At 36.5% G+C, this 234,092-nt stretch overlaps 6 protein-coding genes across 12 annotated transcripts; 3 read left to right on the top strand and 3 right to left on the bottom strand.

The window, feature by feature from the left end:
- Positions 1-20,622: 20,622 nt before the first annotated feature.
- Positions 20,623-22,911, bottom strand: Caf1-55 (chromatin assembly factor 1 p55 subunit). Its single transcript, XM_081732309.1, has one exon. The coding sequence runs from the start codon at positions 22,614-22,616 to the stop codon at positions 21,333-21,335; it is 1,284 nt and encodes a 427-aa protein (XP_081588435.1). The 5' UTR covers positions 22,617-22,911; the 3' UTR covers positions 20,623-21,332.
- Positions 22,912-40,633: 17,722 nt separating this feature from the next.
- On the top strand, positions 40,634-55,604 carry Mt2 (tRNA (cytosine(38)-C(5))-methyltransferase). The gene is made up of 4 exons (XM_081732308.1): positions 40,634-40,724; positions 43,978-44,164; positions 46,768-47,056; positions 48,601-55,604. Exons 1-4 carry the CDS (start codon positions 40,670-40,672, stop codon positions 49,183-49,185), a joined length of 1,116 nt encoding a protein of 371 aa, XP_081588434.1. The 5' UTR covers positions 40,634-40,669; the 3' UTR covers positions 49,186-55,604.
- Positions 55,605-62,301: 6,697 nt separating this feature from the next.
- On the bottom strand, positions 62,302-72,116 carry maf-S (MAF bZIP transcription factor K). Its single transcript, XM_081732307.1, has 3 exons — positions 71,884-72,116; positions 66,894-67,060; positions 62,302-63,018 (listed from the first exon to the last, which is right to left on the bottom strand). The coding sequence occupies exons 1-3, from the start codon at positions 71,929-71,931 to the stop codon at positions 62,817-62,819; spliced, it is 417 nt and encodes a 138-aa protein (XP_081588433.1). The 5' UTR covers positions 71,932-72,116; the 3' UTR covers positions 62,302-62,816.
- A 14,437-nt stretch (positions 72,117-86,553) lies between these two features.
- LOC145663812 (uncharacterized) lies at positions 86,554-96,253 on the top strand. Its single transcript, XM_081729905.1, has 3 exons — positions 86,554-86,733; positions 91,713-91,897; positions 95,893-96,253. Exons 1-3 carry the CDS (start codon positions 86,613-86,615, stop codon positions 96,058-96,060), a joined length of 474 nt encoding a protein of 157 aa, XP_081586031.1. The 5' UTR covers positions 86,554-86,612; the 3' UTR covers positions 96,061-96,253.
- Positions 96,254-97,270: 1,017 nt separating this feature from the next.
- Positions 97,271-139,854, bottom strand: Hrs (Hepatocyte growth factor regulated tyrosine kinase substrate). 3 transcript variants are annotated; one of them, XM_081732304.1, is made up of 16 exons: positions 139,697-139,854; positions 134,985-135,069; positions 132,625-132,700; positions 131,004-131,192; positions 130,339-130,488; positions 129,075-129,199; positions 125,393-125,471; positions 123,700-123,798; positions 121,245-121,316; positions 119,190-119,372; positions 114,924-114,998; positions 109,746-109,950; positions 106,984-107,168; positions 105,500-105,629; positions 102,957-103,142; positions 97,271-100,092 (listed from the first exon to the last, which is right to left on the bottom strand). In XM_081732304.1, exons 1-16 carry the CDS (start codon positions 139,731-139,733, stop codon positions 99,644-99,646), a joined length of 2,325 nt encoding a protein of 774 aa, XP_081588430.1. In that variant the 5' UTR covers positions 139,734-139,854; the 3' UTR covers positions 97,271-99,643. The 3 variants fall into 3 exon arrangements, with proteins under 3 accessions (XP_081588430.1, XP_081588431.1, XP_081588432.1); XM_081732305.1 differs by having other exon boundaries at positions 121,251-121,316; XM_081732306.1 differs by lacking the exon at positions 114,924-114,998.
- Positions 139,855-140,918: 1,064 nt separating this feature from the next.
- ema (C-type lectin domain containing ema) lies at positions 140,919-233,768 on the top strand. Of its 5 annotated transcripts, none has more exons than XM_081732298.1 (19): positions 140,919-141,291; positions 146,607-146,735; positions 147,788-147,921; positions 150,266-150,414; positions 151,142-151,371; positions 156,468-156,657; positions 161,900-162,067; positions 164,619-164,793; positions 180,338-180,589; positions 193,434-193,559; positions 196,886-197,040; positions 201,451-201,612; positions 202,063-202,201; positions 204,250-204,401; positions 206,019-206,170; positions 208,838-208,977; positions 213,292-213,444; positions 216,502-216,662; positions 232,683-233,768. In XM_081732298.1, exons 1-19 carry the CDS (start codon positions 141,218-141,220, stop codon positions 233,424-233,426), a joined length of 3,585 nt encoding a protein of 1,194 aa, XP_081588424.1. In that variant the 5' UTR covers positions 140,919-141,217; the 3' UTR covers positions 233,427-233,768. The 5 variants fall into 5 exon arrangements, with proteins under 5 accessions (XP_081588424.1, XP_081588427.1, XP_081588429.1 ...); XM_081732301.1 differs by having other exon boundaries at positions 216,502-216,696; positions 232,683-232,825; XM_081732303.1 differs by lacking the exon at positions 232,683-233,768 and adding an exon at positions 223,280-223,505.
- The last annotated feature ends 324 nt before the right edge of the window (positions 233,769-234,092 follow it).

Raw genomic sequence — 234,092 nt, 5'->3', positions numbered from 1 at the left:
GTGTTTCTCGGTCCGCCAACTGTATTTCAATCGGTCTGTTCGTTCAGAGATTGACAGAACATCGTGTACGCCTATTATTACCGAAAAAAGAATCCAACATAACTTCATTATGTATAAAACCTTTAACTTAACCATACAAAACTAAACAGAATTTGAAGAGGAGTAAAACACATTCCGCGATATGCAGAGTCGTTTTGACATGATTAGCGGCATACTAAAGTTCTGACTACTGCAGGAAATATATGTTAATCGAATCTTTAGTATGGCTGTAATCACACGTCGAATCGACTCTGCGTAAGGCCCATTGAATTTTGAAATAATTCATACAATGCCGCCACGTATTCGAATTACATGTTTTCCTGGATTCTGTTACTGGCTATTACTCGAAATCGTACATGTTACCAAATATGAGATAGCTGAGAAAATACAGATGATAAACTTTAATTTAACCTCCTCCGTGGCAAATTTACGTTTTCTTTTTACATTAATTGAAGGAAAATGTGCAGTATACTGTACATAGTTTTCCAGTATTTGTTTTAACAATGAAAATCGCCCAACAGTCATTCAAATGCATTTGTGCTAATTTAATTGCAGTGTTCGGTGTTCATTGGATATTGTGCATAGACAGTGTTGCTACTTTTGGTCAATCGTGCTTTGTGAAAATTGTGCTTTCCTTGTGTTTTAAAACTGTTTCTATTGAGTAAACAGGGATGATCAAAATAAACAATTGCTCGTTTGTGTAGTGCAGAAGACTAATTTCGAATGTTATATGCCAAATAACACTCATATTATTTTTATTTGCCTTAAAACGTATTTGAGAAAAGACATGTACAGCATACTGTACATTTTACCTACAGAAGTTCTACTCCGTGCAGTGTATTTTTTGTTTGATTCTGGTTGCAACGCAGGTAAAAATGAAAACAAAAACAGATCCTTCACTTTTACGTCCCACGATTATGCCGGCTAGGTTACAGGAGACAGTGATGATGAGAAATGGAGGAAATGGTCGAATGAAAAGTGGGAGGAAACGGGAGAACTGCGAGAAAACCTAGGCACACGGTATTTTTCCACCACAAAGTTCACTGGCCAAGTGTAAAAGTGGAGAAAGTAGATCATCCTTCTACTCATGATGGTCAGGATGAACCAGCAGTTGCAAATATGACATACGGAAAATTCAGGTATCACTTTCTTTGTCAAAAAATACCAAGTACATTTGTGACTAAACCAAAAAAGAAATTGTTTCTATGAATTCCACCAAAGTAATTTCTTATGGTGTGTAATCACAAAAGAGACCTTTCTTTAGTACATTTTTTTCATACTCGAAAATCTAGTACAGTGTTCTGAAATTGGTCATTTTATGTGTACTATATACAAATGCTACAAGGAAAATGTACATTATAGTGTACATTTTGAAAAATATATGTAGAGGTATATATTTTTAAAATTTTCATTATAAAATGCCTTAAGGGTCCAAAATAAATGTTGATGACCAATAATTATAATTTTATCTCAACTAAATCAATAAATGTCTCTAAAGCATACCTAAGTTCGATGTACAGTATACTGTAGAAATCCACTGGAGGTTAAAAAACGAGAAATAAAGGTTGAAAGCTGATGCCCTGACCACTCATCACCCTCGAACGGGCACCATCTGACTAGCCAAAGCCCTTCGCGGGATGTAAATCATTTAATATGATGCGGACTTTCCTTCTTAATAAGATTTTTTTTTTTAAACACTTACAAGGGAGAGAGAGATTCAACAAATATATCAGATAATACGTTACAGTTCGCAGTTGTAATTACTATAAAAAGTTCCAGAAGGTTCTTCATAAGATGATAATATAATTACCTCCTATAATAATTTACTCGCAAGACTTTGTGACTAACACATAGACATACTAAGCCGGAAACCCGGGTTGAATTTTCGGTCCAGTCGTGCACATTTTTCACTCTGCATTTCATTGAATTCCTATTTATAGAAAAATTGGTACGATCTAAAAAATCGGTTATTTCCTTAATTTATTAAATATAATATAGATTATTTTTCACCACCTGACAGTTACGTTTGTTGAATATACATATACAACGTTGCACCCCAGAATCGGAACACCCACCACATATTTTACTCCTCTGTGCTTTCTCGTTGTCAGAAGTTGGACTGAAGGCATTTCATGTAATTTTCGCTGACAACTTTATGCCTTTCTCTCTCTCTCTCTTTTTTTTTTAAAATAATAAGTCAATGTGCGCCATGTGTTCTAATTCGAACAATGTTCTGTAACGCATTAAGTTCGTACCACAAGGTATCACTGTGCATATAAATATACTTAACAGGGTTCCCACATTCTGGAAAATCAGGGAACGTAAATGTGCAACATCCTTTCTGTCAACCTAACAGTTTCCTCTCTGTCAGTTGTACAGATTGACATGTAAAGAGGACCACAATTATACAGCATTCCAATGATGACAGTGATGCAGTGTTGCTATTTCGTGCTGAGGGAGTGAAGTACTGTCTGTGTGTGTGTGTGTGTGTGTGAGAGAGAGAGAGAGAGAAAGGATAGTTGATCATATAAAAGCAGAAATCGAAGTATGACTTATCTTCGTGGACATCGGTTTTAAGACAGAAAAACTACTGAAAGAACTGAAAGCATTAGATAAAGATAAACTAGCTTTTAGGTTTAACTGTCGAAACTTTTTGCTGCGCACAATCAAACAAGATTGTGAAAAGGAGCCCTCTGAAGTACAAACTGGTACATACTCTGTCAGCTTTGGACCCCAGGCTACAGAACAACAATCCAGAACTTGCTCAGACCAGAATTAAATGCATCTTACAAACTCTGCATGAGCATAACAGAATATCTAATTCTGTAGCTGAAATACCAAAGTGTCAATTTATGTCTTTCTGTACTGAGACTCCAGAGATCCAGGGGTCTCATGACTCAGAGAATACGAAGAGAAGATGGGCAGCATCAGGTTAGATGGCTTCTGGAAACAAGAATATTCTGATTTGTGGAATGTTGTAAAAATGTTTTTCATCCCACGGCAATGTCTCAGTGGAGGGCGGGTTCTTAGTCAATAAGACACTTATTGTAGAAAACCAAATCGAAGATTCTCTGGTAGCACAGAAGTGAGTGCATGATGCAATTATGAACTATGAAGGTTTAGAATCTGTTCCTGTTGATCGAAGAATGCTTCTTGCAGTTCGTTCAGCTCAGAGACGCTGTGATGAATACCTTAAACAGAAAGGAATCAAAAGTGTACAGGAAAGTAAAATCAAAGGTGAAAAAAGAAAACTCATGTTGAAGTTAAGAAATTGAAAACAAAGAAGAAACAAATGAAATTATGTTACAGACAGCAACAAGACGCTCTCGTAGAACAAATTCAAAAACTGAAAGCAAAACAAACTTCTGTTAAAAAAATGTAAATGTGAGGAACATGTCTCAGAGTTGGCAATATTAGGACTGATAGTGGGCTACAGCAGCTCAGTGGTAGAGCGTTCATCTGTAGTTCATGGGGTCCTTGGTTTTGATCCGAGTTCGTGCCAGGTGAATTTTGTGGTGGACAAACACCGTGTGCGTGGGTTTTCTCGGAGTTCTCCCGTTTCCTCCTACTTTCTTCATTCCATCATTTCATTCACTTCTAATCATCGTCTCCTTTAGCCTAGCCGACATAACCGTGGAACGTAAATCTAAAGATTCCATTTCATTTCATTTCAGGAGCTCCTCCGTGGCTAAGCGATTAGCGTACGCGCCTTTGGCATGGGAGACCCAGGTTTGATTCCCGACGGGAGCTTATGTGGTTCGGATTCCAAGTTAATCAGTAGGTCCACGTCTCATATAGCCTCGCTGCTGAACGGAACGTTAAACTCAAAATCAACTCATTTCATTTTAGGATTGACATTAACAGATCTCAGGGAGAGTTGGCAATATATTCTTGACTGCATGTGATATTGCTCTTTATTGTTTTTTTAAGTAAAAAAGTCTAATTTGCAATGTCAAGGTATGTGGTACTGTATCGTACATATATTATAATATACTTGTATGTTAAATTATGTGTAAATAACAAACACTCATATTGAACATAACAAATATGTAAATGGTAATTAAAGGAGTGTGTTATAGACGGCTATGAGGATGGAGGAGACCGTTAAAAAAGTGTATGATAGAACTTACCCCATGACTTCCCATTTATATTGTAGAATTTATGTCAGGGAAATTGAATCTTCACTTTTTGTGGGAACCTTTTATATAATGTGTCTTGTAGCGGTTTGTAATAAAATACTCATTTCATTACCAATAAAAGAAAATACTTGAAAAATTTACGATATTATTTGAATACGACCGAAAAATTACTTGAAGTGCGAATCATTTCTAATCAAATGAATTTTCGGCACTTTTTTTTCCTAATCATTTCAATGAGATTTTACATTGCAGCAATATTTGCAATTCATTAAAATTCAAGAGATAGAAGTTATTTGTTCAAAGACAATTTGTATAAAAAGATAATTCATGAATTTTCTAATTATTTTGTATCTCTGCAAGACACTGTCATTAATTAAACTCAGTACAAAATAAAATATTAAAACAGTGCTGATGGATTATCCTGTTAATTGTTTCTTCTGATCTTCAAAAGCCCCCCCCCCCAATACTTCTCAGATTAAAAAGCAAAAAAGCGTCAACATTTAACAGGGTCCTCTATTGTTTATTATTAATAATAACAATAATAATAATAAACAAAAATAGAAAGGCATGCGCTAACTCTACGGCCTAAAGAACCCGGTGGTTTAATCCCATGTTCACCAAAGCTCTCCGTAGACTTCTGTCCTTAGCCAACTGGATCCAGTTTCTATTTTGTATTCCTATTTCTGTGAGATCCACCTTAATATTGTCCTCTCATCTGCGCCTAAGTCTTCCTAATGGTCATTTTCCAATTGGATTTGCAGTCAAAACTTTGAAAGCGTTCCTACTTTCTTCCATTTTGGCTACGTGACCTGCCCACTTGAGCGTCCTAGACTTGATGATTCTAATGATGTTTGGTAAACGGTATAAATTATGTAGTTCCTCGTTATATAAAGTTTCTGCCATTCTCCTTTTCTGTTTAATTGCTGATATTCGTTAGTGAACGTAAAAGCCCTGTTCCAAGTTGGTGATTCTTATTTCCTTTCCATCTAACTTCCTGAACTCCCACGAAGTACATCCTATAATTTTCTACCTCACTCGCTAAGGATTCTAACGAGCCTGCTCTATATAGACTTCTTATAAAGAGTGGCCCAATGACATTTTAATTTATTAAGATAAGGAATTTATTTGCTTTGGTTTGTTCCCAGCTTAAGGTATAAGTGAAAATAAATTAGGAATAGATAAGGAAGAAACTAAGTCAATACCTGTATGGATAACAATAAATAAATGATATAAAATGTCATGACCGATCAGTACGGGACTGTATACCTATTTTTGGGCCACTCTGTATTCTATATTCTAAATCTCATGTGTTATTTACTTTGCTGAGGTCATGCCAATTATCACTCCTTGTCCGAGCTTTCTGTAACTGCTTCTGAGGAAGTACCGTTTCCTACGGGATGAGATTGTCACGTCAAACACTTAAGCTAAAGGACCACCCCGTCATATGTGCGCTACTGCTTGTTTAATATATTCGCTGCTAGCTTGTATGTCTAGAGGCCTTCTTCTCGACCCACACAACCTGAGGACGCGGCATGTCGTGGTGACAGGAATCCACGTTACATGGGAAAAGTATATATGCGGTAATTGTATATAACCTAAAGCTGAGTTCAGCACCTAATCTTAATTCTAACCTCTTAGAGCAGTGGTTCTCAAACTTCTTGTTACTGCGACCCACATTAAATAATAAAAAGTATTTTGTGGGCCATCTACTTTTCTTCAAATACACATTGGCATTCTACATAATGGTGGTGTATTTCAAAACGGTTAAATTTTATAAATCATATTTTTAATTCCAGTTCGTTCAATAACAGTCCGTATGAGTGATTAAAATGAAATTTATTTGGGGATGTTGTAAACACCCCGAGCGACCACGAATGTTACAAAGTGGGGCTCGATGTTTACATCTTAATAAAGCAAAATTTAGTTGCTTGCTTTCATATCTATCGTAAATATCTTACTTTCAAATTAAATTGTAACGTAAATTTATGAATATAGTGGCCCTGTCAATTCGGGCAAGTGTAAATTTCTTTCTCAATAACTGCATTTGTTATATGAAATTGTACGCATGCTAGTCCAGGAGCATATGTCAATATTTCCTAGTCCGTGGGATTTTGAAGGAAGGGATGTTGCGGGTAGGTGGAATATCTTAATTAGGAGGTACCTAATCATCTGGTACCAGGTGGCAAGCCGAAAACCGTGGCAGAGGATCGGGAGGGGGGGAAACAAAATGGCCGCCAGTGACAGTTGTCTCTCTGGCTTTAAAATGCTATAACTTCTACAACTTTTATATTAAAACCTTGAAAGTTGCGCAAATATGTAAATAATACATCAAACATTCCATTTTAGAACAATCTGATGCAATAGCGACTCCATATTTTAAATATGGCGCCCTTAAATCACAAAATTCGGTATTATTTATTTCTTTTTTTATATTCAAACGGAAATAACTCGTAAACTACCACAGATAGGCGAAATCACCTTGAAACAAATGTTGTGGGTCCATGTAAGGGCTTTTCAACGAGGTATATGCCATTGCTGTATCTTTAAAACTAACGGAGCTAGACTAGTTTATGTTACAGTATGTGTATACCTTATAGCTTTTAATATAGGGCTAGTAAAATTAGCCGAAACCTGCATTTGTAAGTTCGTGAGTTTTGTGTGAAGGATCTTTACGGGTTGAGGGAGTGCTTTCACTAGAAGGTACCTAATCATGTGGTACCAGGTGGCAAGCCAAAAACCGTGGCAGGGGACCGGGAGGGGGGAAACAATATGGCCGCCGCTCTCTCTCTCTCTCTCTCTCTCTCTTTCGTTCTGTGTGTGTGTGTGTGTGAAGTTTTATAATAGTTTTTATTTTCATTACTTCTTTGGTATTGAAAGATTTTTTTCTTTGTTGCAGGCATGAACAGTATAGTAGAATGAAATAGGAAAATGGAAGAGCATGAGAAAAATATCAAAAGTCATCTGCAAGTGCAGCTACTTCCTTCGGCGAAGAAAATAAAATTAAGTACAAACTATTCCATATGTATTTTTTGTCAAGAGGAAACAAAGAAACCACTTGTGAAACCCTCCAATTCTGAAAAAGCGCTACAATGTATAAAATTGAGATCAGAATGGATGGACAAAGAATACATTGAACTGAATAGTCGTTTGGGTGAAGTAACAAGTGAAGATCTAAAAAATGAAAATGCATCATGGCATGCTGGTTGCTATAAGAACTGCACACACAAGAAGATGATGGAAAGAACTAGAAGATCGTTTGAAAAAGAGCAACAGGAAATCCCCCTTTCACATTATGAAGACTCGGAGGCTTCAAACTCATATATTACAAGATCACAAGCACCAACTTATGAGAAAACAAAATGTTTCTTCTGTTTTCGAAAGAAGGAAAACGAAGAAACCCGCTGTATGTCATCGCCTACGATCGATCCGGTAGTCGTTTGAAAGAAGCAGTAAGTTTGTCAAAGAATGAAGTGTTCACAAGTACGATTAAGTAACTGCATTGATTCTGGAGATGCTCATGCACAGGATATGTCCTATCACAAGTCTTGGTGGAATACTCATGTTGTTAACGTGTTGTGGAAAAGCGAAGGCAAGAAGGATTCTGGTCTTAGCTCTGTTAGTGAAGAGGCTACCAAAACAGAATTTATTTATTCACTAAGCAAATTCCTTCATGAAAATCGTGTTACGTCGATGGGTGATTTAGAGAAACTTTATAATTCCATCGCTAAAAGCAATAATTTGAGTGACGATAAACTTCTGAGTAGAAAACAGTTGAACGCCTTGATAGAGGAAGAATTGGAAAATGTTGGTGTTGTGTTTTCCCATTCGAAGAGAAAGAACGAGCCTCAAAGAATTTCTTTAAAGATTACAAACGATATTGCTCTAGCTAACGCTGAGCAACTCTGATGATGTTGGAAGAAATATGAAGATTCTTTTTAAAGTAGCAGACGTTTTGAGAAAATATGCTTTCCAAAGTGAAAAGAAGTCTATTCCAGAGGAGATCTCTCATTTTTTCAAATGGTGTTGCAAAGGAGAGAATAAAATCGGATGTGAAAACGCAGATTTTGCAATCAATTAAAGAAGTCAAAGATTATCACAGACGTTCATGTACGAAATATTGTCTCCTCGTCAAGCAGCATATACAAAAGAAAGCTCTAAAGGCACTGTACGCCACACTCATGATCTACCATTACAAGTGGCAATTGGGCTCACTATGCACTCAGCAACACGAAGTAAATTTATTGTACAGGTTTTACATCACGCAGGTGTGTCTATCGAATATAACAAAATTCTTCGTATCGAGACTCAAATAGCAAATGAAATTATCAAGAGTATGGATTCCTCAGGTGAACATTATATACCATCAGAACTTGTTCCAGGAAGGTGTGTGTATTGCGCGGCAGATAATATTGACATCCAAGAATACTTGCCATATGGCAAAGGGACTCTACATGGTACTGTTATGGTTATTTGTCAAGAGAAACAGGAGGAAGATGTATCTTCTCAAATCAGTTTGTCAGGAAAACCTACGACTAGATCACTCAAGAAGATACCCGAATCAATGTCTAAAATGCTACCTTGCGTCACCTCAGGATCATTAAGACTGTCAAATCCCTTTCTGGTAAGTTCAGCAAAGTCTCCAGAAGAAAGTTCTGAGTTAATTCAAAGATACGAACGAGATGACATAGTCTGGATGATGGCAAGTTTGCAATTTCTCCGATTGCACGCTGATGATGATTTTGAAGATTCAGAAGGACAGTATAAGAAATCTTCTGGAAGAACTACAACAAACTCTGAATCTCCTGTGGTGCCGACATGGTCGGCTTACAATTCGATTCTTAACAAGACCACGCCAAAACGAGAGTTTGTCGATTACCTTTGATTGATAGCAGCAATCCGACCAATGCTTCAACTCAGCTTACGTTTATGAAAAGACTTGAAGATGTTTCCACTTCAGTTATGGGTCCAAATTCAAAGACAATTGTTGCACTTGATGTTGGTTTGTACAGACCTACTTTGAAACTATGATGGCGAAGAAAGAAGAATCGAAGAAATGGATCTTATGACCCGGCGAGCTTCATATACTAATGGCTATGCTACAAAGTATCGGTTCTTTTGTGGATGGAACTGGACTTGAGACATTTTTGAATGAACTTTACGATGAGAACGTACTTTCTAAAATTATTGCTGGCAAATATGTGAGAATGGCTGTGGGTGCTCACATAACATTGAGAACGGTTCTTTTCAAATTTTTTTCTGATATGTTTTTCGAAATGCATGTGGAAACTAAGCAGAGATTGAACAGGGAATTGATAAGATCATAATAGGTTTGCAGCTTTCGAATAACTAATTAGTGAAGAAAAGTCATGAAAATACGGCACAAACATTGGCTCGTCTTCATATTCTTTCTAAGATGAGAGAGTTTGCAGCTGCTAAGTCGCATGAAAGTTCGACAATCAAGGTTATGTGGCAATACATGGAAATGGTGAATCTTATGATTCTCTTCATACGATCTGTAAGAACTGGTCATTAGCTGCTTCATCTTAAGATACTAAAAGAATTTGTGAAGTATTTCTTCGCTCTTGACCTGACCAACTATTCAAGCATGATATCTTGGTACTTGGCTGAAATGAAGCAGGTAAAACTGATGCAGCATCCAGATGTATGGGCTGAGTTCTTAAAAAGGAAATTGGGTAGTTAATAAATCAGCCATACCATTTTGTGCTTTGGGATCCGACGAAGCACTTGAACACGAAAACAGAAGTATAAAAGTTTTGGGAGGCATCAAAAATATTAGTCAGAAGAAAAATGCACTAACAAGATTTTTCTTGATTGCCCCTGAACTTGCTAGAGTATCTGATGAAGCTAAAACTATTTTGGGGATGAAAAGTGACCATAAAAAAGAGCATAATCAGCTTTCAGTTCCAGATCGAAAAGACAACAGAATGATCTGAGACAAGTCTATACAGCAGTGTGTAATTCCACTAATCCAGTGGCGTACGATGGCAATGAACTCATAAATGTTCATACAAAGGCAGTTTTCAATAAAACTATTGAGAATGATTGTTGTGCAATGACTGAAAAATTACTTGAATTATTGAATAATTTCAAAGAGGATCGCATCGAGCATCAACGAACAAATCTTTGGGAAAGCGTAAGAAAAGCTAATTTAAAGCTTTGTAAGTCTGCACGGAGAACAGTGAAGACAAGGTTGTGTGATACTATCTTACAGCTTAAAGCTAATCGTTCCTTGTTTACAAGAATGGTTATTGCTTCAAGATCCTGGACAGACATTGATCTAGAGGCTGCTCTTAGTAAGTACGAATTTTTACCGTTGAATATAAAAAGTTGTTTACAAGTATACAAGTTAAAAAGTACTCATGAGGAAGCAGATACAAAAATAATACTTCACAGTCTTTATGCAGCGTCTCAAGGGACACAGACTATCCACATAATGTTCCAAGATACTGATATACTTGTTCTTTGTGTGTGGTGGTCTAGACACTTACCTGCCAACACGAAGTTTGTCACCGGAGTTGGAGTTAATAAGAGAATGATAGATATTCATACTATCCGTACCTCTCTTGGATTTTCTAGAGTAGAAGCCTTACTTGGATTCCATGCTATTTCAGGGTGTGATATTACTGGGGCATTTTCAAGGAAGTCAAAGATGTTTTGGAAAGCATTTTACAACGCTGGAGTTGACATGCTTGCATCTCTTGGAAACCTCGGTTCTAGTAATTTCAATGACGATGATGAAAGGCTACTTGAGAAGTTCATTTGCAAGGTTTATGTGCCGAACACTAAAATTCAAGATATTGGGAAACTACGATCGTGGCTATTCACGAAAAGGGACATTCAAGGCTCAGGTCTTCCTCCAACCAGAGCGGCTCTTACACCTTTCATTAAAAGGGTGAACTTCCAAGTACTAGTGTAAAAAGTGCCGGAAAATCACATCCAAATCTGCCAATAATAGGTAAATGAAGTAAATCAAACCCCAAGGTTGATTTAAATTAAGTAAATCAATCTATATTATAAACAATAGTATATACTTATTAGTTTAATAAAAATTCTCACAAGAAAATATATTTTCTGTAGGTGTAACTCTTTTACATCCAAAACTGTGTAATTCAAGGATATATTTCTAAACTAATTGTATCAGAGAGCATCATATCAAAGATATTAGATATAGGTACGTAAAGCCAAGGTTAATTATGTTGCATTTCTTTTCAGTTTATGTTTGTGTTGTGCTTTCGCTATTAAAACCCACAAATTCTGACTCCTACCATTACATTAACTAGTTATCTTGTGTTAGTTTTGAAGATACGACATCAATCCCTCATTTTAAAGCCACCGATCTGGCCTACAAGTTTATTTCATGCCGATTCCGGCCACCTGTGGCGGTTTATAAGTTGTTTACCTTTGAATATAAAAAATGCATAAATAATAATAATCTAATTTTGATACTGAAGCACGCCATATTTAAAATATGGAGTCGCTATGGCACCAAATTGTTCTAAAATAAAATCTATAATGTATTATTTACATATTAGCACAATCAAGAAAATTTTAATATATAATTTGTAGAAGTTATAAGACTCTAAAACCAGAGAGACGAATTTCACCGGTGGCCATATTGTTTCCCCTCTCCCGGTCCCCTGCCACGGTTTTTGGCTTGCCACCTGGTACCACATGATTAGGTACCTTCTAGTGAAAGCATTCCTTCAACCCGTAAAGATCCTTCACACAAAACTCACGAACTTACAAATGCAGGTTTCGCCTAATTTTACTAGCCCTATATTAAAAGCTATAAGGTATACACATACTGTAACATGAACTAGTCTAGCTCCGTTAGTTTTAAAGTTACAGCAATGGCATATACCTCGTTGGAAAGCCCTTACATGGATCCACAACATTTGTTTCAAGGTGATTTCGCCTATTTGTGGCAGTTTACGAGTTATTTCCGTTTGAATATAGAAAAGAAATAAATAATACCGAATTTTGGGATTTAAGGGCATCATATTTAAAATATGGAGCCGCTATTGCATCAAATTGTTCTAAAATGGAATGTTTGATGTGCTATTTACATATTTGCACAACTTTCAAGGTTTTAATATAAAAGTTGTAGAAGTTATAGCACTTTAAAGCCAGAGAGACAACTGTCACTGGCGGCCATTTTGTTTCCCCCCTCCCGGTCCCCTGCCACGGTTTTCGGCTTGCCACCTGGTACCAGATGATTAGGTACCTCCTAATTAAGATATCCCACCTACCCGCAACATCCCTTCATTCAAAATCCCACGGACTTACAAATGCGCCTGGACTATGCGCGAAGAGGGTTAAAGTGTTTCCATAAAAAGGTAACACAGAACTAACACTAGTTCCGACGCAATACCCTACCTCATGACAGATTTTGACTCACCCATCCTCTTTCCATCCTAACCAGCATCTCTACTGACTGTGCAACAAAACAGGGCTCTGAGTAACCACTTACTCTTCACTTCATTAACAGACACTTCCAATTTTCATTTTCTGAATAATACTTCACAACATATGTTTCTGCATTAAAATAAAATTTTGATAATTGAAAAGATAGTATCTCGGTGTTTAAAGTCACGTGCAGCTTTTCAATAGAAATTACACTAACATTGCTGTCTATGATCATAAACCTAGGACGGATTTCTGAAACACCCGTTAGATGTTAAGAATTAATTATCTGAGGGAAGTTTAATATTCGTTTCCATAAGCAATTGCTCTTAGAGGTATCTTCAGTAAGCGTGCAGAAGATTGTAATTAAAAGGTTTTTTGTTATTTTCAACATAAATCTTACCCTGACATTTCTTTTAAAATTTAACAATCTGACATTTTCCTGATTTTCCTATTGTGTTCATTTTCCTCAGCAACCGATTCTGTTCCCATCTGCCAGGCATTAATTGAAGAACGATGGCCTTTACACATTTCTCTTTAATCCACTAAAAATAACACTAGTCCCACGTTATTGCTTCTACACACACTAATTCAAAATTTGAAGATTACAATTATAGATAGATAAACCGTTATAAAAAAAATATTTACATTTTGAAATATTTTACTTCACTTCAGGTGTCAGATCAGACTTAAATTGAGCAGCGTCAGAGGTTAAAACTTGAAGTAGTTTGTCTTTGATTGAAATTTTGCATCTGAAGTGAGATATTAGAAATTGTACATAGTATGCACTTTTCATTTTCTTATTTATATAGTTTATTTTCAACTTCTGAATATAGGGTTTGGCGCAACAGTGGCAGAGCTCGAGCAACCCTAAGCACGTGAGTGTAGTGTAACAACATAGTGCCCATGGGTTATTCAGGTTCCTCACACATTATCATTCTACTTCGTTTCTGTAATCACCTACTTTCATCATCATCTTTGGCTTGAAGAGTATAAACATGGTACGTTAGCATTTTGATTCTTGAAGTGTTAAGGTAGTATGATCACTAATAGCTAAAATAGTGATTTAGTTTAAAAAAAAAAAAAAAAAAAAAAAAAAAAAAAAAAAACTAAGAACAGTGATGACTAAAGTCACTATTTTAACTACTTGGAGCTTTTTATTTATTTATATAAAAGTACTAAGGTCAATAATGTGTAAAAATCTTTAGATAACGTTGGTTATTAATAATGCTGTCCTGTAACAAAATCGATGCAATCTATCCGTCAGATGATGACAAATAATTATTTTACGTTGTTTTCTGGAAGTTTTGTTATAATAATATTACAGAAAACATGTGTAAAATTTCAAGAACAGAATGTGCATGTATAAAGTGTCACCAACTAAGGATATGTGAAACTTGTATGCCTCTATAGGATTATTTTTCCAGGCAGTGGTCTTTTTTAATTATCAATAGATGTAATATTTAGCGCTTTGTGTGAAAACTACAAGTCTTGGTTGCTCTAATTCTCTCTCGAATATTCATGTCTGTAAAACTTTCATCATCCACTTTTTGACTAAGGTATTACGAATTTTCAAATGAATAGAACTCTCACCAGAATATCCATAAAGATTAATTTGACAAAGAATTTTGAGACGTACTCGCCTCTCCTTCAATGCGGCTAATATGCTTCGCTGCTAAAGTCAATTCATATTCTAAAATTTGTTATTGTCAGCTGATTTCTGATTGATTTGTGTGACCGTTTTCAATCTTTGATGGAATTTTTGTCGACAGGCATTGTGCAGTTTACTCAATTTATAAAAAAAAAAAAAAAAAAAAAATCATGACAGAAAACGGTATTCAAGAAAAATGCACGTCGACAAAATACCCATCACAGGATAAGAAGAGCAACACAAATTAATCAAAAATTAGTTCTTGAACTATTAATCTATCACAATGACTAATGTGTATAAAGAGAAACCTGTCTATGTTGACCACCATCGTTTCCATTCCGAAGTGAAATAAATTATTTTTTAAACAATAGATCGTAATTAGCACTTGTAATGCAGCTGTTAATTATTATCTATGTATTACTTTGTATTTTATAAAATAATAGATGGTAAAATTTATTTCTGGAAGATGAAAACATCCTATTAAAAAGTATCTTAGTTCGCCACTCGCACTCTATGCTTTATACGTAATTTCAATTGTAATATTTTCCATAGGTAGAAGCTTTGCTTTGTATATACTTAAACATAAATTATTTGCTACAAAACAATATATTCACATGTAGTTTTTTTTATGTGAATATATTGTTTTGCTCAGCAAATAGTTTGTTTATGTTTAAGTAATTTCAATATGCTGATTAGCTCTTCGTTTCAACATTTTTTTTTTTTTTTAATAATGAGAAGGCATAAAGTCAGTTGCAGGAAATAGTCAAACATCTCTCGTCCCCCACGTTCAAGAGTGAAATACCAAAAATGACCGATTGCCCATCTGGATAATGGCAAGCAATAAAGAAAAACATTTGTTCTATTATCCGTTCAACAGTTCTCAATCTTATCGGATCGTCTTTTGTTCTAAATTTCTGCAAGCTCTGCCAAAGAGATTTGAGGAAGACAAAAGGACATCACCGCGAAGCCTTAACAGGACAAATCTATTTATACACTTGCCGACAATAATAATCAAAGGAATTAAGAATACTATATCTTGCTGTATTTTTGGAGTTCTTTGCCTCTTTCTCCCTTCGGTTCACGGATCTCCTGGAACACACACAGTAAAATGCATTACAAAGGGCTCGTAAGAAATAAAGGTTACGTAGTTGTTAAACCTACAGAAGTACAGCATAGGAGCAATCTTGCTTGAACCTGCCAAGTTCCAAGACAGACAGATGGTTAATTTAAATTTATATAGTAAGAAGTAAGATATACCTCATCGAAAAACGCAGGTGTCATGGGAAAGAGACCTCAACATAGGCAGGTGGGCAATTTAATAGGTTTTACTGTAATAGCAGAGAATGTTATCAGGAACACTGAAGAGAAACAAGCGATTGCGTTTGAAACTATGTTAAATTAATCTTAATGGACCTTCTACGTAAGAGTTAGTCTATTTGAATAGTTCAAAATTTGTCGCAGGGTTGGCTGGTTTAAACCAGCTAATTTTATTTATTTTTTTTTCTTTCTTTGAAAAAACCAACTGGTTTAAACCAAACAAGAACAATGTTCGTGAAAGTGTAAGTGTTCCTAAAATCTTGATGAACACATATTTGTGGCTTATCACGTTTTACTCCCGTATATTATTCCTATTATATTCAGACCTAAATTCCCCATTCATTACTCAGAGATTATACTACAAAAGCAACAATGTTTCTTCTGTGATTTTTTAATAGATTGTTATTATTGTTATGCAATTGCAATCGAAGAAAATTCTAAATATTATTTCGTTTAATGTTTACTATTGATAAAATACATCGAAATGCTGTGCTTTTTTTTGGGAGGGGTGGGGTCATACAAATCCCACGAGGCATTTTTGAAATCAAAACTATCTTTGGTATCTATTTATGTATAAATGGGTCAGAGCCAAAGTGGACTGAAATAATTCGTATCTTTACTCACTTCTCTTACTGATATGCAAATTAAGTCGTTGTATTTCTTTAACCTGGACTAATAAAAGTCGTAGTGAACTAACCTGGACTAAATTAGTTCTTCTGCAGTATTTTGAAACTGTCCATACGTAATTCTGTATAATGGTTTCACTTGTGCAACTGTTTATCTTCTTGTCGTTCTGAAATGACTCTTGATAATTATATTAACAAGTATGGAAAGATCAGTACAACGTAGTTTTATCAAGAGTCCTTCGTGAGTGTCGGCAGACGTATCGCATTTATGGCCAATTAGTTCCGGTTTCGAGTTCAAATAGAGGACAATTCCTCTCGGATGTAAACCGAGAAGCGGTTTGGAATCTGCTTTAAGCTTATGTGACCCCTTCCAGCATAACCCGGTTGTTGCATAACACCAAGGCGAAACAAATTTATTTCTGTCCATATATGATATAAATACATACAGCAAATTATTTAAACCAAAAAACCCCTTTTTTGTTTTTTTCAATAAAAAACATGGGTTTGCCAACCCTGATTTGTCGAATAGTGTCTGCAACTAATTATTGTGAATATTATTCTTCCTCCTTTAAAAAAAAAAATAATTGTATAAAGAACTCTCTTTACCTTCACTTTTGTTTACAGTAACACTGGATGCATTATACTTCGATTTTTTTCTTAGATTTCAACTGGTGTTGTAGTCTTTACTGTCGAATGCAATCCACATGTAGATATTTTCGTCAGTCATGTGAGAGGGACACGCTACCTCAGTGAGAGAGCGCTTATCTCTTGTGTAAAGAGTCCCGGGTTCGATCACCGGCCATTACGTTAAAGACGGATGATTAATGAAAATGAATGATCGTAAAATCGTGCTCTTCAACCGGGAATCGAATGAGGGACCACCCAGAGGAACGGGAAGGCAGGAACGAAGAGTGTAGCGCTTCGTACACTGAAGTGGTAATATAGATAACCGGGAACGATGTCACATCCAGTCTCAAATTTTTACTCCATGGATTTCAATGAATTCGCGCCTATATAGGATACAGCGTAAGAGAAAACGCATAGTTTACTGTTTTCATTATATATCTCAAGAAACGATGCCATTGATTTAATATCACTTCATCATACCGAGATTCGTGAAATATTTAATGTTCTGCTCTAAAAGACACTTCAAAAGAAAACTTCCCCTCTTTAATTTATTTCTGCATCTGTCCAATGTACTCGACAACTCATGATCTCCATCAGTGGTTCTCAGCCGATGTGTCGCGACATACTGCCGTGTCACGCAGCCCCCTAAGGTGTGTCGCGAAATTTTAGAATTTAAAATCATGAAGAAGAATTAGTTAAAATCGAGAAGAATGAACCACTCAACACCTCCTGCGGTAGCAATAATGCTCAGTGCTATAGAGAGAGTCATTATAAAAACTATTTGGTTTCACTATTATAAGATATTATTATTTATAATTAAAATGTCAAAGAAGTGTCTCGCTATGTCCTGGACGTTCAGTAAAACAAGATTGAAAACCACTTATCTAAATCACTCAATGACCTATTACGCGTCTTCACTACAGCGAAATTAAACTACCGCTAATTTTAGAGTTTTTCTCTAATATCTTCAAAACAAAACTATTCAAATAGCAGGAACGCAGTGAACTAGACAATACGATTTTGCATGTGAAACCTGTAGCACAATTCACCTATTTGCTTTTAGTATGCCGCTATTTATAGAACCCGCAAAAAATGCTAAATCTATCTACAGTTGCAAATCGAAAGCAGATAGATGAGTTGTGATAACGGTATCACATGCAAAATCCTATTTTCTAGTTCACTACGTTTCTGCTTTTCGAATATTTTTATTTGTTTTGAAGATATTACAGAAAAACTCTAAAATTAGCGGTAGCTTAATTTCGCTGTAGCGAAGACCCTCACTTAAGCACCGTTTAGTTAATGTTTTTGGATTTGTTTTGAACTTAGCGTCCCTTTCAGCAGCGAGGTTGTATAACACATTGATCTACAGATTGACGTGGGATCCGAACCCCATGAAACTCACATCGGGAATAGAACCCGGGTCTCCCATGCCAAAGACGCGCACGCTATCTACATAGACACGAAAGAGCTCAATTTGTTCATCGCAGTCGTCTCAGCTACTAGCTTGTTGTTTTCTTGAGTTCAAATTCTTTAAGATATTTTACGTTGCTTGAAGAACCACATTATAGTGCCAGTTAATTTTAGTGAGATCATCCTTAGTAGCACTAAAATTAAAACATCCATGTAGAATTCCCCCCCCCCAAACACACACACACACACAAAAAAAAAAAAAAAAAAAAAAAAAACTAAGTACTAGGTTTCATGAAACAGCGAATGGATTTCTCAAGTTTCAGTGACATTCAATGGGTGACCGAAATGAACCTACGGTACGAAAAACTATATAGAATTGTATTTTTTAAGAAAAATTAAAACTGCAAAAAGAGACGTAATGAAAAGGATCCGGCGGGGCAAAAAGATTCCCATGCGGGTGGAAATATCCAATTAACAGAACAACACTAAGCTACATAGTAAAAACATGTAATGATCCTAATATTTTTCCGTTGTTCACTTATGCTGTCTCTTTTTACTGGAATGAAGAGGACACCTAAAACTTTTAGGCTTAATTATAACATGAGACGTGGACCTTCAGCTTAACGTGGGATTCGAACCACGAGCTTCTACCGGGAATCGCGCCCGATCTCCAGCGTCGCTAACATACACCCGTGAGGGACCTTTAACATACATAAACAGGTGTCTAAAATTTCTTGGGTGTATTTTAATTATATCTGCTGTCATCTCTGAGTTTAAAGCCAGTAAAAAAAAATATGAAACACGAGTGGGAACAAAAGAAAACTATGCCATTACACCACTAACTCATCCGAGTCTGTGGGTGTTCTTTAAGAAGTAAATTCTGAATGAATAAAATATGGCTTTAACGATAATTTCTTCTAGAGCAGAAACAATACCGGTATTGTGTTTCTTCACGCAAAGTAAAAGTTCTTAGAGAAGTCGCACTGAAGAACGCGACGAGCCGGTCTCTGAATTATCTGTGGTAAAGATTAACAAAACAGCACCGTAAGTAACCTTTTACATAGAGACGACAAAATTGATGTATGTTCTTTTTGTGCGCCTGTAACATTCAAGAAACACTAAGAATCTTTATAGAAAACATAACACATGAAACTATGTAACGAACACTCTCATCAGTCACTTACACAAGGAAATCTTGAATTCTTTTGATCTATGAGAAAAAGCGGAAAAGTTATTAATCACCGCAAAAAATATGTAGCAGAATTTTCTTCTACATACATATTTTTTTTCGGTGAGTAATAGCCTTTCCGATTTTTTTCATTGAATATAATCGCCGCTCGCAATATTGTGATATTTCTTTTGATCTGTTTTGGCAAGGTTCTAGATTACTGGTTCCCATTTTCCACTGAGCTGTAATACCATAAAACAACGTGCTCTGCGTGGCTCTAATCAACTTTGCTACAGAAAGGAACCAACCTTGGATTAACTGCTGTATCGCCGGACCAATTTTAGATCATGTACCAGATGAATCGGAGAATTTATTTTGGTTTGTGAGGAAGCGAGAAAATACTTGTCAGTTGTTTTTGAAGTTGTAAGCGGCACTATATATGGAGGCGAAAGGGACTATTTGGCAAAAAGGTACACTTGTTATGATTTATGGGAAAGATAGTATGGAAACTGTGCGTAAATGACTTCACGTATCGTGTTTGAGTTTTATCAAGTTGTACAAAAATAAGGAGTATCAACTGTTGAAATGGTGTCTACTAAACACGCGAACAGTTTACCGTAGGTCTGAAAACGAAACTACAGAAAACAGGACGAACATCTAACCAAATCTAACTTAGTACTACAATTCGGTACTTTTCTGGATGGAATTTACGATTTCTCACAAAGCCATGGACAGTATAAACCATGCATTTTATGACAGTGCTTTTCCACTATTCTTGTTTATGCGTACACCCACCATCGCTGACGTGCCTGCTTCATACAGACGCATACCCTCGTCGCCCTGCTGCGTTCCTACAATGACTCGATTAAATAGCATCCGTGCTTTTTAGTGACCACCTAGTACAAGTTAGTTCATGTTTTATGCACTAGTTTTTATGCCATACGTCCACACTGTATTTCAAATAATAGCTCCTGCTAAGTGAGTCAGGGTCACAACCTAGTATTTCGGGGGAGAAACTAAATAATACTCCCCCTTTTATTCTTCTTGATTTTTGTGTAGTCCGGCGATACACCAGAAATGTCCTAACCTATATGGGAGACCAGCAATCTACAACCCTCCATATTACATCTTTATCTTAGCAGCAGCAGCAGTTCAATACTTAAATCAATGCAAGATACACTGGGTGACAACTGATAAAATTAACAAATAAAACTGCTCAAATACGAATAACTGAATACATTTGGAGACTAAAATAACGAATAAAATTACAGCTTTTCGTTTCAACATTTGAGCCACATAAACTTAGCCAATAAAAGGCCAAACAAGCATCGGACCCTTCTAAATTAGATTCCATCGCTATTATGTATCAAGTACTGGTTTCATAAGTTATTACATTGTTCCCGAAAATACTTCTGTTCCTTTAATGTTCTTAATGAAAATATCAAGATCATATTTTTTGCGCCAGACATCCCCAACCGACCTTCAAAAAGTTCCATTTTTATGATTGCTTTTTTCTCACTCAATCATACATATAAAGATGAATACCTATAGCATACGGCAAGACGATACGAAGTCTTAGTATTCAAAGAACAATGAAAGACAATGCTAATACTATTATACTTGGAAACAACACAATCGCATTTAAGAAAAAAGAAAGTGAAATTACAGAAATCACAGATAAAGGTTTCTCAACCTGTGCCCAAGTAACGTATTGTTCTTTTAACTAAGTCTTAACAGTTTCTGTTTTTAGTCCTTTTCAATCTTAACACTTTTCAAATAGTTGGAAAACCACAAGTGCACTATACATTGAGAACAGCAGAAAAACACCTCGCAGTATCAAACAATGAATGGAAGTAGTGGGAAAAAAAAAAAAAAAAACTAGTCAAGTCCTTGTTACTTACACATGTTTCAAGATTAGATTAAGATTATATTTACGATGCTCCGGGTTCGAGCTCCGACGCTGGTGTCTCGGGTTCTTCATCGTTGTAAATATTCTCCGCCATCTGCCACACCTGCATGATGTTATCCTCGGAAACAGAGCAAATGACCCATGGTTCGTTGGGATTCCATGAGAAATCGGAGATCTTTGCGGTGTGGCCGCCATGGATAAACAGGAGCTCTGGGGGCCCGTCCTCAGCATCTTCGCCTGACTGTTCCTCGCCGATCTTGCTTAGGTCCCAAACATGCAGTCGCCGATCGGTGCCACTTGACGCGAGGATTGTCTCATTATGCGGAGACCACTGTACCTGGAAAATCTCATCCTTGTGCGACTCAAACGAATGTAGTTTCAGCTTTAAGTTCCGCAAGTCCCACAATGCAACAGTTTTATCCGCACTTCCGGTGGCAAGAATGAACTCCGAATAAGGGTTGAACGACAGACAATTTACCTCTGCAGTGTGAGCGTCCACAGTGTGCGACGGTTTGCTGGTATTGTTGCAGCGCGTATCCCAAATCATCAGCTTCTGGTCATCTGCGACGGAGCCAAAAAGTGATTCGTGGAGCAAATGCCAAGCAACATCCTCAACAACAGCTGTGTGCCCAGTGAAAATGGTTTTTGCATCTATAATTCTGTTCTCCTTCGGAGTAGCGTTGATGTCCCATAGACAGATCGTATGATCATCAGATGCGCTAAGTAAATATCCATTTAAGTTGGGATTCCATGACAATCCGTATCCTTCCTTCTGATGCCCGCGCAGTCGTAAGTCGGGATGACATTCGCCACTGGGATCGGGTTTCGAAGGGTGCTTTGTATAGTCGAACACAAGAACATCACTGGAAGGTGTTTTCGTGGCAATTACGCAAGGGTTTTGGGGCATGTACCTTGCACGATTGACCTCCCCTTCGTGATTGATCTTAATTTCTATTTCAATTTTGCCGCTCACAGATCCAAAACCTCCGAACTCACCCTTCTCGTTGTCGTAGTGAGAAGCATCAAACTGTGCATCTTCATTTGGAAGCTGGACGCTAGCAATAAGCAAATGATTCTGCTCGTCTGATGTATGTGTACCCAGGATCAAGCGATGAATTGAATAATCCTTCCCCTCTGGCCTGGTGACATCCGGTAACCACTGAGCGGTTAGCGATGGCCATTCCAACGCATGCGTCATTACCAAGTCGTACAGAAAAGGAGTATTCTTCTTCCATATCTTATACTCTTCATTAATAACACGCTCTTCCACTGCATCATCGAATGTTTCTCCGTCTTTGTCTCCCATGCTTGGTTGAGTTATTATCGTTCAATCACTAAAACCAAGGGCAATGACTTAAAAATGCGGCACAAAATTCACCCGCCAAATGTGTCCTGTTCGTTTTCACAAAGATACTCTGTCCACAACTCCACACAATAACTGATATTATATATGTAGAAACTTTACCTGTCTATTTAATGTTTCTAACAATACTGATGAAAGTATTTCACGCAAGAATTGTTATTTTAAGCCACAAAACAAAATAACCGACACACATCACTCACACGAACCACACAACGCCACCAATTTCTCGAAAACAAAATTGCCAGGTAAAGAGACGAGTTGTGAGTGTTTCATTCACTGTTTCTTATCAACCCCTATTGAAAGTGATAATTTTTATAAACTTTCAATGAGTACAAATAGGCACGCAAAATTAGAAAACTAATAGAATAGCATAAATAAACATAACTTTTGTTCCCAATTCCGTTATTTCCGCATGTTAGGTTTAAAAATATCACTATAATGCAAATATATATATATATAAAAAAACATTATTTAACTAATTACTCTTTCATTCCTTTATTAAACAATCTGCACACGAAAACGTGACATTGTTCTCTATTATATACATGTGAAGTTAAGATGTCCCATCAAACATGTTTTATTTTTAAAAAATATTCAATATTTTACAAATTTGTATCCTATTAGTAATTTTCTATTTTTACTGTACCAAGCACAATGAGACTTTAGAACATATTCTCTGCCCATTTGCATGAATGCAACGCAAAATTTTCGATAACAAGTATGGGCGTTATGCTGGAACGTTCTGACACGTGATTAGTGTCATACTAAAGAGTTCGACTAACATATGATTCCTGGAGTAGTCAGACCTTTAGTATGACGCTAATCATACGTCAAAACGCCTCTGAATAGGGCCTTATATGATTTCTACTGCATATTTGTTTGGCATTGCCATCCACAAATTTCATAATGATCGTTACGGAATGAGGCCATCTCTATTGTAAATGCGCCTCCCTCGTGAGAGCAATAGTTTCGGAAGTACGTTTTTCTCGCGCGCTATCCTAGCCAGCTGTTTTAAGTTGGTCATAAAATGTATATCATGGGGTCAAGGTGGAACAAAACGAGCCCTGCGGGGCTTCTAACCCTTTCATACTACTACTTGTCTGCACAAAACTAAAGTAAATAACTTTTTTGAGTATTATTTTCATCTTATTTTAATGAAAAAAGTGTTATGCAAATTTTAAAAATAAAACAAACTTTCCTTGCGCTGGGTTTGAAACCCCACCAAAAGCGATTTTCGTTACTAGCACGTAGCGCTAGCACACTTTTTTTTTGTTAGTGTCTCAACAACTTACTTGAACTACTTATTACTAATTTTTACTTGCTCTACTCGTATAACTGGATTTTCCAATCACATAGAACGACAGGGACGCGAACACAGAAACATCGAGGACAGTTAAAATCACCAAGGCTCTCTCACCGGGAATCAAACTCGAGACCCCGTAGAACACACTCAGTCAGGAGGACTAATAGCAGCAAGCGTTTGATTTCTGCTATATGAATGCTACATGGCAAGAAACGGATAACGCCAACTAATCAGAAACATTTGCTTCGTTTTTACTTCCGGGAGCATTACTCTTCCGAGCTAGTCCTATCGTGAATTCGTATCTTCTGTCAATATGGAAACTACAAAAATGATCAATTAGGGCGTAATTCCTACTAGGCTCAGCAAAAATTCGAAAAACGCAACGGAAATAATGCAAAACTCAATTACAGTTGCTATGTCGATTATCACGAACGAAAACACAGTTATTGCGATGCGTTTATTAATATCATTATGGAAGCGACCCTCGGATTTTCATGCAAGTTTCCGTTGTGTTATTTGCTTGCGATGTGATGAATAGCCAAGTGAGAAAGTTGATTAATAGGGTTCAACATAACTTTCTGTTCGCTACACATATAAATCGCAAGCAATGGACGCATGCATGAAAATCCGCACCATACTTCATTAGAAATGTTACATATCAGCAAAACTATCGAATCTACTAGAAGGTTCGTTTGGTGGGATGGATCAACAGGACGATGAGGAATATAAATTTCACATTTAAAATAGAATAAAACACATAATGTAACCATACGGTTTAGCTCAGTCAATTTTTAAGAAGAAAATTTTAACTTTCTAAATGAACCTCGCATAATAGTGCTCCCAAGAATTTTTCTCTCAGCCAACAAACGAATGTGCATATATGTATGTGCGTCTCGTCTGCGACGGAAATCGTAAAGTTCCTCTCTCCTTCCCAAATAAGGAGCTAAAATTCAGCACAATGAACAATCGTCGTCTCTAAACATTCCTATCTATAAGTTGTCATAGCTATTTTTAACTTCTGACATCATCTAACTGCGTAGCAAGCCGAACTGTTGCCTAGCAACGCGACGAGATGGAGAGAAAAGGTGCTTTAGTCTGACGAACACATTCATAGAAGTTACCACGAGAATTTGGTGCGCACAACTGAAATGAACAAACAACTTAAATAATGTTTAATCTTTGTCAAGTGTGAAACGTAGTAAATCCAAATGTTGTAATATTGAACTAATGCTACAATAATGAAGATTAGAAATAATTTTAAAATGTTCGTTTAAAAGTGTACATCTAGAAGATGTTTCAGCAACAGGGAGTAGGCAAGTAGCAAAAACCACCTGTTCATCAAAAGAAGATGAGAGGAGACCAACCCGCAACCTTCTGGACAGACCCCCCTCTGGAACCGCCAATAACAGTTTCTCTTCAGGTGTCACAGTGAGTAAACAGTGTTAGTGAAAGAATAAGAATCAACAATGTGACGAAATATAACGAATAATTCGTGGCAACCGTGTCAACCGCGTTCTTCGTATTAAATGGGTCTAAATTAAAATATCATTATCATCATTAGTTATCTAAATTGAAGTGCTTCTGTTGATGTAATATTTGTTTGTGAAGTTCAAGTGCTAATTAAATCAAAAGCGAAAATATGAGTATCCTTTCAAAATAATAATCATGGTTTAAATTTACATGTGTTAATTTTAAGAAGCAATCTAATTCATCTTTCTTTACAGCATGAGTGATTAGCGCCTATGCAACTTAGTAATTTGTATATTAATAAATTGCATCAGCGCTGAAAATGCAATTGGTATCTACTTTTATGTTGGTTCTTTAAAACGTTCTGGTTCGAACTCCGTATCATGTGTCCAGTAGCTATATAGTAGGCTTAAATGAATGATTCGAATTGTTGTTAAATACTAAGGGAGACAAATAAGCTTTAGAGGATCGAATCCCGGACCATTGTAGATGTCCGAGCCCACCTAGGGATCTGTAGAATCAGAATTACGTACTGTGATTAAAGGTTTTACTCAGACAACGGACACACCTAAGGATCGAAGCCAGTACTATTACAATTAAGGCGTACCGAACAAGATACGAACCTAGTCGGATCACAATTATGGCTTTCCCGAACAGAAACACGATCCAATCGTGTTATAGAAATGGCTTTGCCGAACAGGGACAGGTCAGAATCGAACCCAATCGTGTTACAGAAATGGCGCTCCGAACTGAGACAGAATTCCTGAACCGTTAATTAGAAACTAGTAATTTATGTACTTGAACGTTTGATAAAACCACATAAAGGCGTCGCTAATTGTATTTTTGATTAAGGTAAATCGTAGTGCCTTTTCAGTGCTTTTTAATTTTGTTGTTTTGGCATTCGTAAAAGTAGTAGTCCCCCCCGTATGGCCGAATGACTCATCCTCACTCTCTTTTACGACCGGGGTGAAAGGTCAATGACCTGGCCCGGGGTCAATGACCTAGGGGTACTTAGGACCACCCCCTCTAAATTTTGGCAGGGGTACCTTGGCCCACCCCCTAAATTTTGGCAGGGGTACATAGGACCACCCCCCTTAAATTTCGGAAATTGCCAAATCTAAAAATTGGGTATGGTAGCCTAGGACCATAGTATGTACCCCTATTAGTATTGGGTGTCTATGTCGTTCCCTTTCATGGGTAAAAAATTGCCAAAAATTCAAATTTCGGGGTTTTTTGACCTAATTTATCCCCTTTGATGAGGTGTTATTACCCTATATAGTTATATGGGCGTATACAAGGGTCCATTACCTTTCATAACATATGGGTATATTAATGCACCCCTTTAAATTTTTGGGAGGGGTACCTTGGCCCACCCCTTAAATTTTGGAAATTGCCCAATTTAAACATTGGGTATTATAGTACAGGACCCTAATATGTATTATGATAAATTTGGATGGTCCACCTCGTTCCCTTTTAGGGGGTACAAAATTGCCAAAATATAAACGTAAGCAATACGTAGTACCACGTGTTTGGATTTTGGTCGATTTTATCCCCGTTGATGAGGTCCTATTACCTTATATGGTTATATGGGCGTATACAGGTGTCCATTACCTTTCATAAGACATGGGTACATTAATGCACCCCTTGAAAAATTTGGGAGGGGTACCTTGGCCCACCCCTTAAATTTTGGAAATTGACCAATTTAAACATTGGGTATTATAGTATAGGACCCTAATATGTATTATGATAAATTTGGATGGTCCACCTCGTTCCCTTTTAGGGGTATAAAATTGTCAAAAATATAAACGTAAGCAATACGTTGTACCACGTGTTTGTTCTTTTGGCCCATTTATCCCCTTGGATGAGGTCCTACTACATTATATAGTTATATGGTTATGTATAGGGGTCTATTTCCTATCATAAGACATGGGTATATTGGTGCACCCCTTGAAAAAATTTGGGAGGGGTACCTTGGCCCACCCCTTCAATTTTAGAAATTGCCCATTTTACACATTTGGTATAATAGTATAGGACCCTAATATATATTACTATAAATTTGGGTGGTCCACCTCGTTCACTTTTAGGGGTACCAAATTGCCAAAATTTTAGTACAACCACGTGTTTGGACTTTTGACCTAATTTATCGCCTTTGATGAGGTGTTATTATCCTATATGGTTATATGGCCATGTATAGGGGTCCATTTCCTATCATAAGACATAGGTACATTTTTGCACGCCTTTAAATTTTTGGGAGAGGTACCTTCGCCCACCCCTTTAATTTTGGAAATTGTTCAATTTAAACACTTGGTATTACAGTATAGGACCCTAATATGGATCACTATAAATTTGGGTGGTCCACATCGTTCCCTTTTTAGGGGTACAAAATTGCCAAATTTTAGTACAACCACGTGTTTGGTCTTTTGGCCCAATGTATCCTCTTGGATGATGTCCTATTACCTTATATGGTTATATTGTAATGTATAGGTGTTCATTTCCTATCATAAGACATAGGTACATTGGTGCATCCCTTTCAATTTTAGGAGAGGTACGTACCTTGGCCCGTCCCTTAAATTTTGGAATTTTTTTGATTTAAGCATTCGGTATTATAGTACAGGACCTTAATATGTATCATGATAAATTTGGATGGTCCACATCGTCCACTTTCATGGGTACGAAATTGCCAAAATATAAACGTAAGCAATACGTTGTACCACGTGTTTGACATTTTGACCCAATTTATCTCTTGGATGAGGTCCTATTACCTTATATGTTTATATGGTTATGTATAGGGGTCTATTCCCTATCATAAGACATAGGTACATTTGTGCACCCCTTTAAAATTTGTTAGGGGTACCTTGGCCCATCCCTTAAATTTTAGAAATTGCTCATTTTTATATATATTTGGTATTATAGTACTGGACCCTAACATGTATTATGATAAATTTGGGTGGTTTACCTCGTTTCTCTTTCATGGGTACATGTTATATGGGTATGTACAGAGGTTTATTACCTTTATATGTTTATGTTTAAATTTGGGGACTTATCAAATAACAAAATTCGGTAAACCTTTTTCTAGGACCCAATGTATCCTCTTGGATGAGGTCCTATTACCTTATATGGTTATATTGTAATGTATAGGTAGATGTTGGTGTTCCTCTTATGGCCAAATATTCAAAATTTAAAGGTTATTGACCGGCTTTATTATTGAATAAGTACAGGATTTATTACTTTTTCATAACACACAGGTGTATTTGTGTACCAATCTTAAATTTTGGGAGGGGTACATTTCTTACTGTCATATCAATAATTGGTAATGGTTCTTAAAATTGGATAGTATCTCATTCATTGGGTAAATCATTGTGATCACGTGATCAGGACATTGGAACATTGAAACTTTGTAGGATAATTTGAGAATTGCGTCATTGGTTTTGATTATTCCCGCCAAATATAAACGTAAGCAAGACGTTGTACCACGTGATTGTCCTTGATGAGGTAGTGTACAGGGATTCATTTCCTTTGTTGTGGTACTTCTTAAGTTTGAGTACACACACACTTCTAGAAAACAGTTGGTTCTACTCAGGTAAACAATTGACGGACATTATTGACATTATTGAACATATAATGATATGATTAACTCTAAGACTTAGGTATATCAAGAGAAGTATTCTTTAAATTTCGGAATGGTGATAAACAGAATTTTAACATAAGGTGCGAAATTTGAAACAATACATTGAACTTTAGTCACAGCTCATAGTCTAAGATCTTTGGTGGTGATTGATTTGAAATCTGATAGCTAACCTTATTGAATTTTATGACTCATAGACGAAAGGCAATACATGCTACAACACTGGCAAAGTTATTATTAATGCAATTTGATTGGTTGATCACTATCTGTCGTGCAATCTGATTGGCTGATCACTATCTTTCGTGCAATCTGATTGGTTGCTGATGTTCAAATCTTTGCTGCATTCAGTTTTAAGTTTTGTTTAACATTTAAAAATCTTGGTTTCGTTCAACATTTTGCACTCACTGATAAATATGATCAAAACCGTTTATTTGTTAATCGAATAGTTAAAAACCGGATAAAGTTTGACGGTTAACCGTGAAACGTAAAATTTTTTTTGTTTGAAATTTTTTTGCTTGAAATTTTTTGTTTGAAACTTTTCGTTTGAAATTTTTGTTTGAAAAAATTTTTGTTTGAAAATTTTGTTTGAAATTTTTTTGTTCGTAAATTTTTGTTTCAAAATTTTTTTTTGTTTAAAATTTTTTCGTTTGAAATTTTTCGTTTCCAAAATTTTTTTCTGTTTAAAAAATTTTTTTCGTTTTAAAATTTTGTTTGAAATTTTTTTTTGAAATTTTTGTTTGACATTTTAAAAGTTTGTGCACTCATTAGTAAAGAACTGGAACTGTTTAGAACAAAAACCTTTGACAACATTGTGGTGCAATAGTACACGTCAGAACCTGGGGTTGTACTTGAAATGAAAAAACACAATTCATTGAAATGGATCATTTTATTACACTCCACATACATCCATACCAGATAGTGGTTCTGGATATTGTCGATACAATGTATTTTGAACTTCTTGCACTAGTTTGTCTTTAGCATATAATTTTAATTCCAATTGAAGTCTTTTAAGGTCTAATGCAATATCAATTGGTGGAAACTCAATGTCCATTTGATCACAAATAAACTGTTTATCAATACAGTTATGCACCCACGAACGATGTTGACAACCATCACAATATCTAGATACATGTTGTACAATATGCATAACACATTTTTCAAAATAGTACTTTTTCAGGAATATACTAGTTTTGTTGCACACTTCCACTGCATGTTTCGCGCACTGAAATACGCTGATGAATTTGTTCCATTCTGTTTCCGTTAGATACACCATATTGCGAGGGACATGAAATGTACTCTTCTTACGTAACAGCATCATCTTCTCTTCGAGGACTGTACGCAGCACCACTTCATGATTTGAGCCTAATGATTTGACTATGGTCACATTTAGCTCATCATGAAAATAATCGTTCATTTGGTCGATTCGTGCCATTCTTCACAGGTCAGTTGTACACCAAATTGTTCTGCTTTGCCCAATCGAATCACAGGTTCAAATGTTCTAGCACTGATACCAATCATCACATGTTTTGTTTGAAATATATTTATTGGATAATAGCTTGCGAAGATGAACTCTTTATCGTTAGAAGTACACATCTTTCCTCCTGAAAAGCACTTGCTCAAATGATTTCATGAGCTGACACTGTATTTGCTGGTTTATAGTTATTGCTGACGTCATTGGTAAGGAATGTGCTGACGTTTGAATTCATGGTTTCATCACAGTTGCTGACGTCATGCTGACCAACCAAATTCATACAACTATGTCTGACGTTTGAATTCATGATTTCATCACAATGGCTGACGAATCTGGCTGTGTACTAAATTCAAGTTGATGACTTCGACCCAAGAATCCTTTGTAACATAAAGATACAGATCCAGTATTTAAGAAACGCAGCAGTTCTTCTTGTTTTGATGCTTCCATGGGTAAATATCTTGCTGGTAAAATTATATTCTTATCATTTTCAAGCTTCACTACGATTCTTAATCCAAACTTTGTAGGGATCATTTGGCTAGCTAAGATTCTATAAGGTACATTCTGTTGTAAATTAGTAATCTTGGTAAATGATTTCATCACATCACGCGTGTTTAGAAACTGCAGACAAGTAGCCATGATGACGTTATCATGAATACTAACTCGAACGATACTTATATATGATGCAAAACTGATGACGTTGCATTATCATGTTCTGACGTGCACCACAACGTTGCCAGATGTTTTTGTTCTAAACAGTTCCGGCTAGTGCATACCTGTATTGATAAACAGTTTATTTGTGATCAAATGGACATTGAGTTTCCACCAATTGATATTGCATTAGATCTTAAAAGACTTCAATTGGAATTAAAATTATATGCTAAAGACAAACTAGTGCAAGAAGTTCAAAATACATTGTATCGACAATATCCAGAACCACTATCTGGTATGGATGTATGTGGAGTGTAATAAAATGATCCATTTCAATGAATTGTGTTTTTTCATTTCAAGTACAAACCCAGGTTCTGACGTGTACTATTGCACCACAATGTTGTCAAAGGTTTTTGTTCTAAACAGTTCCAGTTCTTTACTAATAAGTGCACAAACTTTTAAAAATGTCAAACAAAAATTTCAAACAAAAATCTTTGAAACAAAATTTTGAAACGAAAAAAATTTCAAACAAAATTTTGAAACAAAAAATTTCAAACAAAAAATTTGGAAACGAAAAATTTTAAACAAAAAATTTTAAACAAAATTTTCGAACAAAAATTTTCAAACGAAAAAAATTTCAAACAAAAATTTCAAACGAAAAAAATCTCAAACAAAATTTTGAAACGAAAAAATTTTCAAACAAAAAATTTCAAGCAAAAAAATTTTACGTTTCACGGTTAACCGTCAAACTTTATCAGGTTTTTAACTATTCGATTAACAAATAAACGGTTTTGATCATATTTATCAGTGAGTGCAAAATGTTGAACGAAACCAAGATTTTTAAATGTTAAACAAAACTTAAAACTGAATGCAGCAAAGATTTGAACATCAGCAACCAATCAGATTGCACGAAAGATAGTGATCAGCCAATCAGATTGCACGACAGATAGTGATCAACCAATCAAATTGCATTAATAATAACTTTGCCAGTGTTGTAGCATGTATTGCCTTTCGTCTATGAGTCATAAAATTCAATAAGGTTAGCTATCAGATTTCAAATCAATCACCACCAAAGATCTTAGACTATGAGCTGTGACTAAAGTTCAATGTATTGTTTCAAATTTCGCACCTTATGTTAAAATTCTGTTTATCACCATTCCGAAATTTAAAGAATACTTCTCTTGATATACCTAAGTCTTAGAGTTAATCATATCATTATATGTTCAATAATGTCAATAATGTCCGTCAATTGTTTACCTGAGTAGAACCAACTGTTTTCTAGAAGTGTGTGTGTACTCAAACTTAAGAAGTACCACAACAAAGGAAATGAATCCCTGTACACTACCTCATCAAGGACAATCACGTGGTACAACGTCTTGCTTACGTTTATATTTGGCGGGAATAATCAAAACCAATGACGCAATTCTCAAATTATCCTACAAAGTTTCAATGTTCCAATGTCCTGATCACGTGATCACAATGATTTACCCAATGAATGAGATACTATCCAATTTTAAGAACCATTACCAATTATTGATATGACAGTAAGAAATGTACCCCTCCCAAAATTTAAGATTGGTACACAAATACACCTGTGTGTTATGAAAAAGTAATAAATCCTGTACTTATTCAATAATAAAGCCGGTCAATAACCTTTAAATTTTGAATATTTGGCCATAAGAGGAACACCAACATCTACCTATACATTACAATATAACCATATAAGGTAATAGGACCTCATCCAAGAGGATACATTGGGTCCTAGAAAAAGGTTTACCGAATTTTGTTATTTGATAAGTCCCCAAATTTAAACATAAACATATAAAGGTAATAAACCTCTGTACATACCCATATAACATGTACCCATGAAAGAGAAACGAGGTAAACCACCCAAATTTATCATAATACATGTTAGGGTCCAGTACTATAATACCAAATATATATAAAAATGAGCAATTTCTAAAATTTAAGGGATGGGCCAAGGTACCCCTAACAAATTTTAAAGGGGTGCACAAATGTACCTATGTCTTATGATAGGGAATAGACCCCTATACATAACCATATAAACATATAAGGTAATAGGACCTCATCCAAGAGATAAATTGGGTCAAAATGTCAAACACGTGGTACAACGTATTGCTTACGTTTATATTTTGGCAATTTCGTACCCATGAAAGTGGACGATGTGGACCATCCAAATTTATCATGATACATATTAAGGTCCTGTACTATAATACCGAATGCTTAAATCAAAAAAATTCCAAAATTTAAGGGACGGGCCAAGGTACGTACCTCTCCTAAAATTGAAAGGGATGCACCAATGTACCTATGTCTTATGATAGGAAATGAACACCTATACATTACAATATAACCATATAAGGTAATAGGACATCATCCAAGAGGATACATTGGGCCAAAAGACCAAACACGTGGTTGTACTAAAATTTGGCAATTTTGTACCCCTAAAAAGGGAACGATGTGGACCACCCAAATTTATAGTGATCCATATTAGGGTCCTATACTGTAATACCAAGTGTTTAAATTGAACAATTTCCAAAATTAAAGGGGTGGGCGAAGGTACCTCTCCCAAAAATTTAAAGGCGTGCAAAAATGTACCTATGTCTTATGATAGGAAATGGACCCCTATACATGGTCATATAACCATATAGGATAATAACACCTCATCAAAGGCGATAAATTAGGTCAAAAGTCCAAACACGTGGTTGTACTAAAATTTTGGCAATTTGGTACCCCTAAAAGTGAACGAGGTGGACCACCCAAATTTATAGTAATATATATTAGGGTCCTATACTATTATACCAAATGTGTAAAATGGGCAATTTCTAAAATTGAAGGGGTGGGCCAAGGTACCCCTCCCAAATTTTTTCAAGGGGTGCACCAATATACCCATGTCTTATGATAGGAAATAGACCCCTATACATAACCATATAACTATATAATGTAGTAGGACCTCATCCAAGGGGATAAATGGGCCAAAAGAACAAACACGTGGTACAACGTATTGCTTACGTTTATATTTTTGACAATTTTATACCCCTAAAAGGGAACGAGGTGGACCATCCAAATTTATCATAATACATATTAGGGTCCTATACTATAATACCCAATGTTTAAATTGGTCAATTTCCAAAATTTAAGGGGTGGGCCAAGGTACCCCTCCCAAATTTTTCAAGGGGTGCATTAATGTACCCATGTCTTATGAAAGGTAATGGACACCTGTATACGCCCATATAACCATATAAGGTAATAGGACCTCATCAACGGGGATAAAATCGACCAAAATCCAAACACGTGGTACTACGTATTGCTTACGTTTATATTTTGGCAATTTTGTACCCCCTAAAAGGGAACGAGGTGGACCATCCAAATTTATCATAATACATATTAGGGTCCTGTACTATAATACCCAATGTTTAAATTGGGCAATTTCCAAAATTTAAGGGGTGGGCCAAGGTACCCCTCCCAAAAATTTAAAGGGGTGCATTAATATACCCATATGTTATGAAAGGTAATGGACCCTTGTATACGCCCATATAACTATATAGGGTAATAACACCTCATCAAAGGGGATAAATTAGGTCAAAAAACCCCGAAATTTGAATTTTTGGCAATTTTTTACCCATGAAAGGGAACGACATAGACACCCAATACTAATAGGGGTACATACTATGGTCCTAGGCTACCATACCCAATTTTTAGATTTGGCAATTTCCGAAATTTAAGGGGGTGGTCCTATGTACCCCTGCCAAAATTTAGGGGGTGGGCCAAGGTACCCCTGCCAAAATTTAGAGGGGGTGGTCCTAAGTACCCCTAGGTCATTGACCCCGGGCCAGGTCATTGACCTTTCACCCCGGTCGTAAAAGAGAGTGAGGATGAGTCATTCGGCCATACGGGGGGGACTACTACTGTAAATCAGTCATCATGTATGTGAATGGAGAAATGGTACCTGTCATGAAGGAAATGCAAAAAAATTTAAAAGAAACAGAGTATGTAATGGTAGAAAGGCAATTTAGATATAGAATAGAACCATTTACATTGCGAGAAGTTGAAAAAGCTTTGAAGGTAGATCAGGAAGTATCTAAAATTCGTAAAAGAGCCAAACAGGAAGCTGCAAAATTTCTTTTAGAAAGCAATATAGAATATAGAGCAGGAGTTGAAGATAAAATTGTGTCTAAAATGCATGAAATACGCGAATCTGAGCTTTATCGAAGAGTTAAAGATGAATGTATTTTCAAATCAAAATCTGTTTCTTTGTCAGACATTAAACGTAAGTTGAAGATTGACTTTGAAATTTCAGAGATAGTACGTAATGCGAAAGAAAGGTTAGCTGAAAGGATATACAAAAAGTATTTAAAATATCACAATATTAGTTGTAATAAGGATTCCAGCAATGAACAGAAGGTAAATTGTAAAACAGTACCACCAAAACGGGTTAGGTTTGCTGATTCTCCTGTAAATGTTAATAAATTAGAAAATGTTCAAAATTACGATAGTCGTAGAAGGAAAACAGTACCATTAGAAAGAAAATTTGCTAAAAATAGCTTAGAATTTGTTGAATATGAGTCCGTAGGTACTTTGTGGGACACTGCCCCCGTAGCTCGAAAAATATACGCACGAACAGTGAGAAATGAATGTGTTAAACGTTGTACTATTTTGCCATGTGTTAGGTCTCAGTCACCACCTATTGTTTTAAATCAAGCCAATGTTGAATTTCTTGACAATAAATTTGAACAGGTCGAAGAAATATCTGATTGTGAATTAAAGGTAGAAAAAGAAATAATTCCTGTTGTTAGTCACATTAACGTTGAACTAGGCCAAGCCAAAAAGTTTGTTTTGTCTCTGTCGAATAGCATTTTAGAAAGAAAAGAAACAGAAAGAAAAAAGAATAACAAGCTCTACCCACTGTCTCTTTGCAATCTCCACCAACCATCGAGTTGGTCACGTCTAGCGTAGCTGTGTGTATGAATGAACAGCCAGCTGTTTCCGCTATTGTTTGTTTGTTTTGTAAAGGAACAAAAGGCATTCAGGGATGCAATGCGTGCGTCACTACAGAAAGGTTTACTAGAGTGGTAATAAATTGCGATGAAAAGGGGAATGAGAGTAGCCCGTTCACGCTGCCTTGTAGTGCATTAAATTTGTTAAAGAAAAATTGTTTTTTGGCACCTTGCTAACCAGTAGATTGGAATGCGTTCCGTTTCACAAAACTTGTTTATTTTTTGTGTCTGTTAGGGTTGTAGAGATTTGTCAAGAGAAAAGTAGTTCGTTAAGCTGTGAGTTGAAAGTTAAAAACATACAGATAGAAGAAATGAATTATGTTTTGCATTGTCACTTGCATTCAAACTGTGTATTTAGAAGATAGTACAAACGGCTTTACGCCAGGTAGGCCTAATGGTAATGACCATAACTTAGTAACGTGGGAAGAGAGATTGAAAACCTGTCAAGAATATGTTAGTAGATTACGAAATGTTGTTTGTCAAAGGGCAAGAAAGTATAATTCACAGGTTCAATATAGCAAAAAGCACCGACAATATAAAAAGAAAGTACGTAAAGTCAGACGGAAACTAAAAAGAGTTAAACGCATGTTGTATTGTTTTTCAAAATTTTCCAAGTGTGTTCGTAAATGTTCTTTAAGAAATAAATGTCACAGTCGCACCAATGATCAGATAAGAAGTCGTGAATGTAAAGTTGTTTTGTCGCATCGTGGTAACCAATACTCTACGTGTATTTTTGAAAGTGACCAAAATTTTGAATCAAACCATGCTAGTAACTTAGTGATCCATGACGTAGTAAAGGGGTCAGGTGCTGACCATGCATCGCCTGCAAGTAATAAAAACCACGAACCTTTTCAGGAAGAATGTGGTAACCGGGTGAATAAATCTTTTACGTCTAAGCGATTTGAAAGTGAACATAATAGGAAAATTAAATGTCAATCACCAACTACTGTCAGTGATGTGCTATCAGTTGATCGCGACGTAACAACAAAGGTCAAACATACAGGTAAATGGAAAAACCTAGTGAAACAAAAAATGCAATTTAGTGTTCATTCTGAATACCGTGAAATTGGTGCACAGCGAAAATTATCACGAAAGAAAAGTAATTGTAATTCAAGCAGTGCTAAGTTAGTAAATTTCTTGTACTATGCAGTAGTCATACATGTTGAGAAACCAATTTTGTGTTTGGAGCTACCGCTTTCTAACGTAATTAGGATCGATGAAAACCTCGTACTAGTATATGCTTTCACACTACTTGTTTATTGGCAAATGAAACCTTTGAAAATCGTTTTTGTGTTGAAGAAACCTCGAGTAGGTGTAGGATAAACAAAAAACTTTGTTGAGCCGGACTGCTTGCACTATATAAAATCGACACTTGCAATGGTTTTGATATTTCAAAAAAAAAAAAAAAAAAAAAAAAAATGGGCAGCAATATAATTATTCTGATAGGATTTGTAGTACGTGCATAGTATGTATTGATGTAGCAGGCATCTGTGATTAGCTATGCGACTTCCAGATGGCCGTTGATATTTTTCTTTTCCAAAGTAATGGAAAACCAACAAAGATATGTGCAAAGTCATTGAGATGAGGTTCCCTCTCATTCTTGGGTAACATTACATTTATGTAACGCCCGGAGTAGGCAATTTTGGTATTATACCCTTCTATATTCTTTTTAATATAAACCTCTATACGTAACCCTCATCTCTGGGTTGGAAGCAAATGAAAATTTTAATGTGGGTAGGTATCTTCGAAATTTAGGAGAGCAGACACTTTGAAAAGTGTAATGGTCTGACAAACCATCCACTGTTCGGTCCATTCTTGGTCAAGTATTAACCAGAATGTAATAAATGTAAAATATTATGATTAATTAGTATTGTTGTAGATTTAAGTGAATAATTTTCATGCCGTAACCAATATTCTAAAAATATTACATGTGTTCATGCTTGAATTTAATTTGTGTCCTATATATTTGTTTTATAGTAGTGATAATTAAAATAATAACACTACTAATAAAAATAAACGGAAATGAATATATATTTATTGTGTTAGTTTTCAAGAATATTGAAAGTTGCTTTTAATGAAAGTAAATATTGAAAATGAATGCTTTTTGATAAGAGTAAGAAAATTTTAATTCATGTTACACTTAGGAGTACAAGGCACTACATTAGTAAATATTTTAGGTTACAATAATTATCAAATATACTTATAAATGTAAAATTTTTGTGTTAATGATAAACAATGCCAGTCATTAATTATTTGAATTATCAAATATGCTGTTTTGAAAGAAAATAACAATAACTTTGTTTATGTTTTGATGTGTTTGAAATTGTGGCACTTAAGTATTTTAAAACAACAAATAATAATATAATGAAAGACATTGATAAACTTTATTGAAATTATGGCCCAACCGTAATCCGAAATTCGTTTCGTATGGCCCACGTGTTCGTTACCGTATTTCCGAAAGGACTTTAAAAATTTTCCGTTATATCATCACAAGAAGACTTAACTGATGTTAACCCTCTGAAGACCAGTGGAAGAAATTTGGTGACACTAGTGAAGTGATCAATGTTGCAGGGTTCTGTTTGTTTTTCCTCTCCGCTCAAAAACAAACGTCCTGTCGAGCGCCTTTGTAACCATACGGTTTAGCTCAGTCAATTTTTAAGAAGAAAATTTTAACTTTCTAAATGAACCTCGCATAATAGTGCTCCCAAGAATTTTTCTCTCAGCCAACAAACGAATGTGCATATATGTATGTGCGTCTCGTCTGCGACGGAAATCGTAAAGTTCCTCTCTCCTTCCCAAATAAGGAGCTAAAATTCAGCACAATGAACAATCGTCGTCTCTAAACATTCCTATCTATAAGTTGTCATAGCTATTTTTAACTTCTGACATCATCTAACTGCGTAGCAAGCCGAACTGTTGCCTAGCAACGCGACGAGATGGAGAGAAAAGGTGCTTTAGTCTGACGAACACATTCATAGAAGTTACCACGAGAATTTGGTGCGCACAACTGAAATGAACAAACAACTTAAATAATGTTTAATCTTTGTCAAGTGTGAAACGTAGTAAATCCAAATGTTGTAATATTGAACTAATGCTACAATAATGAAGATTAGAAATAATTTTAAAATGTTCGTTTAAAAGTGTACATCTAGAAGATGTTTCAGCAACAGGGAGTAGGCAAGTAGCAAAAACCACCTGTTCATCAAAAGAAGATGAGAGGAGACCAACCCGCAACCTTCTGGACAGACCCCCCTCTGGAACCGCCAATAACAGTTTCTCTTCAGGTGTCACAGTGAGTAAACAGTGTTAGTGAAAGAATAAGAATCAACAATGTGACGAAATATAACGAATAATTCGTGGCAACCGTGTCAACCGCGTTCTTCGTATTAAATGGGTCTAAATTAAAATATCATTATCATCATTAGTTATCTAAATTGAAGTGCTTCTGTTGATGTAATATTTGTTTGTGAAGTTCAAGTGCTAATTAAATCAAAAGCGAAAATATGAGTATCCTTTCAAAATAATAATCATGGTTTAAATTTACATGTGTTAATTTTAAGAAGCAATCTAATTCATCTTTCTTTACAGCATGAGTGATTAGCGCCTATGCAACTTAGTAATTTGTATATTAATAAATTGCATCAGCGCTGAAAATGCAATTGGTATCTACTTTTATGTTGGTTCTTTAAAACGTTCTGGTTCGAACTCCGTATCATGTGTCCAGTAGCTATATAGTAGGCTTAAATGAATGATTCGAATTGTTGTTAAATACTAAGGGAGACAAATAAGCTTTAGAGGATCGAATCCCGGACCATTGTAGATGTCCGAGCCCACCTAGGGATCTGTAGAATCAGAATTACGTACTGTGATTAAAGGTTTTACTCAGACAACGGACACACCTAAGGATCGAAGCCAGTACTATTACAATTAAGGCGTACCGAACAAGATACGAACCTAGTCGGATCACAATTATGGCTTTCCCGAACAGAAACACGATCCAATCGTGTTATAGAAATGGCTTTGCCGAACAGGGACAGGTCAGAATCGAACCCAATCGTGTTACAATAATTTATGTATATCTGTGCAGGCCCGTATCCAAAGGGGGTATAGGGGGAAGGCCCCCCTAAATTTTCGCTGGCCCCCCTAAACTTTTCACAGCAGGCTTGCAATTGAACAATAATACGGTGATGAACTGTACTATGGTTGGATCGCCCCCCCCTATCTTCAGCCGGACCCCCCCTACATTTTTTGGGCTGGCCTGTATCTATGTATATACGCAGGGCTCAAAATTCCAGTGCCATGATGCTATATACCTATAGCATTGACTTTGGTATTATACTGTAGTGTGCTTCACGTTGGCACCACTGTGAGTACGGAAGGAATAACAATTGACAAGCAAAATGCGATATCTATTGGAAAACATTCTGATGTAATGTATTTGATGTTCTTGATGTTATTGTGAAAAGAATGAGAGTTCTTGAATTATATAGTGGAATAGGAGGCATGCATTTTGCATTTTGCGGTAAGTTGTACCATAGATTTGTAATATAGAGCATGTACTGTCTTGGCCAAGAATTAAAGGTACTGTACATTTAATTTCTATAACGTAGACAAAGGCATTTTTCTTGCAGGTTTACACTAGGTCATCAAATTCAAGGAATATATTAGTTCACTTTTGGTGCTATATATGATTCCTAAAAACGTTTTGCTCTCTTATTTTCGTAGAGCATTTCGAAATAATTGCGTGGAAATCGATACATCATGAAAACTGTTATTCATGAAAAAAAAAAAAAAAAAAGATAAAAAGAAAGAAAAAGAGAAAAAGCTTGTGCCATGTCGTTATTATGTGCGAAAAAGGTTAATGTTCCGTTAAGGGGTTCCAGTGTCTTTGACACCACTTCTTTCTATTGATTTTCGTTTGGTTACATAGTATAACGTTATATTAGGTTAGGTTATCTTAGCTTAGCTTAGGTCAGGTTAGCTTAAGGGGGTCCAGTGTAGTTTTGGACCCCCTTAACGGAACATGGACCACGAAAAATTCTATCCATAATGCATTAGATAATGGTGGAGCTGATGGGTCCTAAAGAGCAGGCGCGAAGGGAGGGTGGGTGTACGAAAAACTATTATTTATGTAAAGTAATACGCACCAACCAATGCTACCTGATCACTACAAACAAGAATTGTATTTATTCCGGGTGAGGGCAAGGGAAGGTTACGTTATATAAACACCTTATCGTGTATGAATTTTGGAGTTTCAACTCTCTTCCCCTTGACGAACTGGCAATGTTCTAGAACACAGCTCCCCCTCCAGGCCACTACTCAGAGGCCAAGTTACGTGAATTACGACAAAGTAAGTCTTTTCGAACTATTAACTAACCAAAATATCACTTGCATAAAAGGATTTTTTCCAATAATCTACGGTACATAATAAAATAATAGTGGGGGCAGAGCCTCCACACCCCCAAACATATCTGAAAGAATTTATCCGGAAACTAAACATATTGAGTAAAAAAACGCATTATAAATTAAAATATGTATTACTTTAGGATACGCATTATTAGAAGATATCCTTTTATGTGAGGTGTTATTTTGGTTAGGGCCTAGTTAATACTTCTAAATAATTTATTTTGTTGTAATTCACCTAACTTGCCCTAAAAAAACAAAAGAAGAAACAACTCAAAGAATAAGGAGCGAAAAGGAACTGAAAGAAGGTAAGAAAAATTATACTTATTTCAAAATTAAAAGGGGACCATTTCTCTAGAACCTTCCCCGAACTTGTATATTCGCTACTGCTGGGACTTGTTTTCTTTCCTCTATATCTTAATGAAGTATCTTTAAATATGAAAAATGGTAATTTACTTCATTTTACTTATAATACAAAACTATTTGTAAGTGAAAAGATAAGAGTTTGCGAGAAGCTGTTGATCTTGCAGCATTATCCATTGATTTTTTGAGAATGCCTTAAGGTTGGTGGGGTGATGCGCGTATGCATCTATAGGGAGCAAACGCGAAGCGATGTTGAATATGTGCAAAAACGATTATTCATGCGAAAAATACGCACCAACTTGTGCTTGTTGTGTATTATGGGCTATAGGAAATACTTCTTGTAACAGAAACAAAATGTTTGCTTTAAACATTATTGTAAGTACTCAGAATTAACGAACAGGTTTACAAATTGGTATAGCACTTGCTATAGTTTCACATCGTTAACCCTACTCTTGTAAATATAAATACAGCTTACGTTTGTTGAGCAGAAATACAGCATATGTGAAAATTAATATCTAATAGTTCTCTTTCATGTGCAGTTAATAATTTTAACAGTAAAATCACCGATTTTATGACGATATATCGCAAACCTACACCAGCAATTTTACACTATAAAATATGATTGATACTCTACCATCTGATTATAAGTAACTAACTGAAAGGTAAAAACTTTGGTAGGTTAAATTTAGTTGAACCACCCCTGACTTCTAACCAAAGTTATTTTCATCCGCTATTAGGATTTTTTTTTTTTTTTTTTTTTTTTTTTTGTAAGTGGGCAGTTCAAGGTCCATGTAAGTGAGTTCCTATCATGGTAGCATGGCATGTCCTGAGGTTACGGGTGGAGAAGAGAGCCTCTAGATATGGAGGTTAGCTGCGATTATATTGCATAAACAGTCGCGGGCAGACAACAACACAGCCTGATCTGGATTTTTTTAAAAAAAAGGGGAAGAAAGTTCAGAAACGTTCACAGAAACCTCGGACCAGGACTGATAACTTACCTCGACCTCAGAAAAGTAAAATGAACGTGAGATTTGGAACATAGAATATAAGAAGTCTTTATGCGACAGGCACATTAAAATCCGTAACGAGTGAATTGGAGAAATATAGGATGTGCCTGGCAGGAGTTAAGAAATTAGATGAGGGGTGAAGGAAGCGGCACATGCCGGAAATTGTACGTTTTTCATGGGAAAAGAAATTAATAACTAACTACTATGAAAAGAGCTTTTCGTTCAGCAGCGAATATCAGCAATTAAGCGTGTTGAATTTGTTAATGATAGACTTGCTTTTATTACTCTTACGGGTCGGTGGTGTGATATTGTTCTAAATGTCTATGTCGCAACAGAAGATAAGGATGACGACCTAAAAGACAGTTTTTACGAAGAAGTAGAACGGGTATTTGATCAACTCCCGCAATACCATATGAAAATTCTATTAGGGGATTTCAATGCAAAGGCAGGAGGAGAGGACATTTTGAAACCGATTATATGTAACGAAAGTCTGTAACAAGAAAGTCATGACAATTTCAGCGTTAGACTCGTGAAGTTTCCAGCGTCTAAAGACCTTATCATGAAGAGTACAAAATTCCCACACTTTGACATTCAAAAGTATACTTAGACCTCACCGGATATTTAAAAAAAAAAAAAAAAAAAAAAAAATGGTTGTGTTTTTAGTAGACAGAAGAAGATAGTCTGGCATAATTGATATTTGATCTTTAGAGGAGCTCACTGTGACACTGACCAATACATTGTATCAACGATAATAAGAGAGAAATTCTCGTTTGAAAAAGGAAACATTCAAACATCTGTAAACATACCAGGCGAGAGGGGAATACCAGATCGAAATGTCGAATAGACTCTCGGTTTTAGAAGATTCGGAATGCGCTAGTTTTGAGAATATTTGGGTTATAATCAGGGATAAATTTATTTTTTTCTTCTTTCCGGTCTTTTAGAACCCGGTTCCTGCTGGTATAAAATAATTTTAAAATATCAATATCATTTTTGTTGTTTCAGAAACCGGCTTGGAAGGAGAAGTGGTTGCTGCTATAGATATAAACCCTTCAGCCAACCAAGTGTACAAATATAACTTTCCATCGACGAGCGTTCTGCAGAGGAACATCCATTCCCTGTCTGCAGACGAAATCAACACACTCCAGCCGAATGTCATTTTGATGAGTCCTCCGTGTCAGCCTTTCACAAGGTGAGCCAAACAAATCTTACTTCTAGTTAAGTAATTCGAAGCGTAAGTAATTGAAATGTGTGTGTTGGCTTAGGGTTACATATATATATATATATATATATATATATATAAAGGACCGGAGCCCAAACTCGGTATCTCCAGAATACCATGCTCATGCGTTAACTAGTACGCCAGCCAGTTCTCTTCCCAGAACAATTCGGTGCAGTCATCCCCTTTTTACTCTGTGTGTGGTATTGAAAAACAGTTCGTAATTATTTTGTTCTGGCTTCTTCTATTCTTTATTCTGCCTAGGAAGCGCAAAAGTCTTGCGGAAAACTGCCTCAATATTCTCACGTACGAGCACTTTTAGGTCAGCCAGATTATTATTTGTCCAAGGCTGAACCCGTTATTCGAAAATTCTTGTCCTTTGCAAGATAATCTTCCGATTAGTCATTAGGAACATTTTTTATTGCCTGGAATAGCAAACTTTACGTGAAAATCACAGAACTGCTGCTTTTGGAAAATATTTCGATTGCATGTCCTGACTAAACAGTACTGACAACTGAAAGCAGCAGGAGAGTGGTGATCGGAAGCGATGACCAACACTCCTCTCCCCCTTCACTGACAGCACTACAGACGATTAAAGAGTGGTATCTTTTATTGGGTTTTATTGACAATAATTGTATTGTCACTTGTGTCATTTCAACAGACAACAGAACAGAGTAATTACAAACTCTACTTTTCATTGCCATTTTATATTTGTGAATAAACAAGTTTATATCTGCAATATTTTTTGTTTTATTAGCCTATAAAATGTGGAGGTTTTATTGGGTTGACCTGTATGTATATATTGGTATATTCTTTACAAGACCAGTTTATTCTTCTAAAATTTTGTGATGAACGAATTCACTCTGAACTCATTATAAATAGACCTCGAATAACATGGTTTTCTACAGTTCAGATGTTCCTTGGATCCAGTTAAGTTGCGTTATGCACGGCATTCCTACGAAAGCAGATATTTTTTCACCAATGGAGATCTTCCTTCGAGTAAAAGCATTAGAATATTCTATGTATGGTTGCGAGAATATGGCCTTGAAAAAAGAGATATACAGTGCCGGCCAAAGGAATATGAAATTGTCGTCTAGGGTGTTAATAGTTCGTCGATTGAACAGATATCCATCTACTTGCTTTGTGTTCTTTTGCAGACTATTTAATGCTTATGCAACGTTATTTTACTCACTTCATAGTTCAATCGTATTTACAAAAAAGACTTGGTCAAAAACGACCAAAACAAGCGCCGAAATTTACTTTACAGAAAAAGCATGAAACTTGACAAAAATTCAAAACATCAATGATACATAAGATTTACAATTCTTAATACTTCGTAACTAAAGTTTTGATCACTACTCTACACCAGCTCACCATTGATGCGACAAGTGTATTGATGATTGACTGGGAAATGTTCCAATCTTCCTGTATCTGCTAAAATTTTTCATTGGTGTTTCTGGTTTTTTTTCTTCTTTTTTTTCTTTTCGGGTTGGAGCTTGTTCCACAGACGTTCCATAATATGCAGGTTAGGGCTTTGCCGGCGCCAGTCCAGGAATGGAATTTAGTTGCGTTGGTACCGTACCTGTACATCAGCTGCCTTATGTTTCGGGTTATCTATATTTACGACCATGAGAACGCCTCGCGTACGGTAACGTGACATTTTCGGAGATGATAATGTATAGCTGACAGTCCATCGATGTCTCAGTTTTGTGAAGCGTCCTCATATCCTTAGCTGAAAAGGATCTCCAGACAATGACTTTTCCTCTGCCAGGCTTCATGTTCCATATCTGATATTTAGGATAGGTGTCATCGACTCCAGTTTATAGCGTCGTTCCCAAACCTGAGGAAATTGCTCTAGTCTTTCTAAACAACGGCAAACCACTGTTACGCCGTCCACCCTTTTTTTTTTCTTTTCTTTTAAGTGCAATTAGTCCTGCAGGCAGCGACAGACGGTCTGTACAGTTGATGAAAGAAAGACCTATGGTAGTCAATATTTCCTTCACTATTTCGGGCGTTGTAAGGTGAGGGTCACAGCAGGATATGCGAAAGATCAGTCACCTGTCCGTCTTGCAGCTTCCATTGCTTCAAAAATACGTGAACGTTGATCTGGAAACGCCAAACGTTGGACAAGCTTAAGGTGTGTCACCATCATTTTCGACTTCCTTCAATGTCGCTGTTGCCTCTCATTGAGCTGTGGAGCTCTATGCGCCTTAACTCTATTCTTGAAAATACAAAAACAACATTTGAAGTGTTGAAACGCAAAACCAGCGAGAAAATTAAAGAAAATATCTACAAAATAATCGTTATCACTGCAGCGCGAAACTAAAAGAAACTTGAAAATTTCATGTTTTATTTAATATTTCCAATCTGCTTTCTAGTGAAATGCACATTACCTGTAAAAATTTAAGTGCGAACGGTGCGCTCTAACATTAGTTATACTGTAAAAACCACAATGTCATCTTTTCGGCCGGTACTGTATCTAACCATTTTTTAAAGCAGGAATGTTATTTTTCTTCTTTATGTGAGTTATTTGCTTCTTTTTTCTTTCTACAAAAAATGTGTTCTTGTATTGAAAGGGTCGGACTTCAAAAGGACGCAGCAGACGAGAGAACCAGTTCGTTCCTGACCATCATAGAGCTGATTCCCCAGTTGAAGATAGACTATGTGTTGGTGGAGAATGTAAAGGGATTTGAGAAGTCGGAAACGAGAGGAAGGCTTGTAAGGGCTTTGGAAGAAAGCAGCTTCGTTTATCAGGAGTTCCTTCTTAGTCCTTCGCAGTTCTTTATTCCAAATACTCGATGCAGATACTACATGATTGCCAAACGCAAACCTCTTGAGTTCTGTTTCCGGACCACAAAAGATGTCGTAAGTACTTATTAAATATTCAGTTTATTTTGACTAATAATTATGATAGGTTTAAAACAGACTATGGTGTTATAACAAATAAGAGTACACAATTCATGAATGTGTTAAATTAGGAAAGAGGATGCTCACCAAATGCATCTTGTTATTCTTAAGAACGAAAACGGTTTCACTGAATGCTTTCTTCTTTCTCAGGTTGTGTATCTTCGTGTTTTTTTTTTTTTTTTTCTCAATATTAATACTTTATAATAATAAAAATTATTCTAAAGATTCATCATGTAATACCCAATATGAGTACCAAATTTACAGCAGACATAGACGATAATAATAATAATAATAATAAAATGCTTAAAATTCCAAAGTTCTCGCAACTTAAAAATTTTGCATGTGCCTTTCAACGTTGATCCATGATGCTTATCATCGCGTGTGTGGTCGTTCTGTAAAGTGTACATGTATTTTTGGATAACCTACATATTAGTTCCTAAATGAACTCTTGACCCAACTAGGATAGGTCCCATAGTTTTGGAGCTATGAACCTCATGAAGTTCATTTTTTCATGTTTTCGGAAGCTTATAAGTCCAAGAGGAAGCATTTGTGCATCCAGGTTGGTCTATCCTTTTTGTCTTATATTGGTGTCAGGAATCACTTCCCAAACATTGTCGGTGTTGTTTTGAAACACCCTATGTATATATATATATATATATATATATATATATATATATATATATATATATATATATATATATATATATATATATATATATATATATATTCCCTTGCTAAGGTAGTAGGTAGAACAGTTTAGCACACGGGATTCTCGGTTTTCTCCCACAACCGTTTTTATAAAAGTCATGTTATAAACAAATATAACACAAAATCACTCTAATTGTTGTCCGGAGACAAATACAATGTTCTCTATGTAGTTAGTCGGGATAAAATAAGTGTCCCAAGGCCCAGACATTCACGAGCAGGATATCACAGAGCTTTAGATAAGCTAAGTGGTTGCGGTTAGGAACTCTCAGTGCTCCAGGCAAGCAAAGAGAGGGATGTGAAGTTCCACAGGGAATGATCAGCCGAAACAGATGTCGATGATGGTCTTGCAGCTTATTTTTACCTTCCTCTTGGACAGCGGCGGTGCTAGTGTTCCTCTTCTGTCTGTGTCCTGACGATAATGACACTGCCTGTCATCTTCTCCCATAAAGAATTTGGGAGAACAACAGAAAGATCGATTTTCAGTGAGCCAGATAATGAAACTTGTCACTGATTTGATTGGTATGATAGGCTCCACTGGTGGTATTTTCTTTTTAATTTGCCGTTGAGCCTTCAACTTTCTTAAACCATAAGACTTATACTGCGCAAACATTCTCCTTTGATCGTGGATAGAAAACAATAAAGCTAGTTACAAGTAAACACACTATTTAATACTAATGAAACGTAAGATGAGAATTGATTCTAGTGTTAAATGCTCCAAAATGAGTTCTCTGTGCATACCTTCAGTAGTATCCGTTGAGGTATTCTAATGTAAATGTTTTTATTTTAATTGACAGATGACAGACTTCCCAGCGTCTCTTACCAGTATTGCAGAACCAGGCAAAGTAGTTCTTCCACGTGTTCAGAAGCTGGTTCAGAGACATTACGACTTGGCTACGGAGTCTGGTGATGGAAAAGAGTGTTACCCAATTCAAGTAGTGTTAGAAGAATTAAAAGGAACCGAGGACGATGTGTTTGTACCTTATCTTCTTCCTGATAAAGTACTCTTGAAGTATTCGTCATTGTTGGACATTGTCACTCCTGCATCCAGGAGATCGTGCTGTTTCACGAAAGCCTATGGACATTACGTAGAAGGAACAGGCTCTGTGTTCACCGCAAAGTCAGAAGAAGAAATCTCCAAAGTTTATAAAGAGTTAGACAGACTCAAAGGAGATGCAGCTGCCCAGTTGACGACGATTAAACAGCTGAAGTTGCGTTATTTTACTCCAAAAGAAGTCTCTCGTCTAATGTGCTTTCCAGATGAGTTCTCCTTCCCATCCAACTTCACAATGAAACAGCGCTATAAGTTGTTGGGTAATAGTATTAATTGTCACGTGGTTGCCCTTCTTATTACTTTGTTGGTAGCAGATGGAAACACTTAGCGAAAGTAAAGGCAAATGCTGAATATGAAATCTACACGGCGCGGCGGTAAGAACGTCTGCAGCGAATGGCAGTAGCGCATTATGCAGAATTCTTACGTCTTGGTTGGATGCCACATTTCACAGACGTTGGATTGCGAGAAGGGCGGAGGAAAGGGGAGGGAGCTATGGGGTGTTTACCGTGGTTACTTGTTCTCAATCAAGTTGATTTTCCTAGCTGGTTACTTTTTATATTTGAAGAGTGTGGTGATAAAATCCGGGATCTACATACAATACATACAATTGAAGTAGCTATTGGGCCTTACTATTGTCATATCCTAAACCACAGAGCAGGATATCATCGTTCTCTTTTTTAAGTGTAAAAAAAGAGCTTTGACTATAAGTATTCATAAGTAAAATACGTTCAAATCAAAGAGTTGTATAATTCAAAATTTCAATTAACAAATATACTTTTGTTTGCTTTATTTATTATTATTCCAAAGACGAGAAGTAATGTTAACAAGCGTTAAGACGAACTCAGCGGTATAAATCCAAGAATTAAATTTACAGTAGGCTACTTACTGACAGTAACGAAAGGTTATATTTATTAAAATTTAACGATAATTAGGAAAAAAGTAAATCTGTAATAAAGATGTACAGAAACACTATGACAGGTTTACAATACATTCATTATAGATTCGCACATTTCCATTCAATAAAAGCAAATATTTGAATTCATTTAAGGGCACGCTGTTTAATTTTCTGAACTAGGACCTGTAAGGGTATTTTAAATTTTGGGATTTGATGAGAAGAATGGCTATGAGGTTCTTAAGGAAGTGGTTGAAAGTTTTTTTTTTTTTTTTTCAGTCAAATTTGGAAATAATAAATCTTATAAAAAGATGGACAGATGTTTCATAATTTTCGGTCATTACAGAGATTTAAAGTTTTTTTTTTCTGAAATAGGTATAATATCAATTGAACATCAGGTATATCAATTAATACAGAAAATTTGTTAGTATCGTACAGAATTACTTCATGAGGAAAGACTTGTCAAAATTTGAGCTAAATTTAAGTTGATACTAGTGGTTTGAAAAAGGTTGTCAGCTGAACTCACATTCAATAAATTCATACCTTCTGTGTTTGACTTCGGTATCAAATCGCAGATGTGCCGGGATTTTTAATGGGCTGCGAAAGAACTGTGGTATTTAGAGATTGAACTGATCCTCTTTTTCTAGATATGACAGCGTTTGGATACTTAATCAAACAAAACAATACATGGCTCTTTTCTTACTAATTAGTGTTTCTTGTGAGGATTATTGTATTGTATAAGTAGCATGTTGATATAGAGTTCATACGCTTGTTCATTACAATGTAGGGTGTAGCTCACTGTATTTGTTCTTTTCCCTCCATTTTCCTGTTATATGCTTTCCGTGGGTATCAGATTGTTACATTACAATATTTTGAATGTGAATCAACAATAGCAACGAGGAGGGAAAGAATTGAACACTCTATTACTGTATTGCGTTCATTACAGCTCAGTTTTTATAAAACATTACTTAGGAAAAACTAACAGAGCTCAGCCCTTCACCTCACCTTTCAAGTAGTCGATTTTGTACTAGACTAATAAGAAAGCGTTCTGAGACTTTTCAATCTAAGCGGGTCCTCAGAAAGTAGTAATCCACTGGGGGAATAAACCCAATATTGTAATGCCAAGATACGGGACTCAATAACCGAGAGATGATCTAGTGGTAAGTAAGAAGAGAATAATCAACGAAATTACTCGTTCTTATCCGTAACTGCAACACTTAATGCATCGTCAGAATCGACAGTTTACTGAATGCTATTCAAATTAAAAGTACTCTCTTTCTTTACCTGACTACTCGCATCAAAACCGTTGACGTCTCGTTATTTTAACACAGAAAAAGACGCGAATCGAGGTTCATCAATGTATTCTATCATTGCTTATCATGCAGTGAAGTGCCAAAATTTAGTGACACTTGACGCACATTCACTTTCTGTAGATTTTTGCTAAGTTTACTTTTGTAGATTACGTCACTATATAAAAAGAAGAATTTGTTATTTACAGTAAAACGACTGTTTGATCTCTTTTATTTGGCTTATTCAACATACTTAATAAGAGTTTAATCAGTTTGTTCTTAATGAATTCAGGTACCTTTTTATTTTTGGAATCGAGAGGAACTTCTAGAGCCAAAACATTTTTTGCAATGATTTACAACTTTTAAATATACGTCAGTGTTGACACACATACATGCCTTGTAACCAGGAGCGTAACTTCATCTTTCTTTTCTTCTCACTGTTAACTTTCGTCACCAGGTGGCAGTACGACAGAAAAAAAAAAAAGAATATTATCATATGGTAACTTATACAGATTTTATAGAAAAGCAGTTTGTTCACTGAATTTTCACTTTTATAGACGAAAGAAATTTAGTAAAAACCAGATCAGTTACAACCTTAACTTTGCTTTCATCCAACAATTTTAATTGCTTTTTGTTTTGGATAACACATTGCTCTCATATCATGCAGAAGATAAAGGCAGAATGAAGAGTGTGGATAAGTATAGGGAACTTTTTTTCTTGTCAGAAAATGTAGAAAACATTTTCTTGCTATGTGTGTAGTACACTTATCATGAAATATTCTAATGTCATGTCAAATGAAACCTGACATCCTAAATATGCAATGATACTTTATAGTGATTCATTTGTGTAAACCATTTGTATGATTTTAAGGACGTAATTTAATAAAGTATTTTCTAGAGTTAATAAAGTTTAGTAATTGTAAATTGTGATAAAATTAAAGATACTTATTGCAGAGCTCATGTCAAATATTAATAGGGTTGCCAACTGGCCGGTTTTTCACCGGCCTGGCCGAATAATACTGTTATTTTGATTAAAGCCGGTGACCCGTACAAACTTCTTACCAACCCCTTTATGACCGGTTATTTTTTTTCAAATTTGTATCTAGTTCGAAACAATTTCATCCAGTTCGAAGTATAGATTTAAAAAAAAAAAGTTTCATTCTGTACTCCAAAACTGTCACTTTTTACCATCTATCAACGATTAATATATTTTGTTCATCTGTTTAAATAATTTTAAAGAGATGACAGGGATTGTATCAGGGAAAATTTGAAATTTAATTGAAAGGAATTTTATACATTTATTAAGAGTAAAAACGAACTTCTTAAAGCAATTTTCTGTAGTTGAAGTATAAGTTTAAAGAATAACTTTCATTTTCCAAATCCAAAATTGTCATTTAAAGATTAATATATATTTTATATATTTGTTTATCTGTTTCGATAATTTTAAAGAAGTGGCAGTTATTGTTAAATACAACAAGTAATCAATGCCGATTTCAGTTTCTCATTTATAACACAGTGTATCTATTAAACTTATTAGCGAATGTACTAAGGATATGCAGAATACAGGTACTGATGCACTTTTGCTCACAATAGTACATTTCTTACCCATGGATGGGTCCGAACAGGAATACTTCACAGTTAGACCTATATCATAGGGAATTTTGAAAGGGGGCCGGTTTTTTTTATTTTTCAGAGTTGGCAACCCTAAATACTAAATGTGTGTTTGCTTACTGTCAAACTAAAGTGTAATTTTGACCACTGATTAAGAATAGTAAAAAGGTGGACGATAAGCAAAGACAGTTAATTGCCTGAAAATTTGTTTAATAATTTTTTATTCAATCTCTTACAGACCTATTTATTCATTAACTACAGAAATGCTTAACAAATAAACAATTTGTTAACCCTTTAGATTGTGAATGTGATACTGTGAACACAAAGCATAATTTTACCAACTGATCAAGAAAGATAAAGAGTGATAGAATAGGATAAATTTTAGGAAAGCCACTTACGACGGTATTTCCTGAAATGTCCGGGTTAACACTGAAATATAGCGCCAATTGTAATAAGCCGTTCATGGCATATAGTGACATCTATGAAGAATATAATGTATCAGTTTCAACTGTCTAGCTCAGGCTTGCCAAATGCTATACACAGTAATGTCCTTGCGATAATAGTAAATATTAACAACCTCCTCACGTCGTGCCTTAATAGCATGGGGATGAACTTAAGTAAGACGATCAGAGATTGCTACTACTCATTGTCTGAAATGAGTAGGTCGAAGTGAATTGAGAGGAAAAGATAACACATTTAAGCTTCATTTAAGAAATGTATTATTCTCATTAATATCAAGATGTTAGTGTGTATGTTTATGTATGAGTGTAGTATAACAAGTCAGATCACAAACCGTAAACCTCTAGAAATTGTGCCACGCACATAGCTGAGATACACATACCTGTTTTCTGATGAGTGTCTGGACTGGATACTTATACTCTCAATACTGGATCTCTTAGTTTGTATAGTCGGTAGATTGTAGTATCCGACTAGATGCCAACCATAACTATTGGACTCTGGTTGATGTTGAAGGAGAATAGATCACCCTTGATCTATTCGAAGTGGAATGAATTGCAGCTCACTGCTTGGCTGCTAATTGTCGATCTACTTCTGGTTAACTTCTGGTCGACGTCTGATCACTTCTGATCCCAATCCTCTCCAACGAGAGGTTTTTGTTCATGATTCCAGACACACTGGAATTCGCTTCGTTGATCTTTCTGTTTATCTCAGCTATTGGTGAAACATTGGTTTCAACCCGTATTACATCGTGACCAAATTCCCAGACCAACAATCTCTGCAAATCTGACGGTTATGCCACAGACAAATTGTATCAATGTTAACATACAACATTTCACATTGATGACTTTACATATTTCGTACACAATGTTACAAATCAAAACAAACAAATAAACTGACGACTTAGCGTCTAGCCATTAATTCAGTAACAACATTCAACATATTTAACAACCATTGACGTAAATAAAGAAATACACGTGTTTGTAAGACGTGACAACATTTCATTATTACTACAATTTAATCTCTTTAATTTGACTTTGAATAAATATTAATTTCCATCACCAAAAATAAACTAATAAAATCGTATACCGCTACAATATGTAAATATGCTCATTTTAGAACGCACATTTTTTTTTTTTCAGTTTTTGAATCTGCAAATAAATTGTAGATGTACATGAAATAATTATGAAATACACAGTAAAGTTTTTAACGGTTATTACCGTTACAGTAAATCAATAACGATTTGAGAATTGTAAATGGCAATCTTGATCCATTCTTTAAATTCAGTTACGTTTACCAGGCTTTGGAAATGTTGTTCAGAGTTATTTAGGATGATTTAAAGAGAGAAGTTTTGGCGATAGATGTCACTACAGTCTTTGTATCTCTCTAATGTATTTTTTACTTTTCACGAAAATTTACAATTTCTCTTACAAATTTCGACCTAGAGACTTCAAATTTTTAGAGAAGGAACCTCATAACCTATCAAAGGCAACAATCCATGTCGATTTTTTATTTAGAATTTTTTCATTGTTGAAACAGTTTCATTGTTAAAGGTTTGGATATCCATTCCAACAATCAAGCTATTTCAACAATGAAGAAAATACTACATAAAAAATCGGCACGGATTGTTGTCTTCGATAGGTTAAGAAGTTCCTTCTCTAACAATTTAAAGTCTGTAGGTTGAAATTTGTAAGAAAAATCGTGAATTTTCCTGGAAGATAAAAAATACACTAGAGAGATACGAAGACTTTAGTGACATCTATCGGCAAAACTTATCTCTTTAATCTAATCTTAAGAAAGTGGTGAGGACAGTGACGCCGATTTGAAGATTACTACATAAGTTTATTATATATTGTTACTATTAATGGTATTATACTTGTTTCTACAATTATCACGTGCATGACGAATATACTATATTTTTTGCAATGTACGATAATTTTGTTTTGTGAAGTTGGCAACCCTGGTCTAGCTGCATCAGGTTGTTAGAGACAGTTAATTAAATCAGTCGCTGTGCATTGAGTTCACTTACTGCATGACAATGCTCCAGTGCACAGTTATTGTTGCTAAGGCTACAGTAAGAGACTCAAGGGCTTTTGAGGGGATTCACCGCTGCAGCTATGCGGACTGGAGCGTTAGACTACTTTCAACGAACAGATGCAATTAGATAGTTGAACTAATTTCTTCCATACAATATTTCTTCCATTGATAGGATTGTGTGCCGTGAACGGCTTATTATCAGTATCAGGTCGAAAACTTTGAATGTACCTCGTATTTGATTGAAAAGTTACCATAACTTTTTGTGAAATAAAGTTTACTATAAAAATGACTCATTTACGATGTTTGTGCTAGACGATCTATTACGTTTTTCTTACTGTTAGTCTGTCTTACTTCAGAAGTTTTCCTAGTTTTTTTGGAGTTGACTAATACATTTTAGAATTGTAAACAGTGTATTTTTTAGGGTATATTTTAGTTTAGTATGTATGCCATTTTAATTTGTGTACATAAAAAACTAATATTATGAAACATGTCATTTATTTTAAAATGAAATATGGAAAAAGTAAAAAAAAAAAAATATTTTCCTAGTAAGATATTTTCTAATGAAAATAACGTTACTTTGTTTTCTAGTTTCGAACATGTGGATAAATGTATGTACGTATGTTCCAGCATAATTCTGGAATGCCTGAAGCAATTTCAACCAAACTTGGTACACATACGAATTAGAGTTTAGAAAAAAAAAATACTGTAGGGGTAAAATACTCCTAGCACTCCCTAAAGGCGAAGTATACAAATAATCGAAAACGACCAACTTTAATATCGAATTTGCAGCTTTCGGGGTCGCTGAAATGAATAGGGACACTTCCGATACCGTTTAAATCCAAGTTCAGCCCCCAATGAAAGTAAGATACTCCTAGGGGTTGGAAGGAATGATATCTAAAAATAATAAAAAAAAAAAAACTTCCGATATTACTGTCAGATCCATAGCTGACCCTATTGCTGGAATGAAAAGTGCTTTAAGTCTTAGTCCAGCCCCTATCGACATGGAGAATGAAAAGGAATGGAAAACAAAATGTACAAAATTAGTGGAATTAGTGTTGAATTAGCAGTTTTCGGGGTCGCTAAGTTGATGAGTGACAATCCTGATGACATTTAAGACCAAGTTAGGCAAGAATGGGCATGCCACCTCGCCTGGGAATTAACAGGGGCAACCTAGTTGTTGCTCTATACTGGTATAGAGGGTGGACTACTTATCGTGTTAAGCCCTTGTAACTTTTAAAACTAATGAACAAAAAACCGCTAAAATGAGACAGACAGGTTAATGCACATACAAAAGAACAATTCTCTGAGATATGAGAAGTCCGTACATTTCTCTCCAATCAGCGTTACAATTTGGGTTACCAGTGCTATTACCTAACAAATAATAATGGAACTGGTGTAGCTAACTCATTAGGCCGTCTTATCTCGTCTCCGCTCGTTATCGAGACGATATATGAGAAATATCTTGTCATTTACTTTAGTATCTAATATTATGATCATGATACGACGAATTTGGAATGAATACGAACAATGTTACAAAGGATTGAAAATTTTTACTTTTTTCGAAACCATCTATTTCGAAAAACAGCTTCTATATTTACCTCGTTCAATTACATAGATCAGTGTTTCTCAAAGTGTGGGTCGCGACCCATTGGTGGGTATCAAGTCGTTTTTTGGTGAGTCGCAAGAAATTTATCCTTTTAAAAATTTTATTTTGATGCAGAAACATATGTTGTGAAGTATTATTCAGAAAATAAAACTTGGAAACAATTGTTAATGAGGTGATGAGTAAGTGGTTACACAGAGTCCTGCCCTGTTGTACAATCCCCGGCAAAAAACCTGCAACATGAGCATATAAGTTTATTGTGAAATGACGAAGTCTTTTGCTCCAAAATAAGTGTGCACGGGAGGAGGCCGAGGTTTATCCTGGCGTGATTCGTTCCACTTAGACGTTATGTTCATTCCCTGTGCTGTTAGGCGTAGATTCACAATAAACTTACATCCTCATGTTGCAGGTTTTTTGCCGCGGATTGTACAATCACTAGAAATGGTGGGTTAGGATGGAGAGAGACTGGGTGAGTCAAAATCTGTCACCAGATAGGCCACTGCGTCGGGAGTAGTGTTAGTTTGTCTTCCTTTCTATGGAAACACTTTAACTCTCTTTGCACGTGCAAAAAGTTTCATACGGTGTAGTTATTGAGAAAAAAAATATATTACACTTGCTCCACTGCCACCGACTGATATTCTCGTACCAACAGGGCCATTATATTCATAAATTTACATTACAATTTAGTTTGAAAGTGAGATATTTACCATAGACATAAAATAAACCAACTAAATTTTGATTATTAGAATATAAGCATTGAGCTCGACTTGTAACATTCGTGGTCGCTTGAAGAGTGCACAACATCCCAAAATAAATTTCATTTTAATCACTCATACGGACTGTTATTGAACAAACTGAAATTAGAGAAATGATTTACAATATTTAAGCGCTTTTAAATACACCATCATTACGTAGAATGTCAATGTGTATTTGAATAAAAGTAGGTGGACCACAAAATACTTTTTATTAATGTAGGTCACAGTAACAACAAGTCTGAGAACCACTGACATAGATGGTTTTCATTATATGTGAAGATGACAATGCCATTCATAGCAATGTGCACTAAAATTACAAATCGCTGAGCAAAGCAACGATTATTTATAAAATAATAAGTGTAAGTAAAATAATTTTAGTGGAAGTTATTCAAGATGTCAAAGCTAGTATGAATCAGTTAGTTATAGCAATTTGATATCTCAAACCGTTCTGGAGTTATGATACAGACTGTTATAGTTAGCTTTAAAACCATGTAACTCCAAGAACTTATTGTAATTTACATACTAAAAGTATTGTTGCAATGTTATAGAAGCAAAGTAAATCCAAAGTTGTTTTAGAGAGTTCCTAGAAATAAGCCATTTTAAATAATATACATTTAAAAATACATATATATCTTCTGAATGGTTTCAGATGTCAAATTGCTAAAAACGGCATTGATTTTTATTAATATGTTAACTTGTATAATTGCCGAAGTCGGTGGAATGGTCCTATAATACATCTCTTTTCAGTGGTTGGGAATGGCCTATAGCGTGAGAATTAATCTTGCATGATGGTGTTTGTCACCCGCTAAGTACGAGGGCTGATCAATAAAAAATGATCATAAATGAATAAAACATAATTACCTGTACTAATCCTCCAAATGTTGATAGTCTTTTTCAAAATATTGACTATTACATGCAATGTACTTATCCCAACGTTTTTGCCAGTCATAAAACACATGCTAGAAGCCATTTTTGGATTGGACACATCCTTCAAAATCGCCTCCGCAGCTTTCACCACTGCCCTTGAAGATGCGAAACGCCGTCCCTAAAGACGTTTCTTCAAAGTTTGAAAAAAGAAAAAAATCACAAGGGCCTAAATCAGGCTATATAGAGGATGGAGTACACACAGAACGTTCATCTTTGCAAGATAGTCAACAGAATTCCTACAGTGTGTCACTTCCATGTTGCCTTATGCAAAACTGAAACTGTGTGCGCTTGAACGGCTGCCAAGGTCACATTCCTGACGTCATGGCCTTCAAACTTGCTCGATCTATTCGTCACTTCTCTCACTACACAGATGTCTTTCGTTTTCTGTGCCTTACTATTGTATTCACCTCAAGCACTGATGATCAGTCCACGTACATTCGACGCAAGTCAACAACACGTTAAAGTATTTGGTCTAGGAATTAATTCGTGCGGTTGGTACGCACACATTGAAGCTGTAGTACAAACACAAAATACATAAATACCTTAAGAAAAATATTGTCCATCGCTAGCCACCACTTTCGCCCATCTGTCAGGCAATGTACGGATTCCGTGGCGAAAGAAGTCCTCATCCTTGGAAGCGATCCAGTCAGAGACCCATGTTTCGATATCTTCTGAAGAAGTAAACCGCTGTCCAATCAAATCGTTGTTCATGCAATCGAACAAGTAGTAGTCCGAAGCAGCAACGTCTGGTGAATACGGCGGGTGGGGTAAAACTTCTCATCCGACATTTTCTAAATAGGTTTTGACCGGTTTTGCGACATGTGGGCGAGCGTTATCATGTTGAACAATAAGTTTATCATGTCTGTTCTCCCATTCTGGTCGTGTTCTGGCCAGAGCTTGCTTCAAACGCATTAATTGTCGTCGATAACGTTCTCCATTCATAGTTTCACCCGGTTGCAGCAGCTCATAGTACACCACACCTTTCATATCCCACCATAACCTTTGCACAGTGAATATCTCGTTTTGGTTGTGATGGACCTGGTTTCACCCAGGCCTTTTTTCGTTTAGGGTTCTCGTAATGGATCCACTTCTCATCACCCGTAATAATTCGATGCAGAAACCCCTTTCTGCTCTGTCGTTGAAGCAGCAATTCGCAAATGGTTTTTCGTCTTTCAACGTCTCTGTCTTTCAATTCATGTGGAACCCAATGTGACGTCTTTTGAATCATTCCCATGGCTTTCAAGCGTTTGGAGACTGTTGTTTGATCAACACCTAATGCTGCTGCAAGTTGTTCCTGCGTTTGACACGAATCCTGCTCGAGCAATGCTGTCAATTCTTCGTCTTGAATTTTTTTTGGCTGTCCAGCTCGCTCTTGGTCTGCCAAGCCGAAATCACCACTTCTAAACCGTGCAAACCACTTCTGACACGTTCGCTCAGCTAGAGCATGGTCACCATACACTTCCACCAAAATACGATGACTTTCAGTCGCACTTTTCTGCATGTTAAAGTAATGCAGCAGGACACCCCGCAAAAACACTTTATCAGGCACAAATTGCGCCATGTTCACTTAACTACAAACTGGTGTTGTTGACGCTTTAATCCACTGCCCTATACTACGAACGATACGCGATGACAGGGGTTTGCAACACATGTGTGGATACACGGAACTGTGGGACGCTCCGTTCGTTGCGCCATCTCTTGTCCACCTGCACGAATTAATTCCTAGACCAAATACGTACAGTCCTTCTTAACCTTGATGGTAGATAATGTATTGGACACCCCTCGTACAATATCACATATACTGTAGTATATGCTGATGAAATAACGATATCTATTTTATCACGTTTGGCTTGTCTATTGGTATATTAGCCTATAGTTAGTTCTATGTGGTCTGCCACAAAACAATCCCCTCTTCCCTTTTTGACTTGACTGCTATAAAAGTAGAGAGGAGAGGAAAAAGAAGCATGCCCTGAGAATAGTGTTGCTAGTAGTAATAAATTCTTGTTAAAGATTCTGACTTTTTAAATTTCCCCCTGTGTGCATATATATATATATAAAGTATACTGTAGTACCTAGGTAATCTTCTTACAACTGGATATTGTTATGATTCATTTTATATACAGTATAACATTTAAAAGTACCCGTCGTGCAATAGCTTGCTAAAATTTTCTATCAAGTAATAGAAGTTCCGGTCTAAAACACGTCGATCTTATTTTTTCCCATATGGAATCGTACTTTTTAATGGAATCGATGGTGACAACATAGACAGGTTTCAGTATGAGAGATTTCCTTACATCGACTAAGGCAGTGCTTGATATTTTGCAGTTTCACATATTTTATTTAAAAAAAAAAATAATAATCTTTAGTTTAACGTCCCAGGATTAAGGAAATAAATGATTAAGATTGTATTCATGGAATGAAAAGCAGAAGAAAACTCACGGACACGATATTGTCTATCACAATATGATCTAGGATCAAAGCAGAAACCAAGGGGTTTTGAGTGAAATGTACGACAGAGTTGGAAATACTAAAGGTTTAGAAAATTGCTAGAGACAGGAACACTGCATCGCTTGGTGAAGTAACAGCACAGAACGCGATCATTCTGAAATGCGCGTTCCCTGAATATAAGAGAAAGCTGAAGAAAAAGTGTTGATGTGTCATGGATATGTGCAAGTACAAGCCGTCGTGGTACAATCAGCAACAAAAATTATTTCCGTTTGATGAAATTAGTTTCGCAAATAATTTCCAGACTGAAGGACAATTTGAGTACGGTAAATTAAAAAGAATGTATTTTTCTCTACGTCGCACCGTTATTCCCAAAATAAACTACCTAACAGAAAAAAAAAAACTTTTGTCTCTGACTGTACAATTCATGTTCGAAGGTATTCAACAAATAAAATTGTTCATCGAATACAAGCAATATACGGAAACGAAACGCGGTCTTTCAGTAGAGTACCGAGCTTCGATGTTAACAAATACGCCCAGCGAACCTTCCGCAACATGGACAGATGCATGTAATCAATCAAGAAAAGATTTCACTCGTGGACATGATGGGAAGGGTAATTGTCCCTATAATAGTACGTTAGCTGTCAACTTCAGCGTCTAGTTCATCCACAAAGAACTGAAATCTCTGACAGTGTACCCAATGGGCATCCCGGCATCTCACCGATGAACAGAAAGCCATACGGAGGGACTTATGCCTGTAGCATCTGAATCGCTACCACACGGATGGAGAATCTGCTGCCACCATTTTGGAGCTGCCAACGAAAAAAACAAGTTAGGAATGGAGACAGCTTGCCTCTTCGAGACTCAAGAAACAAGATCACTTCCTTCCGGCGGGAAGGTCATGTTGACAGTGAACCTCTGTTCTGTTCGAGTGGCTATCGGTTGATGCCACGATCAACGCTTAGCATAATTGTGACATTAGATGAACTTCGACCACATGTTTTACCGAAAGTTTTACTTCCGATCACGAGATTCGTGACGCTCTAAAAGAATGACTCAACTAGTCCAACTAGTCTCTTTCTTTGCGGAAGGTATAGAGAAAACTGTTCAGCACTGAGGCAGGTGTCTAAACGGTAAGTTTCCATCTACCAGTCTCTGCTTCAATGAACAATACTTTTACAAATATTTTTTCCTGTTGTATGGGTTCTGTGTCTTTGTAGTTGAAAAGTGGTGAAATGCACTCATGTTAAGGATGGTTCCTGTAACTTGTGCTAGGGCAATCTCTGCAGTATCCTGCTTACGGAACATCTGTTTGTTTGGTACGTTGTTATCAAAATCGTGTCAAAAATTCAAATAATAAGGATAGTTAGTATTTGAATGCTAACTTTTTAATGGATACTGACTTTTTAATAAATAACACAAAAACACACTTTCATAATAAATATTTTATTAAAATTTGTGTTTATATCTACCGGATAACTTTTAAAAAAATATTCTTTGATAGGATTTCTTATAAATTAGTCGCTGCAGGACCTAAATTCTTTGTACTCACTCGTGTTCAAAAGCATGCTAACCCACTTCCATACCAAACAAACGAACAAAAAAGTACGACAAAATTATATCTTTCATAACATTCTAGATCGTGATGTGAATGCAGGTTGTTTCTACATAAGTATAATCCCACACTTGTATCCCGAGAAGCCTACACAGTTGGTATCTCCACTTACAGAAAGCCATGCCATATTATCAGTCTTTTATCACTGGTTTATTTCGCTTCTACGCAGACAATTAAGTCCTCTGGAAGGTTTTTGATTGTTTTATTAGTAAGGACACAGATGTATTTATAGCCTAAACAATTTCTTTTAACATTCCAAAGCTTTCCACACTGGATAATACCTTAGGCACTCTCAAAGAAACATAAAAAACATTGCTTAAAGGGGATGTTTTAATTAATGGACTCAAGTTCCGGTGGCAAAGGTATTTTCTTCTGAATGGCGAATTTCTTCAACGCCTCATACTTGCAGTGTAGAGCTTCGATCTCCTGCCTCATCCGGTTATTATCCTCTTGCATGTTCTCCATGTCTTGATACTCCTGTGACTTCTCGTTTTCCAATTCATCTTTCTGTTCGATGCGTTTAATTCGGCAACTGAAAATAAAGAAAGAATAATATTCCGTTTATATTATTGTATTTATATTATATTATAGCGATAGAAACCAGTCACTGATTCCCAGACATTTTATACAAGCACCTCTTATTACCAGATTTAAAGAAAATAATAATTTCTGTGCAATTACATGTAATAAAGCAATTCCATAGTACTAAGTGCTTGCAGGCATAGACAATAGAATAATAGAAATAAGTAGCGGGGGATGACAAACTAGGGAAGTTGTCTATCAATTGAGCTACCAACGACTTTTTTTGGTTCATTTTAGTGCTTTTCTCATCAAATCCCTAGTAGCCAGCAATCTGCTCACCGTGTGCGTACGTTCTTGGGGGGTTCTACCGTTTCCTCCAACTTTATTCATTGCACTATTTTATTTATAGGGCTCATAGTGGTCTGGTCTCTTGTAAATAGTTGAAAAGTGACCAAAATCTCATCATGCCCCTTTTTTCCTTTGTCAATTTCTCCTTCACCTCTCTCTTTGTTGTTTTGTTTCATCTTTTCTTATTTACTTCTTTTTGAGCTTCCTCCTTTCTTAAGTTTTCTAAGTATGCTTTGTAGTTACGGTACGCAGACTTAGCAGATGTAAGTTGTAAGTAAGTGGTAAGTAAGTAAGTAAGTTGTAAGTAAGTAAGTAAGTAAGTAGTAGATGTAAGTTTCTAAGTAAGTGGAACCAGTTCTGACTATTTCCGAATTTCTTCATTCCAGACATGATATTTAACTTACAATTGAGAGTTCTCAAAGCTGTGAAATATTCAAATTCATCACCTACTCTTATGAAGAACATACAAGAAGCATAACACAAGACGAACATGATAAACCACCAAACATACACACAACGTTGAGCGGAGCGTTAACTATTACGAGAGAAAACTAAAAGACTATTATGATAGAAGAAAGAATAGACACAGAAGCGTTCTTAACCCCACCTTGAGAGCTTAAGCATCCACCAACCATCCACTGTGCTTTAGAAAGAATAAAAGCTGATGTGAGCATAAAGCTAACTGTTTCATATGTGGCAGCAAGTACTTAAGCTTTCAGAAGAGTAATGAGTAACAAGTTTCTGCCTTTTCCATTTATTTTTATATTTTTCTTAGAAAACTGCCAATGCAAAACATACATCACACGAAAAAGTCACTTTACCTCCAGAAAAAGTAACTTTTAGTTTATATATATATATATATATATATATATATATATATATAGATAGATAGACAGATAGATATAGGTATATATATATATATAAAGTGACTCACTATGAGCCCTGCATTTATTATAATCGTCTCCGTTAGCCTTCATGTATAATTGTGGAACTTTAAAAAAGAAATTCCATTTCATTTCACCAGTTCATGTAAAAAGCTACATTGTATGTCAAAGTCAAGACATTTCAACAGTCCATTATATCTGTGAACACATATTGCTCGCTAACAAGCTACTGGTATATTGATCCTCACTATTCTGTACTAGAACTGTTAAGTATTTCTTTTTTTTATATTAACAATTAAACAACTTGTATGGTGGGGAGGAGGAACATTCTTAGTTTCGGTGGCTTTTCTAACATAGTTTTTATAGAGCAATTAGAAAGGATGGGTCAGGAATTCTTCCCTATGAAAGGAAAAACATTCCTCAACCTAATAAATTGAAATTCTTTTTCTTTCTTTCTTTTTTCTCCTTTTGAATTTACTTCGTGGGAACATTTTAATTTATAATTGTTCTCGAAATCGTTTAGGTAGTTATTCTGTTAGCTTCTTCAAAGATATATGATCTCAAGAAAGTTTTACTCCACTGAAGTTTTACATAATTGGAGCAAATGAATCCTCATAATGTACTTTTCCAGTATGTGTTATTATGTTTCACTATTTTCTGCTACGAAGTATAACTCACTCACTAACTCTACGGCCTATGGAACCTAGAGGTTCAATAACGCGTTCACACATGCTCTCCATTGATTTCTAGTCCCAGTTTCAACTAGACCCAGTTTCTACTTTGTATTCCTATTTCTGCGAGATCTATTTTAACGTTGTCCTCCCGTCAGCGCCTAGGTCTTTCTAATAGTCGTTTTCCTATTGGATTCCAGTTAAAACCTTCTTTGAAAGCGTTCCTACTTTCTTCCATTCTGGCTATATGACCTGCCCACCTGAGACTTGTAGAGTTGATAACCCTAACAATGTTATAAATTATGTAGTTGCTCGTTATGAAGTTTCCGCCATTCCCCATTCTTCTTAGGTCAGAATATTCGTCTCTCAAATACATTTACTTTCCGTTCTTCCCTCAGAGTAAGTGACCATTTCGCAACCATACAGCACAACAGGCACGATTATCGTTTCATATATTTTAAGCTTTGCATTCCTCAACAGAATTCGCGACGACAGAAGATTTTGAACTGAATAATAGGATAATTCCGTGCTTTCAGTCGACGTTTAACTTCTTAGTGGATATGATTTTGGGCTATGCTATTCATCCTAGATATTTGCAGTATTACGATCCTGGGGAACATCCATGTATTTAGTTTTCTCTACATTTACTTCTAAACCCATGTCACTGCATTTCTTTTTATTATTCTCGTATCATTCTCTATTTACATAATCAGGCTAAAACAGCACATGCCATAATCTGAATAGCACTCAGCTCTAGACCCTGGTTGCTATCTTTGATTTTCCTTATAGCGTATTCCAGGACAGTTAAATAATAATGGCGAAAACGCATCTCCTTCTCATGTCATTCTCGACCTGAACGCTCGTGAACAAGAATTCTCCCACCCGGACTTTACTTTGGGATTCGTTTAAACAAATCTTAATTGGTCTAACTACGTTTTACGGTATTCCAAATTCTGTAAGAAGTTTCCCTCTTAACTGAGGCGTAAGGCTTTCTGAAATTAATAAACAATTGAGGTACCAGGGTATTGTATTCCCATTTCATTTCGACTATTTGTCGAAAGGTAAATATCTGGTCGATAGTTGATCGATTTCGTCTAAATCCACACTGATAATCTCCAATACTTTCATCTACGTATGGGATAAAACTAGAATGTTTGACTAGGTCACAGACTGTGGATCTTTTTCGCACATTGTTGTTGTAGGTTATCTACTTTTCATCAGTTGTGATCAACCGCTTTAGTAGAGATCCACAGATAAAAAATCGGTCGAATAAATATTAAGTCAGATCTGTGGCACCCAAACGTTGAGGTTCCTTTTATAGCCAGCTTTTTCAAATGGTTTAACACTGTTTGTTGATCGATGTTTAGGACGATGTCATGACTGCTTACATGTCGCTCTTGCTCGACTTTTGCCAAAAATTATCCACTTATGCTGTGATTGAATCTTCGGCATCCGAAGAACAGTTTCTATCTCTGACATGATCTCTCTATTGCAATCGGGAATTATAGTTCTGCTACTTTCAGTTTCAACATTGTGTAGTCTTTCAGTTTGGAAGACTACACAAGTTCCAGAATGTGAAACGAAACTCACTTCTCTTCCTACTTCTTCCATTCCTATGAAACATTTAGTGAAAGTGCTTATAGTGTGTGATGTGTTTTAACGATTTTCTGAAGTACGTCACTTATATTAATATGACACTTCGAAATTTATTTTTCTTATTTTATAAACAAAGTTCCCTGCTTATGGCACCACGTATTTAGTTCGGCTCTATCTATCGGATCTCCCGAGCATACCTGAATCCAACAACATACGTCATTACTATAAATAATGTATACTCGTGAAAAAGCTATTATAATAAGTACTGAAACCGATCAACGGGAAGAATTAAAACAAAGAGAATGTAAAGATATTTAATTATAAAATAAATTAATCACACAATCGTCCTGAGAGTATCAACAATATATATACAATAAGTTCCTTACCTCGCAGCATATCCTCTGTTTTTAAGTGTTCTCCTTCGTTGCTTCATCTTGAGAATCTCATCTCGGCTCAATCCTCGCAGCTTCAGCTGCCGATTCAAGTCCCGAACGGAGATCGTCACCAACTCATCATCGCTGATATCAAGAGCTGGGCTTGGAGATAACGGAGCCTACAGACCAAGGAAACCATCACTATTATCAGTTTCTATAAAATTCACTATAGTCCCGTTTAACCGAATTTCCAAGTTAACTGAATAATAAAAACTTTACTCATAGTTCATAATAAAAACTACTATAAAGCGTTCATCTAATCTTAAGTACAAGATTTTTTTTCACAAGTTGAATTAAACTTGCTTCTTTTAATCGTGTAGCTTTATTGCTTTATTGTAGCAATGTTATGTTGTAATGTTACGTTTTCGAGTTATTACATAATATATTGCCAGCAACACCTTTTAACATTGAAAATGTATCAAATATACAGTACTACATTATAATATACAGTACTATATTATATATACTATATTATAGTTGTAAGTTTATATATATCTATATATCTATATATATATATATATATATATATATATATATATATATATATATATATATATATATACGAGGGTAAGTCAACTGAAAACCATAAAAGTAGAAATAAAAATCCGCATATGGCGCCAGTGAGCTGTAAGTTGGCATGCCTGTTTACGATAGTATGCTGGATGTCTCCTAGGTGGCAGCAGCCGGCAGATGCACAAACACCAGCGCAACAACAGTTCCAAAATGGCAGCCCCACTAGCCACATGCACCGTTGAAGCCATCGTTTTGGAAAACCACCGTGTGACAATAGACGAAATTGCAGCATGTGTACACATGAGTCATGGATCGGCACATCATATTGTGAATGATGTTCTCCAGTTTCATAAGGTGTCTGCAAGATGGGTGCCCCGACAACTGACGCCTGAACTGAAACAGCGACGTGTTGATGCGTGCGAAGACCTTTTGTGGCGTGCTGAACGTGACGGTAATGCCTTCCTGTCACGAATCGTCACTGGTGACGAAACATGGGTGCATTACCATCAGCCTGAAACAAAGCGAGCGAGCAAGGAGTGGCGGCAGGAAGTTCCACTCCGATGAAGAGGTACGCAAGGTGCACGAGTGGTTGCGCCGTCGCCCAAAAGACTTTTTTTCTGCAGGTATTCAGGCTCTTCCGAAGCGCTGGCGGACTTGCATTGAACGAGGAGGGGACTATGTTGAAAAGTGATTTACTTCTGTACCCTGTGTGACCAATAAATAATATTTAAAAAAATAATTATGGTTTTCATTTGACTCCCCCTCGTATAAACTTTATTTCGGTTTTACCGAGATTTTATAATCGTAGGACGTTTTCATTTCATTTTCCGAAATTTTGTTCAACCGAAACACAATGTGTTCCACCTAATTCGGTTAAACGGAACTCTACTGTATCAATGCACTCAACAAACTTAATTCACTACTAGTTCGTTAAAGAGAAAAAAAAAAAAAAGTCTTCTGATCTCAATATACTATCTTTCAAAAAAGATTCTAAAAATTAAGTTTACAATTAGCCTATTTACAGAATACGAAGAAATGAGGTAAAATTGATAATCAGAAACAACAACCTGCAGTATAACAAATTACTTCAGTTATTACGAGGCCTAATTTATACAGTAGATGAATACCTTAACAGCTCATTTTGAAACTGAAAAATGATTATATCCCTATTGTATACATATTAGATGGTAAATAGAAATATGCATATATATATATATATATATATATATATATATATATATAAAGTAATTAGTAAATAAGTCCACATATATATTATTGTCATCTGGATTGTTAAAATTGGTTTAGCTTACACTTATTTTCACAAATGAAAATAAAAATAATAAAATTTCACGAATGAAGTATTGAAATGGCTTGATTGTTGAAATGGATATCCACATCTTTAACAATGAGGCTGTTTCAACAATGAAGAAAATTCTAAATAAAAAATCGGCACGGATTATTGCCTTCGATAGATTATGAAGTTCCGTTTCTAAAAATTTGAAGTCTGTAGTTTGAAATTTGTAAGAGAGATCGTGAATTTTCCTGAAAGATAAAAAATACATGGGAGAGATACGAAGGCTGTAGTGCCATCAACTAGCTGTCATACATTCTTTTACATATTTCCATATACATGCACACAATTATGAAGATCAATAATTTTCATCCAAAGTTTCGTAAAACAACACCGACAATGTTTCGGAGGTGATTCCTGACATCAAGATAAAACAAAATGTATAGACCAACCTGGGTGAACAGATGCTTTGTTTCCGAGTTACAGGCTGTCAAAAACATTAAAAAAAAATATATATATTAAAGGTCGATAGCTCCAATAATATGGGACATATCGTAGTCGGGTCAAGACTTCTCTTAGGAACTAATGCGCGCTATCCAAAAATACATGTTTCAGAATCCTAAGGTACTCACGCAATAATTTTTATAGAGTTTGGCTAGGGGCATATAATTGAAGTACTTACAAACTACCTGTATAAAAGTTGTTGTGGAAGTACCGCAAGATTCTAAAACTTAGATATTTGAATAGCGCACATATTAGTTCCTAATGAAAAATATATATATATACTGCAAAAAAGAACGGCCCAGTCCCTTCCTACAATCTTCCTCATAAATTTCCTAATAACGAAAAACGAGGTTGTGCGTGTTTGCCCACCACAAAGCTCGTTTCCTTGGGTTGCAGTAGAGGTATCTGAACGACCGAACGCGAATATTTCAAAGCTTCCTAAGAGAATGTTCAGAAATTACTATCAATGAAGATTTTCATTGATAGATCAGTTAATTGTGTGATTTTAAAAGCTTCCATTACACAGAAGGTGGAAGCAGTAGGCCTACTACAAAGATACTGGTAATCCATGTAAAGCAAGATCGAAAATATGCCCAGGGCATTATTTTGTAGTTGGAGTTGAGCATCCTTTCTCAGCACCAAAGCAATGTGGGATTCAAACCACATGAGCTCTCACTGTGAATCTAATCCGGGTCTCTCACACCGAAGGGGGCTTATTTCGTGGTTCTACGGAGAGATTCATCCTCCAGGCCATCCCTGAAATCTCAGTAAATTATGCTGTTTGGGTGCAGAAAATTAATTAGTTTATTCACTTAATAATAATAATAATAATACATTTCTTATTATTATGTGAAGTAGCTATTAGCATTATTCTGAGCCACAACTACGATATGCTGGCAATACTGGTAGCCACTGAAAAACACAAATGCCACGGCGCAAAATTTCAAAGTCAGACGCACACACCGATCCAAAAATAAAGGTTGCCAGTATTTCTCACGTATAAATTATGAGAAGTTCCCCCTTCCTTAACGACGTTTGGTTTGACAAAGAAAGAGATTGCATCAGGGCATGAAATTTTAAAACCAGACAGTTAGATGCAGGATAATAAATTTTGAATTGAAGAATTCATATATATATGTTAAAAATATCTTACTTTAAAACTTTACGATTGAGTGACGCTCGCTCTCTGCACTGAAGTACCAGCTGTCGATTGCAGTTTTCGGATCGACTTCATATTTCGTGTTTTCTCCATCAGCGACAATTATTTTCGTGCGAAACAGAAACTGCGCAGCACTGTGCGTTAAACAGAAACCATTCCTACTGAACATTGGTCGCCAGCTTTTAATTCCTAGTCACCAATGGCCATATGGCGACCCGAAATTTTGCGCCCTGCAAGTGCTATCTAACCGAGTCAGAGCAGGAGCGAAAGAATGGTGATCAGTGTGGAGGTAGGTCTGCATCCGTAAGGAGCAGGCGCGTCAGCGACGGTGATTATATTCATAAGCCAGAAAAGTGCAAAAAACTTTATATAGCATGTAAAGGCATAGCTTATTTAGCAAGTATGCGACATTTCTAAGGTTACGCATCATCACTCTGCAGAACGCCTTGGGTTTATCATGCCTTCGTTTTGGTGTAATACGTAGCATGGAACATACATTTTGCATTACATACTGTTATCTTATTATATATGTTACGAGGTAAAAATTCCCATTATATTTCCAGGATCTATACATTGAAATCGTGAAATGAACTTAACACTGACACAGATTTACAAATACACCGTCATAAAAATAATAATTTTACGGTTAAAATGAGTGAGTGCATATGAAAGATGACTGTATAACACATTAATTTCCACTGTTCGAGTGTTTCTGTTGGGAACATTTATTTTATGTTTGCAAGTATAAAGTTACTAGTGTGAAACCATGACAAGTGCTCCAAATTATACAAGTGCAATATTTTTATGTTTTTTTTTTCATTACGGTATCGTTATCTATGCGAATACTATCCGTCACTGTCGCGCCTGGTTGTTATAGACGTAGTCCCGCACGGTCCCTTCCTGCATTAGTGCCCTAAATTGGTTAGACAGCATTTGTGCTTTTTAGTAAGCACCTAGCACAGGTTGGTTAGTGTTTTTGCACAATAGTTTTTATTGCATTTATCTGGATGAATAATTGTATCCGTAAACGTCATATTAATTTACACGTATATTATCTATCTCTACGCAATTATTCGGACAAACATCAAGGAAATAATGGTGAATAATGTTTTAGGAAACCACTTACAGTATTTTTTGACAATGTATTGTAAATCTGGATGTTAACATTTTTTTCTTGAAAAATTTACAACCTCTGTGTATCTAAATGTAGGACTGGATGGGAAGGTTCTTGAATGCTGGACCGCACATCTACGTGAGGGTGTGTTAATAGTTAGGTTATCAAAACTCAACATAGTAACGCCGAAAGCGATAGCAACGAAGGGGTGACAGTTCCCAGGTTAAATAGTTTATAACAACTCAGTGGGATGCGTGCCAGTGTTCTAGAACCCTGTTCGAAAACATCCTACATTAAAACAAAATCAGCTGATTTCAATGTTTATAACTTTTCATGATTTGTAATTCTGTCATAATATTACCTGGCTAGCATGTCCTTTCCTATCTCCTTTCTTTCCGTCATGTGGCATTTTGTTTTATAAGATTTTCTGCTAAATTTATGTATAAATTTGTTTCTGAGACTTTGAGTACACAGATTTTTGCTGAGTCATCTTCACTTATCCACCTCTTCCTCAGCGCCATTATCGAAATTCAACCTTCATCATAAGTGTTTCCAACTAATCGGAGCTCCATTTCTTAAAATTATTTCCTCGTTACTTGTTACTTACATGAGGATGATAAATCTCAAATAGAATTCATTCTATACTCTGAGCTTGGGCATTTAATAATAATAATAATAATAATAATAATAATAATAATAATAATAATAATAATAATAATAATAATAATAATAATAATAATAATAATAATAAATTTTATTGCAGAAACATCTGAGAACATCAGATGTATTACAATCGTCAGAAATAGAAGTTGCAATTTTCAGGGTTACATATATAAGATAACATAATATACCATAATATAAATACAGATCACTGGATAACAGACGCAAATATTTTAACTATCAATTTTGAGTTCAAAAAATTCAACACTATATATACAATTATTAATAAGTAATTTCTGTACTTCTTTTTTAAAAGCCAGAAATGGAAGTTCTCTTAGAAATATAGGAAGAAAATTATAAAATTTAACTAACATATAGTAAAAGGTCTTTTGCGTCTTACTATATTCACATCTAAATAATCCTAAACGGTTCCTGTTTCTAGTTTGATACGTATGAGAGTACCCTAACTCATTGTAAATATGATTGTTTTCCTTGATGTAAAGCAAATATTGGTATATGAAAATTGCAGGTACTGTCATAATTCCTAATTTAACGAAGCTTGACCTACAATGTGCACGACTAGGGAGACCGAGCACTAATCTTACACATATCTTTTGTATTTTCAATAGGCTTTTAATGGAGGACTGATGACCCCAAAGTATCGTTCCGTAACTTAAATGACTGTGAATTTGTGCATAATAAACAGTTTTAAGTACCTTTAAACTTACGCACAGTCTTAATCTACGAATTAGACAACCCCTTTACTAGCTCTAGATTCCACTTTAAGGATATGGTCGTCCCAGTTCAAATGATTATCAATTAAAAAGCCCGAAAAAGGAGCGGAATATTTTTTAAGTTCTGCATTCGAATTTTTGTTATTGTAGGTAAGCACCAAGTCTTTGATCTTATCAGAGTTAATACAAAGCAAGTTGGAAGTACACCAGTCTTTAATAATATCTGAGGTGATGTTTAATATAGACTGAACTGAGTCTTTTTGTCGTGAGCCTGAACCTGAACCTGAACACAAATATTCAGATCATCAGCAAATAAATAACTATTAACGAAGGGTGAGGCGACGTTGTATGGGAGGTCATTGATATAAATAATAAAAAGAATCGGACCAAGAATAGATCCCTGAGGTACTCCGTGTCTAACAGGCAACAGGTTAGACTCTTCCCCTTCATAAACAACTCTCTGATATCGTCCATTTAAATACGAATGAAGAAGTGACAGAGCTGCATTATCAAAACCATAGAATTGTAGTTTTTGCAACAAAATATCATGAGACACCGTATCAAATGCTTTCGATAGATCATATAGTTTTACATGAACAAAGTTTTTACTGTCCAACCCAGAAATACAATTTACCAAAAATGAGACAGCAGCCTTAACGTTTCCTAGTCCGGATCTATAGCCAAATTGAGAATTGCTAAATAAATTATTATGTTCAAAATAGTTAACAATCTGTTCATTCAAAACAATCTCAAAAACTTTAGATATAACTGGAACCAGTGAAATTGGTCTATAGTTATCAAGAGAAGACTTATTTCCTTTTTTCATTATAGGTACCACTTTCACTAATTTAAAGCATTCAGGAAAATAACAGTCTAATATACAAGAGTTTATAATATGAGTTAAAGGTTCCTTTATGAAATTTACACCATATTTTAACATAATAGGACTCAGATTATAAATATCCTCACATCTACTGCTACTCATTTTAATAATCGCTTTCTCAATATCTTTTACTTCAACAGGATAAAAATTAAACGTAGTGGTAGGTTTAGACAATTTATTTAAATAAAAACCTGAATCATTATTATGAGGATATGATGAAAGTTCCCTCAGTATCTCTTCAATTTTGTTAACAAAAAAGTTATTAAATTCAGAGGCATTCAGCTGGTTATCAGAGATTTTTATGTTATTGTAGATAGGATAACTTTGTTTTTTTACGATATTCCACATTGCTTTAGACTTATTGCCAGAGTTGTTGATAGTATTATCATTAACCTTAATTCTAGTTTCTCTCACTAGTTTATATAACTTTTTCTTACTAATTTTATATAAATTCTTTATGACACTTGAGCCAGTACTACTATAATAGTCATAATAAAATTCACATTTTGCTTTGAGTCTATCAATTTCTTTACTCTTAACTCTAGTAGGTTTCGGTTTAGTTGCCTTACCCATAACGTATTTCACAGGAAACGCGCTTTCAGTTGAGAACGACATTACATACATAAAAAAAATCTAGTTTATCCTTAGTATCGTGCATGGAGCTATACAAAGTTCCAATCAACTAATGATAGTACCTCTTGAAACCTTGTTATGTTTTCTTCTCTCATTAAGCCAACCCTTAACCTACATTTATTGTTACTAGTCTTATCTGTTACCTTGAGAAAATACACCTCAGATTTAAGTAAGACCGCCCAGTGATCAGAGACAGCAGTTTTTACGATTGAACTATCAATAGACCTGTCGATAACAGTGATTATATTGTCAATACAACTACCACCTCCATAGTAACAATAGCTAGATTGAATGAAGAGAACACATTATTTAACGTAATACTTTCTATGTTGTTTTCCAACCTGAAATCAACATTAAAATCCCCACATAAAATAATATTAGAGTTAAAAGTATTTAAATGCTCTAGAAGATTGTTCATTCTGTCAATAAACAACTTAAAATCTTTACATTCAACATTTGGTCTGTATACAGCTTCAACAATAGTGTTAATATCAGGCAAATAACCGCAATGTAACCGCATGATGTTAATGAAACGTACTATGCTTCTTCCCTCTCTTTTCCGTTCTTTTTTCCAGATTGCGACAAATACGTTAGTGTTATTTCACAGTCAATATTGATTCCCAAAAACGTTTCTCGTTTTCCTATTAGCATAAAGGCATTGTTAGTGCTCACTGAAGTAGAGACTATGACTTCGCGTATCTCAAATGACATTTATGCCTAAACTACAAGTATTTAATATCAAATATGGGAGAAATGGAAGCCCCACAAATTTAATGAGAAAAATCCAATCTTAGGCATCCAAGTTAAGAAGTGATTTATATAGAGGAAAGTGGGTGAATATCCCGCATCAAAATTTCTCTATGATATCGTAGAGCATGATATTTATAAAGGTGAGTGACAGGTAGCGAACAAGGAGGGAAACAGTACCGGTACAACATGTGATAGTTGGCTGAGCTCAAGGATGTTATAAAATATTTTATAACATCCTTGTCTGAGCTTGCAATAACTGCATAGTACATGTTAAAAGACCAAGTGCGAAGGTGTTTATAATTTGAACAGAAATATTAAAACATAGTGGACCTTATGCAGAGTCGTTCTGATGCATGATTAGTGCCATACTAAAGAGCGACTAACATATGGTTCTTGCAATAGTCAGACCTATAGTATGACACTAATCTTACGTCAAAACAACTTTCCATAAGGCCCAGTGTGTTGGGCGTGTTTTGAAGAAGTAAATTGTGTTGCTAAGGTAAGTAGGATATCATATTCTTTTATAATATAAAACAACTATACGACAGGAGCGGACAGGAGTGGGGGCAATCGGGGAGTTCTTATTTTATATATAAATGAAACCCACCCCAGAGTTTGGACCTCTTAAAAGTAGCTCTAAGTAGGAGTATTACAACCCACCGCCCCCTCCCAGAAGTCCGTCCTGGATCTTCCCCTGCTACACGACAATATTAGCAAATTCTACTTTTAATTATTATTTTTGTGTGGGGGGTAATGGCGCGCGGTTTTTCCCCTCATTGTTTTTTAGGGAACAAAATATACTCAAAATTTTCTTCCCCTCTTATTTCCGCAGATGTTGCTAAGGAAAGCTAAACGCAGAAGCTGGACAGAAGAAGCATTGTGCAAGTAGACTTGACAATAATTTGCCCTAAGGGTCTTCACTACAGCGAATTTAAGCTACCGCTAATTTTAGTATGTAATATCTTGAAAACAAATACAAATATTCGAAAAGCAGAAACGTAGTGAACTAGACAATACAATTTTGCATGTGATACCTTCACCACAATTCACTTATCTGCTTTTGGTATGCCGCTATTTACAGAACCCGCAAAAAAAATACTAAACCTAGCTACAGTTGCAAATCGTAAGAAGATAGATGGGTTGTGATAGACCCAATTTCAAATTTTACTTCAAGTATATAATTTCAAGTATAGTATTTCAAGTTCATTATTTCTGTTTTCAGTATTTCAATAGATTATTAAATACCACGTAATAGATTATTAAATACATAAACATATGTTTGATTTCTATGTTACATTGGTTCTAGTATTATTTAATATTAGAAAAATATCTGAGCGCTCTTACCCTACAGAGGTGGTGAATACCGCGCATTTGCCTCTCTCAGTTTTCTGCTTGCTTTCTCCTAATGTAATGCAGTTGACATAATAGCTCATACATTCGTTTAAGTTACAGGATGTGATTATATGTTCCTCATTTCTTATTTCTTTTCATCCCAAAATGTCTGTGTAAATCGCGATTAAACCTTAAGTGAGCGGTCGGGTCTAGGTCAAAACGCCCACAGCCAAAACCACCACACTCAAGAAATGTCAAAACGCCCACACAAACGGTCATAACCCCCACACAAATGGACAAATCTCCCAAACGCACGAACGGTCAAAACCCCCACAGCCAAACCCCCACACTCAAGAAATGTCAAAACGCCCACACGATCGGTCATAACCCCCACACAAATGGACAAATCTCCCAAACGCACAAACGGTCAAAACCCCCACACTCAAGAAATGTAAAAACGCCCACACAATCGGTCACAACCGCCACACAAATGGACAAAACAGCCACACATAGCAACGGTCATAATCCCCACATAAATGGACAAAACTCCCACACAAATGACCAAAACTCCCACATGCAGAAATTGTCACAACTGCCACACAAATGGACAAAACCCCCACAAAATCGGACAAATCCCCCACACTCTGAAATGATCGTCATTTCACGTCTTTGTTGCGGCTCTTTATGACGCCCAAGAAGAATATTTGCAACATCAGTTTAAGTGGAATAAAAAATGTTATTAAAAAGTACAAGGGAAAGACATGCAACCAGGATCATTTCAGAATGTGGAAGATTTGTCCGATTGTGTGGGGGTTTTGTCAATTTGTGTGGCAGTTGTGACAATTTCTGCATGTGGGAGTTTTGTCTATTTGTGTGGGGTTTTTGTCCATTTATGTGGGGATTGTGACCGTTGCTATGTGTGGCTGTTTTGTCCATTTGTGTGGGAGTTATGACCGTTGGAGGTTATGACCGACTACCAATGTGGGGGTTTTGGCTGTGGGGGTTATGACCGTTCGTGTATTTGGGAGATTTGTCCATTTGTGTGGGGGTTATGACCGATCGTGTGGGCGTTTTGACATTTCTTGAGTGTGAGGGTTTTGGCTGTGGGGGTTATGACCGTTCGTGTATTTGGGAGATTTGTCCATTTGTGTGGGGGTTATGACCGTTTGTGTGGGCGTTTTGACATTTCTTGAGTGTGGGTGTTTTGGCTGTGGGGGTTTTGACCGGTTCCCTATTTACCCACTTACCTCTACGTGTGTTCAATTCGATGCCCTGTTGGACTGTTGATACCATTCTTTAATCATTCTGGTGGGCTAGTGAACACATGACCTTTGGCCACCGGACTATGTTTGGTGTATTCAGTATATTCGTAAATTTGTAACATGCACTAGAGAAGACAGGAGAGTGATGAAATCAGACCTTTTCACTTCTGTAATTGTAGAAGTTGCGCTCAAGTACACTACCTGAAAGAATCGTCTGTCTCGCTCTGGAGCTAAAAATATTTGCCTCCCAATTACAAGGATTCCATTTAAAACAAGTGTACAAGAAATTTCCAAGACACTTTCACACTATTTCAGGATTATTGATTCACCATTCATTTCCCTTCTTTCCGCTTACAACGAGAATAGATTAGGGAATAATAAAATTTCTGTATACAAAAATCTCTGAAAAGTAACATTACCAACGTAAAAAGAAAAGAGTATTGAATTATTACAATACATCATTTGTTTACTACGGCAACACGGAAGATCATATTTCATCTCAGATTGGAACATAAGCAAATAAGAGATGGCGCTGTAAACACAAAGTATTGGGGAGCTTTGCTCTCATTTTTTATTCAATTTTTACTATTTACAATTCATTACCTTGGACAATTTTATTATTTGTTACAATCTTCATATACTGTTTTTCATTTTCAATATGTTAATGCGCCGCTTATCCTTCTTTGTTACATTAATATTGTCATAAGCAATTATATTCAAAACAGGCAAATTCGGCCATCTTGGCACGTGGCATTTTAGTACATATTCTTATTTCAAACAATTTATAATTAAAACAAATATAGTGACGTAGTCCAGAAGGCTCTAAGGCCGGGACTTACTTTATAAATCTCCCGTAAGGGAGGTAACTGGAACTGGAACATAAGCATACCGTTAAGGTCATATTTTTTCTTTTCTGTAAAGATGAGCAAGAAAATTAAAGATAAATCAGCTTTCTACAACGTATCTATATTACAATCGCTTCTTGACTGCTTCGGTTTAGTAGTAGTACCATTAAAGGTTCCAATTAATGAACTCACCCTTCTTATTTGAAATGCAAATTCTTATTTTGTTGTTTTAAAGAAGCATATCACAGTGGCGATTCTCGAACCACATCCGAAAGAAATTATTCTCCATATTAATGAACATAAAACAAGTGAGTACAATAAAAACACAGACAGGACGGAAAAAGATTGAGGAAAGATTAAAATGTGCAGCAAAACTCTTTAACTCAATCGTTTCGACATTAACCAGGGGTGTAGCCAAGGGGGGACCCATCGGGGCCAGGCTCCCCAAATGATTTCCTGGCCCTCCCAAATGACCAGCTTTTAAAACATCACAGTAAAATTATCTCGCTTCATTCATTTAAAAGTAACAAAGTTTATTGGCAATTAATAATATATGGTAAAATAGTATGGAGAAATATTGTTTTTCCATACCAATCGAAAAATAGTATGGTATATCTTCCTTATACCGATCGAAAAATAGGATACTTTTTTGTGACAGCAGATTACACAATTTACTGCGATTTATATTTGACAGTTTGAAGACAAACGTTTTAACAAGGTACTATAATTACAGCTATAAAGCAAAGGTACTAAACTGATTTGTAAGTACAGTATATTTTTATATGCTTTAACATGTATTTTAAAAGACATAGAGGATGGAGAATTTGGTGAGAAACAATGTTTTTATTCAGTTTGGATTTAATTCTCTCTCTTTTATTTCTGCTCAGTGTAATAAAATAATTGTTTTTTTAGTCACGAATAATAAATAAATATTTTTGTCAGGAAACCGTAAAGAAATTAAGTGAAATTTCAAAGAAAATCAATCTTGTGTAGATAGGTTCTGTATACAAGGTCTTAAATTTAAATATAAAGGTAACCAAGAAAAGTTTTGTTGCTTTTTCACCCACCACATTCGCACAGCGATATGTCACCTAACCTGGAAGATCAAAAATAGTCCCCATCAGCATCGATGACCTTCTGAAAACGTTCTGGAAGGCCATGGAATCCATCGCGGTAGAACTTGGTGGGCCGTGAAACGAAGAAAGTATCAGGTGCATATTGGACTTTTACTAGGGATTTGAACTGGCGTCTTCTAAGGTGATTGTCCAAAGAATGGACAGGTGATAATCGGACGGTGCAATACCCGGGGAATATAGTGGTTGTAATATTGTTTCCCATTCAAAGCGGAGAATGGTGTCCTGAGTCATCCTAGCCATGTGGGACTTAGCGTTGTCCCGTAAACGAGGACCCATTTGCAATTCAGAAGTGATGGCTCCAGAGTTTTGAGTTTTTTGAGCACAGCTCAACTGCTGACACTACACAGTTGCATTGGTACTCTGACCAACTGATAGCAGTTCCCGATGCACGATGCACCAAACACACAGAAGGACCTTCTTCTGGTGCAGTGCTGGTTTCGGCTGTTTTGAAATCGGTTCAGGAGATGCTTACCAATGATGATGGCGCCGTGGAGCTTCGTATAGGACCCACTTTTTTTTATCACATGTCAACACCCTGTCCAGAAATGGCACCGAAATAGTAAATAAACACAGGCGACTGCCGCGTTGCCTTCTGGCCCGGAGTCAAAATATGTGGGACCCATCGACCCAACTTATAGTGCTTCCCAAGTTGATGGATGTGCTGCCGAATGGTTTCTCCACTCACACTGAATTGTAGTCCTAGTTCCTCTTTGTAGATGTGTTGGTCTTCCGGCACGTGGTGTTTCGGGTGTTTCATCATCGTCCTTAAACTTGCTAAACCATCGCTGCACTGTCCGCGTCGTCACGACACCCTCATCAAAGGCCTGGCATATCTTCTGTCCCGCTACAATGGCGTTTGACCTCCATTTGAACTCGTTCAGCATACATGCTCTTATGACGCTCTGTGGATGTCCCATGTTCCCTCTGTCTTTACGCAAGTTCACGGTGTATCTGAATTGCCACAACCAGATAGTATGTTGGATATACCCACACCAACAACTGACGTTCGCCTTATCTCCACTCGCATTCAACTCACGGTGTGAGGTCCAATTGAACACAGACCTCCACGAAAAGGGACAGAATTTTCTTGGTTACCTTTATAGTTATGCACAAAAGTATAGGGTTTGGTCCCGGGCAGTAGTTCTTGATTAAGCATAATAAAAACTTCCTTGAATATAATTTATGGAGAAAAACACAATAATAATAATAATAATAATAATAATAATAATAATAATAATAATAATAATAATAATAATAATAATAATAATAATAATAATAATAAGCTAAAATAGTATGTTTAGTTTTCCAGAAGGAAACCAAAATTTTCCTTTCTTTCAGGCCTCAAAACCACTAGCAGCAACACTTTTTTTTGGCTTTGTACATTGTGGCTGCCCCCCTAAAAACAACGGGCCCCTCCTACACAAACCTGCTGGCTACACCCCTGACATTAACCCAAATCTGAGCCCATCTGAGAAAACGGCCATCCATAACTTACTTTATAAATACAGAGACGTATTCGGTTATTCACCTGAAGACACCAGCCATTAATGATCTCCCCTCCAATCTTGAAATATACAACTCCCAATAATGCTTCTTTTATTTAATATTCACTCTAAATATTGAATAATTTGGGTGACATACTACATCCTTGTCTGACTTCTCCTCCAATTTCCACACTATTGGTTTCTCCTTCATTCAAGCGCAACTTCACTCGTTGTCCTATGTACGGGTTGAAAATGAGTCGTCGGTCTCTGCAGTTGACCCTGTTTTCTTCAAATATTTTTAGAAGTTTGGTTCAATTGACTCGGTCGAAAGTTTTTTGCCAGTCGATGAAGCACAAACACAACTTTTCCTTTATGTCAAGAATCGTTCTTATATAATTCTCTGGTATCCTTTCCTTTGCGGAATCCAAATTGATTTTCCTCCAATATCTCTTCTACCTTACTTTCCAGCAGAGATGTGCGTCTACGCGTAAAAAACGATAGTTTACGTTTACGTGTCAACTATGCGTAGACAATGTAAACAACGTAGACTATGTAGAATATGTCAACAACACGTAATTTAATATGGCATCGTGGACAATAAAGGAGCTTTATTTTGTCGTTATCTTACGAAATTGCGTACAAAATAAAATGCCTAGATCAGCGAATAGTACTTTCGAATACTTAGTTTCGTCTTGATAAAGGAAAATGAAAAATATTATGCAGTTTGTAAAATATGCAAGAAAAAATTGGCAAATACAGCAGATTCAAGACTGAAAGCCCACAGGTGAGAATTAGTTTTGTAAATTTCATAATAAAAGCAGTGCTCGAAGTGGAAAATCTAAGGAAGTGGTATGTGCAGAGCAGAGTAAACATACAGATTAGATAATTCCCTCTACTTTTTATATGTTACTCGTTTCTCTAATGTTTTCCTGCACCAAGGCAAAACAACTGAATGAGGAAATATGAAGAAACGAGCAACGAAATTGTTCCTTACATTTAATAGTGGTTTCTACATAGTCTACACGGGAAAAGGTGTAATGTAAATTACGTATAGATTACAGTAGACAACCGCGTAGACGTAAAATTATAGTTTACAGCACATCACTGCTTTCCAGTCGCCTGTGGGTGCAATAATCTTTCCAGTGTCGGAAATAAGGCTAATGGTTCTGTGATCACTACACAACTTTGCTTGCTTTTTCTTGGGCAATGCAAGCATTGTAACATCAAGGAAATCCTTTGCCATTCTCCACTCAGATAAATCTTGTTATTAAGTGAAATCGTTACTTTCATTGCATTGTCGCCTATTCTCTCGGGCAAATGTGCTGATATGTCGTCGTCTCCAGTGGCCTTCTTCCTTTCCACGCCTTTGAAGGCTTGTACTAGTGTAGTTTTCAATATACAGGCTCCTTTTTCTTCATCATTCACTTTTCTCTCTGCTTTCATCGCAATATCTTTGGGGCGGTTCTTCTGATCATACAGATTCTTTATGTATTCCTCTCATATTCTAAGACTTCTTTGATGATCGGTGACTAGACAACCTTGTTTATGTTTGAGTCCAAGGTGCGTGTACTTTTGTTAGCTTTCTTCTAATTCTTGTGCTTTTTGATATATCAGATAATATCTGCCGCGCCGTTGAAGATCCATTATTTCTTCTATATTTGTTCCATGTGCTTCTCTTTGGCTTGTTCGTCTCTCTATTCAATTCATTATTCAGCCATCTATATTCTTTGATATCCATGGTTTTCGCCCTTCTGCGTTCCTCCATCTTCTTATGCATGGCTTCAGTTACTCATGATTTTTCTTGGTGTTCTTTCCATCCTGCCAATGTTGTTGTGGGGAATCTGTTTAACTTTTCTCCAGCTCCAGTATTTTCGACACTGCCTACCATCTCACCAATTGCACAGATTTTTCTTTAATCTCTTCTTTCAAATCATTGTCCATAGTTTTTAGTCACTCTAAGTTTCATGTTCGATTTCTCCTCCAATTTTCCTGATTGACTAAAACCAGTTTGCACTTTCGCCACTCCTCTAATAGTAGAGAATATCCTGGTAACGTCCCGTGGATATCCTATGGATGTTACGACATAAACAGGATGTCCATGGAACGTCCTAGGTATCTGCTATTAGGGAGGAGATTGTGATTCGAATCAATGTCCGCTCACGGTAGTGTTTTCACATATCATACACTATTCCTGCAACGTTGCTTGACAAGAATGTAATCGATTTGGTAGCGTTTCTTATCTCTTGGACTTTTCCACATGAACAACTTGGTTTTTCCACTTCTTAAACCACGTATTCGTCCCCACCATATCACATTGCCTACAGAAGTCTATCAGCATCTGGCCCAGTGTATTTCTTCTCTATTCCAAATGGTCCAATCACCTTATTCGCAGCTCCTTCTCCCACTACGCTATTGAAGTCTCCCATTACTACGGTGTTGACATTACCTTTTCCCTCGTTATACAATATATCACTAATGTTTCACATGTTACTTCTACTTTGTTATAATCATGGTCAGTTGTTGGCATATACATTTGTATTATCACAATATCCACTGGATTCGCACTTCGATTTACAGACATCAAATTGTCACTGCAGCATCCCACTTTGGTTACGCTGTTTGCTATTTTGTTCCTCATTACTATCGCGACATCATTATAGACCTTAACGCCATTTGAATAGAGTATTGTATAATACCCGATATTATCTAATATTTTGCTGATCATCGCATTTCATTCAAACCCACTATGTTCACCTAGATGTAAAATTCTCAAGTTTGCCCGAACATCGTAAAGTTCGTACGTTCCAGGTTCCTATGCTAAAATTAAAGTTATTATTTTCTCCTTTGATAATTCTTCCTGGAGTAGTCCCCATCCGGAGATCCGAACGGGGGCTATTTTACCTAAAGAAGAACCATCATTGTATTTATTTTCCACCTTCATCCCTAAAAAAATAATGTAATAGTATTCCCATTTCCTTTCCACATCTCCACGCTGTTGACTACCTTGTGGCTCATCCATCTTTTAGAACAATTTCCTTCCTAAGAACAAAATGGTACCTGACCTCTACCAGCTCATCTGCACTCAGAGGAGGCCGTTGGTCCTTGGTAGAAGTTGACTTCTTATCCCAGAGGCAATCGATCTCCACTTACGTTAGCTTGCCAAGACGTTGCCCGCACTGTCCCGCGATATATAGATTGGGATTTTCCCTTCGTTTAGGATGAGACCTGAAGGCATTCTTCAAACCTCTCCAGTACTTTTAGAAAACAATATGTACCTGGGTATCTATATATTAATAACGGTGTCTGTGAACAAAAACCATCAGATCCAAATTGAAAGTGACTATGTTTGTGACTCTTAATCTCTTGAACCACCCGAGCAATCTCGATCAAACTTTCAACATAGATAAGGTTTGAACCTGGGATGTTTTCGTCATTTTGCTTTGAAGGCACAATGTAGGGAAGGAGAAGTGGGATATATACGTAAAAATAAAAATAAAAAATAAAAGCGACTGTCTTTGTGACTTCACCACGCTTAAACCACTGAAGCGATCTTATCAAATTATCAACATAGATGAAGTTCGGACCTGGTTTTTTTTTTTTATCATATCCCTTTGACGGTAGAACTTAGGACAGGAGGAGGGGAGGGGAGAGATATATAAAAATAAATTAAACTTAATAACTCCTGAACCACCTGACCGATCTCGATCAAATTTTCAACATAGATGACGTTCGAACCTGGAAAGTTTTTTAAAAAAAATATTTTCTCTTTGACGGTTGAACCTAGGATAGGGAGAGGGGATGTAGTAGGTTATCATGGGAACCACATATTCAGTATATAACTAGTAAATTATCTAGAGTTGTCTACCTTCTGAAAAGACTGAAACATTATGTATCGGATGGTTACGTAAGAACTGCATATTTTGCATTCTTTCAAAGTATTGTCTCATATAGTATACTCTTTTGGGGAAATGCTTCACGTATCAATGATATCCTATTAATACAGAAAAAAGTAATTAGAATTATGACAAATTCACATCAAAAAGCGCATTGTAAACCTTTATTTAGAAATTTGAGAATATTAACTGTGATAAATTTGTACATATATACAGCTATTTTGTTTGTGAAAAACAGACTACCTGAATTACAGTGCAGATACAACTTGCATTCGTACAATACAAGGTACAATAAACTCATAGATGTACCATATAAGAGACTCAATAAGTCGAAGAATAACTATGATGTACTAGGCATAAAATTGTATAATGGGTTACCAAGTGAATTATCTTCAAGTCCCATGAATGTGTTTAAACACAAATTATACAATTGGCTATTAGAAAGACCGTTTTATTCATTAGATGAATATTTTACGCAAATTAAATATGAAAGTTAACATATTGTAATTTTGATGTATATTTTGACGTTGTCTATTGCCATAATTGGTTCAAGAACAATAAAATTATTATTATTATTATAAAAATAAATAGAACTTAACTCTTGAACCACCCAACCGATCTCGATCAAATTTTCAACATACATGATATTCGGAGATTAATTTTATCATGCCGTGCCCCGCAACATGGGAAGGGGAGAGAGATATATAAAAATAACCGAAAATGACCAATATCAAAGAGCGCTTTAGTAATAGTGAAAACGGAACATATTACCATTTTTCCTTAATTTAATCTAGGGAAATCGGGGTGTGTCTTAGATTCGAGAACATCTTAAATTCAGTGTCAAGGACGTGCGGGATGCTAGTATATATAAATGGCTTCTACAGTAGAAAAATATGTGAGAACGAGTATGCAAGTATATACAGTACGTTTACAATATTGCCATTTTTATTAAACCCCATTTCAAGCGATCTGTGTACTTCAATCAAGCCCGCCAGACCAAATATATATATATGTTATTTGCTGTGGAAAATCCATGGAGCAACATCTGTTGCGGAAGCTTAAATTAACACCGCTTAAATAACAAATTCGACCCGGATACTTGTATTACCATTTACACTGTGACATTCTTTAAAAAGTAGGTTGAATTGGAAACAAGAAAATAGGAAATATTGTATGCTTCTCTCTCAACGTCAGGTTGTTATTTGTCTGTTCCTTGTTCTCTCTGTTAGTTTACTGAGAAGATGAGCAAGAGGAGGATATGATTATATAAATATTGAAGAAATTGATCAAGAGCAAACCAAGTATATTCATCAAACTGCCAAACCAAAATATATCATGTTAATACAAAAGATACTATCTAAAACAATTTTGATATCATATATATTGTTGAAATGCGATAACAATAAACGCACCGAAATCTCCTGGCTACAAAGTAACTCTCCTTTTTTCAAGTTGCTTGCCATCGGTGAGATAGCAAGATGGAGGAAGCAGAAGAGGAATTGAACCCACAGCTCGAGAGTCTTCGAAGACACAACAGAGAATTCGATTATGCTGTTCGTGACATTGCACAAAGGATTATGTTTGTTCAAAGAGGTTATGGTAAGTATTTATTCAATTCATGGTTCACAAACGCTTGATTCATCAATGCAGAAACAAACCCGACTCTGGGCCAATTCAAATAAATTATTATTATTTTGAAATGCAAACTAGAATCAAGGCAGGTTATTAAGAACTAAGGCACTTTTTGGAATCCATCTTACAAAACTTGGTTTCTGGCACCATTAAATCCTTTTGGATTATACTAAATTTTCTATGTTTGAGGTAATAGATTGAGTGAACAGCAGATAACAGATTTTAGGATACTTTCCTGTCTTTAAAACTAATAATCTTCGTTGCTTGATATTAAACTATCGTGCAAAAATTAATGTTTTCTGGTATATGAAGTCTCTATGTTTTCTTCTAAAAAAAAATAATAAATAAAAATATTTCCAAGAAGTTTGATTACTTGCGTTTCACGGATTATGCCATTCTCTGGACAGAAATTAACTCCCATTTCCTATTACTTTGCTTTATGCTTTAAAAGTGAACTAACTGATGCTCGGAACACACTGAAGCAGTTTGATCCGGTTGAATTATTCGATATGAGCAATTGGGAACATTCATGCATTTACTCGTAGAAGTCACTCGCTCGTGCAATATTCTGGTAGTCAATGGAAAAAGAAAAACAGAGAAGGCCCTGGCAGACATTACTCGAATATAACGGATGACCTGGTAGATAATGCTTGGGATGTATTAAGAACGTGGTCTATATCGAAAATTGTCTTATTTTATCGTATAATATTAAACACAGCTTTAACACAAACAAAAACTGTTCTGTATAAGGAAAGAAAAGAAATACAAATCTCTGCTGGTGTGGAAAAGAAATTGGAAATCTGACTTACTTAATATTTTATTATGAACTATTACAACATAAAAGGAAAAAGTTTATAACACATCTTTTAAATTGTTTTCATACGTTTCCAATCACAGTTGACATGATAATAACTTCGAGAAATTGGATCCCTATCAAGTGGCTTTTACATTACATATAGGATAATAACTTAAATATATATTTTTTTAAAGAAGACCGATGAATAACTTATTGCATGGAACTACGTTTAACCCATTATAGCTATTACTGGAATGACTGGGAAATGACTATTGTCACCAGTGGCGGCTAATGTTAGTGTTGCAGCGTTGCGCAACGACCAAAATATTTCAAGAAAAAAATATTATTAGCAATAGTAGTAAAGAACAGAAAAAAATACTTTTTAATACTTCCATATATACACTTTAAATAACATATTTTTTACTTCTGTAACTGTCCATTCCGTTAATCCGTTTTAAAAAGCGAAAAATAATACGTCACAGAGTCTCTAATTTACATTGTGTTGCAGCGAGCATGCAACGACCAGATTCCTTCAGCGCGGCAATTGGAGCAAATGTTAAGTCTCATTTCCCCTATCTCAGAAGTTAAAGGGACTGGTCGTTGCAGTGCTTCTGCAACACAGCACGGTTTCCAGTGAACAAGAAAGTTTTTCACGCTAAATAAGATTTCTGAATTTTCTGTCACTGGAATTTGTTTTTATGCATTCATATTTTTAAATTACGGGACCATACTGAAGCAAATCAATATAATAACAATTAAAAAAAGTGATTGCAGAATTACAAAATAAGAAAGAAAATATCTAGTAGAGGAGAAAACAAATGAAAGTAGACCAGCATTTACAAGTTAATTCTGAGCTTACATTGATAATGAAGGCTTCTTCTACAGTAATTTGTGAATCAAATATTAATAAGTCTGCATGTAGAATCGCTCCCCTCCCCCCTCTCTGTGGATAGTATTTTAGTATAAACATATTTCTTTTATATAATAAGTATATTTTATACTCTTGATAATTTCCACATAAAACTGTATGATGAGGAACGTCATATTGAATTTGGGACTAGTTAGCAATGCTCAGGGGCGTAGCCACGAGGGGTCCACCGGGTCCGGACCTCCCAAAAATTTCGAAACTTGACTAACATTTGTAGACTTTCTTAATAAATTATACTTTTTTAACACAGAAACGTTTGATGTATGCTAAATATTTTATTTTACGCCTCATCATGTACTCTTCTTTTCTTATAAAATAATCGTTCTACCATTTTTTCTAAAAATATAGGTGACAGTAGGTAAGAATTACTTATCGTCTTTTCGGGTGCAGTATAAGACAGGTTCCATATTATGTAGACGTATTGGACCTCCCCCGAATACTTTGGACCCCTCCCAGTTAACATTTCTGGGTGTAGAACTGGCAGTGCTGTTTGTTTTGATGTTCTTTGATTTTTTTTGGCTTCTGTTACATACTGATCCTTCATCTGGCGGGTTTCGAGGTTTCCTTTCCAGAACATATCACATTGGTAAGCATTGTTTTGCCTCATGTGGAAGTATATTGTGTTCATCTTGCATTGCGTAACAAGCAAGACGGATGATTTGGAATGTAGTTTTTTCTTTTACGCACATGTGTGTGTTGATGTATGAATATTTGACATTCGTAATTCATATACCAGTACCTATTTTGTATCAGCTGGTTTGGTTTTTAATTATTAGGTTTAATTTTATTGTGGGTGCTTTAATTCTGTAAACCTACAAATTCTGAATGAACTGTATACCATGACTTCTGTAAATAACTTACAAAAAACATTGACCAGCTTTCAACTGAGGAAAAATTTGCAATTAAGGCTTAGACAAAACAAGCAAAAGGCAATTCAGGAAAGTGTTCGAAAAAAAAAATCCAGTTTAAATTTACAGGATATCTTATGCAGTAGTGTTGTTTGGACCAGATACATTTCCTCAATTTATTTTAAATTTTCCTGGATAAACTGTGAATAAAGTGTGTTCAATGTACATTTTTTTAATAACACTAATCTCTGCTACGAACTCTCTTCAGTCAACGCTAAAGAGGAATTCGGATCACTGTCAAGGACTGAGTTTGCTAGAATAAATCGTTCGCAATAATCTAGAAAAAATATTTAGTAAATCTACAAAGCTTTGAAATTAATATTAACAGTACCTATGGCGTCAGCAAAAGCCGAAAAGTTTTTTCCACATGAGAAAGAATTGACACTTTCAAGGAATTGAATGTCCCAAGAAAGGTTATCACCATTGGTTATGCTTCCATCGAAAAAGACCTGACAATAAGAATACCACAGTTCAACCAGCATGTATTAGACAGATTTGCTCCAATCAAAGAGAGGAGAATGAACTTACTAATTAATTAAGGTAATTAATCGGATAAAATGTTCTGCATTTTTTATTTTTTAAAAACAGAATTTTATTTAATTTAACATGTCACATAGTATTTGCATCTATGTTGATTAGTTAATCAGTCAACTTTATATCTTCTGTCTCTTATCGTTTGTACTGCAACACCCGATACCACAATCCACCGGCCGCCACTGATTGTCACTATAATATCCTCGTATCAACATGTTTATAAGAATACGCTTAACAATTACGTTCAAAACAATGATAATAGATTTAACATTACCACTTACATCTCAGTGTTATAACTTTTAATTATTAATAAATCATCTCTACTTTTGGACAGTAATAGGGAACAGGCTATTTGGACTTAAGTTTGGGCTTATGAATACGGCATTTACGGATGCCGAAATGGAGTGGAACATTCTGATAGTATGGTCTATTAAGGCTGATAAACTTTTACATAGTCAAAATAACAAGGGTATGTCGCACAAAAGTCGAAGTTGCATCCATGGTCGCCTCTGGGATTCAAAAGTTGAGGGAAAATACTAGAATAAAAAGAATGCTTTTAGATCCCAACTAAAATATATCAAGATCACGACGTAAGTGAGAAGCTACTTGAATTAAGAGATAACAAAATCCGGTTTCTACCTCTACCAATATAATTAATCATAATATGTTATTCCATCACTGGTAGGTCACTTGCTTCATATTTAGAAGTTTCCATATATTGTGATCCTTAGGGTACTCAGTCTTGATGTAGGAATTGTACCATTAATATTATCCATTAATTTCATATTTCTTTACCTTTATTATTTTCCTTCCATCATATGTTCTACCACATCACTCAGTACTATTTCTTCTCCAACAATGTCTTAATGTATTTTTTTAAAAAAATATTTCAAATTATATATTTATATCCCTACTACTAGTATTCCTAATGTACCTCATTCATTTATCGTTCCAAACAGCTCTTTGTTTCATTCTCCTCAACATACAAATTTTAGGCTCAAGTACAATATTATTTTGTTGTCGCTTTGTAATGGCTACTTTTCTGCTCCCCACAATGCAATACTCTATATGAGATTCTCGATGGGATTTCTGGTTCTCGTGGGATACTGTTATGAAAGCAAGTTAACAATTCAGCACGTGCCTGAAACTGCAAAATCAACTCCGCACTTTACCAACAATATATCCATTCACTAATTTAAACAGATCTGCCTTATTTGTATGGAAATGCAACAAATCAAGTCCGTGTGCACGTGGATAGGATCTCATCACGTAAAGTACATTCCATTTTACACAGAGATTTCTGCAACAGATAGCTGGTGACAGATTGACACACATTGAGGCTATTCCCTTTCAGGACATACTAGTGAAGTAATCTGATGACATCCCATGGGTTTTGGTCGGTTTGGCCTATGGAAAAGAGCACTTGCATCTCGTCGTGTCACAACTGTTTATGGCCTCTGGAAAACTTACCAGGACTGGCTCAAGATTTCCGTTCTTGTACTTCAACGAAGCCTCCTACAAAGGAAGTCACGGCGCAGAACTATTGCCAAGACATGTGGTGCTCACATCGAGAGCAACCGATGGTGTCCTGTTTTTTTTCCTAAGGTATGTGAGACGTCAAAATTGGACACACACATATGGATCAACGTTCTGTATTTTCTCCTAGTATTCTGCCTAACAATACGGTTTACATAAGCTTTATTATATATTTACGATGTATTAGCTATTACATAAATTAATTTTAATTAAACAGTAATTTACTTTCCAAATATATTTGCAGACCGAGCGAAATGTGCCGAATGGGTTCGAAGGCTAACAATGATTCCGAACGAAACTCCAGGGAATGCGAAACTGAGGAATGATTACATTCAAATGTTGAGGATCATGGTGAGGAACGGTCAACTGTTTGATATCTTCTTAAAGCCTCCACCACAGGGAGAAATTCCACCGTTGGCTGAGATGCTAGTAAGTTTCTTCACATAGATAAGGAAAGGTTCTCAAAACTCCTTTCACAAATAGTTGTATGTCATCCGAAATACTTAAAAACTTGCTATTCTTGCTTAATTTGAAGTTTTACCTTGAATCGTTTGTCTTCAAGTGCCGAGGCTATAAGATGGGGAGCACTTCTTAACGTCGGACTCAAACCGTTAACACGAATATGACAAAGGATTGACACACATAACGGTAGATGGCATACAGTACACAAAAGTGATCATGGGCATGTTCTATACAGGGATTTATTATCTATAGTCCAGTGCGCAAGCGACAGGTCCATGTTACTAAAATGTCCGTCGTGAGTAGTCATATAGGCCAGTAAACGCGTTAGTCAGTCGTTACTGACAGCACGCACCATTTCTAAAGGAAATGCTGCTACTGCTTGCGCAAAGGCATGCTTCAGGGACGCAATACGAACTATAAATCATAGTCCAAGTGTGGTTGAGATGAGGTTGCCAGTTGAGCATTCGTCCGCCGTGATACAGTCTGGGTTGGAGCTGAAGCCTGTTGGAAGGTCCACTGGATATTGACAAAGAGGGCATGATTACCAGAGTCAACAGTTCTCATACTTTTGTTTCTGCTCTCTCCATCTGAAACAAATGGGGTGTTAAAAATACTGTGATCTCAAAACATCATACTCTATGCTACTTTCACCAATTGTTTACCTGCCTGCTACGACGACGTTAAGTTTCTATAAATAGCATAATTTACATTGGTTACAATATATATATATATATAATCGAAAATCACTATGTTTGTGACTAAATCTCCTGAACCGCCCGACCGGTCTCGATCAAATCTGTAACATGGATGAGGTTCGAGGCTGGGCTGGTTTTAGGCTATTTACTTTCATGGTAGAAAACTTAACTCCTGAACTACTCGACCGATCTTGATCAAATTTTCAACATAGATGAGGTTCAGGCCTGGAATCGTGTTTATGATTTAAAGTTGACGGAACAACTAAGGGTGAAGAAGGAGGAGATATATAAAAATCAATAACTCTTGAACTATCCGACCGATCTCAATCAAATTTTCAAGATACATGAGGTTCTGATCTGGAAACATTTTTTTTTTTTTTTTTTGTAATTTCACTTTAACGGTAGATCACAGGGGAGGGGGACGTATAAATAAAAAACTAATAAAACCTAATAACTTTTGAACCATCCAACCAATCTCATAGATGGGGGTCGGGCCTTGGGTGTTTTTTTTATCGTTTCATTTTGACTTGCCAACCTAGGAGAAGGGGGAGACATATATATAAAAAATAAAAATGACTGCCTTTGTGACTTCATCACTCTTGAACCACCCAACCGATCTCAATCAAATTTTCAACGTACGTGACTTTAAGGGCGGGGCAGAGAAATGTAAAAATGATAAAAAAAAAAAAAAGACTGATATTAGTGTTGAATACATAGTTTTCGGGGTCGATGCGAGAAACAGTGGCACTTCTGATGCTGTTTCAATCCAAGTTTAGACCTGATAGTTTGGGAGAGGGAGGGTACAATGTAGGTGAGGGGGATAAACATTTAAAAATGATGGAAAATGACTAATATTAGTGTCGAATCCATAGTTTTACGAGTAGCTGAGATTAACAGTGATAATTCTGGTGCCGTGGGCCGCAGCTTGGAGAAGGGGAGCTATATAGTGTCTAATCCATAGTTTTCGTGATCATTCAGATGAACAGTGACATTCCCGATCCGCTTTAAATCCAAAATCATCCCTGCCACTTGGGGAAGAAAGAGATATATAAAAATGATCGGAAATGGGCCCTGTCAGTGTCGAATTTATAGTTTTCTGGATCGCTTAGATGTATAGTGATACTTTCGATCCCGTTTAAATTCAAATTCAACCCCGCAACTGGGGAGTAGACATATTTAAAAATGATCGAAAATGACCGATATTAAGTCGCTGAGATGAACGGTGCCACTTCCGATGCCATGGCCCGCAAAAATATATATATATATATATATATATATATATATATATATATATATATATATATATATATATATATATATATATATAGATAGATAGATATAGATAGATAGATAGATAAATGGTCGAAAATGACCGATATTAATGTTGTTGAATCTATAGTTCTTAGGGTCGCCGAGATGATCAGTGACACTTGTGATGCTTTTAAATCCAAATTCAGCCCCGCATCTTGTGAGAGGGGAAGGGAAAATACATAAAACTGATAAAAAAATAACCCATATTAGTGTCGAATCCATAGTTTCCGGGGTCGCTGAGATGACCGGTGACACTCCCGATCCCGTTTAAAACCAAATTCAGCTCCGCAACTTGGGAGAGGGAAACAATAATATGATCGAAAATGACCAATATTAGTGTCGAATCCATGGTTTTCGGGGTCGCCGAGACGATCATGATCTTTCCGATGCTGTTTAAATCGATGCCATTAAAAACGAAAACAGTATATTTCACGGATACTAAACACATGAGATACGGAGTTGTGCATTTAAATTTTTGTTTCAACCCAGCGAAGCGGGAAATATATGCTAGTTAGAAATAACGTTACTGGAATAATTTATCATGGCATATACTGATTTCCAGCAAAAGGCACCAATGTAAACGGGCAAAAAAGAACTACTGATAATACGTCGAAAGTAGCGAACATAAGTTATGGGAGATACTATTCAATATTCAAAAGAAGCTATTGAAGAAAAATAAAGAAATATATAGAAATTACTTTCTTCACTTTAAATTTCCCTCAAACAGTGAACTCTTCTATCTGTTTCCGTCCGTAAAGCTTGCAGTCTTGTTGCGGAGGACACTTGAAACAGCATGCAATTGCCGAAATAAGATGCCTATATGCGAATTGACGTATATCTTTGGGCGAGTAACAAGTATTTACTCTTTACAATGTATGGTTTGTGGTAAAAGAGGCCAAATTCACGAACATTTTGCAGCGCTATCAGTGGACTCCATACGTGAGACTCGCGGGATGTCTAAACGATACTGGATTTCATGCCATGCATTGTGTAATACTAGAGTTGCAACTGCGTCCATTATCCTTGGTTATGATGTGTCCAGGTCGGTTGTGTTCAATACTTTGTCCTTGACATAATCGTACAGGGAAGTCTAGATGAGTGATTATGTTGGCCACACTGTGGGACTATCGCGTCCAATCACTGTAAGGCGATGTTTCAATGAATGCGAGGGAGTTTCACTTCCTGGAAAATCACCATAGGTTGCAAGTTATTTAATCGAGGTAGTAGACGGTTTTCTAACCAATCAGAGTGATATTTATTTTACACTTGTTACGAAAATATGAGGATCAATGACACTGGTATTTATGAACAGTGCTCTGCTGTGTCTGTTCAGTGATGATTTCAGAAGATACCCCTGGGAGGAGGCATTTGAATGCACCAAACGGGAGTGAAAGTAGCAATACAAACATGCCGGTAACCCAGGTTAAGCATGATCGGAGAATTTTCTCCTGGACTATAACTTGAAATTATAACTGTCTATGGCGACTTCCTGATCCCACATTTGCAGAACTGCTTACGTTTCGCCGATTCTTTCTTGAAAATAAGTTCCCTCGTGGCTAAAATGATTTTCCTCCTCCAGGGTAGGCTGGAGTTCAATCCCTGGTGGCAGCTAATCTGGTTTGAACCCCACACTAGGTTGTCGATTCGTGTCTTACATGGTATCACTACTAAAGAGGAACCTTAAACTCAAAACAATAAAACTTCCCCACGATGTGAAAGGCATAGGCTCATCTGCACAGCACACGCTTTAGTCATTCTGAGCTCTGCATATACTATATTATCACGTAACTTATTAGAATCCATAATACTATTTCAGCACATTGGCGTACGCAATGGTAGAAAATGCTTCAGTACTCGCTGTTTTCTGATACGAATTTTAATATCCCTACTAGAAAACACAGAGTGCTGTAACACACGAGTCTTCATTAACTATATGTAACTATTTTTTCTCTTCAGGGCAACGATTTGCAATCAAGGATTCCGAGTCTGCCTCGGTGTGGGGTAATTGCTCCTGCTATTTGTCGCCGCTCACCAGATGGCAGGGCGTACGTCTCAGCCAAACCAATTCCTGGCGCCGGCGTCTTCTGCTACATGAGCGTCTCCCCGGATGTTTCTGACCGATAGTCCTCAATGCGTACTTGCTTCCACTTGGAGAAATTATATTGTGTCGGATACTATCCAGCAGATCAATAACTGCATGATTCATTCTTCAAATTTTGCTTTAAAATAAATAGAATCAATACATCCTGTTCAATGACTCAGTTTCTTCGATTTTGCATGTAGTAAGGGAATTGCTTCAACAATAATAAAATTATTAATATGATTATGTTTTCGTTATTTTAGATATTCCTTCCATTTTAAATCATTTAGGGACATATTCAAGAGTAGTTCTTGTGTGTGTTTGAGCCCTGCGTTAGTCAAACCCTTAGTGTGACGCCAATCATACGTAAGAGCGACCCTGAATACGCCCTTATTGTTTCTTGTAGCCGTACCCTTAGCATACACGGCTTCGAGTAGGGAGACATCCCGAATTTTAAGTTTGGCGTATTGAATAACGTCTAAGAAGGACGCATGTTATTATGGAATAGCATTTGTAAATTTTGACTCATGATGTGATCACAAATACGGATCTACCATCAAAATTTTTCGTGTTGGCTGTAGTAAATGATCTTATGCCTTATTTGTATAGGTTTAATGGTTCATAACTTCTACTCAACTGACGCAAGTAGACAGTTAAAGCTGATACATTATTTCTTCCATAGGTGGCAGTGTGTGCCAAGAAAGGTTTATTACTAGTAGCGGGAAATTTAAGTGGAGAGGAGATGGTACTTTAGACGATAAGTATCCGGGTGCTTTGCTCTTTTTTAATTCATTTTTTACAACTAACAATTTATTACTTTAGAAAAGTCAATGTTTCTTACAATCTTAATACTATGTTTTACACTTCCAACGTGTTAAGCACTGCTTCTTCTTAATTACATTAAAAGTGTGTAACACAATCTAGTTATAACAGCTAATCGTCGATCTTGGATCGGGACATTTTCGTACATATTTTAACTTAAAACAATTTTCAGTGACGTAGTCGACTTGGCTGTTAGAGCTCCGGCGTATACTTGTAATATTCCTTGCAAGAGAATTAAGACAAGAAATTTAAGCGTCACGCCATACACTTTTGAAAATAGCGTACCCTCGTACTTTCTGACCTCTGAATCCTTACTTCTTTAAAACACTGATACGAATCGCTTACGTAAAGTTCAGAGTTTTATGATAAAAACTAGCATTCAAAATTCTGTTAGCCCTAGAAAGGCAACGCATATTCAAAATATTCAAAGAATACATTAACACTTGGAAATATTTATTTCTTTATACATTATTTCATTTATGGATATTATAATTTTAAAATAACAATTACATTTAAATATATTTCAAACAAAATATTACCTATGAGTAATGTCTTCGGGATTAAAAAAAATAAAATAAAAGCTTATATTAAGAAAATATTTATAAATATACACTTAAAAAAAGATCCTTTTGTTAATCAATACAACATGTTCTTAGGAAAGATGGAATAATATTTCAATTTTCTAAGCAACATCATTATTTAGGATGATTCACAAAGATACTTGAGACAAAGACATTTCACTGCAATCAAAGAGGTACAAGATCTCAACTAACGATCGACGCTCACTCATCAGATAAAAATATTACTTTCATGAAAAAGAAATAAAACATTGTATTCTCACAGTAAAATATAGCACAATGCATGTTCTAGCTTGTACTAATATCAGTAAGTTGTTGAATGGATGTTGTTATCCCAGGACCACAATAACATTTGAAATAATAGTTAGGGTTGTAAACTCTCCCACATTACATGTGAGCTCTTGTATTTGGCACAATTTTTAAACTTTCTTCTGCTTCCCGATTTTCAAGGAGTTAAACACAGTATTATTGCCTTGCACAACGTTCCTGTAAAAATCACTCATAAAAGTCCAACGGACTTTTTCGGATTTAGATATACAAACAAAATGTAAAATTTTCCCTTGCTACCTGTGGAAAATTTGCAAGGAGTAATATGACGGAATTCCTGTGCTTGTGTTCCAACATATTTTATTGTGAAAATTGAGATGGTCATCCTATGTTAAAAACGCGACTTCAACGATGAACATGCAGGCAAAATTTTAATTTTGAAGCATTTTCTTTTTCTTACATGGACAATCTTCTATTAGAAACATCAAAATACCTTTCGATTTTTTTTTTTTTTTTGCAATTTCTGAATACCGTACAGTCATATTACAGCTGTTTTGTGTAATACAATGTTTCAAATCTAAGAATTTTTAATTCATTCATAGTGAACGCACGGTCATAACGAAGTTTCGCTTATTATATATCTAAATCCTATCATCCGAAAAATGAAATTAATTCTAAGTTTTACGTCCCACACTTATGCCGACCTTAACATCCGAATTCAAGAAACCAACCAAATATGAACCTACGAAAGAGATTGTACCATTTCCTGATAATTATCACAACTCAATTAAACATACAGAATTAATTGAGAAGAAGAATGGTATTATCCGATCAGAAATATATGCACAGAAATTTTATATTTGAACATGGAGGTGAAAAAAATGTCCTCTACAATCAGGGGCAGCTTTAGAATTTTAATTTTGGGTAGGTTCGCTCCCTCGCTTATGGATACATACACACATTTGATTAATGGCAGTAGAAAATTACTTTTAACAGTAGTGGCTGATGCTACTTGTTAAATAATTATCTACCATTAATATAGTGGAAAATACAAGTATATTTACTCTTTATTGTATCTTTTAGTGTTTATATATTTTTCAACATTTTTGGGTAGGTACGTGCCTAGCCGCTAAAGCCGCCATTGATTACAACTGATCACCATCTAACACTTCTCCAATCGTCAGTGCATGCAAAGCTTATCTATTTACAAGAACATCAATATGCAATAAAGAGGAAATACAGGGTGTGGATTGCAGTATTCGTTCAATGATATGGTCTCCGAAGTATCCTTCAACAAAACTCTTGAATGCAACCAACCATGTACTACCACAAGACAGTGAAATATATTTCAATGATGGGTTAATTAAATTTCTAGAAGAGATTAGTTTTTATATTAATACCAAACACCTCAATTTATTGCACAATAAGGTTTGAGTCCACATTTTACTACTTTTTTGACTTTATTGCAAAAACAACTTAAAAAAAAAATATTTAGCACATTTCAGAAAAAAAAAAAGAAATACCACACTCTTGGTTCTACATGCTAACATGTCTTGTTATCATCCCCCACTGGTTTGTTCCAAGTTTTCCGTATTTCAAACAATGATGCTTTATTGAACAAAAAACTAAAGATTCCAAATTGGAAGTGTATAAATATATACAAATAGCAGTTAGGCAACTCGGTTCTTTCAATCTAATGCTTTCGGAGATTCCACGATTAAGCACTACTCAGATACAGCGTTTCTCATTGCTTACTCGATCCAACTGTATATTCAGACTCCACGCTATAGTGTGAATAATAGCGTGAAATTATTATATAGAATACCCTTCACCTGCACTTATACTGATCAACATGATGCTGCTTAGAAAACTCCTCAGCGAAACTCAACTGAATTTTCTAATCTTAAGGGCAAACTTAACTAGGTATCTGAAAGCGTCTTTCCTAAAACGGGTCGATTAATTAATCGAAGCTTATCAGCTCTCCTGTCTGCTCAGCGTTTGGCTGCTCCTGTTTTTGTGGAGGCGGAGGCTGGTGGTTGGGCATCATCCCTCCCTGCGGCGGTTGGAACTGAGGGTGCATCCCTGGCCCTGGCATCGGAGCCCCCGGGGGCACATGGCCTGGCATTGGGGGACCTCCAAGCATTGGGCCACCACTCGGCGGTTGGTTTGGAGGCATAGGAGGCTGAGCTGGTTGTCCTGGAGGTCCTTGCATGTGACCCTGTTGACTAGGAGGTGGTGGTCCTACAGGAATAGAAGGGCCACCTGGCGCTTGGGAGCCTTGCATAGGACCAGGTGGTACGTGTGCTGGTCCCCCTGGCATCGAGCCAGGGCCTGGAGCTGGAGGACCTGGCATAGGACCACCCTGCATCACAGGCTGACTAGGAGGAGGAGGCACAGATCCAGGCATTCCTGCAAAATTAAATTGCCATCTGAGAAAATCACAAATTATTTCTCTCTTACCATACTAAATGATTACATATAAATCCATAAAAAAATTAAGGATTAAATAAATTGGTTAACAATTAATACTTCTACGAGTTAATTATTAATTGATAATCGTTAAAGAATTCGTAACGACTGGAACGATTAATCGTAAATTCTTCATTTTGTCTACTAATTTTTTTACACAAACCTTGACAACTAAAATTCTAAGTTTTAATAAAAATGATAATTAATAATAAGTTTAATAAATTAACTTTGAAATTAATTTAAACAGTTACTTTTTCCTAGCATTAATTTTTAATTGATTCAATTATTTTTATCATAGCCTTAATTCGTTAATTTTAATCAGTTAAAATTTTCATTAACTCTTGCAACTATGCATGCAAACATCGACAACGATACTTAATTTGATGCGGTTACCATGCAAATCCAAAAATCGCGCACATCCAAATTCAACTGTTTGTAAATAGTGTTATAGTTGAAAAGTTCCATTAGTTACCGCTAGATGGCGTTACGTATTATCAACAACACACTTAGACGCCACTGAAATGAAATGGAGTTTTACGTCCCACGCATATGCCAGCTAAGCTAAAGGAGACTGTGATGATGGGAAATGGATGAAATGAATAGTGGGAGGAAACAGGAGAACCCCGAGAAAACCTACGCACACGGTTTGTCCACTACAAAGTTCACTTGGCGCGAACTGGGATCGAACTAGGGACCCCAAACACTACAGGTGAACGCTGTACCATTGAGCCACCGCGGCTGCCTTAGACGCTATTGAGATGTGTATTGAACACACGAGTGTATTGCATTAGTGCTTTGTATATTCCTTAGTGAACATGTTTTCCCAAGAGCAAAGAAAAAAAAAATGAAATGAAATCCTTCAGTTTTATGTCCCACAGTTATGCCGGCTACGCTAAAGGACACAGTGATATTGAGAAATGAATGAAATGAAGAATGGGAGGAAACTGGAGAACCCCGAAAAAACCCACGCACATGGTGTTTGTCCACCACAAAGTTCACTTGGCGTGAGCTGGGATCGAGCCAGGGACTCCAGGCACCAGAGATGAATACTACCACTGAGCCACCGTGGTCCCACCCAAGAGCAAATAGTTTTCATTACTGAACAGTATTTTATCAGTGAATATTCTTATGCATGTGTTGCAGACGAATTTCGCAGGAAATATCATGATGTGGCAGTGCCTAACAATTCAACCATTACGAGATTAATCGCCTGTTTTAAAGAATGCGGATCTGTTGCAGAAAGAGAAGAGATCACCCATTTTGACTGATGCTAAACTGGCTGAGATTAAAAATGTGATTCAGTTCGCCCTCAAAAAGCGTAGGAGAGTGTCAGCGCACTCTCAGATTTCATATGAAGTGCTCAGAAAGCAATGAAGAGGTCATACTTTCGTGCAAATCATGTTCGCAGTGTTCATGAATTGAAGGACCCGAATAAAGACAAGCGCGTAACTGTATTGTGCACAGTTTCGCTCATTTGTGGACAACCATGGAATTGCACAGCTCGACATTACATGTCACACTTAACAACTCCATGAATTTCATGCGTGTGTGTTTCTTTTTTCCTTCTCTTTCTGGCGAGCGTATCACCTACCCTTTTAAGTTATAGTACCTATTTTTAGGTACTAAAATACTGTCTTCATTTTTCGATTAAAAAAGAACCAATAAAGCTTTTCACTTCGTTTTTTTTTTCCTTCAAGTCTAGAGGCATTGTAGAACACGATACATATGGTTTCACGCCTTTCTACGTCGAGACATGGGGGGTGATGACGTCAACTTTAAATAGATATTTTTTGTTAAGCCATTCTTTATAGCGGGCTTATTTTTGTACCTAGAAGACTGAAATTTTGCACAAACATTCAGTCGACCGAGTAGTATTTTCAGATCTCTGCGTTCACAAAGGAGGAGTCCAGAGGGATAAAAAGGTAAAAAAAAGGGTTATTTTAACCAAAAAATCCTTTTTTTCGTGATTTTTCCCGCCTCAGATACATGATGGAGACATGCGAATGCAACCGTTTGAAAGGTTGTTCTATTCTGAAGAGAATGAGGTACAAAAATGACCCTAGGATAAATAGGGATGCCTCAGGAAATTTTTTACCTGAGATCAGGGTCTTTTGCGGTAATCTGGGGCATTGTGGGGATCATTGGTAAATATCTTTCCCGCCCTTACTAATGAAGATAGAAGCTTGAAATTTTTTGCACACATTTAGTGTTAGATCTCTGCGTTAACACAGGGCGGGGGTCGAAGAGAGGCTCAAAATTAAAAAAAAAAAAAAAAAAAAAAAAAAAAAAAAAAAATTAGAAACTCCCGATTTCTCTCAAATTTCCCGCCTCAGAGACACATACGGAAATGTGAATGCTACCGTTTGAAAGGTTGCTCTATTGTGCAAAAAAGCAAGGTATGAACCATGTTCCTACGATAAAGAGGAGTGATGCTGTAGCCACTTGACTTGAATCTAATTTACCTTTTAAAAAAAAGCCAAATTTAAAAGGGTTAAAGGATTATGGCGTCAACATTCAACCGATCTGACTTCTTCCTGTGGGGTTACCTTAAAAGTAAGGTTTAAGAGGCTATACACACTGGAGGAACTAAAGATGAACTTGAAGGTGATTAACATTATTAGTGTACATGTGCTTCACAAAATGGTCTGAAACATTGCATAAAAAAAAGTTCGTACTTGCATTACTGATCAGTGTAGTTATTTTGAGTATTAGTATTTAGTAAATATAATACAAATTAGTAATAAAAATACTAATAAAAAGTCAACAAACCAAATCTCTTGTATGAAGAATTTTTTTTTTCTTACCTGGTACAGTGTATCGAGGGAAATCGTGGAAGGGCGGCCCAGAAGGAATTGTGGTTGCAGGGGGAGCACCTGACGGAGGAGGATACGGACCACTTCCAGGAGCTCCTGGAGGAATCATCTGCGGGGGAAATGGTCCATGTACTGGAGAATTCTCGGCCGCATTTGCTGGGAAGTTCTGCTGGGGACCTATAATAATAATAATATTAGTATGACAATATGAACTCTCATACGTTGTGTCCTATGTTACATTACTTCTATGTTGCTTATAATTTCTCAGCAACAACAACACATCAACTTATGGTCGTGTTTCTACTACTACTATTACTATTTTTATACTATTCTTCTTCATATTAGAATGAGGTCATTGATAATTTTCTAACTAGGTTTATATCCACCTTTGTTTAATAAATACGGGTACTTATAATTTTCCTATGTATTTAGATTTTATTCTGTGAGAGAGTGCAATCATTTTGAGAATTGGAAGGAATGTCTAGGTTTACGTTTGATGAATTTGGTTACCCTAGATATACAAGTATATGGAAACAACGTAGAATTCGAAAGTTCGGAGTAGGTTAGTTGGAATTTAACGCCCTTTCGCAGCACCGAAGTTATATGGAACGTGAACAGAATTCCAGCTAGAATCTAAACCACTATAATCCGTTCAAATTCCCGGGCTCTCGCACCACGATTCAAACCAGGGGCATTTCAGACTTTGCTTGAGGGGCGCAAGAGCACCACCGACATAAGACTTTCGCGTTTTTTATAGTATATTAGTAGACAATCTTTTAAAGTATATGTATTCCTCAAACTCTTGGGGGGGGGAGCAATTGTTCCCTCCTGCCCCCCTAAATGACACCCCTGATTCTAACCCCGAACCACGTACAAAAAAAGGCGCGAGCGTTACCCACTAGACCAGGGAGGAGGGAAAAGATCGAAGGCTGAGTTCCTGATTCCTACTCTGATTTCCTAAAAGCACTGATGAAACCACCTTCAAACTAGAGTCGTGTTCCTTCCTGGGCAAGTAGCTAACGCGTTTTCTGTACATTGAGTCCCGGGTTCGATACCTGGTGAGGTACTTGCATCGGATACAAACCCTAGGAGTGATTCAGATCCCATTTGAATTTGAAAAGTCTTGTATAAGCCTTAGTGCTGAAAAGAAACGTTCAACTGCTATAATTAAACCAAAATTACTGGGGTCCAAATTCGGTGAATAAGCGGGGAATGTTCCAGCAAAGACGTTGTAAGAGCATTGCAACGAGAAAGGTACTAATATGCACCTGCCATCTTTCAAACAACAGACTACCGCAAACTGCATAAAATACTTAACATACAACTCCTTGTTTACTGTCCTGCCCTCCAGAATGAAGTCGGAATGGACGATTCTGTAAGACAAAAAAAAAAAAAAAAAAAAAAAAAAAAAAAAAAAAAAAAATCCACAAACACAGTTTTCCAATCCTGGAATAATGCCGGATTTGAAGTCATTCAAACGTAATTCCATACACGCTTGTGAGATCAAGTTGATTTTATCAGAAGAATAGTACTGAATGATATCTGGCTCTCCAGCGTAGACTACCAACGAAAATGACATATTTTCGTCATTTTGTGTTGAACAGTACAAATGGAAAGAAAAGGAAAAGCAATGCAGAAATTAAGAAAGAAAAAATGGACGAATATTTATATTGATGGTGTTTTAACGTTTTGGTAGATGGTCAAAGAGCTGTAGGACCAAAAGATATAAATGTGTTATGAGTTGGTGAATAGCTAAAACGCATCGGTAGTTTTAGTGTTTACGCATTGAAAGTATTTCGAGGTTCTAAGAATATTGTTAGAAGAACAAATAAGTACTTAGCCAGTTAACACCTAAATGTAGAGATTAGAAGATACTCCAATATAAATTAATTCTTGCTTTGTATCTAATTTCTTACTTATTTTGAACTTAGGCGTTCAATTTCAGCACCAAAAATACTTGAGACTTGACCCTCTGAAGCGCACACGCTATTCCGAGAATCTAACTGGGTAACGCTAACAATTTAGTTACGAAAAACCTCTTACAGCTTATTCCTATCCAATGTACTGAAATCTTCAATGAAATAATTAATGTACACTCATGTCCAAAATTATTGCCGCATTTCCATAAATATGTTAATGTTGGAATATAATTTGATAACGAATTCGCCCGGTATTTCTTATAATGTTAGTATGTGTATAATTGGCAAAGACATGTATGTGGCAAATTTCATGTCAAAAGAGCAGCAAATAAGAACAATAAAACTAAAATAAACATTGTCGTCCATTTAGCAACATTTTGTTTCATTCATTCTAATTTTTCGTATTTATAACTCTTTTCCTACGAAATTTACCACAAATATACATTTTTCAATTATACATACAGTATCAGTATTAAAAGTACGCTGCAAAATCATTATCAAATTACATTCTTACAAGAAAACAGTTAAAGATATGAGACAATCATTTTGGACATGAGTGTACATGACTCCGTCTTAACTAAAACCATTAAATTCTGCATTAATCTTCATGTTTACCTGGCGCCCTGAATGTAGGTCCGTAAGGAGGCATCTTCCCCATCAAATACTGTTGCTTCTGCTGTTCTTGCCTCATCTTCATCTCCCTCTCCTGTTCCTGGATCTTCTGAAGAGCCAACTGACGCTGGTACTGGAACACAAATACAATTAACTTGTATAGTAACTCTGCAATACAGCTTTGTATTTCACACTGTCAATACGTTCAAGGTCATTTTATAAATGGCGATATTAATTGATACTTACTGATATCGATTGATAACTAACAAATGACTGGATTAAAAAAAAAATACGTGCACTCGCACTAGACAAGATATCCAAGTAACAGACAGTATCCAAGCCTACACGAAATATCTTTACATATTTCCAAATGTGCTAATGGACTATATATAAGCACATTCTATTGTTTTTTATTCTTCTGCTTTTGTGTTTCGTGACATTTCTTCCGCGTCTCAGACAATTTATTATGTGAAGCTTTTTTACTGAACGCAATTTTCGTGGAGATATTAGGATATAATGAAATAACTGCTTTTATCTTCAACCTATGATCTTATTCTATGAGGCTCGAAGCAGGGAGTGCTTTTCAACGTCAAGAATAAAATATCCGAATAAACTATCATGGACAGAAAACTAAGAACTAAATTCTTACATAATACTTCACATTATACTGTTTTTATACATTTTCGTACAATTTCGTAAATAGTTTTAATCTATAGTTTAAATCTATAGTTTTTAATATCTTTCGAGCATCCTTTTCTACAAATATCTTATATGTTACGGAGAATTCGCAGTCCGAAAATTCAGCATGTTACAATCAAAGACATGTTGGGTTTGAATAATAATAATAATAATAATAATAATAACAACAACAACAATAATAATAATAATAATAATCTTTTTTCCACAAATAAACTTTTGTATCACGAGTAATTGCGTTTATTCCATGTGTAGCTTATCTAACTTACAGCTGACCAAATGTCTGCCATTTAACCATCGAGAAAACTTGTACAATCACTTTCAAAAGCGTATATCCACTCCATTAATATTCTTTTTATTTTCACTTTTGATGAATGGGTTGAGCCAATGATAAAGTGTCAAAAACGCCACGGCTATAACTTCATCCAATATTGAAACCAGCTGAGCAACGGAAATTTTAACTCTTATACCAGCGCTCTATAGGTGAAACCTCAACGTCAGCTAGCCATTTCTCGCAATGCAATGAACAACTAAGTTCTAATAATTATGTGAGCCCACTGAGATATGAACATCTATATTCTCGATGCGTTCAATACTAAAAAGTCACTAGATCTGAGATTTTGACATGTATTATTACAATCAATGTTACAAATAATAAGGCTTCAAATGCATGGATAGGAAAATTTTCCCCTTCGCTGGCTCCGACTAGAAACACAACCTAGAGTGAGTTCCGTGACTTTACCTTAATAGAATGAAACGAAAGAATTTCCCCGAATGAGGGCGTCACTCACTTGCAGATACTCCTGTTTCTTCTTCCTCATGATTTCCAGCTTATGAGCCATCTGCATCTGCCGGAGTCGCTCGGCCTCTTCAGCCTGACGTCGGAGCTTCTCACGATGCTCTTCTCGCAACGCATCCAGCGCAGCTCTTGCATCCTTCACTTGGGCCAGCTTGTCCTGAAGACCTTCGTAGTACACTGAAACATGAATATATACAAAACTGAGCTACAGGAATTTTAATAACAAACGAACCCCAAAGCGAGAGGACTACCTACACGCTTCACAGCTGTTTCTCTATTTATATTTTCTTTTACCTCTTTCCCTCCCTACCTGACGAAGAACTGTATACTGAAGAGCATGATAAAAAATAAAGTAGAAGGAAGAAAGAGGGAATGGACGGTATTAAATCAGAAAATTCCTACATGAAGACCTAGAGGCAAGCTTAATAGCATGCTGCATGGAAGCTTCGGAATTTGAGGCAAGTGACCTACAAACAGTGGGGAGCGAAACTACTTTTGGTCTTCCCCCCGCAAAACTAAATGCGAATAGTTAAATAACTAAGGTGCGTTATTATTAGAGATCGGATGTTTAGGCATTAAAAACCTGAAAAATAGGCAGGCAAATAGACACTAAAAATTTAAAAAGTAAGCAGTAAAATAGGCACTAAAATGTAACTCAAAATAATGAAGGTAAATACTAAATACAATTAAAAAATAAATTCAAGTCATAGATAATGTTACAAGAAGATAGAAACATATCTGTTTGTTAATATTTTCTTTTACTGTAGCGGTATACATAAAAACGAAGTTTGACACGTATTCCAAGTATATTCGGTAAATACATTTTATAAAGCACTTTATCACTACACGTAACAGTCCAAATGCTATACACTTTATCAGTACACACAGCAGTCCAAAATTTTACAGCAATTTATCAATACACATAGCAGTCCCAAGTTTTACGGCATCTTATCACTATAAACAGCACTTATATTTCTCGGAAGAGGCACAATCTTTTTTTCAAATATTAAATTACATATTTTCCCAATATAGTTTTATTTTGAAGAAAATGCATAGAATAGGCAACATTAGATACTAAAGCAATTATTTAGGCAGAAACAGACGAAATAGGCAAAATAAAATTGGCTTAAATTGAAACTATACCCCCCATATAAACTTTAAAATGTTGATCATATCTTTAATATTAAAGAATAGGCACTTTGCCTAACATCCGGTATCTAGTTATTATTATTATTATTATTATTATTATTATTATTATTATTCCCCTTTTCTTCCTCCGGGAAGGTAAGTGTTGAAAAGATGTTTTATAACTTTAGCATTAACTTTCATATACTTTGAGTACACTATATTGCAATGTTTTCGTGGTACCGTGGTAGAGCAGAGAGTATATGAAATCTTTGTTTTGTAACCGCCACCTTTTATTACAAACACTACGATACAGTTATAATAAAAATGTTAAGTTCAATACAAGTTAAAATTGAAAATAGCGACCGGAGACGCGACTGAGATTCTAATCCGTGTCTTTAACTTGTGCGGTTCGATTCATTTGTCAGGACGCTCCACGGCCCAGTGGAGCCGATCAGAGCATGGCAGAATCTAGCCCAACTGGATAGGATGTTCTTGGCCCAACGCAACGACCAGGTGGGAGAAATTGGGTATGGTCAATCACAGTAAATCGACGCTGAGGTGTTCGCTGTTCCTTCTTTTAAGATTGATCTTCGGATCCCCCGCTGAATCTTCGGCACAGCACTAGTGTAAATGACGTATTTTTTGGTGACATGTGACACCAGGTAAAATTCTGCTTCTATTGACAGGTAACACGTGGCTGGCAGCAGTCATATGGCTGGGCATATTAGAAAATACTTCCTTTTAAAACCAGTCCTAAGTACCAGCAGACATTCGTTCACACTACCCAGTACCATTTCCTTAAAAATTCACTTAAGAACGAAAATCTAAAGAATACCTGTAGTTTTGACATTCTAAAATTATGTTCCTACCAGGAGTATAACTGCTCTCACACAAAGATATATAATGTAAACTTTATGTTTGAAAAAAAACTAACAACCAGAGACTGGATATTAAGCACTAGAAAATAAATTTATGGCGTGTCATCGCTTCATACAACAACCTGAAATGAAATGAAATCTTAAGTTTTACGTCCCACAGATATGCCGATTAGGCTAAAGGAGACTGTGATGAGAAATGAATGAAATGGTGGAAGAAAGCGAGAGGAAACGGAAGAACGCCGAGAAAACCCACGCACGCGATGTTTGTCCACCACAAAGCTCACTTGGCGCGAGCTGGGATCGAACCAAGGACCCCATGTACCAGGGGCGAACGCTCTACTACTGAGCCATCGCGGCCCCTACAATAATCTGAAATTTAATAGTGCTTTATACACAGTAGTCCGATAAAAATAAATTATTCCCCTTGTCTCTTTGACCTGAAGGTACTTCTGTTTTCTTAATTATTTTTTTGAACCGACAGAAATCTTTATTAAAGCAAGATATTTATGAAATTCGAATGAAGTCCTTGATATCGAAGAAAGAAAAAAAATTGGCATTTAAGCAACAATATAGGCATTATAAAATGAACCAGGCAAAATACATTTTCTGAAGTTAAACAATGATTCGAAAATCGCCCAAATGAACTTCAGCGCGTTTATTTTTACGATATATATCTAGCATTAACAAATAGGAATTTTTCGTACCATCAGGTCTCTAATAATAAACTAAGAATGCAGAAAAGGAATACCTCTCAAATCATCCTGTTGTTGGATATACCTCAGCAACTGGGAATGCAGCGCTGTGATGTTCATGAACAAGGTCTGCACAGAGCTATCGTTGTCGATACTACGACCTCGGCTGGAGTTCGATTTCATTCGGTTCACGAAGATTTCAACCTGGCTTCTCAGCGTCGACACAAAGTCATCGATCTCACTGTTCTCACCATTTGCTTTCTGTTACCAACAAAAATAACAATAAAGAGTTACATTTCACTTCTTTTTCACACATAATATTTAATATTTATTCAAAGGGAATGCTTTACATTAACAGGTGCTCAACATAACACATTTACAATTCCAAATCCATGACAGTTAACGAAATTAAAGAAATGCTTTCTCACTAAAATTTCTCTAATCTGAAAAAACTATGATCCGTTCGCTTTTAACGTTATATATTGTTCTTTCGAAGAGTCATGTGTAATTATCTTAAAAGAGAGTGTAGAAAGTGTTTAATAATGGGAAAATCTAGTCGATATAATGTCACATTCAAAAGCGAATATTTTGAATCACCCACAATTTGGACGGGCGTACAATATTGAATATATCCCTCCAGTATCTAACGTCTTCGAATAGAACTAGTTGTTGTGTAAGTGCGTGAAAGATAACTTCTACTATTCGATAAGACGTTGATTTGTGTGGGTGTGAAATTTTCGAACAAAACTCGCAAAACATATCGAACGGTGATTAAGCGTTTCTAATGCTTTTGAATCACACCTGTTTCTTGGAACTGAAATAATCAAAACTGCACCAACTAGGATGGATGACTGCACATGGTCGTACGGATAAAGTAGGACCTCAATAACTTGATAACTGAAACGATGAAATTATTGAAAACTAATAGTTTAACCGAAGCTTCAATATTGTATTCCCATTTATTTGCAACAGTTTATTTAGAATAAATAATTTGTAGCTACTCTCCTTATTTAACTGTATAACGACTTGTAATAATATCCTATAATTTCAGTTTCGCACTCAATCAGCTATACAATCATGATGGTTGTACTATACATAATATGTATTTTACTTATTTATTTACTAAAATATTTCCGATGCAACACAAGGCCATTTTACACTGAAATATTAACAAAAGAAACTTTGAAAGAAAATATGTCAAAGCTTATGTATTAAAGTTATCCCAGCATTTACCTAGTGGTACTGCAAAATCATTAATCAAGATGTTCGGTATCGAAATTCGAACCTGGGGACTTCCAATTACGAAGCGTCAACGTTAACCACTAACCTACATTCGCCGGAAAATTTTACCAACTTACTTTTCTGCAATTATTTTTGTAAAATGTTTATTATTTTCATGTAGGAAAGGGTGAATTTTCTACTTGGGTTAAGAACTATCCCTACTATACTTTTAACGGACAGCCAATAGTCTGCGTTAATTTGTGTGTTCATTTTTTACATATTACTTGCAGAAACTATTCGTAGTAAATGTTTTATATTTTAGTTGAGACATTTCTATGATAAGTTCATGAAAAAAAAAAAAAAAAAAAAAACCTTCAACTTTCTCGATCAGCTGATTAGTTAAATAAACGTGTATATGGAAACATTGGCTCTGTAGGTCAATGTCAGGGTTTTGATATTCGTTTGTTCGAAGTGATTAAAACGCCATCTATCTTTTGTAATTTACTCCTACCTACTGCGTTTCCATTAGAATGAAACGTGAGGTAAGCAGAAATAGGAGCGTAGAAATTGTGTCCGTTAAATTGATAAATAGTTAAATGTGATTTCGGTATAGTTTTTGGATATAAAGTGCTCCTACACGGAAGGTAGCCGGAATAATGTTATAAATTTATGTAAAGTGCCAACGATATATGACTCGTCAGGAAATTGTAAGTATTAAATTTTAATTATTTTTTTTTCTTTCCATTTCGGCCCAACTGTTACAACTTTTTGGTGAGTGGTATGCCTTTGGTCACTAGGTTAATATATAAATTGTTATATTTGGGGATTAAATTCAATTTGTGTAAATATTCGATATATGAAACCTTTCAAAAGTATAACTAGTAAATTTAATTTGGAATATAAAATTAGTAGAATGCGAATGTGTGGAAACTTCCGGACAACCATTCAATATGGGAAAGGGTTCAAGTTAATGTTGAATAATGTTGTTTGTGTCAGCACAGTTATATTGTTATTGTTGAATTTACACATATGTTGAAGAAATTATATAATAAATTGTTCGAGTTGAAGCAGATTTATAATTTCCATAAAAAAGAAAGGATTACTTGCCCAAACTATTCCGCATTAAGGGGAAGCCTACAATACCCTTTCATAGGTAGTGGTTTACTTGGTAACAAGACTGCCGCTACATAGTAATGTTTCATTCAAGTTTAGTCATATGTTAATTACTATTTCAAATATTTATGATAGAAATAAAGTTTCCTCTTTTTTTATAAAATTCTTGACAATTTTAACATTTTTAAAGACATAATTCTGAATTATTTGGAACTATTCAAATGAACTAGAACGAAGTGGATAAGACTAAGAAACATTATTAGAACAAAACATTGTGATTTAACGAAATAATAGAATCAAGCTTTAAAAAAACATTACTGAAAGCTATGGCATTTACACTGATGATCAAGGAAAACGTGAAACACCTAATGAGCACATACTAACCAACTACTCTATAAAGATAAGTTAAAATTCGCGAACTTGGTAAACGTATATAAGGAAATTACTAACACAAAGTGCCTGATCGCTTTGCATATTTTGAGGATTATTTCTATTTAGTCGTTTGTTTACGTGTAAAATGTTTAATACCTATGATTATTAAGGCTGTGTCATATGTATTGTAACACTATGAGAGATTTACGCTGTATTCCTAATAAAGATAAAATTCATCTCCCTTTATGAATTTCACTGCGCATATGCCATGTTTACGAAACAAGAACCTAGAATTTGACAATGAAAGTTTCGGAATTTCTTTAATTATAACTTTTTTTTTATTTCTTAATTTTTATTGAATTCAGAATTGTATGTTTTCTTTTTCTACACTTTCCAAGAAGACATCTGACATTTTGTTTTGAACAGAAAGTTATTTCTATTTATGTTAATTTTAAGGACATGGGGCACAAATTTTGGACACGAGTGTATATAATGAATAACTTAATACCTATTGCAGGTATCAAAAAGTTATTTCCAAAATAATTTCATCAATTTTCTTTGCAAATTATAGCTCTAAAACCTGTATGACATGTTCCACCTCCAGTTTAAAAAGAGCACCCTCTGATTATATAATTAGCGTATGTCTTCGGTGCAGGAGACCGGGTTCAAATTTAGGCAGGCATGTGATTCGGGTCTCACGTTAAGCTGAGGACCATGTCTCACACAGCATCGCTGCTGAACGGAACGATGAACCCCAGCTCAACCAACCAATCAAGTCTGAAAAATCTGAAGTGACTCAGACATGACAGACTTCAAGACGAGTATGCACGTCTGACATTTCCGTCCCGACACACATATAGTTCCTAGGTCCATTTTCCAATCAGACGATCCGATCCAAACTTTCAGAATGCTTTATCTATCCCCCTGACTTCAGTGACCCAAAGTCACTTGCCTCGAATCCTCGATACGACATAAGGAATCCTAACACTTTGAAGACAAAAGTAATTATTTCTAGTACGTAATTAGAATAAGGGTGTGCTAACTTCTTTTTTCCAGCCTGCAGATACCCACGGAATCTCGGCCGTGATGAAAGAATGCCAATCTTAGCCAAAGAAATCTCCTCCAATATTAATGGAAGTTACATTTATACAAGTTTGGACTAAATAAGCCATATACAGGGTGTGCCAGAAGCAACTTCCTACTGAAAAACTGTGTTATATATATATATATATATATATATATATATATATATATATATATATAATTTTCATGAAACAAAATCTAATATCTCATTTATGTCACTGAACGTATGAGTGGCGAATCACGACGCAACGTCTAACGTTGGATGAGAGGAGCTTAGCTGGCACTCCAGCACGAAGTATGCAATCCGTAGTACAAGTACAGGGATGGGGTGAAGGGTAAAAGGACTTCGTGTCTCACAAGTCAGTACATGCAAAGACAATAAGGAACTGTCATTCGAAGTTAAATGACAGGTTCTGTACCAGATATTAGGAGGTGTGGTCACCTCTCAAGATCCAGGACGGAGGAAAATGTGGAAGTGGTTCACGAAATGTTCATTCGAAGTCCTCAGAAATCTCAAGAACAGACACCTAGCGAAAGTGGTTTAACCCGACATACAGTCCAAACTGTTCTGAAGGAAGAGTTGAATTTTCGCCGAAAGACTGATTATCAGTCGAAGTATGGGAAGATGATGTTTGCCTGGTATGAAGACTGGTTCGATCTTTTCTGTAATACCTGTGCTCAGATGAAGCTGTTCCATGTTTGGGGAGATTGTTAACCAGCACAATTATTACTGGGCAGGAGAGGATCCTAGGGTGCTTGCAGTGAGACATGACATCCACGAAAGTTGTGGGTTATTACGTCATTCGGGACACAATGAATACAGAATAATATCTTGCTAGACCAGAAAATTATGTTCACGGTACAAGATCCAGGTGGGACAATTACGCAAGATGGGGCCCGCCTCTTTATGTGTGGTTCGAAATCCATTTTCCAGGTTGAGACGTCGTGGTCCCATTGAATGGCCAGCAAGGAGTGATGGCGTAACTATTCAATGGGAAGCAATAGCAATCAAATGTCTATCAACTGAACCGTATTGCATATTTACTGAGCAGCAATCTTAAAGTTTCCAGTGAGTGGGAAGTGAATTTTAATAGGACAATATATTTATTAGTTTAGTTCTATTTTACATAATCCAAGGAAATTTTATTGTCCTTCAATATCTTCCTATGATCTTCAACATGCCAAACTGAGAATTATCACAATTACTCCCTGATCAAATATATACATATCATAAACATCTACGAATTATAAAATTCATAAAATGAAAAATAAATAAATATACAAATAAACATACAACAAAGGAAAAGAACAAATGAAAACATTTATAAGCCTGAAAATAAGCAAACGTTTTTCAGAGGGAAAAAAATAAACAGACCGAAGAAGAGATTTCCCAGAATGCTTGCCACACAAAATGAAAGATGTGCTGCTAGGAAAATAAAACTTACCAATGAATTAGTCCATTCGTCAAGTTTATGATCTCGACCAAACGACTTTTCTTCGTTCTGGGAATTTTTGTCAGCCTGAAATGCAAATCAAAACTCAACCGAACGTTATGACTTGTTATTGTCCACCATACAAACCTTCAACCTTGCAATTATGCATACAGCCGGGAAGGAAGATGTAATTAACATTTGTGGATCAGAAACAGAACAGATTATTACAACCAAAACTATACAATCGACAGTATCTTAAGAGGCTATTTACGATCTCTAGTGACAAGTTTTACAGGCGACAGCGCGTCACAGCGCGAAGTGAATGGCATCACCAGTCGTATAGATACATTAGACCTCACTTTATCTGTGACAGATGAAGTTCTTGTTCAAGAATGCCACTAATACCGACGTTTACTTATAAGCCTACATTAACGGCACTTTACGATGGCACACTCAAGATGTAGAGGGAACGTGGATCGAAGAATGCCATAGCACTTGTGGTGAAAGGAGCAGAGAAGGCGGAGTGTGGCGATTCCTGTAAGCAAAAACAAGCTAACTCTCGTCCTGCTACGAGCTATATATCAGCTACTATTCCGAAAAATGGACGCTCTGGTCACAAAATAATTCAGATACAGAGGGGTATTCCAGACTGTGTTGGAACATTCCCCAAAAACAAGTCGTGCTATAATTCACTAATTCATAATGATCTGATCTTGAAGAAAGTCGAAAGAGACACGTTTAGGAACTCTTGGCAAAGCATCGTACGAAATGAACCAATTGTTGCCAACTTTACAAGCATAATCTAGCAGGCGACAACGTAGAAATAAGGTTGTCACACTAGAGACATATTCATCTCCGACTATCACGCCACATGCAACTTTCTACAGATGTGGTAGTGTTAAACTTCCAATGATAGTACCGTGAATGTAAGAAAGTTTTGGCAAGATTCATGATCGTTGCTAAGTTGCAGATACACCATGTTGTCAAAAATGGCACACTAAATTCCAACCTGGCACCAATTTATCGCTATAACATTCCTCGTCTGTATATGAGGAGCTGCATCGAGACAAGAGACCCATATCTTTCATGTGGCGGTCCTCTTTCTTCAGCAAATGGGAAAAGAAACTGATATTCGCTCTATTCCCTTCATCAACATTCTAGTGAAATCTCCGCATGCCTCACCGCTGGACTAACACGCCTTCGGTTTCCTCAAACAGGTCTTCACACAGCGGAGATCCTACACCATTGACGGGTTGTGGAGAATCGGTGAAAAGGAGGGATTGCGACTGGATATGTCCACACTGTATGTCAGTTCCAAACCCCTTCTAAAAAAACCCGGATGTCGGGCAGTAGCCACAATACGGAGCAACGAAATAATGCATAATCGATGGTGATGTCATGGAATTTCCTGAAGTATGTGCATTGTCACTATATTTCGGAAACGTATCCTGTATTGACAAACACGAAAGCATTGTAAGGTTTCAAGAGTTTGATGAATTTTAACTTGTGCAAGCTAGAAACGTCAGAACAGTCTGTTAACTGACAACAATCGGAAAGACGCGGTTTAGTTGGGAGAAGAAACTACACATAAATTGCCAATTGAAATTTTGGTTAAAAATAGCCACTTAATTACCTTTCTTCTAGAATTCATTTTATTTGCTACACTGAAACATCCTCAGAATTCAAGTTAGTTTCGGTTATAAGTAATGAGGTGAATCACGGTGAGGGATCAATGAGGAAAACTAAGCGGAAGTAAATCAAATTCTCCCTTTTTTTATATATATATTTTGATTTGGTGATTCGTATATTTCCACCTTCAAAAATCTTGCCCCTAAAGCAATGGATGAATACATGTTGGTTCCATCAAAAATAAAAATATAGCTGAGTGCTAAATTTATAATATATAAATTATTCTTTACATTTTTTAATAAATATGTCGATGACTTCAGTATTGATGCAATTTTATGTCGTTAGTATTTACGAACAAACTGATTTCGGAATTTTACTTTGTAACTGTTCTCTGCGTCACACTTAAATGTTGATGTACGAAGGCTGATCACTAAAGAACGACCACAAATGAATAAAACATAATTATCAGTACTAATTCTCCAAATGTTGATGGCCTTTTCAGGGTATCTACTAAAATTCCAAAATGAAATTTCGTGACTTTTTCGTGACCTTTTCTTTACCAAATCATAAAATTTCCTAACATTTTCAAGAGCGAATTTGGGTACGAATAAGGCCGAATTTTCATCCATGCGATAGAAACGTACTTTGCTTGCGATTTGGTAGCATCTAAAGCCGACTATAGAGGTTTTTGGTGGTGAATTTTGACGTTTTATAGAACAAAAGTTTCCAATCTGTACTTACATTTGTAGTTTTAAAAAAAATCGTGACCCAAAAGCTAAATTTCATGACTTTTTCGTGACTTTCATGACCGTTTTCTGATTTCGTGACATTCGTGACCGATAGACACCCTGTTTTTCCAAATAGTCCCCATTACATGCAATGCACTTGTCCCACCGTTTTTGCCAGTCATTAAGGACATGCTGGAAGGCATTTTTGGACAGATCCTTCAAAATCACTACCGCAACTTTACCACTGTTCCTGAAAATACAAAACGCTGCCCCGGAGGTGTTTCTTCAAAGTTGGAAAAAGGACGAAATCACAAAGGGCTAAATCACGGCTATATGGGGGATGGGGTACACACGGAACGTTCGCCAGATAGTCAACAGAATTTCTGTACTGTACTTCGCGTGTCACTTCCATGCTGCCTTATGTGAAACTGAAACTACGTGTGCTTGAACGGCTGACAAGGTCACATTCCTGACGTCATGGCCTTCAAACTTGGTCCATCTATTTGTCACTTCTCTCACTACACAGACGTGTTTTGTTTTCTGCGCCTTGCTGTTGTATTCACTTCATAAACACTGATGACCAGTCTTTATTGATCAGCCCACGTATTAAAGGAAATGTACTATGATGACCATTTTGCTACCCTGTAAGCCCAGTGACTGTGTCCTGAAATAATCACCTATCGCATCTTTATGTTTCATTGATAAATTATATATGACTGTGAAAGTCGATTTATTGATATGTTGGTGTTTTCGCCCTATTCATCCAATTAACCATGTTAAGAGGCCATTGGCGATTTCTCAAAGTATTAGTAAAACAAAATTGTCCAAAGCACTAAATACATTAAGATTTGTATAAATCGTGTAACTGGTCACACAAGTGTTAATATATTTACTGCTTTGGTCAATTTTGTTTCATTAATACATGTTGACTATTTCCAAAGCTATAATGAACAATATACCCATTTTATTCTTGCATGAATTTTATTGTCAATGATAGTAATTTTATTGTCAATGATAGTAATTTTATTGTCAATGGTAGTAATATTATTGTCAATGACGGCAATTTTATTGTCAATGATAGTAATTTTATTGTCAATGATAGTAATTTTATTGTCAATGATAGTAATTTTATTGTCAATGATAGTAATTTTATTGTCAATGATAGTAATTTTATTGTCAATAGTAGTAATTTTATTGTCAATGACAGCAATTTTATTGTCAATGATAGTCATTTTATTGTCAATGGTAGTAATATTATTGTCAATGATAGTCATTTTATTGTCAATGGTAGTAATTTTATTGTCAATGATAGTCATTTTATTGTCAATGACAGCAATTTTATTGTCAATGATAGTCATTTTATTGTCAATGGTAGTAATATTATTGTCAATGACAGCAATTTTATTGTCAATGATAGTAATTTTATTGTCAATGATAGTAATTTTGATGTCAATGATAGCAAAAAAGTTTTTGCTCTGGATATTTGAAGTAACGTGACGCACACAATTACTAACTGGGCACCATTTCATCATCATCATTACTAAGTTATTATTGTAGTTTAGTTGCTGAACCTAAAATCGCACACTTCACCATTTTCCAAACAACTCTGCACATGAAAGTACTGTTTGAAATTAGGTAATCCATAAGATGTAAATAAACTTACAACAAGTACGAAAATTAATGTGTGTTACCTGCCTTTACTGTTCGAAATTAATTACAAAAGGGACAATAATCAGGTTGGTTGTACAATATTAAGCACATCTCACTACTACTATTCTCATGAGAATGTTATTTGCAGCACAAAAACATATACTGAGGTTGTACAGCTACTGCTCTGTATCTATTCCGAATTATACTCACTTGTTTTTAACGTTATTAAGAACTTAGTTTAATATAATAAATCTGTTTCTACGAAACTTACCGGCCTCATAGAGAAGGAAATCGGAGCTACAGTCGCTGGTGCACTGGGCTGTGAGGGTGGGGGACTAGTAGGCCTGTCCTTCCCCTTCTTCTCGTCAGACTGCCGCTGTTCCCAGTACGATCTGTTCAGATAACGCGCCAACTCTGGATCCAGGTCTTCTTCTTGGCTGGTAGGGCTCGACTCCTGTAACATATGCAAATAGCTCACTAAATACTGTCATTAAAAATATTTCAAGAAGCTACGCGACATGCCCGCGAATGTAATACGCCCTTTCATATTATATGTACATTGACAAATTTTTCACTCCAATTATTATGATCTATACTATTTAATAGGTCCTAGGCAAGGATGTGGACTTTCACTTCTCCTGTTCAACGCCTATATAGAAGAGGCTATGAAAGAATTCTTTGATAGAAACGAGAAAGGTGTAAAAGTAAATGAACGGGTTTTCAGCAGAATAAGGTTTGCTGATGACGTAGCACTGATAGCGGAAAACGAAAAGGATTTACAGGAAGCACTTTTAAACCTGAACGACCAACTGGAAAAAAAAAATATGCAAAATGAAGATAAATAAGAAGAAAACCAAAGAGATAAAGTGCACAAGAGCACGACACGAAGGGGCAAACGTATGGCTAGATAGAGAGAAAATCGAAGATATTAAGAGGTTCCCCTATTTAGGAAGTCTAATATCCTCGGACGAGAAGTGAAAAAGACCCAGAACAGCGCAGGTTAAACAAGCATTCAAAAGAAAAAGAAGTCTGCTAACATTAAGAAATGTGTTGTTGGACGTTTAAAAACGATTTACTAAGACTCTGATATGGAGTGTGGCGCCTTTACGAATCAGAGACGTGGACATTGAGAAAAGCTGAAATATCCAAGCTGGAAATATCTGAAATCTGGTGTTGGTGCAGAATGCTGCGCATATCATGGACCGATAGGAAAAGGAATGAAGACTTACTAAAGGAAGCTAAAGAAGGACGACAGATCATGAAGATAATAGGAGAAAGGAGAATATATATATATATATATATGCTTGGCCATCTTATTCGACACTCCGATTGGATCACCGTGTTGATAGAGGAAAAGGCAGAAGGAAAACCTGAAAGAGGAAGACAAAGGATAGAATATCTGGATGCAGTTACGAATAAGAGACCTTATTAAAGTGTAAAACAGCTCTTCCAAGGGAAAGAAGTTTTAAAATTTCCAAGTTGCCCACAAAATCTATGGCTGAGAAGAGAAAGAAGTAGTAGTATGACAAAAAGGGACCATTTACTTAGAAATTGTCCTTCAAATTGCCAGTGGTATGCATAGAAGTTCCAAGTATAGTCCACTGTTTTTCCCCCCATTAACCCCTTCCATACGTCAATGAAACTACGGATGACGAAGATTCATATGGTCTGTTTTAACTTAATTGAAATTCACAAACGAACATTTAATGACTTAAGGAACGAAACTGACGCATGAATATGAATATTTACTTGGACTAAGCTTGGTATACGTGTTATTTAGTAGCTGCCGAAAATTTAACGGAAGTTCCGTCCTTAAAGCATCTACAGCAAAGTCTTCACATCCATCGTTGCGATATAAATGTATCACACACAAAAAAGTTTTTTTTTTTTTTTTTTTTTTTCTAGTGATAAAAATATGCATATTTCAATACCATGAATAACAAAGATGGCACTCTTAAAGTTTTTGATACTTTCATAGAATCACTGAAACTTTACTTGATATTACTCAGAATTTTACTGAATGGGGCAGATGTACTATATGGTTATCATGTCAGGACTATAAACTACTAATCATCTACTTGTGAATTTATTTCTAGAAGAAACTTTTTTTCCCTTTGGTACTTCTATAGGTGTCATATAGTATGATGAGTTGCTGTATACGCTTTAAAAAATCACTGAGGAAGATGGGAGTTTCCATTAAAAATTCTGCCATTTACTAAATAAAGGACACATACCAAGTTTAATCCAAGTGAATAATTAGTATTACGTAATGTAACTTTTCAACAACTAGTATTCAGAGACTTGATATATTTAAATGGATACTTACACTTATTCGAGGAGGAGAAGAGGCTTTGGATCTCAGGGCTCCGGACATCATTTGGGAGGTCACTCTCAGCTTCTGAAACATAAAACATTTCATTTTCATTAAATGCTATAGTGATGTAATAGTTACACTTTGCTAGTACTAATATACAATAGATTAACGACAAAATGTGCTACGGACAACATACCAATTAAGTCACTGTGAAATACAAAATGAAACACTTAGCTCACGCCTGCAAACTAAAAGAGATGGATGGAATAACGGCTGACTACCACAATTTGTCATGATTTGTTAACGGAACTAAGACTTTTCAAACAAAAAAGTGTGTGCTGTATTCCGTGGACACGACGTCCACCAAAAATTACGAGCTAGACACATTTTCTAAAACTTACATTTACAGTTTAAAAGAGTCCCTTACATTTGAAGGGTAAGAGCGAGCAAAAAACAAGGAATGTCCATGTCTGTGCTTTACCGAGTGCTTTGGTCTATCTGTTGGTAACTCTTGGTGCTATTTCACTGCGTAGAATAACGAATGGAAAATAGGCTTTAACTTTATTAAGTGATCGTCCGTGTGATTGAACTGTATTCATTTTGTACACGATTTTCAATATTAAAAAGCAGTTTTCCCGAAAATGTAGTTTTGTGACATTCCTTTTTTCCCTTACCCTTCATTTACAGTTGAGAGACTCCTTAATTGCTTAAAACCTCGGTATAAATGACAATTTCTTCTTTATAACTTCCTGGCATAGAAACGGTTTGTAAGGCAACTGTATGGATGGTTCAGAGGATTCTTTCAATTTCTTTAATTACGTGCTAAAACTCATCTTTTTTGAACAAGAGTAATAAAGTAACAACGATAAAATATTGTGAAAAGAAACCAAGAAGGTACTGTAAATATTTCAGACCAAAAAATACGAAACTAGGAATTTCTGTTCTATATATTCTGAGAAAAGAAAAAAAATCAACGTGATTCATCACCTCTTCGTATACTTCTATCGCATCTATCAAGGGCGCCGCTCCTGGGGGGGGGGGAGCTCATGTGGGGCCTCCGCATTGTGTCTATGAACATACAATATTTGGCATAATTTGAATGCAATTTGTCTTATTATCTTCATATACACCTTCTGCATCTGAATTTCCCCAACTTATAGAGAAATCGGTGCTCTTGGTATCTATTAGGTTGTCAAAATGGTGGGAAACCAGTCTGTAATGCAACCAATGAATGGTTATGGCGTCACAACATTTTCGTTCAGAAATCAGACTGGGATGCTGAACAAGATAGGTGAAAAAGCACCACGGGAAACACACAAATTGCGAATGATTTTCTTTTACTAGTTGAAACTGCGAAAATCTACATATGTAACCACAATAAATATCACCAGTGTATTTGAGCTTACAGAGCGCAGTGAATGAATGCCTCTTATGTGATTGGTTTATGAAATTTTGTGCTAGTGACATTGAGAAACTTAAAAAGGCACTAAAACAGACAATAATAATAGAAAAAATTTATAACTATTGTAAATAATATATATATATATATATATATATATATATATATATATATATATTTTCAAGTCGTGCCAAGTCGAACAAATTATTGCCTAATATAAAATAAAATTATTTCCATGGTGATTTTATGAGATATTAATATATTTCGCTTGGCACATAGCGTGTTTCAAAACAACACCCACAACGTTTGGGAGGTGATTCCTGACATCAAAATAAGACGAAAAGTATAAACCAACCTGGCTGCAAAAATCCATCATTTCAAAGTTACAGGCTGCCGAAAACAGAAAAAAACTTTAAAGGTCTAAAGCTCCAATACTATGTGACCTAAACCGTAGTCGGGTCAGAACTTCCTTTAGGAACTAGTATGTGCCCTATCCAAATATCCATGTTTCAGAATGCTGCGGTACTTCTGCAACAATTTTTATAGAAGTAAAAATGAAATGAAATCTTTAAGTTTAACGTCCCACGGTTATGCCGGTTAGGCTAAAGGAGACGGTGATAATGAGAGATGAGTGAAATGGTGGAATGAAGAAAGTGGGAGGAAACGGGAGAACCCCGAGAAAACCCACGAGCACGATGTTTGTCCACCACAAAGTTCACTTGGCGGGGGCTGGGATCGAACCCGGGACCCCAAGCACCAGAGGTGAACGCTCTACCACTGAGCCACCGCGCCCCCCTTTTATAGAAGTAGTTGGTGAATAACTTCAAATTATATGCCCTCTCTATAAATTGTTGCGTGAGCACCTTAGCATTTCTTGTTAGGTGCACATATGTACAGACATTAAATACAAAAGATATCTATATTTGAAATACCTTATTCCTTATCTTATACCTTATTCCAAAGCATGGTTTCCCGTTATGGGCCCTTATTACATAGAACTCCTCTATTATGTATAAATGTGATTTGAATAAAATACTCAAAATAAGAATTTGCCACACATGTACGCACCTCCTTTTCCTTCTGTTCTGCTTCTGACTTGGAAAGAGCCAATGCAAGCTGCAGCTCTTCCTCTTCCTGGAGCTCCTCTTCACTCTTCCGCGGTGGAGCCTGAAATAACACAATTATTAATATATTGCGTCACAGATATTTTATTTTCATACTAAACTATAATCAAGGATTAAGTTCACGTTTTCAGATCTAAAACAAGTTTTAGCCCAATTTCAGCACACAGGCTATATGAGACATCAACTTACAATTTAAAATGGAATTCGAGCCACTGGAATGCATTCAAATTTCAATCAAATCCGAGACCGCTCGTACCAAAGGCGACAGCGTCAATGACTACGCTACTTCTCAGTGATGAGGCCACACGAGAAAATAAAGTATACGCTTAAATAGAAAATATAATGTAAGGTTGAATGCCATACAAGAAATATACCGTATTTACGCGATTTTAAGACACTTTTTTTTTTTTTTTTGTGCCCCCAAACTCAAGGTGCGTCTTAGATTTGAGTTATGCAAATTTAGGCCAGATTAAATGGAATTTTGCCAAACACTGCTAATCCCGTTAGTTATGATTCTGTAAAGATTGTGTACTTTGTTTGTATTTGCCCATCAAAAGTGGAAAAATTCGAAAAGATAGCGATGCCGATGAGGAAACAGATGATGAGCAGTAATGTGTCACTGTTATGTTTGCGAATGAGAGTGCAAAATTGCTATCGACAGTGGGACGCTCGTTAAAGCAAGAAAATTAAAACGTTCACTTTCTTAGTTTTCTTTTCCACAAGACTTAAGTTAGCAAAATTGAAACAGTCTTATCGTTATTTTCGACTCAGAGGCACCAAAGTTAGTTTTGGTTTCGTATGTGTGTGTACCTAAAACAATGACTCTGTTTGAAAAGTTGCTGAGAGACTTTTTCTGCGTCGGTTCTCACGAGAGTAATTTGAATGATGAGTTGATTTTAACGTTCCGTTCAGCAGCAAGGCTATGAGACGTGGACCTACCGATTAACGTGGACTCCGAACCACATGAGCTCCCGCCGGGAATCGAACCCGGATCTCCCACGCCAAAGGCGCGTACGCTAACCGCTTAGCCACGAAGGAATTTGAATGGTGAATATGTTGTACTTTTCTAATGTGTATAATAAAAGTTCTGTATCCGCGAGTGTATGTCATTGATAACCAAACGTCGGTTTCCTTCCGAATTGCCTTCGTATATTATATATATATATATATATATATATATATATATATATATATATATATATATATATATATATATATATATATATGAATTCAGTATCGCAAGAATAGGTTATATCTCAGCCCTTATATTTCTAAAACTGGATGTACTAGACATCTACCAATTCCGGTTCTAACATTGATTTCTATATAGTAAAAACTGTAATAGGTAACGAGAAACAGTTTTCGATATGGATTCTGTGTCCTCAGATCAGGTTCCGTCTCCGGCCATATCCTTCTGTTGCAATTGAAAGTCATTAATATATTACTACCGGTTTCAATAATGAGTCCGCAGAGTTTGGAAGTCTAATCTAGTTTCGCAATGTGTAACGGAACACTTGTTAACATTACTGTATTGATGTTGTAATAAAGTTGTCATGACACACACACAATTACAAAGCCCCACCGTGATAGAAATAGAATTCTCCACACCTATCTCGCCACCAATTAAAAAAGCTTACCTGTGTTTGTTGAGCTAGGGAACTGGACACATATTCCGGAGGCAGTTGTTCTGACTCAGCAGCTTTCGACGCTACTGGTCTGAAAAAGGGGAAGGAAAAAGGAAAGCATATTTACTATATGAGAAATGAACAACACAATACTTTTCTTACGTCACAAATATACAAACTTATGAAAAAATGTGACTGGAGGATCGAACCCAAGTCTACTGCCTACTGTTAGGATCTCAATAATATTCTATGAAGAGAACAGATCTTCAAATCTTACAATTTACACCTTTTACACTTCTTCAACTCATCCAGCAATGACTTCGCGATACTGCTCTTGATGTCGTTCGCTTGTACGAGTAAAAGTACAGCCACCCTTAAAAGTTGACGCAGTATTTATGGTAAGACTACGTACATATATATACACTATGTGATCAAAAGAATCCGGACACCTGGCTGAAAATGACTTACAAGTTCGTGGCGTCCTCCATCGGTACTGCTGGAATTCAATATGGTGTTGGCCCACCCTTAGCCTTGATGACAGCTACCACTCTCGCAGGCATACTTTCAATTAGGTGCTGGAAGGTTTCTTGGGGAATGGCAGCCCATTCTTTACGGAGCACTGAACTGAGGAGAGGTATCGATGTAGGTCTCGGTGAGACCTGGCACGAAGTCGGCGTTCCAAAACACCCCAAAGGTGTTATATAGGATTCAAGTCAGGACTCTGTGCAGGCCGGTTCATTACAGGGATATTATGGTCGTGTAACCGCTCCGCCACAGGCCGTGCACTATGAACAGGTGCTCGATCGTGTTGAAAGATGCAATCGCCTCCCCGAATTGCTCTTCAACAGTGGGAAGCAAGAAGGTGCTTAAAACATCAGTGTAGGCCTGTGCTGTGAAAGTGCCACGCAAAACAAGGGGTGAAAGCCCCCTCCAAGAAAACACGACCACACCAGAACACCATCACCTCCGAATTTTATTGTTGGCACTACACACGCTGACAGATGACGTTCACCGGGCACTCGGCATACCCACACCCTGCCATCGGATCGTCACATTGTGTACCGTGATTCGTCACTCCACACAACGTTTTTCCACTGTTCAATCGTCCAATGGTTACGCTCCTTACACTAAGGCGTTGTTTGGCATTTACCTGCATGATGTGTGGCTTATGAGCAGCCGCTCGACCATGAAATCCAAGTTTTCTCACCTCACGCCTAACTGTCATAGTACTTGGAGTGTATCGTGATGCAGTTTGGAATTTCTGTGTGATGGTCTGGATAGATGTATGCCTTTTATAAATACACTTTACGACCCTCTTCAACTGTCGGAGGTCTCTCAGTCAACAGACGAGGTCGACCTGTACTCTTTTGTGCTGTACATATCCCTTCACGTTTCCACTTCACTATGACATCAGACACAGTGGATCTAGGGATGTTTAGGAGTGTGGAAATCTTGCGTACAGACTTCTGACATAAGTGACACCCAATCATCTGATAACGTTCGAAGTCCGTGAGTTCCGCGGAGCGCCCCATTCTGCTTTCTCACGATGTCTAATGACTACTGAAGTCGCTGATAATGAGTACCTTACAGTAGGTGGCAGCACAATGCACGTAATATGAAAAAACCTATGTTTTTGAGGGTGTCCGGATACTTTTGATCACAGTGTATTCTCCTGAAGCATTTTATTTTTTATTTTATTTATTTATTTTTTTTACTTAATTTGTTCAAAGTTTGAAAGTTTTAACTCTTTTAGGCCCTTACATTTCTTCATTCCTAAAGATAATTTTCTTTTCTCATCCTTTTTTTTCCGTCTTTTGAATTCGGCTCCATTCTTTGAATCTTCTTCATATTTTCTGTGGACAGCTAAAAAAAAATTCCTGACTATTGCTCTACTAAATATAAAAGATTTCCCTGACACTCTGAACATTTTAAAGCATTTTCCTGACTTTCATGGTCGGTGTGAACCCTGTTACTATTTCGGAATACACCAATTCAACCCTGGACTTACAAACTCGTTTTTCAGATTTTAATTTGAATATTCCTTTCCCCCTACAGTTCCTTCACATCCTCTCCTTATTCTGAACACAATGCCTCCTACTCATCTCTCTTTATCCGAACCCTAAATCTTTTCTGTTTAAGTTATTACAGGGCTCACAGTGGTCTGGTTTCTTGTAAATAGTTGAAAAGTGACCAAAAGCACACGAAAAAGTGACTACAAGCAAACGAAAAAGTGACCAAAATCTCATCATGCCCCTTTTTCCTTTGTCAATTTCTCCATCACCTCTCTCTTTGTTGTTTTGTTTAATCTTTTCTTCTTTTTGAGCTTCCTCCTTTCCCAGGTTTTCTAAGTATGCTTTGTAGTTACGATAAGGAGACTTGGCAGATGTAAGAAGCTTCTGAGTAAGTAGAAATAGTTCTAACCTATTTCCGAATTTCTTCATTCCAGACATTATATTTAACTTAGCATTGAGAGTTCTCAAAGCCATGCAATATTCAAATTCATCACCTACTATTAAGAACATTATACAAGAAGCGTAACACAAGACGAACATGATGAACCACACACACACACAATGTTGAGCGGAGCGTTAACCATTACGAGAGAAAACTAAAAGACTATTATGATAGAAGAAAGAATAGACACAGAAAGGGTCTCAACCCCACCTTGAGAGCTTAAGCATCCATCAACCATCCACCGCACTTTAGAAAGAATAAGAGCTGAAGTGAGAATAAAGCTGACTGTTTTACATGTGGCAGCAAGTACTGAAGCTTTTCAAAGGAGTAACGAGTAGCACGTTTCTGTCTTTTTCCAATTATTTTTATAATATTTTTCTTAGAAAACTGCCAATGCAAAACATAAATCACACGAAAAAGTCACTTTACCTCCAAAAAAAAAGTAACTTTTAGTGACAAATTTGAAAAAAAGTAACTTTTAGTGACAAATTTGAAAACAAGTAACTTCTAGTTAAAAAAAGTGACTCGCTATGAGCCCTGTTATTATTAACACTGGTTTTAACTGTAATAATTTATGTTCTGGTCGTAACCATTCTGAACTTGGTTGCCTTAGAAACGAAATGAAATGAAATGAAATCTTTGAGTTTTATGTCCCACGGTTATATCGGCTACGCTAAAGGAGACGGTGGTGATGAAAAACTAATGAAATAGTGGAATGAAGGAAGTGGGAGGAAACGGGAAAACCCCGAGGAAACCCATGTACACGGTGTTTGTCCACCACAAAGTTCACTTTGCGAAAGCTAGGATCGAACCAGAGACCCTATACACCAGAGATAAACGCTCTACCACTGAGCCACTGCGGTCCCAATTGGTTGCCATAGTTTTTCTTTTATTTACAACTGTAATTAAGTTTCCCATCTGTACCGTTCTCTTCTGCCTATCTTGTTCTGGATTTATTTAAAAAAAAAAAAAAAAAAAATCATCCTCCACTCTCAGTCTCAAGATACAGGGTCAGGAAAAAAAGGTAACATATTTAGTAGTCTTAATTGAACAGGTATCAAACGAGAGTTTTTCTTCCCATCTGAACTGACTTATTTTTATATAAGATTCGAACAATCGTACCATAACCCACTTACAATATATATTATGTGCAAAAGACATTTTATCCCGTATAAACGTGGAAATTACGTACATAGTTTTCGTTACAAATAATTATGTTAAAGACGAGATTGATACTTACTTATTGAACTTCTCGTAACAGGATTCGCAAACCCTCACTTCCTTTTCTATTCCGAACTTGGGTAGCGTAGACGTTTTGGAAGAACACTGCGCGCAAAATACTTGGCCACAAGCTCTGCAGTGGTGCTGAAAAAATACAATAATTCTGTCAACTCGATCCCGCAGTTTTTTTTTTTTTTTTTTAAATTTTTTAACTGCTAACTAACCAACTTTCTTATACTTACTAACACATGTACTATTATAAATTCTTAGTAATATCCGTTGAAACACTAAACAACGAAACTAAGATTTAAAAATACTGAACTTTAACATGAGTGGGTTGCTATTTTTATGTTCCAAACAATCAATACGTGATCAAACTGACAGAAATTAGTCAGTACAACACTGAATTTGTAAGTTAGTGCGGAAAAAGCGAACTTTTTATATTGTGTGAAACTATGTGGCTGGACTGAAAATGCAACTCAGTCCCCGGCAAGATTTTTCAACATTTAATGTTGAGTGTGATTCGGTTACATGCTGTGTAAATATAACTTTTTCAGCTTGTGTCTTCTTTTAAAAAAATGTGTGTATAAGAGAACAGGTTTAATTGATAATAATAATAATAATAATAATGATACAGTGCAATGTTACAATTGGACAAATAAGAATGCATATTCTTAAACGCCTGAGTTCTTTCATTGCCGACGACTAAGTGAGCAGAAGCGGACCTCGACATCATCTCACACTGTTCAATATTATTGCATATTATTGAAAATGAAATGAAATCTTTCAGTTTTACATCCCATGGTTATGCCGGCTAGGCTAAAGGAGACAGTGATAATAAGAAATGAATGAAATAGTGGAATGAAGAAAGTGAGAGGAAAAGGGAAAATCCGCGGAAACTCACGCACACAGTGTTTGTTCACCACAAAATATACTTGGCGCAAGCTGGGATCAAACCAGCAAACCCATGCACCAGAGGTGAGCGCTCTACCACTGAGCCACCGCGGCGCCCCTGCATATTATAGGATATTTATTGAATTCAGTTTAAGAAAAAGGTAGCACACACTTTTTTTTTTACTACATTTATTTATTTATTCGTAGATAAGAAGATAATTTAATGTACTATTTTCGCATTAGTTTGAGGAAACTTGTCAGGATTAATAATATGATTTTATAAACATGTATTAAGAATTCTATATCTTGTCGATACATTATGATAAACTAAGCTGAGATCTGTTGAATAATCACACATTTAGACAATAACTAGAAAAAAAAATCCGTACCTTTCTCTGGACCATGCTGAATTGGACTCGGCAGCGATGACACACATCACCATCGGCCCACTCCGGAGCAGTGTCTGCGGAGAACATCGCATCACTTTCTTTAAACGCAGGAAACTTGTAACCTTCCATCTTCATCACATTAAACGTATCCTACAATTAATAACATTCAATATTAAAACAGCAACTGCAGAAGAAAAAAAAACCTTCAATTCTGAAACTCAGAACTAACACAGGTTAAGAAAATTTCTAATAATGTGGCTAAACGGTTAGCGTACGCGCCTTTGGCGTAGGAGACCAAGGTTTGATTCTCGGCAGAAGCTTATGTGGTTCGAATTCCACGCTAATCAGTAGGTCCTGTCCTATATAAGATCGCTGCTGAAAAGGAAGTTAAACTCAACAACAACCAAATTTCTAATGATTTACAGAACAAAAAGAGATACTTATCACGAGTACATAAATTCTAATCTTAGGTTTACAAAAGGATTATCTAAATAATGCACGAAAGAAAGAAAAAAAAATATCAGATTGAATTTAAATTGCAATGAAACGCCACAAAAGTGTAAGCTTATCTCTGTAGAAACTCCACAAACTAATATGACGTTAAACGTACTCTATGAATCTTTTCTTTCTTACCACATTGCAAAATATAGCGGTAACGTGCTAACCTGTACTAGTCTATACTTGGTGTTATTTCTGAAAGCGTATGCCCACGCTTGAAGCAGCTCAAGTATTTTATTCTTGACATTTTCATGGCTGGTTGATTTCACCAGATCCCGAAGAGTCTCCATAAACTGTTTGGTGGCTATTTCATCCTGGATTAGGGATCCACAATTCTTTACACAGGACTCCAGCACCTAGGGAAAGGAAGAAAACGATCATAAATATGTTTCTACAACCCTACAGGCAAAGCTAAAGAACATAAAAATTGGATGGACAAGACAATCTACGTTATTACCATAATGATTAGAGGGAAGAAGTATCAGCAATAATTCATAGGAAATGCCTTAACGTGGCGGTGTTACAAAAGGTGAAACCTCCAGCGCAATTCGTAGCAAGTATGATTAATGTCACGAAGAATTTGTTTAATATTAACAAAATGCCTATCTAGAAACTAAACTCATAGAACGCAAAGAAGTCGTTTTGTTGAATAATGCGCAAAATTTTATATTATTTTAAAAATATTTTTAATTGAATCTATTCGCATTAATTTTCACAAACATAAAAAGCTTACATTTCTCTCTGATATGTTTACGTAAATGGCAGAATTATTACAAAAATTCAACATATAAACCACAATCGTGACAAATTATTTAAAACCAGGGTGTCTACTAAAATTCCAAAATGAAATTTCGTGGCCTTTTCTTTACCAAACCATAAACTTTTGTAACATTCTTACGAGCGAATTTGGGTGCGCTTTTACCAAACCTACCTACTTTTGACATTGATAGAACGAACTTTTCCAGTCTGTACTTATATTTGTACAGATTTAAAAAGTGCCCAAAAGCTAAATTTCGTGACTTTATTATATGATCACAAGTGCCTCGTTCTTCATAGCTGAGTTTATATTGTGTACAAGGAAGCTCTGCCGTCTGATTGATTTACAGCAGAAGAGAGGTTCGCTAGCCTCAGCCAGTAGCACGCATCTTCTTTTAATTCTACTGATAATTAATTTAATTCTAATTCTATTTTATTTTGTATTTTAATTCTACTGATATTCTATTGTATTTTAATTCTACTGATAATTAAAAATAATATTTATTTTGTACTCTTTGTTACAAAATAAATACAAATATTATTTAAAAAGTAGTTAACAAGAAACACAGACAGCATGATAAGTCATCAATTGCCCTTGAGTTCATTTTTCTAGTCGCTGCCATAACCTAGATTTTTGGGTAATTCAAATTCTGGTCACACTGTAATTTCTATGGACGGCAACACTGAAAATTCTTCCGATTCGTATTTTCGGGTGTAGAATAACATCATCTAGTATTGCGGTAAGATACATTTTATTATCTCTTTTCACTTGCGAAAAACTGGCAAAAGAAAAATTGTTAGCTTTTGAAAAATATTTAGTAGTCTACCCCATTAATAAAAGATACTAATAACAGATAAGAACAAAAATTTCAGATAAAAGTATCTTCTCTATCTCAATCTATATTCAAAGATCTGGAAACCTCTAGTTTACAAATGGGCGCAAACTTACTAATTTGGCAACTGGATTCAGCCCTGAAATTTCGTGCCGTGATTTAGAACTGTATCTACTATAATACTAAAATATGAACCTACCAGAAGACCAAACATGGCCACATGAGGATTTGCATGATACAGCTTCTTTTTGATTGCAGTTACGGCATATTTTGGTCTGGAAGGAAAAGTATTAGTTTAGTGACACACACACACGAAAGAAATAAACGTGTACAGTTTACAAATTCATACATCTATTCCTACAAGTTTACGAGTACAGAGTGTCTACTAAAATTCCAAAATTAAATTTCGTAATCTTTTCTTTACCAAGGCATACAATTTCGCAACATTCTCAAGAGCGAATTAGGCCGAATTTTCATACATGCGATAGAAACGTGTTTTGCTTGAAATTTGGTAGTGTCTAAAGCTAACCATAGGCATTTTTGGTAATGAATTTTGACGTTTTATAGAACAAAATTTTGCAGTCTGTACTTATATTACTACAGATAAAAAAATCGTGACCCAAAAGCTAAATTTTGTGACTTTTTCTTGACTTTCATGACCGATAGGCAGCCTGGAGTAGTATGCACGTTACTGTTAGAAGACAAACAACTATCGAGGCAACCTGCTTTAGTTACCAGTGTATTTTCCTTTATAAATAAATACATAAATAAACGTTATGTTTACCCTTAAGCATGTAATTCTGCTCAGGTAGATGTCATTTATCGATTCATTGTGTCTCATGTTCGCGCACACTTACGGTTAAACAAAAATTACAGTTATAAGAGTTTAACAATAATTTTTGGTTATGTATGCTTGATATTACTATGTATTTACCGTCTTATGAAAAGGTCGATGCGGATATACGTCTGTATCAGTTTCATCTTAATAGGTATCATGGCCATTTACAAAAAAAAAAAAAAAAAAAAAAAAAAAAAAAAAAAAAAAAAGCTACGCATGAATATTTACTCAATCGTTTCGTTCAGTTTAATATCTTTTGATCAGTATGTGTGCCATCTTTGGACATTTTATTTAATTACTTTTTTTTTTTTTTTTTTAAACACCTTATATGTAAAAACAGTGTTGAGTGTCTTTGGAACGAAAGGCACCACCGAAACCCATAGGGTACAGAAATTATAGACGATTAAGGTCTCTCTACATTACGGAAAAATACTTCGATTGGCCCATTCTTTCTGAAGTCTTCTTAAACAAGCAAAAGGAAGAGAAACGTTTGCTTGCAACTGCAAAATTACTTCAAACACATTCCACATAATGACTGACATTCCACACTGCACAATTCCACATAATGACTAACCTTACCAGTGCCAACGTATTTGCTTCAGCTGCTGTGAAGTTATGCTTTGATAAGTTGATTTTCAATTATTTAGCTTTTGTGATAGTTTTATAATATGTTGGCCTAATTGTTATACGTGGCCCATTCTTCGCCCAAGTTGACAGTTGCCACACTTATGCCGGACATATGGGGCTACCTTGGTACCCAATTTCAAGGAAATCAAATATACCCTTTCTGAGATATCACTGACTCAATATTTTTCCAAAAAATGATATTTAATCTTCAAATAAATGTTCCTGACATATTTTTTTAACCTATTCTTTCCTCTTCAAAATGGTATATTATTTTTCTCTAGCTCAATATTTAGGAGAGATATGACCAACTGAAAACAAAATTCATCCATTTTTTACCACCATGTACTCTGAAACTACATGGGGTACAGAGCTAAAAATTGGTGCACGATCCTCTCTCATAGAGGTCTATATGTACACCATGTTTCATCGAAATCTGACACCATGACGTTTTGAGCTTGATTGATTTCACAAGAAATGGCTTACAGATGATTAGGTAACATGCTATATTTTCAGAATATCTGTTTTAAAGAAATGGGGTCAACTCTTCGGATAAAAATTAGCATCTTGAAAGGTCCTTCCTTCTCTAGGCCACATTCTAATGGCCGAAAATATAGTTCCTGTAAACATTACCACGCATACGGTACTGGAGTATAGATATTACTTTATTCATGAAGATTTTGTTTCCTCTTATTGGGGATCACCTCGACCTTTTCTACATATAGGACAACAAACAGTTCCACTTTTCCCTACACCATTTCTAAGCTCAGAAACGTTCCTGAAGCGACAACGAAAATTTGTGATTCAAAGAGAAGATTAGGAGATAGGCATGGAAAGTTCGCTTCACATTAGTTTAAAAGCCTTCTTATGAATAATAGCCTTCTTTAATAATGAATGTATATTTGATATCAACTTTCAACAACTTCCGCTTCATTAGTATGGTAAGAGAATCCAAATAATTAAAATCAAACAATTTCAATAATAATTTAAGTATAACCAACGTCAAACAACTTTATAAAGAAATTTAACCTTTCATTCTTAATATAAAAATAATTTAACTAAAGTAGCATACAACCAGAAGTAGCAAAAACACTTACTGAACATCTCCTTGTCGAATGAGATCAGATATTTGAAGTATAGTTGGCCAATCTGGTTCTAGACGCAGATTACTTGTTGCTTTGTCTGCAACGAAAATCAACATTGAACAATTATACAAACTGTTTTTCTTTTTATACAATAAATGAAACTAGCCTTAAATTTTGAAGGTGAAAGCAATTCATACTTCCATCTACTGTAAACAATAAGTTTCTTATTCGGCTCTTTGAAATGCCCTTAGACTTAACAAGAATTTAAATTCAGTCAATTTTTTATTTTTTTTCAAACACGGTAAATTATATACTGAACAAATATTACGAATTCATGCCTTTCAAGTGTTATCTTGCTAGATGGTGAGCTTAATTTTCGGTAGTTATGCTGCTACCTTCTTCCTAGCTTTTACGTGTTGGGTTTGGATATTTGAAAGCCACAGGTTAATCCAAAACAACTACAGTGGCGTTTCTTAAATATTGGAATTTTTAAATGGTGGAGATTTGTCGTAAATTTCTTGGTCTTCGACACCCATAATTAAGAATTAGTTTAACTTATCACTTACAGTGTCTCGCTATAATTCTCTTCAACAATATCGGTAGATTGGAGTGCTTTATTGGAAGATCATTTGATATTACAAAATAAAATGTCTCTTACACTTCTCTACGTATAGAATTAATGATGGATGACGTAGGAAATCTTAATAAAGCACACTATTCTTTTAAGAACTCTCGGAAGTGCAATACGACTTTCTGTAAAAATTAAAAATGAGAAATACTATTCTTTGAAATTCACGAAGAGGAATGCACTTTCTAATACACTACATACTTGTCTGTTTAGGAAATTATAGCGAAAGACAGTAGAAAGTGATAGTTACTCACCTTCCCTAACTACTCACAGGTTTGGCGTAAACACCTTGCATTAACCTAAGTTGTAGATAGATAGGCTTGATGAGGGTATTATGACAGAAAACTCCCTTAACGAGTTCTTTGGCTACTTGGAAGATGATGCAATTCGTGTTCAAACACGTGCGCTTCATTTTTAACGTGTATACGTAGAAATTTGTTATTTGCGTATTGAAATAGTGTTATCTATTAAAATGCTACAAAAGCTATAATAACACCTAAATTCCAACCTCTAACTTTGGATTTCAAACCTTTGACTTACGGTTATTTGTGATTTCACGTTTAACAAAGACAATATTTTAAAGTATGCGTACTTTAAATAAATTATTATTTAAATAAGTCTTTTTTTTATAAAGTTTATGTTTTAAAGCTATTGTTCAAAGCCTTTGCATTTTAATAAGCCTTCTCCAAAATCAATGCAAATGAATTGAGCTGCCATCTTTGGAGTTCTTTTAAACTAAATATTTGTAGACGTTTATATGTTTGTAGCCAATCATTTTGACAATAAGATCTCGGAACCTACACGCTCTAGGAAGATGACGTTTTCACTGATCGATTGCAAATTTTGCGTAGGTTGTCCAGTTCTAATTGAATATTTAAAAGAAAACATGGCCATTATTTCTTTATTACATTTTTACGGGTAAACTGGAAGTATTGAAATTAAAAAAAATAAATAAAAAACTAAAGCATCAATGTCCTACGCATTATACATTCCAACACCACATTGTTGTATATACGGGTTGAATATGTGTCAGGCGTTTGTTTCATGGCCAAATAATACTGAAAAAGGAAGGATAACCATTTCTCCACTATAAAATGAATCTTTATTTTTGGAGTGTTTTGCCCAATGAACACCATATATAACTGACATTATAATTAATTGTATATGTGATGTATTTGCTTATTACATACAGCATGCAAGAAGAAAGAAAACACTGGTCATACATAAATTAGAAACTCCAACCGGAAACAGGCTTAAATTTTGCAAACGTTAAAATATATTGAGAAAAAAATAATCGAAAAAAATCTCCCCTTTGTGATACTCCCTGCCTTTTTTTTTTTTTTTTTTTTTTTTTAAATCAAGACGTCTTTCACTTGTCTGTAAAGGGACATGTACAGATGTTGTGAGGAATGAGGAGAGCTCATATGCGAATGATGCGCTGTGTAGAGAGCGCAGGTTCAGCTAGTTTATATGTTTGTCACCAATCCTTTCGACAAACAGATCTCGAAAACCACAGGTGCTAGAAGCGTTCCGTTTACACTGGTCGATTCCAAATTTTGTGCAAGTTGTCCACTTCTAATTGAATATTTAGAAAACATGACCGTTATTTCTTTCTTGTATTTTTACGGGTACAATAGAAGTGTTGAAATTTTTAAAAAGTAAAGCATCATATCCTACGAGTTATATATTCCAACACTACATAATTGCATATGGGAGTAGTGCATCTCTCAGGCGTTTGTTTCATACTCAAATGATAATGAGAAACGAAGGATAACCATTTCTCCAGTCTAAAATGAATCTTTATTGTGGAGTGTTTTGCCCAATGAACACCATATATCACTGACATTATAATTAATTGTGTGCGTAATGTACTTGCTTATTACACACTGCATGCAAGAAGAAACAAAACACTGGTCATACATGAATTAGAAACTAAAACCGGAAGTAGGCTCAAATCTTGCAAACGGCGCGAGATATTGAAAAAAATTATCGAAAAAATCTCCTCTTTATGATCCCCTTTGCCGTTTTTTCGTTTTTTAATCAAGACTTCCTCCACTTATTTTTGTAAAGGGACATGTACAGATGTGAGGAATTGCAAGGAGATTCACGCTCATATGTCAATGATGCGCTGTGTAGAGAGCACAGGTTCAACTAGTACCCGTAAAAAACAATCTCTTAAATATGCTTTATCCACTTTACAATATGCTTTCTTTTCTTCCAGTAGATCTTTAGTTTACTACTATTCGTGCCGTGTGCCAAAAACAGGAAATACATAGGGATTAAACAGTGGAAAAATAATAATAAGATACTGAATGGCATTTAGTATCTCTCCCAACTCGTTGCATGGCTCCAAAACAGAATACCTTCTTTTTGTCTAAATTGTGATAAAGGTAGGGAACAACGAGCCCTGCGGGGCTTCTAACCTCCCTCGCTATATTCTGTGAAGCAAGTAATACTGGAATCTTATATGTGCAAGATTGGAGGAGAAACTAAATATCAACCCCAAAATTTTTGATTCAAGAAATTATCATTATTTCATAAAGAGTATCACTTTTGCACTATTTGGGAAAGGTGGCAGCATTTTTTCAATACTGTCTTTATTTGCTACATTTTTTAAAAAGTGGTACGAACACTAATATTTGGCAACAAACACTTTCCCCATAACTCCCTAAATACAGGATGTCAGCTCTTCAATGTAACTTGTACCAAAATAAGGGATAAGTGCCGTATCGACGGACCAATTTTAGGAAATTTACCGGGTCAATTGGAGAATTTATTTAAGTTTGTGAGAAAGAATGAATACAAGGCAGGTAAGGGGAATAGTAAAAGTTAAGAAAGTGGTTGTATTTGTTGATTGTTTTTGATGATGTTAGCGGCACTTTATGTGGAGGCGGATGGACTATTCCGCGGAGAGGTATACTTGTTTTATTACAAGGATCCATAAATTGTAAAATGTACAGAAAAAATTTGATAAGTCTTTAATTTGCCCATTTCATGTCGAGAACAGGACCCAACCAACCCCTGCGGGGCTTCTAACCCGTTCCTACTACTACTATTACTACTCTTACTCCTGCTCCTTCTACTACTAATACTTATCCTATGGATCCGTATTAAAGTAATACTGTACGCCTACTGTAACGTAACTTAATGTAATCCAACAAAATATAACCGAATGCAATACATTTTGGTGCTTTTTTTTTTCTTTCTTCAGTTTTCAAAGTGGTCCGGCGATACGGCACAAATGCCAAAAATTTTTATGAATTAATCTTATTTTAGTTTTCGGGTAAACTTTACAAGATACGCTTCAGCTGCACATCGATTAAGGCCCTTTTAAAAAATACAGTAGGTTAAGGTAAGGCAGAATAGAGTAAGATATAAATAACTAGGGTAGGGGTTAGGAACAGGTTAGCTTAAGGTTAAGTAAGTTTTGATCCATTTTCATAAAATTATTAGTGTGTAATTTCTCGTTTTTGAGTAAGTATACCTGCTGGAGCGGGCGTTGTAAAGTTAACCCATTCCCTAACTTGAACCTTGGCAAGTCTTTATTTTAGGCAAGGCAGTGACAATAACCAAATCATCTGAACCGGTTCCTACACTTACAGTTGCAGTTCCGAAGGAAAGACAGAAAACGTGCCCTGCGGGGTCTAACCCGCCTTCACTCGCTGACGCTCGCTCAGCAATACTATTTATTGACAGGATATCACTGCCTTGCCCAAAGTAAAGAATTTTTCAGAGGCTCTTGGATGGCAGTTACCCAATCTTTAACATTATTGCCCTTCATATCGCAGAAACATTTGTAATGATAATAGTAATAACGAGCTGTGAAAACTGACATGAACATTTCCTCGAAACAATATTTTTGTGGTTTTCAATCCCAACTCACGTTTTCATATAACCTGTATATTTAAATTGTTCTAATTTTTTTCGCAACTGCATGAATAAAATATTTACATAACGATTGTGAAAGGTTAAACAGGTATTGTCTGATCAAAGGATAGTTGACAATGGACATATCACAGATGTAGGCTATATGAAAAGCATATTACTCTCTATCAATAACACCAAAAGACAGTGCAATTCATACATCAACACATACCTAAAAGTTTATCGAAATTTGAAGAGCTACGAAACATCTTTCACACTTTACATTCACAACACAGTACAATTTCCCTGACTGATAATAGAATCAGATGATGACACGACGGGTCAATCTACGGCATGAAACTGAAACATATGACACTACGTCATAAAGTCTACACAGTATTACACCTTTGCACTGTAAATGACCCCTTCTGCAGTGAATTAAAGAAGTTTTAATTTTTGTAATTAATAAGTAAAATCGATGTGCTTTAATCTTAATAAATATATCAAGAAGGTGATAAATATTTAGAAAAGATAACATAAAGTTATGGAAATTAAGTTTGATAAAAGAGGAATATAATATCCACACTTTTTCATCCGAACATTGGAGTATGCATAGCCATCCAAATTTTATCTATGTAAACTTTCTAAATTTGTGTCTTTCAAGAATATTCTCTTTACAAAGATATGTTAGGACACCTTCCAGACATTTTATAGTTGTCATTACTTTCGGAATTAATAAGGCACAGTGGTTCACGGAGACTGGCCTTTGTGTGTCATTTTATGTTTATAAAAGTAATTGAAAAATTTGCGACTTGCAAAAGAATGCACAAAACATAAGATGTAATTAAAAGTGTGATGATCAATTTCGCAAATAAAATGCAAACTTTGTGATATATTTACCACACTGTTGCGGAATGAGTACCTTTTCTACATCAGCCTTCGAAAACACTGTGTAGTGTACAATCAGGTAAAAAATACTAAAGATAAGATGTAACAGCTATTTTTATTATCACAAACAAAAAGGCAATACCAAATTTGTGTTTTATTATTTGATAACCAACTTGGCAGATGTAAAATTATTTAGTGCATTATTTTTTCTTGCGCTGCAACCTGTAAATTTGCAAAAAATGAGACCTACAAACCGCCTTATTAACACTTGCGTTCTTCATATTATACAATTTTTGCAACAGTTTGGGGTCCGTTACAAATTTCACTTTCATTAATTATCCACCTCCTTTGGTTTAAGGGGCATTTTCTTGAGACGTTGAACTACAATTTCATTTCATCTTGGACAGTATTCTGTATTAGACGTCGCAAAATTCTGCGTAGAACAAAGAAACACAAATTGTGCAAATTTTCGCCAATCATCACAAAAACATCGCAATTCTTGCGTTCCGTAATTTCGTAATTCCGTAATTTCACTAGTGGAATTTACAAATTGTGGTTGGGCAGCACTGCAAGACAAGAGTCATGGGAAAATGGTCGTCAGCTGACAGTTTGTTGAGTGAATAGAAGTTTGGTTGTAAAATGCTTCTAGTTGCAATTTGATAAGATGTTTATTCATAATTTGTATATAAATTTGGCAGACAGAATGTGTTCAGTTACACCACGCTTCGTAATATCAAGAAGCGATTGTGAAAAGCTTATTCGTGAGATTAGATTCCGAGAAGGAAGAGTTAACCTTGTTATGGGGTAGGCAGTTAGTAGTGCATAATTACTCAGTTTAGTTTAAGACAAGGTAGTACAAACAAATATGTTCAGAAGTAGAAGCTGGTTTGGAAGTGGACTTTGGAAGCCCAAAAATCCACATTCATTAGAACATCTAAAGTAAGTATAAAGACATTATTATTATTATTATTATTATTATTATTATTATTATTATTATTATTATTATTATTAATATTAATATATCATTACTCGAGCAGGCGGTTCTACGAAATTTTGAGGGATATCTTAAATTTTCAATCTAGGTTATAGCTTTGTAGCTATTTCTTTTAGCAGGGCATGCACTAAATGAGGAGCCTCATTGTTATATGCAGATTGACTTCAGGAGGGTTCAGTATCAATACAGTGTTTATGTATAACAAAAACTGCAGTGCATAATACACGAATCAATTTTGCTAGGTGGCCACTAAAAAGCACGAATGCTATCTAAACGAATAACAGTAGGATGGGAACCCGAACGTAAGCGAGGGAGTTCGTCCGTAGGGAGCAGGTGCGTTAGCGACGGGGGTTACGCATACACGAGAATAGTGGAAGAGGGGACTTACACATACAATACATTCACTATCACTCAGAATTCGGTAAATGTTTAGGGCATTACTGCTGTATCGGCGGACCAATTTGAAAAGTACCAAAATGTATTGCATTCGGTTATATTTGGTTGGATTACATTACGTTACCTTAGATTACGTTATTAGGCGTGTAGTTTTATACGGATCCATAATATTAATTATTGGAGGAGTAGGAGTAGAAGTAGTAGTAGTAGTGTAGGAACGAGTTAGAAGCCCCGCAGGAGTTTGTTGGGTTCTGTTCTTGACATGAAATGGACAAATTAATGATTTTCCCAATTTTTTCTGTGCATTTTACAGTCTATGGATCCGTATAATGAAACAGGTGTACCTCTCCGCGAAATAGTCCATCCGCCTCCACATACAGTGCCGCTTACAACATGAAAATCAATCAGGAAATACAACCACTTTATTAACTTTTACTCTTCCCCTTACCTGATTTTCACACATTCTTCCTCACAAACTTAAATAAATTCTCCAATTGATCCGGTAAATTTCCTACAGCAGTTAACCCAAAGTTTAGTAATTGGAGGCCAACACTAACGAAGACAGGAAACAACGTGCGCTGCGGGGCTCTAACCCACCTTTACTCGCTAACGCTCGCTTGGCAATACTGTCTGAATTAGATGTTATTACCTAACCTAACCGAATGTGAATAGAATATCGCAAAAAAGTCGGTTTAAAAACCTGGCCCTCCAAAGCTAAGCAATAGCCCAAAATTCATTTCGATATGCTGTGTATGACAGTGATCTCTTATATTGACACTCATTCCTTTAAAAAAAAAAAAAAAAAAAAAAAAAAAAAAAAAAAAAAAAAAAAAAGTTTCACATTGTATTTTACTTAGAATAGAATAGAATAGAACGGGACATTTATTGTCATTAAACAACATTCGTTGCAATAGACAGTGTTAATATATAAATAAATATATACTAAGAAAAAAAAGTTACAATTTACAGTTTTCTTCAAATTCGTCGATACTATAAATAGAATTATTTACAAGAAAAGATTTACAATGTTTTTTGAAGTCATTATCACACATCATTCGTATATGCACTGGCAATGTATTGTATAATTTCATACCTGTATACTTGTAACTCGTTTTTGTTATACTTAGCCTAATATAAGGAGTATGTAAGTCATCTTTATGTCTAGTATTATATGAATGGATATTGTTAGAGGCTTTAACATACATAAGACAACTATAAATATATAGAGAGGGAATTGTCATAATTTGTAAATCCTTAAAATATTGTCTACACCAATATTGTCTAAATTATTTTCAGTGCTATCTAATATGTGTGATACTACGTTTTCCATGGCCTTAATCGTGGAAAGGCCAGATTTGAATCCAAATTGTGGACTGTGGAATAATTTTATTTTGTTCAAAGTACATTGATAATTTACTTTTAATACATTGTTCAAAAACTTTTGAAATGATTGGGACTAATGATATAGGTCGGTAGTTATTAGGATCATTTTTATCGTTTTTCTTATGAATAGATACTGTAACTGTCACTTTAAGGCAGCCAGGAAAGATTCCGTCTAAAAGTATCCAATTCAATAAGTAAACCAAAGGATCAACTATTTTTCTATACAAATTATTAGAAAACCCATAAAAATCTTCAGTATTTGAAGATTTTAATTTATTAACAGCTAGTAAAACGGTCCTGGTATTTATTCTAGTCCACTGAAAATTCGGGTTAACGTTATTTAGCTTTTGCTGTGCTAATAAACTACTAAAATCAAAGATTTGATTTTCATTAGAAATGTATTCACTTGTTGACTTATCATTTATTTTTATTTATTTATTATTTATTTATTTTACAAAAGTTTCATTAAACTTAACTTGATACTTCACAAAAAAATATATGTAGAAGGTGCTTATCTTTACCTTTAACTAAAATAAACATTATGTAATCGTCACAACGACGTATTCATCCATAGTAGTACCGTATTTTGTATAATACATACACTCGAACAGGCTTCTTTCATGTATGTACTTTATTGTAAGTAATACCTAGTTGACATGCAGATACTGTTTTCCGTGCTCTAACCACTGTTCTATTTGTGCTCGTTTCACTTTGGTTCCCACATTCAGGGGGTTATGAAACAAATTAGACCGTGGGAGCATACGAAAGACAAATAGAAAATTGCCTATAGAATTAAGTAGTTCTTAAGGCAGTAGACGTCATATGGTGACAGATGTCAATCTTATATAGGGCTGACTCTTCTTATGAAGGGCCAGTGCCATGGTTCTGTGATCGAGTTCTCGTGTAGGCGAAATGGTGTGGTGAGGAAGTTCTTATACAGTAAGGGCTAATCTTGTATGATTGTGCGCCAAGGCCCGGTCGTGGTTCGGAACCCATCTGAGTCCTGCGTGCAGTTTTACTATACGGATCTACACGGAAATTCATGAAAGACATACTTTTTTGTGCCTACTCTCACTTTCTGTACCTCCAGTAATCACTTTTGAGATGTGTTCTTGAATTCCCCGGTTGAGATTCACTTTAACAGTTCTGCAAAAAAACACCAACCAACCTGTGTTAGGTGGCTGCCAAAAAGCACTACTGCTAGATTAACAACCCATAGCCGGGCGAGCAAGGGGGGGGGTTAGAAGCCTCGCAGTTTTTTTTTTTTTTTTTTTTTTACCTTTTTCACAATTTACATAAAAACAAGGTGGCTACTAAAAATCTAAACAGGCTTTCATTGATTCCGCTTCTTAACTCTTGCTTCTCGTATACCCTGATTCACGTTCAATCAGTTTAATGGCTGGCTCAACGTCAATGTGTACAACGTTACACTTCTTTTCACTTTTTTTTTTTTTTTTTTTTTTTTTTTTTTTTTTAATGTACAAATCCATGTCGGACGTAAAAGCAGAAACTACTTCGATTGCTTAAAGACTACTCTAATATAATATTTGTTGTAATTTATCATAAACATTTCACAAACTATGCATTCATCTGTAATTACCTTATGGGAGATTACGTGCATTTCAGTTTCAACTTTCATTTCTATATTTCCACGTAAATACACATCTCAGAGGTAAGTGCTCACCATAATTCCATTACTTATACACTACTCTATTAAAATAATATGAGAAATTTCTTCTGAAAATTTTATAACTCTATAGATCCGTATAGTAAAACTGCACCGAATCCTGTCCGTCAGAACTTCGTGTTGCATAAGAACGAAGAACACAACTACTGAAATTCAATTCTTGAGACACACACACCAAAAAATAAGTACCTCTAAGATAGCTTTAAATCTGACTAAAGGAGATATTTATTACTACTAAGTGGTACAGTTTCAGCAATACCATTGCCCTCATCAGACACATTATGAAAGTACAATCTAAGGCTACTGCATATAAATTCCGTAAGATGAGAGATCAGTTCTGAATGATTTGCACGCGTCAATTAATATTCATCTGAGATACCGCACCTAAACGCAGAGAAATTAAGACATTGTACGTTGACTCAGTGTAACGTGCTGATTACATATGATATGCTGTTCCCACACATGTTAGGTTACAATTGCGTGCAATTTTTTATTGTAATGCGGACACATCCTATGCCATAAAACGATAGTGGAAACACCGCTAACCAAGCTGTGCTAAGTGGCCACTAAAAGAAAGTATTTTATATTACCTGCTTAAGGGTAGAGTACAGCTGATTGACCCCCCATGACGAGCAGGCGCGAAGCAATGTTGAGAATGCACATAAATGGACATAGGCAATGAAAAAAAAAAAATAAATAATTAACATATACTAGGTTGACAGTAAAAGGGTTCGTTAACGGACAAAGGGTGTTACTTCGTTAGGGTTTGGTTGATTTTACACGTGTTTCTATGAAGAAGGTTTTACTTCTAACTTTTGAACCGGAGTAAGAGCAGGTTGAAACTTGGCCAAGAAGACTCCGCTCATGGAGCAGAACATTTGCATGTTGAATTCAAGATCTGGCGATGAGTCTACTTCCAGTACCCCACTGATAGATTCTTCTACTTCGTACACTGTCGAAGATTCTGACTTGACTAAATTTTGTTTTGTGGATGATACTCCTGCATATTTCATATTGGCCTGAAACCACCACAATTCAGTAGCTCCGTCCAGAATTAAGCGGAGGAGGGTTTCAGTTGGAGGTTTTGTATAATGTAAAATATAACTGATGTTTGTGTAATAGACTTAATGATAAGTTGTAAATCTTTTCATTATTATTTTAACTGTTTTTAAATAACCATTTTGTTGTATCTAGTTAAATAAGTATGATACAATTGTTTATTATATTTGTCGCGCAGAACACATTATGAGAATCTGTCACCGGCCTCCTTGACGGTAACAGCAAACACTTATAATGGTAAAGTTATTTTTATTAGTAAGAACAAACACGTGTTTCTGAAACATATATAGGAGGTGCTGTATTGAGACAGGACGACACCGTTCTCACTTCCAAAATTACTGACCAAAGGAACTGAAAAAGTTTACTATATATAGTTTTTTTTAAGGGGAGGTATCTGATATGTTCATATAACTCTTTATTTATTCTGAGGACAAAACGGTGAGAAAGTGCCTACATTCATATTTACGAAAAGATTCCTAAATGAGCACAGCTTTACTCGTACAATATATTAATACATTCAAGATTACTGTTGCAAATAAAAACTTTCATTCTTTAAATATAGTACTTAGTTAAATATTTCTTTGGTATGGGTTGGGTGAACCATGTTTGTGGCGATCCTTAACCTTCTCCAAAAAGAAACCCTGGGAATACCGCTGGGCATTTCATGCGTTCTTTTTCTTATTATTATTTTATTATTATCTTTATTTCAATGGTAATATTCTCGTACTTTTCCAGGTATTTATACAACGTCCTGTCAAAGAATCAGACTGTGTCAGAGAATAATCGAGGGTTGCTGGTGGAAACTTTAAGGTCGATTGCTGAAATTCTTATCTGGGGAGATCAAAATGATAGCAGCGTCTTTGAGTAAGTCAATATTCATTAGATATAGTCAGTTAATATGGAAGGCATTATTTATTTGTAAATATTTTCACTGAACGGTACGTCACTAAAGCGTATGAACGTATTTCAAAGTTTGGTTGTAAACATTATAATGTAAAAACTTGCTGAAGAGCAATCCTATCAATAAACTCAAAAGATGCTCGCTTACTGTGCTCTTCTGTGTCAGGTAGTTAAGTTTATAATAGCAGAGTGTCGCCCATGACAGCTCTCGGCGAAAGTTTGACTCTTAACTACACGATACAGAAGAGCAAAATTAGCACCTTTTAAGTTTGATACGTTTGCAAATACTTCAGTATTATGTTTGAATCCTTGTGATATTTTGTAAACGTTTGTTGTAAAATTCGACGAGCAGTCATCAATGAAAAAAAAAGTGGTATATATTTACGTATAGTAAATGTAGGAAATAACTGATTTCATATCATACTATTTTTCTTATAAGTAGGTACACGGCAGTGATGATGTACAGTAAGAAAACTGCAGGACTGGACTGAAAATTAAAGCAAGGTCTCCGCTTTGTTTAACAACTGCTGTACCCAGTTCATTCCATGTATATATATATATACTAAATTTTATATTAATTTCGAATTTAAGACACACCTGAATTTTGGAGGCAAATTTTAGAAGAAAAAAGTGCGTCTTATAGTCCGTAAAATACGGTATTTGAAAAAAAAAAAAAACTGAATTTAGATTAAAACGAGAAGTAATTTTTTTTTTTTAAAAAAACGCACGTTTCTGAAAAAATACGAACGGTTTTCTATTTACAACACTAGCTATATGATAATCTGTTTTCGGTACTAGTAATGTTAATAGTATGTTTTCCATCATAACCTCGATTGTGCAAAACAAGATAATAAAGCCAGTATTAGATAATAGTAACCCTGGTAAGGACATTTATATTGGATACCCCTCAGCGTACCATTTTTTAGCGGCGAATCTTGTTGACAAATTATGATGACTGAATATATATATATATATATATAATGTAATAATGGAGTTGTATTTCTTTCTGTTTGTAGTTTTTTTCTGGAGAAGAACATGTTGTCGTTCTTTTTGAAGATTATGAAACAGAAATGTGGCAGTTACGTCTGTGTTCAACTTCTACAGACTCTCAACATTCTCTTCGAAAACATTCGCAATGAGACTTCACTTTGTAAGTGTTTACTTGAGTGATTTTAAACTTTTAATTTAATTAAGTCAGTCCCTTTTATTGTTCATTCATTTCTGAATTCAAGATTGATCTACAGAGGGGGGTTGTCCAGTGTTCAGAATATAATTAATATCACTATTGATTTTTGAGATGATGATAGTTGAGCGTGGTGCTTATAATACAGTTTGTATCATATCGTTGTTCCTTCAAATTTGAGCATCAGTAGCTGCAATGTTCGAGTGTAAAATATTTATTTTTTAAAAAGATTACGTATATTATGTAAACTTGTGGTATACATAAGTTTTTCCAAGAATGTTGACTGTTTTTCATTATATTTCAAAAGAATAAGCGTTACATATGTAAATGGAAAAATAATGTACCATGTAAATTTGGAAAATTCAGAATTTTCTGTTTGAATGGCTATTTAAAACGTTCTTTTTAGTGGCATGGCTGCTTTGCAAGTTGAAATATATATGTTTATATTTGACTAAATATACGAAAAGAAAATGAAAATGACAAGACATTTATTAAAAAGGACCTCGCACTCGGTGCCATTGTCTCTGTTAAAACCTAAGACTATTCTTCGACTCGCTCTGGCCATGGACTCGAACACTCGTACCCAAACTGTAATAAATTAGTGAGACAATATGTAGTTTTTGTGGTCCTATAGTAAGGACGCACTCTTGAGTATTCAAAAAGCATTAAAAATATCTTGGCATATGAAGGTTTGAACTATGTCCGTTCACTTTCAAGGTGTAAGAATAGTGTCTGTAGATTTTTTTTTTTTTTTTCGTTTATGAGATATTTTCACTTGTCACTGACACCTTTCATTGTATGCACTTTTTTCCGTAGAATATTCTAGTTTTGTTCGTTCATATATGTACAAAACTTGTTTATGGATATTAGAATGGTATCCATGTATTTCCTTTACAGAAATGTCACTGTGTAAACTGCAGGGGTTTACTGTGTGCAGATCGCTGGCACGCAACTGCTTTCTGGTCGAATGGATGGACAGTTTTTTAAATTATAAGTTACATGTTTAGAGTTTACACTTTGTCAGCTATTCATAATTATGATCCTGTGTGATGTCTCTGGTTGAATGTAAAAGTTCGAAGGACGGTTTGATTCCTTTCTTTTCTGAAGCACACTTTGCATGTTCTTCTGTCGTTTCTTTCCTTATAATGATGAATGTTCATTCAAATGCTCTTTTCTTTAACGGCGTTGAATACTTTCGCCATAGAGCTGCTTTGTGGCTAAGCGGTTGGCGTGGGAGACCCGGGTTCGATTCTAAGCGGGAGTTCATGTGATTCGGATCCCACGTTAATCAGTAGGTCCACGTCTTACATAGCCTCGCTGCTAAAAGGGACATTAAACTCAAGATCAATTCAACTCAGTATGTTCACCATGTTTATTTCTTATCCCATTGCTTTCTATGGAGAAATATTTTTCTGTTTTCTTTGAAGTGAACGGAAATCTTCCGATGCAGTTTTACTGATGTCTTCCTCAAGCCTAGTTAAATGTTCATTGCTTATCCAAATAAATTGAATATCACTTACTAAATATTAAGGTTTTATACAGCAAAATTTGATTTTCTCGAAATAAAATACATTTAGGAACATTCAAAGAAGAAATTAGTTAAACCGTTAAAATTTCAAAGGAAGCAGAAAATTATTCCTCATATAAATCATTAAGCTAGAAAACAAAAACAAAAGGAAAAACAACCACTGGTTGTCAACACTGGTAAGTCAGTCTTCTAAATACAGAACGAGAGGATTTCTCTCCTCTTTTTTCATCAGTTTTCAACATTGCTTGACTGAAATTGTGCTTAAGCGGAATTTGGATTCCTTTCACTTACCTAATAACTCTCCATCACTATCTTTCAGATCATCGTCTATATCTGTATATATATATATTGCATCTCTCAGACTCTCTCTTACCGCTTTCTAAGTCACTATGTGACAACACCGTTAAATGACAACGAATCAAATGTAAGTGTTTCTAGGACTTGCGCCCAATCTACCAACTAGTTCTTCAATTGGAAAGTCTAAGGCACACCTATAGACTGCTAAATACACTGGGCTAGCAAATATTACTGTGAAAACAAATTTCAAATGTCACCACGTATTAATACAGTATCTACGTTCTACATATGATCCTTCGCTTAATCTATATATACACTATATAAATATTGAGAAGAGAAGGAACCCAGTCGAAGAAACATTACTTTGCTAGGAAAATGTGATTTGAATTTTGTGAAAATTATATAGATACCTGAAACCTTGATATATATGTATATTTTTGTTTGTAGTGATAAGCATTGTAGTAATTGAAGACTTTTTGTTCTTAGATTATCTTCTGTCGAACAACCACGTGAATTCCATTATCGTTCATAAGTTTGACTTCTCGGATGAGGAGGTGATGGCCTACTACATCTCGTTTCTTAAGACGCTCTCTCTCAAGCTTAATACACATACCATCCACTTCTTTTATAATGAGGTAAGGCTCCTATTTAAGAACCACCACAAAATCTCTATAACATTTAAGATTTAATCAGTTTGTTAGATGTTGCCAATATGAAAGTCGGGGCTTTAAATTTAGCTGAAAATATGTTGAGGTCCAAAGTTGTGGTGTGTTTTATGTTATCGGTGCTTTTAACGTTCAAGTTCCATATTCTTGTATTTGAGTCTTGAGAGTAAAATGGAATCAAGTGAAATGCACTTTCCAGTTTTACGTCCCAAGGTTATGGCCTGGAGGTGGAATGAGAATGTGATAGAAAACGATAGAACTGTAAGGAAACGATATTGCCCATCACAAACGTACATAGCCTGAGATCGAATCAGAGACCCCTCACACGACAAGTGAGCGCTCAATCACTGAGCCAATTAAAACTTATCATTAGTTGAAGAGTTCTGAGTTTATCTCAGCACTTAAATTTAATGCTATGTACTTGTGCTTTGTATTTTTATTAATGTTATGTCGCCCCAGGCTTCTACTAATATCAAATAATAATTGACGTGAATCAAGGAATAGAAACAGAAAACATAGTCTTGAAGGTACAGTAATATCCCAACAGTTTCTTGGTAATACAAAGGAGATCAGCACATAAAATAGACCCCAATACTAATAGAATATGTTCCCGATCTCAGGACTCAGTTGTAATTTATTTCTGCGGTACTGTAGTTGTCGCATGGGTATTCTAACTGAAATTAAACTTTCTTTACAGCATACGAATGACTTTCCGTTGTACACAGAAGCCATCAAATTCTTCAACCACCCGGAGAGTATGGTGAGGATAGCCGTGAGAACGTTAACGCTCAATGTATACAAAGTCGATGATAAATCCATGTTGAAGTTCATCAGAGATAAGACTGCAGCGCCCTACTTCTCCAACCTCGTCTGGTTTATTGGCAACCACATTCTCGAGCTTGATTGCTGTGTGAGGAACGACGCTGAGTAAGTGAAGACAGTTCTTGGTTATGTGGAGTTCAGTCCTTTTTCAATACATTGAATGTGAACCTGCAGTTTAATGAGAGACTTAAATTACGTATCCCTATCGGGAGTCGAATTAGGGTCTCTGGCACCAATGATTTTATTTGTGTATATATATATATATTTCGTAATACATCAATTTCATATTCACTTTATTATTTTCAAATATTGTAAAAATAAAAGATTACGTATATAATTTCTGAGGTTAATTTTCTATAAATTAAAGAAATATAAGGGGAGGTTCCACGGATCAATTTCGTAATTTTGATCCTTCTACATCCTGGCTAAAATTGATGATGAGGTAGTTCTTCAGATTTTCCTCTTCCGGACAGACGTACGTAGACGGAGTAAGTACATAAAGAAGTTTCGGTAAAGCAAATTCTTTAAAAATGGAAAACTTTTGATGAAGTCTTGATTAACCAACAAACAGATAATTGTTGTAAACTACGACAATGATGTCATCGCGTGTAGTAAATCAAATTTTAACATTTTTGCTCTGAAGGAACTTAAGAATTTCGAAAAAAAAAAAAAAAAAAAAAAATCATTTTACTTACAGACAACGGTAATTCCTGGAAAAACTTTGTAGTTCCTAGCTTTCGGCTCTCCCCTGGAGTCTTGATTAAGGAAGTTAAAAACAGGAGAAAAAATAATAAGAAACGAACTCACCAGGGTCGAGTAGTGAAAAAAAAAAAAAAAATGCTGCTGGTCGCCTGGTCACTCATCAAATGGTGCAAGCTGTTTTTTTTTATTTTATTTTATTTTATTTTATTTATTTATTTATTTATTTCCGCACTGTTCGACCGTGGTGACGCCCGTTCCTTTTTCTATCCTGGTATTTTCAATTTTCGTTCCCCTGTTTTTAACCTCCGAAAGCGAAGAAGTTACAATTATCTGAAAGTAAAATGATTGTAAGAATTCTTGCTCTTTCCAATATGTTGTCACTCGTAACTAGCTTGTGAGAAACTGGAAGGCATTAAATAATGTGAGGGCAATAGTACAACGATAACGTGTATATCATGTATTCTTATTTATTTTTATTTATCATTTAGAGCAAAAGTGCAATATTATCACGCACAAGCTTTGTATTAGAAGAAGAAGAAATTTAATTGTTATGAATAATGTTGGTTTCGTGATGTCTTATCTTTGCGTTACTACTTGCAATTGTTTATAAATCGGTTGTTATGGCAATAGTAGTTGTTGGGCTGGTTGCCAGGGAAACGGTTGGTTTCCATGTAAATGTTTATAGCTAATTATGATGAGATAACCAAGTCAACCATTATCTAGTACAGAGGTACATTCATGTCCAAAATGATGTCTTGTAACAATATAATATGTTAATGATTTTGCAGTACTTTTAATACTGATACTATGTGTATAATCAAGAAATGTATATTTGTGGTAAATTTCATAGGAAAAGAATTATAAATACGAATATTAGAATGAGTAAAACAAAATGTTGCTAAATGTACAAGAAAGTCTTATTTTCGTTCTATTCTTCTTTACTACTCTTTAGACATGAAATTTGCCACACACATGCCTTTGGGGATTATACAGTACTAACCTTATAAGAAGTACCGGGCAAATTCGTTAGCAAATTATATTTCTACAACAACGTATTTATAGACATGTGACAATAGTTTTGGACATGAGTGTACGTAGTGCAACTGTAAAAATAATTGATATTAATGGGAAATATAATGTCTCATCTAAGTGAAATAAATGTGTAGTGATTGAAAATAGTTTTAATAGTGAATAATTCGTCATTATATAGATACGTCTACACGATCGTAATAATTCGAATTGTGGGCATTTTTTATAATAGGCCGGAACTATATTCTTATAATAGACAAGACTCATAAGAAACTTATACATGAACCAACAAGTAAGTGTTAGGATAGGGGAAAAACTGACGGAAGAGAGTGCAATTGGAAGGGGAGTTCGACAAAGATGCTACCTCTCGCCAACACTATTTAATGTCTATCTAGAAGAGATAGTGAAAAAGAGTTTACATGATAATGACGGCATTTCGGTAGGAGGTAGAATAATTAGATGCATAAGATTTTTAAACGATATGGCGTTTGTTGCAGAATCAGAAAAGAAAATCAATAAAATGTTAGAAAACCTGAGGATGGGCTTTGAAGAATATGGGATGAAAATAAATGTTAGAAAGACAAAAGCCATGGTGATTGGAACGAAGGGGTCTGTGTCAAATATAAAAGTGGGAGGGGAGCAAATAGAACAAATGAATAGTTTTCGATATCTGGGTAGTATACTTAGTAATGACCCCCATAGCAGAATATGCCGCGATCTGCGATGTGATCGCAGAAAATTTGCCGCGCCTGTGCAGAAAATTGTCAGAAAAAAAATCCGTGTATCGTATCATATTTTAAATCTGATTCTTTTAGCAAAACTCTTTAAACAACTTCACAGTTTGTAACTCGAACTAGGGATACCGCTGAAAACTGTTTACAGTGCTTCATGTAACGCTGTAATAAAAACGTGATATCATCTTGATTTTTTATTTTGGAATTCCTGCAGAAAATTTTTGACTTACTAAAGCTCATCGCAGAAAGACAAAGTTCTGCCATCGGGGTAATGACATGAAGTGCGAGCGTGAAATAAAAGCAAGGATAGGAATGGCGAAAGAAGCTTTTAGAAGGGAAAAAATCTGTTTTGTGGGACCTTGAATAGAGAGTTGAGAAAAAGACTCATAAAATGCTTCGTGTGGATTGTTGTATTGTATGCGGCGGAAACGTGGACATTACGTAAAAGTAATGAAAAACGACTGGAAGTCTTCGAAATGTGGGTGTGGAGAGGAATGGAAAGAATTAGTTGGGTCTAGCAGAAAACGAATGAAAGGCTGTTAGAAATGGTGGGGGAGAAAAGAACACTTTTAGACATTGTTAAGAAGAGAAACTGGTTGCAACATTACCTAAGAAGAAATTGTATTATGAGGGACGTCCTAGAGGGTATGCTGGCGGGAAAGAGAGGGAGGGGACGAAGGAGACTACAATTAATGGATGATATAAAAACGGAAAGATCATACGTGAAGACGAAGAGGTTAGCGGAGGATCGTGGAGCATGGAAGCTTCTCAGCTGCTGGAAGTGACCTGCCAGTAAGGGCAAAAAACCTATGATGATGATGATGATTTATAATAGGCACTCACAGAATATAAACTCAGCAAACATTGAGCTTCACAATTTCCTTTGTCCAGTTGCGCGTGTGAGAAAGATCGTCTTTAAGCATTTCCTTTCTCGGAACATCAAGGTGTGATAAAATTCAAAGTAACTTAATTTTTTTAGTAAATCTTTTGATACTTTTGCAGTCCTTATCCTGATTTAGTGTAGGCTCTTTTGTCCTAATATAATAAGTTTCATACAGGTTCCTTTCTGTTGAAAAACTTTACTTTATTTTAAGGATAATACGTTAAGCCACGTGTTAATGTTATGCAGTAGTTATATTATATTCTGGACACTTTGTAACTGACTCCGAAGAGGGATACAGTTGAAAATCGAGTCCAATATACATGCAATGTCAGAGTTCATTGGAATGACTATATGTTTGTCAGAGAATATTAATAATTAGAGCATAACACTTTTGACATGTCTAATGGACCAGGTGAAACTGATTTGAAAAGCATAATAAATCATAATGTTGGAAAATTAGTTGTCTGTTTAATTGTTAGTCTAATTATTGTAATAAAAAGTTAAATTTATTATTTTAGTTTTAAGTTTTTATTTCCAGCTAGAATGAGGGGAAACAGTGACTCAGTGGTAGAGCGTTTACCTCTGGTGCGTGGTGTCCTGGTTCGATCTCCGACCAAATAAGTGTCCATGTTTTCCTCGGATCAATTCCATTTCCTCCCACTTTCTCATTCCACTAATTATTCTATCATCATACAGTTGCCGTAATAGCTGTCGTCTCCCTTAGCCTAACAGGCATATTGGTGGGACATGAAACTGAAAGATTATACAGTGTGTCCGTAAAATTGCGCAACCCAAAATTTGATTGCGTATATCTTTTGATCTCAGAATGATAAAGACCTGAGACTTGAAACAAATGTAAGCATGTCCTATGTAGATATTTTCGAGATCATGACCAATGTTGGAATTTGTAACGTTTTTGTGTAGTAACGAAACAAATTACCGTAAATGTAAAATAAAAAAAAAATGTGCAAAATGAAGAAAATCAATATTCAGTTACAGAAAACTGATTTCGTGCGGGTAAATTCTTGTGTATATGTACAGTATGCATCAACATTTATCCATTGGTGCGAAAATATGATAAGGTTGATGCAGTGTTGCAATATAAAAAGGCTATTTTATGGAAGTCCGTAAAATGGGTGTTTTTTTTTTTATATAGAAAAGAGGCCTCTGGCAACACTGTTGTCGCAAAATTACTCCAACAGTTCTGTTTCAGGTTAATTAATGATAAGCAATGAGAATTTGCACATAATAAAATGCTTTTGCGATATCGCAAATTTAACTTACTTTACTGTCACAGAAATATTTCAGTTTATATACTGATAAACAGCACTTAATTTCAGTTTATTGATATGAAAAATAAAAACTAATAAATAGACAAAATAAGGTATTTGGAATGATATTTGCGTTCCATTTTTTATATTAAAAACAAATTGAAAATTAAGCATGATTATCAAAAAATAAAACAGAATGTAGGTGCTCTGTTGATGATATTTGTCTTTTGCTTAACGTTAATGAAGGCGCATCTTATTCTCTGAAACCTTGCTTATTTACCACAGGACAGTCAAAAATCTTGTCCATTGAGTACGCTGTAAAGCCCATATTCTCGCAATATTCATGGGAAATTTTAGTATTTTGTCTTCAAATAAAAAGCTTAATTCTCGAAAAAAAGATTCACATTTGATTTAGTCCATCCATAGATGAGAATATAATGATTTTCAAAGATTGGTAGGTACTTTTTTTTTTTTTTTTTTAATATACTGCCTACAGGGAAGTTTTAAATGAAGGTAAAAACATTTTTGTCTTTTACTTTATATTACATTATATAAAATATTGAAAACTTATTTTCGTTGTAGTCATCAGAGTCAGAACCGCCTAGCAGACCTTGTGGCTGAGCATCTAGACCATCTTCACTACCTGAACGACATCTTGTGCTTAGAGATCGGAGACTTAAATGAAGTGCTCACTGATCATTTGCTGAACAAACTCTTAATACCTCTTTACGTTTATTCTCTCACGAAACGAAGAAGACATTCCCAGTTAGAGGTATGTTGTTTTACTCTTGTTATATTGTCGATTTTCACATTTATTAAATGGTATTATAAAAGACTCCATAGTTTATATCTTGTATAGTGATAATATTAAAAGGATGTACTGTACCTCTAAGTCATTGTTTCGACCAACAATAAAAAGCAAACTAGAAGCAAGAAGACTGGCTTACATCAAATGTGGGTCATTTCTGATTTGTTAGTAAACTGGACCTCTTTAAAAGGTAAAGACATCTTGTCCAAATCTCTTTCGATTCCCGGTGGGGTCACTCGGTCGAAAAAGTGTAAAACGCTTTTTCAGGCCAGCCACCCTGAATGAGGTTTTCCTGAGTTTTCTTTATTCTAAAACTAACTAACTAACTAACTCTATGGCCTATGGAACCCAGAGGGTCAATGCCGCGTTCACAAAAGCTCTCCACTGACATCTATCCTTAGCTAACTGCATCCAGTTTCTACTTTGTATTCCAATCTCTGCGAGATCCATCTTAATATTGTCCTCCCATCTGCGCCTAGGTCTTCCTAATGGTCATTTTCCGATTGGTCTTCCAGTCAAGACTTTGAAAGCGTTTCTACTTTCTTCCATTCTAGCTACATGACCCGTCCACCTAAGCCTCCTAGACTTGACGACCCTAACAATGTTCGGTAAACCATATAAATTATGTAGTTCCTCGTTATGAAGTTTCCGCCATTCCCCATTCCTGTTCCTCTTAGGTCCGAATATTCGTCTCAGGATCTTGTTCCCAAATACTTTCAGTCTATGTTCTTCCCTCAGAGTAAGTGACCATGTTTCGCAGCCATACAGAACAACAGGCATGATTATCGTTTTGTATATTTTAAGCTTCAAATTCCTCGACAGAATTCGCGACGACAAGAGATTTTGAACCGAATAGTAACATGAATTCCCTGCTTTTAGTCGACATTTAATTTCTCCGTGAATATGATTTTCCTCTGTTAATATTGATCCTAGATATTTGAAACTATCCACTTTATCAAAAGTATTATTTAATATTTTAACGCATCCATAATTTGCTGTATTCCGGTCCCGACGCACTTCCATGTATTTAGTTTTCTCTGCATTTACTTCTAAACCCATGTCCCTGCAAGCGTTTAATAAGATCTCTGCATTTCTTTCTATTGTTCTCCTATCATCCCATATTAAATTTACATCATCAGCATATGCCATAACCTGGTGAATACCGTTCAACTGTAGGCCCTGGTTGCTATCTTTGATTTTCCTTATAGCGTATTCCAGAACGAAGTTAAATAATAATGGCGACAGCGCATCTCCTTGTTTCAGGCCATTTTTCGTGGACAAAAATTTTCCTACCCGGACTTTACTTTGGGATTCATTTAAACATATCTTAATTAATCTAATTAGCTTTCTCGGTATTCCAAGTTCTGTAAGAACGTTGTATAATTTTTCTCTCCTAACCGAGTCGTACGCCTTTCTAAAATCAATAAATAGTTGATGTACCGGGGTATTGTATTCCCACTTTTTTTCGAGTATTTGGCGAATGGTAAATATTTGGTCGATAGTTGATCGATTTCGTCTAAATCCACACTGATAATTTCCAATAATTTCATCTGCGTATGGGGTCAATCTTGCTAATAGAATATTGCTAATAGATTTGTGTTTCTTTAATTTTTTTATAGCGGTTTCTACTTCTATTCGGTTGGGTTCTGGAATATACGGTTCTGCGATGTGTATCTCCTTTTCTCCACGCACACTAGTTTTTGGTTGTGTGTTAAGCAAATCGTCAAAGAAATCTTTCCATCTATTTAAGATGCTATCCGTGTCAGTGAGAACTGTACCGGCAGCTTTCTTTAATATATAAGCACGAGGTTGATAGCCTTTCTTAAATTCGTCGATTCCCTTATACATGTCGGGGGCCGCGGTGGCTCAGTGGTAGAGCGTTCACCTCTGGTGCTTGGGGTCCCGGGTTCGATCCCAGCCCCCGCCAAGTGAACTTTGTGGTGGACAAACACCGTGTGCGTGGGTTTTCTCGGGGTTCTCCCGTTTCCTCCCACTTTCTTCATTCCACCATTTTCATTCATTACTCATCATCACCGTCTCCTTTAGCCTGACCGGCATAACCGTGGGACGTAAAACTCAAAGATTTCATTTCATTTTCCCTTATACATGTCCCGTATGTTTTTATTTTTACTATTATCTTCAAGTTCCTTAATTTTAGCTTTCAGAAAATCGCGTTTCTTTGTTCTAAAAGTTTTGGAAGTTTCCCGCGAAATTTTGTGTAGTCATTTCATTCGGATTTTGTAGCCAGCGTAATTTTGCCTGTTTTCTCTTCTCTGCTAGTTTTATGCATTCCTGGTCGAACCATGGTTTGTTCCTACGCATTTCCGCGTGTCCCAATTTTTCTTTTACTGAAATTTTAATGCTATTTCTAATTTCAATCCAGGTATCCTCAACAATAGTGCACTCCGAATCTTCTAAAGCCGAGAATCTATTCGAAACTTCAATTTGGTATTTCTCTCTTACCTGGTTCTCTTCTAATTTCTTTTAAATTGAATCTCTCCGTTTTCGGACAATGAATATTACCTTTATTCAACGATAACCTCTCTCGTATTATCGCTGCTACCAGGTAGTGGTCAGTGTCACAATCAGCCCCTCTAAACGACCGGACATCAATTATGCTAGATTGCCTTCTTCTATCTACTAAAACGTGATCAATTTGATTATGCGTTTTCCCGTCTGGTAATGTCCAAGTGTATTTATGAACGTCGCGATGTGGGAATTTTGTACTCTTCACGATTAGGTTTTTGGACGTTGCAAAGTTCACGAGTCTAACACCGTTGTCATTACTTACCTTATGCAGACTTTCGTTCCCTATAATCGGTTTGAAAATATCCTCTCGTCCTACCTTCGCATTGAAATCCCCTAATAGAATTTTCATATGGTATCGCGGGAGTTGGTCAAATATCCGTTCCACTTCTTCGTAAAAACTGTCTTTCATTTCCTTATTCACATCAGGCAAATCGGGGTGGTACCTAACTTACAAGTCCCGGGCCACTTCCTTCCTTCCCTTTTCCCGGATAGTGAACTCGCCGAGGGACGTCATCCCTCAAACGTGACGTGCTAAATGGCCGTAGATGCCGAGAATCCAGAAATCTAAATCCTAATCCTAATTTTTCTATTAATTTTAACACACGCGGTTTCAAGACTTCTTCCTCAGTAAGTAGTATTCCGCTATGGTGTTAAACTAACCAGAAGATAAATTAGGGTTCACATTGACTTTGAAAGTCAGCGAAATGCTTCAAAATATACCGAGAGTCAAAGAAATGGATGTATTTCACGGAAGAATCAGGGAAAATCCTATGAAATTTAGAAAGTATTAGAGCAAACTAACTAACTCAATAGCCTTTGGAACCCGGAGGTAGAATGCCGCGTTCACGAAATCTCTCTATTGACTTCTGTCCTTAACCAACTGGATCCAGTTTCTACTTTGTATTCGTATTTCTGCGAGATCCATCTTAATATTATCCTCCCATCTGCGCCTAGGTCTTCCTAATGGTCGTTTTCTGATTAAATTTCCAGTTAAGACTGAAAGCGTTCCTACTTTCTTCCATTCTGGCTACATGACTCTAACAATGACCCTTGTTATGAACTTGTAGGTAATTAAAGAGGTAGGCCAAATTATCATAATTATTCATCTTCGCTGTGTATACAGTTACTTATTTATTTTTGAGTGTATTCACAGTGCCGAGATATTACATTAATGTAGGCTATAATTATTGTTTGGCACTTTGGTATTTTATTGTATTTCAAATACAGGAAGGTTGTCTTACACTAAGTGTTTACTGTAAGAAAGTAAGCTATACTGAATTTAAGAAATAAAGAGCTTTAGACGGTTATGGGAATTGTGGAAGCTGATTTTTGTTCTAAACCTAACTATAAATGATAAGTGTTCGCGGTAAGGGAAAATTGACTTGACTTAATCAGTGAAATCAGTATCAAAACTTCAGTGTGAACCATGTGAAAATATTTTTCACTTTTGAGAATCCCATAACTCGAATAAAATCGAAAAAAAACCATACCATTATATTCAACACTTCGAAGTTATGCATGTAGTAGTCGTGTTTGTGAGCTTTCTCTAGGTTTTCCCGTCCTCTCCCACATTCTAATACTTTTTCATAATCTGTCACTATAATTAATCATTGGTCTCCTAGAGCCTTAAGGTCATAACAGTGGAAACGTTAATCATCTAGAAATTTTATTTCATTTCACGTATTGTGAGTTTTGTAAAACAAAATTGTGTAAATGTTCGTTGTAGAAACCATTGCCTAGGTACAAAAAGGTTAATCTCTCACACCGCTTAAATAGGTTGAATGAGTGTCTGATTAGCTTCTCGTGATTGGAAAGCCTAACTTCGTTTTTTTAATTTGTTATTCCTGCGAAATGTGTTTGGGAAAGTACGAAGGAGGATCAGAAACTAAGGTTACAAGGCTGATATTTCTGGAGTCTCTTCTGTTATAGAGAAATGAGGAGAGTGTTGTAATTTTAATTCAGTCACCTGCCACCTACGGCGCTAGTTGTGGGTAAATGCAAATGGCGACTCGTTTGGAAAACTGGTCTCACGAAGAAGTCCGCTGAGTTATTTGATTTGTGTCGGCTAAACATGTAACCGCGGCTGAAATTCACCGGCAGCTGCTAGAGATTTACGGAGAGACTGTAATGTGTCGTCAGCATGTCACAGAATGGTATCGAAACTTTGCAGCTGGTTGAGAAAACGTCACCGACGAGGAGCGGAGTGGCCAACCTAGCACGGCATCAATGGATTTGAACACAGCTTGCGTGGAACAACTGATTTAGGACAACAGGATCACGTTACGCCATCTGATGGTAGAATGGGGAATGTCGTTCGAAAGCGTTCGTTACATTTGGACGATATTCAGGAAGTGAAACATTTCGTGACAACGTGGCTGAACACACAAGGAAAGTTTTTTTTCCTGGAGAGAATCTTCATTCAGACTCATCCCACGATATTACAAGTATCTCACCCGATATGGAGACTATATCAAAAAATAACCTAATATATGTACTATCTGTTGGCCTGTATTGGTTGTATGAAATAATATATACACCTTTCACTGCAGGCTTTGTAACCTTACTTTTTGATTACTCCTCGTAAATGTCATTTGCTAAGGGTATTTATTTTCTAATACTGAATTTTCTTATTTTCTTAAAAACTTTCTGTAATTTTAATTTCTTTTATTTTTTTCAGGATACGAAACCTCATGTAAGCAGTGTTGTGTCTCTGTTTCTTCTGTCACAAGTCTTCCTGATTATCACTCACGTTCCTTTGGTGCAGGTTCTCGCTTGGATCATTCTAAACGGAGACATGAATATTTTCTCAGAAGGAGCTTCGGAAAGACTAGCTTCCTATCGACAGGTGAGCAGACAAGAGTTATGGTCTTTCTTAGGGCATTATGTCAGGGTCGAAATAGTTGAGTAGATTTATGTATTTTGCGATTTCATGTGTATCTTATTAATTTTGTATATTCAGGGTGTTTCAAAACAACACGATAACGTTTTTGAAGGTGATTCCTGACACCAAGATAAAACAAAAAGTATAAACCAACCTGGTGCATAAATCCGTCGTTTCGGAGTTATAGGCTGCCGAAAACATGTAAAAATGAACTTTAAAGGTCCATAGCTTAAATTCTATGGAACCTATCATAGTCGGATCAAGACTTTACTCAGGAACTGGTATGTGTCCTATCCAAATATACATGTTCCACAATCCTGCAGTGCTCACGCAACAATTTTTATAGAGAGTGTGTGGCTACGGGCATATAATTTGCAGTACTCATCAACTACTTATATAAAAAAATTTTGCGGAAGTACCGCAGGGTTCTGAAATATGGATATTTGGATAGGGGCCATACTAGTTCCTATGTAAAGTCTTGACCCGACTACGGTAGGTCCCACAGTATTAGAGCTATGAACCTTTAAAGTTCATTTTTTCATGTTTACGGCAGCCTCTGACTCCGAAATGACGGATTTATGCACCCAGATTGGTCTATATTTTTTTGTCGTTGTTTTGAGACACCCTGTATATAAAACTAAGCATAAGTTTATTTGTTTCATTCTTGTTGCGTTAATTTTGTAGTAAAAAAATTTCGTGTAATTTTATGACATTTTTGAGATTTCTTACCAAATTACTTTGTCGTTATTCTCATTTTGTTAGTGTGTGGATCGTAACTATTTTATTTCCAGTCCCCAATATCTTGTGTTAGGAAGAAGAGTTTGGGACATATATTAGTTCTTGTAAGGAGTGTGAAATGTTGCAGTTAAAATTCCTTCCTGAATTACAGTTTTAAAGTTCGCATCTTTATCCTCCTTGAGCGCAACATAAGTAAAAATAAAATTTGTAGCCGTAACTTTAATTACCTTTACTTACAAAGGAGCCAAACTTGAATTTAGAGGAAAGCAACTTAGATAGAAAATAAGTCTTCATGTTAGGGATACAATCATCAATTTTATATATATTTTAGAACAAAAGAAAGAAGAAAAAATACGTAATATAATTTGGTACCAGAGTATTAACAAGAACGATTTTTAATGACTAACTTCAGTCATATTTTTTTAAAGTGAAAATATGACAACATTGCAGACTAACTGGAACAAAATATGGAAGGTGCTCATTATAAGCAGTTATACTGTATAAACACGTTTTCTTGTCAAGAAGCTTCTTTAGTTTCCTTAACTCGCTGTGTGATGATAAATAAATAAGTAGACTGTGGTAAAGACCGTAAAGAGGATCACACGAGAGATATGGATGACGACCGTTAAAGTCACCGTTACCTGTTAAGATATTAACGGATTGACTTCATTAGCGAATTCGGTCGAGATAATTGCAGTAAGACAAGCTACGTATCCTTCAATTATAGGCAATCAACAAGTCTTTGCAACTGTGCAGGTTGCATAAAAGGTAGGGAATGTTAGAAATATTAAACGGGATATGAATAGTCACCGTTACCCGTTACAATATTAACGGATTGACTCCATTAACGAACTCGACCGAGATAATCGCTTCAGCTATCTATTAAAAAACAATTCAAAAATCACTTTTATTGAGGAGTTATCTGTGGAGTAACGAACGGACGGATACATTTTCATAAGACTCCTTACTATAATCGTAATAATTAAAATGAAAATAAAGATTAAGCCAGGAAGATAGGAGATGGAACAATGAAATGAAATGAAATCTTTGAGTTTTACGTCCCCCGGTTATGCCGGTTAGGCTAAAGGAGAAGGTGATGATGAGAGATGAGTGAAATGGTGGAATAAAGAAAGTGGGAGGAAACGGGAGAACCCCGAGAAAACCCACGAGCACGGTGTTTGTCCACCACAAAGTTCACTTGGCGGGGGCTGGGATCGAACCCGGGACCCCAAGCACCAGAGGTGAACGCTCTACCACTGAGCCACCGCGCCCCCCAGGAGATGGAACAGGGAGTCCTAGATGTACTTTATAGGACTTTCGCAAGGAATAGTAGCTGAAAATGCAATTAAAATTAGGATAACAAATTTCATTTTTACTTATATCCTCTTCTGTAAATTTACTTTAAATTATTTGTTACGTAGTAAACTGCTAAACATCGTTTATTTTCAAGAGACTGGAAAGTAAAAGGAAACTGGAAAACAAAATTGGAACAATAAATTTAAAAAAATATTGTCATCACTGCATTTAGAAATTCCCTTTTTTCGTAGTAAATGAAAGAGGTTATGACAGTTACATTAAAGGAAACCTTCCTAAAGCTTGTATTGGGTGGTGTCATATCCAGTGATCATACTGTTTTATCTAAAGAAGATAATGATAAATACAAGTAAATAATTTATAATTAGTTTTGTGTTTTGGATCTAACGATTATTACTACATAAGGGTTAAATAGAATGACGTTGGTTGACTAGGTTGACATGTATTATTTCTTTTTGCTTAGGGTTCTGCTTCGAGTAAGCCAGGCTTCGTGGCTCCTACTGAGACGCTGGAGAAATCACTGGAGACAAAGATCAACCCTGGATGGGGATTCGGCCAACACCAAGAGGAGTTCGCGGATGTTGCAGGGGAAGAACACACGGATGCTGAAGATAGGGCGGACAAAGAGGCAACAGACGGTACTATTTTTTAAATATAATCCTTCTCAATTATATAATTTATTATTAGTTTAATTCTAGTATATAAAGAGTAAACTAGTCACAGTCATTCCTTCTTTTAACAAACTAAAAGGGAATGTTGGCGATTGTCCATGATTTTCGACATTAAGTCCGCAATGGCTAATATCCATAATTACATTACAAAAGAAAAAAAAAGTTATAATACAATCCTGCACTTTTAATCAAGCATACAGTAGTAGTCCCCCCCGTATGTCCAGCCGAGTCAGCAAAAATTTTTGTGACGTCATAGGTCAAAGGTCAATGACCTTGGCCCGGGGTCAATGACCGAGGGGTACCTAGGACCACCCCCTCTAAATTTTGGCAGGGGTACCTTGGCCCACCCCTTAAATTTTGGCAGGGGTACATAGGACCACCCCCCTTAAATTTTGGAAATTACCAAATCTAAAAATTTGGTATGGTAGCCTAGGACCATAGTATGTACATCTATCAGTATTGGGGGTCTATGTCGTTCCCTTTCATGGGTAAAAAATTGCCAAAAAGTCAAATTTCGGGGGTTTTTGACCTAATTTATCCCCTTTGATGAGGTGTTATTACCTTATATAGTTATATGGGCGTATACAGGGGTTAATTCCCTTTCATAAGACATGGGTATATTAATGCACCCCTTGAAAAATTTGGGAGGGGTACCTTGGCCCACCCCTTCAATTTTGGAAATTGCCCAATTTCAACATGCGGTATCATAGTACAGGACCCTAATATGTATCATGATAAATTTGGGTGGTTTACCTCATTCCCTTCTAGGGGTACAAAATTGCCAAAAATATAAACGTAAGCAATACGTTGTACCACGTGTTTGGTTTTCGACCTAATTTATCTCCTTGGATGAGGTCCTATTACCTTATATGATTATATGGTGCTGTATAGGGCTCCATTACCTATCATAAGACATAGGTGCACCCCGGGAGGGGTACCTTGGCCCACCCCTTTAATTTTGGAAATTGCCCAATTTCAACATTGGGTATTATAGTATAGGACACTAATATAGATCACAACCACGTGTTTGGTATTTGGTACATTTTATCCCCCTTTGATGAGGTCCTATTACCTTATATGGTTATATGGTCATGTATAGGGGTCCATTATCTATCATAAGACATGGGTACATTGGTGCACCCCGGGAGGGGGTACTTTGGCCCACCCCTTAAATTTTGGAAATTGCCCAATTTAAACATTTGGTATTATAGTACAGGACCTCAATATGTATCATGATAAATTTGGATGGTCCACATCGTTCCCTTTTAGGGGTACAAAATTGTCAAAATATAAACGTTGTACCACGTGTTTGTTTTTTTTTTTGGTCCATTTTATCCCCTTTGATGTGATTCTATGATTACAGGGGTCCATATCCTATCATAAGATATGGGCACCCTTCTTAAATTTTGGCAATGGGGGTCCACTGAAATTGTCCAATTGAAGCATAATACAGGACCTCAATATGTTTCGGTGGTCCTATTACCAAATTTTTTTAGTACAACCACGTGTTCGGTTACTGACTCAATTAAGGTTATAAGGTATGGATGGGTATCCCCTTTCAATTTGGTAGGACCCTTCGGGTGTAGTACAGTCACGTGATCGATGATTTGGTTTTAATGCGCGACGAGGTCCCTGGTCAATGTTCTCTAGGAATTAGGTGGAAACTTTGTCCAGGGTTCTCGTCTTATATCGCACAGTTCTTTAGGAGAATCTGATAACGTTGTATATGGAATGGACAATAAAAACACATAAATAAGCATAAATTGTATTTTATTCATTTTCTGGTTTCTTCTTTTTCTTTCTTATTGACAATGTTTGTATATTGAGCTGGGTTTCTTCATTAGACCGCCTCCTCTTCTTGATTGTAATGATTTGTTTCCATGTTTTGCAGCATAGCACCCGTTTGCAAAGCTTCGTATTGTGAATTCTGTAAAAAAGAACGAGGAAAAAGATGATTAGTATAGAAATAGATGATGCTTAAACAAATACACTTACAATGATAAATATGATAAAATTACCTGGAAGGTATATTGCAACAGTCTACGATCATTAACCGTGGGTACTGTTGTGAACAAATATTGAATTTCACGCAGAGATTTTCCTTGGGCTTTACAGCACAAATAAAAATAAGCATAATAGCCACATACGGATGAACCAAGACTTTGCATTTGGCTATTATTATATTTATAGTACATACAATGAAGTTTTAAGAATGCAACATGTTGTGGTACATAAGGAGGAAGGCCATAGCTGTCAAAATATTCTCCAACACCGCGATGATCAATATAAATTGCAATCCAATGACTTCCTAGTTTTGTGGATGGATCTGTATTTACAATCATTGCCAGAGGAAGAGAAATCCGTGAGGGCAACTCATCGCTTGCAAATACCCCGGTAAAATGATTTCTGAATAATGGACTACCGTTTAAAGCACTAGCTAATTGTAATGTATTCAACATCGTGAATGGAAATGATACATAACGTATACGTACCTTGTAATTTAAAAGTCCAGGATAATGTTGCGCTGGTGGTCTATCTCTAGGAGTGAGGAAAACTCTCCATACACAATACAGTTTGCAGGTGCTGCTAATTTCTCTTGGAAATGAACTTCCAATCGGATGGCTCCATGTCGTTGTAAATTCCAATAGTGACAATCTCCAGCAGAAGAATCGGGAGTTAGGTCAAATACAAACAGTGTATATCCATTCTTGTAGTCGGCTCTTGAAATTGTATTTCCAGTATTGGTAAAATGTATGCCAGAGCCTGAGAACAATGTGTGGTACGATGAAATGTAGAGATTTTCTTCAAAGTTGGGTTGCAATGGTTTTGAAGGTACAGCTTTTCCATCCACGTACAATGTAAAGAAATTAATGTTTAGATGTTGAAATTCAAATGGATTGGTGGTAATAGTTCCACTGGATGCTTCATTCGATGTAAATCCTACAATAATACGATTTGGCAATGTTCCCATAAACAGGTTATCAATAGTTTTGGATTGTATATCCTTCGGGATGGTAAATGATTTCATTTGAACCCTTGTCAGAGGATACTTTGCCGGTGTAGATTGTAAAATTTTATTGTGTGCCAATTTAACACTAGGGCTGATGCTGACTTTTTTCACCTGCAACGATGCATCTAGAATATTGATTTTTGCATTGACACCACTTTCACCGGCCATGAGACAAAAGTTTGGCTTTGCAGGAATAAGTTTCACACGTAATTCCACTCCATGAATTAAAAATTTATCTTGATTAAAAATGTCACAATGAAGATGTCCAATCATATCGAATTTCATACTTTGTTTTGTCAGTTCATAGCGTTGTTGAAATCCTTTGTTCTCACTTGTGGTTGCGTTCATATGACCAGCCGTATCTTGAAACCACATTGCTGTTTGTAAATGTGTATTTTTAGCTCCATCACTATAATTGAGCAGTTTTTCCATGTACGAACGATATGGATGATTATGTGACGGAAATGAAATCAGTTTATTGTTCAAGTAGATTTGTACTTCACTAAACATAGCATTTAGAAAATCATTGACAGGTGCAATTGCTTTATCCGTATTGATGAAGGAGGAACCATCTGGTTTCACAATTTGTGCTTGGATGTACAATAAGGTTTGTGGCAAATCAATGTATTCATCACTGCTACCACTCACTACAAATTCTATTGGTGAATTTTCAGCTATTGAACTAATTGGTTTGTAGCCAATAATACGATTGTCCAGAACACTGGTTTGCGTGGGCAACGTTGAAAAAATGTCCAATTCACTTTTTACACATTCACAGGATTGATGATGTAAGAAAGCCATCGTTGAATTAATCAAAAATATCTGGTGACGATGCCAATGATCTCTTCTTCTTCTTATGTGATAATTTACGTCTCTTTGTAGGATTGATGGTGTTGTTGATCGTTGGAAGGTCAACCTCAAACTGAGAGCAGTCATCCCATTTTCGTTTATGATATCCACTTCCCAGCATAGTTTTCAACTTGTTTTTAGCTTTTTCTTGTAAATTCGATTTTGCCTCTTGCATCCGTTGATGAAACGATTCTTCCAGCGGTTGATTCGAGATCACAACGTCATTAATCATATTGGCACCTGATTTTAATAATTCTTTTCCCACAGTTTTAGCGCCTTGCTTCACAAGTGGTAACACTGAACGAAATAAGCCACCAAGGAAACTTCCAATGCCATGTCCTGCTTGATAGGGACTTCCCACATAGACGTTGCCGATACCGGATAACGCTTGTTTTTGGTAGTATTGCAAATACGGATCAGTCATGACGACGACGACGGAAATGTAGTTTTGTACACACCGTTCCAAAGGTGAATGGCATCCGATGACCTGTGCTATCCCTTATATCGATTTGTATTTGCTCAAAATTCATTTTTTCCACCGGAACATAATGTGCAGGATTAAAGATTTGTACTGCATGACTTCCAAAAGTATGATTCACAGGATCCATGTTGACAATTCGTAGCAAGGGTACCATTGTATCTCCAACAATGACAGATTCAATAATGTCACAATAGACGTACATTTGTGATGGTAAGCCTAATCGTACATCCGGTGTATATTGTCCCTTTTCCATATCTTTTAAATCACTTTTCGGGTCAAATCCAAGCATTAAACTAACACTTGGTGACAATTGTACAGAAGTATGGATTTCCTTTTTGGGATGTCTTATGAGGCATATATTATTAGTTGCGTCATGAGATATAAATAAATTGGTTTCTTTATGATGTATATTAATTGCATGAATAAGATCCCGTATATTGTTATAATAGCGTACAGGGATCGTTACAACCTTCCACGGTTCCTGATCATTACTACTTGATGATTTGTAATATATTTTATTGTTTTTACTGTTAATGTTCAGCAAAGAATGTGGATAATGAATCTCTACAATTGCCACATCCCATTTCTGGCGAAACTCTACACGTCGTTGTAATTTCGTAATATATGAAGTCAATGTATTTTCTGGAAAATAATCCATGGAACTATTACTGGGAAGTGTAACGTAAAAATCTTGATCAGGTTCCATTCTTCTTCTTCAATGAAGTTGCAGGGATCCACGAATTGAATGAGGAAGGATATCCTTTCCACTGGACGAGATACTCCTTTCTGCGACCTTTTGTTCTTGTACGTAATATTTTATCGATGAGGAACGTCGAAGGGAGCGGTACTGGTTGTAATTCTTCTCTGTAGAAAACACCATCGATAAGTTGATGATTTAAATCCTCTAGTCGATACACTGGTGGGTTTCTTGGTACAATGGCTTTTACTCTGAATATTTCCCAAGTCCAGTTCTCGAGGTAACCCTTGTCAAAGATACGTTTTGTTTTACTTATACGAACAGTATCACCAACAGATAAATCCGTATCTTGTTTTGAACGTTGTAGCTTTTTGTCGTATAAGTTATGCCACACCTCCAGTAAATTGTCCTGAGAAACGTTTGCAGGTGCCATTTTAATACTGGAATGCCGACTTTCATTGTATGCTTTTACAAGTAAAGGCAATACTTTGATGTAATTGTATGTTTGATATTTGGTAAAGTATTTCCACATACGATGTTTCAATGTCTGATTAAATCTTTCTGCGATGCTGGCTTTAATATCTGGATCCGTTGTTGTAACATGTTGCACGTTGTGTTTCCTGAGAAACTTTTGTACTGTCTTGTTGGTAAATTCAGTTCCTTGATCACTACGTAGTACAATTGGTTTCCTCTCCTGGAAAATCATTTCAAATGCATTCACTATATCCTCGGCACTTTTTGATTTTAGTGGTACAGCCCACCCGTACCGACTAAACACATCAATCACTGTAAGAATATAGCGGTAATTGTCATTATAGTTTTGAAGTGATTGTAAATCATTTAAATCACATTCCCATTGATCATCAATATTGTTGACAAGATAAAAATCTCTACGGAAACGACGACGTACAGGACGATGTAACGTGTAGGTAGGTTGTTTGTTTAACCAAAGTTTTATTTTGGCTAGAGGTATAGATTTTCCTGTGGCTTGCCATAATTTCTTTGCAGTAGAAAACGATGCAGGATGTGCTGGATTGTAATAAATGGATTTCAACTTTTTGTTCATGGTTTGTACGTTGACCATTGTGGAATGATACGTTTTCTTTTTGGTCGGACTTCTAAAACATCATCATCATCTTCTTCTTCTTCTTCTTCTCCGGAAGAAAATAATTCAGGTGCCGGTTTTGGTGGTGCAGATCCTTCAGATGCTGATGTACTATTATGCTTGACAATATAGTTTAATCTTCGTGGATTACCAATCAATTCTTGAGGTGTGTTTGACGATGCAAGGTAGTTGCAAAACAATTCCCAGCCTTGAGGATTAGAATGTTTCCTCGGTCGAGTCACATCGCACATTAAATCTACAATATTGGATCCATGTAGTTTATTATCGTTGATGTACACTGTTCCTTTATGATCCCACGTAATTGCGTCATCTTGTTTTAAACGACGGAATAGTAGTTCGGCTTTCTTACGATACATTTGTGGTATTGCGGCTAAAATTTCTTGTTTCGTGCTATCGTCAACATTCGGGACGTCACCATTAGGTTTCATTGATGTAATTGTAAGTGGTATTGGTTCTTCTTGTTTACGTATCACATAAAGATATTTCTGTAATATTCTATTGTACTGATTCCATTTTTCTTCATCACTTGGATACGATGTATTCAATATGGATTGCATTTCACGATCGAGATTAGATTCTCGATTTTCACTCACACGGGATGATGATGCATGCATTCGTTGAAGCATTTCTGGTGGGACTAAAACCATCTTCTTGCTATGTTCCATGATGTTTATTGTTTAAACAAAATACTGGATAACACACTTCCTACAATAGGTGCAAGTAATGCAGGTAAGAATCCTCCTTGTTGTACGGCTAAATGTTTCTTCTTTTTATCCAATGATTTTGTATTGCCTACGAGATAGCGGAGCGTGTTCTTGTAACGCTTTAATCTTGACTTCTGCGCACTTGTCAGTGGAACATTGCCTTTTAAGACATTATAACAACATTCACAAATACTATGAATTAATGAAGCGTCTGCATTGGCAATAATAGCTTTACGCAATCTTGGTTTAGCTTTGTGCAGAGCACGTAGCAGATCAGCGTGTTTCACTGTAGGAGACATCGTGACAGACTAAGTCATTCTTTTCACATGCACAATAATTTAAACATGTTTTGTTGGTACGTAAACATAATGATGCAAATCGTCGGGAAAAATATTTGTACGAAATCGCATTTCATCGGGTGTATCTTGTTTAAGATCCATCAGTAAATAACCATGTGGATTTCTTGTTGCGTCTGCATAACTTTCTTGTAGAAACAGTGGATGCTCAGGCATGATTTGATAACTCATATGCTTGATTTGTGACTTGTCACGTGGATTTTTAAACAACACCAAATACGAACAATTTAAACTCATATTTCTATTTGCTTTACTTTGATGAAATACATTTTGTGTTATAAAAATCACACTAATATTTCGATGATGTGATCCTTTTGTGAACATATCAACAATATCACTATTCACTTCTCGCATATGGTCATCAATAATAATCAAATGTGGTCCATCTTGAGGCTGAAAATCTTTCATTCGTGGAAGTCCTTCGTGAAATTCTACTGGAACTGGCATTGTTGCATACACGTCTTGCCATTCTGCATAATACCAGTATATCTTACGAAATTTTGCATTGATCATGGTTGGGAGATGTGACAGTAATCGCTTCACAAAATACGTTTTTCCACACCCACTAGGCCCTGCGAGAATACAGGTAAATGGATGTTTCCACTGTGTATCCATGATGAACACTAACACCTTGTTTCAAAACTGATGCGTATTTAAAGCGAGTACAAATTTTCTTTTTGTTTTAGTTTGTAAATTCTTGCACTCACTGGTGTGAAAAGGTTAAAACCGTTCATCTGTTTATCGAGTAGTTGAAAACCGTTTATTTGTTAATCGAATAGTTGAAAACCGTTTATTTGTTAATCGAATAGTTAAAAACCGGATAAAGTTTAACGGTTAACCGTGAAAGCTGATCACTGTTTGATTTAAATTCTATTTGAAAATTTTTCGTTTGAAATTTGTTTTGTAATTTTTGTTTCAAAAATTTTGTTTAAAAATTTTTTTTTGTTTCAAAATTTTTGTTTCAAATTTTGTTTAAAAATTTTTTCGTTTGAAATTTTTTTTGTTGAAAATTTGTGTTTTGAAATTTTTGTTTTCAAAATTTTGTTTGAAATTTTTTTCGTTTGAAAATTTTTAATTTTTTTGTTGCAAAATTTTTGTTTCGAAATTTTTGTTTTGAAATTTTTCGTTTCCAATTTTTTTTTGTTTAAATTTTTTGTTTCAAACTAAAAAACTTTTTGTTTGAAATTTAAGTTTAAAAAATGTTCGAATTTTTTGTTTAAAATTTTTTGTTTGAACATTTTTGTTTCGAAATTTTTTCGTTTCAATTTTTGTTTTCATTTTTTTTAGTTTCAAAAGTTGAAAAAAAAAGTTTTAAATGCCAAGAATCTTTCCTAGAGAACATTGACCAGGGACCTCGTCGCGCATTAAAACCAAATCATTGATCACGTGACTGTACTACACCCGAAGGGTCCTACCAAATTGAAAGGGGTATAATACCTTATCAAATAGGATACATTGAGTCAGTAACCGAACACGTGGTTGTACTTAAAAAAATTTGGTAATAGGACCACCGAAACATATTGAGGTCCTGTACTATGCTTCAATTGGACAATTTCAGTGGACCCCATTGCCAAAATTTAAGAAGGGTGCCCATATCTTATGATAGGATATGGACCCCTGTAATCATAGAATCACATCAAAGGGGATAAAATGGACCAAAAAAAAAAACAAACACGTGGTACAACGTTTATATTTTGACAATTTTGTACCCCTAAAAGGGAACGATATGGACCATCCAAATTTATCATGATACATATTGAGGACCTGTACTATAATACCAAATGTTTAAATTGGGCAATTTCCAAAATTTAAGGGGTGGGCCAAAGTACCCCCTCCCGGGGTGCACTAATGTACCCATGTCTTATGATAGATAATGGACCCCTATACATGACCATATAACCATATAAGGTAATAGGACCTCATCAAAGGGGGATAAAATGTACCAAATACCAAACACGTGGTTGTGATCTATATTAGTGTCCTATACTATAATACCAAATGTTGAAATTGGGCAATTTCCAAAATTAAAGGGGTGGGCCAAGGTACCCCTCCCGGGGTGCACCTATGTCTTATGATAGGTAATGGAGCCCTATACAGCACCATATAATCATATAAGGTAATAGGACCTCATCCAAGGAGATAAATTAGGTCGAAAACCAAACACGTGGTACAACGTATTGCTTACGTTTATATTTTTGGCAATTTTGTACCCCTAGAAGGGAATGAGGTAAACCACCCAAATTTATCATGATACATATTAGGGTCCTGTACTATGATACCGCATGTTGAAATTGGGCAATTTCCAAAATTGAAGGGGTGGGCCAAGGTACCCGTCCCAAATTTTTCAAGGGGTGCATTAATATACCCATGTCTTATGAAAGGGAATTAACCCCTGTATACGCCCATATAACTATATAGGGTAATAATACCTCATCAAAGGGGATAAATTAGGTCAAAAACCCCCGAAATTTGACTTTTTGGCAATTTTTTACCCATGAAAGGGAACGACATAGACCCCCAATACTGATAGATGTACATACTATGGTCCTAGGCTACCACACCCAATTTTTAAATTTGGCAATTTCCAAAATTTAAGGGGGGTGGTCCTATGTACCCCTGCCAAAATTTAGGGGGTGGGCCAAGGTACCCCTGCCAAAATTTAGAGGGGGTGGTCCTAGGTACCCCTAGGACATTGACCCAGGGCTAAGGTCATTGACCTTTGACCTATGACGTCACAAAAATTTTTGCTGACTCGGCTGGACATACGGGGGGGACTACTACTCATACTACCCAATCTGACAGGGTAAAATACCTATACACTGTAAATTAACGCTATAGTGCAGTAAATGCAACGCTTTTAGTTTAAGATCAAATGTATCATGGACGGTAAAAAGGTATTCTTTCGTACAGAGCACGACTTCCAGAGTGAATCGTCTGGTCCAGAATTTGTCCCTTGCTTCCGGAATCCAGTAAATCGAGGAATTGTTGTAATAAGTAATGAGTAGCATTAGAATAAGATGGTATAGTGTAACTAGAATAACTCTTATTTTCGTTTCTTCTTGTGATTCGAAAGCGTTAGGAAATTTCTCTTAACTTTTAGGTATAATGAAGGAATGTCAGTGCTAGTATGAAAAGCAGGCGCAGTGGGGCGGTGGTAGCGCTTACGTGTGGCATGTGGGGTTCCTCGTTTGATCCTAGCTCCAACCAAGACGGCGACAAACACTGTGTGCATGCGTTTTCTCGGGATTCTCCCTTAGCTTTCGTGCATAATCGTGGAGAAAGAATTACGTATGCTACAGAATATTATCTGCGATATTTTTAGCGTTGGAGGAAAGAAAATGTAGAAACACAAGTTTTTCATCGATCTATAGATATCATTGAGCTATACCAAATGTATACGAGGTGTGTTCAAAAAGTATCGAACCTTTTTTTCCGGCGTAAACCAATAAAGCGCCGAAGACTTTCTTCAGTGTAGATGTAGACCGGACACTACACTCATACGCAGTCATGAATTTTTCCCACCTGCAAAAAGCGTGACTCGTTGGCAGTCGGCCAACGACTGAAGACGGAGTGTATTGAGCGGCCGTCGGATTTCAGTTTTTTGCAAAATGATAGAAAAACTTGAGCAGCGATATTGCATCAAATTCTTTCCAAAACCTTAGCGATACCGAAGCGGAAATCATTCGATCCAATTGGTACATTCAATTTTGAACGAGGATTTGGGGATGAAGAGTGTATCTGCGAAAATTGATTCACGCTTTCATGACAAACATGACATTCTTTTTTGTCGCCAAATTCCCTACTCACTCGACATGGCTCCGTGTGACTTTTGGTTATTTCCCAAGCTGAAAATACCACTAAAAGGGACTCGATTTGAGTCAAGAGAACATATGATGCGGAATACGACAGCACGATTGTTCACCATTCCAAAAACTGCGTTCCAGAAGTGTTTCTAACAATGGCGGGAGTACTGGGAGAAGTGTGTGCATTACCAAGGAGACTACTTTCACGGGGTTTGGTGTTTCGGATTCCCAAATCAATAAATGTATTTTTGCCAACTAAAGATTTGATACTTTTTGAACACACTTCGTATGTGTCAGTATAAAAGCCCTTGAATAGTTTTCGAGATCGATTAAAACTTTTTTGTTTTAAGCTTGATGCTGTACAAGGACCTACCAGTCAATCTGTTTATCATGGCCCCTACAAGAAGATTATACATGGTGTGGTTAATGCGGTAAAGTTAAAAAAAATTAAGATTAACCTTTAAACAAAGATGAGATATGTATGGTATCAGTTGATAGTACATACTGATTAGGATTAGATTTCTGGGCTTTCGACATCTGTGGTCATCATAGTCCGTCACGTTATGAGAGATGACGGTCGTCAGCGGTCACACTATCCAAGGAAAGGAAAGGGAAGAAAGGAAGCGGCCGGACTTGTATGTTAGGTATCATCCCGACAATTGTCTGGCGTGAATGAGGAAAACCCCATTCAGGATGGCTGGCCTGAAAAAGCTCTTACACTTTTCCGACCGATAGTACATATCGAGCTGAACAAAATAACATAAACACTATTCGGCTCACAGTAAACTCTAAACTGCGATAAACAAAGCCACGTGAAATTAAATCTCGCTGATTTGCTGTTGTCCTACCAACGCTTGTACTCCTCCGCAAAATAGTTCATGTGATTGCATTATTATTTTTACTATGAAGCTTCATATAAAACTGCTATATTATTATAAATGACAAAAATATAATACGGATTATCTAACAATACTGCAATCGAGCCTGGCTAATGAAACAATAGAAATAAACAGTAAGCATGCGCAGTAATTATGGCGCCAACTCAACTGTGGACGGGTGTTCTGCTTTTAAAGTCTGAAAGATGACTGGCATGAATCCCAGTTCCGCGAGTGTTGTGGTGAAACACCAAGAAGGCAAACCTCTACTCGCTAAGCAACAATTGTTTACGAGTGAAATTCAAATATATATATATATATATATATATATATATATATATATATATATTTAATCTTTCGAGTTTCTTTTCTTTCTTTTCTGCTGCTGCTGTAAGTATCTGGACAACACGAGACAGTAGTGTCAAAATGCACGTGTATAATTTGCTCCTCCCCGTGGGGAGTGGGAGTGATACATCACTAGCCAATCGTATTTGTGACAAGCGGAAGGATAAAAATATTTTGTTTATCGGAGTTTGAGCTTACGCTGAACAATGTATAGTTGTGAGTAATTTCTGATGGGTAGTATTCGAGGAAATGGAGAAAAATTAATTTTTATGGCACTTAAAAGGTAGGTCGTTCGCTGCCAGTCTCATGCTGTTGATAGTTTTCATTCTGCTCGATTTTGTTTATTTACTAGCGTCAGTTATCCGCTTCAGTCAGTTACTTTTTACTATTAATGAATTGCTTTCTAATAGACGATATGTTTATTTTTTCTTAAAAATTAAATATTACTATTGTAGGTTGAATTCGGATTTAAACGGCATCTAAAGTGTCATAGTTCATCTCAGCAACCCCGAAAATTATGAATTCAACACTAACATCGGTCATTTTCGATCATTTTTATATATCCCCCTCCTCCCCCTCCCTAAGTTCCAACATCAAAGTGAAATGATAAAAATATTGCCCGACCCGAATGTCATCTATGTCGCAGATTTTATGGAGATCGGTGGCCTGGTTCGAGAGTTAAGTTTTATTTATTTTATATACATATATCATCTCCCCTACGTTCTACCGTCAAAGTAAAATGATAAAAACTATCTCAGGCCCGAACCCCATCTTATATGGCAAATTTGATCCAGATCTTACTCGTGGTTCAAGAGATATTAAGTTTTATATTTGGTCTAGGAATTAATTCGTGCGGGTGGACAAGAGATGGCGCAACGAACGGAGCGTCCCACAGTTCCGTGTATCCACACATGTGTTGCAAACCCCTGTCATCGCGTATCGTTCGTAGTATAGGGCAGTGGATTAAAGCGTCAACAACACCAGTTTGTAGTTAAGTGAACATGGCGCAATTTGTGCCTGATAAAGTGTTTTTGCGGGGTGTCCTGCTGCATTACTTTAACATGACGAAAAGTGCGACTGAAAGTCATCGTATTTTGGTGGAAGTGTATGGTGACCATGCTCTAGCTGAGCGAACGTGTCAGAAGTGGTTTGCACGGTTTAGAAGTGGTGATTTCGGCTTGGCAGACCAAGAGCGAGCTGGACAGCCAAAAAAATTTCAAGACGAAGAATTGACAGCATTGCTCGAGCAGGATTCGTGTCAAACGCAGGAACAACTTGCAGCAGCATTAGGCGTTGATCAAACAACAGTCTCCAAACGCTTGAAAGCCATGGGAATGATTCAAAAGATGTCACATTGGGTTCCACATGAATTGAAAGACAGAGACGTTGAAAGACGAAAAACCATTTGCGAATTGCTGCTTCAACGACAGAGCAGAAAGGGGTTTCTGCATCGAATTATTACGGGTGATGAGAAGTGGATCCATTACGAGAACCCTAAACGAAAAAAGACCTAGGTGAACCAGGTCCATCACAACCAAAACGAGATATTCACTGTGCAAAGGTTATGCTGTGCATATGGTGGGATATGAAAGGTGTGGTGTACTATGAGCTGCTGCAACCGGGTGAAACTATGAATGGAGAACGTTATCGACGACAATTAATGCGTTTGAAGCAAGCTCTGGCCAGAACACGACCAGAATGGGAGAACAGACATGATAAACTTATTGTTCAACATGATAACGCTCGCCCACATGTCGCAAAACCGGTCAAAACCTATTTAGAAAATGTCGGATGGGAAGTTTTACCCCACCCGCCGTATTCACCAGACGTTGCTCCTTCGGACTACTACTTGTTCGATTGCATGAACAACGATTTGATTGGACAGCGGTTTACTTCTTCAGAAGATATCGAAACATGGGTCTCTGACTGGATCGCTTCCAAGGATGAGGACTTCTTTCGCCACGGAATCCGTACATTGCCTGACAGATGGGCGAAAGTGGTGGCTAGCGATGGACAATATTTTTCTTAAGGTATTTATGTATTTTGTGTTTGTACTACAGCTTCAATGTGTGCGTACCAACCGCACGAATTAATTCCTAGACCAAATATATATATAATATCTTTCCTCCCCCCGTGTTGTACCGTGAAAATGAAATGATAAGAACAGTCTCAGTCCCGAACCTCATCTATGTTGAAAATTTGATCGAGATCGGTGAGGTGGTTCAACAGTTATTAAGTTAAAAACGTAGTCACTTTCATTTATATATATATAAGAAGTATATACTATTATTTTTAATTTCTCCTAACAGTGGTGCACAGAATACTTCTATCATCAACTGTGTTTTCTTCCTGGGTCACGCTGGCTTAGTGGTAGAGGGCTAACCCGTATGCGACGGGTTACTGGTTCGATGCTGGGCTATGCAAGCTTGTGGTGAACATCGTGTCCGTTCTTCTGTTTCCTCACACATTCCCATTCCACCATTATTTCATAAATGATTCACTTTCATTAATCATCCATCTCCTTTAGCCTACCACGGCATAAATGTGGGACGTAAATCGAGAAATTTTATTTTTCCCGATGCTGTTGCCGCTGTGTCTTAGGTATGTGTATTCCGTGGTTTAGGGAATATTTTGTTCTGCATTTACTGAATATTCGGTAGTCAGGGCTATCACCTTTTTCCTAGATTAGAATTTAAAGGTACGGTAAAGTAATGGAATGGAGAAGTTTGAAACTGTACGTTAAATATGTAACTGAGCACTAGGAAAGTATTTTTTTTTTTTAATGCAAACACAGTGATGTGACATTTTGATATCCTTGTACTGCCCTTATAAATTAACGAAAGTCTTCAAGGAACTTCCGTACATAGTCCTCAGGACTTCAGGTGCGGCCTGAGGATGACATTAGCCTGAATGTTGAAATGATAACCGTTATTGCATAAATTAAAAGGCACATTTGATAAATAAATTACTATGTTTAATCTATAGATATCTTACTCAAAATGTTAATCAACCATCTTTTCCTATTCTCTTTACCGTCTGTCTCTCATTTTTCCTCTTCTTCCATGACATTTAGTATCTTAAGTGAGTGAGGAGATCTTTATAAGGTACCTCAGCTATCGATCGCAAGTATCGCTCAGCTTTTCCGTATAATATCGAATCCCAGGTTTAGTATCTAAGTTCCAAACTTATAATACTTTTTTAACGTTTAACTTTTGGAAGGAGTAGATCCCACTTTTGAATGAAATAACTTGATCTGTTACTGCAGGTGATGTGAAAGCAGCCAGTACATCGGAGGAAGCGAGTCATGCACCGGAGGATTCTCTGGTTTCTAGTGATACCAATACGAACATCACAGACGAAGAAAAAGAACAGCGTTTGGCAATGGAGACAAGTGCAAGTCCTTCGCTGGCGAACCGGCCTTTCCTTGAAGCCATATTCAACGCTTTAGAATGCTCAGAAAACGATTACGCTGCCTTGTTTGCTTTGTGCTTACTCTATGCCTTAGGACATAATCAAGGTATGTGTCCTTTCAGTAAATTTAGTACATTCATTAAGGATAGCCTTTATATATGGATGCAGTATATTTTGATAGCAGAATGTGGAATAATGTTCTGTACTTACTTCCTGTTGGAACTAGTTGGAACAAATAAAAGTAACTTTGTTTTATATTGATTACGATAACTTTTTGTTAATTAAAGCTACAGAAATGTTTCAAATAGATACGCAGATAAACTACGAATCCACTGTTTGATTATAAGTCAAGGGATCAAAATTGATAATGCCTTACATGCCGTTACTTACAAGCTGCTGCCATTGGTAATCCTCTCGTTAGTTATGTCATCGAAAGTAAATCCAATCTTCTGCAAATCCAGAAACTACCGATTTTTGTCTTCGGAGAGGCTATACAGTAAACCTCCGGGAAATAGACGCTAGAGCCACTACATACATGCATAAATAAGATGCCGTGTTGCTTTGGAGAAGGCTCATACAGGAGTAGAAAGCCGTGTATTCAATCCTAAGTTGACATGTATATTGAACTACCACCCACATTTTTATGATGTATTGATGATTCTTTGTCTGAACTCCCATTAATAGCTTCATTTAAATGTAACTAAAAACAATATAGTAGTGAGTATCTATACTTACGTTATATGTATAAATACGTATAAAATGGGACGAGCTTTTCGATTTTAATTAAAAAGTAAAATAATTCACGTTTTCTGTTTTTGTGCATTTTTCTGCCATAAAAAAGCCCCAGATTGAATGTAAAAGTTCATAAACAGTCAACATAATAAGAAATTACGTTGTTTTAGAAGGAAAAATGAATTAGTTCCTGGAGCTCAAAAATGAAATTATAAAGGGAGTGCTTGTTTGTCCAAAACGTAGGCTGAGAGCAAGTAGCTTGATGCATTCTTAAAATGTCCGTAACAGCATAGACCCTACTGAATAGTAGTGTGCTTTTGTAGAATCATGTTCTGTAATGGTAACCACCTTATTATTTATGAAGATAGCTAAGAGGGTCTTTTGCTCCCAGTATTACTAGTAATTCACTGCCGGTCACTGTGTCACATATTTTACATGTGTTCTAATGTTAAAGTGATGTTACAGAGGATTCTGGTATGAATGATACCACAGTGCGCTGTGTTTTTAATAAGAGATCTTATTATTCTTGTCACTTGTAATCACATGTGTGAACAACTTTTTATGAGGTCTCAGCCTTGGTGGGGGAGGGAGCAAATATGTTAGTTCACTATTCTACCTCAAGACAGTTTGTAGCCCACTTACTCTAAAGTAGCTATATGGGGCTGCCAAGCCAGTTAGACCGGGTAGGGCAGCCACTACCTTTCTTCTGTGATTCAAACTAGAGAAACAGGTTGGGAATTGTAGTTATTGATTCATTAACGTCAATTAATACTCCTCTGATATAAAGCACTCTTTACCTCCTACAGTGTTAAGGAGCTAGAAACTTCACAGAGATTATTTCATTATTGATACAGTTCAATAAATTATAAATGTTACCAATTATTCTTACATATTAAAAAAAAAAAAAATCATGTGATTCATAAAATGACTTCTTCTAGCTCACAAAGCGGAAGTTCAGCAGGAAGGGGGGAGGAAGAAAAAAATAAAAACCTAAATAGTAACATCAAATATTATTTTTTTTGCATAATAATTATATTTTTTTATCGTATTAATAAATGCAACTTTCATAAAACAAAGTACACATTTTAAAAAGATATAGTACTTTAGATAGGTCTGTAATTAATTGTACTTTTAAATGTTTCCTAAGATATAACTTCTGCAACATTTGTTACTTAAAATATCAAATAAACATGTCAATAAAAATTAACCATCAGCGTAATGGCTTTTATATAACCGAAGTTTTAAAGCATAATTCGATAAAATTAAAAGAAAAAAGCATTCTGGTATTGATTAATCTGATAGAGTATTCTGTTATTCAAAACTTATAGTAGCTTAAGAGTTGACAATTGATCCTTTTCATATTAAGAAATATTATGAAAATGATGCAGTGGCGCATAAATTCCATAGAATGGTCGTACGTAGCACAGTGAGGAAAGCTCATGTTTGGATTTACGTCTGAACTATTGTTGACAGTGGAAGTTTTTTTCTAGTTTAGATTTATCTTTTTAAATTATAGTACTAAAAAAACACATATGAAACGAAGAACTTAATCATCCAGTTATGTAATTGTGGTAATTTTTTAAGATAATAATAGATTTTAAAACCCATTGTGTCTTTCAGCATGCTTTTTTTTCTTAAAGTTTGAATGCCTATTGTAGCTGATTCCATTTTGAATTTTTCAACAGTTTTAAATAAATACCTCCAGATCCCCTACGTTTGCAGTGTTCTTAAGATTATTTCCCTTGATTTGCTAATTTAGCGTAGAATGATAATATAATCAGCATGTATATAGTCGTTGTGTTTATTATTATTATGTGAATGGTATTTTGTTATTTTCTTAATTTTCATGTTATGCATTTCGATTTTTCCCTTTCATGCGTCCTGGTGCAAATAGATGGTAGGCATTAGCTTATATTGATCTAGTTAATAAAAGTTTTTGAGTTCTATATTTTTAGTGCTTGTTAGCGTTCTCAAGATTTTTCACAAGCCTGCACGTTATTCTGCGAAGCAAAGTATACGGGGTCTTCCGCAAGTGTTTTGTTGAATATAAACTTGGGACACTAGTGTGTTTGAAATCAGTCCAGTGTGGTTATTAAAAGTTAGTGTTTTCCGAAGTTGCATTGTGAATGTTAAAATGACAGCTTCGTTGAAGGCCATAGGTCTTTTTAATTTATTTCCTTTGATAGAATGTTTTCCGATTATCTTCATCGGTTGCCCTTGCGTGACCTTCAGTTGTTACCGTTCAAGCAAAAACAAAATACGTGATGCAGATTTAAGCTAGGCTGCCATACTTCAAGAATCTTGTAGCTCTCATTAAAAAATCTTGCAACCCCATTCTTCTATTTATTGTTTAAATAGTACAACTTTCTGAAAGCAAGAAAGATATCTCAACTAGGGATGGCCAGAACCGGTTCCTGTTGGAACCGGTTTTCGGGTCTGAACTGATCCGGTTCTAGAAGATCCGGTTCCGGAACCGTTTTTTCGGATCTAGGTCTGGAACCAGTTTTTCGGATCCAGGCCTGGAACCGGTTCTTCGGATCCAGGTCTAAAACCGGATCTCGAGATCCGGTTCTGGAACCGGGTGTTCGAATCCAGGTCTGGAACCGAAACTTTGAGACGATCCCTACGCTAAACCCGAGCTGCTGGAAGGCTGTGAACAGTGTGCTAGATGAAATGGTGGAAGCGACATGCAGGCGCCCAGGTGGCGGCCGCTTGTCTCATTTGGCTAAATAAACTGGGTAACTGGCAAACTCAATGGTTAAACAGGCAAACTGGCCAACTCATTTGGTTAAACACCCACTGGTGGCCCCAAATTTTTTTCTGGGGGCACAAGAGAGTCTGGGCGGGGAGGGCACAAGCGCATGGTCCTCTTTGCAGTGTTTTGAAGGTGAAATTTGTGCCTCCTTTACGGGTCTTTGAGGGCTTTCGGATCCACGTCTGGAACCGGTTCCTAAGATCCGGTTCTGGAACCGGGTTTTCGGATCCAAGTCTAGAACCGGTTCTGAAAACAGGATCTCCAAGAACCGGTTCCGACGGAACCGGAACTTTGTGGCCATCCCTAATCTCAACCCATGCAGCACTGCACTCTAATGGACAAATTATAACGTTTACTCCATAGGATCGTAATCCAAGGAGAGCAAACATTATATTAGATAGTCGTAAATAGGATGTTTGCTCGAGCGTTGACGATGAAACAAGTTATTATAAGTAATAGCTCCTTTCAACGCCAACTACACATAAGCAAAGATCCTAAACACAACCTTAAATATGCTTACACCCCAAAGATTCAGCATCATAGTTTTCGAAAGATAATAAACACCACAAACAATAAGTAAGAATTATTTCCAGTACCGTGCACTTAAATTGATTACCACGAGGCTTGAGGATACAACACGCAAATCACAACTAATACGCATAAATGGACTTGAAATTTTAATAATTGATCATACTTACATATCCCACTATTGGGTATTGAATATTATACTATAATTTTATATCGATGTTTTTTTATATGATAAAGTAAATCAATACAATTGTAGATTAAATACAATTGTAAGATTGTAAATCTTGATACAATTGTAGATTACATTATTGAGAGATTAGGTTTTGCAGCAGGGTTTCTTGAGCTGTTATCCTGTCCTTGTCTTCGCGCCGATTAGTGATGCCTACCGCCAAATCTCTCTAGTTCTCGCTGTTCGCGTGAGTTTCTCGTGTTGGGTGATGTAAGAGCGGACAGAGCTGTGATTGGCTGGAGAAGCGCTGGCCAAGGTCAAGCCAGTCGTCTGCATCCTCTGAGGAGAAAACGCACACATAGAAACGTAATCTGCTTGCAAGTGACAGTTTTTTTAAAATAAAAGAGAATTAAACTGCTTGAGCCGCATACAGCCAAAATAATGTACAAACGAGTTTATGACAAAATAATGAAGAATTCGTCGTTTCGAAAGCGACGAAACTCTTTTTTTTTTTTCTTTCTTTATGACAGTGGGAGGGCGATAGCAGGTAGCAAGCAAGACGACCCAGAAAGTTGCACGTGGTTTGAATCCTTGCAAGGCGGAAAAATTGTTGCATGTCCCTTTCAAGACTGTTTACATGTAGAGTTGCAAGATTTTTTTTTTAAACGACAGCTACAAGATTTTGTGGCATGGCAACCTAGCTTTTAAGTATTCAATTGGTCGGTTAAATTGGAATTCAACATCCCTTTAAGCACCGAAGCTATATGAGACGTGGACCTACAGTTTAAAATGAAATTCAAACCAAAGTAATATATTCAAAATTCGTTGCTCTCTCATCAAGAATCAAAGCCAAGATCCCGCGGACCAAAGATGTGCGCACTAGCCATTGGACCAGCAGGGTCGAAACGACGTATGAGAAATGAGGAAGCCGCCTGTTTTTTCCTACACCATACCCACGTTCAGTACACGAATTCAATGAACATAGAATGGAAAAGTGAAACTGAGTGTGAATCGAATCCAGGTCTGGGGGCGCGGTGGCTCAGTGGTAGAGCGTTCACCTCTGGTGCTTGGGGTCCCGGGTTCGATCCCAGCCCCCGCCAAGTGAACTTTGTGGTGGACAAACACCGTGCTCGTGGGTTTTCTCGGGGTTCTCCCGTTTCCTCCCACTTTCTTCATTCCACCATTTCACTCATCTCTCATTATCACCGTCTCCTTTAGCCTAACCGGCATAACCGTGGGACGTAAAACTCAACGATTTCATTTTTCGAATCCAGGTCTATGTTTTAGGAGCCAAACATACTAAAAATAATACAAAACTTACGATTTTTCTTTTTGCTTGTTCTTCATGAGTGAAAGGAGATAATGAAATGTAACTTATCACTATCATAGATAATGTTATTCTACAACAGAATATATGAACCTCAAGAATTTTCAGTGCTGCCATCTATTGAAATTACAGTGTTGCCAGAATAACAATTCCTCCAAATTCTAAGTTAAGGCAGCGACTAGAGGAACGAAGTCAACTGCATTTGATTACGTAACATGTTGTTTTGGTATCCTGTGAACTACTCTTTAAATAACATTATTATTTAATTTTAATAACTGTATGTTAAAACTATTTTGTTTATTACAATCTAAATATAACTATTATTTAAAATGTAGTTCACAGTACTATTATTTAAAAAGTAGTGCAGATGATACGTAATCAAATGCAGTTGAGTTCGTTCCTCTAGTCGCTGCCTTAACTTAGATTTTGGAGGAACTGTTACTATGGCAACACTGTAATTTCAATGGATGGCAACACTAAAAATTCTTCAGGTTCATGTTTTCTGTTGTAGAATAACATTATCTATAATTGTGGTAAGTTGCATTTCATTATCTCCTTTCACTTATGAATAAACAACTAAAAGAAAATGGTAAATTTTATATTATTTTTAGTATGTCAGGCTCTTAATGTGCTTGTGCACTAACAGCTACGTCACCCAGTCTACTTCCTTGTTAGTTACGCATTTGCGTTCATATTAATGTTTAACCATTCAAACCACATAGATTGCAAGGTTTTCCGTACTGCAATGAAAATTCAAACAGGGAAAATATGTGAGGCTAAGCCAGGAATCGAACCCAAGTATTAGCTTATCTTTCCAGTCATCCAATTCGTTCCTGAACGGCCATACACCTTCCCTTCTTGAGATCACTGCTCATTCTATCGGGTTGTGTCCTATTATACCTAGATAAACGACGACATATTAACGAACACTAACGAGATACAGGAGGGCACTGTGGTTCAGTGGTAGAACCCTCACCTGTGGTGCAAGGAGTCCCTGGTTCGGTCGCAAGCCGTATGGGGTGAACAACATCGTGTCCGTGTTTTTTTTCGGAGTTCTTCCGTTTCCTCTCACATTCAGCCAATTATTTTCATTATCAGAGGGGCCGCGGTGGCTTAGTGGTAGAGCGTTCACCTCTGGTGTGGAGAGTCCTTAGTTCGATCCCAGTTCGCGCCAAGTGAGCTTTGTGGTAGACAAACACCGTGTGCGTGGGTTTTCTCTGGGTTCTCCCGTTTCCTCCCACTTTCTTCATTTCATTCATTTCTCATCATCACCGTATCCTTTTGCCTAGCCAGCATAACCCTGAGATGTAAAACTTAATTTGTCATTATCAGTGCTTCTCTAGCTCAAAGGTTATATTCGTGGGACCTTAAATAAGAAATAATTCCATTTTAACTGTGACGATTAAACAGTTATTAGGTAAGAAATCATAAAGCAGCTGATTTTATCGTTACGTTATAGGCACTCATTAATACGGCAGACACTGTTTTATCCAAGCACAGCATGAATTGTGATACACTCCGCATGGTCAGGATAGTGAGCAACCTCGAAAGAAAATGAGTAGTAATCAGAGACCTAACTAGGTAGCGGAGTGATTAGCATACCGACATAGTGAGCCGGAGATTCGGGATTCGATTCCCAATCCAGTCCATTTCTTCACGGAGTTTCATTAAAATCCGAAACAACGACACACTTATAATGTCTGTCAGATTTAATCATAAATGATAGCCATCAGTTTTTTAAAAAAATTAAATTCTAGAGTACATGTCTATTCAAGCCCAAAGGATAAAGCTTCTTAGTTTAGATAATGATTTTTGCGGAAGTCCCTATGTGTATCACGTGCATTTGTGTCCTTAAATAATAAAGCATGGTGAAGTCCTGTCTTTTCATATCCAGATTTAAATGTGTTGGCATTTATGTTATTTCTCAGAAATTAGCACGTTTTTAAAGATCAAGTTCCCTGATATTAATGTTATTTTTCATACAGGAATTTGTAAATGGGTTTGAGAGACAAAAGATGTAAACTTCTGAGAATCTGTGTATATTATATTGAAATTGAATACGAGGGTAAGACGGAAAATACGTTTCCCTTGGAGACTACGGTTTATGCAAGATGTTGGCGCATTTGTCATACCTCTCTACAAGGTTTTTTAAAACTTCCTTGACAAAAATGCGTCCTGGATGGAAAAATTTCCATGGACTGTCTTCGCTTCATCATTGGTTTCAAAGTACTTTCCGTTGAGAGCCGCCTTCGATACCGGAAAGAAATGGAAGTCGCTGAACGCGAAGTCGGAACTGTACGGTGTATGGGCAAAACGCTCCCAGCCTAGGGTAGGAAGATAGTTTGGCGTTGCAACCGCCAACGTCCAAAAGAGGACACTAGATGCCATTAGGCCAGGCCGCTTCCTACGAATTGCACATTTCAGTCTTGCCATTGTCTGACAATACCCCTGAGCATTGATTGATCCAATCTTCATCTTACTTGCCGGGTAAAGAAGGGGATTCCCATTGAAATTTTGTGTTAGCATTGAGATTGCACCATCTGCAAGAGTTGGATCGTATGTCACCAAATGAGTTCTCGCATTAAACAGATGATGTGTTGGTCTTACTGATTTGCGATCGTTATTTCCTGACTTCCCTTCGTGTGTATATATTGTTACTCTGACTTTCAACTTTATTTTGAGGATATTGAAATCATTCATGAATTGAAATTAGGAGTCAGATGAAAATCTTACAGTGCGTTAATATTAGAGATATAGCTATGAAAGTTTGCAACAATGACAGGACAGACAAATAACAACATGCTCTGTAACATTCTCGTAAGAAAAACAATCTGTCACACAACTGACGCAGTTGTTCCATTCACTCACATTGACTGTGTGAGTGAGTGTTTTTTTGTATTTAGTCCTTTTTGCAGCGCCGAGGTTATGAAGGACGAAGCCTATTATTAACATGGGCTCCGAACCACGACCGAGTATAATCCCTTCCCCACTACACTATTTCGCCTATAGGAGAGCTGGATTACAGGATCATGCCACCATTTGTGACATTAGACTATGTGATAGGCGTGAATCACGTACTTAACTTTTTGTTCTTCGATGAATTCCAGTGGGTTTTATCCCTTCCTGGTGAAGCAAGTAATAGTGTCAAACATGTACACCCCGTGAAGAAGTTTGGTTTGTATGTCGTGATATTTTGTCAACCAATATTGAAACCGAAAGTGGTAGTAGGTTTCTACCACCCGATTTTAGTAGAGATGAGAGTAGAGATAGAAGATAACCTTGGGACGCTTAATTGATTGCAGGAAACTGCTTCTCGCTATCTACGAGGGTTGTACCGAAAGTAAGGTTCCCATATTTTTTACCAATAGAAAACCTTGTTTATTGTTATTAATTTATACATCGTTTGGAAGCTTACACTGTTGTCTATTTTTCAACATAGTCTCCATTTTTTTCAACACACTTTTGAAGACGGTGCTCCAGCTTTTGTATTTCTAAGTCGAAGAAGTCTCCCGCCAATCCTTTAAGGAAGCGTGTGACCTCTGCTCGGACTATATCGTCGCTTTTGAAGCGTTTGCCACCTAAGTGTTCATTTAGCTTGGGGAAGAGGAAAGAACAAGTTCACGGACAGTGACCCTCCGATCTTTGAGCAGCTCACTATTGATCCTCTGGACAATCGCATCCGACACCGGCGGTCTTCCACTTCGTTCTTCATCGTGAACTTCGGTGCGACCCTCAGCAAAAGCCCTGCACCATTTGCGTGCTGCACGGACATACACTCTTCACCATAAATCTCAGTCAGTTGCCGATGAACCTCTACGGGCGGTAACTTCCTTGCGTGGAGAAACCGGATTACTGCTCGAACCTCGCACTTGGCGGGGCGGCGATCAACACTTCCATCTCTGACGGCTGCCAAGCGAACACTGAGCGACCTGAAAAAATGGAGACTATGTTGAAAAACAGACAACAGTGTAAGCTTTTGAACGATGTATAAATTAATAACAATAAACAATGTTTTCTATTGGTAAAAAATATAAGAACCTTACTTTTGGTACAACCCTCGTATTACAGCTTCTGTTCTTTGACTATCAACCTTAAAACCGGAAGTTTTATTATATGACGATCAATATTAAAACCGGAAGTGGCTAATTTGTACTACTTCTGGTTTGAATAGTGGATTAAGAGAAGAAAATGCATCTTTAAACGCTTCCAAAAAACGACTTCTCGATATATCTACTGTTTTTACTGTTGGTAGATCACGTTGAAACTGGAAGATATAACAAATTTCTATCACTTCCACTTTTACTAGAGAGTTAAGAATGGAAATAAAATGCATTTTAGGGACGTTTAATCGATTACACAAAACTCCTCGCTATCTATTGCCGTTTTCGCTCTATAGCGATGAACTATAAAGCGGAAATGGTTAGGGATATTGCTTCCACCAATGAACTTGATTTATAACTGTGGATCCTCTACATTCTGACCAAATTTAGTGGTAAGTAAGTGAGTTTTTCTAGCGGAGGGACGGACACACGGATAAGATAAATATATAAACCAAACTCCTTAAAAAGGAATAATAACGTTGTTCATCTCTGGCGCATGCTGCCAGAGGTGTTTCACCAGATTTACACCACTGCTGTGCTCTCGTGTAGTATTCCAACTTGGTATGTACTTCCACCAGTTTGCTACTCTTGAAGCCATGTCTATTTTTGTTGCAGGCTTTCACGACAATTGCAGTTGTTTCTAAATTTTCCACTTCATTTGACTCCTCTTCGTAGTATTCTACGAAGTATTCTATAAAATAAATAATTTAATGATAAATAAAGGACACGTAATTGTTGCAGGCTGTTAAATTACGAAAAGTGATGCTTAAGAGCCAAAACTGTTTCAGTGAACTCTGGCGAATATTGGTACAAAACTGCTTTTCACATCTTTTAATTCGTTCGAAACATCTTCATTTAAAATAACTGATAGTCACAAACTTGCTGGAAGTGCAAAAACTTGTTCTTTTTACTTCAAGTTGGGTATATTATTTTCTTCTACTGGTTGTAATTACGATGAATCTTTAGTAAGCATTTTATTAACGTTGCCAGATCTAAATATGTACACTCATGTCCAAAATTATTGTCGCATGTCTATAAGTATTTTGTTGTAGAAATATAATTTGATAACGAATTCGCCCGGTAATTCTTATGATGTTAGTATGTGTATAATCGGCAAAGACATATATGTGGCAAATTTCATGTCAAAAGAGCAGTAAATAACAACAATAAAACGAAAATAAAGCTTTCTTGCCCATCGTATTTATAATTCTTTTCCTATGAAATTTATCACAAATATACATTTCCCTATTATACACATAGTATCAGTATTAAAAGTACCCTGCAAAATCATTATCAAATTATATTCTTACAAGAAGACAGTTATAGATAAGCGACAATCATTTTGGACATGAGTGTACATACAATTTGGTAAGTAACCAGAATTTTACTTGGCCCTTAATACACGTCCTATTGAGTAAGCATCCTTTTCAAATAATGTAAGGATTTTTAAAATCTGATATTTTATTGTATTATAACTTTCCTAGAAGTTTTTTTTTTTTAAATCTTAGGTGCATATTAAATTAGTAATCAAAACGGTTTGTTAATGTACTTAACAGTAAATATATATATACCGGTACTTATAAATTACACATAATATGAAGTAATTGCTATCGTTAGAACCAGAGAAACTAACTTGATGTTTGAAAACTGGGGCCGCGGTGGCTCAGTGGTAGAGCGTTCACCTCTGGTGTATGGGGTCTCGGGTTCCAACTCTGCTCCTGCCAAGTGAACTTTGTGGTGGACAAACACCGTGTGCGTAGGTTTCTTCGGGGCTCTCCCACTTTCTTCATTCCACCATTTCATTCATTTCTCATTATCACCTTCTCCTTTAGCCTAACCGGCATACGCGTGGGACGTACAACTCAAAAGATTTCATTTCAATTTTGATGTTTGAAAACTATTAAACAAACGTTATTACGTGCAAATATTGTTTTAGTTTATATATATTTGTTTCATCTGTCAGCTGTCTGTCTCAATTCACCGAAATACACTAATTGCATGCTTGATTTAATACAGCGTGTCCCACATAAAACCGGTACGCCTCACGCACGCGATTCAAGTAACACTTTAACAGCAACAATGAATTAACTAACAAGATTATAGTAACGTTAAACAGTTACCTGTTTATGAGAGATGCTGGAAATGGTGGCCAATGTGCATCCAGGCATCGCTGACCTTGTCTGATGACGTTACCAGCAACAAGTGTAGTTGTGCAGGCGTAATATTGTTAATTTATCTAGAAATGTTTCGCTTAAGATCGTCTATTGTGTGAGGATTCTCAGCATACATTTGCTTTTCACATGCCTTTAAGTAAAATTCCAAAAATGGAAACTGCTCCATTTCTGTCACAAATTTTCCTTGTTACCACAAGCACTGGTTCAACACATAACACACTGCAACAACTCAACAGTACGAACTTCTCACAAAAACTGACGCACGAATACATTGCTGCACTCAACTTTCCGATAAAATGCAGTGTAGCCAACTTTCAAGACAGTGTTGTCATCCCACAACCAATTTAAACCGGTTTTATGTGGGACATTCTGTAGAATGCTTATTCAATACTCATTTAAAGAAGTACTTACCTCAAAAGCATCAGAATTTTAGTGAAAAGAGTAAATTCAAGACACGGATAAAAAGAAAAAAAAAAGAAAGAAAGAAAAAAAGCTGGCTGATTGCATAAACCATTTCTAAGGTACATTTTAAAGTATGTTTAACCTAAGTGTGGTAACGATTAGAGTGAGGATGCAGATTTCGAATTTGCAGGCCAAAAAATAATGTTGTTAGATACAGTTCCTGTTTTGTCACTTTTCTTCAACCAATTGCACTAATTCATTAATAAAATGAAACATAGGTAAATAACGAGATTTGCAATCAATGTTTCTTTAAATAACCTATTACTATCACTCGTTTGATTTTTTCCCGGCGACTGTTTTTCGTATTCCACTTTAATCAGTAGGTCCTGTCTCATATAGCCTCGCTCCTGAAACTGACATTAAACTCAAAATCAACTCAGCTCATTTGATCTTTTTAAAAAATTATTGGTTTAATATTAAACAAAAATCTAAAACCAATATTTGAACTGACAGAGTACAAGAGTATTTCATTGCATTATATGGATAATGTATGTTGGGAACTGTTTTGTATCAAATAGACACTCCATATCTATTACGTAATGTTTAGAATCTGATGTTGCTGTTCTGTTATATTTTCGGTCTCCTGTTGAATCAAATTATTTTTCTTAGTATTAATTAATATTGTGTTTGATTCCCATTAAATATCATTGAATGTATCAATTTGATTACATAGTTTTTTCATGTGAATATATGTTCCTTTTAGGTGTAAACCCGGAATTGCTGGACACAGTTCTGTTCACGTCTTCAGATAAACCGGAAACGAAGCATTGGTATAACGTTTTGCTAGTGGAACGACTGATTAAGATCATATCCACCAGTTGCCAGCCAAGTGAGTTTGGGTTTCCTTTCTTTTTGAAATGTAGTCATAACTACACTTAGAGTGTATGCTTTACTTAGATAGGCCAGTATTAAACTTATCTGTTTCGTAAGAGAAACCTACTTTCCATATTTAACTGATGGGTACCAAAATTCAGGCCTTATTTGAATTTGGCACCATTTGTGCGGTAAGCCATTGCCAACGAAAAAAAAAAAAAAAACTTGACAGCTGACAGTTTAGGGTTATTAAAAGTGTAGCGTGAGAAGAAAGAACAATGTGTTCCATTGTGGAGCAATATTTTTAAAATAGTGAAAGTTTGGCAGATTCAGTTTGCAATTTTCGTACAAAATGTGGTCGGAATAATGATTTAAGTTCATTAACTGAGAAGAAATTAATTAAAATATTTAGGGTGACTGGATTAATTTGTGATTTTAAATAGTCTGGCCGTCCTTCAAAAAGTCATCCAACATAAACCAACGAAGCAGTTAGTGAAAGTGTTGCTGAGAGTCCAGAAACATCAATTCGGCACCATTGTCAAGAATTGAACTGTTTCAAGCAGCTCTCTACAGCGTATTCAGCTGTGGCTATCGCCACATGATAAACCAGATTTTTGTGCCTAAATTGAGAAATGGGGGCGCGGTGGCTCAGTGGTAGAGCGTTCACCTCCGGTGCTTGGGGTTCCTGGTTCGATCCCAGCTCGTGCCGTGTGGATTTTGTGGTTGACAAACACCGTGCTCGTGGGTTTTCTCGGAGTTCTCCCGTTTCCTCCCACTGTCTTTCCACAATTTCATTCATTTTTCATCATCATCATCTCCTTTAGCCTAACCGGCAAAATCGTGGGACGTAAAACTAAAGATTTCATTTTTATAACTTGAAAATGAAATGAAATTAAATCTTTGAGTTTTACGTCCCACGATTATGCCTGTTAGGCTAAAGGAGACGGTAATGATGTGTAATAAATGAAATGGTGAAATGAAAACAAAGTAGGAGGAAACGGGAAAACCCCGAGGAAACCCACGCACACGGTGTTTCTCTACCACAAAATCCACACGGCACGAGCTGGGATCGAACCCGGGACCCCAAGCACCAGAGGTGAACGCTCTACCACTGAGCCACCGCGGCCCCTTTTTTAATATTGAGAAACATAGATGTGTACAACATGATGTTTCAACAAGACGGTGCCTAATGCCATATACCCCATACTCATTTCCTGGTGAGCTCCTTCGTGGCTAAGCGGTTAGCGTACGCGCCTTTGGCGTGAAAGACCCGGGTTCGATTCCCGGTGGGAGCTCATGTGGTTCGGATTCCACGTTAATCAGTAGGTCCACGTCTCATATAGCCTCGCTGCTGAACGGGACGTAAAACTCATAATCAACTCAACTCATTTCCTGTTGATGTAATTTCCCTTTTTGGTGATCAAAATTGGCCGCCCAGATCATGCGATTTAACGCTGTTGGATCGTTTTTAAACTTTTTAAAGGTTTGTGTTAACAAGTCCACGACTACCCACATCTTGAAAGAGGAAACTGTGGGCTGTATTAACGAAATTCAGCTACATTTATGCAAAACAGTCATGGAAAATTTCAATAAGAGTCCATATGTTCTAGCAAAGCCGTGGAGTCCGTTTATACCATACATAATCCTATACGTATGCTGTATGAAGCAATAAAAAAATTTACAGTTTTTAATTATAAACTGTGTAGTCTGTCAAAAGTATTTCTTGCGTGAATTTTAGGACACACTTTGCAAGTGTATAGAAAGGTAAAATGAGATTATAGTGAAAGATACTTAACAGTTCAGGCCTTCCGTGTTTCTTTTGATTACATTTTCTTAAGCGATATATAGAGTCCTCCCCAGTGGTGTAGTGGCTTGCGCGTATACCTTTAGTACATATGGTTCCGTCTCGAATCTTGGTGGGAGAGTCCGAAAATTTGACAATCATTCACTTTCAATAACCATCTATCTCCTTTAGCCTAAAGAGCATAAACGTTTTACGTTACACTAAGAAATAATTCATTTTAGTTTCATATTATATATATATATATATATATATATATATATATATATATATATATATATATATATATAGAGAGAGAGAGAGAGAGAGAGAGAGAGAGAGGGGTGGTGAGTTACCGAATAATCATGAACCTCAAACCCCGTTATACTCATCATTTGAGAAATGCAGTGCATCCTGCGTTTTTTTTTTTTTAAATACTTTTAACAAATTACATCACAACAGGAAAGAAAAGAACATTTCAGACACACAGTGAACAATGTCTCATCTGTCTAAACAGAATTTTTGTGCACCAATAAGGCAATAAGGCTAAACTTGCTGCACTTAATACTTGAACATTTGCTAGTTGAATGTACATGGGCTCTACTGAAACAAAATAGTAAACCGAATTTTAAAATTGAAGAAGTTGTGCAAATTTGATTTCATGCCCTTCTAATACAAAGATAGAATACTACTAACAATGCGATGGTTTAGTAGAGGTACTTCCTTTCCCCACCCTTACAAACATTACCCTAATCTATGGTGGGTGCAGAATGTTCCCTAGTAACGGACTTATAGTAATTATTACGACAATGACAACGTTCCTGTATGCATAGAAATAAGATGGATTTTCTGTTTATCAAACTTAGTACAATGAACCTTAGATTGAAATGGATGAATCATACAAATAAAAATGAAGAATTTCCCGTACGGTACAAATAAAAGAATAATAATTCCACATACAAATAAAAGAGAAGAATAACTTCCCATACAAATAAAAGAGAATAATAATTCCCAATACAAATAAGAGAAGAATAATTCCCCATACAAATAAGAGAAGAGAATAATTCCCCATACAATTAAGAGAAGGTTAATTCCCCATACAAATAAAATAGAGTAATTCCCCATAGAAATAAAAGAGAAGGATAATTCCCCATACAAATCAAATAGAAAGTAATTCCCCATAAAAATCAATTGGCTAACGAGAAAGATGAAGAAAATCTGTTTTTTTTTTTATGTAATTTATTTCTGTTGCGAAAGGAGAAACACTTAGCTAGCTGACAGGATGCATAACACAATAAGCAAAGCATCTAAATGGGAGTCCTAAGACGTAGAGGTTTTAGACACGATTTTTTCCCTTCTTCAGTACTTCATATTCTTGAAGATAAATTGTCTATTATTTTGAACATAATTAACTTACAACAATAGGAAAATTTCCAAGACTTTTTCACTCTAGTTTTCATGTGAGAACTATTAGGAAAAAAAACTAAAGGACAAACTATGCGTATATACGAATATATTTTCAATATATTTCAGTTCCCACAATGTGTTTTGTTTCCTTCCAGATTGTCGTGTGCGTCTTGTAACTCTAGAGCTGACAATTCGACTCTTGATGCAGCTTGTAATGAAAAATGGATGCAGCTATCTCCATGACTGTCATCTGGCAGCAATTGAAGGGGCCAAGGAGGAAAGCACGTCACTCCTACGAAATTTCTATAAGGTTAAAATTTTATAACATTTTGTGTCATCGTTTTATTTATTTCTATTTGTGATTCCTGAAAATACTTGTAATTCCTAGCTTTTTGGCTCTTCCCATTTTTACGCTGTATTTTTTTCACACAGCACTGAAACTACTAAAACTTAGGAAAAGAATATCCGCATTTTAAGAGCTGTTACACCAACGTGTAACAGACCGACTCTCGGTTGTTTACATTGGGTCCGTATTGTAATGTTTACCGGTTGAAGTCGAAGTTGGTTCCCGCATAGTATTACTGTGCCCAGTTTTGTTACGTGTAAGTTTACACTAATTTAATGTTAATTCGTTTTGTATTGTTAGTACAGGGGATGGCACAAAAGAATACATGTACTCAATCTTGATATGAGATACGCACGTAAACACATCCGGAAATTTAATCTAAAATTTGAGTATTTTTCTTTAAATCTAGTTCTTACCGATTCACTTCAAACCATGTAACCGTTTCTTTACAGTCTATACAGTATTTTAGAACAATTAATATAAGTAAAACCAAGTAATACTAAAAATTCTACTCAAAATATTTACCCACTGTTTTCCTTGTGCTTGGGCTGTTGTTTATGTTCTTGAAACAAACCGTCATGGCGGGTTTTCTGGTTATTGCCGCGAGAGGGCGTTCGAATCGCTATACGTGAAGATAACAGTTTTAAATATGGCGTTCTGGTAGTAGTCATAAGTTCTTCGTTGCCATAGTGAAAAATAAATAACTACCAGAAATAATTAAACCCCTATTGATAAATTATTAGATAGGATTTTTGGTAAGTTAGATATTAGAAATAGATATAGAGATTTATTATTTTTACGGTTAGGTGCTTGTATCGATATGTATTTATGGTAAAATTGTGCTAATTATAGTCAAAGATATAATATTAAAAACCGCGTTTATCAAGGCCTGGCTACGAGTGTAAGATGACGCAGTGAATTGATAGATTTCAGTGTATAAGAACGATGGCTTAGGTTAGCTCCTCCAAAATTTAGAAATTTCGCAACTAAAAGTGCAATTCGGCCTTCAACCTAGTTAAAATTATAATTTAGAATAACCTGATATGTTATTTGGAAGAAAATAGATATTGAGGAGCCTAACCGAAGTAAAAATTTAGTAAAACCTTCTTTCGGCTACAAGCCATCGGATGTCATCTCCGCCATTACTAGACATATACAGTAATGGAGTGGGAGATATAATTTATCGAAGTTGATGGCAGCGGCGTACCGGAAATACATCCTACAGCCGTGGAATGTAGAGCCAGTATTCCGGAGGAATTATCTCTCGATTTTTAAATAAGCAAGTAGATGAAACCTACTTTGCGAAGTTGGAGTTTGATCACCCAGCTTAACCTGTGGACTATTCTGTGAAACCTGCGGATAATTGGGTAACATCCATTTTCTTATTTTTCTATAAACAGTATAGCAGTTCAACAAATGGCATCTTTAAGAATCAGGATGGGTAACTAAATTAAAGGGCGTTACGCGTCTCTGAACTTATCAATCGTCGTCCACTCATATACAAGCATGTATAATTGAATTACTAAATCTTATGTGTGTCTCTACGTGAATTTGAAAATGTGTATGTTGATAATAGGGTAATACTTTACTTTGTACGCACCTTTCGATGGCAACGTACCTTGAGAATTTTGAATGTCTAGGTTAGATAGGGTTATGTTAAACACATTGCTGAATTATGTTTCATAATAATGTTTATTTCGTGAAATATTTGTTGTAGGTTAGGTTAGGTCTAAAATTGTAAATGTGTGATCCATAGTATTTATGTAGGTTAAGTTAGGAGATTTTTTTTTTTTATCCATGTTTCTAAATTTAATACGTGCCTTTTTATATATCGCAATGTGATATATGTTATTTTGTTAGGAAAACCTTTACTATGAACGCACCTATGAATATTTCGTATCTGAGAATTTAAGTGCTTTGTAATCCTTGTCATTTGATTTAAGATTGCTCCGTGATGTATGTCAGTTGTAAACATTATGATGAAATTTCTTTGAGAGTGCTCTAATATATTAATGTGTCCTTTTAGTAGTATTTGTGATACATGCGTGTAGGTTAGAAAAAAGGAAAATTTCCATTTCTTACGTATAGAGCCGGTAACAATTGTGATTTGAGCGTGCTCTCCTATATTTTGTCGTGTGTCCCTCTGATATTAATTTGTGATGTATTTTGTATACGTGCTAGCCATATTTTGTCGTGTGCTCTGTGATACTACCTTGTGATACATTTTCATATAGTTAATACGTGTAATGTCGGTAAAATTGTACTTTGAACGTGTCTTTTTTTTTACTATTTTGTCATGTGCCCTTTCATAGTGCTTCTTAATACATTAGTAGTTTAAAATCTTCTTTCGTATGTCTTATCACATTGCGTTGCACCATATATATATATATATATTTAGTTTTGTAGGTGAGGGAAAATTGAACGTAACGTGTCCTCCGATGATGATATCATATCATGATGAGTGCGAATAATCGGTCTGTGCCGATGCGGGAGAACTTTACTCTGGACATACCTCCGGAGTTCGATATTACTATTTATAAAATACTATTTCGTGCTACGTTTGTTTATTTTTCAGTTTAGGTAGATATTTACTTTGAACGTGCCATAATTACGGTGCGAAATTAAATGTTCGTGCCTACTTATATATTTGCCTCATCGGAAACCAATAGTGTTGAAATGTTTTTCAACTTGCCACTCTCAAGTAGAATATGATTCCTTATGCGTATCCATCCCTCTATAAGTTTAATTAGTTGTAAACAAAGATAATAAGTTAAAATTGATAATAATTCTTTAAAAGGCGTTTCAGTAATTGGACCCTGTCGAGTATATGTAGATTTTATTTTATTTTTTTTTTTTCGTCCTCGCTAGACATTTGTAAATGTATCATTTTCATTAATAGTAGGGCTTTCATATTAAATGTATTATGCGAATGATGCATAGGCTAACGTAAAGTAATACATGACTAAGTAAAGTAATAATATAAGTAATACATAATACATACTCATATTTTTTTATTATTGAAAATGGAATTGTAGTAGCGATGATATTGCCTATGGCTGCATAATTTGCATGTTGTTTGATGAACGACAGGAACATTATAAGCAATGAACGCCCAATTAGAAGGGATGGATCGTCAATTCTTTGAGTGATAATGAGTTCTATATGTACTAATGAAATATGTTTGAGAATCTAGATATGTTAAAGCACTATAGCAACATCATTTCATAAAAATGTTGATAAAGTATCTTGGAGATACCACGATGGAGGCAAATGTTTAATAATAAATTTTTTTTAATCTGTTATAATGTAAATGTTAACAAATGGCACGAATAAACTAATCACGAAAAATTTAACTCTATGATTTCAAATATAATCTATAAACTTGAATTTATGCAATTCTAATTGCTCGGTTTTTTTTTTTTTTTTTTTTTTTTGTTTTTTTTTTAAATAATGTATCAGTTAAGCTGAATAATATTGATTCTTCTTTTATTCTTGGTTGGCCACAAAGCAAGAATTTGGAAATCTTCTGATGATAGATAGTAACTTCAATTTTCTTTTCTAAAGCTAACACAACCCAAACATTAAGTCTAATATAACCTTGATATTTTTTTTTTCTTTCAATACCCTGAGATGGTGTTGTAATAAACGTCTACTGATTTTTTTTTTTTTTGTGTGTGTGTGTAGGCATTAAACTTGTATTATATAAATGAAAAGAGGAAACAAACGATTTAAACTTATTTTTACACACCTTATCCTCTGTAGGTGCGAATTCAATAATATACAAAGAGTGAAAAAGTACACTACTGGACCGAGACTCGAACTCGGGATTTTCGGTCTACCGTACCGACGCGTTAATCACTACGCTACCCAGTCCTCTCCTAGAACCACCATACACTCTCTCACTCTTCGGTGTTCTTTCACTGAGACCACGTGTTTAAGTGAGTGTATGGGGGCTCTAGAAGAGAACTGGGTAGCGTAGTGGTTAACGCATCGGCACAGTACGCCGAAGATCCCGAGTACGAATCTCGGTCCAGTTGTGAACATTTCACTCTTTGTGTATTATTAAACATGTGTTTTCATAGACACTAGTGTGTCTTAAAAACTGCGATACAACGTAGATTTTACGTCAGTAACATTGTTAGTTCCATGTACCTTCATCCTACATGGCATAACCGTTAAACGTAAAACAGATTTTTTTTTTTTTCGCGTGTGATCTCTTAATGATAACTAAGATAATTAAAAGCATGAAATTATTTTGTTAGCATCTTTTATTTGTATTCAAGAATATTTCATGCATAATATATTTACTTGTTTTATATACGGTATTCCTTTCATTATGAATTCGTATATATAATATATAAATGAAAATTTCAGAGCGAAGAAATTTTTCTGGATATGTTTGAAGACGAGTACAATGAGATGAAGAAGCGTCCCTTGAATGTCGAGTGGCTGATGATGGATTCCAATATTCTGCTGCCTCCAACGGGAACACCCATGACTGGTATTGAGTTTAGCAAGAGATTGCCTTGTGGAGAGGTTAGTTCTCCATTTTTTGTCTTTGTCGTGTCAGCAGTTTTAACCTTTACGTGAATGTGTTGGAAAATAAATAGACATTAATAATTGCTAAACGAATTAAAATTCATCGTAACTTTGTGGTCGTAAAAATAATTATAAAATGTCGCAAGCGACTTTTCCTTTAACTCTAGAATGTGTTGAATAAGACTTTAGACATAAGTGTTTTGGCTGGATTCTTTTATTTATTTTCTTCCTTTGTAAAACATTATAAAGGTTTTTGTTGAATTTTGACTTGTTATTCTTAGGTGAAAGCCTGGAACACTCATGTGCAAAATACTCTTATATAGCATGATCAAAACAACCCATCCCATGCATTTGCAAACGTTGAAATAGCCATTTACAGTATAAGCAAAGGCTTTTCGACTGAAAACTTTCTAAATGTGGTTATTATATATTTGGTTTTTATTTCAGGTGGAAAGAGCTCGTCGTGCAATCCGCGTGTTCTTTTTAATCCGTGAGTTGTCTGGGAGCCTAGGAATGGAACCAGAGAACCAGCTGCCACTCACAAATCCTCAGTCATGCGTGCAGGTCGAAGATGTGTTAGATCTAAGTAAGTTTTTCTCTCCTTAACCCTTTTAAAACATGGCTTTTTTGGGGGGGGGGGGGGTGTAAATTATAGACTTTCAGTCAAGCGGCTTTAGCACCAGTCTTATTTATCCTAGGATCATCAAAAAAAAGATGAAATTTTACGTCCCACGTTTATGCCGCTTAGGCTAAAGGAGACGGTGATTATGAGAAATGAATGAAATGGGGGAATGAAGAAAGTGGGAGGAAACGAGAGAACACTGAGAAAACCCCCCGAGCACTGTGTTTGTCCACCACAAAGTCCACACGGCGCGAGCTGGGATCGAACCAGGGACTCCAAGCACCGGAGGTGAACGCTCTACCACTGAGCCACCGCGTCCTCCCAGGATCATGGTTCGTACCTCATTCTCCTCAGAGTAGAACAGCCTTTCAAATGGTACTATTCATATTTCACTATCACGTCCGCGAAGCGGGAAATTTTGAGAGAAATCGGTATTTTTGTGAAGTTTTTCTTTTCAAAATTTGAGCTCCTCTGACCCCCTCGCCCCCCCCCCCCCGTGTTAACGCATAGATATCAAAATCAGATGAGAAATACTAAGGGTATACTAAATTCTGTACAAAATTTCAAACTTTTATCTTGAATAGTAAGGGCGGGGAAAAGTATTTCCCAATGAGCCCTACAATGCCCCCAGATTACTCAAAAAGACCCGGATGTAATATAAAAGTTTCTTAAGACATCCCTATTTATCTTAGGGTCATGGTTCATACATCATTCACTTCAGAATAGAACAGACTTACAAACGGTACCATTCACATGTCTCCTTCATGTATCTGAGGTAGGAAAATCGCGAAAAAAGGGATTTTTTGTTAAAAATATCCCTTTCCTTTATATTCTTGTCACCCTGGACCCTCCTATTTTAACGCAGAGATCTGAAAAAAATATCAAAGGGTGTGCAAAATTTCAATCTTCTAAGTGCAAAACTAAGCCTGCCAAAAAATAATAAAAATAGGCATAACAAAAAATATCTTTTTTTAAAGTTATAACGTCATCACCTATATCTCGAAGCAGAAATGCATGAAACCGTATGTAACATGATGCCTCCATGCTTGGAAAAAAAGAAAAAAAAAAAACGGAAGTAAAAAGCTTTATTGGTCCTTTTTTAATCGAATAATAAAGACATTACCCAATATATTAAAAATATAATAGTATATATAATTTAAAAGAATTAAAAATAACCTTATCTCATCGTTTTACTAATGGACATTGTTAAATACAAGTTTTAAGGTTTATGTATTTATGTATGTAAAAGTAAAGAACATTGAGTATTATTTGGACTAGGGTAATCTCTTATTTTCACGCAGATACGTGTAACCAATAATACAAATTATTAAAATAAAATGTCTAATTTAAAACCTCATGGTTGCCCTTTAAGTGAAAGAAGTCAGATCATTAATGAAAGTAAATGATTGGAAAAGAATTGGCGAAATGAAAGTGTGGGAAGAAACGGGAGTTCGAAAGAACGTTGTGCACCTTAAGCTGACATGACCTAGGATGAACCGTGGGCCCCTCGTATCAGAGATGAAAGATCTACCAATCACATTGTCTCTTAATTCGAATTCGTGTTCGATGGCAAGCTCTTACTTTCTTCAAGCTGTTGCGTGATTTTGAGCGTATTTTTTTACCCGTTTCGAAGTACTGCAATAAATAGAAATACTATTGATACTTTATAAGCTAACGAGTGGGTATATATGCGAGCATTCTTGCATTACAATCAAAAGTTCGGGCAGCGGTGACGCTGTTGCTCCCGTGTCGTCATGTGACTTGTAGGTGGTGCTGGTTCTTGTAGTCCTGTTTACAAAGAGGAGCACGTGTAATGTTTATAAACACAAGCACGTGGCACATTACAATATCGTCAATTGTTATTAGTTCTTTTAACGACAGAAATGCTAAGTAAGTTTCAAATTATTCAATATGTGTTCCTTAGGGTTATTAACTAAATAAAAAGATAATTGAATCATAGTCTTTAGCAAGATATAAACTAATATTACTTGTTGTTTTTATTTTTCCATTAGATAACAGTGATTTAATCGCGTGCACTGTGGTGACAAAGGACAACCAGAAGATTCGTCGGTTCCTAGTCATTGATGTTATCCAGCTGATCCTTGTGGAGCCCGATAGCCGCCGATTGGGATGGGGAGTGGCCAAGTTTGTTGGATTCCTACAGGTGAAAATCTTTAAGTTTTACGTCCCATGGTTATGCCGGTTAGGCTAAAGGAGACGGTGATGATGAGTAATGAATGAAATGGTGGAATGAAGAAAGTGGGAGGAAACGGGAGAACCCCGAGAAAACCCACGCACACGGTGTTTGTCCACCACAAAGTTCACTTGGCGAGGGCTGGGATCGAACATTCCTACAGGTGAATGAGTTTTCTTAATTCAACTGTATAAATAAATTAACAGAATCTGCAGTTTATTTATTTTATTTTAAGTGTTACAGTATCAGAAAAGAGTAATAAATTCCAATTTTGCGTGATAAGACTATCCTATAAAAGTTATATGGGAAAATATGCTACAATACAGTATTAATACCATAGGGACGTTATACACAGTAATATTATAATTTCATTGTAAGTGCAATGTAAGGAAGTGTAATTATCGAAACAAGAGAAAATTCCAAACTGTATGGGACTACTTCTGATTTGTGTTTACGCTTGTATTACCGAGGACTTTATATTTCGGCCATGCGTGTGTACTGTTTCGACATACATTACTGAACTTGCCTTCCTCACTTCCAAACTTGGTATTTTAAGTTTCCTGTCGACAGTATAGGGGAAAATGGAAAACTCATCTTTACGAAACAAATTCAGAAGATCAGTTGAGGACATTTCATACATAAAGTTAGTCGGCACAGAAGGATTGCTACGTAAAGTGAAAATTATTCTGTATATATTCCTTGCAGTTATCAACTAACTACGTCTGATACACATTACAAAAGATTCACACTATTCAAGATTTCAATATCATTGCCATACGTTACGATATTCTTTCTGTCTCTTCAATTGGTATCAAAAGGAATATGTAGGACGAGCATTTAATAATATACTCTAAAAGTAGGTTGAAAACATCACGAGAATTGGGTCGCATCAATTCACATGTAAATTGATGCAGCAGCTTAACTAAAATACACTAATTATGGAAGCCAGCTAATAGGGTGCATTGATTATTTGCGATAGTCCTCGAGGTGTTTGTGTGTTTACTGAATTTTAATTTCTGGATCCATATAATAATGTTTCGTTATTCTGCCTTCTATTTATCATTCTGTATGTACTCCTTTTGGTACCAGAGCTCCTTCGTGGCTAAGCGGTTAGCGTACGCGCCTTTGGCGTGGGAGACCCGGGTTCGATTCCCGGCGGGAGCTCATGTGGTTCGGATTCCACGCTAATCAGTAGGTCCACGTCTCATATAGCCTCGCTGCTGAACGGGACGCTAAACTAAAATCAACTCAACTCCTTTTGGTACCAATTGAAAGGACCCAAAGTATGTCGATACTTAAAAGTGATATCGAAGGTTGTGGAATGGTGAATGTAAACTTATTCTAAAGTATTCTTGTTCTTTCGTAGAAATCCTATATGTCTCATACAGTTTGAGAATTTGCTGCCTTTCTACGCTTTTAATAACTATAACAAACAAAATTATATCTTCCATAAGGTTTTCATGCGGAGGCCCAAATTCAACTTATATGCCCCATTTGTTTATTGAAATGTTAAGTATGTATTTTAAATAATTTTAATATATTAAAAAAAAGTGTGGTATAGTATCTATAGCGTCGTTTATGTTTTAGGACATCGAAGTAACGGGTGATAAGGACGACTCGCGTTGTCTCCACATCACTATTCATCGTCCACTGTCTTCTAGCTCAACTAATCGTGTGCCTCTGCTCTCAGCTAAATTCATCTTCGACGACCACATCAGATGCATGGCAGCCAAACAAAGGTCAGTTGAATGTTTAAGGAATTTACTTTTAATTACTTGTCTCGTATACAATTATAAGGTTCTAAAAGATTCACAAGAATATAACACTAAACTTCGTGGCGCTAAAGCCCACAAAGGTCTTTAATCTGCTAAATGGCGTACCGACTCATATTGTTTGGTTTTCCAGACCGAAGTTGGTTTCTTCGTCGTATTAAAAAGGTCATTTCCAGATTTCCTTAAATTTTGCGCCTTTGCCAGAAATGGAACCCGAAACCACATGCTCCCCATGCAGGAACAGAAAGTAACCAACTATTCATCTATGAGGGAACATCTCCACGTAATACAGGGTTATTATAAATGATGGACCCATTTTTAAAGATGTGTATTTATTAAGGTACAAATCCAAAATGAACAATCTTTATACCAATGGAAAGTGGAAGTTTCAAAGTTTTTTTGCAATACATTATAAATGTTTAATGTGTCCACCGTCTGCTGCACGGCAAACATCTATGCGGTAGCTGAACTCGTCTCACACACGAGCAAGTGTATCTACTGTTACTGAGTGCACGGCAGCTGTGATACGGTTCCGCAGATTGTCCAGAGTTATTGGTAGAGGTGGCACGTAAACAGCTTCCTTAACATAACCCAATAAGAAGTAGTCACATGGGGCGAGATCAAGAGATCTCGGTGGCAAGAAGAGTAGAACCAGGTCATTTCCCCTGCGACCTATCCAGCGCTGAGGAAGGGATGCATTCAAAAAGCCTCCTACATGAAGGTGCCAATGGGGCGGAGCTCCGTCCTGTTGGAAAATGAAGTCCTGTGAATCTTCCATAACTTGAGGGAACAGCCATTGTTCCAACATGTCCAGGTACGTTGTTCCAGTTACAGTTCTTTCCGCAAAGAAAAATGGTTCATAAACCTTTGTACGGGATACTGCACAGAACACGTTTACCTTCGGCGAGTCTCTTTCGTGTTGCAATGTTAAACGTGGAGTTTGCAAACCCCATATGTGAACATTATGTCTGTTGACTTTTCCACTAAGGTGGAAAGTCGCTTTATCGCTAAAAATGACGCGCAGCAGAAACGTGTCATCCTCCATCATTCCTAACACATAACCACAAAATTCGAGACTCGTCTCTTTGACACTAGGGTTGAGAGCCTGCACAAGTTGTAACCGGTAGGGCTTGTACAGCAAATGCCGTCTCAGAACTTTCCAAACAGTTGCTTGGGGTATTCCGAGTTCTTTACTAGCTCTATTGGTAGACTTACGTGGACTGCGAACAAAACTTTCTTCAATACGTCTGACATCATCCTCTGACACACGCGGTCGGCCTGTGCTTTTCCCTCCCGACCCTCCGGCGCAGAAGACCCAGGTTCGATTCCCGGTGAGAACTCATGTGGTTCGGATCCCACATTAAGGTGTAGGTCCACGTCTAATAAACCTTTTGCTGAAAGGGACGCTAAGCTTCATCCCAACCAGCCAATAAAGAATAAATGGTGCCCCTTACTTGGGGCACACTATAGACCCTCCAAAGGCTAAATAAATATAAAGCTCCAAACTCTCTAGAAAGGAGTGATGTATTTAGTAATAATTTGGGTGATGTACTTATAGTAATAGACTGGGTGGAACCTCTTCGGCGCATTGGAACGAGAGTAGAACGAGAAAATAGAGAAATAAATCCCGGGAGTCAAACCCGAGTCATCCGGTAGATAGGTAGACGCTTGTTGACTACGCCACCACGACTCTACAGGGTGGCCACAAAGTCCCGTTATCCCTTGATAAATACTAAAGTAACTTTCGGACAAGGTTTCAACGAGATCCTCCCCCGAAACAAACACTTTTACGATGGAAACAGACACATTATTCGCCATAGGAAGTGTGAAGGATAAGGGAAGAAATGGCACCGTTCAGACGAGCGAAACCATTTCGTTTCGTCGCGGCGTCCGTGGAAAGATTGCCGCCACCTGTGATAATGCACATTGGGGGTTCATAAAGGGCATCGTTGCACAAAACCGTAACGTTACCACTGCCGAACTGACAGAAGCTATGAAACAAGTTTTAACTCAAGTTACACTTGCAATGCTCCGCAAACTGTCGCACAGAACCTGGCGGCGTATGAGAATGACTGTCGACAGACTGATCCTTTGGACACTTAATGTTTCCTATCTTAATAAAACTTCTCGAGAGCATTGTTAATGTCATTCAGTTCTTTCTGTGTAGTTATTTACGTATGTTTACTGGTTTATGTTACTTATTTTCAGGGGTAACAGCACTTTGTGGTTACCCTGTATAGACAATAACGATAAATGGAAAATATTGCTCACTTACAGAAGGAAACTTGTCCTGTTTTACTAGGCTGTAGAAAAGAAAACAACCAGCAGAACTGAGAAGAGAGATCACTTCATGACTATGCCTGGTATTATATCTATCATTTATGAGCTACCTGCTTATTAGGAATCAAGAAGTGGATTGATAAAAGAATTAATGGATTAGAGATATGGCTTACATTGCTTAAATAGTTCTCTTCAATTTTACTTATACAAAACAATAAGTTTTTCGATTGTATGTAAATCGTCGTCGAACCATAAGTTGAATACAGTAAAAGGGCATATTAGTAATGATATAGAAGAAATAGGTAGTAATATAAATAGTATATATTTATATGTTTTACTTTCTGCTTATTGTAGGCTAACGAAAGGCCGAATGAAAGCCCGTCAGAAGAAGATGCATATGATAGCCAAGCTTCTTGACCTCCCAAGCACTGTGCAGCCTTGCCCTTCACCTCCAGCATATAACTTACACGCCTTGAGACAGGACAATATTTTGCGTAAGTATTCGTTTCTTCTCTTTAGTAGCTTAGCTATATAATATTACGTCTAACACTGCTTTAGTTTATTTACTCTGTCTCCCTTGCAGAAGAAGAGGAAATCAGTTTTGTTTGTGAAAGTTTATCGTCCCACGTAATTTTTTAAAGAATGAAGTTTCCTATATACATAGTATGGACACATGTTTTTGATACAAATGTTTATCGGTATCTGTTCTTTAACCAAGTTGCTAATGCCGTGTTTCTGTATTCATGTGGTTCCGGCGTCGATCCCGGTAAGAATACTTGCGTTCGATGTAAACTCGAGGAATGATTCTGATTCACTTAAAGCAACAAATCGTGTTCCAAACTACAGTCATTGTTAATAGGCCTCAAAAGCCAAACAAGAAAACGAGTTCACATTTATAATATTAAGTTTAATATACTGCAGAAGAAGCAAGTTTTTGTTATTCAAAATATGCATCTTATGTGCCGTAGTAAATAGCCACCGAAGCGCTATGGCGATTTTTCAGTTGGAACACACAGAGTACCAAGCACAATTTCCCCCACACGTTTTAGAGAAGCAACGTTAAGAAATTTTCTTAACGTGGCTTTAGTTTGGAGCATAACATACCCTAGAAGCCAAAGTTTCCGGTCGAATATTCTTCGCATCTGATATCTTGACATAACTCTGGAGTATGTTCCGAGAATCGTGAATAAATTGACTTGTGCATGTATATTATAATGCACTACATGGGACATATTTTGTTTATCTTAACACATGTAAAATTATCTGAAGCTTCTTAAGCAAATTGGTTTATTTAACGAACTATCTGATTATTTGGAATAATTTATTCAGTCACAGAATATTAGCGTGACACTAAAAGTTTTCATATTCGCACCATTTACATGTCAAGAAGTTGTTTATAATATTGACCATTTTCTATTTTTACCCTGGGAAGACTGCTCCCCACAAGTTGCCATCTCTTTGATTCCTTAGGCACAAGAAAGTGCAAAATAAGTTAATAATCAGAATTCCAAGAATATACATCAAAGTTTATATATTATTGCCACATATTGAATTCAATACCTTTTGAATCTTTTTTAATTCCAACCAAAAATCAAAATCTGGATACAAGCAACGGTAATTTAAGTAAAGATTTAGAATATAAAAATAAGGAAGCAGTAAAATTACACTGTGGTCATTCCATCACAGTAATTGATTACTTAGTGGCTTAACCATTTCATGTCTGGAACATTGACAAAATTGAATGCGCGAAAGTGGCAAGATTGCTACGAAATTTCTTGTATTGTTTCCCATAGAACTGCAAGCTAAAATTTAAGGTTACAAGGAAGGAGCGAAATCTCATGACATACTTACGAGAATCATACTCATGATAAGTTATGTACCTAGACAGGAAGAGAAAGGTGGACGCCTGACACGCACGCCAAGGCCACTGTGGGGAACCCCACTGCGCAATTTGAGGTCAGTCGGAGCAAGTCAGGGCCGTGAGCAGTGTTAATGACACGCCGCGTAGCTAATGTTTGACGGAAGCAGCTGTCCCAAGACTTGTTGGACTTCTTTGAGGAGGACCAGGACAATTCCTGGCTCAATTGATGACAGGGGATGTAACCTCGATCCACCATTAGAATCCTGGGAGCAAGCAGGAGTCTATCCAAGTCCTCTCACGAGGGCCAACAGGCTGTTTCCCAGTCGTTTGTAGGCCATGACAAATACTATTTTTTCTCTGGGATTTCTTCGCTGGCCACAAAGTGGCGACGGTGCATAGACCTCCATGGGGACTACATCGAAAAACAGTGATGATTAGGTGAGCCTATCTGCATTCCTTCCTGTCTAGGTAGATAACTTATTGGACGCCCCTCGTAAGTTTATCTTCTGTAACACCTAAGTTTCCAATGCCATTCTTTCTAGTCGATCTGGTGAAGAGAGAAGATTTAAAGAAAGAAAAGTCACCGAAATTACTTGGGGCGTTCAGAAATGATTGGCACTACAATTAATTTGTTTTCACAGGAACCATTTATTGAACAAACGATTACAGTTTAGTTTAGAGGTATTTCCCGGCAATTTCTAAGCACTTTTACCACCGTTCTGGAAGCTTCCTTATTTGTGTAGCAAACCATTCTTTGGGGTATCTCGCTGCTACAGACGAACAAATGCGTGGAGTTCATCATTTGTGTTGAACTTTTTACCTCTCATGCCCTCTTTCATCGTGTCGAATAAAGCATAGTCGCTAGGAGCCAGATCCGGCGAATATGGAGGATGCGGCAGTACATTAAACCCTAGTTCATGCACTGTGGCGATTGTCTGGCGACTGATATGTGGCTGTGCATTGTCGTGTTGGAGAAGAACGCCACGGCCCCATTTCCCTTGTCGGCGTTGTTGGATGCGTCGGCGAAGTCTATGCAGTGAACTGCAGTAGCTCTCACTGTCGATGGACGTATTGGGAGGGAGCCGTTCCACCAGCAGTATAGAAAACGGTCGCCATTTGTTTCCGCACGAAAAGTCCCATCCGTGCCTTCTTAGGATGAGGGCTTCTAGTATGCGTCCATTCCATGGACTGGCGTTTCTTTTCTGGAGTCTCGTAGAGGAACTAAATTTCGTCGACGGTGACCAGACGCTCAAAGAACTCGGTCGGATGTTCTCTGTACTGTTGCATCAACTGCTTGCGAATCTCCACACGCTTTTGTTTCTGTGCAACGGTGAGGTCATGAGGTACCCATTGTGCACACACCTTGTGCAGCTTCAAACCCTCATGAATAATAATGTAGAGGGAACCCCGTGATAGACCTGTTTCTTTCTCTAGTTCATCAAACGTGATTCTCCTGTGCTCCATTATCAAATCATTCACTCGCGCGGCATTGCTTGGACTGCGTGCAGTTGCAGGACGCCCAGTGCTTTTGTTTTTTGCAGCTCTGTCTTTGCCTTCTTTGAATTCGGATACCCAACGAAACACGGATCTACGACTTGGTGCTGTGTCCCCACTTACGGCTAATAATCTGTTGTGGATGTCTGAAGTATTCATCCCTCCAGAGAAACCACACTGTCCACCGTTGCCCATGTGTGTCTGCTTCCATGCTGTCTTTTCGCTGTCCACCAGCGTCCTGGCAAGTTGGAACAACTGCTGCTGCAATGTGCTACCTAAGGAAAGAAACAAAACCATTTAGTGGAGTTTGATAATACTATTGTCCATCTTAATGCATACATCAACAAACATTTCACACTGCTACTTGGCACCAGGTATAGGGGAGAGTGCCAATCATTATTGAACGAACTATATATAAGCGACGAGATAATGATACAGATCGGATCCACTTTAATATCACTTATCAAGTGTAATCCTGACTCTCCTTTCCTTTCTACCACGGAACTCTTATCGTTGCTTGCACTCTGAAAATTTTAATGACGTAAATATAAATAACGGTTTGCAGATGATACGGCGCTTGTTGTAGAATCTGAAGAGAAAATCAATATAATGTTAGAAAACTTGAGGAAAGGCTGTGAAGAATATGGGATGAAGATATATGTTAGGAAGACAAAAACTATGGGAATTGACGAAGTGGTCGGTATCAAGTATAGAAGTAGGAGGGGAGAAAATACAACAGGTAACTAGTTTTCGATAGCTAGCTAGTATTATTAGTGGTGATATGAAATGTGAACATGAAATAAAAGCAAGGATAGGAAAGAAAGAAGCCTTTAGGAGGAAGAAAATTCTGTTTTATGGGACCTTGAATAAAGAGTTGAGAAAGATTTATAAAATGCTTCGTGTGGAGTATTGTACTGTATGGATCAGAAACATGGACATCAGGCAAAAATGATGAAAAACAACTGGAAGGTTTCAGAATGTGTGTGTGGAGAAGAATGGAGAGAATTAGCTGGGTGAAGCGGAAAACGAACGAGAGGGTGTTAGAAATGGTTGGGAGGAAAGAACAATTTTAAATATTATTAAGGAAAGGAAGATGACATCGGCAAGAAGCAACTGCATCATGAGGACATGTTAGAGGGTATGGTGACAAGAAAGAGAGGGAAGGGGCGAAGGACACTACAATTAATGGGTGATATCAATACAGAAATTCGTACATGAAGACGAAAAGTTTAGCGGAAAACTGTGGAGCATGGAAGCTTCTCAGTTGAGGGAAGTGGTCTGCAAATAATAGCAGAATACCTATGATGATGATGATGAAACATAATTAACAGAAGTATACTTTGAAATTTGAAATTTACGGGTATTTTAAGCGACTCCTCGTAGTTGACAGCTCCGTGAAACATCCCAATCAATCAGTAAATTAAGAAGTAACGTCTGTATTTAATGTTTGCAGGTCAGGGTGGAAGTCGTTCGAATAGCCGAGATATGAGTGTGAATGCCCATCGTCCAATGTTCACTGTGAACAAGGTGCCTGGTTTTGCAGCTGCAATGAGAAGGGATAGCACTGGAGTCAAATCACCTTCAGCTTCAAGAACAGACTCTCATGGTGCGTACTCTCTTATCCTTTCACTTTATTTATTATTTTCCTGCAAATTAGCGATTAATGTATTTTTTAATGATTACATACACATCCCAGTATTCGTTTGGTGTTGAAAAAGAACTCTACAAAACTTATAATAAGTAAAAATGATTTATTTAATTTTTGTGCATTTTTGTTTAATTCTTAACCTATAACTTCAATTTCAACTGGTACTACGCACAAAAGATAAATAAAGCATTTTAAATATGTACTTAAGTTTATCATTCTATAAAACTTGGTTTTTCGATCAGCCTTTGTGATTAACACTCATATAGTAAACGTGGACATGTAACATACAGATCACCTTCACGATTCTGGATTAATTCTTGAAGTTTTACACTTCACTGGAGATCGATTCCAGCGCCGATTTTTTTTTTTTTTTTTTTAATAGTGCAGAACAGTGATTTGAATTAATTTACTATTATTGGCAACCGTTTTACCCGTCTTTCGTTTAGTCTGATCTACCGAAAGTATTGTCTATAAAAGATAGTGCTATTCTTCTAACAGAGCGAAAGTAGCACAAATTTTTAATATTAATAATATAAAAGAAAACTTGGCCTAAGAGCCCATTTTGTGGGCTTAAGCCTGCTCCAGCGCCATCTGCTAGCAACTGGCTGAATTACGCCCAACCTAGAGGCGAGCACGTGATTAGCCCTGTCCCTAATAGGTGCATCAGAAGCTTTCATTTTTGAGATTTTGCTTGAATAAATAATTTAAGCAGTGTTGCAAACCATCGGTTTTCATATCTTTGGAACCGCTTGAGATATCAAATTCGTTAGTATTTATGTGTTTGCACCAGGCTTTCTGCACAGGGGCGTCATTTAGGGGGCAGGAAGGATCATTTGCTCCCCTGAGTTTGAGATTTATATAGATTTTATCAATAGAGTAGTAGTATCAGTGAGCAACGGGTCTACTCACATTACTTATATCAAGGGGTATTTCCCCCCCCTCCCCCAAGCCAAATCTGAAATGACGCTACTGTTTCTATATAATAAAGTATGGTAGTTACAGATTTTTTGTTTTTGTTTCAAGATACAGAACTTTTACAATATTCCGATTTTTATTCCGGTATAACTTTAATCCTAAACCCGGATCAGAACTAGAAATTAATTGTTAATTCGAAACTACGTGGAAATTTGTACTGAGAAGGGAACCTACGTCACGGGATTGTTAAGCTCACTGAGAGAGGGATCCAGTGAAAAAGTCGTAGTGCTTACAATTAAAAAGTTATTGTAGGAAGGGACATCATTACAGTGTTGTTGCCTTGTACCACATGTTCAGAAATATTTGTCAACCGAAGTAAGAGTACAGTGGACGCCTCAGTGGAATATTCACGGGTGACAAAAGGGTAACATGTGCTCCTGCAAATGTCAATTTTCCTTATTTTGATCCGAGTGTAGTTATGATTTGTCATTATGATATTCTAAATATACAACAATACTGTGTTTCCTTTCTTCCTTGCGTTTTACTGTTGTAAGATACTTAAAATTTACCTGGTTTGGGTACAAAACCTCGCGGCCAGAACCTCGCGGCGACAACCTCGCGGACCAAAACCTCGCCTGGCCAAAACCTCGCCTCCCAAAACCTCGCGGCCCAAAATCTCGCCAGGTCGAAACCTCGCCTGGCCAAAACCTCGCCGCCCAAAACCTCGCGGGACAAAATCTCGCCGGGCCAAAACCCCGCCTGGCCAAAACCTCGCCGCCCAAAACGTCGCGGGCCAGAATCTCGCGGGGCCAAAACCTCGCCTGGCCAAAACCTCGCCACCCAAAACCTCGCGGGCCAAAATCTCGCCGGACCAAAACCTCGCGCCCCAAAATATCGCCATACCCAAAATCTCGCCTGACCAAAATGTAAATGTTCCAACAGATGATAAGGATGACGGTATAAAAGACGCTGTTTCACAAGAAGTATCACGGGTATTTGACCAAGTCCCGCGATACCATATGAAAATTCTATTTCTGTATTAGAGGATTTCAATGTGAAGGTAGGGCGACAGGATGTTTTTAAACTGGTTATAGGGAAAGAAAATCTGCATAAGGAAAGTAATGACAACTAACGATGTTAGTTTCGTGAACTTTGGAACATCCAAAAACTTAAAATTTTAACAAAAATCTAATAATATTTATGAAAATATGAAACAATATATGAGTTTTTACGACGTCCCTTGATTATGTCCTATAGGTTAAAGGAGACGTAGATGACCAGGATGAAGGAAATGATCGAATAAAGAAAGTGGAAGGAAACGGGAATAACCCGAGAAAGCCCACGCACACGATGTTTTGTATCTTATTATTATTATTATTATTATTATTATTATTATTATTATTATTATTATTATTATTATTATTATTATTATTATTATTATTTGTAATGTGGAATTGCATATTAGGGAACACATTGGGTAAATTTTAAAGAAAAGTTTCATTCGCGGCGAGGTTTGGCACGGCGAGATTTTGGGCGGCGAGGTTTTAGCCCGGCGAGATTTTGTCCCGCGAGGTTTTGGGCGGCGAGGTTTTGGCCACGCGAGGTTTTGGCCCGGCGAGATTTTGTCCCGCGAGGTTTTAGGCGGCGAGGTTTTGGCCACGCGAGGTTTTGGCCCTGCGAGATTTTGTCCCGCGAGGTTTTGGGAAGCGAGGTTTTGGCCACGCGAGGTTTTGGCCCGGCGAGATTTTGTCCCGCGAGGTTTTGGGCGGCGATGTTTCGGCCGCGAGATTTTGTCCGTATACCAATTTACCTATGTCAGGAGTTTGTGATGATGTAGTAGCCTAGGCTGGAACTCTGAATGACAAATATGGTGCATTAGATTTTTTTTCTTTTTTTGAGCGCGAATTTAAAATCTGTAATAGGATTACGTTGTGCCAGTTAAAATAATAAAATCTTGTTGGGTTAGCAACACTGTTCATCCAATGTTACTGGAAAATAAGTGCAGCACTATTTTCCCTTATCCTATTTACTAAATACCAACTTCAGTTTACTCTGTACTGGTAATTATTGTTCCTATATATTTGTGGTCTTTGTTTCCAGATCGTCAGCCAAGTAGCAGTCGTCAGTCGGGAGGCAGTGGCGGTGGCAGCAGATCTCGGGAGGGCTCTCCTCGCCTCCCCCGTCCCCGCAGCGAGGAGATTCCTTTGGAGGACATGAGCCAGTCGCCGGAGCAAGGATCCGGGAGCCCCCGAGGCAGCAAGGTAGGCGCCGCTCAACAAGGAGACAGCTCTCACAGTAAGTGTCCCTGGTCGCAGGGGCGGTGCATGTTCACATGTGTAGAGCTTCACTTCTGTCTCCGTCTCTCTGTTTCTCTTCTTCCTTTGGTCTTACTATTTTCTTCGTTTATTAGAAAAGTTAGGTATGGTATGGGCACCCGTTTGCAAAAGTGGATACTTGTGTGCACATTTTTTTCTGAAAAGCTCCGGAATGAATGGATCAATTTGAATTTCCGCTTGTCATTCGGAAAAGATAACCGTGTTTGTTTAAGTTACAGGAAAATTGGCACTCAAACGTTACCTTCACGCATATATGTGGTGTATGTATTTATAATGCGAGCCCTTCTTTGGTAAGGAAAAAAGTGTAACATGTAGCAGTTTAGGTACCCTAAATGGAAGGTCTCAGCTGGAAGTATTTTTTTCGATTATACAAACTTTCAAATAAATTAATATTGTCTAAGGTACAGTACTTTTCAGCGAACGTTGAAAGAGTTGAGGCTGTTTCGCGACCAAACCAGTGGGTGAAGTTGGAATTCACTTCCATATACACCTAAATTTGTTATACTCTGACTTAATGAGAATATTAACTCTTACTTTATTTTACCTGCAGTGCCGTGTCGTGGAAAATCAGTACGACGGCACCCCTGTACATATGAGTGAGGTCGACAGACCAGCCACGAAGCGCTGTTGGCGCGAAGCGTAACAAAACTTTCTAAAATAAACCCTGCTTTTCCTTGATTTTGAGCACTTTTTATTAATTTTTCCCTTCCATTTTATATACGAGTGAGGCGCTTATGACAAGTGTCTAGGAACGCAAAAAGTATATATCTGACCTTAGTCAAATTAAATATTAGATTGAAGATACTGCTGTTGATCTAAAATATTTCAAGTAATTTTTCCTTTCTCCTGTTTTCTCTCCTTTTCTTTTTTCCTCCCGAATTTTGCGCCCCCTTACTTCTGCTCCCGGGGTCGTCGCTTCCCACCCCTTACGGCACAGCATTGTTAACCTTATGTTACTGTAAAACCCACAATTGATATGTACTAAATATCTCGAAAATTTTCTCGAATATTGTTCGTCAGAGTAGAGTTAGGCTTTTTATTCTTTAATGTGATGCAGTAATAAGTGTGGCCCATTTCCTTCACGTGAAGAGACAAAAAGCCTAGTCCTAATGAGGAAGGATACATTCGAAATAGTTAGTACATATCAATTACTGTGTTGTTACAGGATCATGTAAATTAATGAAATAGAAGTTAATGTTAAGGAATGTTCCCCACGTTCTGTTACCAATTAATGTAAGTACGAGGCGCATCCAGAAAGTAACTTTCCCTAATGCCTTGAACAGAAATAAAACATAATTGAATGGGAACATTTATTGTACCAGATACAGGATGTGTTTGACTATTTTTCAACATATTGAACACCGGAATTCAGACATTTGTCATACTGAATCAACTTGTCTACTATACCTGTGTCATAGAACGGCTGCCTGAGATTGAAACTACTGTTTGACAACTTCCTCCGTCATTTTGAAAATCCTAATGCTGACCTGACAAAATCTTGAGGATTCTGTATGATGCGTTCCCGAACAAGATCTACAAGGTCGTCTGTGATGACGGTTGGCCTCCCACTGTGCATGCACATTTTGGCGTCCTGCTGCAAATTGTCTACATCAGCAACGCAACCATCTGCTTTGTTATGACTATAGGCCCATAGACCTGGCACAGCTAACGATGGATTTCAATCGGCGCTATGCCCTGTGCATTCAAAAACTTTATTACTGCTCACACTTCACAAGCGGCGGGAGCTGGAAGAATAGGAACGTTACATCCATCTTCAACCACTGCCACGACGCTACTGAGAGCACTAGGGAAGGTCCGCTGGTGCATGCGGCATGCTAGGATCTTACTCTCTCACGTGTATGCAGTCACTTCGATTAACATACGGTTCCCTAACTATGGGACGCGTGGGAAAGTTACTTTCAGGATACGCCTCGTACTTACGGTTGCATGCATTTCGAGGGAGCTGTCTCATGTATAAATGCATCACCCTGCCGAGTTGTCTTAGGCTAGTATTAATGTTGTTACTGAGCATTCGGGGATAGTGAACTCCCTCGTGGCATATGGTTAGCATCTTCTGTGCGGAAGACCCGCGTTTGATTCCTGGTAGCAACTCTTGTATTCAGATTCAACGTTAAACTGTAAGTTCACATCTCATATATCCTCGGTGCTGAAACGGACTCTAAACTGCAATTAACCAATCGGGGATATCTTTAAATATAAGATCTGAGGTGTCTTTCTTCCTTTCTTTCCCATTATGGTTAAAGCGTAATCGCTAACACTTTCACCTTCGGTACGAGCGAGCGGTCCCGGGTTCGATTCCCGGTGGGAGCACTTGGTCGAAAAAGTGTAACACCAGGCAAATGTCGGGATGGTACTTAACTTATAGGTTCCATTCTGCTTCCTTCCTTCTCTTTCCCCGGAGAGACGTCATCCCTCATACGTGACGGACAATATGGCCATAGATGCCGGAAGCCCAGAAATCTAAATCCTAAATCCCATTATTGTTAATGACTCCTGTGTAAAATTACCCTCGCAAGCTGTTTATGAAGTTTGCTAAATAAATAAATACGTAGTTCTCTTTTTTTCTTGTAAAGTGCATGTTCTCCACATGCAGATACGATAGCTGTCTTCATTTAAAAGTTATTGATGGAAATTGTACACATAGCATCCACTTTTGCTGACAACTATTCATAGACATTCACTTTTAGGATTATTATAGCACAAAAATTTGTGTCACTTCACTGAGGAATAAGTAAAGAGGTTATGTCATCTAATAGAGAGGTAGTATAGGCACTTCATTTGTGTAAGGCCAGTAGAAATAGCTTGTGTTCATTTGTTTGTTTAATTTATATTGTGTGGTTTTTATGGCCCAAAATACACGGCTATTCTTTCTCTGCAAGATCTGGAAAATAGCAAGAAGATATTGGTGGATACACGTTCTTCCAAGTTAATGAAATTTTATACAATACAGTTTGCTTTTATGCGAGGCATGATATGTAAAATTATTTGTTGTAAAGTACCATATTGTGCAACACACAGCCATCAAGGTGGTTCAGAAATTCGTTGAAAATTTGTAAATTTCGGGCAGTGTTCAAGGTGCCATGAATCGGACCAATTGTGGGGTGTCTGAATGTGCCATACCTGTGTTTCTTGAGTATAGTAGTGACTGTTGGTAATCGCATGTGGCTGTTGTAAGGCTAATATGCTTGCATTCTGAGAGATGGCTTGCCACTTGGATGGAACCAGTCTTAATGTGTATCTTTATCTAATTTGTACGTACCTGCTTTGCAAGGAACTTTCTAACGCCAAATATTGTCAAAAATTGTTTAACGTTGCGTAAATGAGATTGTCTGCCAGTAATTACGAACGATGAACACACGCTTCGCCACTGCGTACACCCATTCTTCTACATTAACTTCACATATCAAGCAGAAAACCTATATGCCTATATGCCAGTAACTTTGCAAGATACTCTATACTCGACAGAACCTTACGATACAGTAACAAACGACATGTAGAGCCGAAGGAAGAAAAGGGAACAGTGCAACAGGTTACATGTCAATGCGCTCACATGATTACATTGTCAATATTACCTTTATTTCATTCCCTGATCTAAGTATAAGGTCATTTTTACCGCACATTTTATATACAGGGTGCGGAAAAAGTCCCGGAACGGTCCAATATCTCGCGAAATCTACAGATCAGCAAACCAAAAATAACAGATGTTAAATAGCTTTGAAAAAACTATCCAATGATACCGAACGCAATCTCCTATTTCCATCCCTTTCGGGGGTTCGGGGGGTAACTAAAATTTTAAATGGAAACCCCCATTTGTTACTGCACGTTTGGATTTGCCAGAAAAAGAGACAATGTTGACCCAAAATTGAAAACAGTGCCTTCAGCATGGCACTTGAATCGACACACATACACAAAAGGGGGCGGCAAAACGTTATGAAAATCTGGCATTTCAGTGCTGTACTCTGTGGCCCTACGGTTAGCGTATTGGACTGCGAAATCAGAGGTCTTGAGTTCGATTCCCGCAGAGTAACTTTTTTAATGTAAATTTTTTATACCCAAATAATGAATTCATACATTTTAACTTCGATAAAAATAATGTATTTGTCCATATTTATTAATTTGTATGAAAATGCAAATGGCGACTTTTTTTTGTTGTTGTTGTTGTTGTAAGTAACTCTATGAACATTAACCCTAATAACACTATTACTAAGAACTAGTTCATAAAACTAGTTTGCAAAACAGTTACCGAAATTTGTATTCTATGTAACTTCAAAAAAAGTACTAATTGAGGTTAAAACGTCAAAAAAAGTACTAATTGAGGTTAAAACGTATGTAATTTATTTGGGAAGATAAAAGATTGCCTTGTACGGGGATCGAACTCAGAACCTCTGACTCCGCAATTCAATCCGCTAACCGTACGACCACAGAGACTGACATTTAGCATTTTCGTTACCTTTTTTTCTCATCGCTTTTTTTTTATGTCGATTCAAGTGCCATCTGCGAATTGGTTCAAATCTCTGTCACTTTTACTGGAAATCCAAATGTGCAATAAGAAATAGCGGTTCCCATTTAAAATTTTAAAGTTACCGTCCGTACCCACGAAGGGGGTGGGGATAGCTTTTTCAGAACTATTTAACACGTTTTATTTTTGTTTTTGCTGATCTTTATACTTCACGAGATATTAGACCGTTTCGGGACTTCATCCGCACCCTGTATATGTACGTTTTCAACAAGCTATAATCAACTAGCCTTTTTCTGGATCTTGCAGCGGAAGGATCAACTCGTATAAGTGTTCATATTATGGAAGTAAAATGTAGTGAATTAATATAATAATAAAAACACATATTATTTGATAGATTGAGGAAGAAATGAAATGTACGAGGTGCATTCGGAAAAGTAACCTCCGATTGGTCACTGCGTGAAGTAGTGGGAACAGCGCTACCATCTTTGCATAGACGTGCGCGGTAGATCAGTCTGCATCCAGCTGTGGTAGAGTGAAGGTTGTCTGATCACTAACTCCACTTTATTATTATTTATTTATTTTATTTATTTAACAATCACCAGATACAGCTCAGAAGCCATTTTATACTGGATACCTAACAACAACAACAACAACAACAACAATGGAAAGGATTTGGGAAGGTATCGGCCAGGGCCTGTTCAGTAGGTACCATCCCGGCATTTGCCTGGTCTCAAAATGTGTGCTACAATAGAAAGTCCCGCCAAGTGCGAGGCGCTAGCTGTTATACGCAAACAATAATGGGCCAAGTATGATGAGTGAAGGAGTTGTTCGTGAATGCTTTGTTCATTTAAAAGTGAACGAACAAACATTCATGACGAAGAGAGAAATGGCAGGCCATCAGTGGTCACTGATGAACTCCTTCAGAAAATTGATGGAAAAGTTCGTGAAAATCGACATTTGACAATCTCGGAAGAAGTGGCTTGGATCTAAGCGCTTTGGCGGCGATCAGGAGCTGAAACATGCGGTCACAGGCTGGCTCAAAACACAGGCGGGAGATTTTTATGCTGATAGAATTTCTAAGCTAATGCAGAGATATAATAAGTGCTTGATTGTTTATAGAAACTATGTTGAAAAATAGAACAAAGAACTGGTATATAATAAATTCTTATTTATTTCGGTGTTTCTTTTTTAACCAATCGGAGGTTACTTTCCGAACGACCCTCGTATATCAATAAAATCACGTCTTCGAATAATTCTCTAGTTGCTGAGATCCTCCTTTAAATATTTTCATCTGCCTAACTGCAAATATATTCGTAAACTGGATTATTATTATTTTAAATGCGAGAAGAATACGAAAAATTGGGAATAACACATTAAGGTTGATGTAAAGGGACAAGCTTTGCCGGTAGATGTCACTACAGTATTCGTATCTCTCTTATGTATTTTTTACCTTTCATGAAAATTCACAATTTCTCTTACAAATTTCGACCTAGAGACTTCGTCTATTTTTAAAGAAGAAACTTCGTAATCTATTGAAGACAACAATCCGTGCCGATTTATTTAGAATTTTATTCATTGTTGAAATAGTTATATTATTAAAGATTTGGATATCCATTTCAAGAATCAAGCCATTTCAACAATGAAGAAAATTCTAAATAAAAAATCGGTACGGATTGTTGCCTTCGATATGTTATGAAGTTCCTTCTCTAAAAATTTGAAGTCTCTAAGTTGAAATTTATAAGAGAAATCGTGCATTTTTGTGAAAGGTAAAAAATATATGAGAGAGATACGAAGAATGTAGTGACACCTATCGGGAAAACTTGTCCCTTTAAACCAACCTTAAAGAAAATTAAAGAACATTCACATAAAAGCAAACCTCAAAAGTCTTTATTTCTTATTAAGAACATATAGTCAAATTGTTATATTTTGTAACGGGCTTTCTCAAGCATATCGACGGCTTTGACTTATAACAAAATATCTATTAAGAGCGACGAAAGCGAGTAAAACAGATTGTTTTTGATTTAATTATAAGCATATTTCACAGTAGCTCTTTATGTTGTAGGAAGCTGAATTGTCGTGAGGAGCCAAAAAATCGAAATTGGAAGAAACAGAACAGATTTGAAAGCGGAAAGGTGTTTCAGTACGACGAATACAAAAGTAGAATAAATCAAAGTAAACCCTTATATTGTAAATATATGTTGTCCCAATAATTTGTAAAAAGCTTCGCCTTGTCCTACTATAAAGCGAAATAAAGGACTTATTATTTTTCTATTTAATTTCAATAAGAATTCTTTCTTTTCTATTTACAACACTTAGAAGTGTGTCAGTTCCTTTTTGATACGCTTATATTCTACGTAAGGTGCGTATAAAGTCGTGCTAATCAGCAACAGATGGCAGCACATTCTGTTAACGTTGACAGTGACGTGAACTATACACGTGAGAATCAGTTGTTAGAGATGGATGTTGAAATCTGAAAGATAAATTAATAATCAGAGGATAATCCGTGAACTTCATATTATTTATTAAGATAACACAAGTGGGACTTATTATATTCTAATGTCAGTACATCCGTCATTTCTCTCGATATTTCTTGAACGGAAGCGATTTGTTGCCTTTTGTTCCGGGGCACGGTGGCTCAATGGTAGACCGCTTACTTCTGGTGCGTGGAGTCCCTGAGGCGATCCCCAGCTAGTAAAGTTTCTGGTAGACAACATTGTGTGTATAGATTTTCTCGGGATCCTCCCGTTTCCTCCTACGTTCTCATGTACCAATTCTTCTATCATCATCCGTCTCCCGTAGCCAAAAGGTCGTAATCGTGGGACGTTAGACTGAAATATTTCACTTTTTGAATTCTATCAGCGGAGTTCGGTTAATGGAGTCCATTCGTTAACATCTTAATGGGTAACGGTGACTTTAACGGTTGGTATCCATAACCCATTCTCTACAATTGAAACAAAAATAGTAGAAGTTATACTTCTCACAGTTAGATGACAGAAAACATCCTCCAGCGGTTGACTGTACCGGGCGAAATTGAAATTTCTAGTGGGTGATCCTTTTTACTGTTCACTAGAGTTTATTCTTACATGAATTTCGATGACTTTTCTCTCCATTTACTTAGAAAACAAATAACAGATCATCACTGTTCCTTTTTAATGCCGCTTTTTTTACACTACTGCTCCGGCCCTGTATAGCGTACCACTTCGGTATTACCCCCTGTCGATTTCTCTTCAAACTATTTCTTTCATTGTTGCAAACTTCCGGACAATTGCGCGCAAGTTCTAGGGGAGTTTCAAAGTTTTTATGTGTTTTTTCCCTGTAATAAACTATTATAGTGTCAGAACCTAATATTTTGTTAACTAACAGGTTATAGCATCGAAAACATGTAATTTGTGGATAATTCTGAAGCTGATGGATTTCTTTTTGTTGAACTGGCTGTTTAACTTATCTGTTGATGCGTATGAAATAAACGTCATATTTGTGAGTATTCTATTCAAAAGAGAGATTGCTCCTTTGGTACCTTATGTTCAATTGTTGAATAATATAAGGAACGTTTTCAGTAGAAATTGATTAATTTAGATGCCAGTTAGTGTAGCCAGTGTTCGAAGTGGGAAAACAGAAGTTTAGGGATGCAAATAAGCAACACAATTTTACTAGCCCAAGAAAAATGCTACTAGCCCACATTCACAATAAAAATTATTTACTTATCTCCGGTATGATATTAAATACTCGCCCGCACCGATGAACTACTCGCCCCAGGCGAGTGGTTATTTGCATCCAGAGAGAGAGAGAGAGAAAGGATGTCTGAGAAGTCCCTTCTCATAGAGTAATTCAGTTATCATCAGATTTACAACAAAATGTAAGAGGGGAAACCATCTCCAAATCTTATATTTTCAATCTAAAGTGAAGGATTTTTTTTTAATCGGACGAGCCGTTTGGGTTGTACATTCTTTATGAGCTCAATGTTAAATGAAAATGCAACGTTGCCATAATAGAGGGGCTGGGGGGAGGGCAGGGCGAAGCGGGAGGTGGATAAATTTTGTAAGAGGATGGTGAATGGGGCCATGTTTGAAATGGGAGCTGGCCATCGACGCGTTAGCGTAAAAGAAGTAACCTCATTCACTTAAGTTGTGAGTCCAAGTAAATGACAACGTTACATTTTTATTTAACATTGGGCGCATAAAGTGTGTACATCCCAAACGGCTCTTCCGATTTAAAAAAAAAAAAAAAAAAAAAAAAAAAAAAAAAAAAAAAAAAAAAAAACCTTCACTTTAGATTAAAAACATTAAATTTGGAGACTGTTTTCTCTCGTACATCTTGTTGTAACTCTGATAATAACAGTTATTTTATGTCAGGGGACTTTTGAGACACCCTATATATATTTCATGTGCATATTTATAAATCAGTGCGATCTAAACCCGTAAAAAGTGTATGCAATACCGAAACCTAGCATGTCACTTCGAAAACTGTGTACCTGAGCCGTAGTGAGCACTATTTACTAAACTTTGTATTAGATTTTAGAGAAAATATTTCACAATATGAAAAAAATATAAGATTGTTTGTGCTTATATGTTTAGTTAATAGCACCTGCTACTTATTGCTACCATATTAAAAATCTTAGTATCCTAGCATAAATAAATAGGCTGGTCATTGCTACTTATCAATACAGACAAGGAACCATTTCTGATTCTGGAGTTAATTCTAGGCAGGAGGCTCTTTTGGCAGCATGTTAGCTGGTAAGGGATCGATGACATCCTGTGGTAGGGGCACCATTCGCCACAGAGTGATTGTTTCTATAACCAGTTTCGCTATTTTAGTTGTAAAAGATGCCAAACATTTCATGTACGATTCATGTCTGGGGGTTGTAAATGCCATGGCAGACTTTAAACCCCACTTTGCCTCTTTAATCAGGTGTTAGCTTTGCCCTGTAACATAGTGTCCCGTTATTCATGAGTGGCTTCCCGAGTTCAAAGAAGAGTAGCAGTCTATCTAGGAGTACCGCGATGCATTTTTGATCATTGATCTGCCTGTCAGAAAAAATTAAGTTACTACGACTATCTTTACCAAAATTACATTTTACACCATGACACTTACGCTGCCTGTTTCACCGTATAGTGATGAATTGTAGTCTATCGATAACTTCCACCTATAGTGATTACAAGAAATCGTGAAGCTTGACATAGATTTACCGATTTTACAAGTCAATGGAACGCAAGGGTGTGTTCCGATGGTCAACCCCTGTCTATGAAATTCTGCCACTTTCGTCTCTTCTGCTATGCGGAGAACATCTCCGGAGGGTACGTTTTGTTTTGTTAATGGTTTATACATATTTGTTATTATTGTTACCTGTTAATTGAAATAATTGTTACCGTTCCATTTTTAGTTGTTTATAGTTCTGTTGTTGTATAGCCTTTTTCTCCTCCTTTCTTACTTATTCGCCATATGTCTTCAAAGTTTGGCAGCATCTTGATGAACTTGTGCTGTTTGACGTTTTCTCAAATGTGCGTTCAGAAGGCAGCTCCTAGAATCGTACCGAAATCTTTCGATGTATCAGAGGTTAACTTAAACATTTCTATGATTGGTGCAAAGCCCAATCTTCACGAGCCGTCGTGATCACTATAGTACCGCTGTCGCAGAATTGGCAAAAATTTGCTTTCATCAGAGAATGCAATATGGTCCCAAAGGTGTTGTGGCTTGTTGCACAGGCTTCTTTCTGACGTCGAGTACACTTCCGCTGTAAATATGAGGAGCATACTGAAAGTCGTGATGGCACTCATCTCCATAGGCACGCTGCAGTCTGCGGTGAATTTCAGAAGCAGATTGGTCCTCTTTAACAAGGAATTCAATCACAGCATGCTGTCGAAAGTAAACATCGCAGCCCGCCATTTTGGAAATCCTGTCTGGTCACTTGTTAGCAACAAATAGCGTCAACGTGTGGAAGGAAAGAAAAAAAGGTCTGTAGATTGGGATGATATACTTGGTTTCACTTACAACCAAAGATTACGGTTGTGAAAACATGTTGCTCACGACTTCCAGTATGCTCCTCGTATCACTGGACAGTTCATGTTAATCTGTCAATCTCATTTGCTGATTTAGAGGGCAAAGTCCTTGATCCCGGTTGACCTGATCTTGCGTGTATACCTAACGTACAGGCAACACAATACTTATCGTGCGCTCACTTAGTTACACTACCAATGCCCAATTATGCGCCCGCTTCACTGTAATATCCGTGTGTCCCTCCTGGCTATATGATTAGCATACGCGTCTTCGACGCGGGAGATCCAGGTTCGATTCCTGGTGGGAATCCACATGATTTGGACCCCACGTTAAGCTGTAGATCCGCTACTGAAAAACACGCTAAATACTAATCAACTAACCGTCCGTTCGCAGTCGTTCAGTGACAACATGACGAGGTGACGAGTGTTATTTATGTGTGAAAGAACCACAGTCTGTATCACCATCAATCTGTCTCTGCTTTACCAGAACGACGCAACCGAACGCCTGTTGGGCAAAATTTGCTTCGAGCGTGGGCTTATACTGGAGATGCAAGAAGCCGAATAGTTGATTCATAGAGTTGCCGCTCGAATGGGTTATTATTAGGTATTAGTGATGTATACGATGGGAGGGAAAGCGTTCCCACAATAAACGCCCCTTCTGTGTTCCGCATCGCATCGCAGTGCACCTCGACAGAAGAATCGTTCAGACCACTATAACTGACAGGATTATGATCGCCATTGTAATCAGAGCTATCGTGTCTCTCCATATGAACCCACGAACACTAAAGAATCGATTGTTTGCCATAGGAAAATCCCCGCGTTCCTCTCATAAATACTCCTGACACCTGCTTATTCGCAAGAATATCTTGTGGTATCGGCAGGGAGGGCACTGGAATTTACCGATGAGTCTCGTTTTGCTCCGGAGACAGTGATACAGTGTGCGTATCCGTAGACATGTAAGTGAGCAGGTAAATCCAGTGAGTTTGCACTCACCATACTGTACCAGCATTCTGGTGAAAGGTAATAAGCTACACATCACGCTCACCTCTGGTCTTCATTCCGGGAAATATGACTGTCGTCGTACATCCGTGACGTTGTCAGTCCTGTATTCCGCCTTCACTTGGATATTTTCCAGCACCTCATCTTCCAGAAGAATAACTACGTTCCCATACTGCCAGAGCAACCCAGAGTGCTCTACTCGGTATATGCCTTCTATCTTGTCCTGAGCCCTCCTGACTTAAGCCCTGCGAACTACGTGTAGGAGATGGTGGGACGACGCCTGTAACGCTAGTGTAAAACTGTTGGAAATCAAATGTTTTACAATTGTACAAACCATAAATCGTGACAAATTAGAGATACCAGCATTCGCATTTACTTCACAATATTTTACGACTTGTAAAACAGGTATTCCAAGACTAGTAGCTTTAACAAATAAGCCCCAGCTGGACACAGAAAGCAATCATTGCCCAGCTACCCCGAAAACTTGGCTAGAATGAGAGAATAAATATCGTCCCCACCAGGAATCGAATCCGGGCTATCTTGTTGATAGATAGACGTCTTACCGACTACACCAAAGGAGCGTTACTATTCTATAATTGTTAATTTTTATTAAATATCCTTCTTTTCTTAGACTTTTTTTCTTAGTTCTGTTGTACAATCAGCGGCAAAAAACCTGCAACATAATCATGTAAGTTTATTGTGAAATGACGAAGTCTTTTGTTCCAAAATAAGTGTTCACGGGAGGACGCCGAAGTTTATCCTGGCGTGATTCGTGCCACTTAGACGTTATGTTGATTCACTGTGCTGTTAGGCGTACTATCACAATAAACTTACATTCTCATGTTGCAGGTTTTTTGCCGCGGATTGTACATATTTCAGAAAAAACCTTGTATCTTCAGTAGCATGTTCAGAATCTACTTTTTGTGATTTACCTACCACTTGCTGTCACTTACTGTGTATTTTGTTTGAAATTTTATTTCTGCTCAGTATTTCTGCAAATGTGGAATTTAAATTCTCCACATAATGGCAGTGAATGTCACAAAATTTGTTTTGTAAACTAGCTGATAACTAGGTGGAAAAGGTTTTGTACAGTTGTATAGTACGCTTCCTGACATAAACTAAGAAAGAATATTCAAGTAAAATCGTAAAATATAGTATGAGGTAGGAATTAAATGTAGCGTTGTTGTTAAAGCTTATGTGTATGGTATGCTTATAAGTAGAGATAAGTTTTTAAGTGAAAAATTTAATAATGTGCATCGAAATAAGCTATAAGCAGTAAATATAAATTCAGTATTGTCTTATATAATCATTGTGCTTTTCTGTCATATTTTTAAATTAAAATATTTGTGTCAAATTAGACGGATGTTCGAGGAAAATAGAATTCTTCTGAGCATTTTAAATCTTACAGTCTTCCTGTTTTATAGAGCCTCTGGATAATCACTGTAATTAGCTTAAAAACTAAATGTTGGCAAAAGTATCTTCTTATATCTCACACGTCATTACATTATTCTTGTTTTGAACATCTGTGAAAGTTACTTGTTGACAAAAATGAAATGAAATGAAATGTTTGAGTTTTACGTCCCACGGTTATGCCGGTTAGGCTAAAGGAGACGGTGATGATGAGTAATGAATGAAATGGTGGAATGAAGAAAGTGGGAGGAAACGGGAGAACCCCGAGAGAACCCACGCACATGGTGTTTGTCCACCACAAAGTTCACTTGGCGGGGGTTGGGATCGAACCCGGGACCCCAAGCACCAGAGGTAAACGCTCTACCACTGAGCCACCGCGGCCCGGCTACTTGTTGACAAGCGTACTGAAATTTTTCGATGCTTGTTTTACCAGTGAGTACTCAAAAGCGACGAAAAACAATAACAACTTTTCGAAATGTGGATATGGAGAAAAATAGAAAAAAATTAAGTGGATCAAATAGAAAATCAGTGACGTTTAATAGGGAAAGAAACAACAATATTGGATTTAAGTAAAAATATTTTAGGATTTAAATTTCTAGGCTTTCGGCATCTATGGCCATGTTAGCCCGTTACGTATGAGGCATGATGTCCCTCGGCTATAACATTATCCGGGGAGAGGGAAGAAAGAAAGGATTGGGGAACGAAGGAAGCGGTCTGAGACCTATAAGTTAGGTACTACCTCGGCATTTGCCTGGTATAAATGAGGAAAACCTCACTTAGTACGGCTGGCTTGAAAAAGCTTTTTGCACAATTTCGACGGAGTACCCCCACCGGGAATCGAACCCGGGACTGCTCGCACCGAAGGCAAGAACGTTAACGACTACGCTACGCTGGGCCACTTAAGTAAAAAGAGGAAGAGCAAATGGTTGGGAGATTGTCTGATGCTGAGTTGATTTGAGTTTATTTTTTATTTTAACATCGCTTTCAGCAGCGAGGCTATATGAGACTTGGACGTACTGATTAACGTTGAATCCGAACTACATGAGCTCCCGCCGGGAATCGAACCCGGATCTTCCACACCAAAGGTGCGTACGCTAACCGCTTAGCCACGAAGGAGCTCGTCTGATGCTGAGGTATTTGATAGAAGGTACAGTGTGCTTAAGGGGGAAAGGCTATAATTAGTGGACAGAACTAAAACAATAGTTCCTGCGGCAAGACAGAGTTTGGCTGGGAACCGCAGTCGCAGTTTGCCGCAAGTGAGTTTCCAATGAATTCGGAACTGTAGTAGCCCGAAGATTTGTTAAGGATTATGGTAAATTTTGGATAGTGGTATAAAACGGATGACATAAATTATTAGCTTATTTTGATTTTTTAAAAGGAAAAGTCACATTTCTTGGTCACCGCATTTTGTGCGTTCATTTACATGTAAAATTGTTGCCAGGTCACTTTTACTGACTTCTTAGTTTTGTTTTGTACAACTAACCAAAAATTTAACTTCCCATTAATATTCAAGACACTTGTCAGAGTTAAGATTTTTCATATCAGAAATTGTGGTTTGTGTTGCTACTAAATGAGTGAAAATTATTCACTAATCAGAGAACCTACTGAATTTTGGATACATAATTTTTGCACTCAATAGAGCTCGTGAAGATTATCAAATTTGTACTGTTTAATCCCAGTCAGTGGTAGATAAAATAGACTTATTTCAGATCTATTTACATATATAAACCTCCACCCCAAATAATTACTTCATTGATGAAATGTGTTTCATGCTCATTTTGAAATATATTTTCGTTTCCCTAGACAGTTACTTTGTCAAAATAGGCTGTTTTGTGCATCAGTTGTGAAGTTCTTAATCGAACCACGCTTTTGTACCACGAGAAAAGAGTTTGGGTAAGATCTGTGCAATCCGAAATATTCAAAAAGTTAGTCATCCCAATATCAACACTTACAAAACATGAATTTCATCTACTTTGGGGAAAGATGGATATTTAGCTGATTTCCATTGGCTAACAATGAAAGCCAGTGAGTGATAAAAATATACGCATAGTTCTTTATTAATTGTAACGCGTTTCTGGATTTATTTATGTATTTATTTATTTTACATGGCGATGCTTGAAACTTTTACATGGCGATACCCCGACACATAAAAGTAATCCAAAATGACCGATATTAGTGTCAAATCCATAGTTTGCGCGGTCGCTGAAATCAATGGTGACACTTCCATTAGCGATGACTTGCAAATTCAGTGACAATTGTATGCGGGCCGGGAGTCAGCGGGGGAGGGGGGGATACCGAGACATGTAAAAAAAAAAATAACCCAAAATGACCGATATTAGTATCAAATCCATAGTTTTCGCGGTCGCTGAGATCAATGGTGATACTCCCACAGGCGTTGACTTCCAAATACAGCCTCCGTGCGAAGCATGGGTATATTCAACTAGTATAATAATAATTATCGAGTGAAATGGTTGTCAGTTGAATATCAAAAAATCCTTCTTGTGAACATAGTAACACAATATAAACAACTGAGCGTAATTTCCATAAAGAGAGTAGCAGAGAACATTGTATATTAAATTTAATGGTAAAACTGATGTTTCTACCATAAATGTGTTTTTATCACCGACAAGTCTTCTATGCCTACCTAGGAATTCAAGGGTGATTCAATATTGGAAAAAAAAAAAAAAAACAGCATTCCGTTTGTTAGGACAAACTCTGCATCGTTGTTATACCAATGACACGATCAATTTTCTGTACATGTTAGCTAATTCTCGAATCCCTTAAAGGATTGTTAAAGAAAGGAAATTAATGTTTACAAACCATACTAATTGTTAAAGCTATTTTGGAAAAAATTGTCCTTCATTGCGTCATCTATTCTAAGGTATGGAACGCTTGGTAAACGAAAGTATTTTTACACTTAAATTTTTACAGAACTGTTACCTCTATTTCAGAAAATAAAGTTTACTTCTCACTGTTACATTTAATTATTAAGTAAATTATTACGTTTATTATGACTATTTATGTACTGACTCGAGTTTTCTTTCTTTTGTGTTTCATCCTCAGAAAAAAGGTAAAAGCAGTCGTGCGCCATCTGTGGAAAGGCGGCGAAGCATCGATGGCATCCGAACACCCACAAAGAAGTCCCCACACAGCAGCAGTCTCTACGCAGTGCCTCACCCATCGTCTCTAACGGTGGAGATCACCCCTAAGCATTCATCACACGCCTATGCGCCTGCCCCGAAGACATTACGTCCACCAGATACACCTCCAATTTCTCTCGTAGGAGCTTCAGATCCGTCATCCGTGTTGGGCACAGTCCTACTACCTCCCAGCAGCTCCTCTACGAGCGTCACTGTCGTGGGAGGCAGTACGTCGTCCAAAAAAGACATTCGTTGCCAGCCACCGGAAACAGAGACGTCATTCATGGAGCTGCCATCGAAAGGGGAGGAAGCCCTGGCGGTTGGTGGAAGAAGTAGCGAAGCATTCCAGCGCTATCGACGTCACAGCGGCGGTGTCCATCCGTCGCTTGAGTTTAGTCTCGTTCCGTTCAGTGAGGAAGTGCAAGTGGTCACAGAACATATCAGTCGTCACAGGAAATCCTCATCCAGTGCTCACCATCGCTCACAGTCTGAGCATCGGAGGTACAGAAACAGTGAACTGAAACTAGCTCCGGCAACGCCACGGAGGCACGCCGTGCAAAATGGTGATTGTACTCAAACGAGTAGAGGTAGCTATGATCAAGTGGAGCAGAGCTCAACAACAAAGTCCAAGAAAACGCGAAGAAAAGGCGCCGTAGAAACAGTTTGATCGTTGTCTAAACGTTAGTGTTTCTGTGTCTGCTGCTACTATAACGGTCAGTAATTTCTTACAACAGTGTACATACATGAACATGTAGGATTAGTTGTTTTTACTGGTGTTGTTACTTTGATAGCGCGACAATTGTTTTCATAATGCATTTCATTGTGTGTGACCTTTCCACATCATTTGTAGATATTGCCTCCACATACACACACACACACACACACACACACGCATTATTCCATAAATATATGTATATAATGCAAATACTACATTAATTTGCTGCAGCTTCTTTGTACATATAAAGTGAAAATAATATGTTTTTCTTAGTAAAGAAATTTGAATCACTCAGCTGTTGTTTCCTTTCTTCGTTCCATTGTTTAAGAGAATTATTTATTTATTTCAATTTGGCAAAATACCTTTTCAGTGTTTTCACTAGCTGAACCTACGCACTCTACACAGCGTATCATTCACATATGAGTATGAATCTCCTTGTCATTCCTCACAACATCTGCAAGTATCCCTTTACAGATACAAGTGAAAGACGTCTTGATAAAAATTGGCAAGGGGTGCCATAAAGGGAAGATTTTTTCAGTATCTCGCACCAGTGTTCGAAATGGAAAAATAAAAAATAAAAAAAAAAAAGCAGAAGTGGTATGTTTTATTACGATTTTG

Source organism: Thermobia domestica, chromosome 11, assembly GCF_964235325.1.
Source record: "Thermobia domestica chromosome 11, izTheDome1.hap1.1, whole genome shotgun sequence".
In the NCBI taxonomy this organism is placed as follows: domain Eukaryota; kingdom Metazoa; phylum Arthropoda; class Insecta; order Zygentoma; family Lepismatidae; genus Thermobia; species Thermobia domestica.
Note: the sequence above shows the minus strand (reverse complement) of the source record. Positions and strands in the feature narration are given on the sequence as shown.

Excerpts from the sequence above, each read along its gene's own strand:
- maf-S (XM_081732307.1), bottom strand. The coding sequence starts at position 71,931 with ATGCCACATGACGGAAAGAAAGGAGATAGGAAAGGACATGCTAGCCAG. Across the intron at positions 67,061-71,883 it reads GGAAAGGACATGCTAGCCAG|GCTCCGTTATCTCCAAGCCC; the intron begins GTAATATTATGA and ends CTTGGTCTGTAG. Across the intron at positions 63,019-66,893 it reads AACAGAGGATATGCTGCGAG|TTGCCGAATTAAACGCATCG; the intron begins GTAAGGAACTTA and ends CTTTATTTTCAG.
- Hrs (XM_081732304.1), bottom strand. The coding sequence starts at position 139,733 with ATGTTTCGTAGCTCTTCAAATTTCGATAAACTTTTAG. Across the intron at positions 135,070-139,696 it reads AAATTTCGATAAACTTTTAG|ACAAAGCAACAAGTAATCTG; the intron begins GTATGTGTTGAT and ends TTTTCGTTGCAG. Across the intron at positions 119,373-121,244 it reads CTTCTCCTCCTCGAATAAGT|GAGTCGAGCCCTACCAGCCA; the intron begins GTAAGTATCCAT and ends CATATGTTACAG.
- LOC145663812 (XM_081729905.1), top strand. The coding sequence starts at position 86,613 with ATGGAGGAAGCAGAAGAGGAATTGAACCCACAGCTCGAGAGTCTTCGA. Across the intron at positions 86,734-91,712 it reads GTTTGTTCAAAGAGGTTATG|ACCGAGCGAAATGTGCCGAA; the intron begins GTAAGTATTTAT and ends ATATATTTGCAG. Across the intron at positions 91,898-95,892 it reads CACCGTTGGCTGAGATGCTA|GGCAACGATTTGCAATCAAG; the intron begins GTAAGTTTCTTC and ends TTTTCTCTTCAG.
- ema (XM_081732298.1), top strand. The coding sequence starts at position 141,218 with ATGTTCAGAAGTAGAAGCTGGTTTGGAAGTGGACTTTGGAAGCCCAAA. Across the intron at positions 213,445-216,501 it reads TTCAAGAACAGACTCTCATG|ATCGTCAGCCAAGTAGCAGT; the intron begins GTGCGTACTCTC and ends CTTTGTTTCCAG. Across the intron at positions 216,663-232,682 it reads GGAGCCCCCGAGGCAGCAAG|AAAAAAGGTAAAAGCAGTCG; the intron begins GTAGGCGCCGCT and ends TTTCATCCTCAG.
- Mt2 (XM_081732308.1), top strand. The coding sequence starts at position 40,670 with ATGAGAGTTCTTGAATTATATAGTGGAATAGGAGGCATGCATTTTGCA. Across the intron at positions 44,165-46,767 it reads CCGTGTCAGCCTTTCACAAG|GGTCGGACTTCAAAAGGACG; the intron begins GTGAGCCAAACA and ends TTGTATTGAAAG. Across the intron at positions 47,057-48,600 it reads TCCGGACCACAAAAGATGTC|ATGACAGACTTCCCAGCGTC; the intron begins GTAAGTACTTAT and ends TTTAATTGACAG.
- Caf1-55 (XM_081732309.1), bottom strand. The coding sequence starts at position 22,616 with ATGGGAGACAAAGACGGAGAAACATTCGATGATGCAGTGGAAGAGCGT.